The sequence below is a fragment of the Mytilus californianus genome, unplaced genomic scaffold (genome assembly GCF_021869535.1).
Source record: "Mytilus californianus isolate M0D057914Y unplaced genomic scaffold, xbMytCali1.0.p SCAF_17, whole genome shotgun sequence".
NCBI lineage: Eukaryota > Metazoa > Mollusca > Bivalvia > Mytilida > Mytilidae > Mytilus > Mytilus californianus.
Genome location: NW_026262659.1, coordinates 2,308,149 through 2,560,618, shown reverse-complemented (window position 1 = coordinate 2,560,618; position 252,470 = coordinate 2,308,149). Strand labels below are relative to the sequence as shown.

At 33.6% G+C, this 252,470-nt stretch overlaps 10 protein-coding genes across 17 annotated transcripts; 6 read left to right on the top strand and 4 right to left on the bottom strand.

Annotated features, from left to right (window-relative positions):
• Window positions 1–48,335: 48,335 nt before the first annotated feature.
• On the bottom strand, window positions 48,336–57,609 carry LOC127726236 (uncharacterized). Its single transcript, XM_052233542.1, has 5 exons — window positions 57,549–57,609; window positions 56,320–56,431; window positions 53,603–53,649; window positions 51,376–51,456; window positions 48,336–50,039 (listed from the first exon to the last, which is right to left on the bottom strand). The coding sequence occupies exons 3-5, from the start codon at window positions 53,607–53,609 to the stop codon at window positions 49,225–49,227; spliced, it is 903 nt and encodes a 300-aa protein (XP_052089502.1). The 5' UTR covers window positions 53,610–53,649; window positions 56,320–56,431; window positions 57,549–57,609; the 3' UTR covers window positions 48,336–49,224.
• An 8,030-nt stretch (window positions 57,610–65,639) lies between these two features.
• Window positions 65,640–80,676, bottom strand: LOC127726235 (heat shock 70 kDa protein 12B-like). The gene is made up of 10 exons (XM_052233541.1): window positions 80,513–80,676; window positions 79,386–79,569; window positions 78,405–78,701; window positions 77,769–77,817; window positions 75,394–75,449; window positions 74,625–74,693; window positions 74,105–74,436; window positions 72,851–73,069; window positions 69,137–69,287; window positions 65,640–67,707 (listed from the first exon to the last, which is right to left on the bottom strand). Exons 1-10 carry the CDS (start codon window positions 80,552–80,554, stop codon window positions 67,040–67,042), a joined length of 2,067 nt encoding a protein of 688 aa, XP_052089501.1. The 5' UTR covers window positions 80,555–80,676; the 3' UTR covers window positions 65,640–67,039.
• A 442-nt stretch (window positions 80,677–81,118) lies between these two features.
• Window positions 81,119–101,633, top strand: LOC127726234 (uncharacterized). The gene is made up of 6 exons (XM_052233540.1): window positions 81,119–81,226; window positions 84,586–84,647; window positions 87,162–87,276; window positions 89,305–89,360; window positions 90,495–90,584; window positions 101,049–101,633. The coding sequence occupies exons 1-6, from the start codon at window positions 81,159–81,161 to the stop codon at window positions 101,612–101,614; spliced, it is 957 nt and encodes a 318-aa protein (XP_052089500.1). The 5' UTR covers window positions 81,119–81,158; the 3' UTR covers window positions 101,615–101,633.
• Window positions 101,634–118,510: 16,877 nt separating this feature from the next.
• Window positions 118,511–123,646, bottom strand: LOC127726233 (DNA-directed RNA polymerases I and III subunit RPAC2-like). Its single transcript, XM_052233539.1, has 5 exons — window positions 123,560–123,646; window positions 122,585–122,685; window positions 121,815–121,891; window positions 120,829–120,908; window positions 118,511–118,990 (listed from the first exon to the last, which is right to left on the bottom strand). Exons 1-5 carry the CDS (start codon window positions 123,626–123,628, stop codon window positions 118,934–118,936), a joined length of 384 nt encoding a protein of 127 aa, XP_052089499.1. The 5' UTR covers window positions 123,629–123,646; the 3' UTR covers window positions 118,511–118,933.
• A 27-nt stretch (window positions 123,647–123,673) lies between these two features.
• LOC127726232 (iduronate 2-sulfatase-like) lies at window positions 123,674–138,332 on the top strand. Of its 3 annotated transcripts, none has more exons than XM_052233537.1 (10): window positions 123,674–123,762; window positions 125,297–125,338; window positions 127,690–127,789; window positions 129,322–129,458; window positions 130,410–130,587; window positions 130,860–130,948; window positions 132,756–132,969; window positions 133,406–133,566; window positions 135,627–135,753; window positions 137,582–138,332. In XM_052233537.1, the coding sequence occupies exons 3-10, from the start codon at window positions 127,732–127,734 to the stop codon at window positions 138,271–138,273; spliced, it is 1,656 nt and encodes a 551-aa protein (XP_052089497.1). In that variant the 5' UTR covers window positions 123,674–123,762; window positions 125,297–125,338; window positions 127,690–127,731; the 3' UTR covers window positions 138,274–138,332. The 3 variants fall into 3 exon arrangements, with proteins under 3 accessions (XP_052089497.1, XP_052089496.1, XP_052089498.1); XM_052233536.1 differs by having other exon boundaries at window positions 123,695–123,843; XM_052233538.1 differs by lacking the exon at window positions 125,297–125,338 and having other exon boundaries at window positions 123,695–123,843.
• Window positions 138,333–142,751: 4,419 nt separating this feature from the next.
• On the bottom strand, window positions 142,752–163,837 carry LOC127726217 (ankyrin repeat domain-containing protein 10-like). Of its 3 annotated transcripts, XM_052233525.1 has the most exons (6): window positions 163,536–163,837; window positions 159,552–159,707; window positions 158,494–158,585; window positions 156,227–156,543; window positions 151,029–151,197; window positions 147,898–148,022 (listed from the first exon to the last, which is right to left on the bottom strand). In XM_052233525.1, the coding sequence occupies exons 1-5, from the start codon at window positions 163,731–163,733 to the stop codon at window positions 151,031–151,033; spliced, it is 930 nt and encodes a 309-aa protein (XP_052089485.1). In that variant the 5' UTR covers window positions 163,734–163,837; the 3' UTR covers window positions 147,898–148,022; window positions 151,029–151,030. The 3 variants fall into 3 exon arrangements, with proteins under 3 accessions (XP_052089482.1, XP_052089481.1, XP_052089485.1); XM_052233522.1 differs by lacking the exons at window positions 151,029–151,197; window positions 159,552–159,707 and adding an exon at window positions 161,112–161,264 and having other exon boundaries at window positions 142,752–148,022; XM_052233521.1 differs by lacking the exon at window positions 151,029–151,197 and having other exon boundaries at window positions 142,752–148,022.
• A 254-nt stretch (window positions 163,838–164,091) lies between these two features.
• LOC127726209 (sorting nexin-25-like) lies at window positions 164,092–213,097 on the top strand. 4 transcript variants are annotated; one of them, XM_052233506.1, is made up of 24 exons: window positions 164,092–164,142; window positions 170,730–171,051; window positions 171,787–171,947; window positions 173,086–173,217; window positions 173,683–173,855; window positions 175,888–176,074; window positions 176,753–176,826; window positions 178,755–178,831; window positions 180,265–180,369; window positions 182,642–182,733; window positions 183,490–183,529; window positions 184,327–184,446; window positions 185,246–185,396; window positions 186,664–186,797; window positions 186,887–186,937; window positions 187,409–187,549; window positions 188,269–188,427; window positions 190,151–190,258; window positions 192,071–192,198; window positions 192,814–192,879; window positions 200,077–200,223; window positions 203,498–203,679; window positions 205,221–205,321; window positions 208,024–213,097. In XM_052233506.1, exons 2-24 carry the CDS (start codon window positions 170,824–170,826, stop codon window positions 208,114–208,116), a joined length of 2,850 nt encoding a protein of 949 aa, XP_052089466.1. In that variant the 5' UTR covers window positions 164,092–164,142; window positions 170,730–170,823; the 3' UTR covers window positions 208,117–213,097. The 4 variants fall into 4 exon arrangements, with proteins under 4 accessions (XP_052089466.1, XP_052089463.1, XP_052089467.1 ...); XM_052233503.1 differs by lacking the exon at window positions 186,887–186,937 and having other exon boundaries at window positions 186,664–186,848; XM_052233504.1 differs by lacking the exons at window positions 164,092–164,142; window positions 186,887–186,937 and adding an exon at window positions 164,153–164,217 and having other exon boundaries at window positions 186,664–186,848.
• On the top strand, window positions 193,232–196,784 carry LOC127726222 (uncharacterized). The gene is made up of 2 exons (XM_052233533.1): window positions 193,232–194,007; window positions 195,604–196,784. The coding sequence occupies exons 1-2, from the start codon at window positions 193,923–193,925 to the stop codon at window positions 195,924–195,926; spliced, it is 408 nt and encodes a 135-aa protein (XP_052089493.1). The 5' UTR covers window positions 193,232–193,922; the 3' UTR covers window positions 195,927–196,784.
• A 2,709-nt stretch (window positions 213,098–215,806) lies between the features above and the next one.
• On the top strand, window positions 215,807–230,498 carry LOC127726216 (alcohol dehydrogenase class-3 chain L-like). The gene is made up of 11 exons (XM_052233520.1): window positions 215,807–215,867; window positions 220,140–220,241; window positions 221,342–221,480; window positions 222,438–222,528; window positions 223,200–223,332; window positions 224,442–224,528; window positions 225,594–225,723; window positions 226,218–226,348; window positions 227,566–227,701; window positions 228,291–228,426; window positions 230,281–230,498. The coding sequence occupies exons 1-11, from the start codon at window positions 215,847–215,849 to the stop codon at window positions 230,309–230,311; spliced, it is 1,137 nt and encodes a 378-aa protein (XP_052089480.1). The 5' UTR covers window positions 215,807–215,846; the 3' UTR covers window positions 230,312–230,498.
• Window positions 230,499–239,149: 8,651 nt separating this feature from the next.
• On the top strand, window positions 239,150–252,346 carry LOC127726221 (uncharacterized). The gene is made up of 4 exons (XM_052233531.1): window positions 239,150–239,359; window positions 248,258–248,362; window positions 250,135–250,247; window positions 252,065–252,346. The coding sequence occupies exons 1-4, from the start codon at window positions 239,186–239,188 to the stop codon at window positions 252,180–252,182; spliced, it is 510 nt and encodes a 169-aa protein (XP_052089491.1). The 5' UTR covers window positions 239,150–239,185; the 3' UTR covers window positions 252,183–252,346.
• The last annotated feature ends 124 nt before the right edge of the window (window positions 252,347–252,470 follow it).

Here is a 252,470-nt window from a genome sequence, read left to right as displayed (position 1 = left end):
CACAACATAGAAAAACACACTATGAAATATCAATTGGAAGGCTTAACTCAATCAAAAAACGTAAATTAACACACAATGAACGAATAAATTTGACCTGTGACACCTGAATGCAAATACACAGTTAATAAAAAATTACAAGGGATAAATAATTAAAGTCAAAAGTAAATAAACATGTGTCTCGTTAACAGAAACTGTAAACATTAGATGCAAAATGGAAAGTATGCTTCATAGTTAAGGTGTTTGTTAAACAAATAACACCAAATGTAGCGACTGTGCTAAAATGACTGTTCGCGTGGACCTATATTTTGACATAGGTGCAAGTGATCTAATATTCGCAATGAAGCTGAAATGTTTGTATCCATAACAATAAAAATACTTGTCCATCTATTTAATAGGACGGACCTATGGATTGGTTTTGTTTCATATGGAATATTAATCACCAAGCCCACCAGAAGACAACGCTTAAACGCTGCTGTTGGTTTTATTTGTACAACAAACACCCAAACTACGAAGAAATGAAAAAAAATAAAAGTCATCAGGACCTTTGAAGTAAACCTAACAAATCCTTTGTTCATCCTGTAAGACAGACCTTTACGTAATACGTGTCATAACTAGAGCTACAATATAAGTTGTTTATAGGTTTAATCTACCATTTTGTTATATAAGGAAATCCCTGTACCAAGTCAGGAATATGACAGTTGTTTCGGTATTTTTGTTAATTTAATTTTTACAAGTTATATGAAAAAGGAAGATCACCGTACGGCCTTCAACAATGAAAAAACCATACCGCATAGCAATCTATAAAAAAACGATATAACAAACGTAACACAATTTAAACGAAAAAACTAACAGTCTGATTTATGTACATAACAAAAAACGGGAAAAAAATATGATAAACAGCAACAAATTTCAACCACAGTCCACTGAAATAAAAGCTTATTCCTGTGACATTGGTGTAACAGCACAACATAAGAACAAATTATGAAAATCTGTTGAAAAGGGCTTAACTCAAAAGATCGAAACACGCACAAAAACAACTAACAAAAACTCTAAAGACACAAAGTACCAATTTAAGGGTACTCGCAGTTACTGGAACGTAGCTTAAATCCAACAATAACTAATAAAAAATCATGTATCTTAGACTTAAATATCAATTAGTACACAACCAATGGATTTACAAGTAGTGTAAAGAAGTCATGATCTTGTACAATGCCAAAACACAGGAATCGACAAAATAAAGAACCGTATATATCCATAGCTGTATAGCAATAATATTTAGCTGTGTTTTAATATATTGATAACAAAATCAATACTTATAGGCCTACCCATAAAACAACATTCAAAGATCTAGTTACAGTGTTAAATTCGCGACTGTCTTTTTGGATATATAATGGTCACTTTCCAGTTTCAATAAGTAAACTATTTGGGAAATTGTGGTATGAAAAGAAAGCAAAAGGACTTGTGATCACTGTTGGACCCACTGAAAGTTTGTTATGAATAATTTAAAAAAATATATGATATTAAAATAGGAGGGCACATTTAGCGACAAACAGATTAATGTAGCGACAAGAAAACACATTAAGCGCCAAGAATTCTGAATACTTGTATTGATTATTTCAAATAAATAAATAAAGAAACATGCTTTCCATGTTTTTTTAATATATGTTGTTGTTCAGTGGTTGTCGTTTGTTGGTGTGGTTCATAAGTGTTTCTCGTTTCTCGTTTTTATACAGATTAGACCGTTGGTTTTCCTGTTTGAATTGTTTAACACTAGTCTTTTTGGGGCCCTTTATAGCTTGCTGTTTGGTGTGAGCCAAGGCTCCGTGTTGAAGGCCGTACTTTTACCTATAATTGTTTACTTTTTACACATTGTGACTTGTATGGATAGTTGTCTCATTGGCACTCATACCACATCTTCTTATTTATATATTCATTAGTTCACTATACCAGAAGTCCATTACTAGCTCTAGTATAGTAATGGACTTCTGATTTTACTGATAGATTAAGTTAAACATTTGTTCAAGAAAATGGGGAATGTTGAGGTTTTTTTTTTATTATCACAGATATGTTAAAGATAATATAGTTTTCTACATCGATACAACTAAAATAACGAGGTCCAATGTGTTAGCCGGCATGACGTAAAACGACGAATCAAAGAAATCAATTTTATATATATATAACTAATTTAGGACAATGATGTTGATTAAAAATTACACCATTCCAGGCACTTTATGTTTTCCAAATAATTTATTACCGTATCACCATGGTCTTATTAGTCAAAGGCTGGACGTCTGGAATGTGGTAAATCTGTTAACGGTATCTCATTGGTTATAAATAACATTAAATGGCTGCATCTAAGCTGTTTCCGGGCTGCTTCTGGGGGAAGTGAAGGATATCTTAACGTCTGATTGGCTATTATTGAGTTGTATGCATTATATGTCAACGCGTCCGTAAGTGGGGTCGGATAAAAATCATGATAGTAGGTCATCGGTAGAAACTGTAATGAAGTGTTCAATTGCTATCATAATTTAAGCCAAATTTAGTTCACGAAGCCCTGTCAATTTGAGCAAATAATATCATTCTGTGATGATGAAATATATGTTATCTTGAAATTTTGTTGCAATTTTGGTACAAAGGTGTGTATTTATGGATTATTAATGTTCTTTCAAAAACAAAACAATAATACATCTAATCTTCACTTTATAGTGCGTATTTAAACATATTTTGCTATATTTCTTCATAAACTATAATTTCAAATAGTAAATACACAAAACGTGTGCTCTATGAATAAAAATATTATCCTCATATTTTTCATTGCTTGAACATATTGATTAGAAAATATTCAAATCACGGAATTTACCGTATTGATACGAATATGTCCTTTCGATTCCCGCGCTTTCACCGCTTCATTGATTTCTGATGTAAACAAAACAGACAATTGCCGATAAACAGCTGATTAGAAGAATAGAAAACAAACAAGGTGAGTAATATGGTTGCGTGTGTGCAAGGAAGCAAACACCAAGCATCACGGTTTAGTTATGGGCAAGGGTTTCAGTGCACTATAGTTTGTTTAATGACCCCTCTAGCTGGACGTCTACGACTAGAGTAGTCCTAGGAAGACGTCACAGAAAAAAAAATAAAATAGCCTTGCAAGACGTCATAATTATTTGGACTACGACTATAGATGAAATTATAATTGAAGCTGAGACTACTATAAGTTAACACAACTTGAATTAATATGATCGCATCTTGTTTCCTGAAAACCCAAGATACTTGCAAGTGCATGGGATTGCATTATGTGTAATTGTCCAAATTACTCCACCTTCTGCTATTCTTTGGTATTCAGCACTTCAAATCAATTCAGCATACTATCAAATATATCCATCAGCGGTCCAACATCTAGCATCATAAAACCATTACATACTTCAACACCAGAACGGAAAACACAAAAGAAAAAGGAGCAAGAAGATTCAAATCCTACGACTATTCGAGTATTAAATGTTAACTTCCAGTCAATAAGAAATAAACAAGGCGAACTTATAAATCTTATTGAAAGCACAAAGCCAGATATAATTTTTGGAACTGAAACCTGGCTTGATTCATCAATAAAAGACTCGCAATATTTTCCAGATGGGTACAATATTAACAGAAATGACAGAAACTTAAGTGGAGGGGGAGTACTCATTGCCGTCAAAGACACATGCATCACTTCATCAGTACCAGAACTTCAAACTGATTGTGAAATTGTTTGGTGCAAGATGGAAATTGTCGGGCATAAAACTGTCTATCTATCTAGTTACTACAACCCCAAAACATCAAACGAAAAGGGATATAATGAATATGGAATAAACATTTAAAGAGCCAGTAAAATACGAAATACATTCATTATATCAGCTGGTGATTTCAACCTACCAGTCTGGGATTGGACTAACAAAGAGATCAAGATGCACACCCAATGTGCAACAAATCATGAAAAATTTGCTGATATATTGGATGATAATGGGATGGCACAACTTGTAAATAAACCTGCCAGAGGACCCAATACTCTTGATCTTGTTGTAACAAATCATCCTGAAAGTTTCATGAGAGTTGAAACCTTACCAGGGCTCTCCGACCATGCCTCCGACCATGAAATCGTTTTCACAGAAGTTAATCTAAATCCCCGGAAATCTATTAAAAAACCAAGTATTATACCGTTATATAGAAAAGCAAATTGGGAGAATATGAAACTAGATGTGAATAATTTACACCATGATATCACCCTAATGAATGAACAAAAGGCAGGAGTAAATACATTATGGACACACTTCCAAACTAAACTTGAAGAGAGCATAGAAAACAATGTACCGAAAAAGACCGCTAGGTAAAAGGATGGTAGTCCCTGGATCACATCTGACATCAAGCGTCTCATACGAAAAAGAGACAGATTGTTCAAAAGAATGAAAAATCTGGTAATGGAGGAGATAGAGACAAATTTAAAGAACTTAAGCGTCGTACACAGAGAGAAATTAGGAAAGCTTACTGGAATTACATCGACAGTATAGTTTCACCACCAGACCTAATTAAACCTCAAGAAAGACCAAACTGTATGAAAAGGTTCTGGACCTTTATAAAACACAAAAGGTCAGATGGGAGTAAAATACCACCCCTTAAATCAAATGGAACTTTACATTCAGAGCCAACAGAAAAAGCAGACATACTCAATGGCCAATTTCAGAAAGACTTTTCAGAGAAAAACCACCATAACAGAAAAAGAATTTCAAGAACAGTGTAACATGTCCGGAAACTTTGAACAAATCTTGGACATCAATATAACAGAAAATGGTGTGTACAAACTACTAAATAACCTTAATCCAAATAAGGCAGCTGGGCCAGACAATATAACACCAAGAGTTTTAAAGGAACTTGCATTACATATAGCACCAATCCTGACAACAATATTCCGCTGCTCATATCAGACAAGCGAAGTACCTAGTATTTGGAAATCTGCAAACGTCTGTCCAGTGTATAAGAAAGGGAAGAAATACGATCCGATAAATTATAGGCCGGTCTCTCTCACTTGCATAGCATGTAAACTAATGGAGCACATCATATCTAGCCATATCATGTCTCATGCAGATACTCACAACATCATGTATCCACTTCAACATGGGTTTCAAAGGGGATTATCATGCGAATCACAACTGATTGAATTTATTGATGATGTAACTAAAAACTTAGATCAGGGGAAACACATAGATTGTATCATAATGGACTTCTCCAAGGCATTTGATAAGGTTAGTCATAGCCTTCTCATCCACAAACTGAAGCATTATGGGATAACCGGTAAAACAAATGAGTGGATAAACAACTTCCTCAATGATAGAATACAGTCAGTAGTTGTAGAGGGTGAAACATCGACCTCCATACCTGTAGAGTCCGGCGTACCACAAGGATCCGTCCTGGGACCTAGTCTATTTTTGTTTTATATAAACGATATGCCCAAGGGGATTCAATCAACCGTACGACTGTTTGCTGATGACACTATTGCTTATCTCACAATCTCATCCAATGCAGATGCCGCTAACTTACAAAAGGACCTTGACCAACTGGCTGTATGGGAAACAACATGGCTTATGAAGTTCCATCCAGACAAATGTAATGTACTCACCATCTCCAAGAAGTGAACTCCATCAAAGTACAATTACACACTACATGACCATAACCTCGAACATGTAACATCAGCTAAATACCTGGGATGCACTATTTCATCATATCTTAAATGGGGGAAACACATAAGCTCCATCTGCTCCAAAGCCAACAACACCATTAGCTTCTTAAAAAGGAATGTTAACATCTCAAACAAGTCAATTAAAGAAAAAGCATACATGTCCTTCGTCAGGCCTACTTTGAATATGCTAGTGCAGTATGGGACCCATACCAACAAAACGACATCCACAGATTGGACATGGTGCAAAGACGGGCAGCAAGGTATGTTACTAACAGATATCACAACACCTCATCTGTTAGTAGCATGCTTGAACATCTTGAATGGTCTACCCTACAAGAACGAAGGAAACATAGCCGCTTAATAATGATGTATAAGTTACAGAACAACTTTGTCAAAATTGATACATCCAGTAAGCTAATACCGAATGAACGCCCTTCCAGAAATAATAACGAAAAGGCACGTAGAATACCATCATGTAAAACAACTGTACGGAAGGAGTCGTTCTATCCCAGAACAATCAGAGAGTAAAACACCTTGCCCAACTCTACTGCCTCCGCCCTGAGTCCTGAATCCTTCAAGACTCAGCTCCGTCATTAGATTTAAATGCCATGTTTTTAATTGGACATGTATATATATTAAATTGCACCCATTCTCTTTTTGTTTATTAAATTTCAAAAATATTTCATGCGCTCACTCCAAAATGTGGTAGAATAGTCAACCAGTTGACGGTGGCCGCTTACCGGAAGAAGAAGAAGAAGAAGAAGAGTGCAACACAGCGCGGTCCCAAATGATGTTCGCATGTAGGGTAGACAGTTTAATGTACTCGTACATGATGATTTTTTCTTTGGAGTCGTTGTACACCACGGGCGGATCCTAAGGGCTCTGGGCCCCCCCCCCCCCCCCCCCCCCCCCCTTTATGAAAAGTTCTGGAACCGCCACTGTCATTGTTAATTGTTCAGGTCAGGAATAACCACCAATATGTGGAATATACCTCAATTGACGTATAATCCACCAATTGACATATAATGGTATAGACCAATTGACATATAATTCTTTGTTTTTCAAAGCAAATTATTCAACCAAAATGGAGCATTATTTTCTTAAAACCATATTATTGTATGAAAACATGTCAAACATTCCTAGTTAAGTATAGTGACATAACATATTGCATTTAATCAATAATTGTATTTGCAGTTTCTTCTATTGTTATCTTGTCAATTCTTGATTGACAAATTTACCACTAAATGTAACAGCCACTATGTTCCGTCAGTTAATTTGTTCCGGCGGAACATTTCAACTAGTTATTTCGTTCCGATGGAACTTTCCAACTAGTTGTTTTATTCCGAGTGCAGACGAAAAGTTCCGGAAAAAAGTAGCTAGTTGAAAAGTCCCGGAACAATGTAGCTAGTTGAATAGTTTACTGTAACCCTAACCCTAACCCTAACCCTAACAAAGAGGAACTTTGTGACTAGTTGATAAGTTCCGTTTGACTTTTGTGGCTAGTATCTTTGTTCCCCTTTGAAAAGGTTCAAAGATAATGTGTTGCGTTTTTACTTTGCATCAATTCTCCAAATGGAACTTTGTGACTGGTTGATAAGTTCAGTTGGAACTTTTGGGCTAGTTTGTTAGTTCCGGTTTTGACTTATTTGCCAAAGAGGAACTTTGTGGCTAGTTGATAAGTTCCTTTTGACTTTTGTGATCAGTATCTTGGTTTCCCTTTAAAAGGTTCAAATATAATATGTTGCGCTTTTACTTTGCATCAATTCTCCAAATGGAACTTTCTGCCTGGTTGATAAGTTCCGTTGGAACTTTTGGGCTAGTTTGTTTGTTCCGGTTTTGACTAATTTGGCAAAAAGGAACTTTCTAACTAGTTGATATGTTCCGTTGGAACTTTTCAACTAGTCACTTTGTTCCGGTAAAACTTTTAAACCAGAGGAAGAACAAAGGAACTTTTCGGCTAGTTAGTTCTTTCCGCCCGGAACTTTCCAACGTCGGAACAAAAGAGCATTTACATAATCACCTGTCAATGGACATCAATACTGTCTGCAGTCATGTGATTATGAGTACAACTCCACAGGTGAATGGAGCTCTTTGTGAATACTTGACTAGGGTCAATAGTGCAGATGTTTCAACAAAAGAATTGTTGTACACATGCATTCTCAAGAGATGCAGCAGGCTTTGACAAAACTGAAACTTTCGGAGGATTCATTAATGGTCATCAAATAAGTTGTAAGTTGCAAAATGATGCTCCTATTTCATACTAGCATTATACGTCAATTGTTCTATACCACTGTATGTCAATTGGTGGATTATACATCAATTGAGGTATAATCCACCAATTGGTGGTTATTCCTGACCTGTTGATATATCAATTGATAGAACTGCATTTGATATATATAAATCCAATTCTAATTTGTTCTCATTACAATGTATCAGGTCTTACAATAAATATATTTCGTCGTGATGATAATTACTATTTGTTTGATTCACATGCTCGAGATAATCAAGGTTTCCCATTTTCAGATGGTGCTGCTATTTTGCTAACATTTTCAAATCTGAATGAGCTGATACTATATGTATAATCATCAATATACAATGGTGCTGAGTTTAATTTATCGGCTGTATTTGTATAAGTATTTGTAATATGTGATATTGGCAGATGGAACTGACTATGTAAAGGCTCTAGTTTATGACTTGGATGTAACAATGATGGTGGTTGATAAGGAAATCCAGATCCAGGACGCTATTCCAAAATCGAACAGGTATTTTACGTATATATATTAGAATTCATCCTCCTGAACATAGTACCCATATATAATTACCATACACCTATAATCGCTTTATGGAATTCTGTCCCAGCTGACCTGAGAATCTCCCGCTTCAACCATTGACATCATACAACAATCACTTTTCCATTTTGGCGTCAGATATTTTGTATTATGACGTCAACATTTTACGTGAACCTTTGTGATGGCCAGTAATGGCAGACAAATAGCAATAAGTAGGATTCAAAGCACTCTTTAATAAATCAACTCTAATGAAACATTCTTATATATATAGATGATCACATGACATCATGAACATAGACGTCCCTTAACTAGTGCCGAAAAATAAATTTTTCAAATGCATCTATTGAAAATAAATTATTGCATGCGTTTCATAAGTTCTGCTTTGGACATAACTGAATAACAATGCCGAATATAATGGAAGCATACATAAAGTTAAATTTCTTTATTTTTCACATAGCATCTGACAGCATTGAATGATTCGATATGAATCAGCAGATTTGTCGTTGTTTTAGAAGTTCAACGAGCAGTTATATATTTTACTTAGTTGGGTGGATAACTTAACATTTACAAATGTATCTTGTCATTATACATATAAAAAAAAAGATGTGGTATGATTGCCAATGAGACAACTCTCCAAAAAAGACCAAAATGACACAGAAATAAACAACTATAGGTCACCTTATGGCCTTCAACAATGAGCAAAACCCATACCGCATAGTCAGCTATAAAAGGCCCCGAAATAACAATGTAAAACAATTCAAACGAGAAAACCAACGGTGTAATCTATGTTTGCTCAGCATTCATCATGAAAACGATCACATTATAAATCATTTTAGGAAAGCACTGTAAGCAGACATTTCAGGAGGCAACAAGTCTGTCATTGTCTGTAGGCTGACTGTTTATTATCTGAACAAGTTCATTCCTTGTCAATTATTTCAAACATTTTAATAGATGTCACCCAAATTTGGTCTATTTCTATTAGCTTTATATTCTTGCTTTTTCAAAGTCATGTTCATTTATTTTTCAACCGCGCCCAGAAATATGCGGTTACCTTTAATGTCAGAAAGGCGACCTGGGTCCCCCTTTTAAAACCTACATTTAATGTTAATGCAGACATTTTACTTGTTCCACACCAAACCTTGTCAGGTTTGGGGCCCCCGGGCACCCCTTCTTTCCATAATTCATCCTACATCTACTTTTGAATGTGTTGCTTATTTGTTCTTTGGTCTATGAATATCTGTCTATATATTGACAATGAAACCACATCTTCATGGTCCCACAAAAATGTTGAAAATGTGTACATTTAATTTGTTTTCTAGCTCCTCTCATATGATAGCAGTACTTTTTTGGTCAATATTCTGTGTTGCGTCTAAATATTAATTGTAACACTTTATAGTGACTGAACAGGTAAAACAAATACTTCTCAAGAAACAGAAAAAAAAGACTACTTGGAACAGCACCAGACTATGTACATGTATGAATAAAAACTCAGATCGGAATAGCATGGATGATCTATTTATACATCCTTGTGAATAAGCAAGGAAAGCTTTTAATAATAGTGCATTTTTTAAAAGTTTATTGGGTTTTTCATTCATATTCTGTTCGAATTTTCACACAATCTGTCGAAAAGGCAAAACTAACTTTACTGAAACTTTCAAACAATATGAGAAGTGTTTCATTCACCAAAACACTCTTGCAATTCTGCAAAATAAATCATGCATGATTTTGTGAATGAAAGGGGAAAGAAGATCCTGACACAGCGCACCCGTGCATGTCAATTGCGAACTGTCCCAATAATTTATATATCACGACCAGTCAACTGATACTGACGTAATCAGAGAGTACACATCAAAGGAAAAATGCACAAATTACCGATAGATTGTTATATATGATATTATAGAATTAAATATGTTTTATTACAAAACAATGTGTTCTCAATCTTGTCGATAGATATAACAGAATGTCATATCAGTACCAAAGACAACTCTCCATGCAAGTCACAATTTGTAAAAGTAAACCATTATAGGTTGAAGTACGGTCTTCAACATGATGCCTTGGTTCACACCAAACAGCAAGCTATATAGTCCATATCAATCATGACAATATACATACACAAATAAACTAACAACTATCGCTTACTAAATTAAAGTAATAATCCTGACTATATGTATTACATGAACTGGTTGCCATCAGAAATGAAAATATAAATATTCCAACTAACAAAAGCATATGCTTTCATATGCAACCAAATATAAAGCACTAAATGCTAATACCAATATGGAGCTCTCATCTATAGAACTTAAAAAAAAAATGTCAAGATTACAAAGCACAACAAAATATTAAAAGATTAAAAAATTAATATTTCATTCCAAATCCATTACCACAAAACATCTTCTTACAGTAATACTACATCTGGAAATTAGTAATGGGGGGATCTCAATATACATATCAGTCGACCGGCAAAAATATTTGAACGGCCAACTATAGTAGTCAGAGCCGGATTTAGAGAGTTTTTCAGGGGACCCCCCCCCCCCTTTTGTGGGAAAACTTTGGATTGATCATATACATATACATAATCCTCAAAAGTAAATAATACTTTTTTCTTATCAACTTGATTATAACCTTGCAAACTATTACATAACTGTCAAGACACACTATGCATGTTAAAACTACTTGCATTGTCATAAAGAGTAAACAATCATATTCCACAAAACAAAGAAAAAAGTGTTTGTATCGTTACTCTAGCTATTACAAACCATATATGTATATATATATATTATCATATGTGACTATAAAGCCTCCTTCCATGATAACCCTGATCCACCAATACTACAACTAAAATCAAAAACCAGGAGAAAAAAGACACTATATATTCATAGTGCTTGGAGTGCAAGATTCCAAAAAAAAAACCTATACCCACAAACCACCGATCTCAATATAAGCAGCTAAAATACGGCAAGCTTTTTAGAAAAAGCTAATACTTGTAATGCAAATAATTAACAAGTTCCGGGTCTAATCCGATACCGATACCAATAGTATATGTCACCTGTTACCTGTTTCCTAATCCGTACGTTCCGCTTCCGTCAGGCACACCACCAAACGGTGTATTTGCGATTTGCTCTATACGGGTCATAATCACACATGAACTTCGTCATTATACGGGATTGGCACTACTAAATTCAATCATTGTCACACGCAGTTTTTGGTTGTAGTAAGAAAACCAGGACGGGTTCAAACAGAAAGATTATAAAAGCAGAGAAAACTGTGCACCTTATAATCAGCATGACTTTATCAGATGACAATACGAATACTAAAAATCCAGGCTAAAATAAGGCGTAGGTACTTTAATTCAGTCACGGACCTGCGATGTCGCGGGTGTGTTCTAGTAGTGTATAAATGCATAAACCAAGATTTATGTAAAGTCGGCATGGTTGATATATCTTCTCTTCAAAGGACCAAACCAAATTGTAATCTAATCTAATCTTTATTTATTTCAGACTCAAAAGGTCTATATATTTATTTATACATGACACGAAATATTCTGTCCAAACAGGATAGATATTTAAATAGTTACATTAGAATCATAAGGTATACATGTATATACAGGAGGGTTCGGGGAATAGGGTTTCATTTCTTTATTCTTTGATTGTTTTTGCCAAGTTCGTTATTCTTTATCTATTTTGACCTGTTTCTCTATTCTTTACATTTTAGTACTCCATTATTCTCTATTCTTTATTTGTTACGCTCATTTTTCTCTATTCTTTATTTTTTACCAATTTTTCGCTTGTCTTGGCCCATTATTCCCTGTGGGTGGTATGATTATGATTCTGGGATTGTTACAAAAAGTTCAGATTGATACATACCAAAAAAATATGTAATAAAATATGTTTCGCGAAAATTTATTGCAAGACTGTAGTCTATCACTATTATTATAACGTTAGTATACTAACTGTAGTGCTACTAAATACAACAAAATAAAAACTTTATAAAACAACAAATAATCAACAGTAATTTATTGAAGTTTTCTATAAATTTATTGTTTTAATAGTTTGTATGCAAACTTTCTTCTTCTTTTCGCTTCTTGACGCTATAATTCTTTTTGTCTCTAGTTGGTGAAAACAAAATTTAAAAGTACAATGACAATTAGGCCCGACTATTACTAGATCCTTTTTTTTTTCTTTTTCTTAATCAAACTTTTACCGCTAAAATACATAGCTCCAACGATGTAAGAAGAGAATATCAACGTCTACAGGAACATAAACTTTCAAGTTTAAGTAAACAATGACATCAATAGCACTATTTTTTGTCAGAGAAGGGCTACTTTTACGTTCTAAAGTGAAGTGGGTGAATTGGTTGTCTGTCACCTGGATTATCGGAATAGACTGACGAGTATTGTCCTTAGGCTGGTTTCTTATGATAAACAGTTATCAGTTTATATCCGGGATATCTAACTGTTGTATCAAAAGCAAACACCGTCGAGAATGAAAAAAGAGAAAAAGATAACACGTGCACGTGCGCAATGAAAGACCAAAAGGTGTCGGCGATATGACATTTCATACAAAGAATCATCCTCTTCACAAGAGACGGACGAAATCTGTCAATTTAAGAAATAAGCATTACATGTATTCGTTTTATCATTGTTTGACGGTCAATTAAGCCTGTATTTTACATATATTTTATATGTCTCAGAAAAAAAAAAACGTTCAAAAAATTTCCAACTATTTGTTGGCTTGCTGGATAAGGACAATTATAACTAATCAGCATTCCTGAAGCAGTTAGCAAACCTTTTGTGATGGCATAGAGACAGAAAACCTGTCCCAAAAACTACACATGAAAACACATTCATTCAGTAAATGACCCATTTCATCAGTGATCAAATATATAAATTTGCTGTGTGAAATTTACTATGAAGTACAGCCGTGTAAGTGTCGCATAGCATGAATTTATTTCCGTTAAAATTATGCTGTTATTTAAGAGTTTAGGGTGGCATTTATTTATTTAATTTGTGTTCCTTTTAAAATTCTTTTTGACAATGCAAGTGGACTGTAAATCGCAGAAAGTATCGTTAGCGTACAGTGCTACGTATTGACATGATTTATAAACATTTTTTTTCTAAAACTCCATTTGATAACTGCAGAAATTACTATTATGGTTCCCTCTCTCTCAGCAAAATATTACTATAGATTTGATGTGCCTTTTGGTGATAAAGTCTCTAACGTTTCTACTTATTTATACATCCCTGATTGTCAAATGTAAAGGTAAGTCCAGAAAGACGCTTTGGACGAACAAAGTGTTATTTTCGTTAAAGTCTACTGGTCGATATACAGTCTCTAACTTTTTATGTCCCACTGATGTATGCACAATATAATTCGCTTAACCTGGTCTCAATCTGATTAGAATCTATTTTATTTAATTCTTTTTACTCCCGTGTCTGTTTATTTGTACATGGAATTACGTTTCAATTGATGTCATTACTCTAAGTTAAAGTTTTATTGTAATGTACATTTTTGTACCTTAGAAATTTACGAACGATACTTCCAATCTCTTAGCATGTAAGCAAGTCTGTTTATCATTTATATCCATTTAATGCATAAGTTTCACAGTTTTAACATCTCGTTTAAGTAGTTTAGCCACGTTTAAAAAGTACAAATCTTTGACATGATATTTACATTGTCTAATAAAAAGATGAAAATGCGTTTTTAAAATACCTAATGTTTCAAACTTGAGATAATTGTCTGCCTAGATTTTTATTTAATAAAATTGAGAATGGAAATGGGGAATGTGTCAAAGAGACAATAACCCGACCATAGAGCAGACAACAGCCGAAGGCCAACAATGTGTCTTCAATGCAGCGAGAAACTCCCGCACCCGGAGGCGTCCTTCAGCTGGCCCCTAAACAAATACTAGTTCAGTGATAATGGACGTCATACTAAACTCCAAATTATACACAGGAAACTAAAATTAAAAATGATACAAGACTAACATAGGCCAGAGGCTCCTGACTTGGGACAGGCGCAAACATGCGGCGGGGTTAATCATGTTTTTTGAGATCTCAACCCTCCCCCTATACCTCTAGCCAATGTAGAAAAAACAAACGCACAACAGTACGCACAGTAAAACTCAGTATAAGAGAAGTCCGAGTCCGATGTCAGAATAGGAAACAAAATAAAATAAACAAAATGACAATAATACATAAATAACAACAGACTACTAGCAGCTACTGTTAAGTTAAGTATATTTAAATGTTATGAACGTGCACAAAAGTTTATACATTGTTTTGTCTTCTAATATATTAATATTTTACAACAAGAAAATTCAAAGAAAACTAAAGTAAAAACAAATTATGTTTTATACATTAAGAATAATTGTAATTATATAGAAAAATTAGAAAATTTAGACACTAAAAAAATTTATAATGTATTTATTCAGAATGAGATTGAAATGCCTGTTGGTTTTAACCGATGGAAAACAGTGTTAAAAATTGAGTATATTCATGGTTCAACATGTAATATATTAAAATTTGTTCATCATTATTCGAAAGAAAATAAGTATAAAGTGTTTCGTTGGAAACTGTTACACTTTATTCTACCTTGTAAAACTTTATTAAAACAGTGGAATATCTGCAATACTTCAAATTGTCATTATTGCAATACCACTGAGGATTATGATCATATGTTTCTGAAATGTCACTTTCTTGATGACTTCTTAAGTAAAATAAAAAATCTTCTTGAAAAACTGAATATTGATAATAATATTCTAACATTGAAGAATTTAATATTCGGTTATAAAATTAATGATGAACAATATTATGAAATCAATTATTTGATTACATTAATAATGTTTTGTATATATAAAGCTAATTACATGTCTGAACAGAAAACAGAATCTATAAATGTGTATGCTGTATTCAAAGCAGAATTTATGTATAGTTACAAACTGCAGGCAAAATGTAATCTTGAATACAAAATATAAATGTATTCTAGATAAAACTGCCAAATTGTTAAAATAATTTCTTTGTTTGAGAAGTATATGATCTAGCAAAAATAAATGGATGAATAAATTAATAAAAGAGATAAATTTTACGAATTACACATCTGGAACTGATCAAGTAATATAAATTTTACCTTTCACCGCTACTGTACATGTACATGTGATGATTGACAAACAAATGATTGCTAACGAGACTATTTACCGTTACAAAAAGAAGATTAAAAAATGAAATATTTATTTAATCTTAATCTTCTTTAGTAGTAGAGGAAGTGGGGGTTCTGGGCCACTTTGTCTAATGTTAAACCTATGGGAGAGGATACCCATGAGGATACCCATTGAGGATACCCTCTGACGTCATCATTAGGTATTACGAGACTAATTAATTAAATTAATTTCTCTGGAGGATAAGGTCATTATTAAATGTTACTAATTACGTTTGTGTTAATTATGCATAAGTATATGATTTTTATTTTTATTTTAATTTGATATATGAAAATCCCCAGTCTATTAATAGATATACAGGTAAACCCATCTAAGTGTGTATCAAATATATATTTGTTTGTTTATATATCTATTCACCTACGGCTGTGAAGAAAAAGACGTACACGTTATTATATAAATAATATAATCGTTAAATCAATATTGAAAGCGTGTTTTAACTTGTCGTTATTGTACGTAGTGACCTTTAACATGTTTGGACGTGTCTTTTTAATATAGTATAAGTAAATCGTTACATTAATGGAACAAAAAAGTATTTTACATCTAACTATTTCTGGGGTGAAATTTTGAAAGGTATTTAATCTCGAATTTTATAATATAATTGTTCAATCAATATCGATAGCGTGTTTTAACTTTCAATAGGTTTTATTGATAAACGATGCACCGGTGTTTATCATTGTTAGTATTTGTGTATGTTTGTGTGTATGTGTGGTTGTGTGTATCGATTCAAGGTTTAATCTATACAAATATGAGCAAGGAATTATCCAATATGATTCTCCTTTTGTGTGATTGTATTTCTATTTTATTTATTTTTTTATTTAAGTTTCTGCTTCTCGGTACCACACTTGTAATGATAACAACAATAATTTGTACAATATATAATATCCCCGTCAATTCAAACAGACATGGGTCGGGGAGCCATCCACATGTTGCCTTTACAATATATATAAAGAATAAAATTATCTATAATTATTTTATACATCGAGATAAAAAGAAATAGAGAGTTGCATATCACTCAACAGTATCTCTAACCTCACGAAAGGGCCAACAGTATGCTATATTTCGTGCAGGGGTGTAAACCGTCGGGACTTGAAGTTAGTCTTTCCGGGATAGTTAACTCTCTCAAATATCAGATAAATCGCGAGCTTTAATCCAAGAGTTGAATTTCTTTGGCCAGTGTAACAATTTATGATAATATTGCTTGTTGGGTCCTGTCCCTTTTGTTTTGAGGATGTTTTCAACTTTCCATATATCGTCTTCCCGAACATCCACTTTCTGCACTTCTGATTGGTAGAAGGTTCCTGAAATTTCTTCGTCTTGAAAATCAATAAGTCGATAAACTGGAAGCCCACCACGTAATATTCTTTGAGATATTCTAAATATCTCTCCGCTCCATTTCTCATCGTATTCCCTGGTAAAAGGATTCCTTATGTATGTAATCCGAACTTTATCACCGATTTTGAAACGGAAAGGTTTTCGTACATTCTTTGTCTTAGGTTGTAATCTTTTTGGCCAATACATTTTCCACCACAGGTTTGTCTCTTTAGATAGGGTGACTTTATCTGGTGCCATGCCAATCGTTCTATGGAAGGTCTTGTTGTAGCTGTTAGCAAAATTCTGTAAGTTATCCACATAGTCATATGACTGCTTACTGGTGATAAATCTCATAATTTTTTATTTAATAGTCTTGATCACTCTTTCAACGTAATTAGCTTTGATTTCTGTATTTTGTGCAAATAGATGTTGAATATTTCTCTGTTTAAGGAGAGATTCTACTTATCGTGATCTGAATTATTGTCCTTTATCTGTTCTTATTCTGTTTGGAGATCTTCCTTGTGATAGAACATGTTTCAAAGCATTCGCCACGGATTCACCTTTCTTATTCTTTAAAGGTCTTAGCCATACATATTTGGAAAATATGTCAATCACCACCAATATGAAATTAAATCCACTGTTAAATTTCGAAAATTTAGACATGTCCATTAAATCGACATCCCATTGGTCGTCTATTCCAATAACGATAACTCTGTTCCGCTTAAACGACCTTTTTAAGGGTCTTTGTAAACTGTATGGTTCCTGTCGTTGTAGCCATTTTCGTATTCTATATTTACTGAGAACGAATTTTCCATCTGATCGAACAAATCTGTAAAGTTTATCAGGCCCTGCAAAACTCGCTGGGTTAGCTGGATTGCAATAAATATTTCTCAAGTACTTTTCCCAAGAGGCCATCTTTACACGTGGGATGATGACTATAGAATGATATACAGAGTAAAACGTTCTCATATTTATATAGTTGAGCTTTCATCGTCTACATCCTCTTCATCCTCCTCTTCCCCCTCTTCCTTTCCATCATCATCAATGCTATCTTCGCTTTCAGAACCATCATCATTTGTTTCGTTATCAATAGCTTCATCTAGATAGCTTTCCAACACAGGTTTATATTTCCTAACGGCTAATTTAATGGCTTTCTCGTAGTCCATGTCATCGTTAATTAGTTTTGTAATCATTTTCATGATTTTGCCGTGCAATTTGCCATTTTGTAGTTGTAGTAGATACTCAACCAAACAACTATATCTGGACAAAAACTGATCCATATCCTCGTCTGTTAGTTTCCGATTGGCCTTACGTCTTGCATGGTCTTCATTCATGTTACCATCCATGTATTTATCAACTTTTTCTTCCCATATACATGTATCTTCATTTGCCTCCCTTGCAAGTTCAGCTAATTTTAGAAAAGCCGTATCTTCTCCATCTTCTATAGCAATGTCGTCTACACGAGACTTCTTTATGGGAATGTCTTCATCCTCTTTTTCCCTTTTTCTTTTTAAATCAATATTTTCCGGGCACCACTTATTCATATGTCTAGCTAAATCAGGAACGCTTTCAAAGACTACACCTCAATCATCACATGAAGGCATGATTTCTTTCTCGTCTGGTAAATACGTCTGCTCACTTTGAAATGAATCAACAAACTGAGGTTCTAGTTCTTTTCTGCTAATATACTCTTCAGAAACACCCCCACCAATCATGTTCTTGTTTTCAAATATATTAAGTTTTAGTCTGTCGTCTTCCGGTGTATTCTGTTTCAAATCAATGAATAGACTCCCATATGGTCGTTGTGTCCCCTCTTTGTACTTATTCATAAATTTCTTTGGATTATTAGGATACATCTGTCTAGCAAATATGGCTGGCCCAACTTAATAGGACATTATTTAGTGAACTGCAACAAACCATTAAAAACATTTTATTTGTTCAAGGTTTACCTGAAAATTTGAATGATGACTCATTCATTGACTCTAGATATCCAAGTTTAATCATCCTAGACGATTTAATGAGAGACGTCACCAATAGTAAGGATGTTTGTGAACTCTTTTGTGGAGGGCAGCCATCACAGAAACCTAAGTGTAGCTTGTATACTGCAAAATGCGTTCTCGAAGGGAAAGGAGAGTCGAACCATGAGCATCAATAGCCAGTATATAGTCCTATTCAAAAACCCACGTGATCAAGTTGGGCCAGCCATATTTGCTAGACAGATGTATTCTTATAATCCAAAGAAATTCATGAATAAGTACAAAGAGGGGACACAACGACCATATGGGAGTCTATTCATTGATTTGAAACAGAATACACCGGAAGACGACAGACTAAAACTTAATATATTTGAAAACAAGAACATGATTGGTGGGGGTGTTTCTGAAGAGTATATTAGCAGAAAAGAACTAGAACCTCAGTTTGAAGATTCATTTCAAAGTGAGCAGACGTATTTACCAGACGAGAAAGAAATCATGCCTTCATGTGATGATTGCGGTGCAGTCTTTGAAAGCGTTCCTGATTTAGCTAGACATATGAATAAGTGGTGCCCGGAAAATATTGATTTAAAAAGAAAAAAGGGAAAAAGAGGATGAAGACATTCCCATAAAGAAGTCTCGTGTAGACGAAATTGATATAGAAGATGGAGAAGATACGGCCTTTTTAAAATTAGCTGAACTTGCAAGGGAGGCAAATGAAGATACATGTATATGGGAAGAAAAAGTTGATAAATACATGGATGGTAACATGAATGAAGACCATGCAAGACGTAAGGCCAATCGGAAACTAACAGACGAGGATATGGATCAGTTTTTGTCCAGATATAGTAGTTTGGTTAAGTATCAACTACAACTACAAAATGGCAAATTGCACGGCAAAGTCATGAAAATGATTACAAAACTAATTAACGATGACATGGACTACGAGAAAGCCATTAAATTAGCCGTTAGGAAATATAAACCTGTGTTGGAAAGCTATCTAGATGAACCTATTGATAACGAAACAAATGATGATGGTTCTGAAAGCGAAGATAGCATTGATGATGATGGAGAGGAAGAGGAGGATGAAGAGGATGTAGACGATGAAAGCTCAACTATATAAATATGAGAACGTTTTACTCTGTATATCATTCTATAGTCATCATCCCATGTGTAAAGATGGCCTTTTGGGAAAAAGTACTTGAGAAATATTTATTACAATCCAGCTAACCCAGCGAGTTTTGCAGGGCCTGATAAACTTTACAGATTTGTTCGATCAGATGGAAAATTCGTTCTCAGTAAAAATAGAATACGAAAATGGCTACAACGACAGGAACCATACAGTTTACAAAGACCCTTAAAAAGGTCGTTTAAGCGGAACAGAGTTATCGTTATTGGAATAGACGACCAATGGGGTGTCGATTTAATGGACATGTCTAAATTTTCGAAATTTAACAGTGGATTTAATTTCATATTGGTGGTGATTGACATATTTTCCAAATAGGTATGGCTAAGACCTTTAAAAAATAAGAAAGGTGAATCCGTGGCGAATGCTTTGAAACATGTTTTATCACAAGGAAGATCTCCAAACAGAATAAGAACAGATAAAGGACAAGAATTCAGATCACGATTAGTAGAATCTCTCCTTAAACAGAGAAATATTCAACATCTATTTGCACAAAATACGGAAATCAAAGCTTATTACGTTGAAAGAGTGATCAAGACTATTAAATAAAAAATTATGAGATTTATCACCAGTAAGCAGTCATATGACTATGTGGATAACTTACAGAATTTTGCTAACAGCTACAACAAGACCTTCCATAGAACGATTGGCATGGCACCAGATAAAGTCACCCTATCTAAAGAGACAAACCTGTGGTGGAAAATGTATTGGCCAAAAAAGATTACAACCTAAGACAAAGAATGTACGAAAACCTTTCCGTTTCAAAATCGGTGATAAAGTTCGGATTACATACATAAGAAATCCTTTTACCAGGGAATACGATGAGAAATGGAGCGGAGAGATATTTAGAATATCTCAAAGAATATTACGTGGTGGGCTTCCAGTTTATCGACTTATTGATTTTCAAGACGAAGAAATTTCAGAAACCTTCTACCAATCAGAAGTGCAGAAAGTGGATGTTCGGGGAGACGATATATGGAAAGTTGAAAACATCCTCAAAACAAAAGGCAAAGGACCCAACAAGCAATATTATGTTAAATGGTTACACTGGCCAAAGAAATTCAACTCTTGGATTAAAGCTCGCGATTTATCTGATATTTGAGAGAGTTAACTATTCCGGAAAGACTAACTTCAAGTCCCGACAGTTTACACCCCTGCACGAAATATAGCATACTGTTGGCCCTTTCGTGAGGTTAGAGATACTGTTGAGTGATATGCAACTCTCTATTTCTTTTTATCTCGATGTATAAAATAATTATAGATAATTTTATTCTTTATATATATTGTAAAGGCAACATGTGGATGGCTCCCCGACCCATGTCTGTTTGAATTGACGGGGATATTATATATTGTACAAATTATTGTTGTTATCATTACAAGTGTGGTACCGAGAAGCAGAAACTTAAATAAAAAAATAAATAAAATAGGAATACAATCACACAAAAGGAGAATCATATTGGATAATTCCTTGCTCATATTTGTATGGATTAAACCTTGAATCGATACACACAACCACACACACACACAAACATACACAAACACTAACAATGATAAACACCGGAGCATCGTTTATCAATAAAACCTATTGAAAGTTAAAACACGCTATCGATATTGATTGAACAATTATATTATAAAATTCGAGATTAAATACCTTTCAAAATTTCACCCCAGAAATAGTTAGATGGAACCCAGTCAACAGACTAACAGTGGGCCAAGGTTGCAATGTTGGCAAATTGTCGGTCCGTTGGTCGACCGTTGGTGTTGGCTGCACAACATTGGCCCAACGTTGGCAAATTATCGGTCCGTTGGTCGACCGTTGGTGTTGGCTGCACAACATTGGCCCAACGTTGGCAAATTGTCGGTCCGTTGGTCGCACGTTGATGTTGGCTGCACAAAATTGGCCCAACATTGGAAAATTGTCGGTCCGTTGGTCTCCCATTGGTGTTGGCTGCACAACATTGGCCTAACGTTGGCCTGTTGTTGTAAATCCATATTATTATCTCATGTTGGTTATAAATAATCGGGCCAACGTTGGCATTATGTTAGTAGCAACATAGGGCCGATATGAAATTTTGTAAATAAAAATTGATTATGAAATATTTTACGCTTTATTTCTCTTGGGAGGCGGATAATTGCTATTGCTGCATGCTTTATGAAAAGTTAATGTTATACCGAAAGTGTTCATCAACTGAAATTACATTTACAACTCTATGTTGGGCAAATGCTGGGCCAACGTTGATCCTATATTATACTCTATATATAAGCCAGGTAAAATTTATTCTGGATATCATTACTGTAATAAAAAAATGTATATCGTAAACATAGATTGCCTGGTTAAAAGTTTAAATTTATTGCAATAATTATTTATTATAACTTTTTTCATTAAACTTTGTGAAACATAATAATTTATCAATTATATACAGAATGATATTTGATACAGCCAGTCTGTTAATCAAGCACATTCTGATAAGGTTGACCATATGTTAGACAAATTTCAAAGATTGTTGCTATGGTAATTAAGTTTATAGGAAATCTGAATGTAATGGGATGGTCACTTTTGTGGTTATTTCCTGTTGTGTATTTGAAAGAAAGCAGTGAAATGAAGAAAAGAAAAAGAAAAAATCATATCATCTGAGGTTCAAAGAGAAAGAAAGTAACATGCAAGTTGTAACTTTAAAAATTCTGATATATATACGATTATCAATTGACAAATACAATATTTTTTTTTTTAATCTGAGGGATGTTGTTCAAAATTAAAACATATAATTTCTATCATTTTCTAATGTTGATCTTGAAGTTTATACGTTTTGGAAGAAATATTTTCTAGATTTTGTTTAAATCATTCCAATCCTAAATAATCATGAAATATTTGCCACTGAACATAAGTATCATCAAACAAATTGTGAATTACCAATATTTTAATATTTTATTTCTGAAATCTATAACGATTGCATTTATTACCATTATTAATTGAAAAATTTGTCTTAAGATGTACCTTGTTCCGTAATGTTTCAGAAATGTGGTATAATGATTTCTACATTTTTGTACTTCATAGAAATATAAATGAATTTGTTAGTTTTATTATTTCTAAATCGCATGCAAACATATACGATATATTTGTGAAACCTGATCATATACACACTTGCATGTGTAGCAGTGTTTTAGATATCAAATAGAGTATTTATTTCTCAATCTTATTAAATTCATTGCAAGAATGTTGTAATTTATATATAAATATACAGACTTGACTGAATTTAGTTATTTGTCCTCAGCAAAAATTTTGCAAAACAAAACCGATATTTAAATAGTTTGTAGGTGTAAATATCAGTCACAAAAAGCTGACGCTTGAAATATAAAAAAAAAGAGGGGGGGGGGGTAAAAAAAGACATTACCACACATAAGGATATGTATAAAAGAAAAAGACTTATAAAGATTATTGTCCGAATTACTTGAAGTACCTTTTCTTTTTAATATACAATTTTACATTTTAATATAAATTTATAGGTCAGGTATTTGAGTACTACAGAAGACAAAATAATCAGAGTGCAAAAGGAATAATACAGAGCTAGGAATAACAGAAATCATTGACAACATCCGGGCTAGAAAATGCATGGGAATGGAGATGGGAGAAAATGCATTCTACCATTTGATAGCCCAAAATGAATAACTTTAAAGAAGTAAGTTAATATAATAGCAATCCTTTAGGCTACATCGGATTCGAATTTCACAGATATATATGCATAAAATGTTTAATACTACCATTAATGCTAGTGTATTTAGACTGACTTTGTATTTTTTTCAACTAGTTTTATTTATTTACTTAGAACGTTTTTTGACAAAGTTTCCTGTATCCATTTCTACACTGAATTGTCCTGCTTAACATAGCTAGCGAGGTGAAGTCTTACCATTATGGTAAAGCATGAAATATGCCTTTTGCCTTGACTTGTACAGGCTAGGGAAAATATTTAAGAATATTTTTTCTAACTATTGCAATGTGCCAGAACACAGGAAACAATGTATTTTTTCTTCTTTGTTTATTTTTTTAGGAGAATTTAATATATTCTAAATATAAACACATTGAGTACTCATTTATTCATTACTTTATTACAGGGGCAGTGAAATAACTAAACTGGATAAAGGATTTAACATAAGACGGAGCCAGAAATAGTGACAAAACAAAGTGTGGCAGAAAACAAAAGGAATACTCTTGTGAATAAAAACCATGTTGGAATATAGAACTAGAAAAATAACTGTATAAAATGAATTATCAATGCCTTCATACATATCTTGGATAATGAAACATAAACTGTAATGATATTATACAAATGGGATATTAAATCAATTATCATTCTAGAATTGATTTAGCAACGTATAGATACAAACAAGCTTTTTATTTAAACTTTGCTGGTTGTCTAGCTAATAATAAATTATGTTTAATCATACCTTTGTATTTACATTATTTAAGAAAAATGGGTAACATGGATATGTTGATTAAATTCATTCAAATATGGGTAAAATTCAGAAGTACAATTCCTGGAGAGAGATTGATTGGTTGTTTGTTACTGAAACGTTCATTGGCAAATATTTTATGCATATTCAGGAAGATGGAGAGAAAGTGGCACAATACAAAATTTTCGGGTAGTATGTCAGACAAAACATGGTATAGTGGATCTGTAAAACGCAATAATTGCAACATTTTAAAAAAAGTAATACTTTCGCCATTTTGAACTGATGTAAGAACCAGGAATTATTACACTTGTTGTCTGGAAGGGATTTTAGTATCCTTCATATGGATAGAAAAGTTTACAAATTGAACCAACGGAGTGCCAACGTTTGTTAACAGTTTTTATTACTACGTTGGCCCAACGTTTGTTCAACATCGGCAAGTATTATTTCATCATTGGACCAACGTTGGGCCAATGTATTGTATAAAACCTTACAACGTTGTGCCAACGTTTCGCCATCACGTTGGGCCAACGTAGGGCCACTTTGCACTTATACATTGGGCCAACGTTTAAAAACAACGTTGGGCCAATGCATGTAGGTACGTTGGGCCAACGTTGTGCCAACATACCAATGTTGTCTGGGAAAATACTATTTTCTTCCATTAATGTAACGATTTACTTATATTAAAAAGACACGTCTAAACATGTTAAAGGTCACTACGTACAATAACGACAAGTTAAAACACGCTTTCAATATTGATTTAACGATTATATTATTTATATAATAACGTGTACGTCTTATTCTTCACAGCCGTAGGTGAATAGATATATAAACAAACAAATATATATTTGATACACACTTAGATGGGTTTACCTGTATATCTATTAATAGACTAGGGATTTTCATATATCAAATTAAAATAAAAATAAAAATTATATACTTATGCATAATTAACACAAACGTAATTAGTAACATTTAATAATGACCTTATCCTCCAGAGAAATTAATTTAATTAATTAGTCTCGTAATACCTAATGATGACGTCAGAGGGTATCCTCAATGGGTATCCTCATGGGTATCCTCTCCCATAGGTTTAACATTAGACAAAGTGGCCCAGAACCCCCACTTCCCCTACTACTTTCTTTATACTACAGAAAATGTTTAATTCAGACATACCTGTGAATATGCTATATCACATCTGTTTATTTTTTTATTTTGTAAGTCATGGCCGGTGTGACAATATTTGTTTCAAAACCAGGAAGATGTTTGATAGAAAAACAATTCACCCGTTTACGGAGGAAATATGAAAAATGTCCGGAAACAATACCCAAAAATCAATTATTGCTAGATGATATATATAGTAAATTGTTAAACAAATAAGTATCATTGATATATACTTGTTAATTTCATTGCTGATAATTTTATAAATTAGCTGTTAAATTAAAATTAATGTTAATTTAATATAATGATGCTTACCAGAAACAACCCTGGATTTTTGGTATTAACAAACAGGGACTCTTTACTGGAATGCTGGACTAGTGAAGTACATTGTTAACAGCAGAAAGTGCAATTAGTTGTTGTTGAATAAAAAAAAAAATATATATTAATAATGACACACTTTGAGAGCTCATATATAAAATTGTTTTCACAAAATCGGTCACATTATTTAAAATGTAAATGGATAAACTTACACGAATATAAACCGGGAAGTTTATTGTTCCAATTAAGTAGGTACTTCCTTGAAATTGAAATTTAGCTATGCTTGATTAATATATTTTGCCTTTACTATCAATAAATTTTAATTTGCATTATTGTAATCTTAGTCAAAACTGTTTAATGTGCATACTATTTTTTTCCACATTTTAAAATAGATATAGATGTTATATTATATCATTATTCAAACAAAAAACGGGGTGTGTGTCCTATTTCTAAGTGGCTGAAAACTACTGTATGTATTTTCTGACTTAAACAATAGCTGTAATGCTTTTTAAGAATCAATATGCAATTAAAACATTTCATTAACTGCTTAATATACTTACACATCCTCTCTTTACTTCTTACATATATTGTTTAATTGATGGTCTGATTAAACAGGTCAGGAACTCTAGATTTCCTGACGTCAGTATATATTTGCATAGTAATTTCCCATATAGAAGGTAAACATAGCCTTGAAAAACGGACCAATCAATTCAATGAATTACAATGCATTGTGGGGTACTACGAGTTTACTACCACTTAAAATACGTGGAATTAGTGGGAACACTCATAATCAATATATTTTTTCAGCCAATGTATTAAATGTAAAATATATAAGATCATATAACATAATCTTCAATTTGCATGCTCAGATTAAAAATAGGTTGTTTGCTGGCTACACGATTTGATTTCCTTTTCGCCTTGTAAAAAAATTTGAACAGGATTTGTCCATTGTTGTGCATTTGAAAACACAAAGAACATGACACTGAAACACTGCTTAATTTCAAGCATGTTCCCGTTGTGGCGTTACAGGCTGCCCGGCAATATGGATGTAACGACAGACGCAGACTTATCTGCACTTGATATGTTAATTTTTTATCAGGACCTGATCTAAAAGTAAGTACATCATATTCAGTTTTCTCAAAAAATGTCACAGTGTTATAAAAAGTAGGAACGGTAAATAGCTTAACATATTTTGTTCACTTTTGTCCATAGATGAAGTCCGTCTGTTGCCAATTTTATCCCAAAATACCTTTATCAATAAAAGCGAAACCAGCCATGAATTAGCTCGGCCATTCTGAACGAATAGTGCCATTATGGATTTTCAGTTGTTATCAATTTAAATACATATTATGGGAAAATAAAGTATTATGAAATTAAGAGTGCCAAAGAACAAATTATATCTTATTTGACCCATATGACAAATTAATATCTTTTGATAAAATCTTTCTGGAATAAATAAAGATGGAACATAAATTACAAGCCAAAAGTCATTCAATCTTAATTATTGTTCCATGAAATAGTTTTTTTGCAAGCGGTGGTATCTTTAATTTCTAGATCAACTATTTATATGTATAATCACGCTTTCATGGTAAAGCGGAGGAATAAAGTGATGGCGAGTCCGTCCGGCTGTCCATCCGTCTTTTAGTCCGTTCGACTATTCGTTCGGTACGATATGTTTCACTTTTGTATCCACAACTCCGACCTCCTTAACCACCTATCTCATATTCCTCGAGTTACCATTCAATGCCATTTTGCACTTCATATTTTATTTTTGGTCAAAATTATTTTTTGGGTTTCTATTTCCTAAACATGAACTTTGCCATTGCTTTATATGGGGTACTCATATTGTATCCGCAACTCCTCCTTAATCACTTATCACGATTTAATGAATCTTACTCAGATTCGTTATCATATAAGGCCATTGTGCAACTCCTTTTTGGTTTAGGATTAAAAATATTTTGTGGAATTCTATAGTAAATATCTCTTTTCAAGATAATGGAAAAACAATCTTTCTGAAAGGTGTTTGTGTTTGTTTCTTAGAGACACTGTTTTTTAATCATAAAAGTAGCACAGTACAATATCATTACATTAAATTATGTGAAAAGCTGGGACATTTTACTGACCCCAACACATATATGACACATTCTAAGTCTTCCCCTTCTTTACAAACCCACTAAAAATTTCATGATCCTTTATTTTTTAACTATCTGAATGAAAGTTCATTGTATGGGTGATTGTGTTTTTCACTGTTGTTTCGTTGCTGTCTTGTGGACGAATATCTGAAATCTTCGATTTCGTTTAATCATAAATAATATTAATGGCTATATTTCGGGTAATTCAAACACTCGTTTCTTCGCATAGAAACAACTATTCATTAATCTGAGCATGGAACGAATACTTTATATCACGAATTATAAATGTAAATACAAAATATGAAAAACTAAGCGAAATTGTTCATCCAACAATGCATGAAAAAATGTGTTGTATTTCAGTTAATAACACGTGTTCTTGGTTGATCGTAAATACGTAGTAGTCCATTAATATGATTATTTATGCATATCCATATAAGGTAGTGTTCCCGACCTGTAACAACACGAGCAACTTGTTGTATCGTGACATTCAGAAATCTAAGTTCAACTTAGCCCTTCATAGAATATGTATTTATTAAAGCAGAAGTTTGCCTCATACATTTGTGATGGTAACATATATTTATTTATTAAAGACTTGAACAGCCAAACATTCTGAATGGCCATCTTAATACCATGTTTACCCTTAGATTACAAAACCTAAATTTCATACATCTAAAAGTATAAGTACAAAATAGTGTATGATAGACTCATAAGAATAAAACTAGATAAAGAATAGGTATAAGAGACACGTATTTTTACTCTGGTTACCTGAGGTCACCTTACACTGATATTAAATCTGCTTACACCAAATACTGGCTTTACTTTCTTCATGTCACTTCTATTTATTCACAAATTATTACAGGCTTCAGACAATTTAGATTGAGATAATAGTTAGCAGCAGATCAAGTTTTTATAAGAATGAATGATAATCTAGGCCTCTTGAGCACATTGTAATGTATATAGAGCTATATATGATGTATATAATAAACGTACATCTATTTTAAAGATTTCTAATCTTATAGAGATATAAGAAGATGTGGTACATGTATGAGTGCCAATGAGACAACTCTTCATCCAAGTCAAAATTTATAAAAGTAAACCATTATAGGTCACAGTATGGTCTTCAACACGGAGCCTTATGCATTTTATGAATTGCTGATAATGTTTCATTTAGAAATATAAATCAAATGAAACAAATTCAATACATATTTCCTTTGACCTCCCATGCATGTGAATTATCTTTATTCATGAACTTTTCAATAATACGTAATATACTGGCCATGAAGAAAGATTTCAAATTGTCATTTTTAACAGACTTTGAGTGAACTATATGAAGTAATGACAAAAGTTCACATGATCTCTTTGAAGGCTGATATTTATGACTCCCACAAAGTAAAAACATTTGATAATGCAGACTTCTCAAAAGGTCTCATTTTGGGGGCCCATATTAAACCAAAAATTCTTGTTACATATATCTAAATTGTAATACTTCATTTTATAGCTGCATTCTCCTTATGGAGACATCATTTTTCGCATTCAAAAATTCTAATTCCTTTTGATTATTTTTTTTAAAGTACTTTCATATATCTGGTTGACAAAATATGAACATTTAGTAAATTTGTTTTTGATTACCTGAAAACACCACTGTATGTCTATAGGTATTGTTTAACTTAAATAGTTCTCTCCTGTTTAGAATTGTCATTTATGCCCATAAACTCCTTCATATTTATACTCTTATCCTTGTACGATGTTGGCTCAATGATATGATCCTGTCATTTATATTCAGCAATCAGACTTTTGGAATACTTCCTACAGTAGCTGTAATGTAAGAAAAGAGTTTTGATAGGATTTAATATACCCATGAAAGCTTAAGGGTGTAGCTAAATTTATACCAAGAGATTATGGTTAAAGCTAAATGATATTTTAAAATAATTTAGAAAGGGGATCTTTTAACAATTTGACAGTATGTATACATTTTTAAATCATCAATACTTTCTGACCAATCAAGCAAAATGATATCATTTATTGGGTAACACAGAAATTTACTCAAGACAAAAAATTTGTTAAGAATGATCTTTAATAAATGTATACATATATAGATATATATTATGTGAGCAACTGGACTACATTGTAATAAAAGTAACTCTATCCTACAGCTACTTTGCTTTATGCCACACCTTTGGTCAAGTCGGGATCTGAGCACTTGAGTTAATCCCTTGATTTTATACGGGTTTTTTACCTTTTAGTGTTGCTTAGCTTATTTTTTTCATATTTTGTTTTTGTTTTATAGTTCTGCGTACCCTTCCGGAGCATCTGAGATCACCCCCAGTATTTGGTAGGGTTCGAATTGCTCAGTCTTTAGTTTTATATGTTGTGTTTTGTGTACTGTTGTTTTTCTTTTTTTCTTTTTAGCCATGGCGTTGTTAGTTTTTTGAATGTTTGAATGTCCAATTTGATATCTTTCGCCTCTCTTTTTTGGTTGTTTTTTTTTCCAATTTCCTTGCCAGTTTGTCTTCAACTAATGAGTGGGAATATCACTATTATCCGCATCTTTTTTCTAGACAACTATGCAGTAGGGCAGATATACATTGGCCACTCACTGGTCCGTTGCTAGTAACAAAAATATCCTATCCAATATTTTCGAGCCAAAATTATGATAAAATAATAGAGCAGACTTCCAATGTCTCCCATGTTGCACATATTTTATTTAATCTATCCAAGGTCAATAACACTAATAATAATTTCTTTTTGTTCTTTTAAATTTTTATAAACATCTTAGAGAAATGAAGGCTTGATAGCAAATGCAATGCAATTTCCGATATAATTAATATTTCCAAGGGGGATAACTCTTTTAAAAATATTTGATGCGCACTGATTTTCGAAGATATCTTAGACATTCCTAATGTAAACCTTTGGTATAATTTTGAAAAAAATCTGGCAATAATTGTACACATGAGAGGGCTTACAATGCAATTTATCATATAATTAATATTTCCAAGGGCCATAACTCTTTTAAATAATTGATCCGCACTGATTTTAGAAATGGCCAAGAAATTGCTGATTTAAACCTATGATATAAGTTTCATAAAATCTGGTATGAGTTGTACACATGATGAGATCGCTAATAATGCAGTTTTCCATAATTAATAGTTACCAGTATGACAGACTCAATATGGCTGACTGACGGATATATATAGAGAGAAGCCCTCACTGTGACTTTGAGATGAAAAACAGCAATAAACATGCTGTGTATTTACTGTGTTTTCCCCATATCATTTGTTTTACTATAATATTAACAGAGTTTTTTCTCTCGTGCTGTGTGGAGTCTGCAGAAAGTTTCCCGTTGCTTGAGGTTTATGTTCTTCTGTATTCTAAAGTTAACGGTGTATTTGTTCTTGAGATAACTTGTCTTATGTGTGCCATCATTTCCTTATTTTTAGGCCAGATTGTGTACTAACATTTTCATAAGACGCTCACCACCTATTCTTGGCCCCAATTCCTATCCACGTTAAATGTTTCACTTTCAAACATTTATGAGGGGCGGGATCAATAAACCGTTATTTATACATCAGACTATACTGGTTACCTGAACATGCATTGGATACACCAAACCAGGTACCTCATATCTGAGAAACAGGCAATATATGCCCTAACTTTTAGAATTCATTCTCACACTTTTGTATTATTCAAAATTATCAGTCAAAATGTGTTCTACAAGGATCACCAGTCCTTCGCCTTTTATTTGATACATAAATTACCAAAATATATTCTATATAGCTTGATATTTACACCTATGCGTAGAAACTATTCTTTTTTACATATGTACTCCTTTCCAGTATGTTCTAGCTGACCGGGCCCGATTTGGTGGTGTTACATCTGACAAGTCTATGCCAATCATTTTTGCAAAGAAATTCTGCTCAAACTGGTGATAATTATATAAAGTCGGCCTTAAACTTACAGCGAGGTGAGGTTTTTTTTTTTTTTTTTTTTTTTTTCCGTGTTAATGAAGGCCTCACTGTGACTGTTCATGTACTGATTTTGTGTCATGGATAGATTCCCCATATCCTTTGTTTTTCTATTAGACATTAACTAATATACCCATTAACTATCATTTTTCTGACCCCAACCTTTCCGACTAAAAAACATGACTGCACACACTAAAATGGCTCGATTGCTTTACTTATCATAATTAAATTGCATACCATACACCAAATATAATTCGTCTACTGCTAATAGTATCAAAGAAACAGAACGAATTACGAAAATTGAACATTGGCTAATGTTTGTTACTGTCCAGCAACTCTTTCCACAAAAAAATCTTACGATTAAAATTGATAGTAAGTTATACTGTAATGTGTATGACTTAAAGTTTTGTGAGAAGAACTGCTGCATCTGAAAAGATCCTTAAAATTCTATTATAATGAAGTATAAAGCTGAATTTACCATTTTGAGATACAAAAACGAAACTGGATAGGTATAACAATAGAACAGTAAGAAATAAAACATGAGCCTGACTTCAGTGGTTGTCTAATGGCAGATCTCTATAAAATTGAAATTATTTTATTTTTGACTATTTGAAGACACAGTAGATTTAAAACTTGTTCATCATTATTTGAAAGAAAATAAGTATAAAATGTTTCGTTGGAAATTGTTACACTTTATTCTACCTTGTAAAACTTTATTTAAACAGTGGAATATCTGCAATACTTCAAATTGTCATTATTGCAATACCACTGAGGATTATGATCATATGTTTCTGAAATGTCACTTTCTTGATGATAGTATTCGGTTATAAAATTAATGATGAACAATATTATGAAATCAATTATTTGATTACATTAATAATGTTTTGTATATATAAAGCTTATTACATGTCTGAACAGAAAACAGAATCTGTAAATGTGTATGCTGTATTTAAAGCAGAATTTATGTATAGTTACAAACTGCAGGCAAAATGTAAGAATACAAAATATAAATGTATTCTAGATAAAACTGCCAAATTGTTAAAATAATTTCTTTGTTTGAGAAGTATATGATCTAGCAAAAATAAATGGATGAATAAATTAATAAAAGAGATAAATTTTACAAATTACACATCTGGAACTGATCAAGTAATATAAATATTACCTTTCACCGCTACTGTACATGTACATGTGATGATTGATAACGAGACTATTTACCGTTACAAAAAGAAGATTAAAAAATGAAATATTTATTTAATCTTAATCTTCTTTATACTACAGAAAATTTTTAATTCAGACATACCTGTGAATATGCTATATCACATCTGTTTTTTTTTTTATTTTTTAAGTCATGGCCGGTGTGGCAATATTTGTTTCAAAACCAGGAAGATGAGGATAAAAGCTTATGTGAACGGTTACTGCCAGTCACCACTTATATAAAAAGTAGTGCTGCATATATCTACGCGTATGATCATATACAATTTTATAGGTGCCTGCAGGTCACACCATAATTTATCTGTATCAAATGTGCCTGCAGGTCTCACCAAAAGTTTATCTGGACAATAGGTGCCTGCAGATCACATCACTTAAGATCTGTAACATAGCTTATCATTTGAGTCTGCAGGTCAGACTGCTTATTATCTGTACCATAGCCTATTATATATTCCTGCATGTCATACTTTGATTTATATATCTGTATGGTGGATGCCTGCAGTGCATATCACTTTAGATTTGCTCCATACATATAAAAGGAAGATGTGGTATGATTGCCAATGAGACAACTCTCCACAATAGACGGCCTAATTTAAGTACAAAATAATAAACGAAAAACAAATATGAAACACACAGCAACAAAAAGTAAAATCACGAAAATACTGAACTCCGAGGAAAATTCCAAAAACGGAAAGTCCCTAATCAAATTGCAAAATCAAAAGCTCAAACACATCAAACGAATGGATAACAACTGTCATATTCCTGGCTTGGTATAGACATTTTCTTATGTAGAAAATGGTGGATTGAACCTGGTTTTATAGCTAGCTTAACCTCTCACTTGTATGAAAGTCACATTCAATTCCATTATGTTGACAACGATGTGTGAACAAAACAAACAGACATAATAGGTAAAAATGCCAAAAATACAGCAGTCAACATTGTGTTAAAATCTTAATCACTAAAAAAACAAATATGTAACAAAGAAGCACAAAATGGCGTATAGACCGAGCATATTAGCATAAATTAAAGACAAGAATACACAAATTTACCATAGTACAATAACACAATGACGGGATGTATAAGTACAGAGCTACGTCAAAGATGTAACAAAGAAACTTAAAAAGGCATATATGGACAAAGCTCATTAGTAAAAATGAAAGACAAGAATACGAGAATAATTGTATCATAAACAATAATGACAGAATGTACAAGTACCACAAGTATCTTAATCACAATAAAACAAACAAACATTTAACAAAGAAGCACAAAAAGGTACATATCAAATTTAACAACCTCATGCATTACTCCCTTATATTTGAATTTTATTTAAGTATGTCAAATCCACAAATAAACGATTGAAAGGTCTTATGTACTAGGACCGAATGGCCAGATTAACACTGACTCTAACGTAGAATCGCGCGTTTGACATCAGAATGTAAACGTCACACAGGTAGAGATATACAATTATATTGTCTTTCAAAATAGGAAAATAATATAGTCTATAGTTCTTTAGGCATATCCTCTGCAGAATGTAAATTAAAAATTTACATTTCCTTCTTGCAACTGACAAATGACAACCACTGAATTACCGGTTCCTGATTTAGGACAGGCACATACAGATTGTGGCGGTGTTAAACTACTTGAAGGCGCCAACCCTCTCATAACATGGTATCGTGGTGTAACAGTAGAACATAATAACAAACTATAAAAACAGTTGAAAAAGGGAGGTCACATCAAATAAATAGAAATAGAAAAATCTAACAAAACACAAAGTGGACGTTGATGGTTACTTGTTCATGCGAATAACAAAAATACACTAAGTACAGATCTGAGAGTACTCGCAGTTATCAAAGGTGCCTGTAGGTTATTTCACTTATGATCTGCACCATAGCCTATCATAGGAGCCTGAGGGTCACACTGCTATGCATCAGTACCATAAATACATGCAGGTCACATCACCATAGATCAATGCCTATCATGGGTGTCTGCAGGTTTCACAGCTTTTTAACTGTACCTTAGCCCATCAGAGGTGCCTGAAGGTCACATCACCATAAATCTTCACTATAGTCTAGCATGGGTGCCTGCATGTCACATTGCCTATTTATCTGTACCAAAGACTATAATAGGTACATGCAGGTCAAATTACCATAGGTCTGCACCATAGTCTATAATAGGTGCCTGTCGGTCTCTTCACTACAGATCTGCACTATAGCCTATCATAGGTTCCTGTAGGTCACACGACTTTTTATCTGCACTATAGCCTATCATAGGTTCCTGTAGGTCATACGACTTTTTATCTGCACCATAGCTTATCATAGGTTCCTGTAGGTCACACGACTTTTTATCTGCACTATAGCCTATCATAGGTTCCTGTAGGTCACACGACTTTTTATCTGCACTATAGCCTATCATAGGTTCCTGTAGGTCACACGAATTTTTATCTGCACTATAGCCTATCATAGGTTCCTGTAGGTCACACGACTTTTGATCTGCACTATAGACTGTCAAAGGTTCCTGTAGGTCATACGACTTTTTATCTGCATTATAGCCTATCATAGGTTCCTGTAGGTCATACGACGTTTTATCTGCACTATAGCCTTTCATAGGTTCCTGTAGGTCATACGACTGTTTATCTGCACCATAGCCTATCATAGGTTCCTGTAGGTCATACGACTTTTTATCTGCACTATAGCCTATCATAGGTTCCTATAGGTCATACGACGTTTTATCTGCACTATAGCCTATCATAGGTTCCTGTAGGTCATACGACGTTTTATCTGCACTATAGCCTTTCATAGGTTCCTGTAGGTCATACGACTGTTTATCTGCACCATAGCCTATCATAGGTTCCTGTAGGTCATACGACTTTTTATCTGCACTATAGCCTATCATAGGTTCCTATAGGTCATACGACTGTTTATCTGGACCAAATGCTATCATAGGTGTCGGCAGGTCCTACAGCGTTTCATCTGTACCATAGTCTATAGGTGACTGCAGGTCATACAACTTTGTATGTGTACCATAGACTATCATAGATGCCTGTAGGTCATACGACTTTTTATCTGCACTATAGCCTATCATAGGTTCCTGTAGGTCATACGACTGTTTATCTGCACCATAGGCTATCATAGGTTCCTGTAGGTCACACGACTTTTTATCTGCACTATAGCCTATCATAGGTTCCTGTAGGTCATACGACTTTTTATCTGCACTATAGCTTATCATAGGTTCCTGTAGGTCACACGACTTTTTATCTGCACTATAGACTATCATAGGTTCCTGTAGGTCACACGAATTTTTATCTGCACTATAGCCTATCATAGGTTCCTGTAGGTCACACGACTTTTTATCTGCACTATAGCCTATCATAGGTTCCTGTAGGTCACACGACTTTTTATCTGCACTATAGCCTATCATAGGTTCCTGTAGGTCATACGACTTTTTATCTGCACTATAGCCTATCATAGGTTCCTGTAGGTCATACGACTGTTTATCTGCACCATAGCCTATCATAGGTTCCTGTAGGTCATACTACTTTTTATCTGCACTATAGCCTATCATAGGTTCCTATAGGTCATACGACTGTTTATCTGGACCAAATGCTATCATAGGTGTCGGCAGGTCCCACAGCGTTTCATCTGTACCATAGTCTATAGGTGACTGCAGGTCATACAACTTTGTATGTGTACCATAGACTATCATAGATGCCTGCAGTTCATACTGATATCTATCTGTTTATAGTCCTTCTTAGGTGCCTGCAGGTCACATTGGACTGTCCCTCTGGTATCTTTCGTCCCTGTTCCATAGATTTGTACCATAGTCTATCATAGTTGCATGCAGGTAAAACCACCATAGATCTGTATATAGCCATTCATAGGTGCCTTCAGGCCATATAACATTTTATCTGTACCATACCGTATAGCGGGTTATTTTCGCGGGGGTAAATTTTCATTTTTTTTTGGTGGACAGAACAAAATCGCCAAAATAAATTCCGCCTATTTAAAAGTGTACATGCAATTGTATTGATAAAAGTTTTGAATCCGCCAAAATAATAACCGCCAAAATATTTCATATACCTTATTCAATGAAAATCGCGAAATTTTACACCCGCGAAACTAATCCGCTATACGGTAGCCTAACATATGTGCCTTCAGGTCACATAACCATAGATCTGCACCATAGCCAATCATCATCACCATATATGTTTACCTAAGCCTTTCATAGAAGCCTGCAGGTCACACTGCTATTTATTTATACCATAACCTATCATAGGTGCATGTAGGTCACACAGCTTTTTTTTATCATATTCCATCATAGATGACTGCCAGTTATCATAAGTGCCTATAGGTCACACAGTCTCTTGTATGCACCATATCCAATCATGGGGGCATGAAGGTCATACCACTGCTTTGTGTACTGTATCCTATTATAATGCTTGCAGGTTTATTATAGGTGCATGTAGGTTTCACCGCTTTTTTATGTTCCATATCCTATCATAGGTGCCTGCAGGTCAAACCAATAATTATCTGTACCATCTTTGCCTTCAGGTCATACTTTTATTCATATGTAACATTAGCCTTTTGTAACTACCTGCAGGTCACACTGATATGTATCTGTACCAGACACATCATATAAACTTTTAGGTCACGTCACATAGATCTGTATCATAGGTGCATGCAGGTCTTATCCTTATAGATCTTTACCAGAGCCCATCATAGGAGCCTGCAGGTCACATGATTGCTATGTAAATGCTACATAGCCTATAATCGGTGCCTGCAGGTCACACAACTTTTATCTCTACCATAGCCTACCATATGTGCCTGCAGGTTACACTGATGTTCATCTACATTTTGGCATATTACAGGAGCCTTCAGATCCAATCCCCATATAGATCTGTATCATAAGTGCATGAAGGTTGAATCCTATAATACAATATGGATAAATACCATGGTGTCTTGCATGCACCTATGATAGGGAAAAGAAAATAACAGAACTATAATATGAAATTGAAATGACATGGTGACCTATAGGCACATATGAAAGAATATGTAAAATAACAGGGTGATTTACAGCCCCCTATATTATGATATTATGGATAAATACCATGGTGATCTACAGGCACCTATGATAAGATATGTAAAATAACAGGGTGACCTACAGACACCTGTGATAAGATAATGTAAATAACAGCGTGACCTACAGGCACCTGTGATGAGATTTTGTAAATAACATAGTGACCTACAGGCACCTGAGATAAGATTTTGTAAATACCAGGGTGACCTATAGGCACATATAATGTGATATGGAAAATAACGAGGGGACATAGATTCATTTATAATATGACATGGTAAACAACAGGGTGAGGTACAAGTACCGTTGAAATTATTGGCAAAGATCAAAAGCAGTGTGATATAAAGGCACCTAGGATATAATATGGTACATATCAATAACAGAGTGACCTACATGCAATTTTGATGATTAAATAGGATATGGTAAAAATGAACAGACATATAATCTTCAGCAACTTTGATAGGATATGGGAGAGACTAAAATAAGATTACCTACAAGCACTTTTCATGGGAAATGGTACAGATCAAGAACAAGGTGACCTACATGCGCTTTTGAAAGGGTATGATACAGATCAATAGCAATGTGACCTCTTGCACCTTTGATATGATATGGTACAGATTAATAGCAAGGTGACCAATAGGCACATTTAAAATAATATGGTACAGATCAATATCATGGTGACCTACAGGCACCGCAGATGATTATGGTACAGATCAACAACAGGCTGAACTACATGCACCTCATATAATTATAGTACAGATCAATAGCAGGGTGACCTACAGGGAACTCAGATAATTAAAATACTGATCAATAGCAGGTTGTCCTACAGGCACCGCAGATGATTATGATACAGATCAATAGCGGCGTGCCCTACACGCACCTCGAATAGTTATGGTACATATCAATTACAGGGTGATCTACAGGCAATTTTGATAATTAAATAGGATATGGTAAAAATGAACAGACATATAGTCTTCAGTAACTCTGATAGGAAATGGGAGATGGAAGAGACTAAAATAAGATTACCTACAAGCACTTTTAATTGGAAATGGTACAGATCAAGAACAAGGTGACCTACATGCGCTTTTGAAAGGGTATGATACAGATCAATAGCAATGTGACATCTTGCACCTTTGGTATGATATGGTACAGATTAATAGCAAGGTGACCAATAGGCACATTTGAAATAATATAGTACAGATCAATATCAGGGTGACCTACAAGCACCGCAGATGATTATGGTACAGATCAACAACAGGGTGAACTACATGCACCTCATATAATTATAGTACAGATCAATAGCAGGGTGACCTACAGGCACCGCAGATTATAATGGTACAGATCAATAGCAGGGCAACCTACAGGCACCGCTAATGATTATGGGACAGATCAATAGCAGGGTGACTCACAGGCACCGCAGATGATTATAGTTCAAATCAATAGCAGGGAAACCTACAGGTAATGCAGATGATTATGGTACAGATCCATAGCAGTGTGACCTACAGGCACCTCAGATAATTATATATATAACTATGGTACAGATCAATAGCAGCGTGCCCTACACGCACCTCGAATAATTATGGTACATATCAATTACAGGGTGACCTACATGCACTTCAGAAAATTATGGTACTCAGATTAATAGCAAGGTGACCAACAGGCCCTTCAAAAAATTATGGTACATAACGATAATCAGTAAACTGTCATTTGACGAGCTGAAAGACATCTGCATTTTAATGCATTTTATGCAATGAACAAAGGAAGCTATTAAAGGAAGCTATTTAACCAAGAGTTCCAAATGGTGAAGTTGAAGTCATCCCTTCGTAAATTTTACGGACGCCATTACGAGTTGGTTGTCAGTTATGGAATATCCGTTTCACAGATGATATCGGATATGTTCCTTATGTCGTAACTACAATCCCGTTCCCTTATCACGATTGTGACCTACCGAATAAGACTATAAACCAAGTTTGTAATAAAATGAGCAACACGAGGGGTGCCTCATGTGGAGCAGGATCTGCTTACCCTTCCGAAGCACATGAGATCATCCCCAGTTTTTGGTTGGATTCGTGTTGCTTAGTCTTTAGTTTTCTATGTTGTGTTTTGTGTACTATTATTTGTCTGTTGGTCTTTTTATTTTTTGGCCATGGCGTTGTTAGTTTATTTTCGATTTATGAGTTTGACTGTCCCTCTGGTATCTTTCGCTCCTCTTTTATATAGTATTAAGTGTCAACTGCATTATACCTGGACCGATGTTACAAAAGTAAACACTTTTGATAGGAAATGGTACCGATCAAAAACAAGGAAACCTATATGCACTTTTGAAAGGGTATGATAAGGATCAATATCAATGTGACCTCTTGCACTTTTGATATGATATGGTACAGATCAATACAAGGGTGACCTATGGGAACATTTGAAATGATATGGTACAGATCAATATTAGGATAAACTACAGGCACCGCAGATGATTATGGTACAGATCAACAACAGGGTGAACTACATGCACCTCATATAATTATAGTACAGATCAATAGCAGGGTGACCTACAGAAAACTCAGATAATTATAATACTGATCAAAAGCAGGGTGACCTTCATGCACCGCAGATGATTATGGGACAGATCAATAGCAGGGTTACCTACAGGCACCTCAGATTATAATGGTACATATCAATAGCAGGGTGACCTACAGGCACCGCAGATAATTGTGTTACAGATCAATAACAGGGTGACCTACAGGCACCCCAAATAACTATGGTACAGATCAATAACAGGGTGACATACAGGCACCGCAGATAATCATGGTAGAGATCAATAATAGGGCTACCTACATGCACCTCAGAATTATGGTACATATCAATAGCAAGGTGACCTACAGGCCCTTCAGAAATGGTACAGAACGATAATCAGTATACTGTCATTTGACGAGCAGAAAGACATCTGCATTTTATGCAATGAAAAAAGTTTTATAGTATTTAGTGTCAACTGCATTATACCTGGACCGATGTTACAAAAGTAAACATGTTCCACATTTATGAAGATGTAGGTACTGTGATGCTGTTATCTGGTTGCTTCATCAATATGCCTTGAAGTAACCCCGGTGGTACATGTTAACCCGACATGTTTACCAGTATACAGCTCAGAACAGAACAGTTGTTTGGATCGGGCTATACAAGAGCCTTGATATAATGTAATTATACAAATGCAAATGTAGTTCAAAACATATTGATGTAAAATTATAAAAAATTAGATTGGCAGAAAAACAAAACCTAATTATAATTATTATTTAAAAAGATGAAATATCTGACACCTAACTGTACTAGTCATGACACGAACAGTTCAATCTTCCGACCGTGCAAGAGCTGTGTAGCCATTCAAGGTCGTTTAAAACTTCCATCATCATCATCATCATCATCATCATCATCATCATCATCATCATCATCATCATCATCATCATCATCATCATCATCATCATCATCATCATCATCATCATCATCATCATCATCATCATCATCATCATCATCATCATCATCATCATCATCATCATCATCAGTTCAATCAAAACCTTCGTGGACCTCCTATGACACCCATTAGTAGTTAGATTGGTATCTTCCGATGAACATTTTTAGAAAAAGGACGAGACGTTCTTTGACATAGCCCCAGTGCGTTCATCAACTTTCTGCTCAGACACTGGTGACTTTTAACAAAGTCTGAGTAGCATCTGTGTGATTTGCTCCATGGGATGTTTTCAAAATTGCAACGAAAGAAATTTCTTGTCATGAATAATTATCTACCTGAAAGAATAATGACGCCACCAATGACTTTCACACCTGAAAACATATATGTCCCCCTACTACGGGTTAGAACAAGATCTGTAATGTGAAGTAAAACGGTCATAAGTTACATCGAATTCAATTTAAAAGTTCTTTTACACGACGCCACTCTTTGACATCATGAATTACCCTAAAAAAAAGGGGGGGGAAACACTGCAACTTTCAAGGAAGGAAAAGGAAACTATAAAAAAAAACCTTTGAACTCAGTTCACCTGTTGATTTAGTTAACTTTAAAATATGCCCCTGTAGAATATTTGGTATACATAGAATGCCTGTGCAAATACGTCAATGAACTACTATACAAAGAAAGAAATATCATAAATATTTATTAAAAATAAGCATTACAAAGAAAAGGATTCCAAATTGTACGTCGCAGTAGATTCAAATTTTAAATGACGAAGTGAAGAAGAAATAAATCTTTACTATTTAGTAGATTAAGCGACAGAATAAACAGTGCCAAAAAGAGAGCAAGAGAGGCTGCATGCAGAAACGGATGTTAAAAGAGAGGTCAAGGCCTCGCCCCCTATGAAGCTACACATATAGTTTATGTATAGACTTTTAGCATATATCAATCCAAACGATGCCTAGTTTGGGCCCCCTTTTTTCACAATCCTAGATCTCATTCTGCATATTGCATGAGCAAATAAGAAAATATGTGATATCGTAACATTTATGACAGTCATAAGAACATCATAAGTAATGTCCCGAGGTGTCTAAAGTGTACGATCAAAGTTATGAATATCATGACTTGAGACGCCTTCAAATACATATCTTATGACATGTCCTTAAATCATTGTAAGACATGTCTTAATCATAAGATACTTTTGAAAACCATGCTTAATGTCTTGTTTTTCAATTTCCCCCGTGTCCCTCATATAAATAATTGCAAATTCATGATACCCTACGTGAACAGATCTACAACATTTTAAAAGTTGGTGCTATGTAAATGTGACCTACAGTCACCTATCATTTTGCCTTCTACGACTGTAAATGATATTTAAATATTTCCAATAAACAGTAATTTTCATCGTATTACAAAGAGGATAATAAAAAAACATAGCACTTTTTTATTTTACCGCGCATAAATGCTCAAATAGTTTTCCTTTTAGATATTTAGATCTATCTTTTTTGTTGGGACTACATTTACTTGCGTATACACTTTTCGTAGTGCAACGGTTTTGACGTTGGGTGACTGGCAGTAACCCTTCACATAAGCTTTTATCCTCGTGCTCCATTAGATGTTTGATAGAAAAACAATTCACCCGTTTACGGAGGAAATATGAAAAATTTCCGGAAACAATACCCAAAAATCAATTATTGCTAGATGATATATATAGTAAATTGTTAAACAAATAAGTATCATTGATATATACTTGTTAATTTCATTGCTGATAATTTTATAAATTAGCTGTTAAATTAAAACTAATGTTAATTTAATATAATGATGCTTACCAGAAACAACCCTGGATTTCTGGTATTAACAAACAGGGACTCTTTACTGGAATGCTGGACTAGTGAAGTACATTGTTAACAGCAGAAAGTGCAATTAGTTGTTGTTGAATAAACCAAAAAAAGATTTAAAACTTGACACCTGTCTATTATTAAGATATCTTCTTGTTAACTTCTGCTTTGAGTAACTGTCTCATTATCAAATGCATATTACCCCCATCGTCTCCTTTTATTTTCAAACTGCAATTGAATTCACATTTTATAGCATCATTCATACAAAATATAGACTCAGATAATATTAGTATTAGATTACAAAATACACCCAAATTGGCTTCATTTGTCGTTTGTTGCTGTATATCATTTTTTTTTTTCGTTCATTATTTTGTACATAGATCAGGCCGTTAGTTTTCTCATTTGAATTGTTTTACATTTGTCATTTCGGTGCCTTTTATAGCTGACTACGCGGTATGGATTTTACTCATTGATGAATGCCATACGGTGATCTATAGTTGTTAATTTCTGTGTCATTTTGGTCTCTTGTGGAGAGTTGTTACATTGGCAATCATACATCTACTTATTTTTATATTCATGATATATTGTTAAAAAAATGCATCTTGTTTTTCTTGGGATATTAATGTTAGTTTGAAGCAAGAATAAATATTTTCTTTTTTTAATGCATTATACAGATCATTATCATGGCTGTTTCACTTTTACAACATTGACAATGATTGAAGTGTGAATTCTGCTCTTTTAAGTACTGAGCCACAAATATTAAAGTGAAGGACAATGATTTCATGAAAGCATGTTATTAACTTGCTTTCAGAAACTGCAAGCATTCTTTAATGAATATGATTACTTTTATACTGGAACTGCTGTGCTTTTCTTTCTTTTGGGTACCACCAGAATTTTCTGAGTAAATATTATAATACAATGAATGCCAAAAACTTCTACTAACATGCTGAACTAGGTACATGTAGATACATGTATGCCATAGTGACAGTTAAATGTCCCCTGCCACTGTAGGTGTGAATGAGAAATACAATTGTATGTACAGTATGGAGTTGTATAATAGGAACACAGATTACATTTTAAAATGTATTTCATGCTTTTTAATTACAATAGGCCTAACATGGTGTCACGGTAGTATTGAAAAAAAATCCCATACACTGGTTAACTAAAAAAATGCATACCTTCCAACTTTTCAAACTCTCCATGGGAGATTTTAAGCACAAGATGACCTAATGCATACCTCTACATGTCAATAGTGTACTTTATTAGAACATTTATGGTTTTAAATGAGAAGACATGTGTTTAAAGTATGTTTTACTCCTCCTTTTTTAAAGTATTTAGTCTAAATAATTGTGTTTCATTACTCCCTTAAAAAATATATAATTAAACTGACAGTAAAGTTTGGCCAAGAAAATATGACTGAAGACAAGAAACTGACCAAGTATGAAAGTGACAGGGGATTAAAAAAATGTGTCCATAGGAAAACCATGGCTAACTCACACTATAATGACATTTCAAAGTTCAGTAAACAGTGAAATCTGGATCAAACAGTATTTTTGGCACATTTATTTAACATTCCACTTCATAATGAATATGTGTACATGTACCAAGTTTCATGTTGGCGTGACCTGGAACTAACTTTAACCACAACTTCAATCTGATATAATGGGACAGACGGACGCACAGACCGAAAACATAATGCTCCTCTACTATTGTAGGTGGGACATATCAATTAATTTCAGTAGGTACCGGTAGGGAAATATTTCGTTTTTCATAGTTTTTTTTTAACAAAAAAAGTCTGATTTTACTGGTGCAGGATGTTAATATGATGTGTTTCAAGGTACGTGCGTGACACTTGTGTGGCATTTTTGCCCAGTTTATATTTGTGAAAGCAAACAAGCAATATACAATACATTAAATAACTATGAACATGATGCTAATCAGAATAGAAATAAGCATGGACAGCATAAACAAAAAATAAGTCACACGTGATACTGTAGGAGAGTTCGCATCTTCTATACAAAATATATGACAATATAGAAACTGCTACCCTCTAATAATAATCCTGCTGAAAGTATTCGGTAAACATGGATCTCATATAAAGCAATGGATATAAAAACAAAACATCACAGATAAAGGATGGACCAGGATAAACCAGTACTCCCGCCTTTTATTTACTCCTTCCCTACTATTGAGCTGGAAGATTATCATGAACTTTTTAATAAGAAGTACTTGCTGATATATTTCAAATTCATTTTAATGAACCTCTGATCCTTTTTTGGGACTTTATATGGAGGACATCAAAACAGGTGTCATACAAAAATTAGAATTTTTTAATGTGAAAAATGATGTCTCCATAAGGAGAATGCAGCTATAAAATGAGGTATTACAATTTAGATATATGTAACAAGAATTTTTGGTTCAATATGGGCCCCCAAAATGAGACCTTTTGAGAAGTCTGCATTATCAAATTCTTTTACTTTGTGGGAGTCATAAATATCAGCATTCAAAGAGATCATGTAAACTTTTGTCATAACTTCATATAGTCCACTCATAGTCTGTTAAAAATGACAATTTGAAATCTTTCTTGCAAGGCCAGTATATTACGACAAGTATTACACGATGGAGAGATAAGTTACTGTTTATATTTCCTTTATTCACAAAAGGATCTTCTTCCATTTTCTGGAGGATTTGTCAACACATGATTATTGACATCCATTGCACCACAAAACACTCATTTTCAATGGCAATTATACATGTGTATATATTTACCATGTTCATGCTTAAATATGTTCAACATTTTGTGGTCAGGTTATTTTTTTTTCAAATATCATAGGAAGGATTATTCGTCATAGAAATCGATGTGCAGCAAACATATACAATTAACAAATTCAAGGTAATTTAAGGATAACTCTTTATATCATTATCCCGTGCATTTTTTCCTTATTGTCCATTAATCTAAACTGATTGTTGGAAATATAGTATCTTACTTTTGAAAGTAGTAATATATTTTTATTGTATTTATGTTCTATAAATTTCATACAAATAACAATTAAGTAAACAGAAATTCTACCTTTTATTTCTCTAATAGTGGTACATCACCGTACTGGATAATAGATGCTGATAAGTCCAGATATTTTTTGCCGGTTTAGACACAGTGATGTACGATACATCAAATGCATTGTTTGCCTGATTTATAATGTGATGTATCACACTCACATACTTATTCGCAGTCAATATACCCAACAGGGATAGAACGTGTATTAAAATATCACTTAAATTAAAATAAATGTGTTTTTGTATTTATTCCTTCCACACAGACAAACGAATATCCGTCAGCAAGGGTAGTCGCAAGAACCTGTGTGGATCCAGACAGTCTGACATACTCCAAAAATAAACATTTAATTTAAAATCATTAGTTTTCGTTTAAAAAGCTATATCTTTATTTTCCCCGAACATCCAACCGATCTTTGTTTGGCAAAAGTAATTGTAATTGGTCATTTTATAGCTTAAGTTAGTTTGCGAGGAACTACTTGTGATAGATCAATGATATTTTTATATTTTGTATGAAGTTGCTACCAATACATATCAGTTTGATGACTATTTTGAGGCCCTGCCCCCTATGTCATGGTCCAGTGACTTTCAATAAGGTAACAGTTTTCAATGTTAAGTTTTCTGCTTAAGTTAGTTTGATAGAAACTACTCACAATAGACAATGATATTTTCTAAAAAGTTACATTGCTGTCTGTACATCTATGTTTGTCGACCATTTCGAGGCCTTGTCCACTAGTTCAAAGTCCAGTGACATTCAATAAATTAGCAATGTTGCTGTCCATCAGATTGTCTTTTTCTGAATTTTATGCCGACAGGCGAGACATATATCTGTGTCAATAGTTTTTTTTTTTTGGTGAAATATGTAAATGAGGGACAACAGTAGTTAACTGCTGTTTAAATCTCTTACAACGATTCAGAAGATACAAGTCAAGGTATTAATTTACACTTTTCAACAATGCATTTCAGTAATTACTGCTGTTTTGCACTGCACACTTTGCAAAAAACTGTACACCAAACATCATACATATTAAAATAACACGAACACGAGAAAGGCTTCAATACAACAAGACCATAAGCGGTAGGCCTTGGTAACCCCAAATTTCCCTTATCTTTACACCATTGAAAGGGTAGGGGTCCATGCATCATCTGCCAAAGTTTTGTTTAAATTCCCCGTTGCATTTTATGTTCGTTGTATATTGAATATAACCAGTTTTGCGGTAATCTTAACAACGTTCGAAAACTCTAGTAGGCATATATTATTGTGTGTTTTTGCATATGTTCTCATTAGGAATACTAATGAATGTAAAAATGTGTAGTCGAAAAAAGTTAAAGTAAATCTGAAATGTCATGGGAATATTTGTAGCCTGAATGTATATAAACATGTTAAAATCATTGATTAAGTCTAAAATTCTGGCCAGCCCAGAAAACACATATTTTTCAAACTTTGCCGGAATAAAATATAAGTTGAATTCTGAAAAACAAATGCTGAAACAATCGTTATTAATAAACCTTGAAAATCAAAAACCTTTATTGCATTTGATCGTTAAGAATTTACAAAATCTCCATTTAATTTGGCGTACAGACATAAAAAAAAATTTGGGACAAAATTCCTTTTTTTCTACAAAACTTTCTACAGTCTTCCTTTGCGTTTATTGTGTGAAAATCGTGTGGCCCCAATAATAACCGTTGTCAAGCTAGTAAGGAAAAACAGTAAAATTCAGTTCGATTACCCTTTGGACGAATTGACATATCAACATTATAATACGTAACTTTAGTTTCCCTTCCCAAGACTACAAATACCACTGGCGTAGAGTCAGTAGACGCTAAATTCAATGTTCTGACAGTCTGTCACTACTAACGTACTATCTTTTTGCTAATGAAGTGTATCTATAATCATTAGCTTGTACTAGGATGATTCACATCATATCTTCTAGAATATTGCCGTTTGTATTTGAAAACCAAAAACATTTAGCCTACTGCTCACCACTCAAACATAACTTCATAAATTTTTTCAAAGCCTTCAAAGATTTTATTTAAAAGATATCAAGATTCCTTCCCAAAATTCCTCAGTACATATTTTTAAGCATTTTATGTATGATGATGATAATTATGTTAATTTTCTACCTTTTCAGCTTTTGAATTTTGAATCTTTAAAAAAATGTAATTTCTGATTGTCTAATTTCCCAGATGCAGCTACATCATTCTCATAACCAAATTTAAACAACATAAATGTGTTATCACTGTTTAAGTAACTAGTAGGTGGAAACGCATCCAATACATTTGTAGGAGTTGTATCCCATACCCCAGGTCTACCCCCTAAAATAATCCTTAAACGTATGCACATAAAATATTAATAAAAAAGGACGATGAAAATCAAAATGAAAATCTCAAAATAATAACTAAGCATCAACGTTAGCCATGTGATTGTTTTTGTAAGCAATGCCGCTGATATTCTTAGGATCATCCTTTGATTTGCTTTCCACAACTAAACTTTTTTCTGTTTGGTTCTTAGCATCTTCTGATTCTATTAGGGATATGGAAATTTTCAGTGACTCGGAGATTTGTTCTGCATCATGATCATTGTTTCCTGTATTGAAGTCAGACATGCTTTGTCCGTGGCTTGTGAGTTTATGTACAGCTTCATCTATCGGACTATTATTATGAATATCAACAAAAGGTATTATTGGTTGATACGGATGAACAAGAACGTTGGCCTTATCAGCAGAACATATGCTGGACTCTGAATTGCCTGAAGATAGTTTCTCAGACTTGTGTGTTGTATCATCCGATAATGTGCGATAACCATGGAGATCAACTTCTATCATAGGCTGATATGGATTAAGATATCCTTCACTGAAAGGATCGATAACATCACCCTCGGAATGCGAACTACTGCTTCCATCTTGATCAACAACAGAATGCGTAGTCCTTGTTTGAATGACACGTCCACTTCTTGTAGCGCTGTGTATTAACGTCTCATCGCCAATCATATTATCTTCATCAATTAAATCATAGACACTTTCATTGTTCCGGCGATATTGAACATCGGACCGTTCGGGTGATGTTTGATCATGGTTTGTTCTTGGTCTCGATTTGTATAAATGTTCAGCTTTCCTTTTGTATTTGAAACAGCATGACCCTAGAGCCACCATCACTGCAATGCTTCCCGCACTTATTGAATAAATGATTATTTCTCTCTCTAATAGAAACCCACCTAAAAATAAAATAGGATCAAGCAGTAAGAAGAATTGAAGTGATGATACCACATCTCCTCATTTAAATGAATTGAAATCAATCAATGATCAAAGTGTTTCAAAGGAATATAGCATGTTCTATTAATGTTTCAATAGTTATTTATAAACTACAATATTGTTAAAGAAAAGAGAGTAAAATTTTTAAATAATAAAATTCCGAACTCCAAGGAAAATTCAAATCGGAAAGTCCCAAATCTAATGGATCAATCAAAAGCTGGAAAACAACTGTCATATTCTTGACTTGGTACCTAAGATACCTAAGGGACATTCAAACTCATTAGCCAAAAATAAACTGACAATGCCATGGCAAAAAAAGACAAACAATAGTACACAAAACACAACATAGAAAACTAAAGACTGAGGAATGAGAACCCCATCAAAAAACCGAAGTTGATCTCAGGTGCTCCTGAATGGTAAGCAGATCCTGCTCCACATGTGACATCTGTTTATGAAATGAATTATACTTTAAAATACAAAGAATCACTGCATTGGCAATTAATTATTTTACTGTTGGTTATCAAAACGTTCAGAGGCAAACATCTCATGAATATCCTGGACGACAACGAATAACTTATTACCTGACATAATAGTTAGGATTTGCACAGATGATCGACCAGATGAATCACAAAAAGTAGTAATAAAAATATGAAAATGAGGGCATATTTGATTGGACTTGAACCCTTGCCTTGCATCAGGCCAACAATGTGTCAATTGTAGTGTTTTATTGTGGGTTGATTTAAGCGAAGACAGCGTGTTAATCTCCGAAAACAATGTATCCGTTTTACAACCGTAATTCTAATCGCTACGTTTTAATTTTATTATGTGCAAACATAAAAGAACAACGCCAAAACAAAGCTAAAATTCAAACATTAAATTTCAAAAATTTAAAACAATGTCTGAAAACATTCAACAATCTGAGATAGGAAAATAAATATGAAATAATATAATCGGAATATATATATAAAGATCATACCACACATACAACTTTATAAATGAAATGGTATAGCACTGAGACAACCCTCTGCATCTGGAAAATTTTTAAGGCATGGCATGACCTAGATATATCAAATTCAAATACAATTTATGTTTCAGAAAATTAAAAAACTTAAATGGATTTTCGCCTGAGGGTCTAGATGAACCTTGATACTTAAATTTACAATAATATACTACACATGTATATGTTTTCGTTTTTAAACTTTAGCCTAAATCATCAGTCGTTGGTTTTGAAGACCGATATCATTTGAGGGATAACCGATAGAAGTAAAGGAATTTCGAGATAGTGGAATGTCAAGTTACCATCACTATCAGCTGTTGGAATACTACTCGCTGTTGTTGTAGCATATGTTGATTCCTTTGGTTGTGTACTTTTCCACGTTTCTGAAACATACATTCGCACGAATGAAATCTGAAGAATTCCAGATTGAATACTATTTTGTGTGTTTATTGTGTGTCAAATATTGTAAAGGAATTTGCAGTTTTGGTGCTGTATTTGAGAAAATGACTTGATATAGATGTGACTATTAATCGGAAGGACATATCATTTATGTACTTGTCACATCAACAAAACTAAGAACATATCCAAACACTGAATTTTTTTTAACTTAATACCACAAAACATTGATTTTTATATACATGGTCTTATTCTATGTATCTTCTTTTTTATCAGTTCAATGAAAATACAAAAGTTAGTAGTAGCAGTGTTGCCTTTGATACTCTTTTTAGGAGATACAAGTATTCCATTTGATTTGGCTGCCTCAATTGGCGAGTTGACGGTTGCTGATTAAGTTCCTAGTGCTACAAAAGTGAAGCAAGTAAACACATTATTAACTGATACAAGCAAATTTCTAACACCATACTGGTATCTCAATCTGAATGCAACTTCAAGAAAACACAATTAAACCATACATTTAATATCATTTACATGGTGTGCTCAAATTAAGATCATCAACCGCAGAATTAATGCCCTGCTATTTGAAGCGTTATCCAATCGAAATTCTCGTTACCTGGGCGAAAAGATGCATCGTATTAGGTTGTTATCTTTTTAGCGTATACCATATAGTATTGTCATTACTGTATTTGCAAAAAAACATCAAAAACGCAAATATCAACTTGCCGAAAGGTAGCCGTATTTGCTTGACTCCGGCTGTAATTTCATAGTAAACAGACAATATTCTTTTAACTTTTCAGACCTATCTACTCTGGTAAATTCAGCACTGTTCATACAATTCGATTGCAGTCAATTCAGTTCCATATAGTAGCTTTTCAGACAATTCATTTGGATGTTGATGCGGAGAGGTAAATAACAACTAATCTACTGAACAGTCGAAACATAGACTGGACTTATCTTAACTGACTGAAGCGAGTTGTCTGAATTTACCGCGGTGTATAAGTCTCCATTTTTTATTCTGTTCGAGAAGTTTTTGTGTAAGGAACAGACCGCTGTTAATGAATTCCGTATAGTGTGACAATGAATGAGCGATACAATATTAATGCTGAGAAATGGGAAGTTAACATTTGGAAAGTTGAAATCATTACGTTTGTCATAAATTCTGGTTTGAAGTCGTCCATATGTGTCATTATCGCGGATATGATCAAGATATGAAGTAGACTTTCGTGAGTGTCCTTAATCTCAAGTTCACTGGGCTTTATAATTATGAGATGTAAGCACTCATTGAAATAATAAACAATAGTTTGTATAAATGTATCACCGGAAATTTTAAATGCTTATACTTTTATTTTGTTTATTCGATTCGAAGTGAGCTGCATATCATGGTACGACTATTAGAAACACAATGATATCTTCTTCCTTCCTTGAACCAGAAGTTCATGGTCAATCATTTTACACGAGAGAAGCGACAACTAAATATCAAATATTTCCTTAATCTAATCGTCTAACAATTTGCCGTATTTATTATTATTATTATTATTATTATTATTATTATTATTATTATTATTATTATTATTATGATTATTATTATAATCATCTTCTTGTCGAAACCTCAACCAGGTGATATCTTTTCCGTTTTAACCACTTGAGGAATGTTTTCTAACATCTGTACTGGTGTACTGTCGTAATTTTAATGGGAGGTGTCCGTTGTTATTCTGTGGTTTACATGTTGTAATGTACTATTATTTTATTTATTTATGTATTTCTCTGTCCTGAGTGTTCTTGCGTTTATTTGTACTGTATTTCTGTCACATAATGTTGTCATTTTAGCGGTAGTTTTAACATTGCCATATTAGCGGGAAGTTTGGCTAGCCATAAAACCAGGTTCAATCCACCATTTTTTTCCTAAAATGTCCTGTACTAAGTCAGGAATATGGCAGTTGTTATCGAATAGTCCGTTTATATGTATGTTGGCGTTTATGTTTGTAACAGTTCGGTGTTTCTGATGTTGCGTTGTTTTCCTCTTATAGTTGATGTGTTTCCCTTGGTTTTGGTTTGTGACCCGGATTTGTTTTCGCTTAATCGATTTATGACTATTGAACAGCGGTATACTACTGTTGCCTTTATTTACCTTACCTGACATAAAAGTCGTAACATCAAGACAGCCATACACTATATCACATCTGTAATAGTTATAGATACAATGAGATGTAAGGGGTATATCAATGAATCAGCTACCACATAGCAAAAATAAACAAGATAGAGAAAATGCATTTTTCGCGTTTAGAGCCATCATAAGGCATGTTTAATAAGATACATAATGTCGATTAGAAATAACAAATACAAACAAAACCATGCACATCTCATTTTGGTGTGCGAATGTCGTATGTATGACCGGACTGGGAGAGAAAAATCGATGTATTCAGCAAAGGATATTCAAAGGAAAGTATGTGTTGCCTTCAACGGACATGTGAAATAAAGTTATGCTTATTTGTTTGTAGGATGGGTTTTTTCTGCAAATAAACCTATGAGCACCAACTATGCTCTTCTCGTTGTAGATTCGTTTTTTTATTTATTCATATGAAACAGAATTCATACACGAGTCTGTCAAGAAGAATGAAAAGAGGCTAGCGTTATTGTTAAAAAAGAAGACAGCAGATACCAGGAAGAAACGGCGGAAGACACAAGGCCTAAGGGATCATTCAAAACACGAAGAGAAACTGATAATGCAATGACAAAAAACGAAAGAAGACAAAACAAAACAAAACCAAAACAAATCAATAAGACACTACAAAGGAACTAAAGACTGAGCAACACGAACACCAACAAACATTTGGGGTGATCTCAAATCCTCCGGTAGGGTAAGAAGATCCAGCTCCACAAATGGCATCCGTCATGTTAGCCAAGGTAAGTATATATTCGGAAATAAGTGTCATTTGGTAATGTCACAATCGAGAGAAAGAGGACGGGTCTTATGTAAAGACAATTTGAACAATGTGATCATCTGCGACACAGATAGATCATAGCGGTCAACCAACTCGCGCTTGCGTCTAAATATTTCGAAGGGTTGACTTCAATTTTACCACTTAGAACCCTTGGTTCAATGGCTGCCTACTAATTAGCAATCCTTTATCAAGGCAGTTTTTCATACGCAAGCTCGTGTATATTGTATCAGCTGGAAGATATAGTTTATCATATGCAGGCCCTTACACATACAGTTAAGTTTTGCACCATATCTTGACTAACATCTAGAAATTTACAATGAGGGTAGGTTGAGAACAATACATTACGACAAAATAAATTTTATCAGCTTTCCCAATTTAAACTTTCCATATCTATATAGTAATATTCTAGCAGCGCCCTTATACGGAAAATAATACTCTCAATTGAAGAGCTCAAACATTGCGTTTCCTTTCATGATTTCCTTGAAAGAAGATTGCGCTTACGAGTTAGCTATTGTTCAAAATGGTAAAGTTCAAGTCGTCCCTTCAAAAGTTTTACCTACGCAATCATGAGCTGATTGAATGTTACGGAGTATCTGTGTCACAAATGACCACATATATGTTTGAATTATATTAGCCACATTCCCGTCCTTTTTTCACTGTGAAATATACGAATTTATACTAACCATGAGCAACATGACGGGTGCAACATGTGGAGCAAGATCTGCGTACCCTTCCAGAGCACCTGCGATTACCATCGGTTTTGATTTTGTTTGATTTTTTCTTTAGTTTTCTTTACAGTATTTTGAAGACCTGTTTGTCTTTTCATCGTTTTTTTTTTTGTTGTTGTCGGTTTCTTTTCGACTTGTACATTTTGATTGTTCCTTTTGTATCTTCTGTACCTTTGTGTCCCTCTAGTTATAAGTTTGAATATCCCTTTGATATCTTTCGCCTCTCTTTCATCTTTCAAGTTGGTGTGCAGAAGCAATATTATTGTATTCAATTTGATGCTTTTTCTGAACAATGAGCCATGATTCTAATAAATCAATATTGTTTTAAAAAGTAAAATCACAAAAATACTGAACTCCGAGGAAAATTCAAAAACGAAAGTCCCTAATCAAATGGCAAAAATCAAAAGCTCAAACACATCAAACGATGGATAACAATTGTCATATTTCTGACTTGGTACAGGCATTTTCTTATGTAGAAAATGGTGAATTAAACCTGGTTTTAAAGCTAGCTAAACCTCTCACTTGTATGACAGTCGCATCAAATTCCATTATATTAACAACGATGTATGAACATAACAGACAAAATAGGTAAAAATATCACAAATAGGGGTACAACAGCAACACGAACCCCACCAAAATTGGGGTGATCTCACGTGCTCCGAAAGGGTAAGCAGATCCTGCTCCACATGTGGCACCCTCGTGTTGCTCATATTAATACAAAGCCGGTAAATAGTAGTCATATTCCTGACTTGATACAGGCATTTTCTTGTGTAGAAAATGATGGATTGAACCTGGTTTTATAGCTAGCTAAACCTCTCACTTGTATGACAGTCGCATCAAATTCCATTATATACACAACGATGCGTGAACCAAACAAACAGACACAATAGGTAAAAATGTCAAAAATAGGGGTACAGCAGTCAACATTGTGTTGTCATCTTAATCACTATAAAAAACAAACACATGTAACAAAGAAGCACAAAATGTCATGTTGGAACAGAATCAAACCAAAAGTAAACAAATCTGTAATTTTTAACTGATAGGGTGTTACTTAAGTTTTGAAAATTTTTAAAACGGTATATATCTAACTTAACCTAAAATGAACTTTGCAGCTTTGAGGGAAATGTATAATAATAAGCGCCAATCGTCATCTGTAATTTTACTTTAATCAATTTTATACCTCTCGTTGTGTTGACATTTACATACACCTCTGCATTTTCTTCCCCATCTTCTTCCATGTGAACATGGTTTGCATGGAAATCCGTCTTTTGAAACATACCCAATTTCACACTCTATATAAAATGTAACTTTTGGCATTATATGATAAAACTAGAAACACCAAATAATTGATCGGGAGGTATCCATTATTTATAATTAAACATCAGTGAATAGATATAAATAGCAGAAAGCAACATTTTGAATGATATATAGTAAAAGAGAGTGCTTAAAATTTCATCTAAAATCGAAACGATGTTTCTTCTAAAATTTCAGAAGACTGTGTCGAAATAAAACAAATATAAAGAAGTTTCAACGGCTAAATGAATGTAAATCAAGGAAAAAGCTTCGGACGCACACAATTATTAGGTTTTATTTTCATATTCTGTAGATAATTAAATATTCAGAATATTAAACATTACCTCAACTGAGAATTTTCGAGATTTTTTAACCAAGTTAGTCGAGGCTTTTAAATATAAATTAAAGTCTTTCACATTTTTTTGATAATATGCAATAATGTCATTACTGAGTTCGGGGTTGTTTTTTTTTTCTTTTTTTTTTCGATTGCCCGTTTATTTCTTCTTCCCAAAATTGTTTGCATTTAGAAAGTTTATTTAACAATTTTCACGGTTTAAATCAGCGAGCGGTTAATCAGGGCATTAAGGTGTGTAGTTATACATTTGCGTTTTTCCAAGGATGCAGATATTGGATTTTTATGAGTATTTGCTTGTTGTTTGCGAAACGTTCAATGCTAAATATTTCATGCATATTCTGGAAGATCAATTTGTATGCCATATACCGTAATTAAAATATTTATCAACTTCCCAATTTGAGAGTACAGTACATCATCGTAAAACAAAGGTAGTTTTAACTTTACTACGGACCATATTGACCATAAATATGCCTAGGATTTAGGCTTCCTTAAAGCATTTTAACTTTATTACAGTTAACAGTGTTTTAATAAATTTTAGTTGAACTTCTGCTGGCTAAAGATTTCAGTGTGACATATAAAGATATAATATCCGTAACGTTAAGTTTAAAAGAAATGTATAATTAAAGTACATGTATCTCTAAATTGTTAATCATTGACTGTGTACGTTTCTTATTTTCTAATATATTTCTGGATATCTAACGTCCAATCGTTTGGTTGTTATGTTTTTGCAATAATCATGAATGGTGTATAAAATAACATACCTTCACATGTGCCATTCCTCTCCTCGTGATTATTACAACAAAACCATGACCCAGTTACACCATTTCTGTACAAATGCACGATGTTATAATTAGAACAAATTAAACTGGTAATCATGAGTTAACTAAACAAAATTGCCGAATGCTATATACTAAGTAATTAATCATTAGAAAAAAAAAGAGTGTTTTTCTTGTCATGTATTTCATGTATTTTCATCGCTGACTTGAGCTCACGAAATCAACTTGTTGTAGCACATTCTATATGTCGTGCTCATTCAACATGCAAATATATATGTCAGTGATTTACTTTAAAGGTTTGATTTTTTTTTTTTTAAGAAAATCAAATATTGAACCCTCAAATATTAAAACATCAGTTTGATTAAATCTTCAATACAAAAACAATGATCAAGATTAGGTGAATTTTACGACCTAAAATAACGCAAAATTCTGATTTATATTCGAATATTCCATTTTCTTTTTTATACGAAAATTTAAGATTACCTTGAATTAGTATAACATATTTCACTTTGAACAAAGTTTATAATCCAAACACAAATATAAATCTTTATCATGATCTGCATTTCATGATAAAATGTTATTATAAATGGACATAACTTCCGTGATATTACAAGTATAAGATGATGGGAAATTGTACAAACTCTCTTTCCGGTAATGAAAGTACCAAAACAAGTAACTTAATCGCCATTAAATATGAATGGAATTGGAAGGGATGCGAGCTAAACAATATTCTTACAAGTTATCTCATACCATCTGGAATATAATAATAATTATTGTAAAGTATCTTTGGGGTTTTATCCATTAAAGAAAGTTTTTAAAAATTGTCCTGAGTGATATATAGTTGTTTACGTTAAATTTTATTGGAACTTGTCTAGATTCGGGTTCGTATGGTATAACTCCTCTTTTGTTTCAACCAGTAAGTTAGAATGCCGCTCTATATATCTTTACTCGTGTTCTAGTATTTTTAGACAAAGTTTTATTTGCATATATCCCTTACCTTTTTTAGTCATATCCATTTCATAACAAATATAATTTTGCCTGGTGGGTCTTTTTTACTTTTTGAGTTATAAGGCCTTATCATGTTAGAAAAATATTTATAACCCTATTCTGATTTGGTATAAATCTTGTCTTACTCGTCCATAGTTACAGCAATTTAGTTCTTGACATATGTTGAAATAAGGAGACCGTAATTTATCTAGTTTTAAATCTCTTAATCAATTTGGAAGACCAATAAAAGGTAAAATCAAAAACTGGGAAAATCGCATAAATCTTTAACGGGTTGAGAACAGTAGCTTCGACAGAATAAGCTTCTCTTGCTATGCATGTATCACCCGAATGGGAATCCACATTCAGTTAAAATGTCACAACCAGGAATAAAGCACACATTCTGTACCAAGTCAGGAATATGACAGTTGTTATCCATTCGTTTGATGTGTTTTAGCTTTTAATTTTGCCATTTGCTTAGAATCTTTCCGTTTAGAATTTTCCTCGGAATTCGGTATTTTTGTTATTTTACTTTAAACTACTGATTTGACGGACTTTTCTGGTATCTGAAGATCGAAAACCGCAAAAACATAAGTGTGCTGATACAGTCATATCATATCGGTCAATTAATGTGTGATGGTGGCCTTCATATTTTTCACAACTCTGTCAAAGCGGGCTTTTTTTTTACATTATAAAAAAAGATAAACAGATAATCTATATCATCACACTTAAACGGGTAAATACAATTTTTTTACTGTTATGGGATATGGGTATTGTTGTGTAAGAGTGGACGACGAATATGTTCCAATTGTCGTACTACAATACCGTCTTCTTTTCCTCGGTGTTGACCCGCCATTCAAGTCCACTCAGTCAAAACGTCACAATCTGGAATGGGACACAATTGGTTAAACAGATAAGACGACTCTTCTGGTATCTAGAGATCAAATATTGCAAAAACATGTCGCTAGTAAGAAGAGACACATATGTATCGTATCAGTCAATCAAATCGTGATGGTGACCGTTAGAATTATTTAGTGTCAATTTTTGTCAGTCGTTACTCCTCTATAACTCTTTTGGAGCAATTTCGAAATCATTGCAGATCTTCACAAAGTAAGACTATTCATGATTTTCCCTAACACAAGCAATTGTATTTACGATTAACACTTATATAGAAATAGCTCTGTTTAATGAGGCGATTTATTCAATATTTTAATTGATCATGGGAAATATTATTGTTAAGCGAAGAACAATCAAAAGTTTTGATATTACTGCAAAATTTGTAAATAAATTTCTATTGAACTTATTGCAGTCAATGATTATAGTTTTTAGTAATCAACAGATGTTTGACACTGATGGTTGAATAAACCTAATCAAAATATTTCTTAATGTCATCCTTTACTATAGAAAGAATGGTTGTAAGAACTTTGAAAATATGTTTAGTCGAATGCATTTTGACGACTCGGTTATATATCTTTCTTAATGGTGTGTGTGCAGTTTAGGTATCCAGTATAATGACGAAAGATTGGCATCGTCCTTTTTAAGTTAATATCGAATGAGAGAAGGACGAATTTGTGATTTTTTAAAACCTCATCTTTCCTGAATGATGTTGGGGTATATGTGGGATTCCCAGTTTGTGAAATCCGAGTGAGTTCTTTAGTTAAACATTACAATTCTTCAGTTGTATTAGTAGTCACAAGTATCTGAGCAGAACGTTGATGAACCAGGGTTATGTCAAAGAACGTCTTTGGAATATACCATGATCTTGTTGATAAATACTCCGTATCAACTTCACAAATAATACATGAATATAAATAAGAAGATGTGGTATGAGTGCCAATGAGACAACTCTTCATCCAAGTAATAATGTATAAAAAGTTAACAATTATAGGTCAAAGTACGGCCTTCAACACGGAGCCTTGGCTCACACCGAACAGCAAGCTATAAAGGGCCCCAACAATGACTAGTGTAAAACAATTCAAACAGGAAAACCAACGGTCTAATCTATATAATCAAAGCCTTAAAGGCTGTAAAAGCAATTGCTGCAATGTTAATGTTTTGGGGACTTTTATTTTTCATCCACATATATATAGGAATTAAACCTGACAGGAGTGTTTTCTAGTGAGAAGTAAGAAGGTTTTAACTTTATATCAATAAAAGACTTTAGCAGAAAGTCATTTTTAATATGTTTTATATTTCACAAGGAGACAACACGTTTACCAGGCAAACGGTTGGGGTCGAAATTTACATGTGCTGAAACATATAACTCAAAAAGAAATTATCCCTTGGTAGTGTTTGTAACTGGGCAATAATTTCCTTAATTGATTTAATTTTAACAATTATCATAATTAATTTAAATTTAACCATTCAATTAAAACATTTCAACTTTCCAGACGCAAATGTTGAAAAACGGGAAAGAAATAAAATATCTTACAAGACATAAACATGTAAAAAATAAATATATATTTCAGCTTACTAAAAATATTTTCATAATGTTACTTTGTCTTCATTTCTTAAAACTAAGTCCCAAACATTATTGCTCAGTTGATATGTGTCATCCTCATGCGGTACGAGATAACTATAATTCTCATGCAAACGACAACCACTGGACAACAGGCTCCTGACTTAGGACAGCTGCATAAAATGCAGCGGGTTTAAACGTTTTAAAAGGCGCCAACCTTCACCCTAACCTGAGACAGTAGTGTAACATTACAACATAAAAAACACACTATAAAATATCAATTGAAATGGCATAACTTGATCAAAAAGACATTAAAACAAAAACAAGTAAACATGAAATATAGATTCTAGGTACTGACGTTGTTTATCATCTTAATTACGTGTTATAATGTTCTTTTTATTTTCTTTGTACATTTTTAATCTTTACTATTATGTCCAATTTTGGTAATATACTTTTTTTTTATAACGAATTTGCTTTATTGTAACAAATAGACTAGTACAACATTGAACAAAGGTATACAGAATGGCATATTCACAGCAAGGAAGTTTTAAATCGAAAACAACAATTGAATATATAATGGTGTAACATTAGGTAAAGCATAAATTATCTAATAACAATGGAATCTTAATTCGTTCTTGGAATACTTTTTTGTGGTGTTTAAATCAAAATTACTAAACCAAAAACCGACATTTATCAATAAGTCTATAGTAGGGACCCAGGGACTCCAGTATTTGTTATATTCCTCTTCAGATGGGTTTTTAAATGAAATATATTTCTCTGACTTCATGTGTTCCTTTAAATATTTTTTTAAAGCATTTTAATTTGGCAATACGTCTTGTAATTTTGCTCGGTAAATAAAGTATTTTGTAAGCAAAATAATCTTATTTTTAACAAAATTAAATTTAATATTTTCAAAGTTACCAAATAGAATAATTTTGATATTCAAAGGCAGTTCAATATTTGTCATTTCAAAAATCCAGTTGTTTAGTGCATGCCAGAGACTGGAGACCATATGACAGCTCCAACATAGATATTTTATGGTCTCTGGTTCTTCTTTGCAGAATTAACATATATTTCTACTGTTTATTTTCATCTTGTGAAGTAGTGTATTTGTTTCCAGAATTCTATGGATAACTCTATATTGGAACCAGCAAAGCTTAGTGCTTCTAGTATATTTAGTACACGGAGTGTGATTTTTTTCCAGTTAATACCATTCATATTAAGATGGTTTTCCCATTTTTTTCTTTGCAGCAAAAGTAATATATTTCTCATTCAACACTCTGTACATGTCCTTTGAACCTTTCTTTGATTCAAAGAAAATACGTTTATTGAAAGGTAGCATTGTTTGAATTTTGTTCACCTTTACATTAATATTGATCATGTTTAACCTTTCTTTAAGCGAGTGTGATCATCCATAATAATGTAAAAAAAATGGTCTAAATTGATATAATTGTTGGAAATTTTGAAATGACATAATTTTGCCCTGATTATCTAACAAGTCATGCACTGTCCAAATTCCAGCTTTATCCCAGTTTTTATAGTAAACACTTGAACCACCAATCTTAATGTTTTCTCCCTCGCATCAAAGATAAGATAGAACTTCATCAATACATCTTGGTTTTCTAATTTGATTAAGGGTTTTCCAAGCATCAAAAACCTCTTGTCAAAATTTATTTGATGACCTTTTTATGGGCCCAATATAACTTAGTTCCATAAACTTATTTGTTCTACAATAGAGACTAATCTCACGCACTTTGAATTTGAGTTATACAGCCTTCTTATCCATGTCAGCTTCAATCCCTGTCTAAATGCTTTTAAATTTAGCATTTTTAAACCACCAATATAATAATCTTGACATAAAAGATCTCACTTGACCTTATCTGGTTTATTATCCCAGATAAATGCATACATTTTATTTGTTAAATTACGTAACATATTCTCAACTGGACTAGGGATAGATAGAAACAGATGATTTAATTTAGATATGACCAAAGTTTTCAAAATGGTAATCTTTCCAAAGGAGGTGAGATACTGTTTTGACCTGACACTGGCCTATAATTTAAATAAATCATTCTATCTAGATCAAATGAAAAAGTAATTCCAAGGAGCTTAAATGTGGTGCTGAAGCCCCATTTCAATCCCCACTTAACACAAATTTTATCTTGGCTATGTCTTTTGCTACCTATCCAAATAACATTTGTTTTTTTCTATATTAATCTTAAGTCCCGAGATTTCAGCATAAAATTGGAGAACGCGAAGAGATGCATCGAGTGATTCTGGCGAGCCATCTGATATCAATGATGTATCATCCGCATATTGAAAAAGTACATATTCTGTATCATCTATAGTAAAAACCTTTATCTCCCTACTATTTCTCACTTAAATGCCTAATATTTCTGCACATAGCAAGAAAATATAAGGCAAAAAGTTTTGTGTCACTGCAGATGTTATATTATTATAGAAAGTTTTAACCTAGGATATATGTCACCGTACTTACCTGCGAAACTAGCGGAATTTTACAGGATACATCAAGAAGAGATTGGACTCCTAATGTAACTATGTAATAAGTATATTTGGTAAATAGAATATAGAACTTTGAATAAAAAACCAAATTATGGTCCTTCAGGGGGATCCGTATTATTGCTCATGGCATGTACACGTTAAGTGATAAGCCACATTTGCTCATATTTTACTCGAGGACGAAATCAAAGTTTATTCAAAAATTTTTTGTGATCAAGCTTAATTACCCTAAGTCTCCCATTTAAAGGGAGAAGCTGTTAGTGGCATAGTTATTTCTGTTAACTAATTTTAGGTACTATTATTTTGTACAATGATTTTAAACAGTAATAATATCTTACATAAATCTTCTTTTTCTTGGGGGTAAACTTTTTCCTGATATATGTGACCATTGTATCTAAGTAAACTAGCAATGTGTAGTATTTGACTTAGCATTTGGAAACAGACGTTTTGCACAAATTGGGGTCTTTTAGTAACTTTGACCTAAACCTTTTCAGAATGACCTTACAATCAATAGAGGACTTTCTACTTACTGTATGTGACAATATATCCAGGTCAGATCTTATATGTAATACTTGATTTATCATATGTAAAACATATGTCTGCAGAAATTTTGGTCTGAAACGACACTACATAAGGTTGACGGCCACCATCACGAATTGGTTAACCGATATTATATTTATCAATATGCTTTTGCCGGACATGGTTTTGTGGCTTTAGATCGTTAGATACCAGTATAATCGTCTGGTCTGTAATTTTAGATCTTACCAATGGTGACATGTTGACTGAGCGCGAATAGCATGAGAGGCTTACCCTGTCGACGCACAGGTTTCGCTCTTCTGGGAGTCCATGTGATTTCCTCAATTTTGTTTGACAGCTTGATATTTCTCTTCTTTATCGATGTTCGAGATTTGAACATTGGTAAACTACTGTCGCTTTTATCTAATAAGTATGACCCCTTGACATTTGACATTGTGACCTCGAAATCAATATTGATCATCCTCTCATTATATGTGAACATATATCCCATTAGGATGCAATCCAATAAAGAGTATTAAAGTTAATATCTGGAAATTGAAACTAACAGACGGGCGGACGGGTAAACACATATTTATTTATTTCACGAATGACATTGGACACGATGGCCAAAAGTGTTTGCCCAAGAGAGATTTTAATATAATAGTCAAGTTTTTTTTTATCATGTTCTGTTTAATGTAGTCACAATCCCTATGGTATACTTGGTTATAAAAATACGGTAATTTCTGGACAGCTCACATTCCGGCAGTAAAATCCATTCTAAAGTGGGATGTCTTTTTGGCTGTGCGGGATATACAAATTTGCAGTCACGTCTGGTCGGAATGTGGACGTTGAATCCGATGCCTCGTGAAGGCGGAGTATCACGCTCTCTGCACGTTAAAGAACACTTAAAACAACTTTCTGAGGGGTTCGTTAGTGACCTGTTGGAAGGCGGAAGGCAAAAGTTCTGCTCCATCCAACATACCTTTTATTTTCCAGTCGTAATCCAAATTTTGCACCCTTCATTTGATCATCCCACCTTGCAGAACCTACCCATTATTGGTAATTTGTAATTATCCCGAATATGCATCAATAATTGCCACTGAACTTAAAGCAAGCTACAATCAATCAAATAATGATTTTTCTAATTTTATTCACCCTGGACGATTTAAAGCCTGACTTATTGTGCAGAAACTTGTCGAAGACTATATGTAGACCTCAAGATGTCTATAAGTTATTTTTGTCGTTTTGTCGCTGTTTTGTTGACGTATATTTCATTTAATTTATATTTTCAATTGCTATAACATTTTGTGCATAATAAAGGACAATCAATGGAAACCCCATCAAATAAAAAATGAAAACAACACGTTTAATATTTTCATGCGTCCGAAGCGCATTTCTGGATTTACCTTCATCAGGAACGCTCAAAGCCGAATATTTGAAAGCCGAGGATGTATAAAAACCCAAAAAGTTGAAGAGCTATGTGACAAAAAATACCTAAAAAATAGCCAAATCCATCTAAGGTCAACTTTGCCTGAGGGTGTTGAAACCTTAGTTTCTTTATAATTTCAAAATTTATAAACGGACAATTTTAAAAGTTATTGTATTTTATGGAAATTAATTTACTCGAATGTATACAATTTATTCTACAAGTAATAATATGATTAAGAAATACAAAAAAACAAAACCAATGATATTAATAAATATATAAATATATATGTAGGACTCTGAACCGCGATGGTACTCCGAACCGTGATGGTAACACTGATGTGCGATGATTTGACGCTGAAGTGCGATTTTGATCACGCTGAACTGCGAGATTGTGGGATTGTGACGCTATCTTGTTGATAGCTACGCCGAAGTGCGATTCTGGTTACGCTGAAGTGCGATGGATTACATAAACTATAAGTTCAACGTTTTCATGTTTACATTTATAAAATGTAGAAGTCAATTTGTTTGTTCGAAGTTCTTTTTAAGTTTTTTTTTTTAAAGTAAAACATCCAGAGTATATATAAATAAGAAGATGTGGTATGAGTGGCAATGAGACAACTCTCCATCCAAGTCACAATGTATAAAAAGTTTACAATTATAGGTCAAAGTAAGGCCTTCAACACGGAACCTTGGCTCACACAGAACAGCAAGCTATAAAGGGCCCCAAAATGACTAGTGTAAAACAATTCAAACAGGAAAACCAACGGTATAATCTATATAAAAAACAAGAACCGAGAAACACTTATGAACCACACCAACAAACGACAACCACTGAACAACAGGCTCCTATTAATTAAAAAAAGTCATGATAAATGGTCATTGCATTTCCAGTCGTTACTGTAACGTTGTAGTTTACTGATGTGCGATGGTGGTTACGCTGATGTGCGATGGATTACATAAACTATAAGTTCAATGCTTATATATGTTTTCATGTTCACATGTCAACTGCATATCCAGTCGTAACTGTAACTTTCTATTGTACTTTGTAAATAGTTTAAGGCAAAAAAGCAGTAACTCATACAATCGTCCAGATATTGACCACTATAGACGCTAGATAAAAGATTATTTTTTTCTTTTAAAATCACTACTAATTGCAATGACTGAAAAACGTGGTAGTTGTTTGGAATGCAAATACTACTTGATAAGTCAGAACTTAACAAAATACGCGAAAAATGTAAACGGCTGCTGTAAATGAGAACAAGGAGCAAGATGGTTTTTACTGCAACTGGACAAAATATTGAATGTTTGGTATTTATATACTAACTAATAAAAATCAAACTCTCATATTAATTGGACATCTGTAGATTTTCAACTAGCCATCACGCTTCTTATATACCATCGCACATCAGCAACAGGACCATCGCACTTCGGCGCAGACCATCGCACTTCAACATGACCATCGCACCTCCGAGTCGTACATATATATACTTAGTCAACATGTATGCATGAAAGACTCTCTCTCTCTCTCTCTCTCTCTCTCTCTCTCTCTCTCTCTCTCTCATATCGTTTCTTATTTAAGGCTTTTTGTTTTCGAACATGGTTTGATGTATTGAGGATTTTGGCCATATAAAACTGCTCCCTTTACAACTGCTAAATCAACATCGCCTGGAGGATAAATTATTTGCACAGTCGGAAAAGCCTGTTTTAATGTGTCTCTGATGACATCAGAATTTGAAAATCCTCCAACTACAATAAATGTTTTAATTGCGTCCGTTTTAGCTTTTATCAGAACAAATTTGATATCTTGTACTATATCAGAAGCTACTTTTGAGATAAATGTAACAATTAATTCCTGATCAATCCTCAATCTGTCATTTACAAGAACTAACTTTTTATTATACTTCTTCGAAGTATTTAATATTTCTTGAAATTCCTTTCCGCAATGTTCTTTGCAAAGTTCATTCAGTAAATATAATGGAAATTTGCAAGAAAGTAGTCCTTTCTTTGATGTACATGCAGATAATAAATTGTTTATGCTTTCGATTTCATCCAATAATTCCAGAAAATTGCCTTTCTTTTCCAACGATTGTATCACTTTTTTCCCTACTAATTCCTCTAAACAGGACAACAATTGTTTGTCTACTGCTTTCCCACCATGACCACTTCCAGAAGGTTTACAAATTTCTTTCAAATTGCCATGTTTTGAAATTCTGTGGGCAGTTATGTCGTCTGTTCCTCCTACAAAAATCGTCTGACTATAGCAGATGTAAAAAATAATTCGCAATGTAATGCCCAGTACAAACAAAACATATAGTGTGTAATAAATTGAGGAAATGCTAATTAGTGTCACCACTTTAAGCTTATAAAGAAAGGTGCCCATATAATTGGTTTGTGAACGAATCTAATTAACAAATTGCTTTTTACTGGCATTGGAACGTTGCTGTGTTTGCCTAAAAAAAAAAAAAAACTTTAAACTTTCTAAGAATTAAAGCTTTTCTTTTGCCTTCTGCTCTTGCAAACAATTCTTTGTACAAAAGTAGGATCCGAAAATTCATGTTCTTATATATCACGTATTCCTTGTTAACAAAACATTTTAGTTCATTTATATCTTTTGGAGTTTAGTATGACGTCCATTTTCACTGAACTAGTACACATTTTTGTTTAGGGGCCAGCTGAAGCCCGCCTCCGGGTGCGGGATTTTCTTGCTGTGTTGAAGACCCATTGGTGACCTTCGGCTGTTTTCTGCTCTTTGGTCGGGTTGTTGTCTCTTTGACACATTCCCCATTTCCATTCTCAATTTTATTACATGTAATCGTAAAACAAAACTTAATAGATCAATTTTAACACAATTGGATGGCAAGCCTACAAGAAATCACCAAAAGCATTAAACTACTGTTTATATAAGGATAATTTGGAGTTTGAAAATATTTCAGTATTTCGGATAACATACTGATATCTTTATTTTTAAAAATTTCGAACTCTGAATATGAAATTACCAATTGAAACTGGCAGATAGCAAAATTTTGAAAGAGAAAAGAGAAAATGTGTATTGTGCAATTTAGATGCTTTTGGTGATGAATACCATTACATTTTTAATTGTTCAGCTTTTGATAACTGTTGAATACAATGTAACAGAGAAATCGCATTATAGGAATAGACCTAACACTATGAAGTTTCATGGTTTAATGAATTCCAAATCATGTTCAGAACTAAATAAGATGGATAAACTAATCAATGAGATCAACAACAAATTGAACTTTTCTGGGTGAATATGACTCTATCTAGTTTCGTACGTAGTCCTATAATATAAGACTTCGTAGGTTCATATCGTTTGCATTCAACGTTTTTTATCGGATATTATTTTATTAAAACGTTGAATGCAAACGATATGAACCTATGAAGTCTTATATTATAGGACTACTTTCGTACGTTGTTTATGTAATTGTATTGAAATACTTATAATTATCTCTATACCTTTGTAATTTGGTTTGTGAGAATAAAGAGGTATGTAGATTATAACGAAAGTGTGTTTAGTTACGTAGTTTTTAATTATATTGTCACATTCAGTGAACATGGACCTGTTAATTGGCTTAATTTTATTGGTTCATTGCGACATTAAGCTTTGTGGACCCTCTTTAAAATTTCTGCATACAATAAACATACGTACCTCCCAAGTCAATTACCAAATATTTTCTAGGAAACTCTGTAATTGTTGCGTCTAGCTTGTGATCTCTTAATAAATGATGAATATAAACTGATGCAGATTCAGATTCCACTACAATCATTAAGTTGTCATTTTGGTCATTGACGATTCCTGCCTGAAGACGTATAACTTGTTGAATTAAAAAAAAAGTTATCAGAAGTACTATTTATTATTAAAAAAAGTTAGAAAAAAACCAAGAGGGCAATCAAAAACATGACACCACTAACCAAAGTTAAGGGGATGGATGAGCGCTCGTAAACATGTTTAGCCCCGCCTTATTCTGTATGTACCTGTCCCAATTCAAGAGCATGTAATTTAGTGCTTGTCGTTGGTTGCTCCTTGTCATATTCGTTTTTCATTAAATGTTTTATCAGTAATAAGGCCATTGGTTTTCTCATTGGAATTGTTTTACATTTGGTCATTTCAGGGCTTTTTATGTATCAATATGGTATGGGCTTTCGTCATTGATGAGGGCCGTACGGTGCTGTGCATCTACGTCATTTGGTCGCTATATTGAATAGTTGTACTAGTTTCATTGGCAATAAAACCACATCTCCTTATTTGTAAATTGACGTTGGCTCCAGACGAAACCGTCATCAAAGTTTACACAGTAACCAAAGTAATATTAATACATGGCGACTTCATATTTTTAATTGCTATCTTCTTAGTATTGTTAGTTCTTTGTTTTTATATTTTTACGATATAGGCAATTTTAAAAAATTTAAATATTTTAGGTCATCGATGGTTTGATTTTTTATTATTGTGTTTTCATGACTTTTGTATGTGTGTATACATTTTGTTATTCAGTAGATTTGAAAAGCTCACTAGAGCTTGTGTTTATGTAGTTTATTGAATATCGACCTTAAATAAAACTTTGAATCTATCATGAACCAACCTGTATATTCAATGTTTGTCACGTTAACAAAAATGTCCATGCAAACTTTGATGGCACATAACATTGTACATTTTCAACATTGACTCAATCCAATTCTCGTTTTATTTGAACTCATTCTGACATTAAATATGAAAGCATCACCTCTAGTTAAAAAACTAAAAATGCTAGGTTTATAAAAAAAAATCCACGTGGACAGGTTATGCATTTACTTTAAAAGGGACCAAAATAAAGTGCACTCTCTTATTGGATGGAAGGATGAATAGGGATTGTGACCTCCAATTTTCTGCAGTAAACTTTAGTGCAGAACGGAGAATGTTTAAATACATATATGTATTTCTTTGAACTGGAACGATATCGAAACAAAAAGGTGTTTACTCCGCTAATAATGTAGCCAACAATATTGTACTGTTGTTTGATGCTAGCTCTAAACCGAGATACTCAAAACTGAGATTACAAATTCAAGTACTTTCTTAGCTTCTTCATACAATGGAGAGATATTGTAGATGAATACATTTAAACAAAAATTGAACTGAAAGTTGCTACGGAATATCCGATTGTTGCAACTAAGCATTGGCTTCATAAATTTCAAAACAAACTACATGTGATATGATTGTCAATGAGACAACTCTCCACCAGACACCAAATGACGCAGAAGTAAGCAACTATAGGTCACCATACGGCTTTCACAAATGAGCAAAAGCCATACCGCATAGTAGGCCAAAAGCTCCATCTAGTTTTTCATCAACTACTTATACGCTCCTTTGATTAATGCTTACATCTGTTAAGAATCATTATCAAGTTGCGTGACAAAGCTTATAAAACTATTGCTGGATTGCAAAATTAGACATGTTAGAGGCAACAGTAGTTTACTGATGTTCAAATCTTATAAATACATTAAGAATATACAAACCAAGGTATTAAAAAACTAACGAAAATTCACGAACTCGTTGCATTGGCAAGGTACGCGTCTCCTGTAATGCATACATCACTCAGTCAAAATGTAAAAATCGGGAATGACACAATGAGGTTTTTTTTTCGGATCAAGTGACCATTCTGGTATTTAAAGATCAAAAACCGCGAAACATATCGCTAGTGAGATGAGACATATACACATCGTATCGGTCGTCCAAATCACGATATGAAGCTGACCCTCTTATTACGGTTGTACCATTCTTAATCTCAAGTTCACAGGGTAACTGAGATAGAAGCACGCACTGAATGCGATTTATTGAATGACAAGACATCCTTTATATATCTGAAAATGTAATTAAAACAAGACAAGATGATGTTTTGTCTTTGTGAAGGGTCTACTCACATTCTGCTTCATATGAGTACAGAAACACGTCGGTCAGTAGGGCGTTCAACTAGTACCCATTTGGATACCGACTAATAAAATATGTTGTCAATCAGAAAGACCAGTATTTTGATGATATCATCTTTGGATTATTTGTTGTTGGAATCAGTGTGGTTCTACACTAAGTAATATTTTGAATGACCTTGTAACACAATTTAGACATAAACAATATATTCTTACAAACTAATGTGTACTTCATTAATAGACCATACATTATATTATCATTATTATTTATTTATAAGTTTGTAAACTGACTCTAAGAAGCGTTTTGATTTTGCAGCTGTAACTAAGGACTAATTACCGTCATCTTAACTTATGATATTGATACAAGCATTTTTTTTCACAATGCTTTGGACCAATTGTCGTATGAGGAATTAAACAATCACAGAACTGACCATTGGCAAATATTAAAGTGCCTACTTATCCAATCGAACTGATACGTGTATCGTTCGGACAATTAATGACCATAACATATGTCCAGAACAATAAATATAAAACAGTATAAAAAGACAAGCAAAGAAAGAGAAAGTTCGGATTCTACCAGTCTCCTTGGAGGCGTGGGTAGAGGAAACAATTCCGTTCCAACAGAATCTGTTGGCTATAGACCACAACATTTACCCGTTTATTTTAATTTTACCGTTGACGTCTTTACCATCACAGACCAGTTTGACCATTGTGAACATTTGAATTTTTGGACATTCGAACAATTTTATTTTACGTAATAAATTATTATTTTTATTATTAATAATACGACTTCGTTTCAACCTTAAACATTTTATCTGCGATTTCCATTTTGGTACAATGAGCACTGTTTAATTATTGAGAATATGTTGTCAGTCTTTCAATCATGGCGTTGTCAGGTTTCTTCGACTCATGACTTTGATGCCCCTTTGGTATCTTCCAACTCTTTTGTTTTATTGAAAAATGAAAATAGTTGTGAAGAGCGTATAAATTAAAAGTTTTGGTAATACTGCAAAATTGTTATTATTGCTTAATATAAAATAAACAGATGTGGTATGATTGCCAATGAAACAACTATCTATCAGAGTCAAAATGAAGTAGATGTTAGCAATTATAGGTTACTGTATGGAATTCACCAATGAGCAAAACCCAATATATATGGTCAGTTAAGCCCATCTCTTACTGTACAAAGAATAGAAGTAAGAACTTAAGAACGATGTTAAGTGGAACATCTAAACAGCATCCTTCTTTCACGGTAGGGTTTTTGTGTCCACTTTTAAGAGGGAAGATTTTCGTCATCCTTCTCATGTAATTTTGATGATATTATCTCTTTGGAAGCCTTGAATAAAGTACGTTTATTTTTGGATCATTTGTCTCCAGTGACAGTAAGCTTAAGGCTCTGTCTATGACCTACTCCTTAATTTAATTCAATACTAATATTCGTATTTAATATTACATAAAAACTTACCCTTTCTGCGCATGTACGCATGAATGTTTCAGCTCTATCAGTCCATGCAGCTGGAATAGTTAATACCCACTGGACGTTGTAATTAACGGAATTTGTATTAAAATTTGGAATTTCGGATTCTATACGTTTCTTCAACATACTGATCATGTTTGAGAAAACTTGTATGGCAGGAACTGGATGTCCCTTTATGTCTTCTATCATCATTGTGTCGGAGATATTCTGCAACAAGTGGTACATTTTGTATGTGATCATCATAAGTGATAACCAAGACATTCAAGATAAAATAAGAATGAAGCTCTGCTAGGAGAGCTTTATTTTTTCCCCTTGAAAATCGACGGTAAATATCGTCTCACTCTTTTATTCATATCTACAATTCTATTGTATACTTTCATTTCGTTTTAATTTACAAAAGCACAACATTGAATTCTTACATTTATTTATCATCTAAATAAAAGAAAGAGGTATACTTTATTGACATTTTTCATTTGAAAGAAAAATTTCAATCACTTATCTTCAACAGAAATTGTCTAGTGATATGCAATTTGTAATCAAGTGTATGTCAGATAGCTGATCTTTTTCAAAATGTCGATTTCAAACTTTGATTGACCGTTATGGAATATTTGTTTAACATATGACGACGGATATGTTCCAATTGCCTTAACCACAATCGCGCCCTATTTTCCTCGAATGTGACCTACGGAATTAGACTTATCACCGGGTTTGAACTTATGAGCAACACGACGGGGTGTGGAACAGAATCTGCTTACCCTTCCGGATGACCTGATATCACCCCTGGTTTTTTGTGGGGTTTGTGTTGCTCAGTCTTCAATTTTCTATGTTGTATTTTGTAGACTGTTGTTTGTCGTTGGTCGATTTTCGTTTTTTTTTTGTCATGGCATTGTCAGTTCGTTTGCGACTTATCAGCTTGACTATCCCTTTGTATATTGCGCCTCTCTTCTTGCTAGCGAAAATAAATTTTCGGTAAAGCTATAAAACTATTGAAACGTTCGTAAGATTGGATTTATTATAATAATTGTGTATTTTCTTGTCTATCATAGTATAAAAACTTTTCATATCAATAATATATAATTTGTCATATTAACAATTTATGATGTCAGCTACTTTTTTCAAAATGTATTCGAACAATGTGTTCGGTCATGTACTCTTAATTTCATGATAAACGATGAGATATGAAGATTTCCTCTAGAACTGCAAATCAAGATGAAAATGTCCCCGGTTAGGGGGGATAATTACCTCGGCTCCATACAGTTTCATTTTGAACTTATCTACAAATAGATAATTGTCAGCTTCATTGTCGTAAACGTGATCACTGTATTCTTTTGGTGCATCATATCCAATGTTGATAGGTTCTAAAGTTTGTCTTTTTAATAAGATACATGTTGGTGTTTTAGGAGAACATAATCCTCGGTTTCCGGTATTCCACGCTTTATTTAACTGTATATCAGTAGAAGATGAAATACTGAATGCATACACCGATGATGTTGTACCAATGTCGATTGCTACTACTATGTTAACGTTACCAGTCAGAGAACGAAGAGTTTTTATGGACGATAAAACCGAGATACCTACAAAGTCAAATAAAAGACTGTTCAATTTCATCATTGATGTCACAACATCAGAAAATCAAAGTAGTGAAGAGTATCTTTATTTTTTTAAGTCATATAATATCTAAAATGTCTAATTGATCGCGAAAATTATTTATTGCAAAATTTATCTAATTTGAAAAAAATTCAAATGAAACAAGTCAACTCACCAGCTATGAATATAACGATCCCTCCAACAGCCAGACTTAAAACTACAGCAAAAAATAAATGCGTTCTTACTGGAATAAAATATCAAATGAATAATTAATAAAAGCATAAAAGTCCATAATAAACAATCATGTACTTATCTAATGCCGTTACAAATATACATTCATACAAGAATTTTTTTTTATCTTTTTTTTTTTCATATTTTGGTAGAAATTTTCTTACTGATAGTTATGTCTTTAAAATAAGCCCTTTTATATCAATACTCAGTCGGAAATCTTTGGAAACACATTATCTTCCTTTCCATTATTTAATATTTTTGCACAACCTTGGCGATGAAGTTATAATTTGCATAGAAAACATTGTGCAAAACGAAACAAAATAATTTACTTACAGTATAAACTAGATAATAGCAACGTCTTACATTACATTATTATTCAAGGTTGTTATATCCGGTTAAAATAGTTTTGCCTAATATTAGATTACGTGGTTGAAATCAATATGATAGGTAAAAACATAGTTCTCTTCTTTTTCGGTTGCGGTTTTTTTTCTTTTCTTTGGTTGCTAGTGTCACCAGTTTATACGACCCCTTCACATTTAATTATTTTGAAGAAGCGAAATGATTTGATAAGATTTCAACCCTTATTTTTCTAAATAATGGCCAATAAGTCAACAGCACCTATGGAAAAGTTGTTGTACCATTAAATATTGAGTGTACACCAAAAACACTTTCGGGTGCAGTTATGCAGTATACAATCGTTAAATTTGCTTTACCTGTAACAAGTTTGTTATGAAAACTTGATGGTTCTGTGTAATTATCTTTACTTTCTCTGTAAATAATTTTTTTATATTTTATAACAATATTCATAAAATTATATTTAAAGTAACTTGTCTAATGTTTATTCATGAACGAATTTTACTCCGTCAATAAACTTTGACTGTGAGGTCGTTGATATAATAATAATTATCTTAATAATTCTATGAGGACTCGTGCTACATCAATCTTCAAAGCAACAAACGCGTAGGTAAGCGCTTGTCCTACCCCCATGATAAATATGTTGCACAGACTATATGCACAGGTACATGAAATTGTGGCGAGGTTTTAAACCTAATTCTTTAAAAACTCAATCATCTACATGTCATCTAAAATATATATTGGGTTTCAAAATTCGGTGTCAATGCCTCATTCCTTTATCAAGCCGTGTATATAATGATATTTAAGAACAAGAAACGATATATTTGTTCGTATGAATCTTGACGTGGCTCGGTATTCATGCATCCAGCTTTCGGGGTTTTGGCTTTTGGCGTTCCTGATGCGGTTGGGTCCAGAGGTACGATTCGGACGCATGAGGTTTTTATGGTGTTGTTTTCATTTTGTATAACCATGTATTTATATTTTACTTAATTTGTACTTTATCGGGAAAGTGTATCTGTCATTATGTTTTACTATGCTGTATGTATTGTCAACTACAAAAACCTTATTTTTGTTGGCGTCTTTGTCAGATTTATTAGTATGTTTGTTTAAATTTTTTAGTCAGATGTGTTCTTTGTCTGTGATGTATATATGTATGTTTACACAGTTTTGGCTGCTGGATCCCAATTATTGTCACGTAAACCAATAATGTCTGTTGCTCACCCAATTTTGTCAATATAATGAACTTTAAACAACTGTCATACAAATGGGAGGTTTAGCTAGCTATAAAACCAGCATTTTCTTCGGACAATGCATGTACCAAGTCAGGAATATGACAGTTGTTTTCCATTCATATCGTTTGTTGATATAGTCCAGCGTTTGATTTTGTTGACTTTATGGACACACACCCTATCACCCCCCCCCCCCCTAAATCCACCCACCCACCACCACCCATCCCCGGGCCATGTGAGCTATTGCCATCACTTGGCGTCATTAGTCGCCGTCCATCGTCATCGTAAACTTTTCAAAGATCTTCTACGCTGAAACTGACTGCTTTTGATGGTATGCTGGTGGTATCTAATATAAATTGCGCGGGTTTTTTTTTTCGCCAGTCAACAAACATAAAAATAGTAAATACGGGTAAAATGCATTAAGTATCTTATATCTTGAAAACAATAAAACATATTGAAATCTGACAGGGCATAAATGCTCGAAATGTAAATATCTATATTATTTCGTATTTACGCCAAAAATCAGAATGATGAGTCCTTAATGAGTTATAGTCCTTAAATGACGGTTTTTGACTAATTTTCATTGTTTGCCTTTTAACTCAAAAACTATATTAGAAAGATAGAAAAGGATAAAGGCCAAAAATTATGACAATGTGACCGTAGGGGGTATTGCCCTTAAAAGAAGATTTTTTAACCAACTATCGAGTTGTTGCCTCTAATCTTGAAAAATTTAATTATAGATAGGAAACTTTTAACAGCAAAAATTATCAGTATGTAAGATTTTTAAGAATGTCATCATAACAGAAACCTTTGGCTGACCCCTTATAGTTGTGTGTTACTAACTTTTGAGTTTTTGCCTTTTATTTTAATTTTTGACAGGTTAACGATTCTGGTTCTTAGGAGCCTCACGTTTGAATTTATTTTGGAGTTCGATATTTTTGTTATCACTTTTTTCTGTAAAGAATTAGTTTATTGTTAAAGAATGTATGTCTACCCCAGGAGTTGTTGCATGTTTTAAGGGGATGTTAGGTTTCTGTCTCATTGACTGGTACCCTGCATGTTTCTCAATTCAAACTGCACGTACGTTTTGTTAAACTCGGATTGTTTTCTGTCCTTGGTCTTAGTATTTTCGTCAATTTTGAATTATTTTGTACACTTAAGCTTCTCTGTTTGTTGTTATGTCCTGTCTGATTTGGGAAGTCAACAAAATACGACGTGTAAGAGTATGTCAAGCTCTCTTGGCGCACATGAGCCCATGGAAAACTCGTACCGATGGACATAACTTAGACAAACGCAAGTTGTGCCCATTTTGATCATTTGAGGAGATCTTTTTTCAAAATAAGTAGTCAATATATTTGCAACTACTTAACAATATAAACGTTAATGTTATTAATTAGAGTGTAGTCTACCTTGTATTTTAGTATATTGGTTATTTTTTTTTTTATATTTTATTGTTAAAGGAACATACTAATCAGTAAAGAACAAAATGAGTAATATCTATTTACCTATTTAATAAGAACGGCGAGTGCGCTTCTCCTGTGGTACATACACGCACTGAAAGAACAGTGAAAAACATTACAGACATATAATATAAATATAAGGTAAGGTGTTTTTTTTTGCCAATGAGAAAACTATCTATCAGAGACCAAATGACGTGAACGTAAGCAGCTAAAGGTAACAGTACAGCCTTCAACAATGAGGAAAACCAATAATGCGTATCTAAACAAGTGTCTTCCTCTTAAAGACTTCATATATAATAACTGTTACATTGTGCTAAGACGTACATAGTATACAATATAAAACTGAAATTAATTTGTAAAAAGTATAAAGAGGAGTCTCAGCAATTAAGAGTACGTATATTTCTTGTATTTGCACAAAGAACGAATTGTATTTCATAGTACAGATTAACTGATATCTCGCGTTCTTGATGTCAAATTTGTATATAAACATGTATTAGGCTTCCTTTAAGGACTGCTACTAGAAAAAAAGTACTGTCGAATTTTTGTGTACAAGTCATGTGTTAACATCTCTTCCTGAGAAATACTATTGTGCTTTATTACGATTCTAACCATGATTATTATGTAATAGTGCTCGTTTATGTTTTTTCGTGAATCAAAATAAATATTCAAAAAATCTTTTACCTGATATATGGATATCTTTGTGTGGATCATAGTAACATGAGCAATCTTCTTCGACAGGGAGGCAATTACAGGGATCTCTCGGTTGGACAACAAAATGAAATCCGTTTTTGTGGTCACATTGGCATGACCTATCAGCTACTTTTGAAATATTAAGAGATAGAATTTGACCTTCGTCATTGCATTTTGATGTATGATATAAACAACGACTGCTTATGTTAGCCCACAGTGCAAAAGGTTGGTACGTATCCACAGAACACGGCTTGGTAGTACGCGCACCAGATATCACGTATTTTTCGCCTAAAATTATTTGGAAACATTGTTAAATACGTGAAGGCATAAGAAATACATTTATTTATATAAGATCGACATATTTTCAAATATGGAATAAAACTAAGACAATACAAAACCTTATACTAGTGTAAATTATTTCCATTGGTGATTTGCACTTCCAAATTGTGTATACGTGTCTACCGGTCACTTTTAATTTGAAGTACGACGTGATGTGAGTCGAAGTGTTCAACACTGCAGTTGACATAGTCATAATCATAAATTTCAGTTTAACAGAGGAAAGATTTCTCAAATAACAATAACACGGAAATCTCATCTCTCTCAGATGGGGTTTTTGGCCTTCCCCTAATCAGCTACATATACGGTGGTTAATACTTTTACAAGACCCACTCATTTCGTTGGTTTTGTGGTCCCCCGTTTTCGAAATATTGATCTACAACTGCCTTCAATCATTACCTGTCAGGGAGTCCACGAATTATACAAGAAATTGGAAATAACTTTTTTTTTAAATCATAGGAATGCGTTTTCTTTTATTTGTCATTAAATTTCAATACGATACCGAAAAAAATATTTTATTCAAATACCACAAAGCCGTTAAGGGATCATGATAATATTGCTTTACCTTAACTAGTGTTTTACAGAATTTTGACCTCATTGGTTACTTAAAGCTGCATGCTAATTAACTTGTTTTACCTCGAGAAGAATAATCTGCGATACGATCACAGGATTCAACACGTATAAATGCATTGACATCATACAAACAAGCATATCGGTCAGGTGTATGTTTGCTACAGAAACCTTTAGCTCTTAAGTTTCTCTCTGAAAAGTCTGGACATTTTATGTCATATAAATACACCAGACTACTGAATACCAATATCTGAAATTATACAATACAAAGTTATATGATTTGTACAATTTGTGAACAGATCTGATAGATATTCGTCCTTAAGTTTCCGAATTTCCGTGTTTCAATTACATGTGAATTAATTATACGACCATTTTTTAAATACAAATGCAATTTATCCACCTGAACTCATTACTACTAAATCAAACATTAAAGCTGACCTGATGTCTCGTTTAGACCTTGGTATTAGAATTTAACATGGTGATATCCATACAAAAAAATATAAGAGGAGAGTTTTTTTTTTTCCTTTCCTATAGTTTGTTTTCCTTTTCTTAATGGGGATGGCTTCTGATGATGGTTATAACTATAACCATAACTCACTCTCGTATTTTTGGGAAGTGTGAGTGTGCTTATAATTTTGAAAAAGGGAAGGGTTGAGACTGGAAAAAACACATTAACAAATTTACATTTTCATGTACCTGTTCCAAGTTAGGAACCTTGTCCATAATTGTTGTATGCCATATCTTAATAATGTTTTTGTTATTTGGAGAATTGGTTTTGGGGGCAGATCTTTTATCGTTATACAGCATTCAAATACTCAGGATGATTGCTTGACCCCTGTATATTGTTCAAGGCTGCATGCTGTGAAGAATGTGGATGGTAATTCATAATAAGCATTACCAAAATTAAAAATAACAAAAAAAACGAATACCTCATTATTTTGACCTAAGTGACCTTATCATTTTAAACACTGATTTACAATGTGTTTACTTATTGGAATTAAATGAAATGTATGCATGTTTGTTATGATAAATTGTAGACTGTGACATGAATACACTTTTCCTTCAATGTCTGTGTTATATGTTTGACAAATCATCAGCAAATTGAAATCCAAAAAATAAAGAGTTTAAACAAAACGAAAGTAGAATTTTATTTTTCCTCTATTTTCACATTAGTTAAAATGTTTCTTAAATACCTGATTAAAAATCAACCATATGGAATCAATAAACATCAGCATAATGAATTATGAACGTGATTCAGCGAGTACTTGAGTCCATGCACTTTCTTTAGAACAACATTACTTCATTTGCGTGTCTATTCATGATATATAAAATATTACGTATATCGGTAAGTAATCTGTCTCTACTGTCATCTACGGTAGTGATATGCTTAACTTACTTTCATATAAGGTAATGTAAATAATCTATTTATAGCACCATTTTACCTGTAGATATGTTTAAAGAGTGCACTACAATAAAACAAGTAATTAATACCAATTATAGAAAACTTTCCAAATATATAATCATAACAAACTATATATATAGTACCTTCGTTTAAACCTTGTGTCATGATTTCTATTCTTTTATATTTATTTTTCAAATCAAAATTGAATTTAAAATTTGTAAAAATCAAAACTCATTTTCTAAAGAATTTTCGTTACCAGGCAACATTTAATTTCATTGTACAAATAGCGTCATTTTTAACGTAGAATTCTGCAGACAGGATGTTTTCTTTCCTCCGGATACAATATAAAAAATGAGAACAAATACCAATTCGGCACTTAATGATACTTCAATGCTATAAATATTTCCTTGTATAATAGCAATGGCTGTTTTCAAAGCATGAGATTTTTCATTTTATTTTGGTGGATGTGTTTACATGTGAACGGTGACCAATGTCACAGGACAAGGTAAAGATGATTTACAAAAACGGCACTTCGTAGACAAGAATGTAAAAACAAAGATATTTCAAGGTGCAAACAGCTAATGTGGGAAATATTATGATTCACATGAACAGCAGTCCTGAATACGGGAAATTAAGCATATCCTGCTACGCATGCACCATACACGCTTGTCAGTTCAGATATCAGATATCAAGGTACAAACCAATATGAGACTGAGTAGAGATTGCATCACACGATCAAATGAAGAGACACCAGAATAAGCATCTCCTGCAGTGTTCTTGGTGAACAATGTATTACAATTCATGAATGTAATATTGTACATAAAATATAACAATGCACTATGATTGATTCGTTGTATTCATTTATCTGAGTGAATTGTCAACAGCCTTTATGTTTCTTAATATTGAAGTGAAAACACCAGTATGACGACCCCTTTGTATCGTCAGATTATCGCATGCCCAATACCTGGACAATTTTGGGATACATACCGTTGTTATAATGTGATGTCTCTGAGTTATTAATTCCTTCTATGAGCAAACTTGGCATTATCGTTACACAAAGTACTCATGCGTGAAAATATCATACACTAGTGGTGTTCTGTTAATTCAAGCAGACAAATTAAAACGAAAATGAAAGAGGTAGGACCGATTTCACCTGAATTTGTTTCAATGATGGGGTCGAAACCCAAAAGTTGTAAAAAATAACCTCATGGAATATGATCAATGAAGAGTCTAGTCTAACGTTTCCTTGACGTCTGGGGTCATTTTTTATGACTTTCTTGGGTCGTGGGACATTAAAGATTTAACAATAATTTTGCACGCATCCATAAAATTGAAATTGTATTCAGCCCTAGTTACTATTGTTGAAGACCGTTTAGACATTACAACAAATTTCACATGATTCTGCAAAATGCACATTGAAGAAAGTCCTTAACGACATGAATGGATCTAAAAGACAAAAAAATATTAATTTTTGTGTTGTTTGGAGATGTCCTTCCTATCAAATCATGCTTTATCACTTAAACTATTCTTTCAAAATTTACCCAGTGTGTACGCCATAATGTTTTTAGAAACTAAAAGTACATTAACGAAGCTATCATACTGTGAATTTTAATACTGCACGGGAAACTGTGTAGAAATTGGCCCTGTTTGAACAAACGTCATGATAAAAGTTCAATTGCCTGTAATCGTGCACACCTGTTTACTCCAATGCTACTCTTTGCTAGAAATAGTAAACAAACAAACCAGATAAAAAAAAACAAATTGTTTTAATTATTTTCTTCTTTCTTAACTTTTTCTACAAATTGCAATATAAAATTGTTTCGGGCACTTTCTAAAAAGAGGTGAAAGGACCAATTAAGACGTCTGGCAAGGAAAAACAGACAGTTAAAGATTTAGGCGAACAGAAAACCAAATCCACAAACCATCATACATAAAAACCAAATTGAACAACCCGAACTGTCTGTGAAGTCAGGTGATCCGAAAGGTAAGCATTTCCTGCTCAACTATTGGCACCCGCCGTGCTTCTTATCGCAAGTAAAATTTCGATGATAAGATGCATTCTGTGTGTCAAAATAAAACTTGAAAAAAGGCGAGATTTTGGCTAAGATTAGAGGAACATATCCGTAATGTATGAATGTCCTCGGTCCATATAAATAGAGCTTAGGTACATCTTTATGTATCTATAGTATTTAGCCTTTTAATTGGAGTTTAAATTTTGAGATAGATATAAAAAAGATGTGGTATGATTGCCAATGAGACAACTCTCCACAAGAGACCAAATGACACAGAAATTAACAATTATAGGTCACCGTACGGCCTTCAACAATGAGCAAAGCCCACACCGTACAGTCAACTATAAAAGGCCCCGAAATGACAATGTAAAACAATTCAAACGAGAAAACTAACGGCCTAATTTATGTACAAAAAATCAACGAAAAACAAATAGTTTTACTGTGCGTACTGTTGTACGTTTGTTTTTCTACATTGGCTAGAGGTATAGGGGGAGGGTTGAGATCTCAAAAAACATGTTTAACCCCGCCGCATTTTTGCGCCTGTCCCAAGTCAGGAGCCTCTGGCCTTTGTTAGTCTTGTATCATTTTTAATTTTAGTTTCTTGTGTATAATTTGGAGTTTAGTATGACGTCCATTATCACTGAACTAGTATACATATTTGTTTAGGGGCCAGCTGAAGGACACCTCCGGGTGCGGGAGTTTCTCGCTGCATTGAAGACCCATTGGTGGCCTTCGGCTGTTGTCTGCTCTATGGTCGGGTTGTTGTCTCTTTGACACATTCCACATTTCCATTCTCAATTTTATGTAACACATAATCAAACGACAACCACTGAATTACAGGCTCCTGACTTGGGACAGGCACATACATACAGAATGGGACAGTGGTGTAACAGTACAACATAAGAACGAACTATAAAAATCAGATGAAAGAGGCTTAACTCATCAGATGGATAAAAATACAAATACTACAAATACAAGTGGACGTGTTTTTCAAAGGGACTAATCATTATTATTGTATAGTCTTATAGTTTATTGGATAACCGATTTAGTTATTGATAAACTATACGGTATGGATTTTTTCATTGTTGAAGGCCATACGGTTGCCTATATTTGCTTACATCCACTTCATATGAATTTTGGTGGATAGTAATCTCATTGGCAATTATACCACATCTCCTGATTTTTATACAAAAAGGAACAATAATAGCATTGCCATTTCGCAAAGGATATACAGTTGTGCTCTGTACACAGAGTAACAAGATTGCATAGATAATCCGGAGCTTGTTTATATTGAATATTATAAAACATTTGTAATTTTCGTCTTCTCCTCTAGTCAGCTTAAGTTTCCCAGTCAACTTCTTCACACATACTTTCGGTTCGCGGAAATATAGTTAAACCAGTAACTAGTCTAGCAGCTTCCTATGGCAAACATTCCAGTTTATAAGCACATTCTTTCCCTTAATTATCCCAAAACTCAGTTGCATATTCAAAAATTAGTCTTATGAATACTATATATCGTCTATAAGTCGTTACTTGAGTTTTTTCGTTATGTTTTAATGTTTTATAACACTCGTAATCAAATTGTGAATATGGCTATTCGAGCGAGCATCAGACCAAAACTTTACCCAAAGGTGGCATTTTGTAACAGTGACTTCTTTAACATTTAAGCAGAATTTAAGACCTGGTGCGTCATTATTCAAAAAAAAACTCATTATTTCTGTCAAGCAAGTCGTGATGGCGCCCGTAAACGTTTCAAATTATATCATTTTCATATACTAATGTTTCTACAACGCTCACATAGAATTTACCATTTTATATTTTGTAATTGAGTGTTATCTTTGTGTATAATTAGAAATGGCAAAATGGAATGGTTTTGTTGTAACAATCACGAAGAAAAGAATGGCATCTGCACAGGTAAGAGACAATATTCAATCATGCAAGTATTTATATCTACTATGGAATTTGAATAAACTTAATTGCCTTAAGGAAATGAATTAATGGTGCTGATGATGTTGATTGATGATTATAATAATATCATGGACAAGGTAATGGAAGAAGAAAAAGAATAAAAAATACCGATCTTCACACTACAAAAGTCTAAAAGTCTGAAAAGACCAGTTTTTGTCTTGATTTGCATGAACTTTTACTCGACATTCTCCAAAAGTATGACTCGTGTCTTAATTTTTCTTGACAAATTCTCATTTATATTAAATTTGTATGAAATTTACTCGACATATTCTCGACATTCTGAATATGGTCTTAAAATTTCTTGACAAATTCTTGATATTTGAATACTGTCTTGATATTTCTCGACATATTCTCGACATTCTTATTTTTTCTCAGTATGGATTGACATATTCTGAACATTTTGAATTGTGTCTTAAATTTACTTGACAGTTAGGAGTTTTACAAATCATGACCAATATTCATGATATAACTTTAATCTTTATTTCTCTTTATATGATATACTGTTGTTCCAAGTTACACTTCTTACAACAAAAATAAAAGTTGGGCATGTAAAATAATTGAAAATTTGGGTATATAAATATTTTTACAAATGCCAATATGGCTATGAAATCTAAAGTATAAAATAATTCAAATGTGGGTGTGTTGATATAAAACAATTTGAATGTGGGTTTTTAAATAATTACAAATTTTGATTCCTAAATCTTATAAATTAAATGATTAAAACCAATCATACTGTAGACATATTTAATTCTACATTCATAATATTCAATGTTGATATGGTAAATAATTATTATACCAAAATGTGGTTTATATAAATAGCAAATTATGATGATATACAAATCATTCATTTAACAGAAGAAAAATTTGTGTAATGTCATCTGTTGGAATATATATATTAAGTATTACACATGGACAGGATATTCCCCATAAAATTAAGGTATTCCACACCCAAGAGTACACGCAACTGTCAAATAGAAATTACTGCTTTACCTGTAATCAGCCATACCACTTATCAGTTGACCGAACATGCCACTACAATTTAAAAAATTTGTTGATAGATGAAAATGAAAATCATCATTTTGATGAAAAAAAATTGAATTAAAAGGGATTTTTTTCATCAAAATTATGAAGTTAATTATTTTAACATAAAAACAAATTGAATAATTCCCAAAGATTAAAGGAAAATTATTATCTACTCCAGGAATAATAAAAAAAATGTATTTATAATGGGTCCCATCAATGATTTCTATAGAAATCATCGGTCTTATGAAATGGTTCACAAACAGACATGCATAATATAGATCTAAACATTTTTTTCTTTTCAGGAAGGAGTTATCACAAATATTTATTTTTGATAAAAAATTATAAAATTCAACACTCAAATTTGAATAAAAAATGTTTTTGGGTTGTTCTAAAAAATGAATAAGGTTTTTGAATAAAGATGGGAACAAATTCTTTGACCTAAACGAAAGCCTCCCCCCCCCCCCTCCTTTTTTATCCACATAAACCCAAAAGATGAATTGTGGGGTCCAAAAGAGACATGGTCACATTTTAAAACTGCCTATAAGACACCTATTTTAGTAAAGCAAATTTGACTGGCAGTTTTGCGAACTGCAAAAATCTAAATGCTGTTTGTTAGTAACTTTGACTTATATTCCAAGTGAAAACAATTAATTAAATGTTTAATAAAAATAAATCAAAATTAAACTACATGGGGAATTATTCAGGGTATTCCAACTTAGTTGCACCAAAAGGGTATCTTACTATACCAAATTGATCCTTGATTCTTCAAAGTTTAGTTTAGCCATAATAAAAAGGAGTAAATAACAGCAATAGAATGTCATAAACAGTGCAGAATAAGTCTGTTCATATTTCAGGCAAAATTTATACTGTTGAGATAGTGTCAAGACATATTTAAGACTGTCAAGAATGTGTCGAGACATATTCAGACATTATCTAGAATGTCAAGAATATGTCGAGACATATTCAGACATTATTAAGAATGTCAAGAATATGTCAAGACAGATCGAGACAAATTTAAGACAGTCAAGAATTGGTCGAGACTAATCCAGACTCTTATCAGATGATACAGGAAGTGTCGAGAAATTTTAAGACAATGTTCATACTGTCAAGACACTTGTCAAGAAAAATCAAGAACCTTCTTAGACAAATTCATACTATGTCAAGAATTTTTAAAAATTATTTAGACAAATTAAGAATGTCGAGTAAAAATTCATGCAAATTCAGCCAATAACTGGTCTTTTCAGACTTTTTGACTTTTGTAGTGTCACCAATTGATCATTTTAAGCGCCCCCCACTGTGAAGAATTGAACTATACGACATAATATATAATGTGAAATTTTAGCAAAAATCTGTACTTAGTTCTATATGACCTCTTTGTTAATCAACCATATCTTTTTAAGTCTGTTTTTTTTTATATTATACTTTATCCGTAACTAGAATGTGATGTTGGATACAAGGCTGTAGACGATTTACCTTGCAAACCTTGCTCACCTGGAACATGGGGGAGAAAATGCAGAGGAATCTGTTTAATTGACTGTACCTCTATTCAAAGGTTTGTTTATAAAACTATTTTCTTAATTGACTTTGCTTTTGTCAACATGTAAACACGTTTGACGATTTTTTTCTGACTAGTTCTTTTTCTTTAAGATGAACTGTTTTATGAATACACGTATTATGCTTACTAAAATATGTATCATGTTTTAGTTTATGTATGGTCAAATTTTCGTTTATGTATGTAAATCGTAAAATGTGCTGTAATAGTGAAATATCATTTAGTCGCTCAATATTCCTGTTAAATAAGGCACTACCTGCATCGGACAATGCCGTACGGAGAGCTACAACGCCCCATAAAAGCAATATGGAAAGACAAAATACGAATATGATTAACTTTAAGTAAAACAAAATAGGTTATAGAATTGAACTGATATCTTATTGTAACCGTACTGTAAATATTGTCGTGTTAGCGGAATCACAATTGAGTTCCCGCCAGGTTGAACAATTGTTAACATTAAAGCTTAAGGAAAGAGATTATTTAATTCACCCATATGATCAAAATCTAAAATATGTCAAAGTTGAATATTGAAGAGTCCATATGATATATTTCAAATATTCATCGATGGATTTCGCTAAACAATCGGTATTAATGGGTATTCGAAAGACAGAATGTGAAGCTTTAGTTCCAACATAACTTTGTTTTGGTAAAGGAAGTACTCCGTGGACATATTTTGTATAAATAATCAATATTTACCAACATCTGCAAAATTGCAGTTTACAGCTTTTTGTTATAGAGAACTTTTCATTAAAAGTAATTTAAAGTTTTAAGTATAGTGTATAGTATAGTTTAGTTGCACTTGTCAAGAGTTAATTGGACATGTATGAAATTTGTACATGTTCTATCAAATTTTATACATGTCCATTTAACTCTGGAAAAGTGCAACTAAACTTTACTATACACTATACTTCAAACTTTTAATTACTTTTAATGAAAAGTTCTCTATCCAAGCGTGTATAATTCTATGATCTGTGTAATTAGAAAAAATATTGTTGTAGTCTCGAAGTACAAACATAGAGCTTTTTTTCCATGAATTTAAGTAGAATTGAAACGATTTTTAAAAATGGGACTGGTACGAATAAATTTAGTGAAAATTATCGCTATACCTCTTTTAAACCTTAGACTGGAAAGTCATTGAAATGAAGAGTTATTTTATAGAGTAGGTGTTCATACTAACATTAACAGTACCAAATTAACTGCACTAGATGCGCAATATGACAATTAATGTCTCTTCGGTGACGCTCGACGTCAAAATATTTAAAATAAAACAATAGAACAATTGAAGAGCTAATAAAATCAAAAGGAACCAAAATAATAGCCAAACCCAGACAAGGAATAAAATCTAAGTATGAGAGGCAATAATCTAATGCCCTTCCCATTTCACGAATGTGACCTACCGAATTAGACTATTTACCGGATTTGTAATAACATAAGCAACACGACGGGTGCCACATGTGAAGCAGGATCTGCTTACCCTTCCGGAGCACCTGAGATCACCCCCAGGTTTTGGTGGGGTTCGTGTTGCTTAGTCTTAAGTTTTCTATGTTGTGTCATCTGTACTATTATTTGTCTGTTTGTCTTTTTATTTTTGGCCATTGCGTTGTCAGTTTGTTTTCGATCTATGAGTTTGACTGTCCCTCTGGTATCTTTCGTCCCTCTTTTAATGCATTTTTTAGCGTCTTTATCTATCAAAACACGCGTTTTAATCATAATTACATTTCTAAACTTAGTGTAACCATGTAGAAATAATTTGTAATGGTATGGAAAAAGAAGGGATATGGCGATAATGCTCACCATGCTTCAAAAACGTTCTCTTCAGAAATTCAACATTAAATCAAACGGTATGTTAATTGTCATAACCTAAGTTTGAATATGTTAAAGACTGTCCTTTCTATACTCATATAGGAACACGTGCAAGTAAAAAAATATAGCATTTACCCGTTTTAGCAAATACGTGGTTGTTTATGGGTATGACAAACTCTTCAGCTCAGCTATTAACTATTGTTATTTTCAAATTTATTTTTTCAGATGTGATCGTGTGGTGGGATGTGTAAACAGTACTGCGACAACAACGCAAGCGGAAGGTGAAAGAATCAGACACACTGCTATTTTGTGTAAAACTTGAATATGAATGACAGAGGACAGGTGGTATACGTCAGTGAGACAACAACACATAGACATAACCATCAGATATCTAATGCACACCGGGTATCCCTATCCGAAATCTGCAGAGGGATCCAAATTAAATCCCGAGGAGCAATTACACATTGTTTAATGCAATTCGAAAGTAAAATATGGATCCGATTGCCACAAAGGATAATGCTGATCTGGGTCCATATCATCAACTAACATGACCTCTATGGCTTAAAACAAAACATAAGGGTAATTGCAGGTCATTTTTAAAGGTCTTGGAAACCATGATAGATACAAAACATCTGACGAGAGATAATTGCTCAGAATGTAAAGATCTGACTATTCTCTATGTGCACATGCATGAATTATGTAGTTTAAGTTAAGAGTTACATGACGATTGTGGTCGGTAATGGATCTTTTTCTTGAACTTGAATATTATAATAGATAGAAAAAAACTATAAATTAATCGGCAAAATCAGTCAGCAATTTAAGATCTACAAAAATATCAATAATGACTGAAACTTGGCTCCTTGTGGGAATTATTTCTTTAAAATGAGGGATTTTTGGCTTTAATCTTGTAAGGTATAAAGGATGAACAGACACTGCAAACATATAATATATTATATTAGTGATTAGCAATAAAAACTCTACAAAATGGTACTATGGTGAAATTCTCAAAACAATCCTGATGCAAGTATCAAATGAAGCCTTTTTACTTTTTTTTTAATAAGTTCTTACCTCTCACATTGAACACTGAAAACAGTAAATGTTGCGGATAGGGTAGGCTCGGAAGAATTTGTAATTTAATTGAGAGTTAGAAGATTTGGTAAATAAATCTATATGGCATGTTTTTTTCCATATGAGCATGACGTTTAGATTATATCTTGAAGTGTGGTGAACTATTGTTGGCGCTTCTTTCACCAAATACATTTAATTGCTTTAAATAATGAATTCAAGAAAAGTTCTCGCTGAATGATAGTACTCAAAATCACAATCCTCCATAGATATTAAAATCTAGACATTGAATTATTGTATTAATATGTTTACTATCATGCACATATACATGTTAGGTTATTATTTTCCAGGAGTCACTGTTGACAGTTATAGTACAAAAGTTTATTTGTCTATCCAGAATAACACATCACAAGTGGGGAGCAAAGGCAGTTTTAATGGAGGTATTCATTCTCTGTAAGGTTGATCAAAGCAGTAGGTTCAATAGACATTTGATATTTACTAGGGATGTCAACTCGGTGAGGATTTACTAATCGAGTACTCGTTGGATTTACCGAGCGATACTCGAGTACTCGCTCGGAAAATCATCTTCAAAAATGAAAACACAAAATTATACCAATTTAACGTTGTCTCATGGACGCAAAACATTCAACATTATTACCTAGGTTAAGATAATAGTCCCAGGAATTTTATACCATAATTAATAGCTCATTTACTACATGTACTAATTATGCAAACTGGCAATAATCTAATCAATTAATTAATAAACATCTATATAAAATGACTTCTCAAACAACAGTATTTGGGAATCGTAAAGAAACATATTTAATGATCAACAAAGGGGTGATAATTAGAACTTACTGATGCCTTTAACTATTCTCGGAGAGTTGACATAGTGTGGAACGAATTTGTTCTTATTTAGAAATATTATCTTTTCAATATTTTCTGGGACTTCTCGACTTTGTTACGCATATAACAGTTCTGCTGATTAAAATGTATGCTCTGACGGCACAGCGGTGGTGGAATGAATAATACAGATTAGCTAAAAGTGTAAGCACTGAAAATGTGCTCTTGTTCATAACTTACATCTGTTCTAGGGAATTTTAAATGACAATTACACGCAAACATTCGAAACGTATTTTAATTTTGATTAATATTCAATTTCCCGGGATGCGATCTTAACAAAAACATTTTTCTTTAAGAAGACAACAACATTCTAACAGGAAAACGATTCGATACTCGGTACTACCGAGCGATACTCGGGTACTCGAGTACTCGTTGACATACCTAATATTTACTGTTCTGTGTGTTTTAATTCTAAGCAGTGCAGTTATATATGTCTCTGTTAGTCAGCAGTGTTGAACATTCAGTTTATTTATGAAGTCAGTACATAGAAAAAAAAGTCTACATAAGCTCTTGTTCAAACAGACATGTTCAGTACATGTTAAAAAATTCGTAAGGGTTCCGCGGAACCCAGTGTCTCGCCTACTTTTGCTGTTAGTCGCAGGCTCAACAAAAATGGGGAAAAAATATTAAAAATTTTCCTCTAGATACTGTCTTTTGATTGTAAGAAGTTCTGTTCAAGTTTGGTAAAAATCCAAGAAGGTTTATGAATCTAATAAATGTTTTAAAAACTTTAACTGCAGACCGTACGTAATGTTAACTGGAATAAAAATAAGTCCATTTATAAGTAATATACGGAAAAACTTCCTTCTAGATACTAGCTTTTGATCATAAACAAGCTTCTGTCCAAGTTTGGTACAAATCCAGGATAGTTTAAGAAAGTTATTAAAATTTTGAAAGCTTTAACCACAGAGTGAATGTAATGTTAACTGGCAGAAAAACTAAGTCCATTTATAAGTAAAATACGGATAAACAGGATTTTTTTTTAACAAAATTTACTTTTGAATACTATCTTATGATCACAAACAAGCTTCTGTCCAAGTGTGGTACAAATCCAGGATAGTTTAAGAAAGTTGTTAAAATTTGAAAAACTTTAACCACAGAGTGAATGTTATGTTAACTGGCAGAAAAACTAAGTCCATGTGTGAGTAAAAAACGGACAAACAGGGTTTTTTTTTACCAAATTTTCTTCTGAATACTATCTTTTGATTATAAACCAGCTTCTGTCCAAGTTTGGTACAAATCTAGAATAGTTTAAGAAAGTTATCAAAATTTGAAAAACTTTCACCACAGAGTGAATGTAATGTTAACTGGCAGAAAAACTAAGTCCATTTATGAGTAAAATACGGATAAACAGGATTTTTGTTTTTACAAAATTTACTTCTGGATACTATCTTATGATCATAAACAAGCTTCTGTCCAAGTTTGGTTGAAATGCAGGATAGTTTAAGAAAGTTATTAAAATTTCAAAAACTTTAACCACAGAGTGAATATTTGTGGACGCCGCCTACGACTACGACGACGACGACGACGCCGACGGAATGTAGGATCGCTATGTCTCGCTTTTGCGACAAAAGTCGCAGGCTCGACAAAAATCATAAAACTCTATAAAAAGACTTACACAAAGAGTCTCTGGTGCACATTAGACAAAAAAAGACATGAAAATTACAAGTCATATAAGTTTACATAAAGAGATGTAGCTATAGGAAGTTCGTGTGAAAGAGAGACTAACGATATGCTGATGTTGGATCGATGTGTAACTTCCAATGGCAATGAAGTGTTATTTGGCCTGTCTCGCTGGGCTCTACGGTTACCCAAGGGGAAAATACAAGCTATGCTTAGTGTTAGAGTGCCCTTACCTTCCTACTAGGTGTCAGTCCCAGCTAACCTCGTCAGGTCCCAGATATCAGGCGCCTTGCCTTGTTCGTTCCGCGGTCAGAGAGAGATGCCCTCGAAGTAGAGTCTGGAAGTACCCAACTGTTACCCTTGTGTCATGTGTCCCTTCGGATCCTTCGGTGCTGTACCAGTACCCTCGTGACAGGCTGGGGAAACCCCCTAGAACTACAGGGCAATTACACTACACCCCCCTCCATCTTAAAAAGGAGGAACTTTAGTTCCGACAAAAACGACTGTATTATCACAAAAACTCCCCAGGGGAAGACTGGCAGCGTCTTTTTCTAACTCAACCATGACACAGGGTATCTAAAATATCTACCCCCCTAAATCCTGGATAAAGGGAAAATTGGACAAACTTAATCTTTCCCTAAGAAAAAAAAATTATTACCCCTGTAAACTTAAACATACAAATAAAAATTCAGGACTGAACAGCTATCTAGCTATAGAGTATCCAAACTCCCAACAATTTACACACCAGAGTTGCCACAGGGTGCTAACCTAACCAGGTTCTTCAGGACAAATAACAGCCGAACTCCATGTCGACCATAGCCATATGCTATTCCAACTTATCAAGTCCTGGAAACATCTCACTACAAGACAATAAACGGCGTGCTCAACACGTCTCAAATCCCTGACTCCTGTGTAATGTTCACATGCATGTATATGTATCAACTGTTCAGACCTGAACTGACGGAAACATGATACTTCACAATATAAATGTACAATATAAAACAATCACAATGTCTAAATGACAAGTTCATTAATACCGCCCTGAATTTCCAAATGCAACTAACTAATAAAATAAAATTGAGAATGGAAATGGGGAATGTGTCAAAGAGACAACAACCCGACCATAGAACAGACAACAGCAGAAGGTCACTAACAGGTCTTCAATGCAGCGAGAAATTCCCGCACCCGGAGGCGTCCTTCAGCTGGCCCCTAAACAAATATATATACTAGTTCAGTGATAATGAACGCCATACTAAACTCCAAATTGTACACAAGAAACTAAAATTAAAAATAATACAAGACTAACAAAGGCTAGAGGCTCCTGACTTGGGACAGGCGCAAAAATGCGGCGGGGTTAAACATGTTTATGAGATCTCAACCCTCCCCCTATACCTCTAGCCAATGTAGAAAAGTAAACGCATAACAATACGCACATTAAAATTCAGTTCAAGAGAAGTCCGAGTCTGATGTATACCCTAATACATAATTTACAACCGGGAAGGATGTACATGACCATAAATAATTTGACTCTTGTTTAAAATCCCACCTATATAGTACCTATATATAAGGATACATTTAACTATTTTACTACTGTAATAGTTAGTATAACTACAATTTATATAATATCAGGATCATGACACCGCTCTTAATATCGGTTGCAACTATTTAACATATTTGTACACTTTACATGTGAGAGTGTGAAGTAAATAATTAATAAAAATCACATAAAATACAATAATGGTTCACACTCAACACAATACCAATGGTGGTAAATCCCAAGCTGGGAAAACTGTTCTGTTTTGACAATTTTATTACTGAAGGCGCCTCACCTCAATGTGAGGACGGTGACCTAACAGGTCAAAGCATACACTATCATCTAAGACTGTTCCTTCACAGATCAGTGACACATTCCCACTTTCAGGGAACCGTTCTGTAACCACATTGTACAGTTCTGCCATAGAACTAACCCTTGCGATACACTGCAAACCTTCATACTGTATAACTACAAGTATTGGAACTTGAGGGCTCTGGATTGGCTTGAGCTGCGAAGAAGAAGGCTCTACCTGGGATTTAACTAGTTGTGAAACTTGGCGTCCCAGGAGAATTGCGGTTTCATTCTCCGGAGTATAGTGTGCATCTGTGTCATTGTCAGCAATATTGGACTGCAATTTCCTCTTTTTGCTAGATGTGTCAGTGTTCGAACTTTCACTCTCATAGTGAATTTCTTCTATTTTGTCCATTACTATGGTACGTTCTTCTTGTTCAGACTGAACATTGTCTTCCTCCCCTTCTTTTTGAAGGATTGCTGACTCAACTTGAGTTTTATTAACAAACGCTGGCCAGAAACTGGCATTCATCTCAGCAAGTTCCTCAGGATCTGGAGGATTTCCAGGATTGTAGTTAAATCCCTCGGCTACCATATTTTGTTGTTCAGGGGTTAAAAAGTTAAGAAGTGAAGTTAGGACTCTCCAGTTGAGTAAACAAGCAGGGCTGTTTACTGGTCTCAAACTATATCTGAAATAATCTGTCCACCCCATCTCTTTACACACTGTACGATGAATTTGCATCTGTATCCCTGTAACATGCGTAGAACGTGGCACAAAAGACTTATCATTCAGGAAATTAACCAAATCTTTGGCAGTCACTGTTTCCTGCCCAGTTAACCATTTTGCTATGAGCATAACCACATAAGCTCTATGTTGGTGAAATCTACTGTCCTCCATGAGTCTTTTGGAATGATATGTCTGAAAGATTTCAGAAAGATGTTCTTCAAAACAATGTTTTTTTACGTCTCTTCTATCTACCACTACTGGGCAGTTCTTTACAGGATATCTACGGTCTGTAAGACTTTGAACACAAGTCTTCTCCCTTTCCCCACTTTTGGGACAAGTATAAAACCCAAGGTTTTCTCTCGATTCTACCTTGTTAATACAGCACTGATCTCTACTGTCTCTACATTGATCAGGCTTATCCTGTATTCCTCTTTCGTCAGATTCCTGTGTAGATGTCGAGGCCATCATGCCTAGGTTAGACTCTTGAGGAATGACTGTTTCAAAATGAAAATCAGCCCTTTGTGTTGACCCTTATGTACTGGTTTTCTCATCAGATGATGAATCTGCAGTGTTCAGTCCATGAACAACGTTGACAATCGGTTCATGAACTGTATTATTATCCCTTAGAAATAATGGCATGTTCCTGTTCTGTACAGTGATAAGTAATTCTCCAATATTCATGATACATTTGTTTTGTATGATAAAGTCACATCCAAGTATCATATCACATGAAACTGGAGCTACATACAGTTGTTGATTGAACTGCATATGTCCAATTTTGAACTTGATAGGACTAGTGAGCGTGCATGGCATTGTCATGTTGGTACCAGCACCATACATGGTGGTCTCCTTGATAACATAGGGATTAGGCTCCAAAGTGTCAAAAATTGTGTCCTTTAGAATAGTTACTTCAGATAGAGTCAACAAGAGCAAGTACTTTCTTTTCAGCTATATCTACTTCAACTCTGAAGAGTTTGGCTGCTCCTAGTGATCTAACTGTACTGACTCCTGATACTACTCCTTCAGATTCATAAAAATCATCTTTGTTCTCATTAAAAGATACTTGTTGAGATGTTGGCTCTTTCTGTACTGACTGTCGACTTCCAGTATCTTGTACATATAGGTCTGGAAGTCTTTGACATAATGACCTTGCTTGTGACAATTAAAGCATTCATTATTATAATAACCACGTCTGGTATATCTCCTGTCACCCGAATTATTCCTCCGCCCACGACCTCGGCCATAATTACGTCTAGGCGAATAATTGGAAGATCTGTTGTCTTGGTTAAGTAACCTAGAGATGGTACTGGTTCCTTGTGTGGCTGATTGTTCTTGAACCAAACTGGTTACTGTTGACATCATTTTCTCTATATATTCCTCTATGCGGGAGAGACGATTGTCCATACTGGACTTGGTGCTACCTACACCAAGAACTACTGGTGAGTTACCTGGCTTCTCTGAACTAGACTCATTTGCTGGTTTACCAGGTTTTTGAATGGCACTGACTGCCTTCCTGGTGTGTTGACACCATCTTATCATGTCCAAGGTTGCATCCATAGACTTAGGTTTAGAGATACAGGCTTTTGTTCCAGCAACCGTATCATTGCAACCCTGGCAAAATCTCATGATTGCCTGTTCAGTCATCAGTTGTTCACTATACCTGCTATAGGCTCTAGTGGCGAGAGTCAACACTCTTTCCGACCACTCCTCCAAGGTCTCCTTTTCTCCTTGGGCACTTGTCTGGAACTGAACCTGTGAGGTTTCTGGCAGTTCTTGATGACCAAATCTCTTATTCATATTAGATATGATATTAGTAAAACTAGCTGTTTTGTTGTTTTCCAGTAGTAAGGTGTAATACTCACTGGCTGCATCATCTAGACACCAGCAGAGCTGTTCCCTTTTTTGTTCATCTGTCCACTCGGCAATTTTTGCATAACCAGAAAACATGGTATAAAAGGCTTTCCAGTTGCCTTTCCCACTATAACGGTGCGTTTTAGGAATTGAGGACAGAAATTGTCTTTTCTCAATCTTTTTGGTTTTCTTTGACTGACTCCTCGAATGTCGACTGTCTGTCTCAGATTCTGATTGCGACTCTCTAGCAGTAAGGCTTCTCCTCGAACTATGTCTACTATGTGCTGGAGAGGTCCTTGCACTTCTTATAGGTGAGAAGTCTCTGTGTGAATGATCACTGAGGTAAGCAGGTTCTGACCTACGTTTATTCCTGGTCTGGTGGTATGGTGAAGCATCAGACGTGTCCGAATCAGCTGTATAATAACGACCTGGATCACGCCTACGCTGTCTCTCCTGATAATCACTATCGTACTCCTTTCGTCTTGCCGACGGTTGGTTGTTATGTGCTGGTGGTGCTCCTGATGATTAAGGTTGCTGCTGTTGCATAGGTGATGTGTGTGACTCTGGCTGATAGTTACTTGCATCTGCAGGCCTTGAAAAGGTAGACTGACCCATGGCTGGGTACGTTACATTACACATGTTTTGCTGGTGAAAGGACTGTGTTGGTCCTTGTGGTGTTGGTCCACCCTAGGAGGTTGAAACATAGAAGTTGGATGACCAATCATTATAGGTGGTTGGGTCCTTGGTACAAAACTTGGTGGTTGGTACCCTGGTTGTTGATAAACGGGTTGTTGTTGATTCGGCTGCTGTTGAGGAAAGGAAACCGGCGCAGCAGATGGATTTTGTTGTTGTATAGGTTGTGCATAGTTGTTGACCCCTAGTTGAAGCTGGGCTAGCCGTTGGTGTAGGCCTTGTACCTGTTGTTGCAATTGCACACCTTTTTGAATTGGCAACATCGGTTGTTGAACCTTGTTGACTCTTGGCTGTTGGTTGGTGGAACCAATCTGATGTTGGGGTACATGTTGATGACTCGGTACATAAGTCTGAGATTGTACCGTTGGTTGTTGAACCCTGTTGACACCGCTTTGTATGTTGTTAATACTAAGTTGGTATTGATTAGTTGAAGGTAAGGCTGTTGGACATTTTCCCTGTGTACTTGATTGAAAATGATTGGATGAAATATCCTGTTGATGACGGTTGTAACCTTGTTGGAGGTATGATTCTGTATGCTGAGCACTCGGTGAGAAGTGAACATGATCAGAAGGTAACCTTTCCGGTTGATACTTGTTGAAGTCGTGTTGTTGACTTACATGGTGAATTGGTTGTTGATGTTCCCCCAATTTGTTGGAAATTGGTGGAGGGCTGTGAATACCAGATGTCTGATGTACATGCTTGTTGAATTCTGGTTGACGGTGGTAGTCATCATGTTGAATAGGCGGTGGGAATGGTTGAACACGTTCAACTGTTGGCGTGTCAGGTTTGTATATATCCCTATGTTGTTTTACAGGATTTTCACTTGTTGACGACCTGTGATATGCCGGTGAAGCCTGTTGAAGGTGGCTGGCTACCTGTTGATCTTGTTGACAGTAGATGTTGTCATGTTGAACACTTGGTGGAAAGTGGAGAACATGGTTACTTGGCATTTCATCAGTCGTCACAGGTAATATATCTTGTTGATGGCTTTTGTTGACTGGTTGAGGTCTGTTGATACCCTGTTGGTCTATTTGTTGAAAATTAGCCACAGGAAGTACTTGTTGATTCTCAACTAGCCTGATATCATGGCTATGTGTACTCAGGTCTAGAACTTGTTGTCGCTGTAGGCTGTCAGCAAAATGTTGTTGTTCTTGTTGGTGTTGAACAACCATATTGGTCCGAGGGGAATGTATCAGACTATCCCTATCCGACACATCACTGAGATGTCCCAGGTCACCAAGTAAACTTTCTATTTCCCCGGACACCTTCTCTTTTTCTGACTCAAGGACTGATTGCATTGCAATAGGTGAGATTGTTTGTCTTAAATCAGGCAATTCAATCGATTTCAGGTGTGGTTTGACCTTATAGGAACCTGTGTGTGTGGTGTCCCTCTTAGCATGGTGTTCTTCAATCCAATTACTGACCTTATTACCAAAATTGCACATCTCTGCAATCTTTTGCTTGTTCTCCTCATGTTGATGAGCAGGAATAGGCCTAAAATATGGTGAATCGCCATATGCCTCTGACATACCGATGGTGGGTCAGAACATTCTCTGCGCAAAGGCGCGTCTCTATCCTCATGTGTCTCCACACATAACGGGCTAAAAATAGGCGTCGACTGCCTGTTCTTGTCTACTACTGGAATACTGGGGTGCCCTGCACCAGCATTCTCCCTGGTTGGGCTAGATTCAAAATCAATCATTCCAAGGAGACCCTCAGTTACTCTCAGATAGGGGATTTGCTCTAACACCTCCCTATCAATGTGGATCCCCTTGTTCCTGATATTCATTATCCTGTTTCCTATGGCATTCCCTATGCCAGGCATACACTTCAGTACCACCTCAGGACAGGTGTTTATCTTTATAGTGTACCCTCTTCCTCTCTCCATAATGACTTATAATATTTAATTTATTTTACTTTATTTCAATATAAATTACAAAGCAATAATTAATATTCAATGTAATTAAAGCAACAATAAATCTTTATTCAAAATAAAAAAGTCAGTATAAAAATGTATACACCGTTATACAATATGCACAAAAACACTGTGTTTGTTTACATCCGTAATTAGGAATTTAAGATGACGCCCAAATCTCGCGGCAAAAACCTCGCGTGACCTCGCTATCAAACTATACAACTTTCAAAAAGTTTTCCCGGGCCCAAAAACTATTCAATTACGATGTAATTTTCCCTACTTTCACCCAGAAAGTACAACACGGGACCTGGTATGACTCTCTAGGACGAAATACCAATTCTCAGGGTTGACCGAAGGCACTCAAAATTTTGGAGTGATGCCCAAAATGGCGTCCAAGCCCCTGCAGGACCAAAATTTAAAACCACCCGCAACTACCAGTAAAGTGTTATTTGGCCTGTCTCGCTGGGCTCTACGGTTACCCAAGCGGAAAATACAAGCTATGCTTAGTGTAAGAGTGCCCTTACCTTCCTACTAGGTGTCAGTCCCAGCTAACCTCGTCAGGTCCCAGATATCAGGCGCCTTGCCTTGCTCGTTCCGCAGTAAAAGAGAGTTGCCCTCGAAGTAGAGTCTGGAAGTACCCAACTGTGACCCTTGTGTCATGTGTCCCTTCGGGTCCCTCGGTGCTGTACCAGTACCCTCGTGACAGGCTGGGGAAACCCCCTAGAACTACAGGGCAATTACACTACAGTAAATTGTATGCAAATTCAGGACGAGAACATGTTAATGTGATATCAATTTGAACCTTGCTTTGGACTAGACCAACATGCTGAGCTTGCTAGTTCACAGGTAACATATCTCAGGAAGACATGACACCTTACCCAGAATCATTATTCTAACTCCAACAAGTCTCTTCTCTACTCCGTAGTGTCGTATGGATAGCGGAGAAGAAACAAATACCAATTTAAGAGTCTTTAGATCGATCCGGATCGGGGTCAAACCTATGACCACACACACGCAAGGCAAGCACGCTACCACGAGACCACCAAGTGGGTTCCAACAATTAGCCACTGAATACAAAATTTATATTACTGGTACATATTCTCAGGCTCAGTTAATATAATGCAAAGGCCATTATTCTGATTAATTATTAATTATAACTATAATGGATTATTACGTTAATCAACTGGAAAATGTTTTATGTCTGTCTCATTGTTTTTTCTGTCTCTTGTTAATATACAAAAATAACATACGAAGTGTGAGATCCTTAGGTTTGAAATTCATGTCTAATGTTTGATATGTACAATAAGTTACTGATTTGGTTGTCTTTTTGTAGCTGTTCTTATTGTCAAGTTTTATATATATTTTAGGTATACTACCGCGAGAAATGATCATATATACTGTTGGTGGTGGATCGTTTGTCATTGTGGTTACCATTTGTACAATGTGCCTGTGTTATAAAGAGAGCATTAAAGATCGTTGTATGATGTATAATGTTGGTAACCATAGTGACAATCGAAACCAACAAGATGAACATTACTATGACAGAGTTGACGAGGATAACATGCGTAATACTCCCATGGTATTGAGAAATGTCAACAGAATTTCAAAGTCCTCTTCAGAATCTGACAATATAGTTGACCTGGAAGATGGTTATCTTGAACCACACCAGCCGGTAGTCCGTGATGACGGTTACATTGAACCGAATCAACCAGTTGTCCGTGAATATAATGACACAAATGTTATTAATGTGATGTATGAACAAAGAGAAAGATTTTCCGAAAGTGGCAGTAATACTTCACACAAAAGTGAGGAATATTTGAATCCTTATCAACCAGTAATCGAAAATTTAAATACTCATGAATATGAAACAAGACATCATCATAGAAATTCCTTTGATTCTTTGGCAGAAAATGATATTGGCTATGAAACATGAAATAAATCTGTAAATCATATGTATTAGCAAATTTGTGAATAAAGGTAAACAAAGAATGAGCTACACGACAAAATCTTGATAACAATTAGTGATGTGTCTGCTTTAAAGAAAATAATTTTTCCATAATTCTTCCCGCCATATATTAAATTAAAACCCAAGATAGAAAATACTTAAATGGCTTTAAATATGTAATAAATGAAAAGAAAAGGAAAATCACCTTTAACCGAGTCTGAAGACAACTGCATGTTTTTAGATATTTGACAAAACGGTGGTCATATTTATTTTTTTAAGTGCATCAAAATTAACATTGTTATGAAGTCATATCATCTTATCAATGTTGAATTGCAATTAAACTGACCTAAAAAGGAATAAAAAGATTTGAGATATACACAAATGATCCAGCATCCCAATAACAGAAATAATAAAATAAAACAACAAAAATGGTGTCCATACAATATGTTAAGTTCTAAATCATCCCAAGTCTATGTAAAAGTTGTGAATAAATTTAACAAATACAATCAAAGATCTGTAAGTAACACCCAATTTTCTATATAATATGAGAACCATTAAGATATATGATATCACTACTACTGACAAGGGTCCTGACTTCATTTTCTATATTGTGTTTTTTTGTATGCTGTTTTTCATTTTTTGACATGGCATTGTAATTTGTTTTCGACTTATGAGTTTGCATATCTCTACGGTATCTTTCGCCTCTCTTTAAGATCAATCGACCAACTCTACTCCCAAGTTACTGAGCTTTTGAATATTGTTTTTACATAAACCCAGATAAACTAAAGACATCTCCTCAGAGTTTGTGGCAACTGACCCAAAACAAAATTTTGAAATAAAGTATAACATCTTCTTATTTCTAATTATGGGTTATTTTGTTTACTCTTTTATGAATTTTCATACTTCACATGGAATATCTCATGTTCCATTATAATCATTTCTCTCCATAAATCGATTCTGAAAGACGTACCTATGCATTGCAGTAGTCCAGACACATGAATTTTCTGGTGGTTTCGACCAATCTATTTCTCAGCTTGTGTGCATTTCAGCAGATGTATTTCAGTTCTTGAATTAAGACACACTATTCAGAAAAATAAATAAATGTAATAGGTATGGATTATTTCCCTTTCGTTACTAAATTAGTTCGTGCTGCTCAGTCTTTCATTTTCTTTGTTGTCAGTTCAGTTTCGACTGAGTTTGAATGTCCCTTTGTTATCTTTCGCCTCTCTTTTATTTCAGGCTGTTAATTTATTTGCTTGATATCATTTTATTTACATTTGCTTTATTTAATCAAGCACTCATAATTATATAAAGCAAGGCTGATATTTAAGTTTCTATATTTATTTGACATTTCTATCATATTTTGTAATGTTATTCATTTTGGGTTTTCTTACCATTTTGAAGGAACTTAAATAGAATATTAAGTCCACAAGACATGCAAGAGTTAAATAAAAGTTCCTTACAACTGTTTGCCTAATGTTATCCAACCCGCGACCTCTTACACTAGAAGCGAACACGCTGCCACGAGACCACTGAGGTTGTTGTAAGTACATTTGTACAAAGAAATGAAGATATTGCAAGCAAAATGTTCTTCCTAAGAATAATTTGATGTTTGGAATACGTCAATAATACAGAACCCAAGGACAAAAATAACCAAAAGATGTCGGTTTGATTTGTACTTATTATATCATTTTTTTAATTCTAAACACCTTAACAAATACCATTATATTGTGATCATTCATGCAAAATCAAAGAGTTTCATTATTGAGATGGAATGGACTGTTAACTACAGTTCCAAATAATAAAATGGATAAAAAATATATTTAACTTTTGGCAGATATCGACCAGTTCAAATCAATTTAGTGATGATCAATAGCAAAATTATGAAAAAGAAAATAGATTGAAAATGATCTCATATGAAGTCATGATTTTCATATGAATAAACGAAGTTTTAATATTAAGCTGGTAAAAAATATATATTCTTTATGTCCCATTATTAAGAAATGAATTTAATATTGATATTAATGGTGTTTCAACATTTAAAATCAATGCAACGCCTTGCCATACGAATTGTATTAACACATGCTTCGTGAGATTAAACATCAAATAGATTTAATAGACACTTAAACGAATTCATCGTTAATCTAACTTCGAGGAAAAAAGTAATAAAGGTCACATTTACGGTTTGAAATTTCCAGTCAGTGAATGTATGGTCTACTTCACCTAAACTCAGTAATTTCTAATACTGGGACATCTTGATGTCCAAACTTTCAATACAACTAATAGATTTTATTTTTCTAGATTTCATTTGTCTGCTTCTATTAAACATCCACCTGATTTTTAACTGAAAGGAATCAGAAAATACCAAAGATAGAACCAACCCATATGAGAGGAAGACAAACCGATAAAAACATTACATAAAGTATATAATAACGTGGAAAATACAATAAATAGTCTTCAAAACACCTCTTTAAAAAAAAACTTAAGACTGAGCAACACAAAACAAACGAAAAAGCGGGGTTATATCAGGTTCTCCGGAAGGCTAGGCATACCGGCCTAAATGTGGCATCGGTCCTGTTGCTTATGGTGAGTATAAAGTTGGTGCTGGTGTCACAATTGAGATGACGGGAAAATGTGTAGTAGACATCAATATTGGATTGTTTTTCTTTAAATAGATTCGGAAAATGCGCTGCAAATCGCATTTACTATTATTCCTATAAATAATCAAATATGCAAGAATATTTTTTGTTATTAAATATAATGTTTATGTTCATGATATAAAGGATTATAACGTACAATGACGGATATTGAACACATGAAGCTTTGCCTGAAAATATTTATTTAGTTTTGCGTTTAGAAATCCCTAATACAGCTATAAAAGAAGACAACACATAAGTACAAAGGTATCAATCTAAAGTAATATCGTAATTTTCGATGTTCCTGAAAGCAAGCTCAATGTACTTGATAAAGTTGAAGCTACTGTAACAGTAAGTTTGTACGGAAATGAGACAGAACACATTAAGTAAGGTGAAAGAGAGGCAAAAGATACTAAAGGGACATTCAAACTCATAAGTAGAAAATAAACTGACAACGCCATGGCTAAAAATGTAAAAGACCAACAGACAAACAATAGTACACAAAACACAACATAGAAACCTAAAGACTGAGCAACACGAACCCCACCAAAAACTGGTGGTGATCTCATGTTCCCCGGAAGGGTAAGCAGATCCTGCTCCACATGTGGCACCCGTCGTGTTGCTTGTGTTAGTACAAACCCTATAATAAGTCTAGTTCGGTAGGTCTCATTCGGGGAAAAGGGACGGGATTGAAGTTAAGACAGTCGGAACATATCTGCTGTCATCTGTGAAACGGATTTTCTATAATGGTCAACCAACTCGTGATGGCGTCCGTAAAATTTACGAAGTGATGATCTCATTTTCACCACCTGGAACTCTTGGTTTAATAGCTTTCTTGTCAGCAGCAACTCTCTATCAAGGAAATCATGATAGGAAATACAAGCCCTGGAATGTCGTATCAACTGAGAGATATATACTCCGTATGCAGGCGCTGTAAATTGTTGGACTGTTGCTACATCAAAATGGAAAGTTCACAATTTATCTCTTTTGTGGTAAAGTTTTGTTTTCAAACGACCCTCGTTGTCAATTTCTAGATGTAAGTCAAGATATGAGGCAGACTTACTGTACTGTTACACCACTGTCCCAGGTTAGGGGAGGGTTGGCGCGCTTAAAAACTAGTTTAACCCCACCACATTCTGTATGTGCCTGCCCCAAGTCAAGAGCCTGTAATTCAGTGGTTGTGGTGTGTTGCTGTATATCATATTTGTTTTTCGTTCATTATTTTGTACATAAATCAGGCCGTTAGTTTTCTCGTTTGAATTGTTTTACATTTGTCATTTCGGAGCCTTTTATAGCTGACTATGTGGTATGGGTTTCACTCATTGTTGAAGGCCGTACGGTGACCTATTGTTGTTAATTTCTGTGTCATTTGGTCTCTTGTTGAGATTTGTCTCATTGGCATTCATACCACATCTTCTTATTCTTACATCAATTGTATCTGTTGTATCCTTTATCTCAAGTTCGATGGGATAGATGCGTTCAACATAGTCACCAAATTTTGAATTATTTAGTGAGAGAACATCATATACTGCTAACTTCTTTGAAATAAGCTACGATCATGTAGAAATTTTACTGACAGAGTTTCAGCGTAACTTGAAAAAAATTGGATCTACTATGAGTGTCTCTGATGTATAAACGTCGTATGTTTTATAAAAAAATCCTCGCTTAATTAAGTCAAAGAAAATATATATGAGGGTGGTAAAGGGTTATTTTCGTGCAACGTGTTTTGCCATTTTTATTTCACGTGCAGCGTTCTTCCGTGCAGATACCCCCCCCCCCCCCCTCTCCCCTTTACGCCCCTCATATATATATTTGGTATAATTTAGGTTCGAGATACCACAATTACTTTTAGAAGACCTCGATAATCTCCCTTTAATCAATGGAAAAACCCACCGAAACTTAAATAGGAAACTAAATCTGATTATCATCAATACTGAAAATGTTGAAAGGGTTAAAAAAGCAGAGAGTGTAAGTAGCATCAGTTAGAGCTAACTTTATATGTTATACTTTAAATTTACTGTTAATCGAGAGTTGTTCATTTATTCTCGACATGTACAATATATCATTATTTCAGAATTTTCTATATCCGAACTTTAACAAATGATAGGAACAATTATATAATTATACACCTTTCTTTTTATATAATTGTTTAAGTGTATTATTTTAACCTAAATCTACCATTTGAAACATGGCAACGACGATAAAAAGCGTCTCACTTTTTCGATCTCAAATTTATAAAATCGGAGAACAATGATGAGAAAAATATGTCCAAAGTTTTGGTACGTTTTCTTATTCATTTTTTTTCAATTCTAATTTATCAATTTACAACACTAGTTCTTCATTTCTTATATCTTTCACAGTTAGAGGTTTCTGATCATTTTGTAATTTTTATATTCAAACCGCTACATTTATCTCTCGTTCAACGTTTATATGCATCCAGATTATTCTTTGAATTTAAAAGATTAATAGAATATATTATTGTCTAAGCAGGTGTACACTAGGAGCAACCATATTTGTATAAAGTAGCTGACGGTCCAAAATATTACTGGTCATTACTACATGTAAAAACACAAATACAATTAAAGATAAAAAAAATTGATATATTGAAAAATAAATAAGCTGTGTGTCAATCTCATATATAAATAATGTCCGATATGTTCGGTATGGACAGACGTAGAATATATTTGAGATATATTTTAAAAGCACTGATCTACTTTAAGGAAATTTACAATAGAACATGTTTTAACTAACACTGGTCTCAAGTAAGGTGAACTTCATATCATTTATAATGCCATGGTCTTTGTATGCAGATCTCAAACATATTATGGTTAAAAGAAGCTCTACGTTATAATGAACCTTCTTTTATTATCAGACATTGAGACATTTATTATTTTATTTAACAACAAAAATGACGCTAATTGTGTTGACTACAGCTTGACAATTATTTTATATATATATATATATATATACTTAATAACAGTCAAACCTGCTACAAATTTCATCTAATCAGATCAACCCTTCTTGTCCCACTATTGTAATAGCTGTGCATTATGAACCTTAATTCGAATTTCATTATTATATCATTTGATTTCGGTATGGCTAACCATATTTGTGTTTATTCAAACAAATATAAATTTAGGAGGATTTTATGTTAAAATTACTTGAAGCTGAAGATATAAAATTTCCATTTTTGGTAATATCCTTTTGACGTGGCTAGGTACTTATACATCCCGCCATTGTGTTATTGTGCTATAAAATTAAAAAGATGTTGTATGATTGCTATAATGAGACAACTCTCCACAAGAGACCAAACGACACAGAAATTAACAACTATAGGTCACCGTACGGCCTTCAACAATGAGTAAAACCCATACCGCATAGTCAGCTATACTTGAAAAGGCCGCGAAATGACAAATGTAAAACAATTAAAACGATAAAACTAACGCCCTGATTTATGTACAAAATAATGAATGAAAAATAAATATGATATACATCAACATACAACAATCACTGAATTACAGGCTTCTGACTTGGGACAGGCACATACAGAATGTGGTGGGGTTAAACTAGTTTGAAGGCGCGTCCACCCTCCCCTTACTCGGGACAGTGGTATAACAGTACAATATAAGAACAAATTATAAAAATCATTTGAAAAGGGCTTAACTCATCAGATTGATACAAAGCAGAAATACATCTAACAAAAACAAAGAGTTGACGTGGCAGGGTACTTATACATTCCCACAACAAAAAGACACCAAGTACAGATCTGAGAGTACTCGCAGTTACTGACAGCTAGTTCAAAGCCAATAACAACTATTAAAAAACAATCATGCATCTAAGACTAAAATATCAATTTCTTTTTGTTTGTGTGCTTATTCTATATGCCATTTTGTTTTGTTTTTTGTTGTTGGCATATTTGCTTGTTTTGTGGTGGTTAAGATTATAATACAATGTTAACAGCTGTAACCCCTTTTGTGGCATTTTTATCTATTATATATAAAAAAGAATATGTGGTATGATTGCTAATGAGACAACTCTTCACAAGAGACCAAATGACACAGAAATTGACAACTATAGGTCACCGTACGGCCTTCAACAATTAGCACAGATCTGAGAGTACTCGCAGTTACTGACAGCTAGTTCAAAGCCAATAACAACTAATAAAAAAATCATGCATCTAAGACTAAATTATCAATCATTACACATCTAACATCCAATGGATTTAGTGTAAAGACGTCATAAACAGTCAGAAAAAAACTTGACCTTAATTAACCTTGCAGTAAGAAATGAGCAATACAGCAAAGAATATATTATAAGTTATCTACGTTCATATCCATAGATATGGATATTTTAACACCCTGAAGTATGTCTGTTTGTTTTGTTTACACATTGTTGTCAATATAATGGAATTTTGTGCGACTGTCATACAAGTGAGAGGTTTAGCTATATCTTTAAAACCAGGTTCAATCCACCATTTCCTACATAAAGAAATGCCTGTAACAAGTCAGGAATATGACAGTTGTTTTTCATTCGTTTGATGTGTTTGAGCTTTTAATTTTGCCATTTGATAAGGGACTTTCTGTTTTGAATTTTCCTTGGAGTTCGGTATTTTTGTTATTACTTTTTTTAACAAACATATCTGCAAAATAATGTTACATTCAACAGAAAGATGGTATGGCCTGTCGAAATCTCTCAGAAAGTTGAGGCCTTTATTTGTTAATTACAATATCATTAAATGGTGTCTACCAGAACATTCTCAAATGAAAAAAAATAATTCACAACATATAAAGAAATCAGTTAACGTGAAAAATGTTGTTCCTTGAATAACGAAACAATTATATACTTTAAGGGATTTTAGTTATTGTGTTTTATAGCCAGTAAAATAGCAAACCATAGATTAAATCTAAACTTGAATACATTTGTTTCTTTTTTGTTTTAAATCTTAATCTGTTTGGGTCATCCCTGATTCAAATTCTTTATTATCGTTCAGGAAATGAAGTAATTATTTAATACGGACACTATAATTTGGTATGTGAATTATTTCTTAGAAATGGTTTAAAAAAAGAGGCGGCCGATACTAAAGGGAAATTTTAAGAACAAAGCAACTGACCAGATTTAATTATAAGTTGTCTTGTTTGTAGACGTTCCATGTCCATTTGGTATCTTTCGCCTCTCTTTTTCAGTAAGGTTTTTCACGAGACGAGTTTACAATCAAAATTTTCAAATGTTTTAGAGTAAGATTATATTTAAAAGGGAAAATATAATATTTTTTACATACCATTTCATTCTCAGATAAGTAAGAAAATAATTGACATTCTAGCAAAATAGTTTTCGCATCCACAATTTAAACCACATCAGGAGTTTGTCGAACCCATCTAACAAACTCATGGGCACCATCCTTGCAATGTGATCGAGTTAGTAACTTCAATCACTATACGGGTCCAATGCAGAACATAATCTGTAGATCATGCAATACTTATTTGAGCTGCACACGATTCATCGTCGTTGATGAAGTGGTATACAAAATAACATCAGTAGAAACTGTTATAAGTTTCAAAGTGGTACTTAACGTCCACCTCCAGATCCCGACATTGTGAAAGACTGACAAGAAAATGCACGGCAGCCTTCATAATACGGAAAGAGGATGAACAAAACGAGATCAAAGCAATGCTTAATACGTTGAAATGGTAAAACTTGTCAGTCTATAAAATGCATGCGTCCGAAACCCCTTTCTTAATTATTAACACCAAATTGATCGGCGATCAAAGCCGGGCTTCAAAGTTATTGTGAAACTACATACCCTAGGTTCTGCGTGAATCAGATGTGGATACTTAAAAATTCGAAAGATGTAGCTGTTAGAGAACAAACTTTCCAACTCTTTTTACTAATTGGGTTTTATATTTATTTTAATTCCAGGAAGTCAGACGGTGAATATTGTGAGAGTTGTGAGAATGAAGCACAATCCTGGTGCAGCAACTTTGAATGCAGACAATTTTTGTGTAAGACATGTTCAAAATCTCACAAAAAGATGCTCCCACCTCATACGGTTTTACCAATGGCAACGATACGACAAGTCAGTTCTTCTTTTTTTAAAATGTCAAAGAACTGCAAGCAGCATCCTTCTGAGAGTCTAGTACTGTTCTGTGGTCAACATGACAAGATGATTTGCGATTCATGTCAAATTGAATCGCATCAGAATTGCAAATCTATTACATCATCAATAAAAGCTGCAAATGGCGTTAAAGATGGAACAGCCATGTCTGGCCTAGAGATAAGAATGAACAACCTGAATCAAGTTTCTGAAAAGATGCTAAGTCAAATTGAGGAAAAACAAAAAACCTTAAAAGAAAGTCAAATTAAATTCAAAAATAGAGTGTCGGAAATCAAACAGAAATTGGTAGATCGTTTGAATAATTTAGAAGCAGATATACACAAAGATATTGATTCTAAGTATGAACAATGCAACGATACGTTGACAACAAAATGAACGAGCCTTCAAGCTAGTGCTACCTCAATGACTTCATGGAAACGCGATCTTAAGTCTCTGAAACAAAACACATCTGAAATCCATTTATTTCAGTCGGTAAAATTTATTGAAAAGGAAACTAATGAGACAGATTCCGAAATCAGAAAATTGCAAAAGGAAACTTTTCCAACCATAAAGTTTCTGCCTTCAGTGCTAGAGTCAAAAATGGATAAAATGCTACCAGACTTAGGTACCATCAACATAGAGGAGGTTTCAGTTCCAATGCCTGAACTAAACATTGATCAAGAAGCCCAGTATCTTAGTCGCAAATCCGTATCACAAAAAGGAGAAAATGTACCAGTACCAACGACTAGACCGAATAGCGATCAAGGAGGTCAGTTTGTTGTCAGAGACCAGAGAAAGTTGATGTTGACCAACTCATTCCTGACCAGGAAATTAGATTATTGCCTTGAAATTTCAGGAGGTTGCTTCATTCCAAATGACAGGATACTCCTTTGTCACAACATGGATAAAAAACTGTTTGTCTGTAAACTTGATGGATCCAACTCCAAGGCCATTACTTTGGATTATATACCAAAACGTATTACGTTGTACGACAATAATCAAGCTTTAGTTTCTGTTGGAAACGACGGTATCCAGGTCATCGACCTTACATCATTAAGACCTGGAAAGAAAATCCCACTCAAGGGAATTTGTAGTGGAATAGCTAGTGCAAAGGAGTATATCTGGATAAAAAATCAACGCAGGACTCTAATCAAAGTTGATATCAATGGTACAATTCTTACTACAATAAAGACAACATTAGATCCTTTGGAAATATGTGCTAATAAAGAAGGTGATGTATATTATACCGACGGAGAAAAGGTCCACGTTATAACGTCAGATGGAAAAGAACGTGAGATAAGCAAGAGTCCTGACTTGAAAGGTATTGAAGGGATTGCCGTAGACGATCGTGGGGATGTATATGTAGCTGAGAAAACATCAAACAACATACATAAACTGTTCAACAATAACCAAAAACCGGGTATTGTCATGACTGTAGATGATGGTGTTTACCGACCGATAAGTTTGTCGTTCAACAATGAAACAAAAGAACTGTTAGTTTTAAACAACGATCGTGTGTCTATCAACATCTATAGACCACAATGAAACAAAAGAACTACTAGTTTTAAACAAGGATCGTGTGTCTATCAACATGTATAGACCACAATGAACACTGAATGTATTTGTGTCATTTGGTCTCTTGTAAAGAGTTGTCTCATTGGATACCATAACACATTTTCTTTTTTTAAATGTATATAAGCATTTTTGATTAACAAACTAATATCATAACTAATGATTAACAAACTGATAAAACAATAAGTTATAAGTACTTTGGTAATTGGAAGGAATAGTTTATTCAGAGAGAGAGAGAGAGAGAGAGAGAGAGAGAGAGAGAGAGAGAGAGAGAGAGAGAATACCCAAAAATTAAAACGACTAAAGGACATAAACAAAAATTACAGAGAAACAAGCACCCCATCGAGAGCTCAACGTGAGGAACTTGTTTATCGATTTGAAAAAATAAGTGATTCAAGGTAAAGAGACATTTATTGAAGTTACGACCAATGGAACATATCTGAATTCATCTGAGACATAGATTTCCCATATCGGTCTACACAATTATGGTAGAGGCCGTAAATAATGATAATAATAATATAAATAATAATAATAATAATAAACTTTTATGTTATTTTCATTATAATGATGTTTGTCATTGATATAATAAGTTACGTAGATTTTTTTGCTTAGCTTTATACTAACAATCTGAAACTTAATGAACGGAACGTAATTCTATAGAGGTTCTAACAATAACTATGTAAATTCTGATGTCTTGATATCATACCATCTGTGTATTTTTCTCAGTTTACATTTTTGTCTGTGTCATTTAAGGAAGCTTTTGTTTGTGACCAAGATTTGTTTTCGCTTAATCGATTTATGACTACAGAACATCGCTACACTGATGTTGCCTTTCTCTATCAAATATAAAAATTAAGAAAATAAACCTTTTGATAGTAAATAATATACATATAGTATTTACATTTTGATTTTGAGATCTATCAAATCAAAGCTTCTATTCAAAGTATTTATTACAGAATGTTACAAACCTACGACAGCCTAAACAGTATTTTATAATAAGAGTTTTTCAATATTAATGAATTTCGTAGGTATATTCAAGCTCATTTGTGTGTTTTAAGTAGCCTTTATCACAGAGTTCCTATGTGGCATCCTAATTTAACAAGAAAACAATACTTTAACTATTATAATTTGGGCACATTAAATTCCTATATAAATAGGAGAGTTGGAACCACTTGAAACATGTAATAACAGAAGGCTCGGTTATTTTCAGTAACAGTTGAAGTCTGTTGTTTGTTAGAAGCTGGGGTTATCAAGAAGAACTTCAAACGGATGTTACATTTTTTTCTATTTTGTTAGATAACAATCTATATGTTCGATTTTTTTTTAAATTCTCTTTTATATATAACTACTCCTTTTTTTACGGCTAAAGATTTCAGTTTGATATTACGATTCGTGTATCCTTTAAATTTATATGATGACCATGATCACTAGCACAAATCTTTGCTATTTACCGATTTTATTTTATCTGCATTCACTGTCATGTTCCAGACTGTTTGAAATATCAAACATTTTGTTAACAACAAACGACTACAACAACTTTGTTTAATTAATTGAATTTGTTATCAGATTTCTAATTTATTGGCATAAGTAACGATGCCAGTCAAATTAGAAAACCTTTGGGGTTGTATGACACAATTTAAAAAACCATCATAACTGAAAAGGAAGCGATAATTCAAAATTTCAAACAAGCAGTAACAATAGTGTTTGTATTTCTTTTAAAAATAGAGTCGATTTCAACATGTGTATCGACCACTTGATGAAATCAAATGTTTTTGGATATTCAACAATTCATTTATAATCATTTGTTTATTTTATGATATAATACTAATTTGAGAAAACACTTTGAAATCTTAAACAGTTCACAAGAGTTAAAGAATATCTAAATCATTGACGGCTACTTGTGTGGGGTGATACATTATCGATAACCTATTAAATATCATAGTCTGATAGTGCAATATACAACCGTACGTGATGTCAGCGTTCTAATTTTGGTAATTCTATATTTTTGTCATGTGTTATTTAAATATTAATTAACCAATGCTAGTTTAGTCATTTTGGAAAAGACCTTCCTTAGATGTAAAATCTGTTTATTATCCTTTTGTCATTTGGAACAATAAAACATCGATGTACAAATGTTTGGTTTGAGCGTTCAAATAAAGTTAAACCCAGAACAGTCATACCTGCCGACTTTTCAGAATGCCCATGGGGGTTTTACGTATAAGTTGGCTCTCATAGACTTACAAAACTTTCAAGGGGGCCTTCAAATACATTTTAATATTTTTTTTTTGGCTTCTTCATACTTTTACAAGTCTATAGCCATTGTAAAATTAGTTGTTTTGTTTAAAATTGTGGACAAAATTGCTCTTTCAAAATTTCCATTTGGGAGCCTCCATGGGGGAAATCCCCCGCAAATAGTGACAGGTATGAACAGTGCGACACACGACATTAAGAAAGTGTTATTATCATTCACTATATCACCAAGCCGATACAACTCTTTTGATGGGTTGTAAGTTGCCTGTTGCAAGACATTATTACTGTGCTTTTCCAACATACTTTCCTTTCTCAGTGACAGTCTATTTCCCGCCCATCAAACCAGTCAACACTGCCTTACATATCCTACTATATATATTGGATTAAGGGGTGCATTTGTTTTTCGTCAAAGACAAGCATGCATAAACTATTTGCTAATAAAAGTTAGGCAAATATCAATCTATTTATAGCATTAAAGGAAATATTATTAAGTTCCAAACTAACAAACATCATTAACATCGAATACCTAAAATAGATTATATACAGAGTGATAGCAAACTAGTTTTTTTTATTTTTATTTGTGTCCTGACATTTTTCAAGATCACAAGGACTATAACTGCGGGACGGTAAAAGTGACAATCATCAAGATTGAATTTATATCCATTTTGTCATTAGTAATAACATATCAAAATTTGAAAAGCTCTGATTGAACGGCCAATTACTTAAAGAGGGGCGAAAGATACCAGAGGGACAGTCAAACTCATAGATCGAAAATAAACTGACAACGCCATGGCTAATAAATAAAAAGACAAACAGACACATAATAGTACACAAGACACAACATAGAATACTTAAGACTAAGCAACACGATCCCCACCAATAACTGGGGGTGATCTCAGATACTCCGGAAGGGTAAGCAGATCCTGCTACACCTGGGGCACCCGCCGTATTGGTCATATTATTCCAAACCCGGTAAATAAACTCATCATAGATACCAGGATTGAAATTTTATATTTACGCCAGACGCGCGTTTCGTCTACAAAAGACTCATCAGTGACGCTCGAATCAAAAAATATTAAAAAGGCCAAATAAAGTACGAAGTTGAAGAGCATTGAGGACCTAAAAGTTTTGCCAAATACAGCTAAGGTAATCTATTCCTGAGGTAGAAAAGCCTTAGTATTAAATTATTATAGTCTAATGCGGTAGTTCAAATTCGTGGTGAAAAGGGAAGTGGATTTTAGTTACGACATAAGGAACATATCCGATATCATCTGTGAAACGGTTATTCCATAACGGTCAACCAACTCGTGATGGCGTCCGTACAATTTACGAAGGGATGATTTCAATTTCACCATTTGGAACTCTTGGTTTAATAGCTTCCTTGTGAGCAGCAACTCTCTATCTAGGAAATCATGATAGGAAATACCAGCCCGGGAATATCGGTTCAATTGGGAGATAAATACTCCGTATGCACGCGCTGCTGGAATGTTGCTACATAGAAATGGAAAGTTCACAATTGGAGCTGAAATCATCTCTTTTGTCTAAAAGTTTTGTTTTCAACCGACCCCCATTGTCAATGTCTAGATGTAGGTCAAGATATGAGGCCGACTTAACTGTATATTGTATCCTTTATCTCTCGTTCGATGGGGTAGATGCGTTCAACATAGTCACCAAATTTTGAATTATTTAGTGAGAGAACATCATCTATATAGCGGAAAGTAAAGTTAAAGGATATTGCTAACTTCTTATCTTTTTTCCTAAGAAGTTCCTGTATGAAGTCAGCCTCATAATAATGAAGAAACTAGTCGGCAAGAAGAGGGGCACATTTGGTTCCCATTGAAATACCGACAGTCTATTGAAAAACACGTCCTCCAAACGTAACAAATATGTTGTCAATCAAGAAATCAAGCATCTTGATAATGTCAGTTTCAGAGAATTTTTTGTTTGAATCAGAATGATTCTTTACGAAGTAGGATTTATCGTCGCTCCTCAAGACAAGATACTTGTATCTACGTTCGCCATTCTTTTTTATGAAACAAAGAAATAACAACTCTTTCAATTTGTCTTTTAGTTTGGAATGGGGAATACTTGTGTTAAGTGTAGAAAAGTCAAATGTTTTAATACTATTGTAAGATGAGAGAGTCTTAAATTGTATGTACTCTAAAAGATATTTAGAATCTTTTAGTATCCACATCTGATTCACGCCACCTCTAGAATAGGCAGTTTCACAATAACTTTGAAGCCCAGCTTTGATTGCTGATAAAATAGATGTTAATAATTTAGATAGAGGTTTCTTGGAGCACTTGGAAGACACAGCAATATACCGTTGTTTGTAAGGACACTTATGTAGTTTAGGTATCCAATACAGTGATGGAAGATGCAGTTCTTCATCTTTAGTTGAAATACCAAAGGAACATATTAGAACAAACCTATGATTATCCAGGATTTCCTCTTTGGTAAGTGTCGTGAGGGTATATGTTGAGTTTCCTAGTGAATTGGCAATACCCAATTCATTTATCAAGCAAATTATGTAATGAGATTTACACACAAAAACGATGTTGTTATGGGCTTTATCTGCCGGGACAACGACATATTTGTAATGGAGGTAGGTCAAGTGTTTTGCAACATTTGGGTCTCTAAAGATTGACTTACATGTAGCATGGGTATTGATAGACCCATGTGACCCATTTAGTTATTTAGTTTCTTAATTCTGATTTGTATAAACAACCTTACAGCCTTAATCCATTCGGAAAGAGTATCTATGTCTTCTTTCTCACGTTTAGCCCACTGCCTGGCATAATCCTCGACTGAATCCATCAGTATTTTGAAGTTGTATTTCCAATTGATGGATTGAGGCTCACGATATTTCGGACCTTAGGACAACACATTCCGCATGGAAGTGTTATTGACAATGTTACGGTCTCCGGTAATAACGTGGCCAGCCGGATTATATGTGAATTGGGAACTAGCACAGGTGCCATCAGGAGGTTTAGACTCTGCAAAACGTGTTTGTAATTGAAAATTTTAGTTGCAATTAGTTTGATATAGGTATAAGAAAATATTAGTACAGACTGATCTTTAAAATTAGGAGGTATTTTCGACTGAACTAATTTATGATGACGGATATTGCCAAAGATGAAGCCATTGAGACCTTTGTTGGCAAAGGAAAGTTTAAGAAAAGATCTTTTCCAATGCGAACTGGATTGAAAAGTCTGTGACTTAAAGCATAGACATGACTGGAAACACAATTTTTCAATCATTCAAGAACCATAACTCCTGAACAATGAAAGTGAAAATCGTCAATATTATTTTTGACCTTCATTTTGTCATCAGTAACAACATATTAAAATTTGAAAAGGTTCATGAGTAAATGCACGGACACTGTTTGGCAGCTGCCCACCCAGATCCCTGCCCTTGGTACATCCCCAAATCAATAACAGATTTTTCCTTTGGAAATCCGGTTAAAAATCTGTTTAAGTCTAAAATAGAAGGTGCACATCTTGAATATGTGTGAAATTACTGTGCAAAGTTTTAATTAATGTTGTAAACCATTGAACATACAAATATGGACCAACACCTTATGAAACCTGTTCAACGACAAAACTTGTACCCTCCATAGCAGTCAGTGATAAAATGACTACACATTCTATACAACCGGTGTCCTTTATTTTCACAACACTTTGTAAGATCTATCTTTGTTATGAGGAGTAATTAAATAAAATGTTTGTAACATTTTCTTTGCGTAGTAGAGCTGTTCAGGAGAAGAATCAATCAAATACCACAAGATGAATCTCATCCTGCAGACTTTAATGAAAAAAAATCCAGACATCCCTAGTTTACATCTTTATCCTAACAGATTTCAAAAGCATATTCAAAAACTCACAATATAGCATTGCTAGATGATGGTGTTCTATAACCATATCAGGCAACTCACTGTTGACAAGCGGATGATGGTAACATCCGCTTGTCAACAGTGCAACTGTTCTTTGTGAATAACAGAATTTTCGTTATGTGACAGTAATAGTAACATAACTAGACATTATGATTTTTATTTGAATCTATATCAACCAATTACCAACAACACAGAGACCCCTGGCTATGAATGAAGTCACAGTACTTCTCTGGAAAGAACAAGTGGAAATGAAATACAATAAGAAACACATAAATTGTCCCAATCACTTCCCTTTCATCTTCTATCTAACTTTAATGTAAAAGGAATATCAGTTAATTTCTAATTAACCTATTGACATTAATTGACTTGTTGATATCATTTTTGTTTTATTTTAAACAAAGAGAGACAACCCATGAAACATGCAAATTTAGACCAATATCGAGTCAAAAGAAAAATTTGATTTATTCATGTCTGAGCTCTGACTGACAATCTTGTAGTTGTTTCAATAGTCAAAAATTCACTGGATGGACTGCAATGGTAATCCAATGAAAAATTATAACTACAGATGACAATACATTAATTAGGCAAATCAAATGAAACATAAACATGTGGTGAATCTAAATTTTTTAGTTTTTCTTTAAAACAATTTAATGACAACTCCATCATATGAATGTATACATACATAAACATATAACACCATGAACAGAGTTATCTGACTTTCCTAACAATTTCACATTAAATTTATGTGGCACATGCTATGTATCTGTCATTATATTCTTCAATACTGTTAAGAAAGACACCCATATTTATTGTGTAACTTTATACACACATGAATCTGCTAGGATTTTTTTTAAACAATCCATTTCTCAGCTTGTGTCCATCTCAGAAGATGTATTCCTGTTCTTAAACTCAGACACACTATTCTGAAAAAAAAACAAATAAATGGAATTGTCAATGGAAAAAGAAAACTTTAAACAAACATGGCTGCACAACAGTAAAATCTTTTAAAATGAAGCTGAAAATTTCCATGAAATAATGATTCATTTGTAGATTCTTTTTTATCCTTTGTTTCTTTTTTTTTTGAACTGATCAATCAAAAGTGTACAACATGGAGCTGTCAAAGTAACTTTAACTACAACTATTGACTCTATTTCTCTAAAGTTAGCAAAATAAGACTAATATTATTGTATAATACTGATGTGTTTTATATATCTCATAACATTTGAATATATTGTATTTGTCAGAGCACCTAAGGGAAGATACATTTTATGCCAACTGTGTTAGCCTAAAAATAAAGTCATGACTTATTTACTCTGTGCTATCAAAACAGTGGCTGTCTTTCATGTCTATGTATACTATGGTTGGCATAGCTTTATTGAAGGTAATATGAATTTGTTGAATTTATAAGGACAATGCAATAACAGTTATGATTTTGAGTAGTGCACCAGGGCCCTTCATAGATTTTCTTTAATGTTTTTTAATGTTGTGTTAAAGGCATCAACATAATAGCTTATATTTTTTTTCAATAAGTTATTTCCAAATCAAAAATAAATAAAGTTTAGTACAATGTATTATTCTTGAAAACAGACTTTATTGTTCCTAGTCTGAAATTCTAGTTATTGCGTAATTTTCAAATGTTATTAAAGTGAATGAATAATATCATACATCATGATGTTATTAAATGTAGTTGGATATCCTGCTTTTATCATGCTTTACCATAAGATAAGCTAAAATATCTCCCAACATCCTTATGGGTGTATCTTATACAAACAAAAATACTAATGGCTTTAATAATTTCTTTACATGTCCAGTAAATGCGTTTTTTGTAACAGGAATCAAACCACTTTTATTTCTTCACATTGTTAAACAAGATAATTTCATACTTTTAATGTTCTTAAGGATGCTCAAACACAATTAGCAGAGATAGACAGACAGAAGTTTAGCTTAAGGTTTAATTTGTACTGGCAACAAAGGTTCACCCCCTTGGGGCTACAGCTGCTTTGCATGATTCAATACAAATTCTACACATTAGTCTTTGTATCTTATCCCTCCCTCAAGTTTTAATTTTTATATTGATATGAAAAGGGAGATAACTCAATTTCAAATCGTCAAACAGCTGTTAGTCCCCAATTTTTCCATGTTTTTCCATGCAATTTATTTTGTAAATATACATTAGAATTGTTAGATTTAAAATGTTTAGCTAGTACTAAATATTTTCATTCATCTTATTTCTTGTAGGTTTACTATTCAATCTAGGTTATAGATTCATACATACGAACAAAGAGATGTGGGTATAAAATCAGTGAGAACGCAATATGTGAATAGACTACTCTTTATACCTTGAAGCAGTATCAGTATAAACTTGGCAAATGGTTTATTAAATACAAAAATACCAGACATTAGGAAATTGGAAGAGTTTATCTTAAGGCTTAATTGTGACTTACAATTTATACAGGAGATGGAATACTTCGATTGGTTAAGAGATTTAGTTTGGTAAAGTTTCAAGATAATTGATTTTCAATACATGTATTCATTTCTATTATTGCGGTATATTTACATAAGGCAATAACTTGTCTGTTGAGGTATCTATACATCTAAAAAATTACAAGCCCCTTAGATATCTGTACATAAGAAATAATTGGTCTATAAATAACAGGAATCAAACCACTTTTATCTATGTAATGCAGTTAAGTTTAGTTTAAGATGATGACAACATTATCTAATTTGTAAGTAAATACTTGTTCCCAAGAAAGTATCTTACCTCAAAAGTCCGTAACACATGTTCACATGCACCATTTAAATCTTTTAAACCTTTCTTTAGAATATCTACTGCTGGTTTCCCTGTGAAATATAAAGGAAATAAAGATGTCAAAAACAAAAACTTTTCCTCATGTCCATTATAACTGAATAGATACTAGAATTCCATTATCATTGATCCATGTTTATTTCAAAAAATTGCAACAGATAACCATACTTTTTCTTATTGTTGAAGGCCGTACGGTTGCCTATAATTGCTTACATCCACATAATTTGGAACTTGGTGGATAGTTGTCTCATTGGCAATCATATCTCATCTCCTTATTTTTATATTATAGATTATTACATGGCATTTTCCATATCAGCCTAAGACTCCCATACTGGACTGAGGGCTTTAACCTATGGTCCTGACATGGGTCAATGGATGATACTAGGGTTGATATGGAAAATGCTACGTAATGATCTATTTATCAAATATTAAGCTTATGAAATTGTTACGAGGAAATGGAATAAAAATGGAATGAAAACTATTTATTCATTAAATTTTATTGATTCATCTTTTGTTTTTGTTTGTTTGTTCTTGGTTGGTTTATTTTGGCATTTTTTAAAAGTTCCAATAATTCCTGTTAACCCATCTAGTCAACCAAGAAGTATTGTTTCTAGCAAAAGATGTCATTATATAGGACGTCATTTTAATGTTAAAATGGGTTTATTTCGTCTGAAAGCTGTGCTGATTTATAAAGGGTAAGGTTAGTTTCAGATCAAGTAAGTCTTGCCACAGCAGAAGTACCAGTAGGTAAACACGAATTTTGCATGTGAGGGCTGATGTAGCTCTCCAATTAAAACTGCATAAGAAGCAAAAATATGACGTGGGGAAATCTGTGGTTAACATATACGAAAAACAATGATTAAAATGAGTTGAGAAAATATGCATCAAATCTTTATCATAGTTGATATTTCACATACTTTATTACATATGATGATACTCACCGTAGGTCTGAACACGGAAATTGATTTTATGTTCTGAGGGATGCGGGACACTGTATCCACAAAACTTTACATCAGGACTGCAAAAAAAACAACATGCCATTATCAAGCATATTAAGTGAAACAAAAATGATGTCTAAATATTAAGACTAGTAAATGCTATCAGCTTAAAAGAAAATGATAATGAAATTTTTCTTGATGTCTGACTTTTTTATGTTGACCCTCAGACAACTTTTAAGGTGAATAACAACAATAACAGTATACACTTGTGATCTTACCTGCTTACCATAATAATATGTTTTGCTTTTAGGTTTTCATCCTTTAATAAAACTTGCTTGCATTATTAGGTATGATAAAATGGAGAAATAGGAATCTGATTACAGTAGTTGTCGTCTGTTTATGTAGTTCATACATGTTTCTCGTTTCTCGTTTTTATATAGATTAGACCGTTGGTTTTTCCGTTTGAATGGTTTTACACTAGTAATTTTTTGGGGCCCTTTACAGCTTGCTGTTCGGTGTGAGCCAATGTTCCGTGTTGAAGGCCGTACCTTGACCTATAATGGTTTACTTTTATAAACTGTAACTTGGATGGAGAGTTGTCTCATTGGCACTCATACCACATCTTCCTTTATCTATTTACATCAATAAATCAGTCATCATCACTGTAACAAAAATTTTTGTAAAGATAAACTAAAAAGCTTTACCAATTGTACAATGTACATCTATTTGGTTTTGTTTTTATTATAATCTTCATTATTTCTCAGAGTACTCACTTTTTCATTATAATATAACGCAGAGAATTTCCCAGTGTGTGGTCTTCATTATGGAATACAAATGTTTTACATGTTTCGTCTTCTTCTCCTGGTGTTTCTATCTAAAGTAATTTAAAATAGAATTATCTATTTTGAACATATTTTATTGTTCAGAAACTAAACAAATGGATGAGACACAAGTTTTACAACTTAAAAATGTCTTCTCCAGTACATGCACATTTACTGCTTACCCTCCTGAAGCACCTGAGATCACCCCCAGTTTTTGGTGGGGTTCGTGTTGCTTAGTCTTTAGTTTTCTATGTTGTGTCATCTGTACTATTATTTGTCTGTTTGTCTTTTTATTTTTGGCCATGGCGTTATCAGTTTGTTTTCGATCTATGAGTTTGACTGTCCCTCTGGTATCTTTCGTCCCTCTTTTACAAATAAATGAATATTAAAAGAAATGTACAATATATGTATATATATACTTTTTATAACGTATGAAGATGTTGAAAATGAAGTTGAATCATACCACATCTCCTTATTTTTATATAAAAGTTTAGCTCTATGTAAAATTAAGGAGATGTGGTATGATTAAGCCTATGAGATAACTATCCACAAAAGTTCAAATGAAGTTGATGTTATCAATTAAATGCAACCGTTCGGCCTTCAACAATGAGAAAAATCTAGTCGGTTAGAGCGGCTCGAACCCGGGACCTCCGTTACTTGCTGCGCTGCTGAGTTATGAAGATCCCGGGTTCAAGTCCCCGAGGAGACAATATGATTTTAACACAAGAAACCGGTCACACAAGATTTAAAATTTGAATGATCCAAAGGACTCTCAAGTGACATATTCAAAATCAAAATACAGCATTTTAAGAGCGTATCGACAGTGCTTTTTTGAATTTTCTGAACTCATACATTCGATGTAGCTTTTGTTATTTGATTATAGAAGAAAGAAAAACGGCTGGTTGAGTGCTTAAGAAAATAGCTTACAACTTCAAGACGATGACTACCGACTTCAGCAGGAGTTATTTTCGTGGTATCTTTTTCCTTCTTAGACATGCTGCACACAAAACGAAACTACACTTTTCCGGTTAAAAAATCTAATTTTAGAAACAAATACGGATTTCTACTTTCACTTTCAAACTACCTCTGTTTTACACACTGCTTTTACAGTTGCTTCAACCTGGATGAGAGTGAGACATAATATATTGATATTATATAAGTTTAATAGGACAGCTTCAACATGTGCACTGCACAAGTTTAAGACACCAAAGGTCATAGAAGTTTAAATTTAGTCTTATTTTCACTGTCATAATATCTTTTCTAACTGACATAATATTTCAGGATGTGTATTGCCACAGGCGGGTAAAAGTAAATTTTATTAATTTGATTTAACACTATCAGAATTCTTGCAAATAATAGATCTATGCGTCTCAGCAAAACATTATATTAGGCTTTTAAGACCTCATAAACATTTGGACTTAAAGTTCATGTATTTTATTATTATAATTAAGCTTTTTTTTATTAACAACTTAACAAAACAGACTATAAAATCAGCTGCTTTTCTAGACCAACAAAAACAGGCACAAGTTGTACCATTGCACAAAAAGAAAAATGTACTTGATGTACGTAGGCAACTAGAGACCAGTAATTATTATACTTCACTATTTTTCAAAAGAACATTTCACAACCAGCTAGTTGAATACTTCAATACACACTTTCACCCATACTTATCTGCTTTTTGACCAAAATACGGATGTCAAACTACTCTACTCCGAATCATTTAGGACTGGAAAATAGCACTTGATCAAAATTAGTTTATTCTAAACTTGAAAAAGGCAGTATGGCTCTGACATGTCTGATAGACTGGTTCTTTTCCAATCAATTTTATGAAGGCAAACCCTGAAAAATTTCAAGCTTCGGCAATTGGCCAAAAAACAATGGACAAAAACATTACATTTAACAAAATAAAATGTGAGAAAGAGGTCAAACTATAATTAGGCATCGATCTCACTATTGACTTTGAACTAAATTTTAACACACATATCTCCAACATCTGCATAAAAGCATCTAGACAACTTAATGTCTTTAAAAAAAGACTTGGCAAATACTTGAACAAACTGGGAAAATTAACAATTTATCACTCCTTATTATGTCCAACTTTAATTTCTGCTCATTATCCTTGCATTTCTGCAGCCAGGCAAACACTACTAAAATTGAAAAAAATAGAAGAAAGAGCACTTAGCTTCATATACAAGGATTACTCAGAACAACACATATGATGATTTACAAAAAAAAAATGTACTTTTGAAATAAAAAATGCTATCTCTTAAAGTAAGATGCCCAAGACTCATGGCAATAGAGGTATTTAGAACAGTAAATAAAGAAAATCCATTATACCTACATGATCTTATACATATTAAAGAAAATATTCTTTTAACCCTGCCACATTTTTGCGCCTGTCCCAAGTCAGGAGACTCTGGCCTTTGTTAGTCTTGTATGTTTTTTAATTTTAGTTCATTTATACGTTTTGGAGTTTAGTGTGACGTCCATTTTCACTGAACTAGTACACATTTTGTTTAGGGGCCTGGGCTGAAGCCGGCCTCTGGGTGCGGGATTTTCTCGCTGTGTTGAAGACCAATTGGTGGCCTTAGGCTTTTTCTGCCCTTTTGTCGGGTTGTTGTCTCTTTGACACATTCCCAATTTCCATTCTCAATTTTATTTCAGATATCAAAACTTAGCTGAAATGCCTGCAGTTAGAACTACAAGGTATGGCTTGAAATCATTCAGGTATTTTGCAGCCAAACCATGGAATGAGTTGCCAAACCACTTTAGAACTGAAACATCTTTTACTCAATTCAAGAGTCTAATAAACTCATGGAATGGCAACTCATGCCATTGCAATACATGTGCTATTTATTTATTTTTATGTTTTATGTTACAGCTTTGAAACATAGTAGTGCTGCTTATTATATACTTCCACTCTTTTTGTATTTTATTTTCTTAGTCTCTTTTAATTTATGATTGCTGAGCTTTAGTGTTTTATGTTGCTGCTTTTAGCTTAGTGCTCATGTATGCATGTAATATAGTAGTATATAAATTAGTTCAGTCTTGCCTAACTTGCATGAAATATATATGTTTTATGTCTTTTATGCTTTAATATCAGTATTGTGTATATTTATTGTGTAAATGTATGTATTTGTCGGTTATAAAAGCTCAAAGAGCTTATGTGCATTGGCTGATGTAATAATTACTAGAACTGAAAGTAAAACGGAGTGTTGTCAGATCCTTGTAAGCAAAACAGAGAAATAGAGCTGCTATAAATATAGAAAATGTTGTGGAAAAATCTATAATTCAAATTGAAAGTTTGACACAATATACAACTTGAACATTTAAAAAAGTTAATTATTCTATTAGAATGGTATCATACCTGATTGACAAAATCTACAAACATTAGCTAACATAGCAATTTGAAAATGTATTTCATTGAACACTAATATTCCAATTTTAAACTTAAAGGGGCACTAGCTACGAGATATATAAAAAATCTAATACTTATGATTTTTTTTTGTTCAATCATTAATGAAAGTGAAATAGTGAAACAATTATTCGCTTTTAGCCATCAGTATGGTTCAATTTTGTCAAAATAAGCTAAGAAACATTGATGATGAATTATTCACTTGCAAATGAATAATTCAACCTCATTGAATCTGTTTTCATGTGAACTTCAATTTAACCCCTTTGCTAGAGATGGATAATACGTGAATTGTATGTGTAAAGTTATTTAAAGGAAAAGAATGTCATTATTGAAAGTGAAACAAAGGTAAATCATTTGATTGACTATCCGATCCACAAAAAATCATTCTTATACAGGTAAAAAAGATGATAAACATATATTTTTAATCTATAATATGAAATTAAACAGACCTAGAAAAATCCAATAGCATGAGTTCGCTTAAAATCTATTTATATCTTTATTTATGTTTACATCGCTTATATGGTCATCTGATGACTTTGGAGGTCACCTCGATAGTTAATTAGATGGCGTCTAGACTAAAATACACACGAAACGAAGCTACGTGTTATCATGCACATGTCCTGTTAACTGTTTATTTTAGACTTTTAATAGTTTGGATAAATGTTTTACATTGTTATAATTCAAATATGAGAATTTGAGTCAAATCGGTGAACATGAATTTGACAGCTATTGCCCCTTTAACTTAAATTTCTCTCAGGAAATACCCAAGAAATTAGAATCAGATGCATGATAATAAATACAGTATATTCAAATTCAATTTTATTTTCTCCAATTCAAGTATCATATATCATAGGACAATTATCATGATTATTTAAGAAAAAAACAAATAAAAATAGAAAACCTAGAGTAGTAACATAAATATAAAGCAATAAACAACACATATATATTATTGAGGGGTGTAAAGGGGGGGTATCTGCACGGAAGAACGCGAAATAAAATTGCCATTTCACGATGAACGAACAATTAAAAATATCTTGCACGTTGATCTTTTTAACGATTTCACGAAACACGGTGAATAACGAACCTTTTTCACAGCTGCACGTGAAATAAAAATGGCAAAACATGTTGCACGAAAATAACCCTTTACCACCCTCATTATTGGTGACAAGACAAATGGTTGAATGTGACAGCCATCATACAATAAAAAAATACTTCACTCAAACTGTTAATGACTGTTTATTAATCTAAAATCAATTTGACTTCAGTCAAATGTTCACTTTTCTTTGACTGTTTTCTTAGCCTATGTTATAGCTATAGTCATCATAGTTAGATAGACGAAAAGATAGATATATTTTCTATTCACAAATCAAGGCCCATGAGGGGCGCTGATCATTGCTACCATTTATACATTTAAAAACAATGAGTCACAAGAACAAAACATTGTCATAAATAAACAAACTTTTCTTGCTTCTTGAAATTGTGATGTGTCTACAGATTATGTACAGTCATGAGAATAATCATAGCAAAATATTCTTAATTGTAGGGGAGATAAACGAATTCTTTGATTTTTGTGCTCTTAGACTATAAATATTTATAAAGCTAATATTTATGTGTTTATATTATTATTGATGTGTATTTGTAGGTATAAAGAAGATTTAAAGTCATGACAGTTGTTAAATTTTGAATGATGAACCTATGGCATAGAAGACTGTTATTGTTGGTTCTAGTGACTATTTCTGAAGGTGATTAGTCTTTATTGAGAAATTATAGTACACATATATATTAGTTAAAGGGGCACTAACTGTCAAATTCATGTTCACCGATTTGACCCAAATTCTCATATTTGATTTATAACCAAATCCAAATTATAAAAAGTCTAAAATAAACAATTTACAGGGCATGGGCTAGATAATATGTAGCTTCGTTTCGTGTGTATTTTTGTCTTGACACCATCTAATTAACTATCGAGTTGACCTCCGAAGACCTCAGATAGTCATATAAGCGATATAAACATAAATATAGATATAAATAGAAACCAAACTCGTGCAATTGGGTTTTTCTAGGTCTGTTTATTTTCATATTATAGATTAAAAATATATGTTAATCATCGTTTTCACCTGTACAAGAATGATTTTTTGTGGATCGAATCAGTCAATCAAATGATTTACCTTTGTTTCACTTTCAATGTTTACATTCTTTCCCTTTAAATTACCTAACACGCAAGCTTAATGCGTTATCCATCTCTAGGTTAGGCGTTAAATTGAAGTTCACATGAATATGGATTCAATGAGGTCGAATTATTCACTTGCAAGTGAATAATTCATAATCAATGTTTCTTAGCCTAATTTGACAAAATTGAACCATACTGGCTGCTAAAAGCGAATTATTATTTCACTATTTCACTTTTATAAATGATTGAACAAAAAAAATCATACTTTAGATTTTTTATATATCTCGTAGCTAGTGCCCCTTTAAATGGGGTGTGGGTATATGTGTAAATGAGAGAATAACCCAACAAAACATAACAAAAATACATCTAATGTGAGCAAAGTCTTCAGCAGTAAACAAGACTTGTGTGTGCACAGTTTATGTCAAATTCTAAATCATACTGAAGTTATAAAAAAATTAAAAAGTGACAACCAAATATCTGCCACCAACTTCAATTAAATGGCAGCTACTTCAGAAAAGATGAAGCAAAATGCAAGTTATGATCTGAAACCAAAGGAGATTGTGTAGTAGTGAAGATAGTTGCCTATTGTGGCAGATACAAGATTGCTGACCAATTGGAGAATGTGTACCGGTAAAGATCAACTCAACACTGCACTACATAACCTATAATTACAGTGCAGAAGCATAGTGTTGAGGATTGGTAAGGCCCTCTTGTACCAATATTATAGAGGAACAATGAAAAAACAAAGATAAGGTGGGATGATGAAGGAGATTATTGTATCCTTGATCATTAAATTATTTTTGGTTTTTATCGTTCCTGATGAAGTTAAGTGATATTTTAATTTACTTTGAATAAGAAAAGAAACAATCCAGAAAGGTATTTTAGTACTGCTAGAGAATATTTGGTAAGTCCTGATAAGGCATTTCATATAAAATATTAGCACCTTCTGTCAGTACCCCTTAGCATGCTTTGTGTCTAGTGAAGTTTTGTAATAGATTTGTATTTGGTGATGACTTGAGGAGATAAAATTATCAAGTTTAATTATGAAAATTATTGAATTATAATGAAGTAAAAAAAAAAATTTTGTTTGTAAACCTCTTTTAGGGAAACTGAATGTTCTGTTGATAGTGGCAGATGATCTTAGACCATCTCTTGGTTGCTATGGATATGAACCTTTGATCACTCCAAATATTGACCTCCTTGCAAGTCAATCAGTAGTATTTAACAGAACATATGCACAGGTAATTTGTCTATGGTATGGTATGAGCTCTTCGTGTATTTATAAGTTTGTTGCTTTGACTTTTCCTAGTAATAATAGTTCTTAAAAATGTATTAACCAAAATACCGAACTCTAAGGTAAATTCAAAATAGGGGAAGTAAAAAAAACTTACAAAAACTAAAAGCTAAACTGTATCAACCAACGAAATGACTGGAAAACAGTTGTCATATTCCTGACTTGGTACAGACATTTTCTGAATTTTGCTGATTATTTTGTGTATTTTTCATGGAAACAATGGTTACAAAACAGGAAAATATAAAAAAGAAGATGTTTATGATTGCCAATGAGACAACTCTCCACAAGAGACCAAATGACACAGAAATTAACAACTATAGGTCACCGTACAGCCTTCAACAATGAGCAAAGCCCATACTGCACAGTCAGCTTTAAAAGGCCCCAAAATAACCATGTAAAACAATTCAAACGAGAAAACTAACGGCCTAATTCATGTACAAAAAATGAAAAAAAAACAAATATGTAACACTTAAACAAACGACAACCACTGAATTACAGGATCCTCACTTGGAACAGGCACATACATACAGAATGTGGTAGGGTTAAACATGTTAGTTCATCTATTATATTTGTATTGATAGAGAAAATGTGAACTAGAAATCAACCGTTTAAATTTACAAAACTTTTCTAAGTGAATGTTGGTTGAGAGATAGTAGTTATGAAATTTTAAAAAGAATTGTTCCCTGGATCAGTGGTACCCCAGTAGTTGAGAAATTGCAAAGTAAAAAGGTTGGTAATTTGTTTGTCCATTTTTATCAATGAGCAAGTAACTTGTTTTTATATAGATTACTTAATATGACATCATTTATAATATAACCATGATAAACAAACACAACAAGCACTACAGACTATGGATTGCTCTAGAAGGGGAGATAATTTCTTATATTCTTCTTTTCAGCAAGCTATATGTGGACCTAGTAGAGCTTCCTTTCTGACAAGTAGACGTCCTAATACAACACATGTGTATGACCAGCATACATATTGGCGTAAAAAGGGAGGCAACTTTACAACATTACCACAACACTTCAAAAACAATGGATATGTCACATTCTCTGTTGGCAAAATCTTCCACCCAGGTAATGTGTTTAATGGGAAGTAACTCTGTAAATATAGCTGACACAAAATAGATTTAAGCCACTTTAGTACAAAACAAAGAAAGCAATGAATTAAAAAAGTGCAAAAGATTGACAAATTTCCAGTTAATAATACTCCACAAAAAAACAGTGTAGGAACAAAAATGCTGACCTTTGTTCAATGGTACATGATAACAGCCAATAAACTTATCATTGAACCATAAAATAATATTGTTATATTCCATATCCTTGATGTTGATAAATTTTGATTTTAGGTGCAGCTTCAGGAAAAACAGATGATTATCCATACAGCTGGTCATTCCCACCGTACCATCCATCAACTCAGAAATATAAGATGGCTAAGGTCAGTCCCACCCTACCATCCTTCAACTCAGCAATATAAGATGGCTAAGGTCAGTCCCACTGTACCATCTATCAACTCAGCAATATAAGATGGCTAAGGTCAGTCCCACCCTACCATCCATCAACTCAGCAATATAAGATGGTTAAGGTCAGTCCCACCCTACCATCCTTCAACTCAGCAATATAAGATGGTTAAGGTCAGTCCCACCCTACCACCCTTCAACTCAGCAATATAAGATGGTTAAGGTCAGTCCCGTCCTACCACCCTTCAACTCAGCACTATAAGATGGCTAATGTCAGTCCCACCCTACCACCCTTCAACTCAGCAATATAAGATGGTTAAGGTCAGTCCCACCCTACCACCCTTCAACTCAGCAATATAAGATGGCTAATGTCAGTCCCACCCTACCATCCTTCAACTCAGCAATATAAGATGGCTAAGGTCAATACTACTCTACCATCCTTCAACTCAGCAATATAAGATGGCTAAGGTCAGTTCCACCCTACCATCCATCAACTCAGCAATATAAGATGGCTAAGGTCAATACTACTCTACCATCCTTCAACTCAGCAATATAAGATGGCTAAGGTCAGTTCCACCCTACCACCCTTCAACTCAGCAATATAAGATGGCTAAGGTCAGTCCCACGCTACCATCCATCAACTCAGCAATATAAGATGGCTAAGGTCAGTCCCACGCTACCATCCATCAACTCAGCAATATAAGATGGCTAAGGTCTGTCCCACCCTACCACCCTTCAACTCAGCAATATAAGATGGCTAAGGTCAGTTCCACCCTACCACCCTTCAACTCAGCAATATAAGATGGCTAAGGTCAGTACCACCCTACCACCCTTCAACTCAGCAATATAAGATGGCTAATGTCAGTTCCACCCTACTATCCTTCCACTCAGCAATATAAGATGGCTAAGGTCTGTCCCACCCTACCATCCTTTTTGTATTCCAAAATGTAATTGATGTACGTACAAGAATACAAGATAATGAATTTAGTGGTGTACTTTTTTTTTTAGAAAACATTTACATGATTTAATTACAAACCCTGATTTTATTTTGATATCTTTCGTCAAAGGAGTAGGTCCGGTACGACCCCTTTTTGGCCCCAAAATATAGCATTTTTACCAATTTTTTAAAGTGTAAACGTTTAGCTATTTATTGGAAAGAAGAGTACTTCTGTTCCATAATTATGGGCTGTTTTTGACAATAAAATGCACATGCATCAGGCAATAGCATCATAAATTCATGCAATATTACTGAAATCTTCACAATTTTAGCATTTGTGCTAATTTTATGACGGTTTTTGTCCAAAATGGAAGTGGCTGCATTTGTGTTCAGTCTTAATATTTAAATATATGTTGTATTTGATGATAATACATAACATATATAAAGGTTAAGACTGAACACGAATGCGACCACTTACATTTTAGACAAAAACCATCTGAAAAGTGACGTTTTAAGGCATATTTGATAGATTTTTCATAATTAAGCTTGAATTTGAGCATCTTTAATGACCAATTCAGTCCAAATCTTTTACATAAACTAATTGAATCGACTGAGGTAGACACTTAAATGTTTAACAAATGTCAAAAAACTTTCATTAGATGTACTTCGCATAATAGGCCAAAACTAGCCCTTACCGGACCTTCTCCTTTGCAGTTCATTTGAAAGTGGTACATATAGAAGAGTCCTATGATATACAGGCATGTGTTTCTTTCATTTGTATATGGTCTGTTACAGTTTTTGGCAAACCGGATGGTTACACTACATAAACATAACCTGTTCTGTTATAGGTATGTCCAGGGCCTGATGGAAAGCTCTATATGAATATAGTTTGTCCTGTTGATGTGACAGCCATGCCAGAGAAGACTCTACCTGATCTACAAAGTACCCAGCATGCATTACAGATCATGCAGAATGTTTCTAGGTTTTCAGGGCAACCATTTTTCCTGGCTGTTGGATATCATAAGCCTCACATTCCGCTGAAGTATCCTAAAGAATATCTCAGTTTGTATTTTTAAATATGATTATAAGGAAAGATGAAGTATACATCTACAAGACAGCCACCCAACAAAACAATCAAAACATTGTTCAATAAGATAACACCATTATCACACAAGCTGAGGAGTCCTCTTTTTAACAGAAATTACATGAATGATACATCAATATTATGAAAAGTTTTGTGAGGGTTGTGTGCATGTTTTTTTAGATGCAAGCATTTGAAAGAATGGAAAGTTTTAGTGGGAAAGGATATCATTGGATTTTGATGGAAAATGTATGGATTGTAGTGAAGATTAAATTGTATGTTATTTTCAGATTTACTACTGGTATCTATCCATTATACAACTACCAGTACCTTTCAATGAGTTAGATGTCCTTAGTACCTAATTTGTCCTCATATTAAATTGCTTTATATACATTTTTTGATATCTAATTATTTCAGATTTATACCCATTAGATAAAGTACATTTAGCCCCAGATCCTAGTCTACCTCCAAAACTGCCATTAGTTGCCTGGAATCCTTGGGCAGATCTCAGAGAAAGAGATGATGTTAAAATGTTACATGTCAGTTTCCCTTATGGACCCTTACCAAAACATTACCAGGTAAGATGGAACTTAAAAGAACTTGATATTATCGTCTCTTTAGCAGCACAGGTTGTGATTTGTGTTAGGCAATGAAAAAAAACAACCCAGTGGTCTCTTGGAAGCTTGATTGCCTCAAAGACAGGATTCCATAGGTTGTATCTTTTAAACACAAAATACAGAATCCTCAAAAATAAGTTTGTTTACAGTATATGTGAAAGGGGTCTCTTCCGGTATAAATAACAGAAGACTTTCTAGATTTCGGATGGTTTATTACCAGAGAATAAAAACTCTGAAATAACAAAATTATAAACATTAATGATAGTTCATGTAACATAGAATATATTATACACATATTATATCACAGACAATTTTAATTCAGTTTAAACAATTTCTAATATAATAGTGTTACTATAAACATTAGATACACATTTACTATGGAATGTTCATTCATTCAATTGTGTAGTGAAATGTACATCACATGTCACATGTACTTTAATAAACCGGTTTCTGTGACCGACATTTAAATATAACGCTAATCAGTTTCACCGTGTTTACAACCAAATAGAATTAGATGTATCCTTAAAATTACTTCTCGCAAGTACATGAAAGTTTACAATTAAACTTTACAAATATTACAACATTCAAAAAGTATTTACTATGTCTGAATATCGACATATAAATTCTATACAACTGATTTGCTAAAAATGCGCAAATCGTCAAAGGAAATAATCCATGACTTACTATTATTTCTATAGTATAAAATAGTACAAAAACTACAAATTATGCGCTTACCACTTGTGGAGTGAGTTCTCCAGTAAATTAGGAACTTGGTACAAAGTATAAACAAGTAATCTACATCAGAGTCCTGAAAACCAAAATACAATAAAAAAAACGGACTCTTAGTAATTATATAAAATACTAAACACATGACAATTGTATTCAATTCGTCTATATAAAAATAGCATTACGCAAACATGTAACTCAAATATTCTTTTCACAATATACTCTAATTTATCATACATGACGCCATTTTTCTACATGCAGTATTCGTAAAATACTGTTATTACGATATCTCTAAACATTACATAACAACGCTATGACCAGCGGCAAATATTACATTACTCTATAAAAATATGAACTAGCTTCTTTACCAAAATACGCTCATTCAAATCTTTCATTCCGGTGTTATAAACATGCGATCTAAAGAGTAATTACTCTAAAATAGGAAAGTTAACCAAATCTATTAATTTGTGTCAAAATGTTAATAAAGAGGAATGTGAAACTTACTAGTCATGTCTAGAAAACTATAAAGCTGAATCTAGTAATATACAATCTGTAAATATGGTTTCTGAGTTATAACATCTGGATAAATAAATGGACGTCTTTCACTGACCAATGTCCAGTTAAATTCTTCACAAAGATCACAAAGGAAAAACTCAACTTAACCGCCAATAACTAAGAACCAATCAAAACAAGAGTTCAATTTTAACCCCCATGAATATGTATGAGTAACATTACTCAATATGTAAATTATATACTAAATCAAATCTTAAAGGATAAATATCCTTTAATTACAATACTTTGCAAGAGTGAAATAATAAAACTAAGACTCCAATAGGAATTTGATAAGTAGATTTTTAATATAAATCAATGATTTCCAAAGTGCAAATTACATAATTTATGAAGCATAAAAAATCACTCTGCTACATATATACATCATTTTTTATATAATTTTGAATATTAAAAACATAATCAATTATTTGTGGATAATAAACTATTGATTTTTTATAATTTAAACAAGCAATTTATTTTTTGCTTCTTTTATACTGCAATTGTTAAGATGAAGATGAAGAGTGACAGTAAAAAGATTGTGTTCTTTTACTGTATTTTGTAGTACATCAAATATTCTAGATCTGTCTGTTCCCTATTGTATGTAATGTAAAATCTGACACAATACTGAAATCCAGCCAAACTCTTTTAAAAATACTGTAATTAAAATGTACTATTCTGCACTGATAATTTAAGAGTAAGAAGATCTTGCAAACTGGCAATGGTTGCTTTTGTTTTTATGTTCGTAGCTGTTAGTGAGACAAAGTTACTATGCAGCTACCTCCTATATGGATGACCAAGTGGGACAGTTACTGAAGGGATTAGAAAAGTACAACCTGTCAAGTAATACTGTTATAGTATTTATGGGGGATCATGGTTAGTATTCAGTGGGAAAAAAATATTCCTTTAAAATCTAAAAATGTATTTGGTTAATGATGTTTGCTTTCATTTTAGTTGCTTAACAATTCCTCATATTATTAAAAATTATTCATGAATATGAAAATAAGGGAGTTAAATTCTCTGCTTCAATTTCATTGAGATAGTGAAAAAAAACCTCATCAAAGATACCAGGCTTTTAACTTTGTACGCCAGACACACATTTCATTTACAAAAGACTCATCAGTGATGCTCAAATCAAAAAATTTAAAATGCCAAATAAAGTACAAAGTTGAAGAGCATTGAGGACCCAAAAATCTGAAAGGTTTTGACAAATTCAGCTACCAGTAAGGTAATCTATTCATGGGGTAGAAAATCCTGAGTATTTCGAACAATTTAAAATTTTTTAAACAGTTATTTTAAAAATTGACCATATCAATGATATGCCATGTTAACATAGAAGTGCTGACTACTGGGCTGGTGGAAGCGAATCCTGAGATGAGATCTGGTTTAAAAGACCAAGATAATCTGTTGATAGCTATTTCATAGGCACCGCCAATGATGTTAGGCTTATGACATTATGACATTCTCAATTTATTTGACTGATAAAAAACCCTTCTCAGTTGAATAGCTTGAGATGGAAAATTATCACACAATGAGTTCAATGGCAAATTGAAGAAAGTAGTTAAAAAGCAAAATCTTAAATTTTTTAATTAGAAGTTTTTCTGTATATACCGGTATTTAAAAAAAATCAGACATGAATATCTTGCTTTAATTGAACATTCATGCAAAAAAAAATGCATTTCTGTACACTTTTCTAGCTTATTTCAGTGCTAATCTATCTGTATTGATCATTACAAACCAAGGTTTGCAGTCACAATTTTATTACTTATTTGTAACTTAAGGCAAACATTTATCATGTGATATTTTGTTAACACTCATCTTCTATACATCTATCATAAACAATTTGAATATTGTCTCCAGAAAGACCCTTGGGGGAGAGGCCGAAGGACCTTTTTCTGGACATCAGTATTATACCTTTATTTATGGGGGAATTCGGGGTTGGGCCTTTATTTTCACAGGAATTCTGGATTTACCCTTATCTGGACTTGGGAATTAATGATTAATTTTTCTAGATCTAATATAGAATGCTTTATTTTTTGGGGAATCCTGCAGCCACCCCTCTTAGGGGGATGTAAATGAGTGCCAACCGTGCAGATATCTTTGTCAGTATTGTTAGTAAGGTAGAATTAGAATTATCACTGGGGTTTGAACTTACATGAGCAACACGACAGGTGCCACATATGGAGCAGGAGCTGCTTACCATTCCTGAGCATCTGAGATCACCCCCAGTTTTTGATTGGGTTTGTGTTTGCTCAGGTTTTAGTATTCTATATTGTGTTTTGTGTACTGTTGTTTTTCTTTTCATTGTTTTTCCTTAATTGCCATGGCATTGTCAGTTTGTTTTCGATTTATGAGTTTGAATGTCCCTTTGGTATCTTTTGCCTCTCTTTTTAAATATAACTCAGCTTTCAACTGTCTCAGCCTTACTTTGGGAAACAATAATAGAATAGTCTTTTCTTGAGAACAGCTAAACTTGAAAGATACTTTTTACAATACTTACAGAGTGTTGTAAAATTAGGGATGAGTGGCCACCCAATTGGTCGGCAAGTGTAAAAGACTTATTGTAACATCATATCTTATTGGAAATATATCGAAAATGCATTATTTTAAGAATTGCTAATTAAAGCTATTGAATACTATGAATATGTCAGTGAGATTCCTTACTACACTGGACAAAACATCTAATTTTGAATATTATTTCCAGGCTGGTCTCTAGGAGAACACCAGGAATGGTCTAAGTACAGTAATTTTGAGGTAGCAACCAGAGTGCCATTGATTGTTTATGTGCCTGGTCTGACCAATAAAGGACAAAATTTACACAGAAAGTTTATCTTTGATCGCAATTTCATAAACAAAGATAATTATAGAGTAACAAATGCCTTGGTTGAACTTGTTGATGTCTTTCCAACGATATCTGAACTAAGTGGCATTAAGGTTCCTGAATTATGTCCTGATAATGATTCCGATATAGAACTATGCACTGAAGGAACTAGTTTTCTTCCCTTGATTAAAGATACTGTTTTCAATAATGGTGCTTCAGACCTGAAATGGAAATCTGCCGCTTTCAGTCAGTATCCTCGACCGTCAGATTTACCCCAGGAAAATAGCGATCAGCCGAAATTGAAAGATATTAAAATTATGGGATATACCATGAGAACTGATAAGTACCGGTATACTGAATGGGTAGGTTTTGACCCTTTGACTTTGAAAACTAATTGGACAGATTTACATGCTAGAGAGTTATATGTACATGACATAGATCCTGATGAAGATAACAATGTAGCTGGACTATGGGATTATATAGATGTGGTAGCTGACCTGTCTGACAAGTTGCTCAAAGGATGGAGGAAAGCTTTACCTAATTCTTATAATTCTGACAAGCTAAATCACAGATAGAGGAAAGTTCTAACTAATTTTTATAAAAATTAAATTAAAAAAAGGCAACATAGATGAAATTAGTTCAAACTTTTGTGAAGATGCTAAGATGTAACTAGTTTACTTCAAATATGTCGTAAAGTAAGATAAATTGTTAAAGCATATTCAGGTCAAGAGCTAATTATTCAAAAATCACTTAATTTTACACAACCAAAACCAGGTCTGGACCTGAGTGGATGCATGCAATTGATAGAGGTTTCATGAAAACTAAAGCATAACTGATCCTTTTTTTTCATTGAAGCCTCGAAAACATTTACAAAAATTTTCCTTGTATAATGAGTGTTGTAAAATTTCAACTATTGGTAAACAGGAAATGGAAGCATGGCACGATGTTCAAATAGCCTAGGAATCTGATGTACAGTAGTTGTCGTCTGTTTATGTAGTTCATATGTGTTTCTCGTTTCTAGTTTTTATATAGATTAGACCGTTGGTTTTCCCCGTTTGAATGGTTTTACACTAGTAATTTTTTGGGGCCCTTTATAGCTTTCTGTTCGGGGTGAGCCAATGCTCTGTGTTGAAGGCCGTACCTTGACCTATAATGGTTTACTTTTATAAATTGTTACTTGGATGGAGAGTTGTCTCATTGGCACTCATACCACATCTTCCTATATCTATACACCCTAAAACTCATCATTTTCAAGCTGTAGACCAAATATAAAATCATTCCCTTTCATAGAAGCCAAGAAAAGTTTGATGAAAACTGTCATTTGTTTATGTATGTTGTGTTTAATTGGTTTGATTCTTGGACCAATATAGATTTGTTTATGTATGTTGTGGTTCATTGGTTTGATTCTTGGACCAATATAGATTTGTTTATGTATGTTGTGTTTAATTGGTTTGATTCTTGGACCAATATTGATTTGTTTATGTATGTTGTGTTTAATTGGTTTGATTCTTGGACCAATATTGATTTGTTTATGTATGTTGTGGTGCATTGTAATGATTCTTGGACCAATATAGATTTGTTTATGTATGTTGTGTTTAATTGGTTTGATTCTTGGACCAATATAGATTTGTTTATGTATGTTGTGTTTAATTGGTTTGATTCTTGGACCAATATAGATTTGTTTATGTATGTTGTGTTTAATTGGTTTGATTCTTGGACCAATATAGATTTGTTTATGTATGTTGTGTTTAATTGGTTTGATTCTTGGACCAATATAGATTTGTTTATGTATGTTGTGGTTCATTGGTTTGATTCTTGGACCAATAAAGATTTGTTTATGTATGTTGTGTTTAATTGGTTTGATTCTTGGACCAATATTGATTTGTTTATGTATGTTGTGTTTAATTGGTTTGATTCTTGGACCAATATAGATTTGTTTATGTATGTTGTGTTTAATTGGTTTGATTCTTGGACCAATATAGATTTGTTTATGTATGTTGTGTTTAATTGGTTTGATTCTTGGACCAATATAGATTTGTTTATGTATGTTGTGGTGCATTGTAATGATTCTTGGACCAATATAGATTTGTTTATGTATGTTGTGTTTAATTGGTTTGATTCTTGGACCAATATAGATTTGTTTATGTATGTTGTGTTTAATTGGTTTGATTCTTGGACCAATATAGATTTGTTTATGTATGTTGTGTTTAATTGGTTTGATTCTTGGACCAATATAGATTTGTTTATGTATGTTGTGTTTAATTGGTTTGATTCTTGGACCAATATAGATTTGTTTATGTATGTTGTGGTTCATTGGTTTGATTCTTGGACCAATAAAGATTTGTTTATGTATGTTGTGTTTAATTGGTTTGATTCTTGGACCAATATTGATTTGTTTATGTATGTTGTGGTGCATTGGAATGATTCTTGGACCAATATAGATTTGTTTATGTATGTTGTGTTTAATTGGTTTGATTCTTGGACCAATATAGATTTGTTTATGTATGTTGTGTTTAATTGGTTTGATTCTTGGACCAATATAGATTTGTTTATGTATGTTGTGTTTAATTGGTTTGATTCTTGGACCAATATAGATTTATTTATGTATGTTGTGGTGCATTGGTTTGATTCTTGGACCAATATTGATTTGTTTATGTATGTTGTGTTTAATTGGTTTGATTCTTGGACCAATATAGATTTGTTTATGTATGTTGTGGTTCATTGGTTTGATTCTTGGACCAATATAGATTTGTTTATGTATGTTGTATTTGGTTTGATTCTTGGACCAATCTAGATTTGTTTATGTATGTTGTGATGCATTGGTTTGATTCTTGGACCAATATAGATTTGTTTATGTATGTTGTGGTTCATTGGTTTGATTCTTGGACCAATATAGATTTGTTTATGTATGTTGTATTTGGTTTGATTCTTGGACCAATATAGATTTGTTTATGTATGTTGTGATGCATTGGTTTGATTCTTGGACCAATATAGATTTGTTTATGTATGTTGTGGTGCATTGGTTTCATTCTTGGACCAATATTGATTCTTAGACCAATATAGATTTGTTTATGTATGTTGTATTTGGTTTGATTCTTGGACCAATATAGATTTGTTTATGTATGTTGTGGTTCATTGGTTTGATTCTTGGACCAATATAGATTTATTTATGTATGTTGTGGTGCATTGGTTTGATTCTTTGACCAATATTGATTTGTTTATGTATGTTGTGGTTCATTGGTTTGATTCTTGGACCAATATTGATTTGTTTATCAGACCTACAGCCTGTGGATACTTATATTTTGGCATTTCACAAGGTCATGTTTTTTCATGCGGTTTAAGATGTCTTTACACTTAATCCATTAATTGTATGTGTACTGATTGATTTTTGAAACATGATTGATTTATTAGTTGTTATTGACTTTGAACTAGCTGTCAGTAACGGAGAGTTCTCTTAGATCAGTACTTTGCATCTTTAATCTTTTTGTTAGTTGTTTTTAGTGCTTTGTGTCGATCAGATGAGTTAAGCCCTTTTCAAATTTTAAAGCTTGTTCCTATATTGTACTGTTACGCTACAGGTTGGGGAGTGTTGAGTGCTTGCAACCATGCTCCATTCTGCATGAACCTACCCCACTTTAGATCCTGTGATTCAGTGGGTGTTGTTTGTGGCAGTCTATCATATTAGTTTTTGATGAGTTATGCCCTTTTCAACTGAGTTCTATAACTTGTTCTTATTTTGTGTTGTTACACCAGTCCTAGGTTGGTGACGGTTGAGTACCCATGGCAGGTTCTGCATGAGCCTACACCAAATTCAGAGCCAGTTATTCAGTGGGTATTGTTTGTGGCAGTCTATCATATTTGTTTTTGATGAGTTAAGCCCTTTTCAACAGAGTTTTATAAATTTTTCTTCCTTTAATAAGTAATTTACAATAACATACTTAGACAGCTGGTTTGGATCTTACTTTTTTTTTTAAGAAAATTTGCTTTCAACAAATTCTTATCATCACCATCGTTAATTATGTTTGCAAACACTCAACCCTCTCCAACCTGGGGAGTGACATAACATATCAACATAATGACTAATACTTTTCCTGTCTATGAAGAAATGGCATCAAAAATATGGTGTATTTCGAATAGACAGAAAAAATATTACATTCCTTCCTCAGAATTTAATTCTAAATTCCATTTTTAAGGAGCAAATCATGAAAAAAAATTGATGATGTCACGGTCACATGACAAAATTGTGTCTCAGCCAATCAGAAGACATGTTACATCCAAAATTAAAGTATTTATGCATATCACTAATTCAGGTTTCTTCATCTTTTACGTCAGTATTAATAGTGTGTTTAATTATGGGAACAGCAAATATGTCTTCACCTATAGTGCTATGATTCCAAAGAATTGCTGTCTTTGTCCTATTAGAATAAAAATAATTCATGACAGTTTGAATTTATATTGATTTTACCGCGGGTTGGCCCTTTATGTCTATATTTTACCCCTAGAGATAAAATATTTAGCATAAAGGGCCAACACATGGTAAAATCAATATAAATTCAAGTCCCCATGAGTTATTTCTTAAATAGACAAGACAATGCAATCATATAACAATTTTTCTATGTCTGTTTGATTTCATGTAATTGATGACAAAAATATGCAAGTCATCATTTTACCTGTATGAGAATGATTTCTGTGTGTGCAGAAGTCAACCAAATGTTTCTTTATTGTAGCTCCTTTGTTTCACTTTTCAATGTTAACATTCTTTTCCTTTTTATAACTGAACATGCCTAGCACATGCATAAGCAATCTCCAGCTAAGAGTTAAATTGAAGGTTGTATGAATACAGATTCAAATGAGGTTGACTTATTAACTTGCAAGTCAATAATACATCAGCGATGTTTAAGAGTTTATTTTAACAAAACTGAACCAAACTGAATGCCTTGAAAACAGCTAACCCTTTACTCTACATTCTCTGTACAGCAAATGCCTTGTTGTAAGTCTTATTCAAGAATCTTGTATCCAATTTGAGGAAGGGCTATAGATAGCAGGACAATAATTGTATCAAAGCTAATTTACTGTCAAAACATTTATACATAGTCACAAAATTCATGACAATAAAAATATGAACATCAGTAAAAAAAAATAATTACATCAAATTGGAAACATATTTACATATTCAAAACATGAAGTCAAGCACCTTACAATACAAAATAAAATTACATCATGTTTACTGCTAAAATTGACAAATTTATGAGACAGCGTAAATATATTGTATTAGTTAAAGCTTATATAACAGCAAAAATAAAATGATGTAAATGTTGTTTATAGCAGAACAAAGACAATGTTATTGTTTTGGCAAAAGATATTAGAGCCACATTGATTTGAATAACATATGGAAATTTACATGTCCAAGAACCTAAATGAATTCAATTCATGGTTTCATTAACTTCCAGGACAGTTGTCCAAACCTCTAAAAATCACAAAATATGATAGATACTGTGATTAATTTGACCTCCTGTAATTATTCTTCTAAAATAAACATCTACAATTTAACATACAAAATAGGACTTATTTATGTTGTAAATGACAACTTTTCTAATTCACTGGACTTTCACATACTATAAAATATTGTAGTATTGTATCTGCCTATTTTTAAAGGGATTTTTCAAGAGGAGTTTTTTGTATGATGCCGCCAAATTAGTTTTATTGTAATAGAAGATGAAAAATAATGCACAATTACTGTATTTAGTTTTGGACCAGATATTAAAATCTATTATTTAGTAATTTGCGAAATGACAAAGTGGTCTAGATCTGGTCACATTATGGATTTGTATTAAAAAAAAATTAATGGAGTATATTTACAACTTAACCAAAATAGGCTACTCTTTTCACGGTCAAATTGAAAAAATGTTCCAGAATATGAATTCTATTCAAAGTATACCGATATGTTAACACTTTCTTAAATTTACAGTAAAACCATTGTAATTTGAGATCAGATACAATATCATGAGTCACTATAATAGATTTTTTAAATCATGATATGTAATATGTTAATGAAGCATAAAAAAAGTACTAATTATAATAACTCATCAAATATATCATATATAGCTACTATCTAAATATGAAGTGGCATTGTATTTTGAAAGAATTAACTTTAATTTGGAAAAAAATATCAGTAAAATAACTTCATAAGTTGACGATTGCTTCATTCAAGAGGGCATGAGAGGCACTTTTTAAAACCCTGACCACCCATATAATAAAAATTTTCATTTTACTTAAAATTCTTACAGAATTCTAAGGAAAATGCAACCACCCATTTTAATTAATTTGAGTATCTCCCACCTCCACCAGATAAATTTTGGAGTAGCCCTAAATGAAAAATATCTTTACACAATCACATTTTTCTTAAAAAAAATTTTCTTTTCTACTTATGATTACTGTGTTATGTATGTGATACGTAGAATATCTTTGGTGCTTTTAACATACAGTGAATGACATATTACATTGGCAGTGATGATTATACATGTATATTGGCAAAACACTGAATATTGCACAAAACTATTAAACATCATTTGTTTTACATTTCAAACATGCGTCCTTCTTCACTTTACTTTCTAAAGAAATTGTTTTTATTTATCAAAATGAGTAATAATTCAACAGTGACTTATCCCTTTTGATGAATTATTCATGATGCAATAAGAAAATTAACAAAATAAGCTGCATATAAAGAGTATTTTGTATGTGCCTCCGTAATAGATGGTCACTGGCGAAATTCAAAATGAATAACTATTATTATGAATGACATCTTTTTGTTTAGATAATGTATTAATATAGATCAAAAGTATGAAAAAAATAAAGATAGGTTAGTTAGTTTGTTCTTGAGTAACAAACATTTAAAAACATACTTTATACTGTAATGTATCTTACAAATGTGTGCGAGACAAAATATAAAAAGATCGTTAAGAGTGACACAAGTATGAATTTTAAAATAATATAAATAAAACTTAATATCAGAAAGAATCAAGAGATAAATAAAACCTTTACAAACTTTTTTGTAAGTTGCATAAATTATGATTTGATTGGTCATCTCGAATAAACAATGATAAAATTTAACCTTATGTTGAATTAGAAAAATATAAAAATTGTGTTAAAATTGAATTCAAAATAAATTAAATATTTGTCCATTACTATTAAAAAGTCATGTAATATATTAGTCTTATAAACACATTACAAACTGTAAAATAAATTATTAGGTTAATTCAATATGAATTATACAATGCATTCAGGCAAAAAATGCAAAAAGTATACATCAACATGATAAAAAAAGAATTTTGAGATCTATTTAGACTAAAAAGTCCTGAAAGTAAAAAAATGGCAACATATTGAGATTTTTTAAAATATAATTGTGGAATTATGTGACAGGACAAATAAAAATTTGTGGAATCATGTGACAGGACGAATACAAAATATTTAATATATTTTTGCAATTGAATAGATAGACATTCATATTCTATGTCCTTCAATAATGAAGAAATTTTATGTTGGTAAAATCATTTTTTTTAACATCAATAACTCAAAACTTAAATCATGACTTTATTTCTAACACAGCATTTACAGTACAGAGATAACCATGTATAAGAAATAAATTTAACTGTCAATACACCTTAATGCTATTCAATCCAACTCGGAAAAAAAAAAGTCACTTTGACAACTTTCTGTTTGGGTCATTTGTCGCAAAAACAAAGGTCATCAGTAATGAGCTGATGCAGGAAAAAGTTTAGAAAGTGAACATTTTGAAAGTTTATGATCCAATGTTTTGAAACACAAATCAAAGTCATTAAAATGCTTTGTTTGAATTGTTTACAATGGTTTAAACATGTCTCTTTGAAGTGTTTAATGCACAATACATTGTTTAAACAGGGCCCAGACTGGATTATGACGTCATGAAAAAATTGCTTAATTTCAGCAGAACTTAACCGTTTTGGAATCAATTGCGATAAGGTGTATTGACATCAATAAAATCCATCATTTAGCACTTCAAGTACTGTAAACTGAGATACAGTACATAATTGTTTTACCAGTCATGAAAGATTCACAATAAAAATGTCTGAATTTACAGAACTTTAATAAACTTACAACAAAAATATCTAATATTTATATCTAAATAAATTATAAATAACAAAAGAAAAGTAAGACAAGTGAAAGTTATCTCCCCTTATCACATTTATTAAAAAAAGGGAAGATTTGTTGATGTTGGAGCATACATTATTAAATAGCTAGTGCTCCACTTCATCAAAGTTTTACTAAAAAATACAGCTTTTGTTTAAATCACCAGTAGATATAATTGACAAAACAGAACGGCCCAAAACAGAAAAATGTACAGACTAATAAAAGGAACATCTTCAGTGGACTGCTTCATAACTGTGTTTTTATTACTGTAAGTTCAAAAATTAATGTGTGCATTTATTTCTGCAAATCACTGATAACGGGTAAAGGTAAAAATGCAAGATCTTATTAATGTGATTTAAAGAATTTTGTGAAGGAGTATTACAAATGAAATTATGAATGCAAGTTTTATTTCTTACAAACCTGATACTTTTGCATTTTGCAATAATAAAAACATCCCAATAATTTCTGAATTAACAGTAATACACAAAAGTCTGAGACATAGAATTTTAGGATTAATATCAATTGTACTTCCTAAACAATCGTTTTACTCATATAAACTCATCCAAATTAATTGAAATTGTTTTCAAATCTTTAAATAGTAAGCATAGTAAATAAACATGAAGGTAAAAACATTAGGTGCTAAAATAAACAAAAAATATAAAAAGTATTACAATTATGGCTAAAGCAAGAAAATAAACAAAACAAAAGAGATTCTACAAGCTTATGTCATATCTATCATGATATCACATGATACAACATATAAAAGCTACTATTAACAGGTATATTTTCACATCATTCAGATTTGTAATTTCAAGAACCAAACCAGTTTACAACGGTTTTTTTTCTCTATTTTATTCTTTCTGATACTGATCTTTACTCAAAGGGATATTTTTACGATTTTATCTTAGCGGAATTTATCCTCCTGAAAAGTTAAAAATTAACAAACCATTTCCTCTATGATTTATTATTACCGTCCTAAAAGGGATGAAAAATTATATGAATCAAAATCCTTATAATTTATATGACCTTAAATTTCCAGAATTATGCAGTATACCATTCAATGTTCATGGAACACATTTTTTTTAAAATGTTTGGAAATATAAAATCTGTGAATTATGTACAGAAAATATATATAACAAGTTTACAACCTGGTCAATACTGGTTATGAGAATAAAAACACTTTTAAGATCTCATATGGTCCATATAATAATTTGGGTAGAATGTTATATACATTAAAATTGTTCTTTATTAGCTAGCTTTATGAAGGAAAGAAGACAGGGACCTCTCTTTCAAAGACTTTATGTATATGTTAAAAGGGAGATAATTCAACATTATTACTGATAAATATCAAAATTTCAGAAACTTATAGGATTGTTTTGCTTGACTCTTAAAAGATTAAATAAAAACTTAATTACAGTATTTAAATATTCTTTCATATATAACAAAAAACTTAACAATAATTCATAAATACAATATAATACACTGACAACTGACTTTTTATGTCAATATATGAATATATAATTACTTGTTATCAACAGAAAGGTCAAAGTTCTTGAACAAAAAATTTGTTATCCATGAATATAAAAAATGTACTTTCGCAGTATATAGAATCAAAAATTGTTGACATGTCCTAGAAATAAAATGGCTTCTAGATGCGAATTTGTTTTTATCAAATCTATACCTACACTAACATTATAAAACCAGTCTAATAGAAAAAAAGCATGATTTGACAAGTAAAGAACAATATGCACAGAGAATATAACTGCCCTTTTAAACAGAAACTTTTGTTATTGATCTGTATCCCTGTCTTAAGAGCCATCATACTGGTTCCCTAATGACTGCACCAAGAGGCTGTCATAACCCTGTTGATGAGTAATACTACTGTAATGTTCCTCTGTACTGGTTGATATACATATACTATTGTTGTTCACAGGTAAACTTTCTGCATCCATCTGTGGAAGGCCATTTTGATTTTTTATGCTGCCATTTTGACTGAATAAGTTGGGAAACTGTAAGAAACCATTATTTACTTTTCCATTGATGTGGTTATTATATCCATTCATTTGATTTTTTATGAAGCCATTTTGATAGTTGCCATGGTGACTAAAGCCATTAGTGTTTTGAAGAAAACCGTTTTGGTTACTCCAATGTTCTGGTTCTGAAAGAGAAAAGAGAAAATTGCTGAATAACAAGTAGCAAATCTAGAAAATAAAAATCTTTACCGTATTTTTTTAATTTCATTGATTGGAAATTTTTCGAATGAAATATACTTTATCCTGACCAAATATGGCATTTATTAATTGTAGTCAAAATGTAAATAAACCATTTTTTTTTTTTTTAATTTTATGATCCTACAGCTGTATAGTTTTTTAACATAACAGATCTGCAATATCCTGTTTGAATCAATTTAAAAGACCTATAATTTTGATGAATATTACTTATGTACATTAACACATATTTTTGTCTTTGATTTTCATGATTTTCATTTTCAAGCTATGAAACAAAAGGTTAACTAAAAGTGTCACTTTTTTTTAATAGGTTACAATCCATAAACTTCAGACTGGATTTTCCCTTCTTTGTGTTAAAAAAAATGTCAAATGAAGTAAATTCACATGCCCATAGCTAACATTCTTAAACAGTTCACAAGGTGATGTCCCCTCTGTGTTTTAGTGGCCTTTGATATACTTACTTATATAAAGTGTGAAAATAACATAGAACACTTTGGTGTTCTCTGGGCAACCATGGAAACAGTAGGTTGAGGAATATATTTATTAATATTCTCATCAAAACATGACATTGCAGATCTTCCCTGTAGGTTAAAACCATTTTGCTTTAATTGGAGGTGATTATTTTCTTCCCAAAGGACATCTGAGAAATAAGATTGTATGGTTAGGACTAATTACAGTGGATAAACTTTGTATCAATTGAACTTGGACGTACAACAATTGTACAAGAATGACATGTGCTATGTGCAACTGCTCTTTAAAACTGTTAATATGTAAGAACTTGTTACAGTATTTTACTATATGTTTACACAATTTGTAGCCTATATATATATATATATAGCCTACAGTGAAATGACAATTGGCATAATTCAAACAAGATTTAAACTCCTTTTAAAAATATTTTTGTTAATATTTTCAAACGCCAATTAGCCCAAGTGCCATCTCCAACAGGTAAAAGTTATTCCTGAAAAAAATCAAATGGTTAAAAAAGCCATTATTTCAAGGCATTCATATATTTCGTTCATATATAAACTTTGTCATAAACAAATTCAGTGATCCTAAACATGCCTGACACAAATATTGCCTTGTTGAAATGGCTGTGTTACTATTCTTATAAATCCCTCTATAGCCTTGATAGCTAGGTATGGCTTAATTCATACTATATATACACTGCCTAATCAAAGCCTACTTTGTATAAAGCTTTTAAGCAGTGGAAAGCAAAGGATTTATAAAGCAATGCTAGACTACAATGACTTCCAAAATGTCAACTTAAATCTTCTACTGGAATACTGACTCAAAGTAAAGAATGTCATTTTTAATGAAGAATTTAATCAGGAAAAACTGATTATATAAAGTTATATATATATATCAACTACCAGGACTGCACAGGTTATAATCAGATTCCTTAAGTCAAAGTAAATATCAACTACCAGGACTGCACAGGTTAAAACATAATCAGATTCCCTAAGTCAAAGGACAATTGAAATCAGCTATTCCTTTTATACTTTTGTTGACTGTTTCACCATTGGTAAGAAGATTCCAAGGAGACAATCAAAAGCAATAAGTTGAAGAATGACTAACAACACTGTGACCAAAACAAATAAAAAATAAATGGGGAATGTGTCCATGGGACACAGATATAAATTCAAACTTGATCTGTGTTTTGTGGTAATAAGCATTGTGTATTAGTTTCATAACATTTGTTTGAGGCAAACTAAAGTTAGAGAACAGAAACCAATTTCGGGACCCTCTCCGCTACGGCGGAGGTATAACAACGTTCCACAAAACACATAAACAGAAAACTGAACATTAAGCAACATCAACCTCACCAAAAAACAGTGGTGACCTCAAGTGTTCCAGAAGGGAGATCAGTACCTCCATTAGTCAGAAATCAATGTTGAAATAATATACACCTATCCAATTAAAATATTTCAATAGATTGCAGACTTTCCATAGAAAATGTTGAAATAATACACCTATCCAGTTACAAAAAACTTTACAAATGGGGACTTTCCATAGACAGTAGAATTTTAAATCCATGGATATAACCCTATATGAATTTTATAAAAAGAAAGACTTTTCATTTACCTAATCTCTTAATAATACCGAATATCCCTGAAAGGCATTCTGTTATGGGGTAAAATTGGTCTCTGCACAATGATAGCAGTTGGAAGAAAAATTGACAAACAATCTGATTGAAACATAGATCCTGTGTTCATGCTTTCTGTTTTAATAATCACTGCATCAACAAAGGAAATTCAAGTCTCAAAATTTTTGAAGGCATGGAAGATTAAGCCAAATCAATTATCCGAAAAAGGTCTTCAGAACAGTTAAATTAGGAGCATTGTCAGATCCCTGTAAACCCAGTGTGAACACAGGATCTATGGATCAATCAGATTGATTGACAAATTGCAATATTTCTAAAGTTAAATGATATCAAAATAATATAAGCATCTAAAGAACTCATTTTCATACTGTAAGATTTAACACAATTATTTGATTTTTGTTCAAATTGAAAATTAATGTAAAGCCCTTGAAGCTATGATACAAGTCAGATGCGGATCCATGATTTTGAAAAAGGGGGCCAGGCCCCATAAACTAGGCAACATTTGGAGTTGCCCCCTGGCCCCCTAAATCCACCTGCATGTAAACAGTAAATTTGACACTGGTTTTGAAATGGAATACTGTGTATTGAACAATAACTCTTACAAAATCTGTTGGATTAGGAGATATTGGATGTTGATTACCAATTAACACTTTTTTTCTAATCAGCATCTTTTTAAATAAGTAATAATTTGAACAGAAAACATTGCCAGGGACACGTGAATCGTAGGGATAAAAAGCAGGTCATGCATTCTCCAAAACACATCTAACAATAGGATCATGAAATGATGTGAAAATGAAATGCATGCTGAGTGAGCACATCATCGTTCACTAACCTCTACATAAACAAGGAACAAGTTCCGTCAGCTAACGAACCCTCATCTAGCGGACGTGACGGAGGTGCTCTTTCTTCTTGTGGAGGACTTAATGGTGAAGTAGATATTGTAAGAATTGCTTGATAAGATGATATAATATTATTGTTCTCAACAGCCAAAGTCTTCGTGGCTGTAAAGGAAAGGCACCGAGTAGAAAATATCATGTATCGTGTAGAATTCTCAGTTTTGATCTGCATCAGACATCTAAGGCATAAGTTAGGTGGTTATATTTGACAGACATGCTGTTAAGGTTAATTTTGAGTACATGACATGTAGTTTGTAACACTCTTTCCACAGTACAAATTAAAGGCGGGAATGTTTGAACTTAGTGTAATTTTTTTTTTTCAAGTCAAACAAGGTAATGTTTTGGTGTTACTGAACAGAAGCATCTAACCAAACCTGAATCAAATCTTTTACATTATGGTAGCATTTAAAAAACCTCAATCAAATCCATGTCTTCCATGTCTTCTTGAATAAATATTTGATAATCAATATTATATTTGTTTTCAAAAGCAAAATCAATAAAAAAATATTACATGTAAATATTTTAAGATTTTAAGATTTTAAAATTTAAATATATGATAAATATTATTCTTTCCTAGCTATATATAGTAAACAGGAATAAAGTTATATAAAACCTCAAGCTACCTTAACTGAAAATTGAGTTGATTCAGATTAGCTCTAATCTAGTTGTCAAAGGTCAAATGCAATGTTACAAATGGTGTATTTTGACACCTTTTCATTTTGTTATTTAAACTGTTTATGAAATGCATATTTTGGCATTTTTAGTATAGACCAGTTTCCAATTGCCATTTTACATGGAGGCATTCGGGGGAAACGGGTCATTAGACATTGTGACAAAAACATAATTGCTTTGTGACGTCAAATTTTTCCAGGCAAATGCACCAGTTGGAACATCATGTACATGGTGAATGGTGTTGTCTCTTTCAATTTTAACACAGTATGACAAAATTTGAATAATTCAAAATTCCTTCTTGAAATTGTATACCGGAATTGGAAAATCAAATATCAAAATATCCATTTAATATTTTATAACTAAAGATAGACATTACATGTATTGAGGAAACATCCCATCACACAAATTAGTATTTTTAGCCACTAAATAATCTTTAATAGGACCCAGAGTAAGCACCTACATCAATCTGTAGCTTAATATTGTGAAGAATGATTAAATTTTCATCACTCATCACTCGTTCGTAGTCTCTTTTGTCCTTTGAAAGGGACAGATATTTTATCTTATTGCTATTTGGTGTATTTTTCCTTTGATCTTTTTTTGTGATAATTTTGCATATCATGCAACTCTCTTGAGATATAAAACTAACGCTAGAAACTAACGGCACACATGACAGTGTCAATGTAAACGTTAATGACGTCATTGGCAAAATAGCGATAAACAGATTATCAATGGTCTTTCAAACTCCAGGATGTTGCTCGGCCACATCTCATCTCAGGGCTGTCTCCCTTTGATGAGATTGTAGATGAGAATAAAATGCTCCGCTGGGGCGCAGCTTGATACGACCGCAGAGGTCGAACCCTGAACAGTTGGGGCAAGTATGGACACAACATTCAAGCTTGATACAGCACTGAATTTGGATTGTAATTAAATATTTGACACAGCATAGGTTTCTGACACAGAATGAAAGTGGTTTAAGAACTTAAAAATTTTTAATTTACCTATTCAAACCATATCATTATTATTTGCTTATATATATAAATCTGAAATAACCAATTTAAAATGGAAAATTTTAAAGAAAAAAAAGGAAAAAAAAAATCCCCACCCCCCAAATTTTTTGAACCCCCTTATGGTTCCTCATCCCCAATCTCAATCCCAGCTTTCCCTTTGTGGTATGGTACCTTGCAGTACAATTTCAGAGAGATCCATCACTTGAACACAAGTTATTGTCTGGAAACTAGAAAAATGCTTGTTTTTTGGCCCCTTTTTAGCCCCAAATTCCTAAACGTTTAGGGCAATTACCCCCAAACTTAAACCCAGCTTTCCCTTTGTGATATGGAACCTTGCAGTACAATTTCATAAAGATCCATACACTTACACACAAGTTATTGTCCTGAAACTAGAATAAAATGCTCCGCAGGGCGCAGTTTGATACGACCGCAGAGGTCGAACCCTGAACAGTTGGGGTAAGAATGGACACAACATTCAAGCTTGATACAGCTCTGAATTTGGATTGTGATTAAATATATGACACAGCATAGGTTTCTGACACAGAATGAATGTGGTCTAAGAACTTAAAAATTTTAAATTGGAAATTCACCTATTATGGTCCAATATTCAAAATCTAAATACATGGTTAGATTCAGCATATCAAAGAACCCCAAGAATTCAATTTTTGATGAAATCAAACAAAGTTTAATTTTGGACCCTTTTGACCTCAATGTGGACAAAGTTGATAATGTGGCCCAAAAATCAAAAATCTAAATACATGGTTAGATTCAGCATATCAAAGAACCCCATTTATTCATTTTTTGTTGAAATCAAACAAAGTTTAATTTTGGACCCCGATTTGGACCAACTTGAAAACTGGGCCCATAATCAAAATCTAAATACATGTTTAGATTCAGCATATCAAAGAACCCTAAGAATTCAATTTTTGTTAAAATCAAACTAAGTTTAATTTTGGACCCTTTGGACCTTAATGTAGACCAATTTGAAAACGGAACCAAATATTAAGAATCTAAATACACGGTTAGATTCGGCATATCAAAGAACTCCAATAATTCAATTTTTGATGAAATCAAACAAAGTTTAATTTTGGACCCTTTGGACCCCAATGTGGACCAATTTAAAAACGGGGCCCAAAATCCAAAAACTTAATACACGGTTAGAATCAGCATATTAAAGAACCCCAAGAATTCAAGAATAAAACCCCATTGAAATTGGTCAAGAAATAAGCAATTTATACGAAGTATCTTCTTTTGCACAATACTGTGCAATTGAATATTTCTTGCTATTGCGCAATACTGTACAATTGACAATTTCTTGCTATTGCGCAATATTGTGCTATTGGATATTTCTTGCTATTGGATATTTCTTGCTATTGCACAATACTGTGCAATTGAAGATTTCTTGCTATTGCGCAATACTGTGCAATTGAAGATTTCTTGCTATTGTGCAATACTGTGCAATTGAAAATTTCTTGCTATTGCACAATACTTATTATATAATAATTTACACATCCTGTTTGGTGTGTATCTCCTACCATATCATTATTATTTGCTTTTAAATATAAAACAGAAATAACCAACTTAAAATGGAAAATTTTAAAAGAAAAAAATAGGAAAAAAAGAAAAAAAAGGAAACCCCCCCCCCCCAAATTTTTTGAACCCCCTTATGATTCATCACCCCCAAACTCAATCCCAGCCTTCCCTTTGTGGTTTGGTACCTTACTGTACAATTTCAGAGAGATCCATACACTTGAACACAAGTTATTGTCTGGAAACTAGAAAAATGCTTATTTTTGGCCCCTTATTCCTAAACGTTTTGGGCAATTACCCCCAAACTCAATTCCAGCTTTCCCTTTGTGATATGGAACCTTGTAGTACAATTTCAGAAAGATCCATACACTTACACACAAGTTATTGTCATGAAACTAGAAAAATGCTTGTTTTTTGCATCTTTTTTGGCCCCTAATTCCTAATATTTTGAGACAATTACCCCCAAAATCAATCCCAGCGTTCCCTGTGTGATATGGAACCTTGTGGTACAATGTCAGAGAGATCCATACACTAACACACAAGTTATGTCTGGAAGTTACAAAAATGCTTATTTTTGGCCCCTTATTCCTTAACTGTTGGTACCATAACCCCCAAAATCAATCCCAACCTTCCTTTTGTGGTATTGAACCTTATGGTAAAATTTCATAGACATCCATTCACTTAAACTAAAGTTAGAGTGCGAAAACTAATGTGTCTTCGGACGACGCTGGACGACGACGCCAACGTCATACCAATATACGACGGTCGTATCAAAATGCTTGCTTTTTTGCCCTTTTATGGCCCCTAATTACTATAATTTTGAGGGAATTACCCCCAAAATCAATCCCAGCCTTTCCTTTGTGGTATGGTACCTTGCAGTACAATTTCAGAGAGATCCATTCACTTGAACACAAGTTATTGTCTGGAAACTTGAAAAATGTTTATTTTTGGCCCCTTTTTGGCCCAAAATTCCTAAACATTAGGGGCAATTACCCCCAAACTCAATTCCAGCTTTCCCTTTGTGATATGGAACCTTGTACTACAATTTCATAAAGATCCATACACTTACACAAAAGTTATTGTCATGAAACTAGAAAAATGCTTGTTTTTTGCCCCTTTTTGGCCCCTAATTCCTAAAATTTTGAGGCAATTACCCCCAAAATCAATCCCAGCACTCCCTTTGTGATATGGAACCTTGTGATACAATGTCAGAGAGATCCATACACTTACACACAAGTTATTGTCATGAAACTAGAAAAATGCTTGTTTCTTGCCCCTTTTTGGCCCCTAATTCCTAAAATTTTGAGGCAATTACCCCCAAAATCAATCCCAGCATTCCCTTTGTGATATGGAACCTTGTGGTACAATGTCAGAGAGATCAATACACTTACACACAAGTTATGTCTGGAAGTTACAATAATGCTTATTTTTGGCCCCTTTTTGGCTCCTAATTCCTTAACTGTTGGTACCATAACCCCCAAAATCAATCCCCACCTTCCTTTTGTGGTCTTGAACCTTATGGTAAAATTTCATTGAGATCCATTCACATAAACTAAAGTTAGAGTGCGAAAACTAATGTGTCTTCGGACGGTCTTCGGACGACGACGACGACGCCAACGTCATACCAATATACGACCATAAAAACCTACTCTTTGAAAAACCATGGATAATCTATAATTATGTTACTAAATACATCTTCATGTCATAAAACCATGAAAACAAGGAGCAGTTTACATATTATCAGACATGAAATTTTCAAAAAAAAAACAAAAATAAGTTGCAATTGATATGGTTTTTGAATCTTAACAAATCAAAAGATATATTTATTTAGACATAATGGATAAACATTGCATATGACCAGAGTGAAAAAACAACTAGCTTATAATAATGTAGCTGTATACACCATGTACACTGTGTTATCATACCATCACGTCGAGACTTTTTACACTCCTCCTCATCACAATCATCCCGGCTCCTCTTTGTTCCTGCCAGTGGATTGACACGGTGACCTTCAGGTAAGACAGAAAGGTCAGTTTCCATGTCATCATCTGATTCCATTGCATCGCCATTGGTAACAACCTGACTATTTTGTGTGAGATCATTGGACGGATTATATGTGGGGAGTCCATACACTCCCTGAGCATGCTCTGCCTGTGCTGCTCTCTCTATGTATGCTGCACACTCCTGGTACCCACAAGCAGCAGCTAACTGACTGGGTGTCTGCCCATTGTGATTTTTAATTCTACAATAGATGACAAAGACATGAAAGAGATTAAGGAAGAAATTTATTGTTTTGTTGTTTGTGCATCAACCCTTTTCTGTTTTTAGTTGACTCAGTGGTGTAATGTCTCCATGAAATTTTTACATTTCTGACATTGTCTTAATTTGTCACTTTTATCATGCTTTTAGGTGTCAGACCACCAATTCACTCCCTCCAATTTAGAAAGTATGTAAAAGTAGCCCTACTCTTGACAAAAAATAGTGCTTTTGATGTCATTGTTTACTTAAACTAACCAACAAATTTGCAGTAATGAAACTTTTGGTGAAAGAGAAATACATTAGACCATTTTGAGCCAAAATTTACTTGTCTATGAGTTTGTATTAAAAATTGAGGATTAATGTGCTCCATAGTATACTAATTTAAGATTTCCAGAAAACCAGGGGTTATTTTCAGTAGTACTTGACTTTCAAAAGGCAGTTCTTTCTTAGAAGACTTTAAAATTGGCATGTAGAAAGGTGATACATGTACAATTCATGATATACCTGGTTTCTATGAAGTTAAACTTAAGGTAAAATATTAAGAAAGCTGTGAAAATTGCAAAATTTGGTTGAATAGATAGGGATTTTGGATTGGTGGTCTGACACCTAAAACCTACTAATGTCATGAATGTCTTATTTGAATGTCCCTTTGGTATCTTTCGTCTCTCTTCTAAATATATATATATAGAGCCCAAAACACAGACCAAATTTATATACATGTAGCAAAATAGAAATATTAAATATTTGTTTACAGAGTGGATATTGAGTGGTTGGCATAATGAATGTTGATAAAATAAATATTTTTTTAATTATATTTTTCAATTAGCTTAAGCATCTGCATTACATCATACCTACACAATGTACATGTCATGAGAAATTTCCAATAACTTGTATACATTTGTTTTGACAAGTTAACAACTGATACAGAATTGATAAAGTCTAACAATTGTAATAAGATACTATCATACTATGTACATGTTGAACAAAAAGTTATTGTGGCAAATCTACTGGTTTCTAGGTAATCTTGCGACTAAAAATCTACTGGTTTCTAGGGAATTGTGTGTTTAAAAATCAATGGTTTTAAAATGTAGGCCAGATGAACCATGTCAGATGAACTTTAATGCCTTACAATATGGTACTATCACTCCATACACAAAATATAGTTGACCTACAAAAATATTTCCAAACAGAGATCCTGTTAAAAAATTATTGAGAAAAACTACAAATTTCTAGCAGTAACTTGTACAACCAGTAGAGAGAAATGTTATTAACAACTCTTCTTCCTACTGACAAAATACTGTTGACAAAGGATATTTTTGTTGTGATTTATATATCTTATATATACAGTCAAACCTTGGTAAACCACAGTGTGAGAAATGTACATCATGTTTCGAAATGATGAGTCTCCTATAGTGAACCCCGAAACTGATGACTCTGGAAAAGCAGAGGACCCAGATGACTACATTCATTGTCAAGTTTATAGGTATGGTACATTAATTGTACGTCAATTTTGCAATCATGATGAAATTTTGTTTGATAAAATTCTTGTTTTTAATCGGCTTTACCAACGTAGGAAATGAATGATAGACGCAAAAATAAAATCTTGTTGAACAATTCATACAATGCAAGGATTCTAATGCAAATGAAAACAATGAATTCAAAGTGAATGTGAAACGGAAGAGTCAGAAACTGATGCAACCGAGGCCAATTGAATTTACGAGGATTTGTAACACATGCTATTATATTTTTTTTTTAATTCGGAAGAAATTTCTAAAGCCAATTAATACGATGACTAAAGACATGATCATGCATTTTAAAATTGTGAAAAGGCAGGGAACACTTGTAATATCCTTGTCACAGTATTCTCACACATCATGACATAACTTTATACTGGTTTTACTGTAAATTATATTACAACAAAGTATAAACTTACGACAATTTAGTTCCCTGTGATATAAGTAAACTGATACATTCCATATTCCCAGTCCTGGCAGCTTTATGTAAGGCTGTTTCTCCCATGTAGTCCTACAATGTAAGTATAATGAATTAACCAAATATTTCCAGCAATTACAATGTCAATGAATAGTCCTACTATGTAAGCATAATGAATTAATCAAATATTACCAGCAATTACAATGTCAATGAATGTAATCATGGTAATAAATGTCACAAAAATTACAAAGAAACTAATTTAAAATGTTGTTCAATAATTTCACAGACATTTTGTGATTGAATGAATTACAATTATGAGTTAATGAAAGAGTTTTGGATTTGAAATAAAAAATAATTTTAAATCTACTAGACTACCATCATGAAAAACATTATAAGCTTACAGTAAAATACATGATGTGATAATCAATTGTGTAATAAGATCTGAAAAGATCATGCCTGTATGGCTGTAAATGATTAATTCCATTTGTCTACAAACCACACTAAACCTACATATATGCAATCTTTTTTTTAAGTTTATAAAAAGCAACTACTCTATTGGATTTTGCAGAAATTTCTCATTGCATTTTCAAAATTGGTTAAAATCAGGAAATACTTCTGGATGTGGTCGGAATGTCCTCTTTTTCAAATGACTAGAATTATAAAAGGAACACAAATGTTTTATTTCACCAACGTCAGGTGTATGCGTAGCAATTTGTACTTTACATACATGACATATGATTTTTCAAGGTTTTTCATTCTTTTAATTATATCACCAATTTTCTTAAACAGTTAAAAATGCTTAAATTCAGCAGCCATACTGGCAATGACTGGGATTCTGAATCATGCATGACATATTTTATCTAGTTCCAATCTATAATGATAAAAGGAAAATTCATGTGCTTGTTTTATAAATAACTCAAATATAGAACCTAAAATATTTTGTAACAACTGAGGAGATCTTAACCTTATATAAAATGATGGACAAAATGTAAATACCTAATAAAAATAGTGGAAATGAAATGATGAGAATATGATGTACATGTAGATAATTGTCTGTACCTGTATAAGTAAGTTTGCCCCAGATTGCACAAGCCATTGAACACAGTGTGGTTGGCCGGACTGTGCAGCAAAGTGTAAAGCTGTTTGTGAAAACTTGGATGTTATCGTATCCAAACCAACACTTCTTTCGATCACCAATTTTCTTAAACAAGCAAGCTGTGAAGATAATGATAAGTATTTAGAGGCTCACAGAAGGGGTTCTTTTATTTCAATTTTTTTTTTTGGTAGGGATAGGGACATTGTGTTCAGCATTATACAACATTACAATACAGCAGTAAATTTTATACATGTAAGAATGTTTTATGTGTTCATCTCTTAGGGCCATGGATTTTTAATTTGTTGGTTTTTGGGATTTCCTATGTGAAAAAGTCGGGTTGTTCGGTCTGGAAAAAAAGAATAAAAAATTCTTTCAAGACATAACATGAATATAAAAAATATATATCTTTCAGCTTACTAAAATGTTTTTGGTATGCTTTATTGTCATCCTTTTTTAGTTCCAAATATTATTGCTAAGCTGTTTTTAACATACAATGCATTCCATTCCCATATAAGATTATAAAGGGTGGTATTCCACGGAAAAACAGGATAATAAAATGGTCATAATTAACATACGAAATTAATAAACCAGCTACACGTTGATTTTTGTCTACTTTGTGAACAATGAGTTTCAAGCCAAAAACATGTGAAATAAAAATTGCAAACATGTTGCACGGAAATAACACTTTTAATATCTGTGGCATAAACAAAGTAGAGTGGTCCACCGGAAACATGAGCGATATCGGTTTCATCCTTTTTCAGGCAATCCCGTTTTTGATATTCAAATGGACAAACATTTATTTTCAATTCATGATATAAGACAATTCCCAATTGTATGTGGATAACTCCTTCTTTTAACTTGTCTTTCACGTTTGGACGAGTCCATTTTATCCATGAGATGAAAAATCTTATCGGAATTATAACAAAAAAAGAAAACGAACTTATTGTAACGAATTTTTATCATAGGTGTTGTTCCGCAAAATTATTTGCGCAAATGAAATTTCAAGGTCAGTTTTAATTGTCTATTTTTAGAAACGCAAACATTACAGATTATTTCGATTTTTTTTTTTTTTAGAACACAATGTGTAATCATTGCTGATAATGTTTTAACATGCTAAAATAATGCATTTAATTTAAGGAAAATGCTGCTAAGCTGATATTTTATTTATGTTTCAGGGATAATGTATTTCTTAGGGTAATCTGGAATAAAAAAGCATATATTATATCAATTTTATTTTTTTCTGAAAATCGGAAAAATGGGTAGGCGGATCCGTAAACTAACAAATTAAAAAACCATGGCCTAGTATATACATACAAAAATGCATGAGTATATTGAGACAAAGTTTGTATAAAAAATTGAAAACAATTTATAATTATTGATAAAAATTAATTTACAAGGTGAGGGTACACTGCTGTTTTGTAATGAGTATAAATGAACAAGCTCAATACTGTCATGACTGTATTAATATGTGGACAGGTGCCCCTTCAATGAGCCTCATCTGAAAGATAAACATTTTTTAATACCTGTCTGTTTATAGCAGCCCCAGAATGAAGTAGCCATTTTAAACAGTGTCCCTTGCCACTGTGAGCTGCCATATGTAATGGGGTCTGGTTTAACCGCTCTGTTGAGTAGTCACAATTACAACCCTGTTCTATCAAACGCATAAGGCATGTAAACTAAAAATAAATAACTAAAATATAACACAGTGCATGGAAATCAAATGCAGTTAGTAATATTAAATTTATACATGCTATAGGGACTGCATATCAAATAATTTTCAGGTGAAAAAATGGTTTCAACATTTTAAGCTAATAGAACTACGTTAATTGTTGCCATTATCATGATTATCATCATTAATAGTAATCATGGTTATGTATTTACATGATTTAGGAGTTTGCATTTATATGGCTTCTGGCTGGTTTCTCTCTTCTAGTGAAGCTGTCGTCTCTTGGTTATCAAATGTATAACAACATGCCCATTGGTAATCCTTTTGGGGATTCTGTGTTTGGAGCCATTTTCTGATTCGGTGCCCTCAGAAAATTTTTACCAACTACCTAATACATGTAATATACATAAATTTATATTCAAAATTTAAACTGTCAGATTGGCAAAAATTCCTTTATTTCTCACCTGCTTCATGTGAATGCTTCTGTAAGTGTTAGAGCGAACAGTTGAGGTGAACATTTTCTCAAATAGACTTAAAAGGGCTTGATAATGGATTCTGAGGGCAGCCAAATCAAGAAATCGCTCCAGATACAGAATCCTAAATTATTAGCCAATAGGCCCCTTCAAGGTTAATGCAGCCACGTTGAACAGGGGGACGATTTTTTGGATACAGATGGAAAAAGTATGAAAGTACGGGAAATTCTATGCATGTTTTCCAAGCAACTGTTCTGTTTCAATGATGTTTTCTCGTATTTTTCAAACCATTTGCACCCCCTTCAATGTCCATCATCATGATTATGAAAATCTGTCACTCTTTTCACACAAAATCTTACGAGTAAAACCAATCAATTTTAGTCATAAAGATTTTTTGTGAAAAGAGGCCCTGCCCCTATTCAATATGGCTGCAATGGTATCGGGTCCGTTCGCGCCCAATACACGTTCGCACCCTACACGTTCGCACCCCACACGTTCGCCCCCTAGGTCCGTTCGCACCCTACACGTTCGCACCCTTTTTTTTAATTCAAAAACCTGATAAATTTTTAGATGTTTTGTAAAATATTTTTATTTTCATAAATAAATATTCGGGAATTTTTAAATGAAATATTGTTTTAAATTGATTTGATGATTAATTATTAAATGTTAATTATGTATGATTACTGCTAATTGGTATTTATACACAGCCTAATATGATGTTATTGTTGAGTGTTTAAAAATCATGATTGTTGTCATGGTTATTTTAACTTGCTTTAAATGTAAATACTGCATGTATTTAGCTTGGTATGAGTAAAACTTTGAAGATTTTAAATAAAAAACATGAAAGATAATTGTTTTTAACAGCTTGGCTCCTTTGAGCTCATGTGTGTCAGAATCTCACTTTATTCATAAACAATGAAAAAAAATATTTATAGCAATACACTATCCAAAACATGATTACGAATTATTCAACACATAAAAAAAAAACGTTGTCAGAATCCCATTTCCTTTTGAAACAATAAAAAAAAATATTTATAGCAATACACTAACCAAAACATGATTAAGATTTTATCAACACCTAAAAAAACGTTGTCAGAATCTCACTTTATTTAGAAACAATGAAAAAAAAATAATTTATATATATATATATATAGATATATAGAGAGCAATACACTTACCTAAACATGATTAAAAATTATTCAACACAAAAATAAAATACTGGTCGTCAGAATCTCACTTTATTTAAAAACAATGAAAAAAAAATGTTTATAGCAATAAACATTTACCATGACACAAAAAAAACCTTGTCAGAATCTCACTTTATTTAGAAACAATGAAAAAATATATTTTTATAGCAATACACTTACCAAAACTCGTTAACAAATTATTAAACACAAAACCAATAAAAATTGGGCGCAAACGTGTAGGGTGCGAACGGACTTTGGGTGCGAACGTGTAGGGTGCGAAAGTGAAAGGGGGGCGAACGTGCATGGGGGCCAATGTGATCGGGCGCGAACGGACCCGGATTCGGCTGCAATGACCGTGAAAAGGCCTATTGATGGTTAATTTTTGTTTTGAGGAAGTTAAAAGAGTCTGAACCGTAAGAAAGACCCTGATCTAGGTGAAAATTTAAAATTTCAATAACAAATAAATGCAACGGATGGAATGTATCATTTTTATAAACTGATAAATTATACCTTAATTTATAAATAACCTGATCACGATAATTCCAATTAATAATTGTGAATAAACAGAACCTGGTGATAAAATTGTGTAAACATAGATTTGAAATATGAATTATGATTAACCTTTCCGAAATTTGCTGCCCAATGAATAGGGGTCCAACCATATAAACCGTCCTCCTGGTAAAAGTCTGGACCATTTGACAACAACAAAGACATCGCTTCGAGGTCACCGTCGCGACAAGCTCTGTGCAAAGGATAGTGAGATTCAAGCAGATCCTCTGATGTTGGGGACCAATTTCCAGACTCATGTTCGTCTTCCATTGTTTTCTTATAGAACTGTCATTCAATTCTAAGCATTAAACGGTGAAATTCTTTGAGCTTTTCATAACATGCCGGTCTTTCTCGTCTGTTTACTACTTCTCTATCCGGGCACTTGCTAAATTTATTTATCGGAATACGTTTAATATTTCGTAGAGAACGAATTCAACGACAATTTTTTTTTGTTCCATGTATTTTAATACAAATTACAAAATATATAACAGATAAAGTAAGATGTTTAAAAAATGTTTCTTGACAAAAACTCAAGTATCAAAATGAGGGTATTTTTTTAACTTCGTTTTCTAATTATGTATAAAATTTACCCAATTTTAGTCTCGTGTTTTTTCGTGACATCGCGAGAACTGAATTTGCAGACAGCTTTTGCTCTTATTTATTTACTAAGATGTATATAGTTAGTAACGCTTAAATTGCTATATAACAGTGTATATGATAAATTGATAAAGCATTACAGAAGAATCAGTCAGAGGTTGTTCAGATGTTTGCAACCCAAAGAAATCAATTAACTATTCATCAGTGACTGGGGAAGGGAAAATTACAATGTCAATGGACCCATAGATATAATAGCCATAGATAAAGTACTCGACCCACATCAAACGCAGATGATATATGCCGAAATTTTGTCACCCTCTTATTATATACATGTCACGCTTGGTGTTAATTAGACTTTATTGGCAATTGCCGTCGATCGATATCTAATAAATTGTGAATCGGAAGAGGAAGATGTCATTCTTTTTTTAATTCTTCCTCCACTTCGATAATTTAATTCTACATGCCGCACAGATAAATGGTGGATGCAAAGATTGTTGATCATTTGCAAAGTCAATTTTGAGCGAAATTTTTACGTCTCTCTCAAATTTTTCCTTTGGGGTTGGCTTTCCTTTTTGAGGAATAGCTTTATTTTCTTCACATAAACGACATACACAGCGTAGAAGACTCTCATGTATGGTAGTTCCTGAAAGTTGAAATTTTTCATAAAGCAATGCCAGAAAGAAAAAAGAATGAGAGACAAACTTACAAATCTATTTGTATTTTTCAAGACTACTCGAAATGCGAGTATAATTATTTTTTTGTAAAAAGGTTATTTGATACAGTTTTATTTTGTAAATAACTTTCATTATACAAGGTGTTATTGCTTCGCATTTTGTTTGGAATGTTTATATGCATGCTTAAAATACAAGTCAAGGTGATCGATGTCCTGAAATATGCATCAAATATTTGCCACTGAACGTTATGAAATCCAAAAACAAAACAAAGAAGTCATATAAATAAAGTACACAAAAGTAAGCCGACAACTAAACGGGCAGACTTACGGAGGGATATATAGCTGTATGTATAGTACGAAAAACGCCTCTAACACAACTGTAAGAAGGATGACACATGACAAAAGACCTATATTTTCATTCTATCATAGCCATTAAAACGCTTAATCTATATATTGTTTGTTTCAAAAATGAATTTGACAATCAGATTATACCATCAGCTATTAAATTGCAAGACAAGCAAAAAATTGGAAGCATAAAGGTATTATAATTGTTGAAGAAAAAAAAATCAAAGATATGATTATTGTGTTATTTCCCAATCATTTCATGTATACAGTATGTCACATACGTTTTCTTGACCAAACGGCGTTTAATAAGTTTATAATGTATTCCGTTTTTCTCTTTATTTTCAAAAACTTCGTGTTACCGTAGGTGTATAACGACAGAAAGTTTCAACACTTGTAAAATTCTTTTTTTTGTTTTCTAAAATATTATAATTTCTACTTTCTGGCTTTGAATATGATTACACTATTTTGAATCTCGATAAAAAAGAAATTTCTTTAACTCGCCATAGAAAAATTCGACCAGGTTCGACCTCTTAATCACGTATACCATCAGTTAACGCTATTTGTCCTCTTTTCAATCATACAGGTCTCTTTTCCCGAGTGCAACCGATACAAGTACTATGACAATTTGATTCTACATACCTGTTAAGTCCATTTTCCATGATTTCTTTAGTTTATTATTTCAACAATAAGCATAACCTTTTCATTTGTTGACCGTTTTTCTCCAAATAAATTACAATCCGAACAACTTTAACAACCAGACGCTTTTTATTGCTTCCGCCTCACGGCATATTTTTACTTGAGACAGGTAATGCATATTAATTATCAGCTGATAAGACGAGTGCCCGATAATTTGAAAATAATTATGATAAGTAATTAGTCTATTGGGAGGATGTTGGCAGATATCATCTACATCATAGGCCACTACGCGCAGTGCCGTGCTTTTGATATTTCAAAGGAAACTACATGGGGCTCAGTGTGACAAATTCTGAGTACTTTATCTATGGCTATTATATCTATGATGGACCATACAAATTTGGCAAATTTAGATCTGGACACCATTACAAAAGATTTGTATTGCCCATGATTGCATAACCTTCAATAAGATTTTTTTTTAAATATGATGGACCAGAGCTCCAGATAAGAATTCACAAATTGGGGTTTTTACCCACCATTTTTTTATGTAATTGGGTGATAAAGTTTTTTAATTGCATTATCAATTCCAATTCACCCCTCAAGCAAATATCAAATTGGGTTTTTCACCACCAAGCTCCTTAATGTATTGGGTTTTTTCATCAACACAATATTGAATATTTAGGCATGTTATATTCACATTATTTCAACCCCAGATGTGTTTCCATCTTAAATGTGTTTCTTTCTTTGTAGAATATGTGCTAGCTGTTTTATTTGGTTTATTTACTGACGAGCAATTGAACATTTAATTTGTGTCCCGTTTTAAACGTTCTGTCAGTTTTGTATTTTCTCAAAACTTATGTAAACTGCAGCTGGTGTCACTAGTTGGACAGGAACTAATTGCCTTTCTAGATCCCATATGATCACCCTACAGTTTAATTATAGTTGGGGTAGGTGTGGCTAAGTGTTTAGATTTTTGTGTAATATATGTGAAAATTAGGTGCTGTAAGAAAGTTTTGCCAGTCCTTTCACCTATTTGCGAGATCTACTTTTTAATAAAAATAAAAAAGTAGTTTCCAGATTTAAGATATACCCCAAAACCTTGAGGTTTATAGGGTGGTTTATAATGACGGAGACCACATTCTTACAAATAATTCTGCAACATCAAGTAAATAAATGACAATGTTATACTGCACTTGCCAATAAGACAACTATCTTAAGCATCTAGAACAATTAGACCAAAACAAAAAAAGTGTCAAGCTGCATTGACGTAAAAAAACGGATATATGTGTATTCACTCATCAACTAAAATGAAAAAAATAATATATAAACTGTTTTCGTTTAATTCAATTTACATAAATCTGGGTTAAGTTGTCCCTTATCAGAACTTTTGGTTTCCAATGCTTTCAAACTACATATCATGTCATAATTGATTTGGCCTTTCACTTTTTCCAACTGATTTCGTTTTTGACGGAACCCCGTGTTTATCGCTCTAGCAATGTTCTCGTTATGGCCGCTTCCTAAAATCACTAGCTGAGTCTTGTTATCATCATAACTTTCCCTCAGCTATCAAAAAGAAGCCGAAAACATGCTTCTATTCAATATTTTTACCGGACATTTACTTTCGTTTTAATTCATTGTATGTTGCGATAAATCCCGAGCAATTCGAAAAAAAATGACAGCATGTCACACGCTAATTGGATAAACGCCGAGAAGATCGAAATCTTTTCATAAACACGTGTACCTTTTGAGCAACGGAAAATTTCAACAGGGACCCATTACAGCTACTTGATGCAGGGCTCTATTTTTAGAACGAAAGGACATCTCCAATTATAAATATTATAAAAATAGATTTACGCGACGACTGTAATCAAGTAAGGGTAAATAACGCAAACGATAGCGAATAAAAGCGTTAAAAACCCATGTTTTTGGCATATAATTGGGTTTTCCTTTGAATTAATTGGGTTATTGAACCCTGCAATGGGCAATTGCATTGGGTTTTTAATTATTTTTATTGCGTGATCACGCAAATACGCAGCTTATCTGGAGCTCTGATGGACTATTTGATAGTGCTATTAGTGGGCTTTGACCTCAAACCTATGAGGCTATGTATCAAAGGCCCATCGACACCACCTTTCTCAGTATCAGGTCCCTTTTGCTACACGTTCACGCCCTACACATTCGCCCAATAAGTCTGTTCGCAACCCTACACGTTCGTACCCAATTATTTATAGCAATACAAATACACTAATCAAAACATGATCAAGATTTATTCAACACAAACAATGTTGTCAGAATGTCACTTTATCATGTTTATTTTGAAACAATGGAAAAAATATATATTTATAGCAATTCTCTAACCAATACATGATTAAAGATTTATTCAACACAAAAAACATTTTCAGAATGTCACTTTATTTTGAAAACAATGAAAAAAAAATATTTGTAGCAATACACTTACCAAAACTCGATTACAAAATTATTAAACACAAAACCAATAAAAAGGGCGAGAAAGTGAAAGGGGGAGAACATAAATGGGAGCAACGGACCCGGATTCGCTTTTCTCAATCTCATTTTGGGTGGAATTTTGATTGACTTGATTTAATTACCACCAAGTCTTGTAATTTATTTCTTCCAGTGAGTTTGGCATTTCATCGATATTTCATTATGAACAAACTATTGAAAAAATGAAATTATCAGCAAGCATCATATATATGATATAAATCTCATGCTTTCCCTTATTTTTGTCCCAACTTTAAGTATACATGTCACAGACTGTGTGACAGACAATAATAAAAGAGGCAGGCGTTACCTGTGAAAGGGGACAAGTCTGTATACATTAGTTTTTTAACTTCAGAATCTGTTAAAAAAGAAACAGGAATATGGAAACGTTTCCGACGTTGGTCCTGTTGTTAGGGAATTTTTTTGTGACGTCATTTTCAATGTAAACAAAGAAACGCTATCATCAGGTAACGTTTTTTTTCATATCAAAGAATATATAAAATGAAATTGTTATTGTGCTTCTTCCTATATTTTACTAGACTAATAAATATATATTTTACTCAAAGTCTCGTGACAAACGGGACCGGAAGAAAGAAAGAGATTTCTGCGCAGATGTGGGAAACTAAAAAAAGTCTGAAAAAACGAATTTGAGTTCATAAGTACAAAGATTGTTTTGTTTGGTGTTTTTTTATTGATTTTTCTAACGTAATTGATGGTAATTAATATTAATTCAATATTTTTTTTTAGAATAAAAGTGTTCACTTCTATGTATTTAACTGCACACCTACCCTTATTACTGTCGATTATACTTTTAACAATGGATGAAGTGATTCCTATTACCCAATTTGTTTTGGATGAAAAGTTTAAACTTTAGATGCGTTTGAATCAAAATTAAAACAATATCAAGAATCAAATCTTATACAGTAATACAAATGCAGTTCTCGAAAAATTGATACATCAAAAGCAAAGTTTGACAGCAGTGAACTAAAATACTGCGAACTTCTGTATGTAACATCAGTAATGGACGAACATGAAATGATATTAAAAGACAACATAAAACAACTTTACATGTTTCCAACAAAAAATTTGGACGAAAAATATAAAAAACATTTCAAGAGTTGAAAATATTTTTCACCTGAAGCATGACAGACATTTAAAGTGGCTTAAACTTGAAAAAAAGGATATTGCAGATTGGAACTGTTTAGTCTGCAAAACCGACCTGCACATTGCTGCATCATTCGTTGTGATGGCTGCCACGAGTGGTTTCACCAAAAATGCGTCGGCCTAAAAAATGATGTTCCCAAAAGCACATACTGGGTGTGTAGAAACTGTCATCAGTGTAAATAAGATTAAAAAGAAATGTATGCAATATTGTAGCATTGCAGTGTTTACGAATAAAAGTTTTCAAGTTGTATTTTGACTACATACATGTATACATAGTCCCAGCATACATTGAAGTGCATTAACGTAACAATAACAAAGAGTTTTAACATGGGGTATAGACACTTGAATATTGTTGGAGACCATAAGTTGACTTACAGATGTCTTCTCTTTTTCTTGTATTGTTAAGTTGCTGTCAGAGGATTATCAGAGTGTTATGGGTGGTCATTTTGAAAGTTTTTACATAAAAAACTTAGTCTAGGTCATTTGGCAATCAGATAAGTTGGGGAAGTCTTAATTTGGAATTAATTTTTATTGAGAAAGGTTTCTTTTGCCCTGAGGAATTTAAGGGAAAATAATATTATTTGATAATGGGTAAATTTAGGCAGACTGGCTAGAAAAATTGGAATGTTTTATGTTTTTTCATCATTCCTATGTGGGCAAAAAGATAACTATATTGGACAAGAAACAAAATATAAATGAACAAACAGAAAGAAAATGATTTGGAGGAAAACATGTGAAAATGACAAAGATATGTGTTACACTGTACTTGTAATACATGTGCATCAATATTGGATAGTATCATAACTTTCAGTTTACAAATTCTCTCAAATTCAAATCAGTCATTTTTGTTAGCAAGATGGATTGAACGTGCCAATACACACTCATTTCAAAAATTTGCCATTGATGAATTAAGAAATTATTAAGAAACTAATTATAAGGCTAAGGTTCTAACTCCCGTAGGTGATGGAGTTAGCTATTCTTTTTAGTTCCCTTAAGTCATATGCTCCTCAACACTTATAACAAGTAGTTAATCATCCTTGGCTTTGAACATTTGGAGTTTGAGTATTCCTGATGAAGATAAAGATGATGAAAGTAATTCCTAAATATCACTTCAGACACACCAAATTTATAAAATTTTATTTGCATTACTCTCCCCCTTTCCCCCTTCCCTCTCCCCCTTTCTCCCTTCCCCTTCCCTGTCCCCCTTCGTTATTGATTTGACATGTCTGATAAGGAAATACTAGAAATTTTATTATCCTGCTCATGTACAGTGTGCAGAACTCGCCATAATCACAACATGCTTACAGAAATGACTAGATATGAAAAAATGTAAGATATGATTATTTACTTTTCAGTTGAACAAGATGCACAATGATTTTGATTGATAAAAAGATCATATATCTGTTTATAATGGTATAACAGACAGCTGCCTAGTTAACTGACATCATTATGAATACAAGGGAGATAATTTTCATGAGTGTTGCCATTTCCATAGCAGCAGTGTTTCAGTATTATGATTGGTTGTTTATTTCCTTGTTCCTCATGTTTATGACAGCAGTAGGAGTGCTAGGGATATACCTGAGTGTGTCATGGTCCCTTGTTAGAGGAAAACAGTACAAACCTTCCAGTCAGCCTACAGAACCAGCTAACATCAAGGAGTTGTTGGAGAAAATGATGGTAACAGTCTTTTCTTTCATATAAAGTGCTTTGGTATTTAAATCAAATATTGAATTGTTTCCATAGATTTAAGCTATTCCACTTGTACATATGTTGTATCTTTTCTGGCCAAAGGACAGTACCAGCTTGGGCTGTCGTTCATCATCTTTTTCAAAGATCTCCTCCTTAACCACTGAATCAACTGAAGAAATAATTAAAATGATAGATGCTTAGGGTGTGTAGATTATAGTTTGTTAGTTTTATTTTCTGTCCATCAACTAGTATGGCTGCCATGGCTTAAAATAGAACACAAGGGTCAAATGCAAGTTATTGTCATACATGTATATCTTGAAAACGATAAGAGATACAGAAAACAAATTGTTCAAAATTCCAAGATTTTAATACTCATAATCCATTTCACAAAAAATTATCAAACAGCTCCTTTATAGGAGATACTGCCCTTAAACTGACAATTTTTTTACCAATGTTAGCATTTTTGCTTATTAACATGCAAGTATAATAGATACTAGATAGAAAAAAAACGTAAACGCAAAACTGGTCAATCATACAAGATTTTCAAAAATGCCAATACCTCAGAACCATCAATTGATTGCTTATTGGAAGTATTGCCCAACATGCCCATTATCATGATTATGACCACTTTTAACAGGTTTTATCATTTTCATATATTATCTTTAAATCATGAGAATGTTCAGTGCAAAAGTCTACCAAGTAAATATAAATTTTATATAATAGGAAAAGAAATCAGAAACATTAGAAGAACAGAAGAAAGTAGTTGTGTCTCGTAATATTGACAATGCAGTAAGAGAAGTAATGGATTTTGTGATCAGAGATTTTATTTTATCATGGTACACAGAGCTGTCTGTGGATCAAACAACAGCAACAAATGCTATTAAGTAAGTTATTACATCATGTACATGATCAGTGATTTTATGTTATGAGTTATCCCATAGGTGGACTCTGACCTTTTTTTGACATTTTAGTTCATAAGACCCAGACCAGGCTCCTACAGAAATGTTGTGTCTCTTTATTTTGTCAATATATCAGAACTGTAAACAATTGTTATACAAGTTGGAGGTTTAGCTAGCTGTAAAACCAGATTTAACCCACCATTTACCTCAGAAAATGCATTTACCTAGTCAGGAATATGACAGTTGTTTTACATTTGTTCCGTTGGTTGATTTATAAAGTTGAGTGTTTGATTTTGTCCTGTTTTATGGACATCCTCTTTTTTAACTTACCTTGGAAGTTGGTATTTTTGTTAATACTTTTTTGCTACATGAGGTAACAACAAATCAACTGAGGGTTTGGCGCCAACAAATATGTTTAACACCGCCACATTCTGTATATGCCTGTTCCAAGTCAAGAGCCTGTAATTCAGTGGTTGTCCTTTGTTGCTGTATATCATATTTGTTTTTCATTCATTATTTTGTACATAAATCAGGACATTAGTTTTCTTGTTTGAATTGATTTACATTTGTCATTTCAGGGCCTTTTATAGCTGACTATGCGATATGGGTTTTACTCATTGTTGATGGTCGTAAGATGACCTATAGTTGTTAATTTCTGTGTCATTTGGTCTCTTGTGGAGAGTTGTCTCATTGGCAATCATATAAAAATATCATATAAGTTTTACTGAGAAGTATAAAAATCATTTAGCACAAACAAAAAACATCTTTAAATAAAGTCACTAATATCTTTACCAATTTGCTAGCATTACATACAAGATTTTCTTTAAAGGAAATTAAACTTTTAATCACTGTTTAGATTTAACAGTTTGAGATTAAATGATATGATGATAATGTTTCTCTTTTATATTTCTGCTATTGTTCAAACAATGTCACTATTTTTGTGGGTTGTTCTAGAGAATTTAAGTACAGAACTGTCAAAGATAGATTAAGTGACGGTAATCTCTCTCTGTCTCTCTCTCTTTGTAGAAATGACATATGTGTTGTCTTAGAGAATTTAAGTACAGAACTGTCAAAGATAGATAAAGTGACGGTAATGTCTCTCTCTCTCTCTCTCTCTTTGTAGAAATGACATGTGGGTTGTCTTAGAGAATTTAAGTACACGACTGTCAAAGATAGACAAAGTAAAAGTGATGACCCAGGACGTGATGGAACTTACATATCAACATTTCAACAAAATACGCCTATGTTCTGCAAGGTAATTTACAACAGTCACTAAACCAAGGATTTTGAAGGAAAATTAAAGAAGCCCTACAGTCCTACTTCTTACCTGCGTGTGAAGGTATGAAAAGAGGTCTAGTAACCGCCAGACTTGCCGTCCATCCTAAAGATCTTAGGTATAAACTTCCATCAACGTTTCATTTGCTTCCATGGATGGGAATGATTTTATATTTGGTCTTCAGCTTGATAATGATGAGTTGTAGAGTGTACATGCAGCCACTTCCTGTTTGCCGATTTTTGAAATTTGATTGATTTCCTGTACAAAACTATATGAGAAATAAGATAAAAACTTTACAAATATAGATCATAAAAGCATATAACAAAAATGACATGTTGAGAATAAGTGTATGCATGAAAATAAATTAATTCCGAGGTGAAAATTAAATGATTTAAGTTAAAATACAACAATAACTTATTAATGTTTGTTATTTTATTTCTCAAGCAAGGGACCAGATCAAAGGAAATTTATTCTCCATGCATGGTTAGCTAATGAGGACACTGAACTAGAATTCCTAAGAAAATTGTGTGATGCTTTTCTGATCGTTCTTCTACCCAGCCACTATAGAGGTTGTATAAGTCTACGACATTTACTGAGGGAAATATTAACAGGGTCTGGTAAGTCATGTGAACATTATACTTCTATCCAGGCATTATACAGTTTGAACTTGTACAAAATTGACTGCAGGAAATATTAACATTTCGTTATTCATGTATCCATCATTTCTCAGCTCATCCATAAAATAGCAAACAATCCTTTAGAGAGTTGCTGCTTACAAGGAATCTTTTGAACCAAGAGTTCCAAGTGGTAAAGTTAAAGGTCACCCCTTTGAATGATAAAGTACACCATTATGAGTTGGTTGACCTAATGGAATGTCTGTGTCACAGATATGTTCCAATTGTCATAACCACAATCCAGTACTCTTTTCCTCGATTGTGACATCACCAAATGAGACTTATCACTAAATTTGTATTTACCATAAGAAACACAACAGATGGCACTAGTGGAGCAGGATCTGCCTACACTACCAGATCACTTGAAATAACTCCAAGTTTTTGGTGGGGTTCATGTCGCTCATTCTTTAGTTATCTATGTAGTGTTTATAGAACTTGTTAGTCTTTTTGTCGTCTTTCGTATTTTTCCATTGGGTTGTCAGTTTCTCTTTGAGTTTTGAATGTCCCCTTGCTATCTTCTGCCTCTATTACATTAACTGACAGTATAACCAACATCTGGTAAGTGACCTGTTCCACATTAAAGTGATCTGTTCCACATTAACTGACAGTATAACCAACATCTGGTAAGTGATCTGTTCCACATTAACTGACAGTATAACCAACATCTGGTAAGTGATCTGTTCCACATTAACTGACAGTATAACCAACATCTGGTAAGTGACCTGTTCCACATTAACTGACAGTATAACCAACATCTGGTAAGTGACCTGTTCCACATTAACTGACAGTATAACCAACATCTGGTAAGTGATCTGCTTCACCCAGCCATAATTGTCAATGACCTTTAAACAAACATCTGGAGGTTAAGTGTCTAAACTTTATGACATGCTTTCTATTAATTACCTTTAGAGTCTAGACAGAATGTGAATGAATTTTACCGGAATTTTCCAAAATCTGCCATCATCATAGAATTCATGTACATTTGCACATGAAATTTTACAGTGCAAGTAGAGGTCGGTCAATTTAAAACGTATCCAATCGTATCAGGTGCGTTGACATATACATATCTGGGGACATACTAAAATAATATGTTGTACTTTCTTTGAGTGAAATATCGTTGAATATCTGTGGGAGCTGCCCTTACGAGGTACGTGTCACTATGTGTATAACAAATATAAATGCCCAAGTTTAATTATCTCGCGTTCGGAACATAACCAATACGAGTGCACCTTATTTTGAGCCACACAGAATGTCATTTAACTTAAGATTTCCAAATGGTACATTTCTAAATGTAAGGTAATGCAAGATCAAGAAATGAAGCAAACTCAACTCCTTACTGGAAATGGTAAAAACCATAAAACCATAAAACAGGCATGAAATAACAAAAAGGGGGAGACAAACCATCACAAAGGTAGGGGCGGTAAATGATTTATTTGGCCTCCAATATCAAGTCCATTATGTCAAAACAAAAAGTACTTCAAGTTAATGAATACAGGTGAGAAAGTAAAATGGAACGATTTGTAGAACTTTGCTATTGAAACTCAATGGCCAGGCTTGCATAGGATTTTTTTTCTGTGTTGCATTTGGTAATTTTTACTGTCTTTGTGCCACTGCCCCATATCTGTTGTTTTTTTACAAGCCTACGTCAGCTAATGATAGAAACCACTTTTCGTAAAACACCGCCATTGCCAATCCAGTAAAACTGTATAATTGTTTTAGTTATAGGTTTCCATGACATTAGGAGAATAAAGTTTAAAGAGTTTTGATACGTAACATAGACTTTATCTCAGGATCAGATATTGTGTTTTGTTATATCTCCAGATACCTAAACGTCAACATATCATATATGAATGGATACGTTTTAAATATTGACTGACCTCTAGTAGTAAGTAATATTATAGGTATGCTGCTTGAAACTATTTTCACATAAAACAGGTAAAATGTTTTAAGAATTATGATTATTTTTAACTTGCAGTTGTAAAACCAGCAGTAGACATGCTCTGTGACCCCGATTACATAAACAGGAAGTTAATAAGTTACATTGATTATCGTCAGCGACTGTCAGAGGATACGAAGAAGACATATACCTATGCTGCCACCTATGAAGATTTTATAAAACTGATTGATAAGTGTAATGATATAGAACAACTTAAACAAATCAGGTAAGGCCAAATAAGAATATGTGTGGTTCCTGCTTCCCACTGAATGACCCTATTTTAAACCCCTGAATGTGAAAAAAGTATGATATGAACAGTTATTTATTACCATGCTCCCGCAAGGGCAAATAAGAATATGTGTGGTTCCTGCTTCCCACCGAATTACCCTATTTTAAACCCCTGAATGTGAAAAAAAGTGTGATATGAACAGTTATTTATTACCATGCTCCCGCAAGGGGGACATTAAGGATTACCCTTGTCTGTATGTCCATCTGTACATCCGTCCATACATCCCAAAACTTTAGTTTGCCGTAACCAAATATTATGAAACTTAAACACAATGCTTATTACCACCAAACACAGCACAGTTCAAGTTTGAATTTGGTAGTTGTCTCTCTTACTGTTCTTAAGTTTTGTCCCTTTATAAATGGAAAAAAATTGGTGAATTTTCTGTTTCCGCACTTAAACATAATCAACCAAATGTTATGAAACTTAGACGGTGCTTATACATGTAACTACCAAACACATATCAAGTTTGATTTAGGTGATGTCACTTTCACTTGTGTTTTGCCCCTTTACTAAGGTTCAAAGAAATCAAAATATCAATAGTTTTGAATTAGTACATGTACTCTTGCATAAATACAAGCGTGGGCATCTGTGTCACTTTCTTCCTTTATTTTACAGATACAACATCCTAACAGAAATAATTCATGCTACTACTATAGATAATCTGAAGAAAGAACAAGGTCCTATATCTGGTATGCAGTTTATTATCTACATACACCCCTCTTAAAGGGGTATAAGTCAGATCGTCACCTGGTTAATTCAGTACCTATAGAAGAAGTCAAATCGACACCTGGTCAAATCAGCATCTAGTCAGATCAGCACCTATTTAAAGTCATTTCGACATTGGCACCTAATATAATTTTTACTGTTTTCTTTCCTTTTTATTTGAGAATAGTCTTTCGTTTTTTTTATATATATTTTTTTTTTTGCCAAACAATTTTAGAGGTTCATTTTGTTACATACATCGTTAAAAACTCAGCACATGTATTTAAGCAGGAAGAATACACAATAAACAATAATCAGTTGGCTTTTAGTTTGAAGTTTTCTCAATATTCTATTAATAATGTTTAGATTGGTTATCACTTTAAAACTTATGAACTTTGTTTTATATAGATTAGACCATTGGTTTTCCTGTTTGAATTGTTTTACACTAGTCATTTTGGGGCCGTTTATAGCTTGCTGTTTGGTGTGAGCCAAGGCTCCGTGTTGAAGGCCGTACTTTGACCTATAGTTGTTAACTTTTTATACATTGTGACTTGGATGGAGAGTTGTCTCATTGGCATTCATACCACATCTTCTAATTTATATTATATGATAATTACAATAACCTATTTGTAGTTTTTGATCTTTCATATTTAAAAAGAAAGTAAATAAAGAAGCCATTACACAAGCTGTTGTTTAATCCACAGATGAGGATAACAACTTATTTTATTATTGTAATTTAAATTGGATTTTTTCCCTGCCTTTCCAGTCTACTTGTATAAAATGAATAACGTTGGCACCAATCTTGTAGCCGATGTTTACTAGTAATGTGCAGTTGTCATGAAATAGAGGTTCCTTTATTATATAAGTTCAAATAGGAACAGATAGTATTGCCCCATTGATTATAACAAAGTTAAAAATTTCCATTTGGAACTTCTGTTACGCACAACAAATAATGTTGAAACCTCGAGTGAAAATATTAAAAAAAAATCTTGAAAAACGGAGTCTTCGATAGTTTACTTGCAAAGCATAATGTTAATTTTGGGTGCCGAAATAACTACCTTTGGTGCCGAATTAACCAGGTCCCGATTTAACTAGTTTCAAAAATGACTATAATGGGTGCAGATTTGACCAGGTGCCGAAGTGACCAGAATTCCTCTTAAAGATAATCAATGTTTACATTTGAATCAGTGTTGTACATTTCTTTATGAACAAAGAAATAATTTGTTGAGTATAAACACTTGAGAAGAGAAACTTTTGGAAAATTGAAAATATATCTGAAATGAATCAGCAAGAAAGGTTATTGTAGATTTATCTATTTTCTTCAGTGCCAATTTTCGTGGATTGAGGAAAACTTGCTTTTTTTTCGTGGATATTTGAATTCGTGGTTTTGCCAAAATATGCATATTCCTATATATAGTTTCTGTTGAACTTTTAAATTTATGGTTCCCAATGTACCCAAGAAATAAAAAGAAATGGTATCCTACAAATAATAATGAATCTGCAGTAGTCATTTTACAAGAATGAAGTTCTGCTTTTAATATTTTTCTTGTTAAACAAGGTTCTAAAATTCATGTCGACTTCCACTGTTGAAAAATTAGTTTAATATTAACTCATACTCTCAAACTTTGTTTATCTAAGATAAAATGTGACTGGAAAATGTTAAAATCTGTGAAGTAATAGTGGAAGTATTTGTTCCTGTCACATCACAAATAGAGCTTAACAAAAGTTAGTATTTCCCATACCCATTTCTAAGATGGATTATAAAACTTCCCAATACACTAAACCTGAAGATTTCTTTGATAAGAAGTTGACCTTTTCTTTACTACAGGACCATTAATTTTTAACAAGGTTTCAACTGTATATCCTTATAGAAAAACTTTACTATATGACTTGTTAAAAATGATATATTTTACAGATAGAACGAGTCCCACCCCAGGCATTGGGAAAGGAGAATTACTAAAGGCCAGGAACCTGAAGAGATATACCAATCAGGTTTGTGTAATGAAATGTTGTGTTTGGAATTGACAATACATGTATATAAATGACCTTCAGAATAAAAAATAAAGATAAAGGCAGAAGGTGCCAAGGAGACAAAGAAAAAACTTCAAGGCAATGTAAAATAAAGAAAGGACAAATAACTGTCTGCCAAGCACTACATAGCAAGCTTAAGTTTGAGCAACATGAACCCAAAGCAGAGGTGATTTCAGATGCACCAGATATGTCAAATTCAGTGATAGTGAAATAGAATATTTGTGATATATAGATCAATTATATTTTCTATAAAGTTGCATTTATACTATCAGTACATATAAGTTTTAGGTCCCCTAGGTCATGGTCTAGCGGCTTTAAATTGAAAAGCAATTTTCAATATTATGTTTTCTGCTTAAGTTAGTTTGATATGATAGGAAATACTTGTGATGGGATCAATGATATTTTCTATGAAGTTGCATTAATATCAGTTCGATGACTATTTTGAAGTCCTGTCCCCTAGGTCAGGGTCCAGTGACTTCGAATTAATATGCAATGTTGCTGTCAATCAAATTGATTTTTATGAATTTTCTGTCGACAGGCGAGACATATCTTTGTGTCAACACTTTATTTGTTAATTTGTTAATTGTTTTTAGCATAAATATAAAGGACTTTAGTTTTCTTGTTTGAATTCTTCTACATTTTGTCAATCATTGATGTCAAAACCTTTTATATTTAATATACATAATGGGTTTATCTTATTGTTGATGGTTGTATAAATGCTTACATCTATGTCGTTTGGTCTCTGGCGAATAGTTCTCTCATTAGCAATCATACAAAATCTTCCTAAGTCCTTTCAAAGTAGTAATCTTTTGTTGATATGTGAAGACAAAAAGAAAAGAGTTTATTCTGCCAAAGCCAACCTGACAACCCATTTCCCCATAAAAACCCTAAGAAAACAAAAAGAATTTATCCTGCCAAAGCCAACCTGACAACCCATTTCCCCCTTAAAACCCGAACAAAACAAAATGAGTTTATCCTGCCAAAGCCAACCTGACAACCCATTTCCCCCTTAAAACCCGAACAAAACAAAATGAGTTTATCCTGCCAAAGCCAACCTGACAACCCATTTCCCCATAAAAACCCTAAGAAAACAAAAAGAGTTTATCCTGCCAAAGCCAACCTGACAACCCATTTCCCCATAAAAACCCTAAGAAAACAAAAAGAGTTTATCCTGCCAAAGCCAACCTGACAACCCATTTCCCCATAAAAACCCAAACAAAACAAAAAGAGTTTATCCTGACAACCCATTTCCCCCTTAAAACCCAAACAAAACAAAAAGTATTTATCCTGCTTAAGCCAACCTGACAAACCATTTCCCCATAAAAATCCAAACAAAACAAATAGTAGTCTTTATATAAAGAGCATAATCTATAAACAATTCATTTTATTTTTAGTTGTCAGTTGCCAAAACCAAATCTGAGAAGAGATTACACTACCTTGGGGGTCCAGAATATAAAGCTTATGATCTTCAGGATGATACCATGGAAACGAGTCAGAAAGTAGGTCACTATGATATAGTTCATACAGAATACACAATAAAAAGCTTTTGATTCACACAATGATGCTGTGATACAAGTTTTGAGAAGATAACTTATATAAACAAAATATGCAGATGAAGATTAAACTTGCAGAGAAATTTCATGAATACCTTTAAGTAAATGAGTCACTGAGATTTTTCTTCTGGTAAACGTATAGCCTGATTTTAAGGTATGACTTATCTGGTCAGTAGTGCATGCTATTGATTTAAAATTTTCAGTTTGCGAATTTTGTGACTAACAAATATGAGAGATTCAACTTTCTTTAAAAGAAATATTGACCATAGCTAATTGTGGCAATGGAAATGAATTATAATGTTTATTCATAAAATTCACATTGACAACTGATTAAATACTGTTTAAAGAAATAAGTGAACTATTTGCAACAAGTTCAAGGACTTTTTTCAATTTTTTTGGACTTTAACTTGGCTGTCTCTATCACTATTACACCAAAGGACCAAGTGAGCTTTTCTCATCAGTTGGCGTCAGTAGTCTGTCATCATCATCTGTCTTCGTCATCCATTAACTTTTACAAAAATCTTCTCCTCGGTGACTGCTGTACCAAATTTAACCAAACTTAACCACAATCATCATTGGGGTATCTAGTTTAAAAAATATGTCGGATGACCCGACCTGCCAACCAACATGGCTGACATGGCTAAAAATGAAAATAGGAGTAAATTGTAAGATTTGTCTATTATTTTGAAATCCGTTTTGAATATAGAAAATCTGACAGAGCTGAAATGTTCATAATGTTGAATTCTACCAATTGTCCATTCATGTCAAAACTGTCAGGGGACTTCTTATAGGAGTTATATTAAATGACAAATTTTACCATTTTTTTAATTTTTGCCTATTATCTTGAAAACTATAATAGATGAAGAGAAACTTTCAGATGCAAAAATGATCAGCAAGAAAAGATGTACAAAATAAGTGTCTTAAGTCTTTATAAGAGTTATTGCCCTTTGATGACGTTTTTTTACCATTTTTTTGCGTTTTTGCCTTATAACCTATAAATTGAAATAGATCTATAGAAACTCAAATTAGCAAAAGTAATCAGCAAGGCAAGATCTACAAGAACACAATATGGAGGAAATCGTCAGACGACTCCTTATTTTAGTTATTGCACTTTAATGACGATTTTTACCAATTTTTTTGTATTTTGCCTTATATGATATGACTTATTATAGATAAATAGAAACTGTAAATAACAAAAATGATCAGCAAGGCAAGATCTACAATCAAAGTCAAATTTTGCAAATATAGTTAATAGACTATCATTATAGGAGTGATTACTCTTAAACGAGGATATTTTTTTATCCTCTTTTGTGTTTTGAGCATAAACTTATAAAGAAACTAAACAGACAAAACGATCAGCTATACAAGATCAACAAAAAAGAGATTTTTGTCATGAATTCTATTCTATTCTACAATGTTGGAGAGTGAATTTTGTTGAATATGCACATAGACCTAGGTCAGCGACACAGGCTCTTTAGAGCTTCTAGTTTGTTATTATTACATATATGATTAGTTAAAGGGGCATTAGCTGTCAAATTCATGTTCACCAATTTGACTCAAATTCTCATATGTGATTTATAACATACTTAAACGTATATACAAATCAATAAAAGTCTAAAATAAACAATTTACGATGCACGGACTCGATAAAGGTATCAGCATTTCGTGTGTATTTTAGTCTAGACGCCATCTGATTAACCATCTAGGTGACCTCCGAAGACTGCTGACGGTCATATAACCCGATATAAACATAAACATAGATATAAATAGATATCATACTCATGCAATTGGATTTTTCTAGGTCTGTTTGATTTCATATTATAGATTTAAAACATATGTTAATATTCATTTTTACCTGTATAAGAATGAGTTTTTGTAGATCGAATCAGTCAACCAAATGGTTTGCCCTTGTTTTACTTCCAATGTTGACATTCTTTTCTTTTTAATAACTGAACACGCCTAGTTCATGCGTAACCCATCTCTAGCTAAGGGGTTCAATTGAAGTTCACATGAATACGGATTTAATGAGGTCGAATTATTCACTTGCAAGTGAATAATTCATTGCGATGTTTCTTTGCTTTTTTTGACAAATCTGAACCAAACTGGCTGCTAAAAGTGAATTATTGCGTTACTATTTCACTTTCATTAATGATTGAACAAAAAAAATCCTATTTAATTTTTTTCTATATCTCTTTAAGTATGTATAATTATTTTTTAGGTGTTGACATTTCAAGAGATAATGGACAGTCCCAGTGGTAGGGAAGAATTCTCCAGATATTTAAAGAGAACTGATAGTGATTCATTGATGGGGTACGGTAGTAGATTAACTTTTTTGCTCTAAATTTGAGGAAAATATTAGAAATAGTTCATATCTGTGGAAAAATAAGTCGATAATATGATTTTCAATGGAAACTGAAAGGAGTGGAACATGAGAAGTTCACAAATTCACCTCCATATATGCAATCTCAGTTACAAATGGCTCATTTTTACCTCGATACAGAACACATATATTTTTGTAATGATTATATTTTGGTTGTTTTAAACATGAAAATAATTTTGATGATGGTAGTTTAAAGTTGAAATGACAATTTTGTGTGAAAATTAGGTGACCTATGAAATGAGTTAAATTATATAGAGAAAACGTTTGGGAGGGTATGAAAGTAATCGTTAGAGGCAGGTGATCACTGAAACGGGGTGACCCTAAAGGCAGGTTTGACTGTATGTGTTGATGGACAACAAAGCTGTACCAAAATACAAAGTGATCACTTATGTTGTCTTGGATAGTGTGCCTCATCCATTTCGCTATTTAATTTTGTTAATCAGTAACTTCTCAAAAAAGGCTGGAGAAAATTCAACCAAACTTTCATAAGGATATGAAAATGTGTACCTGGTGCTTTGTCAGGTTCTCCATACCAAAATATGAAATTTCTGTGTATATTATTTCGAGAATACAGGTGACAACTCTTCCTCAGAAGACTCACATTTTATCCTTTGTAACTCCTGAGGATATCATATTTTATTTTTTTAAATTCTTTTCGAAATTTATTTTCAAATTATTATTTGCAGGTTTTGGAATTCTGTTGAAAAACTGAAGAATATGGACAAGGTTTGTTAAAGTAATATTTTCATACACTTTTGATAATGAAGAGATATTTACATAACTTAATTTTTCCCCTAGTTTTCCCTTGCCTCGAAGTGGTGCAGTTTATCTGGCTTGTGAGATCTCTCAAGCTCCCCAAATTTTAATAAAATTTATGTCAGCAATGTCTTGGAGAAGTTCAAAAATCAGTGCTGATAAACTATATGCCCCTTGGATTATTTATTATATTTATAATTGCATTGTAAGCACTTTCAAGCCTACATTTGTTTATACGATTTTATGAAGTTTAAATCAATGGTTAACACCAGTAACGTCTCAGATGAGTAAGAAAATCAGAGCAGGTCAATTTTTTTTTACAAGAGTTATTTCCTTGGTAATTTTAATTCTGTAAAAATTGCATTTTAAAGCCCATAATCTTTGAAGAGTTTAATAATCAGCTTCCATCAACTATTTAAGAGGAGTTATGACCCTTGGAAGCAAATATTTTATGTAAAATTGCATTTCGAGCGATCTCACTCATTACACCCTTGTAGGATATTTAGAGCTGTTCCAGATGTAGATGCATGGAAGAAGATGGGAGACACTTTTATTAGACCCCAACCACCCATTCATTTTAATTTTACTTATAATTCTTTGAATAATAAAAAAAAAACCTGATGAATGCTTCATACATCTGTCAACAATAGCAAGATTTATGTTTACAAAAATAACAACCAGAAATATTTCAAACATTTATAATATTCATGTACAATACTGTAGAAATTACATCTAGATTAAGGTTGAAATATATCTTCTACTTTCAGAAACTACAGCACCATCAAGCTAGTGAAATATATCAACAGTACATAGCAAGCAGCAATAGTATTGTAAAACTGGATAAAACTATCATCAAAGGGATGGAAGCTTTTATGTTGGGTAATCAGGTATGTGTTTGTGCCAGGATCTTGTTTGGAGAGTGATGAAGTCAGTGCTATAGATAAAACTATCATATTTTAATTTGAGGCAGGTGTTACCTGCAAAGGAAAATGTGGTGCATATAACTTGAGTCTGGTATTATTCTTTCGATAACCAAACAAAAAATTGTAACCTACCCTTAAATTACCTCCCTTTGATAATCATTGTACCTATTATATTGTTGGTATTGTTGTTAGGACAACAATATGTCTGCCTCCATCTAACCCAGAAAGAGAGGCAATAGATACCAAAGGGACATTAGATTCATAAGTAGAAAATAAACTGACAACGTCATGGCACAAAAAGAAAAAGACCAAAAAACAAACAACAGTTCACAAAACACAAATTACAACATAGAAAACGAAAGACTGAGCAACAACTTGGAAAGAGGACGGGATTGGTATGCATATAAGAAAGCAAGAAATGGAAACACTTAAAAATTCAATATATTTAAGGAATGACTGTAATATTTTTTCTGTCTATGAAGAAATAACATCAAAAATGTGGTGCACTCTGAATAACCTGTGTAGCGTATTATTTCAAAGTTTGCACCACATTTTTGATGTTATTTCGAATGGACAGAAAAAATATTACAGTCATTCCTTATAATTTAATTCTAAATTCCATTTTAAGCCCGAGTAAATCATGAAAAAACAGTTTGTTAAAGTTTGTGATTATGTTAATTTTAGGGGAACCACTTCTGGTAAATCAATGATATTTGGTATGCAGTTGAACATATTTCATTACATATGTTGCATTACATTTCAGGGACCAGAGAAGTTTTATGAAGGTCAAGTGACCATTGAACATATCTTACAAACCCAGCATTATCCGTCATTCCTTGTGAGTGATATATATAATAGATATGTCAGAAGTTTAGAGGATGGTACTCTCGATGCTAAATCTGACTCAGCTAAAGGTTTGTTATACAGAATATTTATTATTATACACCCTGCAGACAAAGTTTAGAGGTATAGTGAAATCACTCCATCTGTCAAAACTGTTGATTCTTTTGTCCAAATTAAACCAAGCATATTATTAAAGATTATGATTTATTGTCTTTGCAATATGAAGGATCCCCTATTAACATGCCTATCATTAAGGAAAAAATTATATCGAATCAAACAGGTAATTGATGATAAAAAAAGTGGGATAAGAGGGGGGAGTATTTTTATTACTTTTCATATATTTCTTGTTATAACCATTAATTGGATATGATGATAGTGTGTCTTATCTAGAATAAATCTGAAATCAGTGACTCAGGGATGATATTATTTTGAGTTCATACAAACTGTCTATTTAGTTCTGTAGGCATTAATTATCTAATTTACTGCTTAAAAACAATATATTGATTTGGATCAAATTGTATTTGAACTTTTAAGTCTAATTTGTGATTTCTGCCAAATGTCATTATTCTCTCCAGGCCCTATGGCTTCCTGCACCAATAAAACCTGCTCACCATGATAAAGCCATTAGTGCTGAAAGTGGCAGTAAACACCAAAAGTCAATAAATCAATCAAATAGATGACCATGGCTTACAACTGTTGGTCTGCAGATTGACATGAGGATGCTTGCATTGACTTTTTAGCTCACCTGGTCCAAAGGGCCAAATGAGCTTTTCTCATCACTTGGCGTCCGTCATCGTCGTTTGTCTTAAACAAGCAAAAATGATTGTTTGTCTTAAACAAGCAAAAATTATCAGCAAGACAAGATCTACATTTAAGACAATACGGAGGAAATTTTACCAATGACTCCTTATTGAAATTATTGCCCTGTAATGACGATATTTACCATTTTTTTGCATTTTGAATTGTATGATAAAAGTATAATAGATAAATAGAAAATTTAAATAACAAAAATGATCAGCAAGGCAAGATCCACAAACAAGTCAAATTTTGCCGATATGGTTGTTAGACTGTCAATCTTCATAGGAGTGATTGTCCTTTATTAAATGAGAGTTTGTTTACCCTCTTTTGTGTTTTGAGCAAAGACTTAAGAAGATACAGAGAAACTAAACAGACAAAATGATCAGCAATACAAAAAAGATTTTTTTGTCTTGATATCTATTCTTGTCTACAATGTTGGAGAGAGTCCATTGTTGATTATACACATACACATAGACCTAGGTGAGCAACACAGGCTCTTTAGAGCCTCTAGTTTGAGATGATAGTATTGTTATTCTACAGATTACTTGCTGTTTGAGCCCAAAGACCATTTTGTTGATCCTGAGGATGAAGATGAAGAAATGTTTGCCAGTCAGTCCTACGAGGCTCAGGCGAGACTCCAACAGCTGGACGAGAAAATAGAGAATAAAACCCAGGCTTTACATGCAATGAGGGCCACAAAGACCACAGCAGCTGATGACTCTAAGGTAGGGTATTTAAATAGAAAATAGGGGATAAAACCCAGGCTTTACATGCAATGAGGGCCACAAAGACCAGTGCAGCTGATGACTCTAAGGTAGGGTATTTTTAAAAATAAAAAGTAGGGGATAAAACCCAGGCTTTACATGCAACGAGGGCTACAAAGACCACTGCAGCTAATGACTCTAAGGTATGAAATGTACAAAAACTCACCATATATAGACTCAACTGACTGAATAAAATGATACTGTAGTGAAATCTTGTTTATTAGACAGGAGTTATTTAGTCAGGAAACACAATACAATTTAATTAGATGGCTGTATAAAGGTAAAAAACAATCTTTAATTAACGACATGTTGTTACATCTTATAACAAACCACCAATCATGCAGAGTTTAGAAGGATTTGTTCATAAAATCTACAGAAATTTTAAGATATTCCATCAACACAAACTCTTAAATAGACTAAAAACCAGAACAGCAAATGACAAGCCTCAGCCTGCTCAGGAAATAGGAAACCACATGTGCATGCTTATGTTCAGTCAAAACAGATGAGAATTATACTTTCAGAAAGAAAAAGTAGAAAAAGAAATAGAAAAGGAACTTGAGAATCTAGAAATGGAGAAAAGAATGAGAGAGGCTCACATACTGAGGACCAGGACCTGGATAGAAAACCAGGGACAATGGAGGGTCCATGTATATGGTGCTGAGGTTAGTTTTTAAATTACTTCACCTATTTCAAGTCTGAAATGGTACTATTTTATAAGTGAATGAATACAAAAGTTTTACCCAGTTGCCTACTAAGAATGATGTTAATTTTTATCATTAAAACGACACTAATTCATAAATGTTATGCTGTATAGCTATTGCATCAAATACAAGAATAACAAATTCTTTATTCAAAGAGGGTTAACATGGTAAGTAACTACAAACGAATCTTCCCTGAGGCCGTACAACTATGTGGCAGGGTTAAACATGTTATGGTTTGAAAACCGAAACAGTTGAATGTTTTTTTTAATGAAAGCTTAAAAGAATCTTAACATACCAAGCCTTCTTCAGTTAGTAGAGGAACAAGATAAGAAGATACTGGTTTATGTTTTTATCTTCTTCAGTTAGTAGATGAACAAGATAAGAAGATATTGGTTTATGTTTTTATCTTCTTCAGTTAGTAGAGGAACAAGATAAGAAGATATTGGTTTATGTTTTTATCTTCTTCAGTTAGTAGATGAACAAGATAAGAAGATATTGGTTTATGTTTTTATCTTCTTCAGTTAGTAGAGGAACAAGATAAGAAGATATTGGTTTATGTTTTTATCTTCTTCAGTTAGTAGAGGAACAAGATAAGAAGATATTGGTTTATGTTTTTATCTTCTTCAGTTAGTAGAGGAACAAGATAAGAAGATATTGGTTTATGTTTTTATCTTCTTCAGTTAGTAGAGGAACAAGATAAGAAGATATTGGTTTATGTTTTGGTTGTTTATTTAACTGGAGGAGATGAAGGCAGCCAGAATCTACAGAACAGTTCAAATGGATGGACTGTATCTAGGAATTTAGCAGAATTCCATACTCTGAATGAACAATTGTGTCAGGTACATTTTAGGTGTATAGTAATCAATTATTGTGTGTATAGATATATCATCAATGTTTTGAATAAGTTTAAATGTAAGAACTGATGACACTTGAAAAATGTAAATGATCTGTAAAATTGAACACCTCATTTCGTGTTGGATTTTGTTGGATTTTTGTGAAAAATATATCAAACATTTATATCTATATCATTAACGGGAAGCTTAATACAAAAATTTATGACAAAAGAGATGATTTTTCATTTTCTATCGTTAATTATCCATTTTTAGATGGTGATGTTCCCTTGTCACCATCTTATGGTGTTTATATATCTCAACTTGTACGATTCGCTCGTGTATGTAACAACGTATTAGATTTTAGCGAGAGAAATTTATATATTACTGAAAAATTATTACACCAGGGTTTTCGATATCATAAACTAGTCAAAACATTTACTAAATTTTATCATCGGTATAAGGACATAATTCGTAAATATAACTCAACATGCAGACATCTTATACGTTCGGGTATTTCACATCCAATCTTTTATGGTAATATTCTTTACAAAGCACAAAAATGTCAGTATTCACCTCAAAAGCTAACAAAACCTTTAAACAGACTTATTAAGAAGGGATATAGTTACGATACTGTTGTCAGTTCATTAAAAATTGCATATTTTGGCTTTAATATTGATTCACTTATAGGGTCTTTGCATCGGAATTAAACATATTTATTCTAAAACCAGTTGTTGGCATGACACGGGTTATGTTCTTCTCATATATTTTATGACGGTATAATACTAAACCCCTAACAGGAGGGATTGTGCCTGATATTCATATGATGAAGACATAATCTTTCAATCAGTTTAATTGAGGTCTGGAGCTGGCATGTCAGTAACTGCTAGTAGTCTGTTGTTATTTATGTATTATTGTCATTTTGTTTATTTTCTTTTGTTTCCTATTCTGACATCGGACTCGGACTTCTCTTAAACTGAGTTTTACTGTGCGTACTGTTGTACGTTTGTTTTTTCTACATTGGCTAGAGGTATAGGGGGAGGGTTGAGATCTCATAAAACATGTTTAACCCCGCCGCATTTTTGCGCCTGTCCCAAGTCAGGAGCCTCTGGCCTTTGTTAGTCCTGTATCATTTTTAATTTTAGTTTCTTGTGTATAATTTAGAGTTTAGTATGACGTCCATTATCACTGAACTAGTATACATATTTGTTTAGGGGCCAGCTGTAGGACGCCTCCGGGTGCGGGAGTTTCTCGCTGCATTGAAGACCCATTGGTGGCCTTCGGCTGTTGTCTGCTCTATGGTCGGGTTGTTGTCTCTTTGACACATTCCCCATTTCCATTCTCAATTTTATATGAGCACTCAAAATGAAAATATTTAGTAGAGTTATTTCCCTTGAACAAATAAATTATTTGCTGCGGTTGGGGGGAAATTGAAAAACAGTTCTTTTAAAGTCCCATGGTGAAAGCTTGTAATTAGTCAAATCCCTAAGGGATCAAAATATATAAAAGCATGTGGAACACTTAAAGATTTATATCAAGGTTCAATTGTGACACACTCGCTTGATAAGGAAATTATAACTAAAGCATATAGGCTTTGATAGTTTCTGCTCTAGATCTAGATATTTTCCAGAAGTAGATAAAGATATCTGTATTTGAGTATTTTAAAAACGAATCATGATTTACATAAATTTCCATTTTAACATGGCTACTTTTAGTTTTATTTGTTTTATAGATAGGTCCCTGGTTGAAGAAGAAAGACATTCCATCAGCAGGCAGATTTACCACCATCGACGACAAGTTTATAGAAGAGAGTAAAAAGACACTCAGTAGTTACTTAGAAGTAAATACTTTTAATATGTGTATAGTTTTATGTCTTTGATGATTAAAATAAGTTACATGAAATTTTCTTACCATAATTTTAAAAGTGACAAAAGCTCATAAAAGATACCAGGCTTTGTCAAGCAGTTAGGATTTTAAAACATGATTAATGATTTGTCTAATTAGAACTAGGAAAGAGAAATTTAAGAAATTCTTTTCTATTGAAAGGCTTACCATATCATATATATGAAGAACATTGTTCTTTACAGAACAATTATTTATATAGTAAAGTAAACTTTTATTTACAGAACTAGTATTGTTTTAGTTTCTATCAATAATTATTCCAATTAAAAAAGTATAAAAGTGAAAATACAGCAGAATTAAAAGAATTATAAAAGTTCAATCCCCATTCTCCAATTAACTTTATTATAGCAGTAAAATGAAATGTTGTATAAGGGAGACAATTCTGTATTCTTTCCTTTTTCATGCCCCCACCGTAGGCAACAGAGGCATTAAGTGTTACCTTTGACCGTCCTTCTGTCCCTCCTTCCGTCTGTCTGTCCTTCTGTCCATCCCATTTCCTTTTCGCACTCTTACTGAAGTTTGCCTCATGGAAATTTTATGAAACTCATACACAATGCTAAGAACCAAACTGGCAGACAGAGTTCGAATTTGGGCAGTGAGTCCCTTACCATTCTAGAGTTATGATCCTTATAACTTGGTACTTGCAAATATTTTCTTTTCCGCACTCAAACTCAAGTTAATCTCATCCAAATTTTATGAAACTAATACACAAGGCTAAGAACCACAACACGTAGACAGAGTTCGAATTTGGGTTGTGAGTTATTTACCGTTCTACAGTTATGCCCCTTTTTAACTTGGAAAATTGCAAAGCTTGAAAGAGGGCCTCCGGGTCCTCAGACACATTCTTCTTATATTTTCAACTAATTTAGATGTTTACCATGAATCTGTTTAATCATATAGTATGTTACATTAGATGTGGGCATTACACATCAACTGATCAAATATTCAGACTGGAAGGTTAGGTTAAATAAATAATTTGAGCACATAGATAATATTTTGGAAAAATGGAATGATTTCATATAATTATCTAGGCAAGTATATTACACATTCGGTATGTGCCTGTCCCAAGTCGGGAGTCTGAAGTTCAGTGGTTGTTGTTGTGGCTCATATCTATCATATTTGTTTTTTATAAATAGTATTGTTATAAATTATATAGGCCTTAATTTTTCACATTTGAATTGTTTCACATTTTTCATGTCAGGCCTATTAAATCCAACAATACAATATGGGTTTTTCTTGTTGTTAAAGGCCATATGGTGATCTATAGTTGCTTAGACCCACTTCATTTGAACTCCACATTTGTTGGATAATTATCTTATTGACAATCATACCACATCTTTTATATAAGTATAGTAATATCATTTGGAAAAAGTATCTTACAATTATATCTGTTTCCAAATAAGAAAGGGAGTTTCTCAGCTACAATCTCATCAAAGAGCATCAAGTTTAAACGACCATACTGATAGTCTGTTTATTCCTATTTTCCTACGCAATGTTAATGATGGTGGGCTTATGACATCATAATTTCATTTTACTAAACAGAGAAACTTGAGTAGCATGAGATGGAAAATTATCACACAGAAATATTCAATGTAATCTATAGAAAATAGCAATAATAATATATCCTGTGCATTTTCTCCTTAAAAATAGATAAATGAATTTAATTTTTGAAATAGTTTCTATTCAGTCCCCATTCTCCAATGATAGTATACTATTAAACAACAGCTTGACTGTTCATTAATATTTACAGGTTATTTTAAAAGATGAAAGGATGGCCCATAGTGAGGCTCTGTATGCCTTCCTGTCTCCATCACCAGAATACTTCAAACAGAACAAGTTAGAGAAAAGTAACTTCTTCCTAAGGACTCTCCTGAAAAAGTAAATATTGCAATCATAAGTCACTAATATCTTGTATAAAATCAAATTAGGCGAAAATATATTCACATTAACAGTTCAAGTTATAGAAAGATATGAATAGAATAGAGAATGGAAACAGGGATTGTGTTGAAGAGACAAAAACCTGACCAAAGAGCAGAAAACAGCTCAAGGCCACCAATAGTCTTCAATGCAGCAAGAAATCCCTCACCAGGAGGCAGGCTTCAGCTGGCTCCTAAACAATAATGTATACTAGTTGAGCGAAATGTATGCCACACTTAACTCTGAATCATACAAATAAACCAAAATTTAAAAAAAAAAAACAGGTTCATAATGTGTTCAGAATAATTCTTGTACCATAATGCCATTGAAAGTAAATAATACTGCATAAAAGTGATATTATTACAATACCACAGTTAGAGGCTAAGATGAAGGATACATGTATCATGTTTCAACAATTCCTGTCTTTGTTTCGTTTCAACTCTAGACTAAGAAACGAAACAAAATTCTTACAAAAGGGCATTGAAATATTGGCTTATGTAGTACTTACAACTGACCCAAAGACAGTAATCATGTACAAAATAAATATAATAATATAAATTGATGTTGTATTTACAGATTTCCCTCCAGACAACCAGAACCACATGACAGTGATGATGAACTTCTCTTTGGCAGGGAGGAAGAGTAAGACACTGATTTAGTTTAACAATTAATATCCATATCTTCTCAAATTTTCTTTTCATCTTTCCATATGAATATTTTCAATCCCACACTTCTTGAGTGATGATATGGGTTTTTCACGGCCTAGAAGAAAGATTATGCATGACTTCATAACCCTATGTCATCCATGTTGCCTAGGAAAAAAGCATAATACAAATTGTCAATGGTCTTTCATACTCATGATTGTTTATTAAAGTGATTTCATGGCAATTTAATGTTATTACAATTGCTATACCCCACAGCTCTTGAAAACAACTTTTACATTAATACAGAATTTGTTCAAACTAGCACAGATTCTACATGATTTTTTAAAGGCAGTGCTTTAATGCCTTTCTAGTTGCCGTGTTAATATTTCTTTCCGCGATATCCAACTTATCTACGTGGGGGGTCATTTAGCTCCAAGTAGATCCGGAAAATGTTGATTCTCTCCTCTTCTTATTGTGGTATAAAATGTTTTTTGTCTCATTTCATTTACATTGGGAAATAGAGAAACGATCATTGTGTTTTGTTAGTTTTAAAATCTTTTGATTTATAAGTATTTTGCATTATAAGCAGTCAACCGATTGACAAACTAGAATTATTTGAATTCCGTGGGAAAGAGCTCGGGTTAATTTCGAGTGCTATCTGCAATCTAGATGTTTATAAATCATTTCAGTCGTTGATATAATAATTAAAGGTCGACTGAACATGAATTATATTATACAATTTAAAGCGCATTTCTGTTTATGCACGTGAACCCGTCTAACGTAATTGTTATTTCGCAGTTATATAAAGTAGCAAATTATCGTTCCTGAATAGGTGGCGCCGTGGTAGCGGATCCTGTTCCTCAACTTCCGGTTTCTGCACAGTGCAACTATTTCAGTTATATTTTTAATTAACGATGCCAAGTACTTGTTGTTGTGTACCTGGATGTCATTTAAGAGGAGGACATGCATTTCCAAATGACTTAAAAAGAAGGAAAAGTTGGATCAACGCCATTGCCCATACGCAGATTGGACGAGAACACGATGATATCGTGGAGTCCATCTCAATCAGCTGTTGTTTGCAAGGCACGTTTTACTGAAAAAGACTACGTGCAGGAAACTATTCATGGTAAAACTCTATTTTCTTTGTGAAATATATAGTTATATATGTAATCGCCATGCAAATAAACCAAAGTCAGTTTACAACCGCAATTATCGTTTTAGAATAAAAGGGGGTGGTTAATTCAAGACGTCATAATTTTTTGGATTACGATTCAATGTGATCTGTTTGAGATTTTTTGGTGCTTGCTACAATTATAATGATTTCTTACAAGAGGTATATCATACTGAGAATTATTTTAGCAGTAATTATGCTTATGTAGTAATGACAGGAATGCATAAGCTATGCCTCATAGACTTTCTTGAAAAATATCAATGACAATGTTAACAGGAACAAAACAATGACATGCTCTCATCTATATTATAGTTATTTAGGTACAAACAATGTATGTTTGTTGCATACGTCTCTCATTGTTTGTCCTTTGGATTTACATAACATACATTTTGATGTACATTGAATCAGGCTAACATAGTTTTATCCAGATTGTAATGAATAAATCTAGTTAATATTTTGCCAGGTTACGAGTACAAAGGAATTATAGTTATCTCGTACCATTGTAACTCGTACCAATGTCAACTCGTACCACTAAACAAAAACTCGTTCCAATGCAAACTCGTACCACTGCTAACTCGTACCACGGTAAATTCATACCATTGTAAACTCGTACCAACTTATTTAAATGCATTCAAATGGTGTTTAATGATGAATATATACTTTAATTTTACTCAATACCTCTTAAGTCTGTAAAATGTATATAATTTGAAATTACAATAACCAATTTGTAGCTTATTTTCCTTGTCTAATTGGATAGAGAAAACCGTGGCAGATTGGCTTTGTTGTCTCCCTTGAATAGACTCTTTTTTAAACTTTTACTGACAACTATTTGATTTAGTTTTTAATCATTCCAAATCAGTAACATTGAATAGATTTGGGTATTTTTCTATTGTTTCTAAAAGGAATTTTATTTAATGAAGGAATTTATTGATTGTGTTTTAAAGGTTTAAAATTGTTTATGACCAACAGTTAGAAAGTATGAAATTTATTTTTATACAATATTCAGCACATTTCAGCAGAATATGACCATGCTTATATGATTATACAAGTTGATTAGTAAAAGATAAAAAAAAACAAGTTGATTAGTTAATAATCAACCAATAATCACACAATCAAAGGAATTTAATATATTTATTAGCATGGTAATTAAGAAATTACATTTGTATTTTTGTCTAAGTTTTCATTAAAATCTGGTATAAATTTCAAAGATATTTTAATTTTTTGTATAAAGCTTAAAAAAAAAATAATCATAAAACATTCGTATTTTTGTCTAAGTTTTCATTAAAATCTAGTATAAAATTCAAGTAATTCAACTTTTTTTATTTAGTTTACCAAAAAAAAAATCATAAAACTTTCGTATTTTTGAATATATTTTTAATGATACGAGTTTGCAGTGGTAAGAGTTCTGATTGGTACGACTTCCCAGTGGTACGAGTTTACGTTGGTACGAGTTTACAATGGTACGAGTTAACTTGCTTCTGTACAAAGTATGCATTGCTAATGGAAGTTCATTTAATTATAAAAAAACTAATGTTTTATAACCTTTTTCAGGGCACAAACCCACCATACAGAGACTTAAGTCTACTGCCAATCCCAGCCTATTTTCCTGGACCAAGCAAGAGACTGAATCGTCCGCAAAAAGAAAAATCAGGGCAGTTTCCTGTGAAAACAAAAGAACTAAACTTGATGAATATTGTAGTAGAAATCTAGAGGAAAGTTTTGATTGTAAAGTTGGTTTTCCTGAAGAGGTAATTCATACTGCAGACAGGATTTATGACTGTCCACCACCAACTGCCGAGCTAATGTTGAGCTTCACAGATGGAATTACGCAAACACCATCAATGCCTTATTTTCAGCAGAGAATTTTGAAATGAAGACACGTGACACAGCCATGCATTTTTATACCGGTTTAGAGTTGTATACTAAATTTTTATTTGTTTTGACCACACTTGGTCCAACAGCACATTGTTTGAGATACATATATTTTCAAATTGATAGGGTGTCATTTGAAAATCTGTTTTTTTATGACTTTGATGAAATTGATGCATTATACAACCAACCTTGAACTGTCTAGATTCTAGATTGAAACTAGTGTTAAGAATATTGTGTAAACATGGATTGTTTTTATGTCTAAACAGTGGCGTGAGGCTAACACTTGGCCATTTAGTGGTTTAGTCAGGTATTTTTCGCCATCCAACTTAGAATTAAAGTTTCCTACAACTTGGATTATTATTGACAGCACAGAATATCCCATGATAAAACCTAAAGCTCCTAGAGCTCAGGCAACCTTTTCATCATATAAAAACAGAAACACTGAAAATACTTGTATGTTGGACACCTGGTGGTTTAGTCAACTATGTCTCTAATGCATATGTTGGTTGTACCAGTGACTGTGAAATAGTTGAAAGATGTAGAATAGTTCAATTATGTGATCCAGGTGACAGTGTGATGGCAGACAAAGGTTTAAATGAGCAAGATTTGTTTGCTCACTTTTTTCAAAAAAAGAAACAGAATTAGTTCCAAAACTCTTATACGGGATAGAAAAGTCTCCAATTAACACGTGCACATAGAGCTAATTATTGGACTTGTCAAAACATACAAAATTCTAATAAATCCTATGAATGGAACTGAAACAAAACTTTCATCTGAAATAACATTTAGTTGTTTTATGTTGTGTAATTTTAGAACTTGTATTGTGCCAAAGGATGCATAAATAAAAGTGACGCAATGAAGTTTGTTCTGATATATATATATAAATATTATTTACAATTACATGCACATGTAAATTGTAATGCATATAAAAATAAGGAGATGTGGTATGATATTCAGTGAGTTTATCGAACCAAAGTGCATAAGAAATGGGTTAAGCAGTTACAGGTGTTACTGTCACCATACAATCTCCAACAATTAGAAAAACTTGTACCGTGTAAAAAATTTCAGAGATCTTGCAACTAAGTTTTGTTGTCTCACCTTGACTTTGGTGAATTGTTTATATCTGTTGATGTAAATATAAAAAAGAAGATGTGGTATGATTGCCAATGAGACAACTCTCCACAAGAGACCAAATGACACAGAAATTAACAGCTATAGGTCACAGTACGGCCTTCAACAATGAGCAAAGCACATACCGCACAGTGAGCTATAAAAGGCCCCGAAATGACAATGTAAAACAATTCAAACAAGAAAACTAACGGCCTAATTTATGTACAAAAAATGAACGAATAACAAATATGCAACACATAAACAAACGACAACCACTGAATTACAGTCTCCTGACTTGGGACAGGCACATACATGTACATACAGAATGTGGCGGGGTTAAACATGTTCGCGGGATCCCAACCCACCCCCTTACCTGGGACAGTGGTGTAACAGTACAATATAAGAGCGAACTATAAAAATCAGTTGAAAGAGGCTTAACTCATCAGATGGATAAATACAAATACAAGTGGACGTGGCCTGGTAGTTGTACATCCAAACAACAAAAAGACACTAAGTACAGATCTGAGAGTACTCGCATTTACTGACAGCTAGTTCAAAGCCACAAACAACTGATAAAAAAATCTTGCATCTAAGACTAAATTATCAATCCGTAAGCTCCCTTTAGAATTTTATAAATTTTAGATTTTACATTTCTGAGTTATGGGGTTTTATTCATTAAAAAGGGGGGATTTTCCAGTTTTTGGACAACAACTCAAAAATGCTTTAAGCAGTTCGCATGAAACTTTGGTGAATTATTTATAGCTATTGATGTAATCTCCCTATTGATTTTCATAAATTTCAAATATGACATTGAGAAGAAATTGAACTTTATTTGTTTATAGTCTGGCAACAGATTTATTAAGTATTGCGCAACAGCACAGTGTATTGCACAACAGCAAGAAATCTTTAATTGAATGTAAATTCAATTCATATAACTGATTTCAAGTTCTTTGACTACATTTATTCAGAAACTATAAAATGGCAAATATTTAATTACAATCCAAATTCAGACCTGTATCAAGCTTGAATATTGTGTCCATTTTTGCCCCAACTGTTCAGGGTTGGACCTCTGTGGTTGTATCCAGCTGCGCTCAGCGAATCAGTTTATTACTTAATTAAGAACTCCTTTTTGTCGAGCCTGCGACTTTTGTCGCAGAAAGCTCGACATAGGGATAGTGATCCGGCTGCGGCGTTAGCTAACTTCTTAAAAGCTTTATATTTTAGAAGGTGGAAGGTCTGGATGCTTCATACTTTGTATATGGATGCCTCATGTTACGAAGTTTCCGTCAGTCACATGTCCAATGTCCTTGACCTCATTTTCATGGTTCAGTGACTACTTGAAAAAAAGTTAAGATTTTTTGTTATGTTGAATTCTCTCTTATTATATTAAAAGTAATAGGATAACTATATTTGGTATGTGCATACCTTGCAAGGTCCTCATGCCCGTCAGACAGTTTTCACTTGACCTCGACCTCATTTCATGGATCAGTGAACAAGGTTAAGTTTTGGTGGTCAAGTCCATATCTCAGATACTATAAGCAATAGGTCTAGTATATTCGGTGTATGGAAGGACTGTAAGGTGTACATGTCCATCTGGCAGGTGTCATCTGATCTTGACCTCATTTTCATGGTTCAGTGGTTATAGTTAAGTTTTTGTGTTTTGGTCTCTTTTTCTTATACTGTATGCAATAGGTCTACTATATTTGGTGTATGGAATGATTGTAAGGTGTACATGTCTAGCTGGCAGGTGTCATCTGACCTTGACCTCATTTTCATGGTTCAGTGGTCAAAGTTAAGTTTTTGAGTTTTGTCTTTTTTTCTAACACTATATGCAATAGTTCAACTTTGGTGTATGGAAATATTTTATGATCTATATGTCAGTCACGCAGGTTTTTTTTTTACCTTGACCTCATTTTTTCAAGGTTCATTGCTCAGTTTTAAGTTTTTGTGTTTTGGTCTGTTTTTCTTAAACTATAAGCAATAGGTCAACTATATTTGTTGTATGGAAGACTTGTTAGCTGTACATGCCTGTCTAGCATGGTTCATCTGACCTTGACCTTGACCTCATTTTCTTGGTTCATTGGTCAATGTTTAGTTTACTTGGTTAATGTTAAGTTTATGTGACAGTTGTAATAAAGCTTTATATTTAGGACTATCAACATAATATCAATGATTAGTAAAGAAGGCGAGACATTTCAGCGTGTGCACTCTTGTTTCATTCATAAATTACTTTATACTTGGAAATATAATTTTGCTTGGAGTTATAGTTTCTAAAAAAAGTATTGTCATTGAAAGAGTTGACATGTTGCAATGTACATTTATTCTACATAGTTCTATGGTACCAAATCAAAAGTTTATATTAAAGAAAGAAGTCAAAGGTTTCCCATCATAGTTTAGTTACATACATTTTTTTTGTACCTGAGGTTGTTGAATATAGATCATTATATAAATAAGGAGATGTGTTATGATTGCCAATGAAACAACTATCATCCATACATTGTACTTACCAGTAACAAACCACATTTGCAAAGTTGAATAAAATACAGTTGATAACATTTACTTATTACTTAAAAGAAAATGCCAAACTATTTTAAACAGTATTTGACTATAAACATAGATAAAAAAGGTACAAACTGGACATAATGCACTAGTTCATAAACAAGTGAGAACAATCGCCTTCATATAGTGCTCAGAATATGACATTCATAAAACTTGTTCAATATCATTAGAGAACTCTAAATCTTAAATACTGAAAGCCACCTCTGATAAGTACAATGTACTATGCAAGATAATGATATAACTGGACTAAATATACACACAACCTGTAATTAACTGCCTTTACAGCGCTTTCGCGCTTTGATTGACTCTTCTATTTTATTTTCATTAGAATGATTTTTGGCATTTCCTATTTCAAAACATGGATTTCACCATTTCTTGTTTAATTGTGGCAGCCATCACATCTTCCTTGGAAAACCCAGACATTTTAGTGATGGATACTCTTTGTTTGATAAATAAACTTGATGATATCTTTTTACTTTGTAGGACCAAACTGGATAGAAATGTAGATTCTATTGCCGAACCTTTCTATAAACTGGTGAATGAGATTTTTGAATCTAGAGGAATGTTTAAATGGCTTAGGAAAAGTTTTATTATGTTTGTAGAGGTTACTTTTGGCAGAACTATTAACAGGTTAGTATGTACTGATTAAGGTAATGAAAAGGTTAGATAATAAATGAATGATGGTCCCTTGTTGTAAAATGATTTTTTTGTCGAGTCTGCAACTTCTGTCGCAGAAAGCTCGACATAGGGATAGTGAGTGGGCGGGGGCGACGTTAACTAACTACTTAAAAGCTTTATATTTTAGAAAGTGGAAGACCTGGTTGCTTCATACTTTGTATATATAGATGCCTTATGTTATGAAGTTTCCGTCTGTCATATGTCCATTGTCCTTGACCTCATTTTCATGGTTCAGTGACTACTTCAAAAAAAAGTTAAGATTTTTTTTAAAGTTAATTTCTCTCTTATTATGGGTAATAGGATAACCATATTTAGTATGTGCATACCTTTCAAGGTCCTCATGCCTGTCAGACAGTTTTCATCTGACCTCGACCTCATTTCATGGATCAGTGAACAAGGTTAAGTTTTCGTGGTCAAGTCCATATATCAGATACTATAAGCAATAGGTCTACTATATTTGGTGTATGGAATGATTGTAAGGTGTACATGTCCAACTGGCAGGTGTCATCTGACCTTGACCTCATTTTCATGGTTCAGTGGTTAAAGTTAAGATTTTGTGTGTTGGTCTTTTTTTTCTAATACTATATAGGGGCCTCGGTGGCCGAGTGGTCTAAGTAGTTACTACTGTAATCACTAGCCAGTCAACACTGAGGTTGTGAGTTCGAACCCTGCTCGTGCAGGTGCACTCGACTCCAATCTTAATTGACTAGGATTGTCAGTTTTCCTATCGAAGGTCAGTGGTTTTTTCCGGGCACTCCGGCTTCCTCCACCAATAAAAACTGGCCGCCACGAAATAGCCCAAAAGCGGTGCTTAAAAGTAAAAAATCAAATCTTATACTATATGCAAAAGGTCAACTATATTTGGTGTATGGAAATATTTTACGATGTACATGTCAGTCTGGCAGGTTTTATTTGACATTGACCTCATTTTCATGGTTCAATGCTCAGTGTTAAGTTTTTATACGACCACAAAAAATTTTTGTGGTCGTATATTGGTATCACGTCGTCGTTGTCGTCGTCGTCCGAAGACACTTGGTTTGCGGACAATAATTTTAGTATTAGTAAATAGAAATCTATGAAATTTAAACACAATGTTTATAACCACAAAAGGAAGGTTGGGATTGATTTTGGGGGTTATGGTCACAGTTTAGGAATTAGGGGCCAAATAAGGGGCCCAAATAAGCATTTTCGTGTTTTCAGACAATAACTTGTGGAACGGTGTATGGATCTCTCTGAAATTGTACAACAAGTTTCCATACCAAATAGGGATGGTTAGGATTGGCTTTGGGGGGTAATGGCTCAAACCGTTTAGGAATTAGGGGCTAAAAAGGGGGAAAAAACAAGGGTTTCCTTGTTAATGGACAATCACTTTTAAGTACAATGTTAAATTTGGATTACCTCCCTTACACTGCTTTAAAATTATGTATATTTTCTACTTTAAGACTTTTATGATGTATTTAAATGGGTAATTATGGTTGCAAACTCCATTGTAAATTTGAATTGAGATAATAACCATATCTTGAGAGAAAGATTTTTTTTTTTTGGAAAAAGGGGAGGGGGAGGGGAGGTGAAAAAAAATTGGAGGGGGGGATAAAAAAGAAATTGGGGGGGGGGGGAACAATTTTTTTTTCTTATTACAGATTTCAGAAATAAATAAGAAAATTTCTCAATTATTTTTTTTTGCAAAAAAGAAAGGGGTGGGGTGAAAAAAAAAATTTTGCCAAAAAAAAAAGGGGGTGAATTTTTTTTTTTTTTTGGGGTGGGGGGGGGGGATTTGCAACAGCATAGTGTAATGCACAAAAGCAAAAAAAAGAGGGGGTAAATTTTTTTTTTTTGGGGGGGGGGCAATTTGCAACAGCATAGTGTAATGCACAAAAGCAAAAAAAAAAGGGGGGGTAAATTTTTTTTTTTTTGGGGGGGGGGGGGGGGGGGGCAATTTGCAACAGCATAGTGAATTGCAAAAAAGCAAAAAATTGAATATAAATTCAAATTATATACTGTGGATTCATTTATTTTCGTGGGTACCAATTTTCGTGGATTAAGGAAAACTTACATGTTCGTGGATATCTAATTTCGTGGTTTTTGACAATGTCTGCATACAAGCCTATAGTAAATTTGCCATTCGTTGAACATTTAATTTCGTGGTTAACCTATAACCACGAAATCCACGAAAATTGGTATCCAACGAATAATAATGAATCCACAGTAACCAATTCTAAGTTCTTTGACTACAGTTATTCTGTGTCAGAAACCTATGTGTCAAAGCAATTTATTGTGTTTTGGTCTGTTTTTCTTAAACTATAAGCAATAGGTCAACTATATTTGGTGTATGAAATGATTGTAAGGTGTGTATGTCTGTCTGGCAGGTATCATTTTATTTTCATGGTTTATTGGTCAATGTTAAGTTTTCATGGTTAAGGTTACTTCTTAGATACTATAAGCAATAGGTCAATTATATTTGATGCATAGATTGATTGTAAGGTGTACATGTATTTCCGGTTTGGTTTATCTGACCTTGACCTCATTTTCTTGGATCGTGTTAAGTTTATGTGATACTTGTAGTAAAGCTTTATATTTAGGACTATCAACATAAAATCAATGGTCAGTAAAGCAGGCGACACATTTCAGTGTATGCACACTTGTTTTTATTTAAATGCATCGTCCCTTATAAGTTACCCTATATTTACTTTTATTCATACAGTACGGGTAACACACTCAAAACTATAGTACTGGTATAATAGACAAGGAAAACAATGCAAAATTATATTTTTTCAAAGATTCACTGAAAGTAAGTTCAAATGCACTTAACCTGCTGATATGAAATCATTGTTTCATTCACTCTAATATTGATGGCGTTCCTTTGTAGAAGATTTTATTCAGAAACATCTTGATTAGTGCAGGAAGCAATATTGTGCAATGACTAAGTAGATTGTTCACAATTCATACCCAGAAAAACCAGACCAATACAATGTCTAGAACTGCATCACATCTGTTTGAAGAACAGTCTTCAGTGCCATTTAGATTTTAAAACTCTCAGGTGTAAGAATTTCCTCAATTATGGTAGGCGCACCCAATCATAATGCATGAATATGGTAGTTTTCAAGGAAGTTAAGAAAACTGTCAGACTGAAGCCAGATATGACTAATTATAGCAAAGTTGTGAAAAGAAACATTAAATTCTTTATCAAACTATGAATAAGCAAATTATACATATTTTTTTATTCCAGACAACTGTGTGAGACTGTGGACTGGATATTTTCTGAGTCTATGATAATATATTACATACAACAGTTTACACTATCCATGTGGCCTGATGGAAAACTAGCTGAAAATGAATCGTCCAGAAGTGATGAAGAAAAACTTAAAACAAGGATGGAAGCTAAGGAAAAATTCTTACAAAATATGCCAGGTATGTACAATCAAAAACTCTGGTAGAACTAATATGCGTCATTCGGACTGTTCCATTATATCATACAGGGGAACCATGGAAGGCACCTTTAAATTGGGGTAACCATTTATAGGGCCAATTTTAGAATTTCTTTTTCATTTTCATAGTACAAAATTGTCTGTAACATTTGCCTTTCATGGATCCCATGTATGTTTTTATGGAACAGCCCTCTACCCAAATATATTGAATTATTTGGTAGTCCTTATTGAATATCTCTCTCTGAACAAAGAGTCTAAATCAATTAATTCAAAATTTAATTTTGATAGTTACGTCCCTATATTCAAATTGTATCTTAATGAGGTAGAGCCAAATTTCCATGAATTTATTTCACACCCATAAGTTTTTCAGAACATGTTTGTCAGTACTTTGTTTAAAGCTTTTTATTATTTTTATTTTTCAAAACTTTTCTTTTGCACTGAAAAGTATTTTGTTAAATATAGAATTAAATAGAAGACATTAAAAAATCTATGAAATCAAGTTGAAGTATGACTTTCCAGATTTATTCTCATTTCTGATGAATATCTTGATAGCTGTTTAAAGACAGGAAAATGCCAATTTAGATTTTTTTATCATTAAATTTCTAACTAAAATTGGATACTAATGTCAGATTTTGCAACAGATAAATCAAGATCCATCTTTAATTTGAAATATGTAAAAAATACACTCCGAAATTAAAAATCGTTTGTGCTGCCTGGTATAATCTAAAAGGGTCAGTTTGATTGTTTAGCAAATGTAAATTGTACATATATGATTGTAACCTCTTTTTTCAGATATGTAAAGAGAGAATTATTATAGTGAAGATTTCCCCTGACTTCCTACTTTCCTATTGTAATTAACCTTTATTTTATTCCTCATTACAGATGCTATAAAAACATTGTTAGGAGAAGACAATGGACAACTTTCCCATTGTAATTAACCTTTATTTTATTCCTCATTACAGATGCCATAAAGACATTACTAGGAGAAGACAATGGACAACTTTCCCATTGTAATTAACCTTTATTTTATTCCTCATTACAGCTGCTATAAAGACATTGTTAGGAGAAGACAATGGACGACATTCCCATTGTAATTTAACCTTTATTTTATTCTTCATTACAGATCCTATAAAGATATTGTTAGGAAAAGACAATGGACGACTTTCCCATTGTAATTAACCTTTATTTTATTCTTCATGACAGATGCTATAAAGACATTACTAGGAGAAGACAATGAATGGCTTTTCCTTTGTAATTAACCTTTATTTTATTCCTCATTACAGATGCCATAAAGACATTACTAGGAGAAGACAATGGACGACTTTCCCATTGTAATTTAACCTTTATTTTATTCTTCATTACAGATGCTATAAAGACATTACTAGGAGAAGACAATGGACGACATTCCCATTGTAATTAACCTTTATTTTATTCCTCATTACAGATGCCATAAAGACATTACTAGGAGAAGACAATGGACGACTTTCCTATTGTAATTAACCTTTATTTTATTCCTCATTACAGATGCTATAAAGACATTGTTAGGAGAAGATAATGGACGGAGAGGCACAATTAAAATATTTGAGGTGCTACAGGATACTAGACTCAATAAACAATTATTTTATGTAAGTATTTATAGTTCTATAATTCTTATATAATTTGCATATCAGGGAATATGTTGATATGATTGGTCGAGAGGGCTTCTGGTAGTTGCTCTTGATGTTATTTATTTTTCGATAGACGAGGTTGATGGAACTACTTTTTGTAACCAATGTAAACAAGAGGGAGACGATGATAACACAAACCAGCTCGACAATAAAAATATTTATTTTCACTTTGCTTTCATCATTAAATTACATTATAAACACAAAATATTCATTTGAATGATAATAAGATATTTTTGTAGTTTATTTTTCATCAGAAAGCATTTTTCATGGAATACATTTTTTTGCGTTAACCAAAAATATATTCATGGGCCAGGCCAACTCAATAACACAATTATACAATTTAAGGGTGATAGAGGTCACGGGTGGGAAAATTAAATTAATTATCTCCAATTTTAAAGAATTACAAGGACTTTTATTTGTTTGTGAGTGACTTGATCTAGTTTATATGTAACAGCCACTATGTTCCGTCAGTTACTTTGTTCCGGCGGAACTTTTCAACTAGTTATTTCGTTCCGATGGAACTTTCCAACTAGTTGTTTTATTCCGAGTGCAGTCGAAAAGTTCCGGAAAAAAGTAGCTAGTTGAAAAGTCCCGGAACAATGTAGCTAGTTGAATAGTTCTGGCGGAACAGAACAACTAGTTACATCGTTCCAAATATACCATATTTCGTCCTTTTTGTAGAAAGAGGGGAAAGAATGAGTATCAGTATACATAAGAGCAAATCATTAATTTACAAGAATACCCAACGCACTGAAAGGGGTTTCTTTGGGGACAAATATGCAAAATTTAAGTTGTATTTCATAGCTCACATAAAACGGAATAACTTGCATTATCATGCAAATTTAGTATTCATAGTACCCTCAAGAGAGGGAAGAATACCCCCTCTTCATGTGGTTCTTTGCATCAATTCTCCAAATGGAACTTTGTGACTGGTTGATAAGTTCCGTTGGAAATTTTGGGCTAGTTTGTTAGTTCCGGTTTTGACTTATTTGCCAAAGAGGAACTTTGTGGCTAGTTGATAAGTTCCTTTTGACTTTTGTAATCAGTATCTTGGTTTCCCTTTGAAAGGTTCAAGTATGATATGTTGCGCTTTTACTTTGCATCAATTCTCCAAATGGAACTTTCTGCCTGGTTGATAAGTTCCGTTGGAACGTTTGGGCTAGTTTGTTAGTTCCGGTTTTGACTAATTTGGCAAAAAGGAACTTTCTAACTAGTTGATATGTTCCGTTGGAACTTTTCAACTAGTCACTTTGTTCCGGTGGAACTTTTAAACCAGAGGAAGAACAAAGTAACTAGTTAAAAAGTTCCTCCGGAACTTTTCGGCTAGTTAGTTCTTTCCGCCCGGAACTTTCCAACGTCGGAACAAAAGAGCATTTACATATACACCAATAAATTCCTTTAGAAAGAGGTTTAATCCTATAATAAATAATAATTGCAAAACAAGATTATAATACTCCTGTTTACACTTAGCAGGGATGTATTTTTGCGCCTGTCCCAAGTCGGGAGCCTCTGGCCTTTGTTAGTCTTGTATGTTTTTTTTTATTTTAGTTCATTTATATGTTTTGGAGTTTAGTGTGACGTCCATTTTCACTGAACCAGTACACAATTTTATTTAGGGGACAGCTGAGGACCACCTCCGGGTGCGGGATTTTCTCGCTGCGTTGAAGACCCATTTGTGGCCTTCGGCTGTTTTCTGCTCTTTGGTCGGGTTGTTGTCTCTTTGACATATTCCCCATTTCCGTTCTCAATTTTATGTATATTTGCTGTATCCTTCTCTCTATTACTACATCTGTCTGTACTTTGTGTCTATTATTTTTCCATGACTTGGAGACTGGTTTTCTGTTAAATCTTTAATAGTATCTGCAGTATCTTCTGCACCTCCTTATTACTTTCTTTGAGACTAATCAAAACAATAAATTAATTTATAAGGAAATGATTGAAAGAGATTTTGAATTGATATTAAACAAGACTGACTCTCAGAAAGTCCATAGGCAAATACTATTATAACGTGTGTAACCGGAGAGCATGATTCTTATGAGAAGATCACATTGTCTCCATCTGGACCTCTGTGTTACAAGGCAGTGCTCTAACTGACTGAGCTAAGGAAGTACTTCCCTAGCTCAACTGCTTAAGGCTGGCTAAGTATCTTCTATTTGTACTAAGTGAAGCAATCCCGCCACACTTCCCCTACCCAAGAGTCACTATTCCATTATGACTCAAACAACACATACCCTAGCTAGAATTCCTCTCTAACTACCATGGGTTATTTAGTTGGACGCCAAATGCAATCCTGCTACATGTGTATTCAAATTTTGACTGTACTAAACAAAAATACCGAATTAAATATGATATTCAAACATCAGATAAAAAGAGAATTTTGATGATTGACCTCCTACATAATAGTTAAAAGTGTGAAAGAAATATCAACCAACGAAACTAACTTTGTAATATGCCCCTACCGTAGGGGATGGGGACATTAAGTGTTATCCTTGACCGTCTGTCCTTCCATCTTTATGTCCTTCCGTCTTTTTGTCTTTCCATCAGTCCATCCCATTTTCGTTTATTTGAAGCTTGAGCTGGGGCATTCCTGTCCTCAGATACATTCTTCTTTTATTTTTTATTTATTTTGCAATGTTAATATATTTTTGTCAATATTGCAGGATCTTGTAAATCTACTGACTCTTGAACTCTGTCCAGAAATCAAGAACAAAAAACCGTTCGTACCAGACGCAACAAAAGAAACAAAGTTTTAGTATTGACCTTTGAACTGAATCAATGTGGTCAACATCAAACAACTGTTTGTGTCAAACAAGAAAAGAAAAGAAATCATACAGAAAACATAGTATCAAAATTGATATTATGTAATGCAGTGATGATATTGTAAACTTATTTTGTAAATATAAGTGATATCTTATGTAACTGGCATCTGTCTAAATCTGCTCAAAATGTCATTGCCAACTTTAATATTATTATCGCTATTTAATTTTCTTAAATTTTTTCCTTGATCTTTCTATGTGATAATTAATTTTCCATTTCAAGTTTTTCAATTGAGAATGGTTATTCTCAGTTGAAAAGAGTGAAAACTTTATGACTTCATAAGCTAACATCATCGATGTTGCCTAAGAAAATAGCAATAAACAGATCATCTGTGTTCTTTCCAATAGAGAAACTCCCTCTCATTGTCAAAACCAAATAATTTATTTATATAGTAAAGATATTTTTGTGACTGTCAACTTTCTTCTTGACACGATTTGAAGCAATAACATTCAAAATCTAGAACTTAAAAAGGATTGGTAAAATATTGGTTACTCATCATGTTTTTTCTTTATACCCATTGTTTCAAGAAATATATATTTGTACTCTTGAACAAATAGACTACTTATTTTTATGAAGTATATGGGGTGTAAAAGTCAATTAAGTGTCAGATATGGTATTTATTAATGATCAAGTACATATCCATTTGAGCACACAGAAATGTGACTCTTGATTCAAGTCTACATATTTTCATCTTTAATATTTTGCAAATATATAATGCAGTGGTAAGTTGATATTAATTTGCAATGTTTTTTTTATAAATGGGATAGAATTGACAATTTATTAAACTTATAGGTTGTTGTTTAATTTTATCAGAGAGAAAAATGGACATTAGATATCATATATTTTCTTAGAGTGGCTAGTATAAAGTTGTTCAATATTATTAATTTCATTATAGTCATCCATAAACCATTAAATGGTAAAACTGTAAAATTGAGATAACCTTGTTCTAACTGACCTGTGATAATCAGCATTATATTTACACAAATTATTCATATTCTTGGAACACTGGACGTTATGCAACAAACAATCAATCAATCATCTTATTCTTAGGAAATATTTTTGCAATTTCATGATTAAATTATATACAGCATATTAATTATCTTTGTGTGGTACTAATTATACAACCACTCAGAAGGAGGGCTATACTGTTTTAAGTCTGTCCTTTTATCTGTCCCAACAAAGATTTTGTCACATTTTCCTCAGAACTACTAATCAGATTTCCTGAAATATAGTATCAAGCTTCATATGAGCTATACTTTATAAACTTTATATTTATCAAATGCTGATAGATAGGGTATTATTAGTGAGTAATAGCTCTCAGTACATCTTGTTTTCCTGGATTTTTTGGGGAAAAAACATAAATTTTAATGATTAACAAAAATTACAATTTCCTGTAGGCTTCATGGTACAATTTGCCAAAACAATGAAATCAAGTATTCATAAAAATGGTAAAGAATAGAGTCAGTGATTAATTGCAATTTGGAGGTCTCCAAACTTTTGATTCCGACAGCTTTGAGAGCATGGAATTTGTGGATCAAACAATCCTATTTTATGGGGATGTCTGACCTACGGTCATTTGGATTGTTCCAGAGAACTTCGATGATTTCAAATGGCATATGGTTAATGTTGTGTCTGATGGCATTGTGAAATGGCATTACCTTTCCTATATTTATCCATAAAAATACTATTTTACCTGAATCCATAAAATAATTGTACCCAAGAAAATAAAAATAAATCAACTGTATTTTATCTGCTGCTTAGTATATATATAAAGTTCATTCTGTGTCTATCAACAGTTCATTTTAATGTAAATCAGGAATTAATTACAGCCTTTTTTTGTATGGAATAGTTAAAGTTATACTGTAATATCCTGTATCAGAAAAAAATTGTGAAAAATTTTGATGAGGAGGAGTCCTGTCTTATTGGAGACTATGTGGCCATAACTGTTAGATAGATTTCATGACTTATGACTTTGAAGATTTTTTTTTTTGTGTATTTTATATGCTCTGTTTAATCATGCTTTAAATTGTTATCCTCGCCATTAACCCATGACCTGTAAGGCACCTGCCTGGTTCCTTCATATTTTATCAGAGCTATGAAGGGAGACGGATTTATATAAGTTATTCTTGTTTCCGAATCCCAGAATTTATATTGTATAATTGTATTTTGTGCACTTTTGAAAAAAAAATATTGTTTAAACCAGAGCTATGAATATTCATAAATTGAGTTGACCAATGAAAATACTGTGATATCTAATTCTATATGTTCTATAATGTTATAGGTTGTAAGATGTGAGCAAGAGTATAAACACAAGCAAATGTGATGGGGATTGAACTTTTTGTATTCTAATGAAAACTAAATTTATTTCATGAATGTTTTGTGGGTAAATAATTTTTTTCTTATCAATCATAAATGAGAGCAGCTTGTTTGCAAGCCTTTGTCATATTTTCAGATTAACATATAGTTGTAAATCTTAAATGCAGATTAAGTAACTGTCAGTTGCTTAAGAGCTCTTTCCTTAACTACAATGGTGAAAAATACTCTTTTGACATTTTTCTTCGCCTCTAAAATTTTTTGAAAATGTCTTTCGTGATAATGGCACCACAAAAAGTCAGATAGAAAACTGCCACTAAAGAATATGCCAGAATTTTCATATACCATTTAGCAGGAGAAATAAACTGTTTTTAGCTGTAACTGCTTTCAGATGGTCTGAAGTGTCTGTATGGCATTTGGCAGTTGACCTTGCCCTCATTTTCATTGTATATTGACTTATTAAAGTCCAGGTTAAGTTTTTGTGATTGGGTCATGTTTATATTGAGTAAGAGCTCAACTGTACACAGTCTATGGTATATTTGTATGATGAACTATCTGCTTGACAGGAGTCACCTGACCTTGACTTCTTTTCATGTTACAATGATCAATGTAAGTCGTCTTCATTTCGTCCATAGAATCATTGCATGGTGAACATGTCTGATTGACAGGAGTCACCTGACCTTGACTTCTTTTCATGTTGCAGTGATCAATGTAAGTTGTCATCATTTCGTCCATAGAATCATTGAATGGTGAACATGTCTGGATTGACAATGTTCATACGACCTTGACTTCGTTTGAACATTACTACATGGTATTTTTTTCTGAGTATGAAACCTTGTCTTTTGGTATAAAAACATAATCAAGAAATAATTTGCATTGCCTGGCTAAGATTGTGCTTTCAAAACAATATAAATACTCTGCACTCATTTTTGTACAGATTTCTATAAGTTTCCTCATTTTGAAATTTTAAAAAATGCCTGAACTGTCTTATCATCCTTAGTATGCATGAAATACTTGCTGCTGGGCATTACACAACTATAAATTTAAACAGTTTTATTGTTTTGTAAATGAATCAATGTGACTTACCATAAAAACTAAAAGGGAAATATAAAGATGTTCAATGAACTGGGTTTATTTTTAGCTCACCTGGCCCAAAGGGCCAAGTGAGCTTTTCTCATCACTTGGCGTCCGTCGTCCGTTAACTTTTACAAAAATCTTCTCCTCTGAAACTACGTGGCCAAATTTAACCAAACTTGGCCACAATCATCATTGGGGTATCTAGTTTAAAAAATGTGTCCGGTGATCCGGCCAACCAACCAAGATGCCACCATGGCTAAAAAAAGAACATAGCCGTAAAATGTAAATTTTGGCTTATATCTCTGAAACCAAAGCATTTAGAGCAAATCTGACATGGGGTAAAATTGTTTGTCAGGTCAAGATCTATCTGCCCTGAAAATTTCAGATGAATCGGATAACCCGTTGTTGGGTTGCTGCCCCTGAATTGGTAATTTTAAGGAAATTTTGCAGCTTTTGGTTATTATCTTGAATATTATTATAGATAGAGATAAACTGTAAACAGCAATAATGTACAGCAAAGTAAGATCTACAAATAAGTCAACATGACCAAAATTGTCAATTGACCCCTTAAGGAGTTATTGCCCTTTATAGTCATTTTTAGCTCACCTGGCCCAAAGGGCCAAGTGAGCTTTTCTCATCACTTGGCGTCCGTCGTCCGTCGTCCGTAAACTTTTACAAAAATCTTCTCCTCTGAAACTACTGGGCCAAATTTGACCAAACTTGTCCACAATCATCAATAGGGTATCTAGTTTAAAAAAATGTGTCCGGTGACCCGGCCAACTAACCAAGATGGCCGCCATGGCTAAAAATAGAACATAGGGGTAAAATGTAGATTTTGGCTTATATCTCTGAAACCAAAGCATTTAGAGCAAATCTGACATGGGGTAAAATTGTTTATCAGGTCAAGATCTATCTGCTCTAAAATTTTCAGATGAATCTGAAAACCCGTTGTTGGGTTGCTGCCCCTGAATTGGTAATTTTAAGGAAATTTTGCCGTTTTTGGTTATTGTCTTGAATATTATTATTGAAAGAGATAAATTGTAAACAGCAATAATGTTCAGCAAAGTAAGATCTACAAATAAGTCAACATGACCAAAATGGTCAGTTGACCCCTTAAGGAGTTATTGCCCTTTATAGTCAATTTTTAACCATTTTTCGTAAATTTTTGTAATCTTTTACAAAAATCTTCTCCTCTGAAACTACTGGGCCAAGTTCATTATAGATAGAGATAATTGTAAGCAGCAAGAATGTTCAGTAAAGTAAGATCTACAAACACATCACCATCACCAAAACACAATTTTGTCATGAATCCTGTGTCCTTTGTTTAATATGCACATAGACCAAGGTGAGTGACACAGGCTCTTTAGAGCCTCTAGTTTTATAATGTAGGAGGGATTTTTTATTCATTATAACCATGATAACAGTTGATTCTGACAATGTTAAGTATGCATAAAATGTAACTAAAGTCATTCATTGTACAATTATTTTTGTATATTTTGATGGGAAATGTGCAATAAATTTATACAATAATCTTGGGTTTTTTGATTGGTGATTTATTTCAAGAGCATGTCGAGGCCAGTGTAAATGTAAAGTGCATTAGTACTTATAAAACACAGACTAAATGTTTCAAAGATAAACCAGTTAGATTGAGGTGCATTGTTTTTCAGAGTCTATTTTGACCTGAAGGCATTTAGATAGCTTCTCTTCTCACTCACTCAAATAATGAGAACATTTTGTGCCTGTAGCTATCTGAACCATGTGTTGTAGCTATCTGGACCATGTGTTGTAGCTATCTAGACCATGTGTTGTAGCTATCTGGACCATGTGTTGTAGCTATCTTGACCATGTGTTGTAGCTATCTGGACCATGTGTTGTAGCTATCTAGACCATGTGTTGCAGCTATCTGGACCATGTGTTGTAGCTATCTAGACCATGTGTTGTAGCTATCTGGACCATGTGTTGTAGCTATCTGGACCATATGTTGTAGCTTTCTGAACCATGTGTTGTAGCTATCTGGACCATATGTTGTAGCTATCTGGACCATGTGTTGTAGCTATCTGGACCATGTGTTGTAGCTATCTGGACCATGTGTTGTAGCTATCTGGACCATGTGTTGTAGCTATCTAGACCATGTGTTGTAGCTATCTGGACCATGTGTTGTAGCTATCTAGACCATGTGTTGTAGCTATCTGGACCATGTGTTGTAGCTATCTGGACCATATGTTGTAGCTAACTAGACCATGTCTTTGGTTGTGTGTCTGTGTGTTCAGAGGGGTCTGTTTGGGAATATTGTGCTGTCCAGTATTTTTGGTGATTCTTTTTTGTGTATTATTTCAGTTTATTCACAATATTCTAAAAACATAAGCTTTCAATATTAATTTCATGTGTGGAAAATTGAGTCATTTTAACATCTTACCTACATACCTGTTTCATGGTGGGTGGTTTCTTTTAAAGTGGTATACGACACCAGAAGTGGAAAGACTGTACCTAATTTTCTAAACTTCTTAGCTATTTAACAATATCAAGATGTAGAACTTGAGTTGTAAGCAAATAAGTATTAAAACAGACCAATTAAGTTGATTAATGGAATGTAAAGATACCCCTATTCTTTCTTTTATACTGCTCAGTTTATTTCCAAACAAGAATCTATAAAATCATTGTATCATTCTGATCTTGACTTTGGATAATGGGCTACATTACTTGGAAACCATTTTTTCTTCTTTTTGCAGGTCTGTTAATATTAACCAAACTACCAAAAACGACCATGACCAACAATGATTGATAATGATGATATTGTAACACAATACGGGTTAGAACATTATTTAATTACAACCAAGAGTTCCAAGTGGTGAATTTGAAATCATCCCTTTGTAAATTTTATGGACGCCATCACGAGTTAGTTGATCGTTATGGAATATCCGTTTCACAAATGATAGCGGATATGTTCCAAATGTCGTAACTACAATCCCGTCCCCTTTCCCCCCGAATGTGACCTACCGAATTAGACTTATTACCGGGTTTGTACTAACAGGAGCAACACGACGGGTGCCACATGTGGAGCAGAATCTGCTTACCCTTCCGGAGCACCTGAGTTTTTGGTGGGGTTCGTGTTGCTCACTCTTTAGTTTTCTATGTTGTGTTTTGTGTACTATTGTTTGTATGTTGGTCTTTTTCTGTTTTAGCCATGGTGTTGTCAGTTTATTTTTGACTTATGAGTTTGAATGTCCCGTTGGTATCTTTCGCCTCTCTTTTACATAACAACAAATGTGTAATGTATTAACAGACTATACAAGTGGTGTTACAATTATTTTGACAATCGTAAAAAAATAACCTTTGGACAATTTATTGTAAAGTGAATAAAACAATTACAGAAGTGACCATTAACAAACTTAAGTGAATATTATTCCAGTGTAACTAATACATGTATCCTACAGGCAAATAATAACCTTGTCCAAAACACGGAACCTCAAATATAAGCTAGTACATGTATCCTGTTGACGATTAATAACCTTGTACAATACCAGGAACATACTATAAATACTAGGAAAGAATGAGACAGAACAGATTCCATCAGGTCTCTACATCCCCCCCCCCCCCCCCCCCCCCCCCCCGTGGCTGGGACTAATATATTATGTCAAAGCTCGTGGGTAGGCCGGAATTCAATCAGCACCAGAATTCATTTTAGTCAGGACCGAAAATATGACACTTTACGGTTTACGTGTCCGTGTGATAATTGTGAACTTTAGAACATTCTTAACTTTTTAATGACATAATAAATTTAATTAACCGACTTCGTTATAATATGATTTACTACCTACTACATGTACCTACGGTGTTGTTTAACGACCTTGACTAAACATTAGGATGAGGGTCTAGCATGGTCGGCTATGATAAGCAAATATAATTTGCAAGCACCAACAGATGAACCAATCCATCTGTTCCAGTACATTAATTGTTTTAGGCAGTACCGTGCACTTGGGGTGTGTGTGTGCTGAGAGTGGCACTTACTAAGTACTTCACCTTTCAATGTCATATGCGTAAGCTAATAGAACATTATCGTTATGGTCCCCTCAAGGTTTGAATACTAAATCACTTAACTCTACCGAACTATTTACAAGGATAGATAAAAATTCAAGTACATCACTGCATTTGCATAATCAGCTCTTAAATGGCATACCTCTATCTCTATTCTGATGACCTGAGAGTCAATTTCATTTTATCTTACTAAAATAAGAACACATTCAAGGTTTCCTATCATTTCTGCAGATTTGACAAGATGGCTGACACCACTGGCAAGGTAGATTAAATGTTTTCACGTATTAAGTTATTATTGCAAATGTCTTCTTGATGATGCAAGTGAAAAACTAATGCATAATTACAATGTCTAAATTTTTTTAGATGTGACCGGCCGTCGTCACGATCTGCAGACAAACATTTTTTAGATGTGAGTAGCCGTCGTAACGATCTGCAGACAAAGATTTTTTTAGATGTGACAAGCCGTCATCACGATCTGCAGACAATCTTTTTTTTTAAATGTGTCCGACCGTCGTCACGATCTGCAGACAAAGCCTTTTTTTTTTTAGATATGTCAGGTCGTCGTCACGATCTGCAGCCAAACATTTTTAAATGTGACATGCCATCGTCATGATCTGCAGACAATTTATAAATTTGAATCATTGCTAGGCGATATAAGGCATACTCTAATAACAGAGACGTCAAACTAACACACGGGACACACACACAACAACAAATATTAGGCATACGCTAATAACAGAGACGTCAAACTAACACACGGGACACACACACAACAACAGATATTAGGCATACGCTAATAACAGACGTCAAACTAACACATGGGACACACACACAACAACAGATATTAGGCATACGCTAATAACAGACGTCAAACTAACACACGGGACACGCACACAACAACAGATATTAGGCATACGCTAATAACAGAGACGTCAAACTAACACACGGGACACGCACACAACAACAGATATTGGCATACGCTAATAACAGAGACGTCAAACTAACACACGGGACACGCACAGAACAACAGATATAAGGCATACACTAATAACAGAGACGTCAAACTAACACACGGGACACACACACAACAACAGATATTAGGCATACGTTAATAACAGACGTCAAACTAACACACATGGGACACACACACAACAACAGATATTAGGCATACGCTAATAACAGACGTCAAACTAACACACGGGACACGCACACAACAACAGATATTAGGCATACGCTAATAACAGAGACGTCAAACTAACACACGGGACACGCACACAACAACAGATATTAGGCATACGCTATATAACAGGCATACGCTAATAACAGAGACGTCAAACTAACACACGGGACACACACACAACAACAGATATTAGGCATACGCTAATAACAGAGACGTCAAACTAACACACGGGACACGCACACAACAACAGATATTAGGCATACGCTAATAACAGAGACTTCAAACTAACACACGGGACACGCACACAACAACAGATATTAGGCATACGCTAATAACAGAGACGTCAAACTAACACACGGGACACGCACACAACAACAGGTATTAGGCATACGCTAATAACAGAGACGTCAAACTAACACACGGGACACGCACACAACAACAGATATTAGGCATACGCTAATAACAGAGACGTCAAACTAACACACGGGACACGCACACAACAACAGATATTAGGCATACGCTAATAACAGAGACGTCAAACTAACACACGGGACACGCACACAACAACAGATATTAGGCATACGCTAATAACAGAGACGTCAAACTTACACACGGGACACACACACACAACAACAGATATTAGGCATACGCTAATAACAGACGTCAAACTAACACACGGGACACACACACAACAACAGATATTAGGCATACGCTAATAACAGAGACGTCATACTAACACACGGGACACACACACAACAACAGATATTAGGCATACGCTAATAGCAGAGACGTCAAACTAACACACACACATACAGCAACACAAAAGACATCTAGAGTAACGCTTGTTTTCTTATTTAGATCACCACCGTTGAAATAAGATTGGTTGTTTAATATATGTTTTTAGCATAAATCACGCTGCTTGTTTTTTTTTTTCTTTTGGATTGTTTAACTTTTTGCCATGGCTAGGCTTTTTTATAGCTGACTGAACGGAAGAGATTTTGCTCATTCTCGAAACCCGTGCGCGTCTTCAGAGCTAGGATAGATAAGCACCATTCTGTATCTGACAGTTTTAAAATCAGTTCGCGTTTGTATTAAGATCTCAGACTTCCATAAAAAGGTTTCTATATAAATAATCCTTAAATCGCTACAAAGAAGTCATACGTTAGTGGTTTATTTTAAAGATAAGGAGATGCGGTATGATTGCCAATGAGACAACTACCTACCAAGTTCAAATGAAGTGGATGTAAGCAATTATAGGCAACCGTACGGCCTTCGACAATGAGAAAAACCCATACCGTATAGTCGGCTATAAAGGGCATGAAAAATATGAAACAATTCAATTGAGAAACTAACGGCCTTATTTATTTATAACAAAACAATTTACGAAAAATAAAAATGACAGACATGAACCAACGACAACCACTGAACAATAGGCTACTGACTTGGGACAGGCACATAAAGAATGTGGCGGGTTTAAACATGTTTGTGAGCGCTCAATCATCCACTAACCTGGGACAGTAGTGTAACAGCACAACATAAGAACAAACTATAAAAATCAGTTGAAAAAGGCTTAACTCATCAGATCGATACACAGAAAAACATCAAACAAAAGCACAGACCGGACGTGGCAGGGTATTTATCCATCCCTCATCCCTAGCAACAAAAAAGACACTAAGTACAGATCTGAGAGTACTCGCAGTTACTGCCAGCTTGTTCAAAGCCAAAAACAACTAACAAAAAAAAATCATGTATCTAAGACTAAAATATCAATCAGTACACATCCAACATCCAATGGATTTAGGAAAAAGACGTCATTAACAATCAGAGAAAATCATGACATTGTGCAATGCCAAAATAAAAGTATCGACAGATTGTACTACCGTGAAAGTACATTTAAGGAATGACTGTAACATTTTTCTGTCTATGAAGAAATAACATCAAAAATGTGGTGCACACTGAATAACCTGCGTCACATAATAATTATTTTTCGGTTTCTAAACTTTTAAATCCACAAAATATTATTGAATGCAATTATTTATACAAATTTATTAGAGATGCATTAGAAATAAGAAACAATTCTTAAAATTATGTGTACAATTGTATTATTATATACTACATGTAAAACTTTGAAATGTTGTTTTGTATATTACCATATGAATTGTAAAGGAGAACACTAAATGTAATATTAGTTATCTTAATAAATAATCCGTATCTGTATATCCGTAAATTATGTATGCTTCAAATATTTGTCCGTGGACCTTACGCAATCAACAATCGATTAACTGTTGGGAATGGAAGATTAGTATTACCTTCATACTTAGTTTTAAACATGTTTCCTTCTTATCACAACGTTTAACTCATGTGAAAAGACACGTTCTATTCGGGATTTGAAGGCAGATAAACATCGAATAAAATTGTGCACTCATCCCCTTCCAAAAATTGTCGGGGAGTCAAAACTATTCAATTAGACATAAATGGCTCTCGGGTCTGTAAACTTCTATGTAAATCCCACTGCAAAATTTCATTTCCATGTACATGTATCTGAAATGAAAATCCTACTGCCATCTTCTGCATGTGTTAATTTTCTGAAAATGAGAGATAGTTTGATTGGCATATTCCACGAAATGAAAGAATTTGCAAAAAATTCTCCTCTGGCTGTGTTGAAGACGAAATCCATTTTTTAACTTCATGTGAAAAATTTAACTCTGATAGAGGTGCTCTCTTTGACTTTGTTTGCCAAAAAATTCCAAACTTTTCTATATTGGACAAAAATTCATATATCTATTAAGCTATGAAGACAACCAGCTCCTCAATGCTGTTGGAAAATTTAATAAAGTCAATATGACTTAGATCTATTTATTTTTCATGTAACTAAATTATATACTATAAACCAAGGGTTTTATTACAGTCTAATTGTATGTAAATTCTATGTTTCTACGTAACCTGATCAATATTCTTTTTCCTTCTACGTGTATTCTCTATATGCCCCTAGTGGGCCCTTAATTGGTAATAAAATATGTTCTTGTTCTATTTAATTCAAGAAAAGCATTTAATGAGGGGCCTGATGGGTTATTTTCGTTCTTCGTGATCGGCGCATTTTCGCTATCGTGATCCGTTTTTCTACAGATTTTTTTTTTATATTTTCGTGATCCGTGATCATGGAAATTTATTTTCTGTGAATCGTGATTGACAAAAAAATCAACTCGTGAATCGTGATGAGACCCCCCATCAGGCCCCTCTTTAATCTTTGTCATCGTTCATTAATATTACAAATCATATATAGCCTTCCGCTTTTCGTGCATTAGATACGTTAATTCATAAAAGTCTTGTTAAATATAACTTAATCTATTTCAGACTATAAGATGCAAGGCTGCTGTCATGCGGGAACACAAGAAACCCCTGATAATAGAAAATATTGAGGTGGCGCCACCGAAAGCTGGTGAAATCAGAATTAAGGTTACTTAAATTTCAACACTCATGTGTTGTGATTTGTAATGCATTAAGAAATTATTGATATAAGATTATACAAATAAAAAGAAATAGCATGATTGCCACTGAGACAACTCTCCACCAGAGACAAAATAACGTAGAGGGTAGCAACTATTATAGGTCACCGTACGGCCTTCAACAATGAGTAAAACCCATACAGCTTGGTAAGCTATAAAAGGCCTGCAATGGTAAATGATATTGTCCGTGTGAACATCCATCTATCCGTGAGTTATCCTAATTCCACGTGTGTTTCTTAACCTTTATTTTGGGTAGGATGTTTTGTGACTGTTGTCTATTAGTGGGTTTTTTTCTTATTTTTCTTGGTATTTTTTTATTTTTGTATCGCTGCCTTAATTGGTATCTTCTCCCTTGATTTTGATGTAAAACCGATTTTATCAAAACTTATACAACGTTATCCACGTGGATTGTAGTTTTGCATCCTCCGTCAAACTGCTTTCAGCACTTTGTGAGCTAAACTCACATAGTACATTGATTTGATTGGACCATGTACATAATTGTTGTTGGTAAAATGTCTAAATCTGAATAATATAGACAGTGGTGTTTCGGGTAGTAACATTACTGCATTAAATTTTTGATGCAGTACATCCACTGATATTAGAGTGTATTGTGGGATTTCATATATGTATCAGCTTTCTTTCAGTTACTGCGATATTAATGATAGATGATGTGAGGTATACGTTGATGAGACCGTCTGTATATTTTTATATGGTATGATATTGTTTTTCATTGCTTTGTTTAAACTAGTATATTTGTTAACTATTATACCGTTATTTTAGAGAAATGTGTTATTTGTGTAGTGATTTATTGTATGAACTTTCCAGTATCTTGTGATAGTCCACCGATTGAAATTAAAAGGCAGAGAGGTAAGACGTGAACAAATTAGTCTGTTATTCCGTCCGAAGTTAGTGGTCTTTTATCATATCTAATGTGTTTTTGAAATTATGGGAAATTTTGTGTTGAATTTTCACTACCTTTCTCGACTGAAGCAATTTAGAGCTTGACATATAGTAAAGACATTTGTTTTTGATTTTGTTTATATTTTGTAGATAATGTACTCCAGCATATGCCATAGTGATGAGAACTACTTGGGTGGATCGAGGCCTTGGATAGTGGATTCTATCCTGGGACATGAGGGTGCTGGGATTGTAGAAAGCGTCGGAGAGGGCGTGACGGATTTTAAAGCTGGTACTGTAATTCATTTTAGGGACGGAATAAGAGGGGTATCGGTAAAGCACAAGGACTAAACGAGTTTTTCCCATCTACTTATTTAATTAAATTAGCTATATAAGTATATGGGAGGAACTAGTCTTCCCTAGCGGTAAAGTAAATAAAATATCGCATTGTATTAATGTCAGGAAATCCTAAAAGCTAACTCAACCCCTTCGCTGTTCTACTTGACCTTTTTGCTAAGAACATTCTCATGGGTCCTCCACTGTAGCTTGTCAGTTTCGTGCAAAGTTATCTTTTGCGAATTATCATGTCATTATCGAAATATCGTGTCAAATCGAATTATCGTGTCATATCGAATTATCGTGTCATATCAAAATATCGTTTCATATCGCAGAATGGAAATTGCACTTATTATGTTAAATTTAAAACATTGTAAAACGTATATGTGAATTTTCGCCTTTTCTCTGAAATGAAAAATTGTACATGTACATATACACCCTGAAGTTTGATATATTAGAAACATGACTTCATACTTGCATCTTTTGAAGCACATTTTATCTTTTATAAAAAAAAACTTTATATATATCCTTCTGTTCATACTTACAAAAATGTACGTTTCATTGAAATTTAGAACTATCAGGACTAAGAATATTTTGATGTTATAGTAAATCTGATATTTAACATTTATATATCATATATCTATAACACTTAACAATAGCTTTGAAAAATCTTTTAATTTTCATTGTCATGGACTATGTTTGTGACGTCCTGGATTATAATTTAAATGTGTGTACAGTCCTGGTTTCAAAAGGTGATTTACAATTTGCACTTAACAATAAGTTATCATTTCGTTATTTTGTAAGTTTTTTTTTAGGGCTCGAGAAAATATGCTACTGTATTGAGTACAAGAGTACATTCTAAGATTTATTTATAGTAAATTAAAAGTAATAAATAATGACACTGTTTTAATAGGTGATCACGTGATTCCATCATTTATGGGGCAGTGTAACCAGTGTAGAACATGTAAGAGTGGAAAAACCAATGTCTGTGAAGTGTTGAAAGGGTATAACTAAATAAAATATTATAATCTATAGCTTTTTCAATATCACATCCGTATCAACCCGAGACACCAATATAATCCCAAGAGCTCTGCTCGAGGGATTATATTAGTTGAGGGTTGATACGGTGTGTGATATTGAAAAAGCCATATCATATACACTTTATTATATATCTCAAGTAGATGTTTTTTTCATGTTTTGAACATGACGTCATACAGATTATGGGTTTGATAAAGCCTTTGCAACGGTGACTGATGTCGATGACGTGACGTCATACAGATTAAGGGTGTGATAAATAACACCATTCTGATATGGAAAATGATTCAGTTCAACTGAATATGTACAACACATATTAACCAAGACACACCGTATGGGCACAATGTAGATTTTAACGAATAATGTATGTATTTGGATTGAAGGAAAGCATCCAACCTTATAAACCGACGAATCAACGTTATAAACCAAACCACGAAATACATCTTGCCATTATCAGCCTTACTATTATTTTTGCGTTTTCATATTTCTTATATAATAAAATTGGTAAAATGGCTCCTTTCTGGATAAAATGATGATAAAGATATTTTTTGGGGGAGTGTCTTTTTTGCAGTTGAAACAATATACAATTAGGATTTGCAATACTAAACCAAACAGCTATACCTGTATCTTTAACTTTCAGAGAACATTATTTGAAGGGAGGAATGTTGGATGGCACTGTTCGGTTCAGTTGTAATGGTAAACCAATCTATCATTATCTGAACACCAGTACTTTCAGCCAATATACAGTGGCATCGGAGTGGTCTTGTGTCAAGGTAAGATAATCCAATCTATCATTATCTGAACACCAGTACTTTCAGCCAGTATACAGTGGCATCAGAGTGGTCTTGTGTCAAGGTAAGATAATCCAATCTATCATTATCTGAACACCAGTACTTTCAGCCAGTATACAGTGGCATCAGAGTGGTCTTGTGTCAAGGTAAGATAATCCAATCTATCATTATCTGAACACCAGTACTTTCAGCCAGTATACAGTGGCATCAGAGTGGTCTTGTGTCAAGGTAAGATAATCCAATCTATCATTATCGGAACACCAGTACTTTCAGCCAGTATACAGTGGCACCAGAGTAGTCTTGTGTGAAGGTACCGTTCTATCATTATCTATCATTATATATATCACACAGCCAGTATACAGAAGAAGTTTTTTGTCAAGGTAAGATAATCCAATCTATCATTATCTGAACACCAGTACTTTCAGCCAGTATACAGTGGCATCAGAGTGGTCTTGTGTCAAGGTAAAATAATCCAATCTATCATTATCTGAACACCAGTACTTTCAGCCAGTATACAGTGGCATCAGAGTGGTCTTGTGTGAAGGTAAGATAATCCAATCTATCATTATCTGAACAACAGTACTTTCAGTCAGTATACAGTGGCATCAGAGTGGTCTTGTGTGAAGGTAAGATAATCCAATCTATCATTATCTGAACACCAGTACTTTCAGTCAGTATACAGTGGCATCAGAGTGGTCTTGTGTGAAGGTACCGTTCTATCATTATATATATATAACACAGCCAGTATACAGAAGATGTTTTGTTTTCTTTTTGTGTTTAAGAAGACTCTGTATGAACCCTCGTTCACATAAGTACAAAAATAAGTCGGTTGGTAGGTGTTTTAACCCAGACAAGTAAAAGTAGGAAAGAAATAGAAGAAAAAGAATAACTGTTAATAAATCAATAGTTCTTTTATCTTTTTTTAAATTTATTTGCTAAATGTATCTTTGTTTTGAATTTGATCAGTGTGTCAGATATGTATCTTGAAGTACTTTTGACTTACATTTAGATCAGGAACGTTTCTGAGGTTAGAGATGTTCGAATAAGCTACTACCGTCTAATGTCAGACCTGATTGATGTTTATATTACAGATAGATCCAGCTGCACCATTAGACAAGGCTTGCTTACTTGGATGTGGCATTGCAACGGGATATGGCTCGGCTATCAATACTGCAAAGGTATGAATGTTTATATTTTGTCTATTTTTTGCATAAAATAAAATTATGAACCGAATACATCTTTTTTAAATTTTATTGGGTGAAAAAGGCGTTTACCGAAGGATATCTTATATGACGCATACTAAAAATGTGTAAATTAACGATCAACGCTTTCACAAACTTATAGAATGACAAAAAATAACATTACATTTTTTAATTGCATTGTATACTATAACCATGAAATAAGGAGTTAAACTGTTATTTCTTTTGCCAAGCTTAAAGTTTTCGGTTTTTTTTCCTATGCATTGTTGCCAGTTTAACCGTGCAGTCCTACACATTGCATGTTATTTCAGTACCATTTTAACCATTAGAAAAGAAATATAAATGTAGCGTCTTTCTATCAATAGATATAAGAAGATGTGGTTTGAGTGCCAATGAGACAACTCTCCACACGAGACCAAATGACACAGAAATTAACAACTATAGGTAACCGTACGGCCTTTAACAATGAGCAAAGCCCATACCGCACAGTCAGCTATAAAAGGCCCCGAAATGACAATGTAAAACAATTCAAACGAGAAAACCAACGGCCTAATATATGTACAAAAAATGAACGAAAAACAAATATGTAACACATAAACAAACGACAACCACTGAATTACAGGCTCCTGACTTGGGACAGGCACATACATACAGAATGTGGTGGAGTTAAACATGTTAGCGGGGTCCCAACCCTCCCCCTAACCTGGGACAGTGGTGTAACAGTACAACATAAGAACGAACTATAAAAATCAGTTGAAAGAGGCTTAAGTACGGTCTTCAACACGGAGCCTTGGCTCACACCGAACAGCAAACTATAAAGGGCCCCAAAAATTACTAGTGTAAAACAATTCAAACGGGAAAACCAACGGTCTAATCTATATAAAAAACGAGAAACGAGAAACACTTATGAACCACATCAACAAACGACAACTACTGAACATCAGATTCAAGGCTTGATATTTTAGTATGTGGTAAATAAGGCTCCTTGAATGAAGTCAACTTTAAAAAATGGAATACAAGTTATGTAAGGTTGCTCGTTTTTAGGTAGAACCCGGCTCAGTATGTGCCGTATGGGGATTAGGTACCATTGGCTTAGCTGTTGTTATGGGTTGTAGAAATGCCGGAGCGTCTAGGATAATAGGAATAGATACAAATCCAGCCAAATTTGAATTAGGTGAGAATTTTTCATATTTCCTTTTGACACGTGACTTATTTCTCTGTTATTTCACGATGAAAGAAACCAAGATACCGCGTACCATTAAAAGTATAAAAAAAAACTTACAATGGAATATCTTTCTGGAGATTATTCCTCTTGTTAAACTCCTAGGTCACACGTGTGCAGTACATAAATCTAGAAACCAGTTCAGAAAAGCGCTGAATTCAGTTAAACTAGGTATGACAGACAACAATTAAAAAAACTATGATAAATTTAATACTATTAAATACCTTAATTATCAATGAGTATGAGCATACTAATCAGTTTGCTTAATTATTTTCAAATAAGGCAAATTATTTGTTCTCTTTTGAAAGACTTCTGTTGTAAGTCTGAAACGTCAACAGTACTTTTCTTTCATTATTTCTACTTCGTGCAATCTTGATGAATATTACAATGTCTTTATAGTATAAAATAATTCTTAAAAACTATAATTGAAATTCTCTTACATATAGGGAAAAAGTTTGGAATGACAGAGGGAGTTAATCCTAAAGATTTTAAGGAACCACTACAAGATGTACTTTTAAAGATGACAAACGGTGGACTCGACTATGCATTTGAATGTATTGGTAATGTTAAGACTATGGTAAGACTGTGTATTTGAATGTATTGGTAATGTTAAGACTATGGTTAGACTATGTATTTGAATGTATTGGTAATGTTAAGACTATGGTAAGACTATGGTAAGACTATGTTAAGACTATGGTAAGACTATGTATTTGAGTGTACTATAGTAAGCTACAAAAATCCATAGTTAACTTGTTGTTTAAACTTAATGTAAAAAAATCAAATATTAACTGCTCCTTTTTATATACTTCTTGATTTAGTGAATTTACGGTAAAAGAACAACAGACAAATCTAGATGAATTGCATATAATCATAAAAAAAAAAACAGTACAGACAACCCGTCACAATAGAAAAATTTTAACAAATGTATGAAAAAAGTATAACAAAAATACAGAACTCCAAGGTAAATTCAAAAGGGGAACTCCATAAAAACTGACAAAACCAAATTTCGTTGTCAACCAACGGAACGAGAAGAAAACAACTACATAAGGATTTGTTACGATTTGTGCAGTGGCGGATCCAGGGGGTTCCGAGGGTTTGACCCCCCCCCTTTTTTTACGACCAATGCTTTTGAATGGGGACATATGGTTGGACCCCCCCCCCCCCCCACCCTTTATCCTGGGTTGGAACCACCCTTTTAAAAATGGCTGGATCCGCCCCTGTTGTGTACGCCACTTATTTCACTACAGTCTACTATGCAAACTGTTCAAGAGATTCAAGTCCTTACTACTATACAAATCCTCGATGAAATGTAAACAAAGCAATAGTATAAGAATAAATAAATTCAAGACAAGCATCTGTCTATACATTGTACACGTAGTTAGCTTGACATAAACAATTTACAGAAGAATGCATTTCAGTGTGCCAAGTAAAACAACCATGCGCACACTTCATTAGGGGGAACATTAATGGAACATTCAGTGTGTTGTATACATATATATACGTTTGAACTGTAGCACTGGTGAAATTTGATTCACTCTATTCACTGTATGCACGTTTTAGTAGCTTTCTCTTGCAGAATCCGACTATCCTTTAGAGCGTTAAATATGTGTAGCATTGTATAAGTTTTCCTTACTTTATCTGTTATTTTTTGTTATGCACGATTAATTGAAAATAATCTGCTTGTTAAGGTTGTTAAGGGCGATGTGATTCGCAAATAAAGAAAACGTATCTGTAAGTCTGCATCTGAAAGGTAATCTATCAACATTTATTGCATTATGCTTTATTTTAATTTAGAAAGTGGCTTTTGACTCCGTTCATAGATGTTGGGGTAAGACGCTGTTGATTGGTGTTGCTCCGATTACAGACGAATTTGTCACTAATCCTTACTCTGTTACTATGGGAAAACAAGTTATAGGATCACTATACGGAGGTAAGTCAGAGAAGACCGGAAAAATGGGGTACCTTTTTCACAAACCCTGCCAATGAATTAATTCAATGATTTGAGAGACAGATGATAGGATTACTCCATGATGGTATGAGAGAGAGATTATACCTCATTCCTTTAAAATGATTAAATACCCATTCAATGTAACATTATATAATAATAAATTTTAATGTGGTGGATACTATAGGAATAATCAAGTCGAGAGTATTACATGAATTTCACAGAAGCTGTGTGTTTTTTTCTGTTTAGCTTATATGTTTAACATAAGCTGTAATGATTTATTTAGTGTTTGATTTCGCTGTGTGTAAAACGTTAGAACGTTGTATTTATCGCACGCAAAGGCAAAAGAGGTAGGCTTAACGATTTGTCAGAGAACTACTGATGACCTCTACCAAATGGCAATAATGAATTTGTTTTATGTTATTGGGTTGCTGTTTCATTGATGTATACCCACATCTCATTTTATTCATACTCCTTTTTCTGGCTTGCATGTCGACATTTTACTTATTTATTTTTTGGCTTGCAGGTCGACATTTAACATGTTTAACTTATTTATTGGTATTTATTTTTGCAGATTACAAATTGAAAACTATCAGTAATTTAGTGACGGAGTACATGAATAAAAAATTAATGGTCGACGAGTTTGTTACTCATAAGATGAGTTTGGATAAAATCAATGACGGTTTCGATCTTCTACGTTCTGGGAAAAGGTAATTATGTTATAGTAACGAGAGGATCATACCTGGAAAGTCTTATGATTTTGATCTTCTGTGATACGGTTATATTATTACCATGCACCAATAGAAGTGTTGTATTTTGCAAGACAAAATAAATGACTAAAATGAATTTAAGACAATTGTGATCTATAACCAAGAAAAGATAAATAGGTCAGGTTTTTATCATTAAAAGTGGACAAAAATAGAAGATTTTATCTTCAAAACTTCACTAATTAATGTAAGGTCATGCCTGTTTTTCAACGTTTGTGTTAGGTTTTGGACTTTTACATTTTTGGCTTTGAGCACCCCTGATCGGCCATTAATTGTCGAAATGCGCATCTGATGCAGTAAACGTTGTACCGTTATAGTTATTACTTTTTATTGCCTTAAAGGGGCATTAACTACGAGATATGAAAATAATAAAATATGATTTTGTTTTGTTCAATCATTAATGAAAGTGAAATAGTGTAATAATAATAATTAACAGCCAGTTTGGTTCAGTTTTGTCAAATTAAGCAAAGAAACATCGCAAATGAATTATTCACCTGCAAGTGAATAATTCGACCTCATTGAATCCGTATTCATGTGAACTTTAATTGATCCCTATAGCTAGAGATGGGTTACGCATGAACTAGGCGTGTTCAGGTATTAAATGGAAAAGAATGTAAACATTGAAAGTGAAACAAGGGTAAACTGGCCATTTGATTGACTGGTTCGATCTTGAAAAACTCATTCTTATACTGGTAAAATGATTATTAACATATTTTTTAACCTATAGTATGAAATCAAACAGACCTAGAAAAATCCAATTGCACAAGTTCGTAATCTATTTATATCTATATTCATGTTTAGTTCGGGTTATATGACTGTCGGCAGTCTTCGGAGGTCGCCTCGATTACAAACGAAATGCTGATATATATTATAGAGTCTATGCATCGTAAATTGTTTATTTTAGACTTTTATAATTTGGATATGCATTTTAGTATAATATAAGTCGAATATAAGAATTTGAGTCAAATCGGTGAACATGAATTTGACAGCTAATATGCCCCTTTAAACATGAAAAGGTCTTAAATATCGAATTAATACTTCACCAGAGTCCCTTATGTTTACAGTCAATAATTTCACATGGTTATTACAACAAACCAACAATAAAACCAAAAATAATTCATTAGGTCAACATACGGTCTTCAACAACAGAGAAGTATCCATACCTCATTTGAACCTCGTATACTCAATTGCCACCGGTTGAGCCAAGTTGCAAAGAAATTTCACGAGTTTGCCATCAACACCAAAGAAAGGAAGTACAAAAACAGAGGCACATAATCCACCATGACAACAGCAGTCATTGGTATTAGCATCTGACAGGCGCATTAAGATGTAGAGGGGTTAAACAGTCTCTTTAGTACTCCTCTTTTTTTGGGGTCGGTCAGTGTAATAACATAAAGTGCATAACAGAACGCTATATAATTCTGTTCATTCAGAAAAAGAACTCAACTCCTTAATACCGGTACTGCAAAAACAACAAAAAACACAGCTGTAAGACAGTTTAGTAAATAAGCACTAAATAATACCTTACAAAAAATGCTTTGCAGAAACACACGATTTTGTGCAAAATTCCAAGGTAAATTCGTTTGTGCACATAATTTAAATACAGGAATGAAAATACATATTTTAGTTGTGATTATCAACTCCCTGCGTCAAAGACGCAACTTGCGCTTAACAGTTATCATGGTTATGGAGCATATTTATTTACAATCTATATAAAGTTCATTATAAATAGTAAGAAAAACATATTTATACCATTTAAACAAAAAATATTTCAAGGTACCTTTGTTTTACTTTCAGCTTGAGAACTGTCTTGGATATGTGGGCATAGTTGGTCATTAACTGAAGAAAAATCGAAGGAAAAGAAAAAGAATGGCTTATTTCTTTGTACCATGGTTTAAGGAATTACGAAAATATTATACGGAAATTATAACAGTCAGTTTAAGTATAGAAGGTGGTGAGCCATATTGACTTCAATGCTTTGTTTTAATATGCCTAGAATAAACTTATTAACCTATTATGTTTTCATTGTCTCTGTATTGCCATAGCGTGATTTATTTGAAAGTTTCAAATACAAAAAGGGCAACCCTAGGTATAAGATTGCCACCTCTTTGGCAAACATCACTTAAACACTGAAAAATTCTTAATTTTTACCATGTTCACTGAAAGCTTAACTTTAATATATATAATAGACCAAGATATTTATTAGGAGTGTCTCTTAAGGATTTTCCCCATCTTCTTTCATTAATTGAGGTTATATTTCATTTGTTATTTATGCAATTATAAAACGGAATCTTTAATAAGTAAGAAATATAACCGACGATTATCAGTTGTTCAAATTCTAATTTGTTGAAGAGATTTTCGTAAAGTTGGCCAGTATTTAGAAACATGCAGTTTCCAGTAAACATTGGAGCTTATTGCATTGGTATTCCATTTTTATCTGACGACTTTCAAATACGTAGCTACACATAAATGAACTGCACTTTGTTAACTCATTTTGAAACAAATGAATATGCATATTGGAATGTTATCCAAGTATTACATTCACAACGATGAACCGAATCATAATCATTAAAAAAGACAGAAGACAGCAATGGGATGATGAAAAAATCATCAATGGGATGATAAAATAAACATAACTCGAAGAAAAACAGACAATACCATGACACTGGTCAAAAAGAACAACGACGGAAAGACAAAGTGACAGTCTACAAAATGCAACACAGAAGTCGAATGAGCGACAGGAACTCCTCCAAAACACCGAGGTGCTATCCGGCGCTCCAGGAGGATATTAAACCGCCGTTTTGGACAGGTCAAGTAAAGATTCGCTAAAAAGCCGCTTTCGTTGATGACACAATGAAAAAGGACGGGTTGTGGTTACGATAATTGGAGCATATCATTAGTGATCTGTGACAAAGATATTCTTTAACGGAAAACCGAATCATGATGGCGTCCATAACACTTTTATACGCTGCAGTTGTAGTTATAGCCATCTCAAAAACACATCTGAACTCTTATGTTCGTCACGAACAGAAGAACACGGAATTATTCCGTTTCCCATTAATAGACCGATTCTTCACTTGACCTTTGCAACACGACGGTTTTTACTGCTGAAATCTGAATCAAAAATTGATTGTCTTTTGGGCCTTTTTTTTGCCATGGCGTTATCAGTTTATTTTGACTTCTGAGTTTGAATGTCCCTTTGGTACCTCTCGGCTCTCTCTTATACATCAATATAACAATATCTATCAACAATTTCAATAACAGGATTTTCTATTGTAATAGTTGAAAACAATCACCACTTTTGATTTATCTCCATTTACTTCAAATTCACGAAGCACAAACATCATTCAATTTATCACTATCTGGGGCAGGATCAGTTTACCCTTCCAGGGCGCATGGGATCACCCCATTTGTTTGGGTTCGTGTTAATTTATCACTATCTGGAGCAGGATCAGTTTACCCTTCCAGGGCGCATAGGATCACCCCCATTTGTTTGGGTTCGTGTTAATTTATCACTATCTGGGGCAGGATCAGTTTACCCTTCCAGGGCGCATAGGATCACCCCATTTGTTTGGGTTCGTGTTAATTTATCACTATCTGGGACAGGATCAGTTTACCCTTCCAGGGCGCATAAGATCACCCCATTTGTTTGGGTTCGTGTTAATTTATCACTATCTGGCACAGGATCAGCTAACTCCTCCAGGGCGCATGGGATCACCCCCATTTGTTTGGGTTCGTGTTAATTTATCACTATCTGGGGCAAGATCAGTTTACCCTTCCAGGGCGCATGGGATCACCCCATTTGTTTGGGTTCGTGTTAATTTATCACTATCTGGAGCAGGATCAGTTTACCCTTCCAGGGCGCATAGGATCACCCCCATTTGTTTGGGTTCGTGTTAATTTATTACTATCTGGGACAGGATCAGTTTACTCTTCCAGGGCGCATGGGATCACCCCATTTGTTTGGGTTCGTGTTAATTTATCACTATCTGGGACAGGATCAGTTTACTCTTCCAGGGCGCATGGGATCACCCCATTTGTTTGGGTTCGTGTTAATTTATCACTATCTGGGGCAGGATCAGTTTACCCTTCTAGGGCGCATAGGATCACCCCATTTGTTTGGGTTCGTGTTAATTTATCACTATCTGGGGCAGGATCAGTTTACCCTTCCAGGGCGCATAGGATCACCCCATTTGTTTGGGTTCGTGTTAATTTATCACTATCTGGGACAGGATCAGTTTACCCTTCCAGGGCGCATGGGATCACCCCATTTGTTTGGGTTCGTGTTAATTTATCACTATCTGGAGCAGGATCAGTTTACCCTTCCAGAGCGCATAGGATCACCCCCATTTGTTTGGGTTCGTGTTAATTTATCACTATTTGGAGCAGGATTGGTTTACCCTTCCAGGGCGCATAGGATCACCCCATTTGTTTGGGTTCGTATTAATTTATCACTATCTGGGACAGGATCAGTTTACCCTTCCAGGGCGCATAGGATCACTCCCATTTGTTTGGGTTCGTGTTAATTTACCACTATCTGAATCAGGATCAGCTAACTCTTCCAGGGCGCATGGGATCACCCCATTTGTTTGGGTTCGTGTTAATTTATCACTATCTGGAGCAGGATCAGTTTACCCTTCCAGGGCGCATGGGATCACCCCCATTTGTTTGGGTTCGTGTTAATTTATCACTATCTGGGGCAGGATCAGTTAATTACCCTTCCAGGGCGCATGGGATCACCCAATTTGTTTGGGTTCGTGATAATTTATCACTATCTGGGGCAGGATCAGTTTACCCTTCCAGGGCGCATGGGATCACCCCCATTTGTTTGGGTTCGTGTTAATTTATCACTATCTGGGGCAGGATCAGTTTACCCTTCCAGGGCGCATAGGATCACCCCATTTGTTTGGTTTCGTGTTAATTTATCACTATCTGGAGCAGGATCAGTTTACCCTTCCAGGGCGCATGGGATCACCCCCATTTGTTTGGGTTCGTGTTAATTTATCACTATCTTGGGCAGGATCAGTTTACCCTTCCAGGGCGCATGGGATCACCCCCATTTGTTTGGGTTCGTGTTAATTTATCACTATCTGGGGCAGGATCAGTTTACCCTTCCAGGGCGCATAGGATCACCCCATTTGTTTGGGTTCGTGTTAATTTATCACTATCTGGGGCAGGATCAGTTTACCCTTCCAGGGCGCATAGGATCACCCCCATTTGTTTGGGTTCGTGTTAATTTACTACTATCTAGAGAAGGATCAGTTTACTCTTCCAGGGCGCATGGGATCACCCCATTTGTTTGGGTTCGTGTTAATTTATCACTATCTGGGACAGGATCAGTTTACTCTTCCAGGGCGCATAGGATCACCCCATTTGTTTGGGTTCGTGTTAATTTACTACTATCTAGAGAAGAATCAGTTTACTCTTCCAGGGCGCATGGGATCACCCCCATTTGTTTGGGTTCGTGTTAATTTACTACTATCTAGAGAAGGATCAGTTTACTCTTCCAGGGCGCATAGGATCACCCCATTTGTTTGGGTTCGTGTTAATTTATCACTATCTGGGACAGGATCAGCTAACTCCTCCAGGGCGCATGGGATCACCCCCATTTGTTTGGGTTCGTGTTAATTTATCACTATCTGGGGCAAGATCAGTTTACCCTTCCAGGGCGCATGGGGTCACCCCATTTGTTTGGGTTCGTGTTAATTTATCACTATCTGGAGCAGGATCAGTTTACCCTTCCAGGGCGCATAGGATCACCCCCATTTGTTTGGGTTCGTGTTAATTTATCACTATCTGGGACAGGATCAGTTTACTCTTCCAGGGCGCATGGGATCACCCCATTTGTTTGGGTTCGTGTTAATTTATCACTATCTGGGACAGGATCAGTTTACTCTTCCAGGGCGCATGCGATCACCCCATTTGTTTGGGTTCGTGTTAATTTATCACTATCTGGGGGAGGATCAGTTTACCCTTCTAGGGCGCATAGGGTCACCCCATTTGTTTGGGTTCGTGTTAATTTATCACTATCTGGGGCAGGATCAGTTTACCCTTCCAGGGCGCATAGGATCACCCCATTTGTTTGGGTTCGTGTTAATTTATCACTATCTGGGACAGGATCAGTTTACCCTTCCAGGGCGCATGGGATCACCCCATTTGTTTGGGTTCGTGTTAATTTATCACTATCTGGAGCAGGATCAGTTTACCCTTCCAGAGCGCATAGGATCACCCCCATTTGTTTGGGTTCGTGTTAATTTATCACTATTTGGAGCAGGATTGGTTTACCCTTCCAGGGCGCATAGGATCACCCCATTTGTTTGGGTTCGTATTAATTTATCACTATCTGGGACAGGATCAGTTTACCCTTCCAGGGCGCATAGGATCACTCCCATTTGTTTGGGTTCGTGTTAATTTACCACTATCTGAATCAGGATCAGCTAACTCTTCCAGGGCGCATGGGATCACCCCATTTGTTTGGGTTCGTGTTAATTTATCACTATCTGGGACAGGATCAGTTTACCCTTCCAGGGCGCATGGGATCACCCAATTTGTTTTGGTTCGTGTAAATTTATCACTATCTGGGGCAAGATCAGTTAATTACCCTTCCAGGGCGCATGGGATCACCCAATTTGTTTGGGTTCGTGATAATTTATCACCATCTGGGGCAGGATCAGTTTACCCTTCCAGGGCGCATGGGATCACCCCCATTTGTTTGGGTTCGTGTTAATTTATCACTATCTGGGGCAGGATCAGTTTACCCTTCCAGGGCGCATAGGATCACCCCATTTGTTTGGTTTCGTGTTAATTTATCACTATCTGGGGCAGGATCAGTTTACCCTTCCAGGGCGCATGGGATCACCCCCATTTGTTTGGGTTCGTGTTAATTTATCACTATCTGGGGCAGGATCAGTTTACCCTTCCAGGGCGCATGGGATCACCCCCATTTGTTTGGGTTCGTGTTAATTTATCACTATCTGGGGCAGGATCAGTTTACCCTTCCAGGGCGCATAGGATCACCCCCATTTGTTTGGGTTCGTGTTAATTTACTACTATCTAGAGAAGGATCAGTTTACTCTTCCAGGGCGCATGGGATCACCCCATTTGTTTGGGTTCGTGTTAATTTATCACTATCTGGGGCAGGATCAGTTTACCCTTCCAGGGCGCATAGGATCACCCCATTTGTTTGGGTTCGTGTTAATTTATCACTATCTGGGACAGGATCAGTTTACCCTTCCAGGGCGCATAAGATCACCCCATTTGTTTGGGTTCGTGTTAATTTATCACTATCTGGGACAGGATCAGCTAACTCCTCCAGGGCGCATGGGATCACCCCCATTTGTTTGGGTTCGTGTTAATTTATCACTATCTGGGGCAGGATCAGTTAACTCTTCCAGGGCGCATGGGATCACCCCATTTGTTTGGGTTCGTGTTAATTTTCCACTATCTGGAGCAGGATCAGTTAACTCTTCAAGGACGCATGGGTTCACCCCATTTGTTTAAGTTCGTGTTAATTTACCACTTTCTAGAGCAGGATCAGCCAACTCTTCCAGGGCGCATTGGATCACCCCATTTGTTTGGGTTCGTGTTAAATTACCACTATCTGGAGCAGGAGCAGCTAACCCTTCCAGGGCGCATGGGATCACCCAATTTGTTTTGGTTCGTGTTAATTTATCACTATCTGGGGCAGGATCAGTTTACCCTTCCAGGGCGCATGGGATCACCCAATTTGTTTGGGTTCGTGATAATTTATCACTATCTGGGGCAGGATCAGTTTACCCTTCCAGGGCGCATGGGATCACCCCCATTTGTTTGGGTTCGTGTTAATTTATCACTATCTGGGGCAGGATCAGTTTACCCTTCCAGGGCGCATAGGATCACCCCATTTGTTTGGGTTCGTGTTAATTTATCACTATCTGGGGCAGGATCAGTTTACCCTTCCAGGGCGCATGGGATCACCCCCATTTGTTTGGGTTCGTGTTAATTTATCACTATCTGGAGCAGGATCAGTTTACCCTTCCAGGGCGCATAGGATCACTCCCATTTGTTTGGGTTCGTGTTAATTTACCACTATCTGAATCAGGATCAGCTAACTCTTCCAGGGCGCATGGGATCACCCCATTTGTTTGGGTTCGTGTTAATTTATTACTATCTGGGACAGGATCAGTTTACCCTTCCAGGGCGCATGGGATCACCCAATTTGTTTTGGTTCGTGTTAATTTATCACTATCTGGGGCAGGATCAGTTTACCCTTCCAGGGCGCATGGGATCACCCAATTTGTTTGGGTTCGTGATAATTTATCACTATCTGGGGCAGGATCAGTTTACCCTTCCAGGGCGCATGGTATCACCCCCATTTGTTTGGGTTCGTGTTAATTTATCACTATCTGGGGCAGGATCAGTTTACCCTTCCAGGGCGCATAGGATCACCCCATTTGTTTGGGTTCGTGTTAATTTATCACTATCTGGGGCAGGATCAGTTTACCCTTCCAGGGCGCATGGGATCACCCCCATTTGTTTGGGTTCGTGTTAATTTATCACTATCTGGAGCAGGATCAGTTTACCCTTCCAGGGCGCATAGGATCACTCCCATTTGTTTGGGTTCGTGTTAATTTACCACTATCTGAATCAGGATCAGCTAACTCTTCCAGGGCGCATGGGATCACCCCATTTGTTTGGGTTCGTGTTAATTTATTACTATCTGGGACAGGATCAGTTTACCCTTCCAGGGCGCATGGGATCACCCAATTTGTTTTGGTTCGTGTTAATTTATCACTATCTGGGGCAGGATCAGTTTACCCTTCCAGGGCGCATGGGATCACCCAATTTTTTTGGGTTCGTGTTAAAAAAACCACTATCTGGAGCAGGGTCAGTTAACTCTTCCAGGGCGCATTGGATCACCCCATTTGTTTGACCACTATCTGGAGCAGGATCAGTTAACTCTTCCAGGGCGCATGGGATCACCCCATTTGTTTGGGTTCGTGTTAATTTTCCACTATCTGGAGCAGGATCAGTTAACTCTTCCAGGACGCATGGGTTCACCCCATTTGTTTAAGTTCGTGTTAATTTACCACTTTCTAGAGCAGGATCAGCTAACTCTTCCAGGGCGCATTGGATCACCCCATTTGTTTGGGTTCGTGTTAATTTACCACTATCTGGAGCAGGATCAGCTAACCCTTCCAGGGCGCATGGGATCACCCCATTTGTTTGGGTTCGTGTTGCTCAGTCTTTAGTTTCCTATGTTGTGTTTTGTAGATTGTTGTTTTTTTTATTTTTGTCGCGGAGTTGTCAGTTTGTTTTCGACTTTTAAGTTTGAGCATCAATTTGGTATATGTTCCACCTTCTTATCAAAGTAATTGTTGGAGTCCTTCACAATTGTCCGACCAATCATGATAATGTCGTTCGCATACATTAAAATAATAACTTCAACATTACCAAATTCTATTGGAAAAGAATTTTCAAATTGAAGATCTTTAATTCAATCATTAATGAACATATTAAAAAGCAACATAATACGAACGTCTCCCTGTTTCACACCAGAACTAGATGGAAACTTTGGCCTAGTTAATTAAGTCCCTTTATTAATTTCACAAGATGTGTTAGGGTACATGGAAAAAATTACATATAATTTAGAAGGACTAATGTTGCTATAGAATTGAGAAATGTCGCATAACTTTTCTGTTTTAACGAGGATTTTTATAGTAACATTCTTATTATACAAATCATTGGTTTCAATCTTCAGATTTATCAATTATAAATTGTATAGGGGCAAAAATATGGTCGGATGTTCTAATTGCAGATTAACTAAAGAAAATGGCTGTATTTCAATTGTTTTGAGCTTTACCATAGAACTATGTAAAATTTTGAAGACTAACGCGTGTATTGCGTACCAGGGGCGGATCCAGCTATTTTTAAAAGGGGGCTCCAACCCAGGACAAAGGGGGGTTCCAGCCATATGTCCCCATTCAAAGCATTGGTCGTCAAAAAAGGGGGGTTCCAACCCCTGGACACCCCCCTCGTGGATCTGCAACAAAATTATAAACCTGGTATATTAGTTGATTTTTTTTTCAAGTTGACAAGCTAGTTTCCTTTACTGGACTGTCTCTTCTTAAGGATTTAATTGAAAATATCTGTAATGAAAAGGGGAATACTGGTCCAAAGTTCCCTGTGATCCTTTGAAGTTTTGATACGGATATATCAACTGGATAAATTTACCAAGATGTTTAATTCTGACTACAGAACATAAAAAATAACCACTGATGACTGAGATTAACTTAAGAAGTGTGTTTCCCTTCTCAACGTAACTTACACTAATGTTTGCAAGCTATAAGATATTTTCTGGCGCCTATGTCTGACTAGACTACATCATGCAGTTTATCAAGATAAACAATATTTCAGTGAACCAATTAAATCACATTTTAACAATGAAGCAATCGGTTAAGCATGCTTATTATTGTTATATAAACAAAGTTTACTGATAATACTTTAATAATATTGCAGTACGGTCAATGGACGCGGGCCTCACAGAAAACACCCTTCCCAACGCGGACCTCCATGAAATCTCCCAACAAATTTGCAATAGACTATACATTATTTAAAAACGTGGTACAGACTATACTTGCTTAGAACGCCATCTGTTGTCAATGACCGAAAACACGTGATACCGGCGAAATTTGATCTACTTCCTTTTTCACTTTTCTGCCACATGGTTGCTACCCTTTTAGCCATTTTCTCACAATTTTCATCAGAAATGGCAGCCAACAACGAAAGATCTTTCATCATGGTTAAACCTGATGGTGTCCAAAGAGGGTTAACTGGCGAAATCATCAAAAGATTTAACAATAGAGGCTATAAACTGGTTGCATGTAAATTAGTTCAGGTGAAATATTTTGTCCGCGAATGTCAAATACATTAATTATTAGAAAAGTTAAAAATAAAATTATTAAAAGAGGTGAGTTCCATGTCAGCCCCCAGACTACATGACCACACTAACCTATTACAGTTTATTCCGTGGGGATGACATGTGGAAATATTTCCTTGACCAGGGCCGTAAATTATCTCCTCTGTAAGAGGAGGCAGTTGAGTATCAAGTGCCGAGCGTAGCAAGGCGAATTTTTTTTTTTACCCATTTTATGCAGAAATGATATTTATTCAGGCATTTTCCCTGTATGCACTATTTACTTAGTTTTATCAGTTTATTGAAACAATTTGCGAATTTAAAATGAAAGGCCCCCTGAAGTTGAGCATTTTTTTGTGGTTTATCCTGCTTTTTTGGCTGTCCCAATCGAGCTATTTTGACTTCGTTTCAGAGACACAATTTTTAAACCTTAAAATGAAAATGCATAGTTTGTTTGGGTGGGAGTTTATTTTAAATATCGGTTTGCGGAAATTGTGCCTGTTCATCAGGATTTGAAATATTTATAATGACAGGATTAACGGATGGACTTCAAATACAAGAGACAACGTACTGGCTGTCTTTCGGAAATGTCCAGAATAGAGAAAAAATTACTCGACACTGATCAGGACCGGTTATTATAATCATATAATAATGCAGAGCTCCAGATAAGAATTCACAAATTGGGGTTTTTACCCACCATTTTTTTATGTAATTGGGTGATAAAGTTTTTAAATTGCATTATCAATTCCAATTCACCCCTCAAGCAAATATCAAATTGGGTTTTTTCACCACCAAGCTCCTTAATGTATTGGGTTTTTTCATCAACACAATATTGAATGTTTAGGCATGTTATAATTACATTATATCAACCCCATGCAGATGTTTTTCCATCTTAAATGTGTTTCTTTCTTTGTATATATGCTAGCTGTTTTATTTGGTTTATTCACTGACGAGCAATTGTACGTTTAATTTGTGTCCGATTTTAAACGTTCTGCCAGTTTTGTATTTTCTCACAACTTATATAAACTGCAGCTGGTGTCACTAGTTGGACAGTTACTAATTACCTTCCTAGATCCCATATGATCACCCTACAGTTTAGTTGGGGTAGGCGTGGCTAAGTGTTTAGATTTTTATGTAATGTATGTGAAATTTAGGTGCTGTAAGGCAGTTTTGCCAGTCCTTTCACCTATTTGCCAGATCTACTTTTTAATAAAAATTATAAGTAGTTCCCAGATTTAAGATATGCCCCAAAACCTTGACCAGGTTTAATGACGGAGACCACATTCAACTTAAATTTACAGAGTTAAATTTACAAATAATTCTGCAACATCAAATAAATAAATGACAATGTTAAACTGCACTTGCCAATAAGACAACTATCATAAGCATACAGAACAATAAGACCAAAACAAAGAAAGTGTCAAGATGCATTGACGTAAAAAACGGATATGTGTATTCACTCTATCAACTAAAATGAAAAAAATAATATATAAACTAAAATTATACTTGAATGTTTTTGTTTAATTTAATTTACATAAATCTGGGTTAAGTTGTCCCAGCTGATTAGAACTTTTGGTTTCTGATGCTTTCCAACTACATATATCATGTCATAATTGATTTGGCCTTTCACTTTTTCCAACTGATTTCGTTCTTGACAAAACCCCGTGTTTATCGTTCTAGCAATGTTCTCGTTAAGGTACGCAAACGGGTCTTGTTATCATCATAATAACTTTCCCTAAAGTATCAAAAAGAAGCTGAAAACATGCTTCTATTCAATATTTTTATCGGATATTTACTTTCGTTTTAATTCTTCTTCTCTAAGTAGATTCCTCCGATATCGTAGCACCCGTGTCACACGGTATTAAAAGCCCTTACTTTTACTGGTATAATTAAAAGGTAAAATAATAAAAGAGTCTATATACAATCTGGCATAAGTATTTTAATGTTTAAAATGTCTTAAAAATAGAAAGGATATACACCTAAATGTAAAAATAAGACAACACGCCATAATCTATTTACACCTGTTAGAGTGAATCATTTACATAGTGCCTATTTAAAATATACACAGATTTTCAGTTTGATCTCCTTATTCCTTATGGGATAGAAGTTTAAGACTTAAAAAATACAGTTTGTTTATCCATTCAAATATGCTAAAAGGTTGAGGAGTAAATAAAACTTACAAAATCTAAAATATCTTATTTGTTTTTGATTTTGTATGATTGAGGGGAAACAATGACTAATACATTATCAATTTTATTTAACATTGATAAAAATAAAGTGAATAGTTAAAACTTCTAAAATAAGTTATTTGTCTTAGATTTAAATCCTTAAGTTGGATTATATTTAAGTGTTGATGAATATCCATTTTATGGTCAAAGTTAACACTACTAGACTTGGACTCAGAGTTTTTATACGACCGCAAAAATTAAAATTTTTTGGTCGTATATTGGTATGACGTTGGCGTCGTCGTCGTCGTCCGAAGACACATTGGTTTTCGCACTCTAACTTTAGTTTAAGTGAATGGATCTCCATGAAATTTTACCATAAGGTTCAATACCACGAAAGGAAGGTTGGGATTGATTTTGGGGGTTATGGTACCAACAGTTAAGGAATTAGGGGCCAAAAAGGGGCCAAAAACAAGCATTTTTGTAACTTTCAGACAATAAGTTGTGTGTAAGTGTATGGATCTCTCTGACATTGTACCACAAGGTTCCATATCACAAAGGGAAGGCTGTAATTGATTTTGGGGGTAATTGCCTCAAAATTTTAGGAATTAGGGGCCAAAAAAGGGGCAAAAAAACCAGCATTTTTCTAGTTTCATGACAATAACTTGTGTGTAAGTGTTTGGATATTTCTGAAATTGTACTACAAGGTTTCATATCACAAAGGGAAAGCTGGAATTGAGTTCGGGGGTAATTGCCTGAAACGTTTAGGAATTGGGGGCCAAAAAGGGGCCAAAAATAAGCATTTTTCTAGTTTCAAGACAATTACTTGTGTTCAAGTGTATGGATCTCTCTGAAATTGTACTGCAAGGTACCATACCACAAAGGGAAGGCTGGGATTGAGTTTTGGGGTGATGAATCATAAGGGGGTTCAAAAAATTTGGGGGGGGATTTTTTTTTTTTTCTTTTAAAATTTTCCATTTTAAGTTGGTTATTTCTGATTTATATTTAAAAGCAAATAATAATGATATGGTAGGAGATACACACCAAACAGGATGTGTAAATTTTTATATAATAAGTATTGTGCAATAGCAAGAAATTTTCAATTGCACAGTATTGCACAATAGCAAGAAATCTTCAATTGCACAGTATTGCGCAATAGCAAGAAATCTTCAATTGCACAGTATTGCGCAATAGCAAGAAATATCCAATAGCACAATATTGCGCAATAGCAAGAAATTGTCAATTGTACAGTATTGCGCAATAGCAAGAAATATTCAATTGCACAGTATTGTGCAAAAGAAGATACTTCTTATAAATTGCTTATTTCTTGATCAATTTCAATGGGGTTTTATTCTTGAATTCTTGGGGTTCTTTAATATGCTGAATATAACCGTGTATTAAGTTTTTGGATTTTGGGCCCTGTTTTTAATTTGGTCCACATTGAGGTCCAAACGGTCCAAAATTTAACTTTGTTTGATTTCATCAAAAATTGAATTATTGGGGTTCTTTGATTTGCCGAATCTAACCATGTATTTAGATTCTTAATTTTTGGTTCCGTTTTCAAATTGGTCTACATTAAGGTCCAAAGGGTCCAAAATTAAACTTAGTTTGATTTTAACAAAAATTGAATTTTTAGTGTTCTTTGATATGCTGAATCTAAACATGTATCTAGATTTTTGATTATGGGCCCAGATTTCAAGTTGGTCCAAATCGGGGTCCAAAATTAAACTTTGTTTGATTTCAACAAAAATTGAATATATGGGGTTCTTTGATATGCTGAATCTAACCATGTATTTAGATTTTTGGGCCCCGTTATCAACTTTGTCCACATTGAGGTCAAAAGGGTCCAAAATGAAACTTTGTTTGATTTCATCAAAAATTGAATTCTTGGGGTTCTTTGATATGCTGAATCTAACCATGTATTTAGATTTTGGATATTGGACCATAATAGGTGAATGTCCAATTTAAAATTTTTAAGTTCTTAGACCACATTCATTCTGTGTCAGAAACCTATGCTGTGTCAAATATTTAATCACAATCCAAATTCAGAGCTGTATCAAGCTTGAATGTTGTGTCCATACTTGCCCCAACTGTTCAGGGTTCGACCTCTGCGGTCGTATCAAGCTGCGCCCTGCGGAGCATTTTATTTTTAATCCATTGTCTAAATTATTTGTCTTAAATGTTTAGTATTTTGTTTTCTAGGCCAATTTAACCCCCTTATATGATGTTTGATTACTTGCACCCAGGGTCCTTTGCCACATTCTGTCCTGTTACAACTAATCGTTGATGAAGTAATGTTCTTGTAACGTGGAGATGATAACATAGTTTTCTGCTTATCTTTTCTATTTCTATTGCACTTTCTTGGTTGATATTAAGAATATTCATTTCCAATTGTGTACAGTCTATGATTGTTTGCACTAAAAGCTCTTTATTTCCCATGAAATGTTCATGCCACTTATTCTGGCCAATGGAATTCACTATCTGCTGTTTTAGTTCTGGTAAGACCTTTTGTCTTTTTTCATTTAACGCTGGGCATCTTAGTATGAAATGCACTATATCTTCCTTTTTGATTTGACATAACTGACATTTTTGTTCTTCAGTGTTTCCGGTAAATCTCTGAACATGTTCTTGTAGTAGATACGTTCCTGTCAGAAGCCTAGCTTTAATGTTTGCCTTTTTAACTTCAAATGTTAAAGGTGGTAAGGTTTTCCACACCGGATGGGTTTCATGGATTTTCAGCATTTGAGTGTTGCATCGTTTCAGTGTCGATTTTTCTTTCATTTCTTCTTGCAAGATGGTTGACCATTTATTGGCAATAGTTCTGTTAATGTCCTTTTTCCATTGCATTTTAGATGGCAATTGATCTTTAAATTCTGAAACAGTTGGTAAATTATAATATTTTAAGATCTCTTGTATTCTTGAGAAAAAGCTATCTGAGTTTCCTGCATTTACTGTCATCTGTCTTTCAATAAGATTTTTCAATTTTGTATTTTCTGATGTCAGTATTGAATTAAGAGGCTTAGCTGCCTTTTGTGCATCTCTGCTTCTATTGGTAATGCTCCTATTAACATATAAACTGCTGCTGTAGCTGTTCTTATAGGTAGTGATTGGAAGCATCTCAGGGTTTTTAGATGGAATTGTTTTAACTCTGTCATTTGGGTTGAATTAAGAGGTAGGATTTCCAATCCATACAGTAGTCTGGGTATGACATAGGCTTGATATATCTTATAATTCCTAAATGAGTTGTCTGTTGTTCCTGTTGTATTGGACTTTCTCCAAGCGTAATAATATGATGTTGGTGGTTTGTTTTGGTCCTTTCTGTTTTGATGAGTGTACTCTTTTGTGGATGAATATTGTATCGATGTTGACAGGAGTATTTGCAGGCAATATCCAACATAGCCTGGATTTCTGTTTCATCAGTGGTCATCAATACTATATCGTCAGCACAGAGCAGGCTTCCACAGTACTCAAGTCCTATATTTAGTCCTAGTCCTCCTAGTAATTCATTGTATGTTATGATAAATCCCGAGCAATTCGAAAAAAATATGACAACAAGACAAACGCTAATTGGATAAACGCCGAGAAGATCGAAATGTTTTCATAAACACGTGTACCTTTTGAGCAACGGAAAATTCCAACAGGGAGCCATTTCGGCTACTTGATGCAGGGCTCTATTTTTAGAACGAAAGGACATTTCCAATTATAAATATTATAAAAATAGATTTACGCGACGACTGTAATCAGATAAGGGTAAATAACGCAAACTATAGCAAATAAAAGCGTTAAGAACTCATGGTTTTGGCATATAATTGGGTTTTCCTTTGAATGAATTGGGTTTTTGAACCCTGCAATGGGCAATTGCATTGGGTTTTTAATTATTTGTATTGCGTGATCACGCAAATACGCAGCTTATCTGGAGCTCTGATAATGTGTCATGGAACCTCGGCTCTTGACATAAATTTCACAGCTATACTTTCATTATTAACAACTGGTTAGTCTATGCACAAATTATGACGAATCTATGTTTACCATTTAATGTAGCCCAAAATCAGGACCAGTTTCAACCTCGCATATTGTTTCTCGGACTGGAATGGCGAGACAGCAGGATTCGTAATATGCCAGAGAATGCTCCACAGGTAAATCCTGTGCTACAAAATTGGTGGGAATATTTTACGTGTGCAAAGGAGTTGGGTACCGTTCAGCGATATTTACCAGATCTCAATATCGAACACACCCTGCCATTATGATTAATCACCTTGTTGGTTAAACTAACAACCAGTGCTATGTAAATAATGCATGATTTTAACCAATTTTTTTCTTTTCTGTTATTTTCCTTTTTTGTCCGCCTGCAATAGGAGGCAACTGCGTACATGCCTCCATGTAATTTACGACCCTGTTGACTTAAATTTTATTTGAATGGTACTGGTAGACTAGAGTTCAGGATTTAGACGGTAAACTTGGTATCAGGTCCGTCCGTTCGCTCCCACAACACTTTCATACCCCACGAGTTTGCACCCTATTTTTGTTCAAATACACATTTAATCATTAGATGTATATATCAAAATATTTATATTTTCATGAATAAACACTCATGAATTTTTTAAATGAAATACTTTTTTTGGTGATTAAATGATTGATTAAGACACATTTTGGTGATTGAATGATTGTTTTACTAATGTTAATTATTTATGATTCATGTTAATTGGTATTTACAAAGCTAATTTGGTGTTAATGTTATGTGTGAAAATCATGATTAATGTTATAACTAGATTTGGTGCACTTACCCTGAATATTTTAGTGCTCTTTTTGATTTGGATTAGTGCACGATTCGAATTATTGTGTTATCTGAAAAGTTTATTATTGTTGATGTGTTAACTTATCTTAAGGTTCATCATAACAAACGGACAAAAATGGCTGTATTTACACCTCAAAAACTACTGTGAGTACAGACTTACCTGTCCCAGTTGGAAAAGTTTTAAGGCCTGGCATCCACTAGATATATAAAAGTTAAATGCATTTGTGTTTCAGAAAGATATTATCTTTTTTGGATTTTAATGGGGATTTTTTTTATACGCCCGTTTACGGGATGTATTATGGTATACTGTTGTCCGTTTGTCCGTCCGTCCATCGTCAACATGTCGGACATTAACTCAAAAACACTTTAACAAGTTTGCTTAAAACTTTGGTGAAATGTTTATATCTATTGACGTGAGCTCCCTTTCGTTTTTTATAAATTTTAGATTTTACGTTTCCGAGTTATCAGGTTATGGGGTTTTATTCATTAAAAAAAGGGGGATTTACCAGTTTTCGGACAATAACTCAGAATGCTTTCACCAACTTGCAAGAAATTGTGGTGAATTGTTTATATCTATTGATGTGAGCTCCCTTTCGATTTTTATATATTTTAGATTTTACGTTTCCGAGTTATGGGTTTTATTCATAAAAAAGGGGGGATTTTCCAGTTTTCAGACTAAAAATCAAAAATGCTTTCAGCAGTTCTTACAAAACTTTGGTGAATTGTTTATATCTATTGATGTAAGCTCCGTTTAGAATTTTATAAATTTTACATTTTACATTTCTGAGTTATGGGGTTTTATTCATTAAAAAGGGGGGATTTTCCAGTTTTCGGGCAATATCTCAAAAATGCTGTCAGCAATTCTCATGAAACTTTGGTGAATTGTTTATATCTATTGATGTAAACTCCCTTTACATTTTCATAAATTTCTAATATAACATTGAGAATTAATTGAACTTTAATTGTTTATAGTCCGACAACAGATTTACTATTAAAGTATTGTGCAGAAGGTGTAAAAATAAACAAACACCTGAATTGCTTTGTTCAGTCCTTTATTCAGATGGAGCAAAAATTGTTTTTTTTAATTTAATCAGAATAATGTTTTAGTCCATAAGATAAACATCACAACTATAAAAGGTTAGATTTCTCTTAAGTGAAGAGAGATTTATTAGAGTTTAATTCAAACACTTGTCTCTGTACCAACATGACCAAGTCAGGAATATGACCATTGTTTTCCATTAGTCGGTTGTTTAAATTGAATGTTTGATTTTGTCAGTTTTTATGGACTACCCCTTTTTTGGATTGGGGGTGTCTTTTTTCACAAACGGCCAACATAAATTGATTGACACTTGAATTATTGATTATAAACCTGCAAGTTTTCATTCTTGAACAGCTGTAAATACCATTAAATGTGCAAGGAGTAAATCACTTCTAGGCAGTGCTACATAGCAAGTAATAGGAGGGAATCATTCTTACTGAGGGAAGAGCACAAAAGAGAGACATCGTCATATCTAGATATATGGCATAAATGTTGCCTGACTGCGGCAATTGGGGACCTCTCAAACACTTATTTTAAGGGTTCTATAATGTGCAGCGATCATGAAGGATTAATTTAATCAGAATAATAGTAGATGCAAATTAATGAAAACAAAAGAAAAAGCAGTAAAATATGTTAATTCAATTAAAACATAAAATACAAAAAGGTATTTGAATATTGATTAACATTTTCTTTCTGTAAAAATAAGAATGTTTATAGAACTTCACTAAGGCTCAGACACAACAATGGATTTACCAAAGTGCAGAGCTACAACATGTACATGTTAATGATGTAGAGGTAGGCAATTGCATTAATTGTTCTTATCAGTAAATGATACATTGTACCTGTACATGGAAATGATTTGTAATATTTTATAATTTCAGCCATCCAAAGAATTTATGCAGAAGCACTATGCAGATTTATCCAGCAAACCTTTCTTCAATGGCTTGGTAGAATACATGTCTTCTTCTGGACCAGTTTGTGCTTGTGTAAGTTTGTAGGAAATAGATTGTAGTCTTCTTTGGCCTTTGATTGGTTTACAGAATTATTTTATTATTTCAATGTCCCATACTTATTCTTTATGATATATGTGTAGAACTTTATCTTTCACGAAAAAACTTTTTGACTAATTACCAATCCGAAAATTAGTCTTTCATAGAATTTACAATATTTTTAAGGCTAGTTAGGCTTCTTCAGGAAATTTGTATTTGGCTGTAATGATTGTGTTTAATCATGAAGACTCTATAGTTCATGGGCAGTATAGGTTAAAATGCATCAACTCTGTGACATTTTAGGCTGTCAGATCCAATTGTCCAACTGTTTTTCTACCAATATAAAAGGTCGTTGTGATACATTGGGTATTGGTCAATTCATGAAACACAGGATTACAGATTCAGCTTTTAATAATTATTGTCACCTGAAATCGTTATTTTTGGAACCTGTTGATGTAATAAACTTGTGTGGCCCATTAGTTTTTCAATGGGGAACAGCCTGAAATTTTAAGAAAGTGACCTCAATTGATTGACTGCTATGAAAATAGAAAACCCAAGTTATTTATGAAAAATTTAAAAGAGGAAACCTTACAATCAAAATGGAAGGACCAGCAAAAGTTTCACCCGATCAGTCCTTGGTCTGGAAAAAAAAGAATTTTCTTGGAACTCTGTGATACAAGGATTACGATAAAATAGAGTGTAAGTCATGAACAATTCAGTATACTTTAATATTTTTGTTTAAACCCATCAACGTTGGTCATAAGATTTGTTGTGAAACCCAGACCTGAATGCAGACCTAAACAGATCAGAATGAATATGAAACTATATCTAGATAGCTTGCGATTGATGTGATTTTAGTCAGATTTATTTTCCTTTGCTGAAATGTTGCAATCACAAAATTCCTTCATAAATCAACTATATTCAACTTGCTATAATGACTACTAGACTTAAGGAAAAGTTGTTTTTGAACAATTTTAAGCCTTGAAGTACCTTGTAAGGATTGTTCATCTGACTTGCTTGTACATCAGGCTTGAATAGTTCTTTGTTAAATATGAAAATCGTCCAGTTTTCTCTCCAACAATGGGCCATTGGAATTCACTCACTCGAATTGCATCATATTGAAAACCTAGTTACATGTAAAGGATATCTTTAAAGTTACATTCTATTGAAGAAAATTATTAATTTTTGATAAACAAATAATGGTTTGGAATGCCAAATCTCAGATGTAAGGCTAAATAGGGCAAACATAGTAAAGAAAAGACCGGAATGGAATTGAAGAGTAAATATTTGCCAGGTCAGGAAGATGAATTTCTTGGATTTAAATATCCAACTCCCACAAATGATGAAATGAACTGACCGTGCGAGACCCTCATGGGTAGTAGAATAAATGATAAATTATGAATGAAGCAAGGATGTCAAACAAGATAAAAGGCTATCCTGTTTATTTTTATTCCAAATTTAAAAAGTTGTAGTATATCTTGGACAAGTTGCAATTCTATATAGACAGGTAAGTTTTGGTCACTCCTGGCCCAATGTTACAAGTGAGAAAAATTGTATTTTAGAGTCCTGACTTTGTGTTTTGTTTTGTTCGTTTGCCTTGTATGAATGATTATATTAGTTTGTTATAACTTTATATATATATTAGATTAAGAATAAAGCAATAATCCAGATAGAAGTGCAATCTTTTAGTAGAAATGTGTATTATATTATGCACAAAAACTTTTTGTTTTTTTATTTTCTGAATTATCAGCTTTACCCTATTTCAACAGGTATTTGAAGGCAAAGATGTTGTGAAAACTGGACGTAAAATGTTGGGTGAAACAAATCCTCTAGCCTCTAACCCTGGAACAATTCGTGGAGATTATTGTATTGATCTTGGAAGGTATGTCCCTTAGGAAACATTTAAAGTAAATTTTTAATGATAATTTTATATCATCTATGTTGGAACGCATACAAAACTTAAAAAAACAATTTTTTCTGGACCAATAAATTCATAAGAAGCTTGTTAAAAATGTTTTAAAAAGAAAAGTTCAGAATAATACTGTAAATAAAAACAAGACGAACTTTATTCTTTGTAATCAACATTCAACACCTATTTGTGCTGATGCGATATAAAGCAATCATCAATCAATCAACATTCAATATATTAACAGTATGAACAGCAGACATGTAAGAAGCTGACATATTAACAGTATGAACAACAGACATGTAAGAAGCTGACATATTAACAGTATGAACAACAGACATATAAGAAGCTGACATATTAACAGTATGAACAACAGACATATAAGAAGCTGACATATTAACAGTATGAACAACAGACATATGTAAGAAGCTGACATGTTAACAGTATATAACAACAGACATGTAAGAAGCTGACATATTAACAGTATGAACAACAGACATGTAAGAAGCTGACATATTAACAGTATGAACAACAGACATGTAAGAAGCTGACATATTAACAGTATGAACAACAGACATATAAGAAGCTGACATATTAACAGTATGAACAACAGACATATAAGAAGCTGACATATTAACAGTATGAACAACAGACATGTAAGAAGCTGACATATTAACAGTATGAACAACAGACATATGTAAGAAGCTGACTAGTTAACAGTATATAACAACAGACATGTAAGAAGCTGACATATTAACAGTATGAACAACAGACATGTAAGAAACTGACATGTTAACAGTATGAACAACAGACATGTAAGAAGCTGACATATTAACAGTATGAACAACAGACATATGTAAGAAGCTGACATGTTAACAGTATATAACAACAGACATGTAAGAAGCTGACATATTAACAGTATGAACAACAGACATGTAAGAAGCTGACATATTAACAGTATGAACAACAGACATATAAGAAGCTGACATATTAACAGTATGAACAACAGACATATAAGAAGCTGACATATTAACAGTATGAACAACAGACATGTAAGAAGCTGACATATTAACAGTATGAACAACAGACATATGTAAGAAGCTGACATGTTAACAGTATATAACAACAGACATGTAAGAAGCTGACATATTAACAGTATGAACAACAGACATGTAAGAAACTGACATGTTAACAGTATGAACAACAGACATGTAAGAAGCTGACATATTAACAGTATGAACAACAGACATATGTAAGAAGCTGACATGTTAACAGTATATAACAACAGACATGTAAGAAGCTGACATGTTAACAGTATGAACAACAGACATGTAAGAAGCTGACATATTAACAGTATGAACAACAGACATGTAAGAAGCTGACATATTAACAGTATGAACAACAGACATATGTAAGAAGCTGACATGTTAACAGTATGAACAACAGACATGTAAGAAGCTGACATATTAACAGTATGAACAACAGACATATAAGAAGCTGACATATTAACAGTATGAACAACAGACATGTAAGAAGCTGACATATTAACGGTATGAACAACAGACATGTAAGAAGCGGAATTTTTAGCTGCTATGGATTCCTTTATGATGGTGACCTCCATGGATTTAAGAAAAAATGAATTTTCATGAATACTTTTAAAATTTCATGGTTGTAACAAATTCCGCATACAAGTCTAGAGGAAATATGTATTTTGTTGGAACTCTTATATTATGGTTCACATAAATCGACGAACATTTACTCAATTGTATTTCATGTTAATTTTTTTTTTCCAGAAATATATGCCACGGCAGTGATGCAGTAGAAAGTGCCAAGAGAGAAATAGATCTGTGGTTTAAACCTGAGGAGGTCATAACCTATTCTCTATTGGAGGGACCCATGGTATATGAATGACTCTCTAGAATCTAGTAACATTTATCTCTCTTGTTTTCCAGCAATTTATTTTTTGTCATTTGTTTTGGTGTATACACGCAGGATTGTGATATACATTCTACCCAGCTACGATCATAGTGCTAATTTTAACATCTTTAATGTCAGTAAAACTATATAAATGTCAATCTTGTATTGTCAGTTCTTCAGCCTAAAATACCGCCTCATTGGTCTTGTGGTATGTGTTTGCCTCTAGTGAGGGGGGGTCATAGTTTCAAACCCGGTCTGGTCAAACCAAAGACTTTAAAATTG

Excerpts from the sequence above, each read along its gene's own strand:
- LOC127726209 (XM_052233506.1), top strand. The coding sequence starts at position 170,824 with ATGAATACAAGGGAGATAATTTTCATGAGTGTTGCCATTTCCATAGCA. Across the intron at positions 184,447-185,245 it reads CTTTTATGTTGGGTAATCAG|GGACCAGAGAAGTTTTATGA; the intron begins GTATGTGTTTGT and ends ATTACATTTCAG. Across the intron at positions 185,397-186,663 it reads TAAATCTGACTCAGCTAAAG|ATTACTTGCTGTTTGAGCCC; the intron begins GTTTGTTATACA and ends GTTATTCTACAG.
- LOC127726236 (XM_052233542.1), bottom strand. Across the intron at positions 50,040-51,375 it reads TCCAACAGCTGATAGTGATG|GTGGGTTTCTATTAGAGAGA; the intron begins GTAACTTGACAT and ends TTTTATTTTTAG.
- LOC127726234 (XM_052233540.1), top strand. The coding sequence starts at position 81,159 with ATGAGATTTTTCATTTTATTTTGGTGGATGTGTTTACATGTGAACGGT. Across the intron at positions 87,277-89,304 it reads GACTGTACCTCTATTCAAAG|ATGTGATCGTGTGGTGGGAT; the intron begins GTTTGTTTATAA and ends TTATTTTTTCAG. Across the intron at positions 89,361-90,494 it reads GACAACAACGCAAGCGGAAG|GAGTCACTGTTGACAGTTAT; the intron begins GTGAAAGAATCA and ends ATTATTTTCCAG.
- LOC127726233 (XM_052233539.1), bottom strand. The coding sequence starts at position 123,628 with ATGTCTAAGAAGGAAAAAGATACCACGAAAATAACTCCTGCTGAAGTC. Across the intron at positions 120,909-121,814 it reads TTTCCGTGTTCAGACCTACG|GGAAACCAGCAGTAGATATT; the intron begins GTGAGTATCATC and ends TATATTTCACAG. Across the intron at positions 118,991-120,828 it reads ATGTGTTACGGACTTTTGAG|AATAGTGTGTCTGAGTTTAA; the intron begins GTAAGATACTTT and ends TTTTTTTTTCAG.
- LOC127726235 (XM_052233541.1), bottom strand. The coding sequence starts at position 80,554 with ATGCTGATGTTTATTGATTCCATATGGTTGATTTTTAATCAG. Across the intron at positions 78,702-79,385 it reads CGCAGATTATTCTTCTCGAG|GCGAAAAATACGTGATATCT; the intron begins GTAAAACAAGTT and ends AAATAATTTTAG. Across the intron at positions 74,437-74,624 it reads GATCGTTATATTCATAGCTG|GTATCTCGGTTTTATCGTCC; the intron begins GTGAGTTGACTT and ends TTGACTTTGTAG.
- LOC127726221 (XM_052233531.1), top strand. The coding sequence starts at position 239,186 with ATGGTTGCTACCCTTTTAGCCATTTTCTCACAATTTTCATCAGAAATG. Across the intron at positions 239,360-248,257 it reads TTGCATGTAAATTAGTTCAG|CCATCCAAAGAATTTATGCA; the intron begins GTGAAATATTTT and ends TTATAATTTCAG. Across the intron at positions 250,248-252,064 it reads TATTGTATTGATCTTGGAAG|AAATATATGCCACGGCAGTG; the intron begins GTATGTCCCTTA and ends TTTTTTTTCCAG.
- LOC127726232 (XM_052233537.1), top strand. The coding sequence starts at position 127,732 with ATGATGAACCTATGGCATAGAAGACTGTTATTGTTGGTTCTAGTGACT. Across the intron at positions 129,459-130,409 it reads TTAACAGAACATATGCACAG|CAAGCTATATGTGGACCTAG; the intron begins GTAATTTGTCTA and ends TCTTCTTTTCAG. Across the intron at positions 130,949-132,755 it reads AGAAATATAAGATGGCTAAG|GTATGTCCAGGGCCTGATGG; the intron begins GTCAGTCCCACC and ends GTTCTGTTATAG.
- LOC127726216 (XM_052233520.1), top strand. The coding sequence starts at position 215,847 with ATGGCTGACACCACTGGCAAG. Across the intron at positions 223,333-224,441 it reads CGGAGTGGTCTTGTGTCAAG|ATAGATCCAGCTGCACCATT; the intron begins GTAAGATAATCC and ends TTTATATTACAG. Across the intron at positions 224,529-225,593 it reads CGGCTATCAATACTGCAAAG|GTAGAACCCGGCTCAGTATG; the intron begins GTATGAATGTTT and ends GCTCGTTTTTAG.
- LOC127726217 (XM_052233521.1), bottom strand. The coding sequence starts at position 163,733 with ATGGAAGACGAACATGAGTCTGGAAATTGGTCCCCAACATCAGAGGAT. Across the intron at positions 158,586-159,551 it reads GGGCAAACTTACTTATACAG|GACTACATGGGAGAAACAGC; the intron begins GTACAGACAATT and ends CTTACATTGTAG. Across the intron at positions 156,544-158,493 it reads TCACAGGGAACTAAATTGTC|AATTAAAAATCACAATGGGC; the intron begins GTAAGTTTATAC and ends CATCTATTGTAG.
- LOC127726222 (XM_052233533.1), top strand. The coding sequence starts at position 193,923 with ATGATATCGTGGAGTCCATCTCAATCAGCTGTTGTTTGCAAGGCACGT. Across the intron at positions 194,008-195,603 it reads CGTGCAGGAAACTATTCATG|GGCACAAACCCACCATACAG; the intron begins GTAAAACTCTAT and ends AACCTTTTTCAG.